At 31.0% G+C, this 288358-nt stretch overlaps 16 protein-coding genes, 1 non-coding gene and 1 pseudogene across 28 annotated transcripts; 7 read left to right on the top strand and 11 right to left on the bottom strand.

The window, feature by feature from the left end:
- Positions 1–4185: 4185 nt before the first annotated feature.
- On the bottom strand, positions 4186–4305 carry LOC112637153. Its single transcript, XR_003122431.1, has one exon. It is a non-coding gene; the product is annotated as a 5S ribosomal RNA (ribosomal RNA).
- Positions 4306–5313: 1008 nt separating this feature from the next.
- LOC105256709 lies at positions 5314–7501 on the top strand. The gene is made up of 2 exons (XM_025406186.1): positions 5314–6946; positions 7320–7501. Exon 1 carries the CDS (start codon positions 5545–5547, stop codon positions 6943–6945), a length of 1401 nt encoding a protein of 466 aa, XP_025261971.1. The 5' UTR covers positions 5314–5544; the 3' UTR covers position 6946; positions 7320–7501.
- Positions 7502–12209: 4708 nt separating this feature from the next.
- Positions 12210–14202, top strand: LOC105256704 (protein OPI10 homolog). Its single transcript, XM_011266861.3, has 3 exons — positions 12210–12263; positions 13156–13285; positions 13412–14202. The coding sequence occupies exons 1-3, from the start codon at positions 12234–12236 to the stop codon at positions 13840–13842; spliced, it is 591 nt and encodes a 196-aa protein (XP_011265163.1). The 5' UTR covers positions 12210–12233; the 3' UTR covers positions 13843–14202.
- A 4401-nt stretch (positions 14203–18603) lies between these two features.
- On the top strand, positions 18604–28555 carry LOC105256703 (myotubularin-related protein 3). 4 transcript variants are annotated; one of them, XM_011266860.3, is made up of 16 exons: positions 18604–19120; positions 21529–21589; positions 21718–22036; positions 22179–22365; positions 22477–22655; positions 22744–22945; positions 24861–25051; positions 25160–25346; positions 25415–25600; positions 25681–25845; positions 25932–26182; positions 26267–26506; positions 26600–26891; positions 27053–27154; positions 27237–27421; positions 27544–28555. In XM_011266860.3, exons 3-16 carry the CDS (start codon positions 21729–21731, stop codon positions 27878–27880), a joined length of 3012 nt encoding a protein of 1003 aa, XP_011265162.1. In that variant the 5' UTR covers positions 18604–19120; positions 21529–21589; positions 21718–21728; the 3' UTR covers positions 27881–28555. The 4 variants fall into 4 exon arrangements, with proteins under 4 accessions (XP_011265162.1, XP_011265161.1, XP_011265160.1 ...); XM_011266859.3 differs by having other exon boundaries at positions 18605–18954; positions 25151–25346; XM_011266858.3 differs by having other exon boundaries at positions 18605–18991; positions 25151–25346.
- Positions 28556–29212: 657 nt separating this feature from the next.
- On the bottom strand, positions 29213–43549 carry LOC105256708 (gustatory receptor for sugar taste 43a). The gene is made up of 9 exons (XM_011266873.3): positions 43484–43549; positions 42766–42903; positions 39962–40160; positions 33389–33605; positions 32985–33318; positions 32800–32910; positions 32344–32618; positions 29628–29786; positions 29213–29557 (listed from the first exon to the last, which is right to left on the bottom strand). Exons 2-9 carry the CDS (start codon positions 42857–42859, stop codon positions 29414–29416), a joined length of 1533 nt encoding a protein of 510 aa, XP_011265175.3. The 5' UTR covers positions 42860–42903; positions 43484–43549; the 3' UTR covers positions 29213–29413.
- Positions 43550–51273: 7724 nt separating this feature from the next.
- LOC105258089 (putative nuclease HARBI1) lies at positions 51274–54133 on the bottom strand. Its single transcript, XM_025406163.1, has 6 exons — positions 53659–54133; positions 52778–53345; positions 52450–52594; positions 51652–52267; positions 51482–51570; positions 51274–51403 (listed from the first exon to the last, which is right to left on the bottom strand). Exons 2-4 carry the CDS (start codon positions 53339–53341, stop codon positions 51834–51836), a joined length of 1143 nt encoding a protein of 380 aa, XP_025261948.1. The 5' UTR covers positions 53342–53345; positions 53659–54133; the 3' UTR covers positions 51274–51403; positions 51482–51570; positions 51652–51833.
- A 5577-nt stretch (positions 54134–59710) lies between these two features.
- On the bottom strand, positions 59711–61417 carry LOC112637135. Its single transcript, XM_025406137.1, has 4 exons — positions 61130–61417; positions 60871–61072; positions 60469–60763; positions 59711–60422 (listed from the first exon to the last, which is right to left on the bottom strand). The coding sequence occupies exons 1-4, from the start codon at positions 61415–61417 to the stop codon at positions 59711–59713; spliced, it is 1497 nt and encodes a 498-aa protein (XP_025261922.1).
- Positions 61418–65721: 4304 nt separating this feature from the next.
- LOC105252282 (gustatory receptor for sugar taste 43a) lies at positions 65722–91362 on the bottom strand. The gene is made up of 9 exons (XM_025406187.1): positions 91188–91362; positions 90845–90982; positions 87594–87792; positions 72057–72273; positions 71653–71986; positions 71468–71578; positions 70398–70672; positions 65987–66145; positions 65722–65917 (listed from the first exon to the last, which is right to left on the bottom strand). The coding sequence occupies exons 2-9, from the start codon at positions 90936–90938 to the stop codon at positions 65759–65761; spliced, it is 1548 nt and encodes a 515-aa protein (XP_025261972.1). The 5' UTR covers positions 90939–90982; positions 91188–91362; the 3' UTR covers positions 65722–65758.
- A 12506-nt stretch (positions 91363–103868) lies between these two features.
- On the top strand, positions 103869–107786 carry LOC112637134 (annotated as a pseudogene).
- Positions 107787–127802: 20016 nt separating this feature from the next.
- LOC105255963 (biogenesis of lysosome-related organelles complex 1 subunit 1) lies at positions 127803–130441 on the top strand. 5 transcript variants are annotated; one of them, XM_025406158.1, is made up of 6 exons: positions 127803–128436; positions 128657–128743; positions 128821–128893; positions 128984–129201; positions 129290–129337; positions 130255–130441. In XM_025406158.1, the coding sequence occupies exons 1-5, from the start codon at positions 128403–128405 to the stop codon at positions 129322–129324; spliced, it is 447 nt and encodes a 148-aa protein (XP_025261943.1). In that variant the 5' UTR covers positions 127803–128402; the 3' UTR covers positions 129325–129337; positions 130255–130441. The 5 variants fall into 5 exon arrangements, with proteins under 5 accessions (XP_025261943.1, XP_025261946.1, XP_025261944.1 ...); XM_025406161.1 differs by having other exon boundaries at positions 127803–128389; positions 128660–128743; positions 130252–130406; XM_025406159.1 differs by having other exon boundaries at positions 127803–128406; positions 130252–130406.
- LOC105255962 (SET and MYND domain-containing protein 4) lies at positions 130060–134820 on the bottom strand. 2 transcript variants are annotated; one of them, XM_025406156.1, is made up of 7 exons: positions 134808–134820; positions 134352–134553; positions 133545–134217; positions 132356–132642; positions 131992–132275; positions 130442–130922; positions 130060–130123 (listed from the first exon to the last, which is right to left on the bottom strand). In XM_025406156.1, exons 2-7 carry the CDS (start codon positions 134536–134538, stop codon positions 130116–130118), a joined length of 1920 nt encoding a protein of 639 aa, XP_025261941.1. In that variant the 5' UTR covers positions 134539–134553; positions 134808–134820; the 3' UTR covers positions 130060–130115. The 2 variants fall into 2 exon arrangements, with proteins under 2 accessions (XP_025261941.1, XP_019884562.1); XM_020029003.2 differs by lacking the exon at positions 130060–130123 and having other exon boundaries at positions 130388–130922.
- A 1513-nt stretch (positions 134821–136333) lies between these two features.
- On the bottom strand, positions 136334–137423 carry LOC112637143 (prefoldin subunit 4). Its single transcript, XM_025406154.1, has 4 exons — positions 137240–137423; positions 137032–137136; positions 136746–136862; positions 136334–136516 (listed from the first exon to the last, which is right to left on the bottom strand). The coding sequence occupies exons 1-4, from the start codon at positions 137279–137281 to the stop codon at positions 136361–136363; spliced, it is 420 nt and encodes a 139-aa protein (XP_025261939.1). The 5' UTR covers positions 137282–137423; the 3' UTR covers positions 136334–136360.
- A 1209-nt stretch (positions 137424–138632) lies between these two features.
- LOC105257690 (mitochondrial ribonuclease P protein 1 homolog) lies at positions 138633–141652 on the bottom strand. The gene is made up of 3 exons (XM_025406177.1): positions 140672–141652; positions 140020–140584; positions 138633–139030 (listed from the first exon to the last, which is right to left on the bottom strand). The coding sequence occupies exons 1-3, from the start codon at positions 141031–141033 to the stop codon at positions 138656–138658; spliced, it is 1302 nt and encodes a 433-aa protein (XP_025261962.1). The 5' UTR covers positions 141034–141652; the 3' UTR covers positions 138633–138655.
- Positions 141653–143802: 2150 nt separating this feature from the next.
- LOC105257689 (zinc finger protein on ecdysone puffs) lies at positions 143803–152250 on the top strand. Its single transcript, XM_011268480.3, has 10 exons — positions 143803–143898; positions 144976–145306; positions 145385–145528; positions 146501–146730; positions 147371–147683; positions 148644–148802; positions 148897–149137; positions 149284–149478; positions 149613–149797; positions 149869–152250. Exons 2-10 carry the CDS (start codon positions 144989–144991, stop codon positions 150355–150357), a joined length of 2274 nt encoding a protein of 757 aa, XP_011266782.2. The 5' UTR covers positions 143803–143898; positions 144976–144988; the 3' UTR covers positions 150358–152250.
- A 1332-nt stretch (positions 152251–153582) lies between these two features.
- Positions 153583–154691, bottom strand: LOC105257688 (selenoprotein F). The gene is made up of 4 exons (XM_011268479.3): positions 154470–154691; positions 154133–154251; positions 153938–154059; positions 153583–153832 (listed from the first exon to the last, which is right to left on the bottom strand). The coding sequence occupies exons 1-4, from the start codon at positions 154512–154514 to the stop codon at positions 153651–153653; spliced, it is 468 nt and encodes a 155-aa protein (XP_011266781.1). The 5' UTR covers positions 154515–154691; the 3' UTR covers positions 153583–153650.
- Positions 154692–170602: 15911 nt separating this feature from the next.
- LOC105249440 (sphingomyelin phosphodiesterase) lies at positions 170603–215218 on the bottom strand. Of its 2 annotated transcripts, XM_025406130.1 has the most exons (12): positions 215132–215215; positions 214917–215048; positions 192453–192562; positions 189402–189610; positions 184181–184477; positions 180824–181216; positions 179520–179692; positions 178665–179027; positions 178378–178570; positions 178054–178238; positions 176202–176387; positions 170603–170899 (listed from the first exon to the last, which is right to left on the bottom strand). In XM_025406130.1, the coding sequence occupies exons 3-12, from the start codon at positions 192532–192534 to the stop codon at positions 170830–170832; spliced, it is 2151 nt and encodes a 716-aa protein (XP_025261915.1). In that variant the 5' UTR covers positions 192535–192562; positions 214917–215048; positions 215132–215215; the 3' UTR covers positions 170603–170829. The 2 variants fall into 2 exon arrangements, with proteins under 2 accessions (XP_025261915.1, XP_025261916.1); XM_025406131.1 differs by lacking the exon at positions 170603–170899 and adding an exon at positions 174359–174598 and having other exon boundaries at positions 214917–215218.
- A 6858-nt stretch (positions 215219–222076) lies between these two features.
- On the bottom strand, positions 222077–249284 carry LOC112637142 (sphingomyelin phosphodiesterase). 3 transcript variants are annotated; one of them, XM_025406151.1, is made up of 9 exons: positions 249148–249284; positions 241703–241905; positions 230808–231104; positions 226515–226907; positions 225456–225628; positions 224596–224958; positions 224309–224501; positions 223979–224163; positions 222077–222270 (listed from the first exon to the last, which is right to left on the bottom strand). In XM_025406151.1, exons 1-9 carry the CDS (start codon positions 249224–249226, stop codon positions 222105–222107), a joined length of 2052 nt encoding a protein of 683 aa, XP_025261936.1. In that variant the 5' UTR covers positions 249227–249284; the 3' UTR covers positions 222077–222104. The 3 variants fall into 3 exon arrangements, with proteins under 3 accessions (XP_025261936.1, XP_025261937.1, XP_025261938.1); XM_025406152.1 differs by lacking the exon at positions 249148–249284 and having other exon boundaries at positions 241723–241932; XM_025406153.1 differs by lacking the exon at positions 249148–249284 and having other exon boundaries at positions 241659–241760.
- Positions 249285–278569: 29285 nt separating this feature from the next.
- Positions 278570–280260, top strand: LOC105257943 (endocuticle structural glycoprotein SgAbd-8). The gene is made up of 2 exons (XM_011268900.3): positions 278570–278691; positions 279762–280260. Exons 1-2 carry the CDS (start codon positions 278680–278682, stop codon positions 280146–280148), a joined length of 399 nt encoding a protein of 132 aa, XP_011267202.1. The 5' UTR covers positions 278570–278679; the 3' UTR covers positions 280149–280260.
- The last annotated feature ends 8098 nt before the right edge of the window (positions 280261–288358 follow it).

Here is a 288358-nt window from a genome sequence, read left to right as displayed (position 1 = left end):
TATAATATATACAAAATATGTATAATTTTTAAAAATATGCATTAATCATTATTTTAATATAATAAAAAATTAAAGTTTTTATATTTTTAATTTATTTTTTTGAAAGTAATTTTAATGGATTAATGAGATTTTTGTGATTTTGCGAAAATATAATAATATTAAACATGATATAATTCAGATAATTTTCAATGCATCCCAGGTAGCAAGCACACGTCATTCTGACATTTCAAATTGGTCATTCACTGACTAATCTTGACGTTACGAATTGACGTTTTTATGACGTAAAAGTGACGGTCTAATGTCTCAGATTGTTGAAGTCATGAAATGTACCGCATTTTGACGTAAAATGTATCATATTTTGACGTCTTTTTCTTAGCATAATAAAGTACTTAATAACGTTGTTGAATAAAACAGATTAACTGATTCGAGAGCATCATTAAACATAATTATAACCATTCCATTTTTCATAAGAATCTTGGATCGATTAAACTGCTTTATTCGAAAACGCAAATATGATAAGAAAATAGGTCAAAAGTTTTATATTTGTTATTATTATTTTATTTAAATGTAAATAAAAACTTACATTTAATATCATATAAAATTTTAACAAATAATGTCTTTCGTTGCCTGCGTTTTATAAAAATATATTTTTCTAATTAACTGTATTATAAAAAAAATATTTTTTGGCACTTTAATTACTTAATTGATATAGCTAATATACTGTGCACTAATGAACACTTGAGTGGTTAAGCAACATGAATCATGTACAGATAAACGCATGCGTCGAGAGAAAAATTGTTAAAGTCTGATCGCGAAAGTCATGTTATATGAAAAATTTTAAAAGATTTTTTTATGGGATCGATGTATTAACTAATGGCATTAATAATAAAATAATCGTCAGTTCATGATTAAAATATGACGTCAAATAATGTTATATCAAGACGTCAATATAAAATCATGTAACAAATCAGTCATTTTGATGACATATGACCAAAAATGACTACTTTGAAACGTCAAAAAAACGTGTATTTTGCCTAGGATAATAAAATGCATTATAAATAATAAATAATAATAATAAATCTCCCTAACAGCACACATATCTAAAAGATATCCAGAGGATAGTCAGACAGGATGTTTTATATTCTCTGGATGTGCTTTGGATGATTTCTGAATGTCTTTTGAACATGTGCAATTAAGGCTAATTAAATAAATTAAAATGTTTATTATATACATATAATACCTAAAATAAAAATCTTGATTATCCATCTATTTAAAAATTGTCCAAATCATGTCATGTTTGATGTAATTTTTTACAAAAATTTTATTAAATCATTAAAATTATTTAAAATAAATTAAAATTAATTTTGAAAGAGTAAATTAAAAATATATAAGAATTTTAGTTTTTTAATTTAATTAACAAAAAATATGAAGAAAAATAATATTATATTAAAAAAAATATATATATATATTTATATATATATATATATATATATATATACACATATATTTTTAATATAATATTATTTTTTTTCATTTTGTTAATTAATATATATATATATATATATATATATATATATATATATGTGTGTGTATATATATATTATATATATACTATATGTATATTTATACTACATATATATACATACATACATATATATATATATATATATAAATATATATATTATATATTACATATATATTTTGTTTGTTTTCTATTAAGAAAATATTTCCTACATCTTTAGTCATAATACATACACGAAATTCTAAATATGACGTTCGATCCGGAAATGTCCAACTTCATACATGCCAACTTATGCTGTTGCGAAATGATACAATCGTCTATATTTACTTTATTTGTCGTTTCTTTCCCTCTCTTTCTTTCCCCTTTTGACTGATCCCTTCTCTCCATAAGAGAATATTATTGAAACGAACGTAATTGATAATGCGGAAATTATTTAAAATGATATAATCGTTATTTTCATTGCGCTTTCCGAATGCGCATTGACGTCGAAAAGTGTACATAGTGCACACTTTTGTTACATATGTATACAGTGCAATTTTCTAATCTGTTACGTGAAATCTGAGAAGCGTTTGTGACTAGATTTATGCGTAAAAGGCTTTAGAGATCAAAGCGAAGAAGGTTTTCGTTTAATTATTTCACACTCCAAAAAGCGAAAATAAGAACGAAAGACGCGAAAAATGGCTGAAATTAATTGGCAAAAATACATTGCCATCAAGGGTTCATGCAAATATATAATTCGAATAAGCCGCTCGTTGGAGCCAAAATGGCGAATGATTGCGGTACTTTGTGTAGTGACTTTAGAGGCTATTCGACAATATTGAACTATATATAAACTGGAATGGGAACGAGACTCTGTCTAATGGGAACTCTGATTAGACACAGTACAATTGAACACAACTGGCTTTGATTGGCTAATCGTGCTTGATCGTGCTGGTTACCCTAGGCATCGGTTGATATGATTGGCTGTGTCTAATCCCCATGGGAACTGCCCATCGACATATACACTGGACTGAGCATCGCGATAGACAGGCGAGCGCTCGCTGTAGAGAGAAAGGTACTACATGGGAGACCTATTCTGTCTCTTTTGCTAGTATCTCATTGGTAATTTTGTTTCCCGCCTCGATGGGCAGGAGCTGCTATTGTAAATACATAAAGGCTATAGCACACGGATATCTATAAAACAGCCATAATACATAACCGAAGCTCAAGAACCAATCAGATAGTCGGTTTAGATTTTATATGCTAAGGAAACAGAAAATTACTAAAAACTTAAGCGTAAGAAAAATTTCAATCGGTTAAAATGCTAGTTACTTCTGCTTACAGCTAACTTTATCATCATTTCTATCGTCTTCTAGAATACATAAAGCTAAAGCAATATTCTGATTGGTTTTTCAGCTTACGTTTACGTTTTACGTTTATGGTTACGGCAATTCATGGGGAGGGTGGGGGGTGAAGCCAGATATTGACAGTTTAAAACAGAGAGGGAACGTTGAATGGCCTCTATGATTTCTCTTTCTATTCTATAGACTGTCAAAAGCAATATGGTGTGATATGACACAAACGCAAACTGGACATGCGAAACAGTATATGAGTAAAAATACACGTAAAAATATATACACATATATAAATTTGTTGAAAAAAATATTAAAAATATTACATTAAAAAAAAAACAAAATGGCTGTTTGCTGTATTTGTGGCATCGATTATGCACCAAAATCAATTGGTGAAATTATTTTCCATAAGAATATAACCTAAATGTGTGAATTTAAGATATAAATTTGCCCGTTAAAATTAGAATATGTGTAATATATTGCAATTATATTATTATATTATTTTAATTTTGATTCTGTTTTTATTTCTGTACCACCTTATATATCTTGACAGCTTTGGGACGGCCATTTGCTTCTTGTATGATAGAAAAGGAAAGCATAGATGCCGTTCAACGTTCTCACTCTGTCTTAAACTGTCAATTTCCGGCTTCACCCCTCTCTGAGAATGTTTGGTCTAGTTATATACGTCATTGCCATAACTCGTTAAAGGAGGATTTACATTACGTCCCAAACCCATTGTATTCAATCGGATGTCATACATTGGACATTGAATCCGCAATGTAAATCCTCCTTTAACGAGTTAAACTTCGGTCAGAATAAGTTGTGAAACTGGGCCTTAAAAATTTAATTTTTTTAGTGTTATAAATATGAACTTTAAAAAATATAAGAATCTTTTTAAAAGATATTTTCTGCTAACATGCACCGAGGAAGAAAGGTCATTTACTTGATTAAATACACTTAATCATATTTATATGCTAATCATTTCTTTAATTATAGTTTGTTTAAATAGTAGGTTATTTAAATATAACGTTATTACTTAAAATATTTAATTATATAAAAATTTAATTAAATATTTTAATTAATGATAACAATTAAATGCATTTAATCAAATTGATTTTTTTCTTGTCATTATGCAAGCATAATTAATATAGTAAATATATTAAATATAATAAAACAAGAAAAGTAAAAATAATAAATAATTGTGATGTGATGTAAGACATATTTTTGAAACATATATAAAAATTATATTTCGAGAGAAATATATATATCACAGGCTAAATAAATAAAAATTATATTAATATTGATAATTTTTAAATTAACAAAAAAAAACGGTGCCAACAGTACATGGTATTCCCAAGCGGTCACCCATCTAAGTACTAACCATGCCCAACGTTGCTTAACTTCAGTGATCGGACGAGAACTGGTGCTTTACAACGTGGTATGACCGTTGACAATATTAAGTCTTTCGGTTACTACTGATATATATAATTACAAATTTTTAGAATATAATTTATAAATTTTCAAATATATTTATTCTCTTTCTTATTAAACTTGTATATAATAATTGAATATCTAAAAGTATTTTTGCATTAGTATTTATTTGAATTATATCTTGAAACAAATGAAACAATTATAAAGAGAATAAATGCGTTTGAAAAGGACCCCGCATAAAACTTATGAAAAAATTGTTTCGCGTGCGCACGCATATATACAGAATGTCTCGTTTTAATTATGCACCCCGATTAACATCGGAGAAAGTAGTTGTATGACAAAATGTTTCAAAAGTTGTAGGATTCGGAAGGAGACATCTAATGGTGACATTGGTCTGACCTTGAGTGAACGTGTAAAGGTCCTATAGAGTTCAACTTTGTTTTTTTAAGGGCGAGGTAAGGTATTAAAATTTTTTTTTTGCATTTTTTTTTAATTTTTTTAACTGAATGCATAATATCTCAAGAATATTGTCAAAATTTCAAGTCGATCGGAGCAAAATTGACGACGTTATGAGTATTTTTATACCTGTCGGATTTTTATACCTGCCCGGCCCGAGCGCGCTATTGTTACCTGGCAGCTGTTTCGCTCTCTATATAATACCTAACCTTACCCCCTACCTTTCTTTATAGAAATTTTAACACAAGTACAAAACGTGCTTATACCTGTACTGTATATTTAGTCAGTGTAGAGTAAATAATTTAATGTAGCAGTAAACATTCTATCGAGCAGACGTACACGCGCACTCCGATTTTCGCATCATTTTAGCTCCGTTTTCGTTCAGTTTTGTGTTAAATTATTGCTAAAATGCCTAAAAAAGTTAAAAGATCTGATAGAAAATCAACTGGTTCGAGATTATATCGACCTAGAAAAATTATACCTCCGCAAAAACGTAAAAGCGAAGACGTATCAACAAGTAGCGCGTCAGCTAAAAAAATAAAAGTGACCGTTGAAGATCAAGTTACAGAGGATCTTGAAAAATACTATAGGATAATAGATTTTTTATTAGTCTTTTCAACAATTGCTACGCTAGTGAAGTGTGTAAAATGTGATGGAAAAGTAAATTTTAATTCGACTAAGAAAGAAGGCCTTGGATTTAACATCAAAGTGTCGTGCGAAAGCTGTAAACAGATTACAAATGTTCCGTCTAGTGTAAGAATAAACTCTGGTATTTACGAAGTTAATTATCGGTTTGTTTTCGTGATGAGGATATTAGGCCTTGGATTAGCTGGCTGTGAAAAGTTTTGCGGCTTGATGGATTTGTCTAGTAGCTTTTTATCAAGACCGACGTACAATGATTACATGAAAAAAATGTGCTCGACTGTAAGAGAAGTAGCGAATCGATTTTTTTTATCTGCTACAAAAGAAGAAAAAGCAGCAACAGCCAAAGAAAAAAAAACTGAAGATGCCGACGAACTCACTGTATCAGGCGACGGTACATGGAAAAAAAGAGGCTTCTCATCTTTATTCGGCGTCACCTCGTTAATCGGTTACTTCACAGGTAAAGTCCTTGACATTTTCGTCAAAAGTTCATACTGCCACGAATGTAAAACTTGGGAAAGTAAATTAGACTCTGCCGAATACGAAGAGTGGCATGAAGCTCATGTAAATGCTGGAAAGTGTCAGGCAAATCATACTGGTGCAGCTGGAAATATGGAGGTCGAAGCGATAAAAACCATGTTTCAACGCTCGGTAAAGAATGGTGTGCGATATCGCAACTATATCGGCGACGGTGACTCTAAAGCTTACTCCGGATTAGTGAATTCTAAACCTTATGGTGACGATTTTTCAATAGTGAAAAAAGAATGTGTAGGACATGTTCAAAAAAGAATGGGCACTCGTCTGCGTGAAATAGTCAAAAAGACCGTTGTAGATACTGAAACTAAGGCTGGAAAGAAGATCAAAAGAAAGAGTCTGTCTGTTAAAGGGAAGCTTACGGCTAAAATGATTGATAAACTGACGGTATACTACGGTTTGGCTATTAGACGTTACTCTGATTCCGTGGAAAATATGAAGAATGCTATCTGGGCAACGTTCTTTCACTACAATTCGACGGACGAGAATCCACAGCATAAAAAATGCCCGAACAGCGCGGACTCCTGGTGCGAATGGCAAAAAGCTGCAGCTGCTAATGCATTGGATTCGTTCAAACACACGTACAGTGCTCTTCCCAAGGATGTTTTGGATGCCATCAAGCCTATCTATGAAGATTTGAGCAAAGATGCCCTCCTGGAGCGATGTGTCGGAGGCTTCACGCAGAACAACAATGAGAGTTTGAACCAATTTATTTGGAAAATCTCACCAAAGCACTTGAGTGGTACCTCTGTCATCGTTGAGATTGCAGCTTATGTGGCAGCCTGTGTCTTCAATGAAGGTTCTTTTGCTTTACTAACCTTCATGCAAGACATGGGAATCAGTAGTGGACCAAGCGCTCATGATTGGGCGCGATCAACTGACTCCATGCGTATAAGCCGAGCAGAGCAGGAAGCTGAAAAACAGACTAAAGAAGGCAGGATTCGTCGTAGACAGGAGCAAAAAGATGCTTTAGACATCATGGATGATAGCAACATCCTTTATGGACCTGGCATCGATGATTCAGTGTGAGGTAAGCCGATAAAACTCGCTTATGAACGTTTTATTCCAAATTTTTTAGTGTTCAAAACTTTAAAGCGTTTTTCTCACAACTCACGTTTTCAAAGTCGGTGCCCCTCATAACTTCAAAACTACTGCACCGATCTTTTTAAAGTTTTAAACACTATTTCTGTACATAATTTACGAGGTAACGCTGGAGATTTTTTTCAAATTTGTTAATATTTTTTATTTTACAATAACAAATTAGCCGATTTTTTTCGCAAAAATCGCGTTTTTCCCTTCAAAGTGTTCCCAAAAAGTGAAAAATTGAAATTTCGAAAAACCCTCCCAGCGTTACCTGGGGAAAGCGATTATCTAACGAAAGAACATTGATTTTTTGATTTCAGATGATCCAGCACCGAGTTATGAGGGGTACCGCAATTCTATTTTTTTCCGAGACGCTTCCGAATAATTGCTGTCATTGCCGTATTTTTTAATATTTCTTCATGAAAATATTACACAATATTCTTCGAATGTTATACTTTAATGTACCATTGGTTTTAATAAATAGATTTTAACTGTGTAGTCAAAAAAAATTCACAAAAATGTGCCTTTTTTTGCACGAATTAACTTTACCCCGCCCTTAAATGAAAAAAAATATATTTACCATCTTTGAAAAAATTTTATACCTTTAAAAAGAACATCTATTAGTGTTTTTTTTATTAAATGTTTCTTATTAAATATTTATCTTAGTAATATACATACAATTATTTTACATACACTCGACACCAGAATATTTTAATACGTGCAATAAATGAATTATTTCCTATTTACTTATTTAATTGAGAAAAATTTGTTTGAGAGAAATATTCTGAATCCCAAAACGAGGGGTCCAGATTATTAAAAAAATTATTTGTTTAATAATCTAGATTCCTTATTAGGATTCAGAATATTAAATAAATCAAGTCAGTTTATCAGAAATTAAACTAACACAAGACAAGAAATATAATTATTATATTAGTCCTTTGTAGACCTTCCCTGATGAAAATTGAACGCTTCTCGAAGTGTCAAAGAAGCGTAAACGAACAGAATAAACGCTTCTTAAAAGCTTTATTGACTTCCCATTAACTCTTCGCGATTTTAAATCTTCATGCATATTTCTTGAACGCTCCATAAAGTGTGTATGAAGCATTCCGTTACGCTTCCCATACACGCTTATGCTTTAATATTTCATGTTTTCCTTTACGTTTCCTAAACGTGAACGTCCATAAAATGTGAACAAAGCGCTCCAATACGTTTTCCGCACACTTCAATGATTGACATTTAGAAACTCTTCATTTACGCTTCCTAAACGCTCCATAAAAATGTGAACGAAGCACTCCAATACGCTTTCTATACACTTCAATGATTGATTGATTTAGAAACTCTTTATCCACATTTCTACAACGCTTAAACACTGCATAAAACATATATGAAATACTTTCCATACTCTTTAACAATTTAAAGAAATAATTTTAAAGATGTCAAAGTTTTGCGCAAGCACACAAGGATCTGTACGTTCGTTTACCGCTATGCGATGCGCTATCTTTCTCGTATTTAAGTTTAGTTATGAAAATTATATAAAGCTTATAAAGAGTAGCAAATAAGATTAAAGATATACTTCAATTTAATTTCTGATCTCGATACACGAGCTTCAGATATTAAATTGATTTTTATAAGTCGGACAAGTAAATGTCTGGCGAATAAACGAAAATTATCCGTTCATTATATCTATTTCAAATGTAAAGTGCAATATTAACGGCATAGTATACGAGGGCAACTTGAAAAGTTTCTTAAGTCGGAAAGAAAACAACATTTTTTCGGAAAAGTTTTATTTTATTTTTCAATATAATCTCCTTTTAAGTCAATACACTTAGTCCAGCGATGCTCCAATTTTTTCAAGCCGTCCAAAAAGTACGTTGGCTGAAACTCTGTAAAATAGGCGTTCGTGGCGGCGATGATTTCCTCATTCGACGCGAATTTTTTTCCTCCGAGCCAAATCTTCAGATTTGGGAACAAAAAGAAGTCGCATGGGGCCAAATCTGGAGAGTACGGTGGATGGGGCAGCAATTCGTATCGTAATTCGATCAATTTTGCGGTGGCAACTGCGGATGAATGGGATGGTGCATTATTGTGGTGGAACAACACTTTTTTTTTGGCCAAATGAGGGCGTTTTCCCTTCAATTCTTTGTTGAAACGATCCAGTAAGTCGGCGTAGTATTTTCCCGTAATCGTTTTTCCCTTTTCTAAGTAGTCGATGTGGATAATGCCTTTAGAATCCCAAAAAATGGTGGTCATGACCTTCCCAGCCGATGGAACTGATTTGGCTTTCTTCGGGACCGGTTCACCAGACAAAGTCCATTGCTTCGACTGTTGTTTTGTTTCGGGTGTGTAGTGATGAATCCATGTTTCGTCCACGGTCACATATCGACGAAAAAATTCTCGTGGATTGCTCTTAAACAGATCCAAACACTGCTTAGAGATGGTCATACGCACGTGTTTATTCTCCACCGTAAGCAAACGCGGCATCCATCGCGACGTCAGCTTTCTCATGCCCAATATTTCATGCAGGATATGAAATACCCGTTCTTCTGAGATGCCTACCATCTCTACTATCTCACGCAACTTCAAACGGTGGTCACTCATAACAATATCGAGCACTTTACTGACCATTTCTTCATTGGTAGCGGTTTTCGGGCGTCCACTGCGTGGTTCATCATCGGTGTTGGTACGACCACGTTTAAATTCGTTTACCCAAAAACTGATGGTTGGTAATGAAGGAGTAGATGTGCCATGAATCTCCTGCAACTCTGCTTGAATCTGCGTAGCTGTTTTCCCTTTCAAAAAAAGTGTTTTATCACTGCACGAAACTCCTTTTTATCCATTGTTGAAAAAATGTTTGACTTGCTTTGTTTAACTGCTCCCAACTAAGTGACGAATTGACGTAATTGTCTGAAAATTTTACAGCAACCATAAAAGATGTCGCACTTTTCGGTCATTGGCCGGTATTCATAGTCCGATCTTATATTTAAGATCGTCTTAAGTCTGGTCCGAGGTTGACTTAAGACCTCATTCAATCAATTAAATAGCTGCGTAGCATTTCAAGCTCGAACTTAAGACGATCTCAAATATAAGATCGGACTATGAATACCGGCCATTGCATCTTTTTTGCGATACGCGCGCTATCTCTGTGTGACTTAAGAAACTTTTCAAGTTACCCTCGTAAATATAGTAGAGTATAAACATTTCATTCGTATTCGCTAATAAATTTGATAACATTTGCGTTCTTTAAAAATTATATTAGATATTTTTAATTCATGTTTGTCATCGAAGAGTTCGATGATGTTTCGTTTGCGTTTCTTAAGAAGTTTGATGATGCTCCGTTTACATTTGAAAGATATTTTGTTCACGCTTGTCGGAGAATTTGATAACGCTTCGTTAACGCTTTTCTAACACTTAATAGCCGCTTTCTTTACATTCCGATGTCTCAATTTACGCCTTTTAGTAATTTCATTTACGCTTCCGTCACTCTTCTGTTACATTAAACTTATTTTTTTTTACTCTCCAATTCCTCCTTTGTTAACGTTCGATTTACATTTTATTTTCGCCAGGGTTAAGCCGGATCTACATTGATCGTATTGTAACATCGCAAGTCGTAAGTTGTAGGCAAATTGACCAATCATGTTTGATTATTTTTGAAATAATCGACTATGATTGGTCAATTTGTCTACGACTTACGATTTGCGACGTTACGTTACGACCAATGTAGATCCGGCTTTATATCCACTTTAGATGAAAATTCGAATTAGTTAAGTTTGGTGTCGCCACGTAGCGGCAAATAAGAAACACATGTTATACACTTTCACTATGTCAAAATGTTGCTGCAACCAGAGAAAAGAATGAGAGGTGTTGCGGCCCACTTTTAGTAGAGCACTAAATATACAGGTATTCTATACTCCGCCATTTTTAATCCATTCCCCCTCCTTGTTTCTCGTGTCACTCGCCTCGTCGCTAAGCTGAGATTATAGTAGATAGGTTAGTGAGATTATGAGTGGGTGGGGGGATGGATTAAAAATGGCGGAGTATAGAATACTCATATATTTAGTGCCTTACTTTTAGATGATCTCTGAAAGCGATACGCCCTCTGTGGACTTTAAAAACGTGCACCTATCCAGACAACACACATGTCCAAAAGACATCTAGGGTACGTTCCAAAACGTACTCTTCGAGGAAAATTTTACTCGGCCGTTCCAAAACTCTTTTAAGCGTTTCCGATTGGTTCGAATCAGTCATCGAATAAAATTTTCCTCGGTTACTTGCGTTTTGGAACGTAACCCTAAAAGACGACTTAAAGACATCTTAAATCCTTTAGATATCTTTAAGACATATTTTGACCTTTTTGTGCTGTCTAGATAAACTACGAAGCCAAGGTGCACGAATGTTCTCAGAGGGTGATATATAAGGTGCACAATTTCTGGTTCTATTCCGTGCTATGTGCACAAAATGTCGGTTGCATCAGTGCTGTACCAAGGTGCTTACGTATGTCAAATAAATTTTAATATAAATGGGAAATGAGGAATTTGCGATCCTCTCTCTTTTTCTCTCTCTCTCTCTCTCTCCAAAATTTTAGCAAAATCGTTATTTTTCACTAAAGTATGCCATAATTTTTACATTATTATACATTTTTCTTATTTTTTTTATCGACGATAGAATTTTATGACAATTAAAAACATTTTTGATTTTTTGTTTTTTTTTTGTTTCAGATAACAATTAGAAGCATTTCTTGACAGTTCACAATTTCGGTCACGAGGCATAACTATAATCATTAAATAACTTAATATCATTATTTTTTAATAAAATAATTTTTTTATATTATTCAGACACATTGTAACAAATTATCCTTAAAGTTTCGGAAAAATCAGTTTTATTTTTAGTTTTTAAAAATACTCTCAAAGAGTTTATTTTCAGTGTTTTAAATCAATCCCTCCTTAATCAATCATTCTTCAATTATTCTTTTTACATTCAGCTATGATTGGTCGATATCTTACATTTTAAGACTTACTACCTATTTTGATGAAATATACATACATTACTGCGCTATTGCGCATGTGCTTGAAAATCCTACGATCATTGGTTTATGACTGTAGCTAGTGGTGGCGCAGGACGACTCAACAGAGTTGGTATAAACATGCGGTGATATGTCTTGTGCCTGTAGTAATTTTCCAGCCTGTTCGGTGAGAGTATAGTAGAACACGATAGAAGAGTCTAGATGCATCGTGAAAATGTTTGGTATAATCGTGGCTGGGCGACTTGTAAGTGTAATTCAGTTAATATATCGTGTTTTACTATTGTATTTTACTATTGTATTTATTAATTGTTAGTATGCGAGAATTATTTCAATTATATGTGACGAGAGAAGAAAAAAGTGTAGTGTCTTTTTAGTCTTCTCAGAATAAAACTCTGCTTTTACTTTATCTGTTATCACATTTTGCATGCATGTCACAATTGCAATTCATTCATTTTTTATTTAATTTTATAACGTTTTATAAATAAATTTTTTGATTATAATATTAAGCAAAAAAAATGATGAGATATATAATTACATACACTTTCCATAGATATAATATATGAATTTTTCTATTGATATAATTTTACAATTAATAAATAAATGAATTAAAATTAACTTTCTAATTGATTCTCTATTAATTGATCTTATGCAAACAGAAACTAATTGCAAATTTGATTATACATATATATATATATATATATATATATATATATATATATATTGTGCGTATTCTAATTGCAAAAATGCTCTGTACATTCATTTTTCTGTATATTTAATATTAATTGTAACTGTATAGAAAACTGTACAAATTAGTGTACATTATTAGTGCACACATAGTATAGTTCACTAAAAAATTTAAATCTTAATTATTTTAAATAACATTTATGTAAGAAAAAATATATAATATTTAATGTTATAAAAGTATAGTACTCTTGTTCTGTTAATCTTTTTATTTTTATTATAATCTATCGTTACATTAAATTCATTATTATATTTATTTTTATTCTATTTTTATAATTTGTTTACTTAGTATATAATATATAAGATAATATATAAGATATAATATATAATATATAAGATATAAGATATATTTTGCTTTATTTAATAATAATAAAAATATGACTTTTGTTTTTCAGGTTCAAACTGATTTCCATCAAATTGGAGAAAATCAATTCTTAATTACTGTGCCTGATGCGGACAATATAAACCATATAGTAGTCTTTCTCACTGGCATTATACCATTTCCAGATGGCATGGGAGGTGCAGGTAAGATAAAAACACTATTTTCTACATAGAAAGATTATAAACATATTAAAATTTTCCATAAATTTGATTAAAAGTTGCAATAGAAATTGATCATTAATACAACAAACTATATAAATATATTTTTAGTGTATTTTAGTTGGCCAGATGCAAATGCACCACCCAATTGGCAATTTCTTGGGTATGTTTCAAATGCTAAACCATCAGCCATCTTCAAAATTTTGAATCTGAAAAAAAATCACGAGTTTGAGAATAGTAATGTGGGAATTTTCGGGATCGGTAAGATTTCGCATGTCGCGCAGATCGGTATATCGATAGAACCTCTGGTCATAATCGAGCAGCAGGCAGCTACAGTTGCTGCCACAACCACTAATACCTTTGTGGACTTCGTGCAGAAAATGCTGACGAGTTTTGTGAATTATGTGACAAGTTTCACAGTGACACAAACGCAAATGACACCAAATCCTACAGAGAACTTCATACCTTTATCCACGTTACAAAGCTGGTATGAGACTTTTGAGAGGCGGTTACAGCAGAATCCAAATTTCTGGAAATCGTGATTATGGAGATTGCATGTAACATGGAGCTCCTTTGCATAGTAAAATATTTATGTGTATACACATATATATGTATATATACACACAAATTTTACAATAATGATCAAGCATGATTCTGGTGTTTGAATATTGTTATAAAAGATACTGAATTATCAGTGTGAATAAAAGTGAATTTGTCGCTCTTAATAATGTCAATAAACTATGATTTTGCATAAGAAGTTAGGTTTGATATTGATATATATATTCAAGCTGTACTTTCAATATATTTCAGAGAAAATATATTAAGATAGCATTATCATATTTATATGTATTCCATTTACTTGGTCTTTGCCACTTTTTCTATCAATATTTAAATTTAATTGTTGATAAACTTTTGTAGGATAATATTGAAATTAAAAATTTTTATTTTAGATATATGATATTATTACATTAAAAATTTTAATGTCATTTTTCAAATTAACAAATTTAAGCTATAAAGTAAGATATATTTATAATTTATTGTTAAGAATAATAAAAAAAATTGAAGTAAGCATGTATAAGTTTTTTTGTATATATGTGTATTATTATAATTTATTTAGCGAAAAATTTTATTTCATATTTTAAATCATGTTGACATTAACTTTTTAAAATTTTATATATATATATATATATATATATAGCAGAGAGAAGACTGAGAGATGTCATGGCCTGCTTTTGGGTGATCTCTCAAAGCGTCCCTCTATGGACATTGAAAACGTGGACATGAACTATAAAGCCAAAGTCCATAAATGTTCTCAGAGGGTAATACATAATGTGCACAATTTCTGGTTTTGTTCCGTGCTATATGCACGAAATGTCGGCATCAGTATGCTGTATAACAAGATATTTTTATGTATGTAACTTTATAATAAATAAATTACTCAATCGCGAAAGATACTGTAATATTCAAAGATGAAATAAATATTTTTCTATATTCATTGTCATATTTATATCTTTTTATTTACATTTTTAATCGTATTTCTATCAATCTTCTTAATTATCAGTAAACTGATCTTTGATATTTATCAATCATTTTTTTAATAATGAAAAAATTTAAAAATCTAATTATTAATATATGTATGGAATTTGTCAAATTAATCATTAATTCTTCTGAAGTTTTCATAATTAAGGCTCGAAAAATATAAATGTCGCAAAATATTTTAAGTCTCTTTCTTTATATAAAATATAAAGAATTCATATGCTAACACTATATATATTTTTATATTTTTATTATTATAATTTTCATACCAGCATAATACTTTTGTGCTTAATAATTTATATAATACAATGTACTAAATTATAAAATTTAATATAATTACAAAATAGGTATTACTATTAATAAATAGGTTGTATGTGTACTGTCTTTTACTTTCTAATCATTTCCAATCACTATGCATTTCTATCCAATATATTCTTTTCTTCGAGTTCTTGGATATTAGGGTTGCACCCGATTGACCACGTCGCCAATTGGCCAATTCAAAATAAGACTCTCTAATTGGTTAATCGTTGCTGGTTACCCTAGGCACAGGTTGATATAATTGGCTGTGGTCAATCGCAACGTGGTCAAATGGGACGCTCCCTTGAATTATTATAGTTTATTGTATTCCTTTGTGTTAATAAATCATAAAAATTATCATCACTTGTCATGCTTATTCCTTCCTATAGAGTCCATCGGAATACTTTCTATGAACATTTGTTCTCAGGTATAGATATTTTATAATATAAAATTTACTAAAAATTTTTACATAGTCCAGACAAGATTAGCGATGATTAATCCCTAAGATTATTGGAATTTTAATATATTTTCTTTAACATTAAAAGAATATTAAAAAAATTTTAATGATCACCTAATAGTCTTAACAATTCTTTTTTTTTACGTGGGGAAAATGCTCCTTATGCACACCGCGGTGGGACTTATTTAGCGGTTAATTAATTATAAATTAATTAATAACATATTTAATAATTTTGGTAAATGTTTACTTTACGTCACACAGCTCGAGAAAAGTTTTTATTTTCACATATGTTGTCGAGGATATATTCTTAAGTAATACACCGTTTAAATTTTGTGGCGCTCTCTTTTCGTTCCTGAGATATGCAATTTTGAAGTTTCATACTTTCATGTCATCTTTTCGTTATATCCTATTTATGTATTCTAATTTTTTGTTTACATTTGCTCAACCACACGGTTTGACATTAAAGTAGTCCGTAACTTTTATTCGACTTTAGTTTAGGTATTTTGAAATTCATAAAATATATCTCATATTTCAATTTTCACAAAAAAATCGAAAGCAAAGCAATTTTAAATTTTTAACATAAAAATGGCGATAACTCGAAAACAATGTATTTTCGGATCTTTGTTTGTATCAACTTTCTTCCTTGTTTTTAGTTCTCTATTCATCTCCCGAACGACTTACTTCGACTTAATGACTCGAAACATCCTATACAGAATGTTCTAAAAGTATCGCACTTTCTCTTAAGGGCAGATTCCTTAGAAGATTTTAAGACGAAAATCTAGAGAACCTCTAGGAGAGAGAATGGACAACTGATCAAGCTTTTTCATGATTGGCTGGCAGAAAATGTATCAATTTTAGCTATTGCGACGCCAATGCAAAATATGATGACACACAAATAGGTTAATATATGTGTGTTATGTGTGTCCTATTTGTGTGTCATCATATTTTGCATTGGCGTCGCAATAGCTAAAATTGATACATTTTCTGCCAGCCAATCATGAAAAAGCTTGATCACATGTCACATGATCAGTTGTCCATTCTCTCTCCTAGAGGTTCTCTACGAAAAGCCTAATAAAAAAAGTCGAGGCTATAATAATTTTAAAACGGGAAGCGATTATATCTGACTAATAACAGAGCTGAGGCTAAAGTTGAAACATGTCGCAAATTTTTTTATTTGAATTATTTTTAAAATGCTCCTATGAATAGAACACCCTTACTATGATATTATTATTATCATGAATTTACAATGACATTGTCTTTATATTGCAAACACATTCCAAAATATTGTAAAAAGTAAAGTAAATACGGGGATTGCCCGATTAGACACAGCCAATCATATCGACTGATGCCTAGGGTAACCAGCACAATCAAGCACGATTAGCCAATCAAAGCCAGTTGTGTCCAATTGTACTGTGTCTAATCGGAGGTGTCTCGTAAATACATATCAAATCTAATTCTATTATAATTTACTCGTCTTGCACAGCGTAGCATAGTAGACACTTTCACGATTCTAATATTGATCGATTACTTTGACAGCTAAAGTTTAAACTTGTCGCAAATTTTTTTATTTGAATCATTTTTAAAATGTTTTTAATTTTTGCGTCCATCATTCATAAAATAATGTAATGCAACGCATAAAGAAGTAGAAAAATTTATGATGACAATGTCATTATAAATTTATATAATAATCATAATATCATAAAAAGGATTCATAGGAGCATTTCTTTCACCTGTCAGTTCGCTGTACTTGAGCACACGTAATCTCAGCCCTGTTATTAGTGAAATATAATCATTTCCCGTTTAAAAAGTGCGATATTTTTAGGCCTACACACACACACACACACACACACACACACACACACATACACACACACACACACACACACACGCACGCACACACACGCACACGCACACGCTCACGCGCGCGCGCGCGCACACACACACACACACAGATTCATAACATATACATGTATCAATTAAATATATTTTATTTTTATATTTAATAATATAGAACAGTATTATTACCTTTTTATATTATATTCCTCCTTTTCTCTTTTTTTCTATATTTCTATCTCTTTTATCTTTTTCTCTGCTTCTTTTATACTTAATTTTATTCTTCTTTAATTTTACTTTTAATTTTAATAAAGCTTTTCTCTCTCTCTCTCTCTCACTCTGTTTTTTCGTGTATTTTCTAATTTTAAATAAAACATTTACATTAATTATATATTATGATTATCAATGATAAAAAATCAAACAAATACTTCAAATAAAAAAATATAAATAATTCAAATAATTACGTGGTCCCTACCACGAGACAAAAGAGAAGGACAGAGATGCCCGGAATCATCTCTCTATCCTTTAGATCTTTTAAGATTGCCTCTTACGATAGGGGCCGGTCTATTCTATATGTCTATGGTACATGCGATACAATACAATCCTAATGATCCTAGTGGGAGAAACATTGAACTATATAACATACTGGAAGCCGCGCTACCATAGAAAGTGGCCGATCCAGCCTGTTAGACAAGGAGGCGCTAAAAGGTGATGCGTTCTTTGTTTCTCTAACGTATTACAGTCGATTCGTCTAAAGTTCTCACACCATAGTAGATGAAACAAAACTGTATGTATGTACTATTTTATCACAATTTTAATTTGAAAAAATGATATTTGAACAAATACGTATTACATTGCACATGCTACATTTCTTTAGACTCATGTTTTCAGCTCAGGTAATATGTAAGACAAGGAAAGCATGACCACTTAGCATCTATCTCTCTCGGCTCGGGAATAATAAACAAAACGTATCTTTGCGCGGCTTCCAGTATGTTATATAGTTCAATGGGGAGAAACGAAACGCAACACTGGGAGTTTTCAATACTGCCAACTTTATCTTTTTTCCCAACACCGACCAAACATATTTTCGAACGCACTACTGATAATTTAACCGAAAAAATTGTACTCAACGTTCGTTATCACGTGACATGCGATATCCCATAGAAAGGCACCTTTAGATCGCGATGTGTGCGTGCCATGTATATCGTACATACATACGTATCTGTCAGTGATCGAGTACGGCAGCTTTCACGTTGATGATACGGGGACTTTCGGGGCTCACAGGGTGATCTCGCACGAAACTTATTATTTATCATCGTTACCGCGGACGTTCCGTCTTGGCCGCGACAAAAATTGACACGCGGGCATGAGGTCCACCTGCAGGAATGACAACTGATGGTTGCCGCCGCCGTCGTCGTCGCCGTCGTCGTCGTCGTCCTATACTCGCTTATCGAATCTGTGTCTTTGACGCTTCGTCGCGGTGGTGTCCGTGAGGACGATGCTCCGCGTCGCGGAGCAACATCGTTAATGCGTAACGTCTCTCCGCATTTTCGGCTTATGGATTCCGCGTGAGAAAATTACACGAGCTAGGATAGAGTGAGAAAGAGAGAGAGAGAGAGAGAGAGAGAGATTTTCACGACATACAGATCGACGTGCGTTGTCGTCCATCGCGTGGAACATCTCTTACCAGTCTCCAAGTGAGTAGGAACCAAAGTCTGATCACTCCGAACTCTTTCTCTCTCTCTCTTTCTCTTTGTCACACAAAGTAAAGAGAGAGAGAGGAAAAAAGGAAGGGAGAGAAAGAGAGAGAGAGACAGAAAGGGAGAGAGAGAGAGAGAGAGAAAAAAGTAATCGCGCGAGTAATTACGTGCCGTATGCGACGCGCGTCTCAAGGTTGACACATGTCGGCTCGATCGCATGACAAGAGGAAAGCTGTTCGCATTTCTCGGAACGAAACGAAATAAAGCGTAACGAAATATACTTGCACGGCTATATACTTGACGATTTCAACCGGGAAGACGCGCAATGATGGACTTACGTGCTCGTCTCGTTCTCTCTCTCTCTCTATCTCCTTCTATCTCTGTCTCTTTCCCTCTCAGCTGCGCTACGCATACACACACACACACATACACATTGCGTATCTTTTCGCAATAAGATGCTGCGTCTTGTTTAAGGAATTGAGAAGAATTATTTGCTAAAGCTCTACGCAAGCGATCGTGAGACAAGTATTATTTCTTCTCTGGTAAAATATCACCTATTTTAAGAGCGCTATAAAACGCTGGATGGAAAAAGAAGAAGCATTCGGCTTTTCGAACGCGTCTCCTTCATTCTCTCCCCCTCCTCCCCACCTCCTATGCCTGGAATTGGACACCGACGCGAATCGGAATTAATTGATCTCTCGGTCGCTGTCCCTGTCTACGCGCACGGTCTCACCTATGTATATACAGGGTGGCCCCGAACGTTCCAGCCAGACTTTGAGATCTTATAGGAAATTTAATTCTGAACAAAAAATTTCCTATAAACATGGGTCGAAAAATGCTTCCTTAAGAAGTTATCGCTCAAAAATCTCCGATGAAGGAAGAGCAAAAGGTGAAAAGAAAATGAAATAAAAAGAAAATGAAACTAAATAAATTTCTTGAAAAACATCTCTATTCATTTTCTACTATTACGTGCTATTACTAAAATATTAGTTAAAAAAAAAAATTATTTTTTTTCATAAAAGAAAAAGATTTTTATTTTTTATTTTTATCGTTTTTTTTCAAGAAATTTATTTAGTTTTATTTTCTTTTTATTTCATTTTTCTTTTTATTTCATTTTCTTTTTATTTCATTTTTCTTTTTATTTCATTTTCTTTTCACCTTTCGCTTTTCTTTCATCAGAGGTTTTTGAGCGATAACTTCTTAAGGAAGCATTTTTTGACGCATGTTTATAGGAAATTTTTTGTTCAGAATTAAATTTCCTATAAGATCTCAAAGTCTGGCTGGAACGTTCAGGGCCACCCTTGTGTACGTGTGTACGTGCAATCTGAACGGGGGAAAGAGAAAAAAAGTCGGTCGGCCGGAATTGGTGATAATCGACGTCGGTGTCCGGAGCGGGATCGTGAGCGCTTTCCCCGCGCTCACGATGACACTGCGATTAAATCGCGATGTACAGGGTGTATCTTAAAAAGCTCCCGCTAAGCAAATAACGTTATTCCTGATTAAAAACCGAGTCGAAAAGTCCTGAACCATTTTTTCCCATAATGCTTAATAAAGTAGTAATTAATGAGTAAAATCGCGCCAATAAAAAGACAAACATCCTCGTTATCAACATAGATTTGGATAAGCAAAAAAATAAACTGTTTTGTGTCTTTTTAATACTTAAATCTGATTAATTATTTAATGAATCTTGGAAAAAAAATGGTTCAGGAATTTCGACTCTGTTTTTAATCAGGAATAACGTTATTTGCTTAGTGGGAGCTTTTTAAAATACACCCTGTATATGCAGGCACGCGTTGCAGCAAAAATGTGAGATGAAAAATAGGCGAAAAAAATGCTTTGAACGAAAAAGATAATTCCCCTCCCCCCCAAGATAATTCAAAATATATAACTCTTGCTTGATTCGCATTTCTGTAGTTCAAATGGGAAATGGATTTAAGGTGACAAATCAAAAGATATCGCGATAGATGCGCATAATTAAAACAAACATGAAAAGAGCTATTGAGAGAAGACAGTCACATTTATAATACTATTAAATTATATCATTAATAATGTCAGTACAATGTAAAATTAATCTATGTATTGCCTGAATGACGGAAAAATGTTGAAACTTGTTTATTTTGAATGTATAGTTGTAATAATATTCACATCATCCCATAGAGGATTATTTAGATTTAAATACAAATACAAAAAATATTTTTATTAAAGAATATCAATAATTTAAACCATATTAATAAATTAATAAATATAATGTTTCTCTTTTATTTTAATTTACATTGCGTTATTATTATTATTTTTAATCTTGCAACATTATGATATGCTGCAAAATATTGACAATGTAAATATTGATGCATTATATATTTGCACAAGTCAAAGCATATACATTTTTACAAATTGATATGTTACAGGAGACAGGAGGATACCTTGTAATTTCGGGATATCAAATACTTGCTGATAAAGTTTCTAAAAGTAAGTTGAATTAAATTATTGATATAAGAAACAATGTAATGATAAAAGATAAGACAATTTTTATGTGTGCATGAGATATATGAAGTGTTTATTATCAAGTGTTTAATACACATAAATCTTTATTGTAGAAAGCATAGAAATGGAAAGTTCAGAGGAACCGACCAGTTTGCAATCCATATGTCATCTACATGCCTCAGAACTGTTCCCCAAGCATACGCATTTTGAGTGCGAGGATGAAACGCTAACAATTCCATTCACGCCATTGAGCGGAGAATCAGTAGTGGCATTGGGACGAACAACTGATGGTGTTTTAGCACTTTCAAATTATAGACTTTATTTGCAATTAAGTCAAACGTGTTACAATATACCTCTAGGTCTCATTGAGCAATTGGAAGTCAAAGAGATTTTCTATCTGCATATTGGATGCAAAGATGCACGTTCTTTAAGGTATCATGATTTCCTTTTATTTTTTCATCTTTTGGAATAGATTTAATATTCTCACCTTTCACGTTAATTATAAATTCATTGAGGATCGTATGTAACATTTCTGTAGCTGTTTTAATTAAGTGACGATTGTGTTATATTTTAGTTGTGCATTTACCACAAATGAACACTGTTTAGAGTGGTTTAAACGATTACATAAAGTGACCTATCCACGAAAAAGTATAGAGGATATATTCGCGTTTGCTTATTATGCATGGTCCATAGAAGAAGGCAAGGATTATCCTAGACTTGGAAAAGATAATAGTTCTTATATTACTACTTTTAATTCAGAGGTATATAAAATTTTATATAAAATTTTTAATCTTTCTTTTTTTTGATTGCGAACGCAGAAAAATTTTTTACCCGATAAAAAAAATGTCTCCATGAAACTTATATTTTCTCAGGTCGAGCGATTGAAGTTCAATTTACATGGCACATGGCGTATAAGTCAAATAAATAAGGATTATCGCATGTGTCCATCCTATCCGCCACAACTATTGGTTCCTGCTTGCATTTCTGACGAAACCCTAGAATTTGTTGCCAAATTTAGAAGTTCCAGACGTATTCCAGCTATTGTGTGGAGGTATATGGTTTCTTCTTTTTTTTTTGTGTAACTTACAAGTCGAGTATCACATTTTTTGTGTTTTATCAAAACGATTGCATATTTTAAGGCATGTGAATAACGGTGCCGTAATAGCTCGCAGCAGCCAACCAGAAGTTGGTTGGCTCGGCTGGAGAAGTTCCGAGGATGAAGACCTTCTGAAGGCTCTTGCAGACGCGTGTAGCTACGATAAGGGCGAATCCACGATGGTAGACTCGCCTATTACGTACTCCGACGTTGGTGATGATACTATAACACCGAGCGCTGCCAAGGTAAGAATTTTAAAGTACAGACCTGTACTTTACGGAATGTATTGCACGCATCGCAAATTTGACCAATCGCGGACATTCTGCTGTTTTCGGCAAAAATTTCGTTTCTATGGAGCGGAATTCGTGTAAGCGGATCAGCAGTTCGCTAATTACAAGACTGTTAGATGAAAGAAATAACGAAAATCGTCATGATTGACTAGCCTGATCCGGCTTACGCGAATTCCGTTCCATGAGACCAGGGACAAAACTTTCGTGTACCGAAAACAGCAGAACGTTCGCGATTGAGTCAAAGGACCACGCACACAAACATTGGAAATCTGGACACCGGTCAAATTTCTCCAAACTTTGGGATTTTTTAGTTTATGACCCCCCCCCGATCAAAAGTCCTTCTGGGCCCGAACCTCCAGGAAGTCATGGAAAAAAATTATGGGGTATGGAAGTCGACAGAATATAAGTAGTCGAGTATACACGTTTTTACGGGTTGAACATCTCTTGGGCCTTAATGATATTCGGTGGGGCCTGGACCCATTTCTTTAACCATACCGGATCGCTTTAATTGGTCGGTTATGAAATGTTAATATCATATCTGAATATATTCCTAGTCACAGAATCTAATTCTGCGATGTTTCCATTATAAAAACCTGGCTCGGCCCTTTCTCGGTCCTATCGGACCCTAGTTAGATTTTATAGCCAAGATTGGGCCAGACTATCAGATAGTCCTCTCCAAGTTCAAGAAGTTTTGTCCGATTAGTTATCATAATAGATCCCCTCGAATTTGAGACATTTCAAGAGTAAAAACGTATATACTCGACTACTTATATATTGCGTCGACTTCCATATCCCATAACTCTTTTCCATGACTTCCTGGAGGTTCGAGCCCATAACGACTTTTGATCGGGGGTCATAAGCTAAAAAATCCCAAAGTTTGGAGAAATTTGGTGGCCAAATTTCCAATGTTTGTGTGCGTGGTTTTTTTCAATATACGCACTGAGAAAAATCATTTGATTGTATCAACAAGACGTATATGATTGAAGGCATTTTAGTTAAATCAAACAAGAATTTCTAGTTATCATGATAAAACTCGATTTTTTATAACTAGAACGTTTAATAGATTTTACTATAAGGATTTGGTTAGTATTTTCTGGTTGGACGTATAAAATTTCTTGTTACATTAATTTCTTTGCTTGCCGCTAGACGAGCCACTCTTAACTTAACTCGTATCCAATATTTGCCATGAAATGTATATAAAGAGTAATATTAACATTAAATCCAAAGTATATTTTTTTTTTCTTACGAGCAGTAGTGCCAGAAAGAGGACGCTAGCTCTCTGATTGTGTGTGTTTGAGCTGCAGTGTTCCTCTTCTTGCATCACTGTTTATCAGTTTAATTTCTAACAAACTGAATTTAAAATAATTTATTCAATAATCTGGATTGAATTTGTCCAACAATCTTGTTGGAATTCAGAATATTAAGTAGACTTTTGAGATTAGATGAAAAAAATTTTAGACGACTTGGTGATGGCAAGTTTAGTATTATTAGCCGGAAAATTTGGTAAATTTAAGAGGAAGAAATTAATCAGATTCATCTGGTGATTCCTAAAAGAATTCTGGTTCGTTCATTTTCCAACAGACATACTGGTCGAATCTACCAGAATTTTAATTAACGCAATCAGATTTTTTTCTCAGTGCGCAATCCGCGATACGCGCAATGCCTTTTATATTTTTAGGATTCCTTGGTTAAATATTTAATCAAATCGACGAACGAAAAATTTAATTTAAACCAAAAAGAAATTCAAAGAAGAAAAATGAGAATCTTGAGTATTAATTACATGTAATTTAATTTAGTATCATTATATTATTTAAGTATAATGTGAAGTTATCTCTTGTAAATATTTTGTAATTTTTCTTCTTATACGTAGAAAGTTTTAATCGTCGATGCAAGATCGTACACAACAGCCGTAGCGAATCGAGCACGTGGTGGCGGCTGCGAGTGTCCGGAATATTATCCGAGTTGCGACATACAATTTATGAATCTGCCGAATATTCATTCGATACGGAAAAGCTTCCACGCCGTACGACAGTTATGCGCGTCAGATGCGGATCAACCAAAGTGAGTTATTCTCTCAGACTGTGCTATGTACATCTCGTCTGTTCTTAATATTCTTATTTAACTATAATTTTTTTTATTGTACCAATCTCTTTCTTACAGTTGGTTAAGTTTGTTGGAAGGTACGCGATGGCTGCAACACATGTCGGGTTTATTGCGAGCGGCCGTCACCGTGGCTTCCGCAATTGAGAGAGATGGTCGACCAGTATTAGTACACTGTAGCGATGGTTGGGATAGGACGCCCCAAATTGTTGCGTTAGCGCAGATACTACTTGATCCATATTATCGGACTATGGAGGTATACAAGAAATTTTTAGAATAATTGCAATCAAATTCGAATTATTCTCACTACTTCTTCTGTTTTAGGGGTTCCAAATTTTGATTGAGAGAGAATGGTTAGACTTTGGACATAAGTTCGCAGATCGATGCGGTCAAACAATCGGTTGCGACGATCCCAATGAGCGTTGTCCGGTATTTCTTCAGTGGCTTGATTGCGTCCATCAGTTAATTCTGCAGTTTCAATGCAGTTTTCAAATGTCGTCGGCATATCTTGTAAATATATAATAAACAGTTCTATTGCGAAACCGAAATATGTATTATCGAGAAAAATTTTTAACAATAACGTGTTTCAGGTGAAATTAGCCCAGCATACATACTCACAATTATTTGGTACATTCCTGTGTAATACCAGGCAGGAGAGGCTGCAATTGAGAATACGTGAACGTACGTTCTCCGTTTGGCGTTTTCTCAACTCTACTGCGTTCGTCAATCATTTATATTCGCCGTTAAAAAATCAAGTATGTCACGTTAATGAAAAATATATCGCCGTGATCAAAACACATTTCTTTAAATGTAAAATAACAATTGATTTTATTAATGCCAGGTATTATGGCCAAGTTGCAATGTGCGTGATCTTGTCCTATGGTCTGAAGTGTATTTAGGTTCTATGGAATCGTCGCTCGGTATGAAAGATGATAAGCAGAGAGTGACGTTGATTGACATCGAGGGCGGTGAGAGCGAAGAACCACAAGGACAGATGACGAAGACGAGATCGTATGGCGATCTCATGCACGCTCCCGATCATGCGGTTTATTTGCACCGAAGACGTAGCGATCCGAGTATTTCTATGGAGAAGTATGTAATCTCGATGATAGTTGAGCCTTTGCGATAAGTGTGTTCTTTTTAAATTTATGCAGAAGCTTTTTTTCTTTGCCGCAGAAAATTCGACACTTTAACGCTTGAGACTGAAACAGATCAAAAGAGCGCGAGAACTACGGACGATAATAAAAATGAAGCTGTGAACGAGAATTCATTAGAGACTGAAACCAAGACGAAACGATGTACTGTGAACCAAACATCCAACGATTCACCCGCCAATCCCTCGGTAGATAGTTCTACCGACACTTTGATACCTAACAATGATTCTGCCGTTGCAGTCATTAACGGAGAAAAGGAAGCGTAAGTATTTGTTGCTTTATATTTTTATGTGTTTGCATATTTTTATACTTTTATGTTAGCGAGAATTTTTATAAATTTTATTCAAATTTTCAGATCACACACGAATTCATCGCGGGATATCGTATCACCGTGGATTGAAACCGGCACCACCACAACTGGACGAATCGTTTGCTCATCGTGTAATCGCAATCACAACGAGGGTAGTGATGTGAGTGATACTAGCGCCCCATTGATATCAAGAACTCCCAGTAGCATATGTCCGGCTTCTCCAACCCATCAGGACGTTATGCTAGATAATCCTGACTGGCTGGATGATGTTGACGGTCTTCCTGTCATATGTTGTGACGTCCAAATGCGAGTACAACAAATTATCGTAGAGCATAAGGTACTTGAAGCAGCAGTTTTTAGTGTTTTATCGCACTCTACATGAAAATTCTCCGAAAATATAGCCGGCGACATAGAACGAAAATGTCCTGCTCTCTGAAGACCTTTAAAAAGCGATGGTCGTGTCATAGTTAATACAATTTTTAATTAATTTTTTTTTAGCTTAAAGAAGAAGCTCTAAGGAAGGAATTACATACAACGAGGCTGGCACTAATCAAACAAGTTTGCAATCACAACGCCGATACTGATCGTATCGACGATATTGTGAGTAGAATTTTTAAATTGCTGGTTCCTGTACGAATATGTAATAGTGTAATGAAAAATGCATGCATCTCTCGATTTGCAGGGTTCATTACCGGATTCTGTGGGTAGTACCGGTGAACATGGGGAGTCATTACCATCAGATATGTCTTGGGAAGCTGTGGAGGAGCTGAGTCCCGCTCCCATTCTCTGGGTGCCCGATCATGCTGTGACCCGATGCATGGGTTGTAACACGGAGTTTTGGCTTGGTAGACGTAAGCATCACTGCAGGTATGCATTTTCCGCGGCAAAACTGCGATAGCCCATTAGACCTATTTTGCTGCTAAAAAATGAGAAGGGACACGCAATGAGAAAACAAATTTTAAGCACAATCTTGTATTACATATGATTAGATGCTGTGGCAAGATTTTCTGCGCCGACTGCTCTGAAAATTCCACCCCTCTGCCCAGTGAACAGCTATACAATCCCGTGAGAGTGTGTAGCGACTGCTATGCACGGCTGCACAATCATCATCATCAGATAAACTCCTGTCCATGCAACGCCCGCCACCAATGTATTAAAATGGAGAACGAGATGGATTCCTCTGAAGTGACTCTTCCGCAACCAGCAACATGTCAGAAGTCGAGAAAGCTGCCGCCCGCTGTAACGAAGGATACTTGCTGCGACAATTTGTTGCAGGCAACGCATCAGAAAACTCAACCATCCGTCGCAGCGGCTACGGCGAATTGAAGAGATAGATCTGAAGAATCGAGCGAGAGAGGGAAAGCCCGAGGAAAGGCAATGCATTGGGGACAACGTGATTTTCTCCTCCATCGATTGCCGATCAACATCATTTCACTCTGCGTGGCGCGCATTGCATCGCCGGATTTATACATAATTTGTATCGGATATATAGCATGCGGACTAACTCATCTAGAGTGTCCTAAGCGATTTAATATATTTATTGCTAGATTAATAATTTGTACGCGAACAAGAGTGTATAGCAGATATGCAGAAAAAAATTGCAGAAAGAGAGAGAGAAAGAGAGAGATAGTATACGAGGTTGTATATACTCTGGGAGTGATCTCGAGCTAAAATTTCTAGCTTCTTCTGAGAGATACTCCTCTGAGAAATTCAGGGAGGTCCTTCAAGTTTATCCGTTTCTCTAAATATCTCCACGCTTAGCACGATGAGAAGTGGTGAGTGGCAAATTTTTGGATAGGCTGTGATCGACGTCTAACTTTGTTAGACGACTATACTACGGAGCGAAGTGCTAATTAATTGTCAATTTGATCACGACGATAGCATTATTTCGTTAATTAGCAATCGAAGTTAGCGATCGAGCGAAACGAACGAGATCGTATTTCTTATATCGCCATCGTATGTACGAGAATTGGGATATTAAATGTCATTACCGCACGCGTCTGATGTCGATCGGATTCACATCCAAGACCCATATTTTATCCTACATCGCGATCTCTCCTTTGTCATTAGACTTATCTTGACGAAAAGATCATTCGCCAGCGTATGAATGAATATTATGTTTAATTGAAGAATTGGTTTTCGTACTAAGTGTGTTATATATTTCGCGTGTGCTATTGATTTCATCATTTTCTCTGACATCCCATTTGAAATCTGCATCTTTGTAAAATCAAACATCCGTTTAGACCGTATTACACTACGGATTACGAACTCGGTTGCAGTTGATATAGTTGAGAGTTATGGATTGACCAATCAGTTAACAAACTTTACTCTGATTGATCAGTCCATAACTATAAATTATAACTACAACCGCAACCAAGTCCACAACGTAATGTAATACGGGCTTTTCAACATAAAGCAGAGAACAGATTTTTGCATAAGCATATAACCATAATCATAAGAAAACTGATTGGTCCACAAGTATATGTATAAGAAAATGAACCAATCAATTTTCTTATGCTTATGGTTATACGCTTATGCAAAAATCTGTGCTTCTCGCTTAATTCTTTCGATCATGGATATTAGATCATGGATTTTAGAAATAAATGCCTGGGCGACATGTATTAAATTTTAAAAAGCTTTATTATTATAGATTCGAGGACATAAAAAACAGGAACGAAGAGATGCATAGTTCGTCTTAATTTATAGGCCCAATCTTCCCTGTGATATTGTGAAGTGTCGCGTTTTTGAGTGAGTCTCAGTTGCGCACAGAATAAATCGGACACAGGACTTTCTCGGACTCTCTATTGGTCAACCGTACTAGGCCTCTAAGCATCGGTCGATATGATTGTTGTGTCCATTTCATTCTGTGCGCAACTGGGAACCTCCCGCGTTTTTCAGCAATTGCGTGGCATTCTTCAATATGTTGTCGTAATTGCCCTTTGTATCGTTTTCTTTTTGGAATTGCATGATTATTACAAGATATGTTGTGACTGCACCAGCAAGCTAGAAATATATTATTTTGTGAGTTTTTTTTCACCAAAATTGGCATACAGGAAAGATAAAAATTATTTACTGAGGTTACAAGAGTACGATCCAAAACGAAGAGTCCGCATGCTGAAAACTCCAAAGGACGATGCAGAAGCTGAAGTGAGAAGATTTCTAATTGTTTTGTACCTTCTTTGTTGTCATTCACGGATAGTAATCGACTTATCAAAACCGCTGTTTTCTTTCCCTGAAGATAATCATACAATTGATGGAATCGAAATATAAAATAATTATTAATCCGCAGATCCACAAAAATGTATTCTAATTATTACTTTCAAGAAATAGGAAACAATTTGAGATTTTAATCTTTCTGAGTTCTTTGTTTTATTTTTATCAATATGTTGATAAAAAAGAACTTAACTCTAGATCTTTATTCTATATATATTAAGATAAAAATTATTGAAGAATTTCCTATTATCAACAATGATCTTTCTACCTTCTCTATAGTAAATTATTGTACATGTATTTTATATATACAAGAGCTGTATGATAAGTACTCGTGTTTAATGACTGATAGCACCACTGACTCAAAATCTGTATACTTTTTAATGTATACTTTCAAAATAAAAAGGTGGCACAGGCAGCGCCATCGTGCCTGTACATTTCTATAGATACGTACACAGTCGATAAAGTAGTACAAAATTGATACTAAAGCCCGGTTGCGTCAACGTTATTTTAACTTTAAGCGAAACTTAAATATATGTCTGTCTTTATTTATTCAGAAAGAAAGATAAAGATAGATATACAGGGTGAGCCATTTTAATTTATCCACCTCAATAACTTTTTTATATTTGAATGTACAACAAAATGTTTCAAATAAAAGTTGCTTGACTTCGAGGGGGACAGAAGATGGGTGGCAAAAATTTGACGTTGGATAGTCATTTGAAAATCGCATAAAGGTTACCTTCAATTTCTTAAATGAAACCTCCTATTTTTCATTGCATATTCTTGTAGCTTATCTCGAGAGCTTTCCAAAACACTATAATTAAGTACCTTTTCATTAAGTACTTTTAGAGTTATAAGGCTTGAAATAATTTCTTAATTTTACATAAACCTTAAAATATCTAGTAAACCATTCATTTTTCGATTATCTTACCTTCATACTTTTATGTACAAAATAATGAGAGGAATCAATTGGTGTAAATAAAACATACAGTTGTTTTTAAGAAAAAATATGGAATTGTTAATTGCAAATTACATATTTTTTCTTAGAAACAACTATGTGTTTTCTTTACACCAATTGATTCATCTCATTATTTTGTACATAAAAGTATCAAGGTAAGATAATCGAAAAATGAATGGTTTACTAGATATTTTAAGGTTTATGTAAAATTAAGAAATTATTTCAAGCCTTATAACTCAAAAATCCTTAATGAAAAGGTACTTAATTATAGTGTTTTGGAAAGCTCTCGAGATAAGCTACAAGAATATGCAATGAAAAATAGGGGGTTCCATTTAAGAAATTGAAGGTAACCTTTATGCGACTTTCAAATGACTATCCAAGGTCAAATTTTTGCCATCCATCTTCTGTTCCCCTCGAAGTCAAGCAACTTTTATTTGAAACATTTTGTTGTACATTCAAATATAAAAAAGTTATTGGGGTGGATAAATTAAAATGGCTCACCCTGTATATTTAAGTTTCGCTTAAAGCTAAAATAACGTTGGTGCAATCGGGCCTAAGTGTAGTTATAAATATCTGAGTCCCAGTTGCACAACTCGAATTAATCCGAGTTTAATACGTTAAACTGGGTCCTAATTGGTCCATTCACTACTTAAACTCGGATTAACTGGATTATGGAACTGGGCCTGAGTAGTATATATAAAAAAAAACAGAACCGCTACACTAGTAGAAATTAAACATCTGTATACTTACTGTATACTTACTGTATACCATCGTTTAATGCCATCTTTCGAACGTTGCCTGTAAAAATTTCAGACAGATTTATGATTTATCGAGTTTTGTTTTGATAGTGTTGAAAGTGGGTAAGTTTGTGTTTGTTTGCAACTATAGAAAAAGAACAATATCGATCAGTGATTCGATTCCTTTTTTCGGATTGGAAGATGTTTGAAGAAATCAAAGTGAAGTTGCATGTCGTTTACAAGGATCATGCACCTTCGATGACTACAATATTGCTCTTTTTCCATAATTGCAAACAAATACAAATTTGCACATTTTCAACAGCTATCAAAACAAAACTATTCGATAAATCTGTCTGAAATTTTGACAGGCGACGTTCGAAAGATGGCGTTAACCCAGATAGCCAAATGCAATGAGGTTGCTGTCATGTTGCCAATAATTATTGAAGCAACTAATTTTAACAAACTAGAGACAAGGTGAGACAGCATTATGTCTGTTACGTGGAACTCACATGAATTTATGTGCTAATAACAACAAATTAATTGCAACGTGTCAACATATTGCTGACATGTTGTAGACAATGTAATATACCAATATTGCAGACCATTTGCTTCGTTAATTATTTGCATATAGAAGCAAACATATAGCATATGCATTCGTAACGTATTTTATCTCGATGTCAACAAGTATACTGCAAATATATAATAATACATGCGATGCATTTGTTTGCTGAATATGTCATATTAAGCTTGGCTATTTGGGAAACGATGGTACACAGATTTTGAGTCAGTGGTGCTATCAATCGTTAAACACGATTCTTATCGTATAGCCCTTGTGTGTGTGTGTGTTAATTAATTAACTATTTAAATTAAATCATTACATATACCTTCATTCTAGTAGTATATGTAGGCTGTACTATCAGGAGTAATCTCCAAATATGGAAGATACACCACAACCCTTCTACTGTAACGAATAGCCATTCACATCTTCCGTCAGCTTCTATTATCAAAACATACGGTGTGATGATCAAATGTATTAGGCAGGTAATTGTAACTACGAGTACAATGATGCCATAAGCAGTATTTATAAGTGATACTGTGTCACACAGTGTCCCGTGTACTGTCACCAGTTGGGATATGCTGTCTATAAAACTTTTGCCATCTAGAAAAAGATTTTACTACAGTTTTAATTATATATATATATATATATATATATATATATATATATATTTGTTATTTTCTAATATATTTAGCATTTATTCTTTCTTGCTATTATTCATATTGTATTGTTTATTACGTGATTAGTGCTTTTATCAGATTTTTCATATGATGAAAAATCGTACCATTTGCAACAATGGAATCCATGATCTTCGATTTACGAAACATTCGAGTATCTCCTACCATTTCTTGCCGGATGTATGTAATGAATTGTCCTTGATCTCGAAAGTCGCCAGCTACGAAATTTGTATGTCAGTTTAAAAGCATTTAAAAAATTTAAAAATAATTAGTGATCATTAGAAGAACATACCTAATCCAAGATCCTTTCTGAATTGATTTGTGATTTTCCTGCTTTTAAGGATATTTTCAAGAGTCTTGTTGATTCTGGAGAACCGTTGACCCACATTGTACACGATGATGGCATATTGAACTTCCATCATAATGATAGTTATATACATAAAGTACAGGGGAAGATAATTAAGCGGCCCTTTGCTGTCTGGTCTCTTATCTAACTTCACCTTGTAATTCCACGAATAAACATCGAGACATGAGAGACTGATGCAATAGGAGAGGCTGCAAAACGTTAAGAGGATGGTGTGCCGTTGCAGCTTCTTCGGCGAGAGGATTCCCAGCTTCTCATCGCACTTGAGGCGAATGAACCGATGAATTCGAATGCAATAATCTCTGCGATAAAGATAATTAAACGAGACTTACATCGATCAATTTATTGATGATAGTTTGCACCTGTTGCCAGTGTAGAATTGAACTGATGATGGAGACAGCTGTAAGACACATCAATCCCGACAGATCACTTGCGGTGAAAATTACCGCGTTCTGCGAATTAAGTCGAGTGCTATTCTCCCATCCATGTCTGAGATCGTGCGAGAAACCCCAAATTTGTGCGCCTATCAGGCACGCCATTACGCATAGACTACGATATAATAATTATATTTTGATGTAGCATATTATACAGATATTACTTATATATTAAAGATAATTTAATAATTTAATAATCTCCAAACTTTCATATATTTTTTTATATTTGGATGAATAAAAAAATAAAGTCCCCTGTTTTTTTATCAATACACACTTTTATTTATGTACAAATTGGTCTTATTGTGTTAAAATAAAAGCTAATAATTACGTTTCAATATATATAGTTTTCAAGAAGATTCATTTGTTTCATCTTGATACGAGTTTGAAGACTTCCTCTTATTAAAAATCTGGCTTTTGATCATTCTTGAACAAAATTTTATACTGCTGTATCATCAAAGAGACTTTTTCAAAGAAAAAGGTGTGAACTTTTTAGAAAAGCCTCTTTCTTGTGAATTTTTTTGACGATAATGTTAGATCTTATTCTGCATCAAATTCTTGCAATTATTTTATTAGAATATTTTACTGCAATATTCTCGTTCAAACCTGAATTTGGTTATTTCTAATTCTTATTTGTTTAGGTATTTAAGAAATATCTTGGAGAAAGATAAAATGCAGTTTTCTCATAAATTATATTCAAAAATGATCATTTTATATTTTATATTTGTAATACAATAAGTTTAATTTGTGCATAAGTAATAAATAATAATCGTAATAAAACAGGAAACCTCTTACTTTTTGATTCATTCTAGTATTTAATAGTCTAGTATAATAGTCACTTCTTCTCTCTTAAACTTTTGAGTAGGAAACTATTTGTTTACTGTCTATTTGTAATACAAAGTACGTCTTCAATGTTCCTTTATAAACATATACATGGTACTTATTTGAAAGTTTCCATTTCATTTATTTTATGATCGATTAAGTAAAAAATGCCAAAAAAGATCGTTTTTGTTTTCAAGGAGGATGTACATATAATAAATTCAACAGGGTGCCACATTATTCCTGTCAGGGGGTTTCTGTAGCTTTATTCTTGTAGCTGTGTGTGTGTTTCTTCAAAAATCTTAAATAGCAATAAAGATCAAATGATATATCATTTTAAAAGTTTTTTCTATATATCAGTTTTTTTATTTGAATGGATATTTTCCAAGAAAGTTTTTCAAAACATTATAATAAATTATTTTTCCCTCCAAGTACTTTTTGAGTTATAAGGCTTGAAATCATTTCTTAATTTTACATAAACCATAAAATATTTTGTAAAATATTTATTTTTCGATTATTGTACCTTAATATTTTTATGTACAAAATAATGAGAGGAATCAATTGATGTAAAAAAGATACATAGTTAAGAAGAAATATTTAATTGTTAATTGCAAATTACAAATTTTTTCTATGAAATAACTATATGTTTTCATTACACCAATTGATTCCTCTCATTATTTTGTACATAAAAGTATTAAGATAAGATAATCGAAAAATGAATATTTTACAAGATATTTTATTGCTTATGTAAAATTGAAAAATGATTTCAAACCTCATAACTCAAAAAGTAGAAAAATAATTTCTTATAGTGTTTTGGAAAGCTCTCGAGGTAAGCTACAAGAGTATGCAATGAAAAATAGGGGGTTTCATTTAAAAAATTCAAATTGGCTTTGCCCTGACCTTGGTGACGCTACTCAATGTCAAATGAATATTACAGTTAAATACATCTTTTTAATCCTTACAACTTTTGTCTAAAGCATTTTGTTCTAAAACGCATTCTATACGAGATATTCGACTGTATCCAGACTTTTGATCCACCCTATATATATATATATATATATATATATATATATATATATATATATTGTATATATATATATATATATATATATATATACCGGGTGTTTCAGACCACCCGTACACCCCATTTTAAAGCAAAGGAAGTGGTTATTTTGAAAAATGTTTCAGACAAAAGTTGTTGAAGATAAAGTAATGCATTACATGGGTAAATTTGATTGACCTTGGGTGGCGTCGTGAAGGTCATGTCAAGGTCGACTTGAATTTTTTAAATGGGAACCCCTATTTTTCATTGCATATTCTTGTAGCTTATCTCGAGAGCTTTCCAAAACACTATAATTAAGTACCTTTTTATTAATTACTTTTTGAGTTATAAGGCTTGAAATAATTTCTTAATTTTACATAAACCATAAAATATCTAGTAAACCATTCATTTTTCGATTATCTTACCTTCATACTTTTATGTACAAAATAATGAGAGGAATCAATTGGTGTAAAGAAAACACATAGTTGTTTCTAAGGAAAAATATGTAATTTGCAATTAACAATTCCATATTTTTTCTTAAAAACAACTGTATGTTTTCTTTACACCAATTGATTCCTCTCATTATTTTGTACATAAAAGTATGAAGGTAAGATAATCGAAAAATGAATGGTTTACTAGATATTTTATGGTTTATGTAAAATTAAGAAATTATTTCAAGCCTTATAACTCAAAAAGTACTTAATAAAAAGGTACTTAATTATAGTGTTTTGGAAAGCTCTCGAGATAAGCTACAAGAATATGCAATGAAAAATAGGGGTTCCCATTTAAAAAATTCAAGTCGACCTTGACATGACCTTCACGACGCCACCCAAGGTCAATCAAATTTACCCATGTAATGCATTACTTTATCTTCAACAACTTTTGTCTGAAACATTTTTCAAAATAACCACTTCCTTTGCTTTAAAATGGGGTGTACGGGTGGTCTGAAACACCCGGTATATATATATACAGGATGTCCCATTTTAAAAGTTCCCCATAACTTTTTTAATTTTGATTGTAGAAAAAAAATGTTTCAGACAAAAGTTATATGGCTTGAAGAGGGACATGAGATGGTGTCATTAGTTTGACATAGAAGAGTCACCTGAAGGTTACGTGAAGGTCCAACTTTTTAAATGGGACACCTTATATGCTTTTACATGTTCTTATAGTTCATCTCGAGAGCTTTCCAAAACACTATAATTAAGTTAGTTTTCATTAAGTATTTTCCGAGTTATGAGGCTTGAATAATCATTTCTTAATTTTACATAAACCGTAATATATCTAGTAAAATATTCATTTTTCGATAATCTTGCCTTCATACTTTTATGTACAAAATAATGAGAGGAATCAATTGATGTAAAAAAAGTACATAGTTGTTTCAAAGAAAAAATATGTAATTGTTAATTGCAAATTACATATTTTTTCTTAAAAATAACTATGTGTTTTCTTTACACCAATTGATTTCTCTCATTATTTTGTACATAAAAGTACATAAAAGTATTAAGGTGAGATAATCGAAAAATAAATATTTTACAAGATATTTTATGATTTATATAAAATTAAGAAATGATTTTAAACCTCTTAACTCGAAAAGTACTTTATGGAAAAATAATTTATTCTAGTGTTTTGGAAAGCTTTCAAGGTAAGCTACAAGAATATGCAGTGAAAAATAGGGGGTCCTATTTAAGAAAATGCACTTCTGGTCTAAATCGCCTATTTCCGGCCGGAACCAGAAGTTGAAAATATCACCATTCGATAGAGCGCACCCGATTTATAATGAAAATGTTTTTACTTTTTTAAAATAACCACTTCTCTAGTTTTTAAATGGGTGATACGGATGGTCTGAATCATCCTATATATATATATATATATATATATATACAGGGTGGGGCATTTATCTTGAGACAAGATAATATCTCGATTGGAGTCGATTATTTTGAAAAAAGTTTTAGACAAAAGTTGTAGGGCATTAAAGAGGCTATCGAAAGGTCCATATTACAACTTCCGGTCTAGACCGGAAGTGGCGTTTTTTGATCAGAATTCGTTTTTTTAAATGGAAACATCCATTTTTTGCCGCGGATTTCGATTGGAAATCGAAAAAAAAATACTTTTTGTTCTTATTATTTTTTCGATTTAACCCATATTTTGGCCATAAAAAACAAAAATACACAAAAATCTTGAGATAACGGAGTACTTTGTTGGGGTTGTGTCCAGGAGGCCAAAACACTTTGGATAGCATATATCACATGTAAAGTACAGACTACTTTTTCATGGGGTGGTGATTTTTAATCTAAACTTAATAAACTAGAAAAAGATTTAACGGATTACTTTGAAAAGGCATAATTGACATTTTTTTGTATTTTCGTTTTCTTTTTTCGTGAGTTTTTAAATTTAATATAGGGGATATTTACCCCATTTCATTTATCCTAATTTTTTTTCTGAAATCAGATTATCTTTTCAAATTTTGTCAGTGCAAAACTTTTTTTAAAATGGAGGCTGTTTCTGTAGAAGAGGAGATAGAAATGATTCTTATTTATGGTGAATGTGGTAGAAATGTTGACGATGCCGTTACACTTTATGCTGAACGTTTTCCGGATAACGTGCGATCTCGAGCATCTTTTTATCGGGTTGTTACACAATTTCTACAAGAGGGAAGTGTGTCTAAGAGAAAAAGAGCCGTCGAAACCTAGTTACTGGAATTGACAATGAAATTGCTGTATTAGCTGCAGTAAATGTTGACCCTCATGTCAGTACTCGACAAATTGCACGCGATTCTGGAATTTCACGACGTAGTGTAGGCAGGATATTAAAACGTTATAAATATCATCCCTATCACATTTCGTTGCACCAAGAACTTCATGATAATGATTTTCAGAACCGAGTTATCTTTTGTCAATGGGCATGTCAACAAATACAACAAGATCCTAATTTCTTTGCTAAAGTCCTATTTTCAGACGAGTCCTCTTTTACGAACCACGGCACGGTTAATAGACATAACATGCACTACTGGAGTATTAAAAATCCACATTGGTTACGTGAAGTTGAGCATCAGCGTTAATGGTCTGTGAACGTTTGGTGTGGAATAGTTGGTGACAAGATAGTAGGTCCATACTTCATTGAAGGCAATTTAAACGGCGAAACATATCGTAATTTTTTACAAAATCAACTTCCGCTTTTACTTGAGGACGTACCCTTAAATGTAAGACAACAAATGTGGTTTCAACACGATGGATGTCCATCGCATTACTCCCGAACTGCTCGTGAAGTTTTGGATCGCGAATTCAATGGACGCTGGATCGGTAGAGGGGGTCCAGTAAATTGGCCAGCAAGATCTCCAGACCTTACGTCTCCAGACTTTTATTTATGGGGTTACATAAAGAGCGAAGTTTACAAAGAAGTGCCAACATCTCGTGAAAATATGATGCAACGAATCCGAAATGCTTGTGCCAAAATATCACCTGATGTACTCCGCAGTTGTGTACGATCTATGGAAGTTCGGATCAATAAGTGCATTGAAGTCGAAGGTCGCCAATTTGAGCACTTATTAAATTAAATTAATTTCAAACAGATAAGACAATCATACCAAATTGTGAGAGGCAAGGGGACTCACCTAAAACAAGCACCCCAAAGGGGATAAAAAACTACTACGTCCACGTCGTTATTCCTGGGTAGTGCTAAAAGTAGTTAATAGTTGTACAGTTTTTCAACCTTAAAGTTAAAAAAGGGATTCCAATAAGGTACTCCGTTATCTCAAGATTTTTGTGTTTTTTTGTTTTTTATGGCCAAAATATGGGTTAAATCGAAAAAATAATAAGAACAAAAAGTATTTTTTTTTCGATTTCCAATCGAAATCCGCGGCAAAAATGGGTGTTTCCATTTAAAAAAACGAATTCTGATCAAAAAACGCCACTTCCGGTCTAGACCGGAAGTTGTAATATGGACCTTTCGATAGCCTCTTTAATGCCCTACAACTTTTGTTTAAAACTTTTTTCAAAATAATCGACTCCAATCGAGATATTATCTTGTCTCAAGATAAATGCCCCACCCTGTATATATATATATATATATATATATATATATATATATAATAATTATATATATATATATATATATATATAATAATTATTATATAAAATGTCATTGAAAAATATGAATGATTTGATAAAGAATTATTCAGAAATATACAGAATTATACAGAAAACTATTTCAGCAGATACTGTCTAAAATATATTCGTTTAGAATTTTTGGAATCATATATCTTTATTATGCCAAATGTGATTTCTCAGAAAATACTCAAATTAAAAAATAAAAAAACGAATATGATTGTAAAGAAAATAAAAAACAATTTTTAAATGGATTTTTGAAGAGCAACTGCCTCGATGAAAGAGAAAAAGCAACATCATTGAATTTATCGCCCTAATATATTCTCCTGGAAAAAATAACTCTTATTTGGTTTTATAAAAATTAGTCAGTTACAAAATAAACAAAGTGACAATTTTTCAAAAGAACATGCAGTATATTAAAAGATGCATATATATTAAAAGATTTTAATTAAATTTGATTTTTATCTATACATCGGGAAGATGTGAATCGACTTGATTGTTCATTGTCACCTGTAAATGCTATCGATGATGCTCAATCGACCTTGATACTTGCCAGACACCTGTCGGACAAATCTCATTGGAAATACACCGGACAGTTTGCTGATATGATAAATCGGAAACACGGCTTGGTATAAATCACTGTTTACCGACTTGTTATTACTCGTCATATCGGGATTTGCCACGTCATCGTTCACATTTGAACGCTTGCCTACATACAATTATTCCAGATTATCGATTTAATTCGTCCACATTCACGATTATACATACATATATATATATATATATATATATATATATATATATATATATATACATATCATATCAAACATATAAAATACCACGAATTTCTTTACGCGACATGATTGGCAAAATTTTGTGTATGTCATGTTTCATAATTCCTACAAACTTTTATAATTGTGCAGCATCAGATTTTTTTAAATATATTTAAATACTGATTTTAAATAGTGATTTTTAAATAGTGATTTTATTTTATTTTTCATAAATATAATTCATTAAATATAACATTTCAAAAATATTTAGATATATTTATTTTACTAAATCGAATATATTTGGCACGATTTTGCCAATTTCAAAAAAAATCGTAATCTTGATAAAATATTTCAAAGTCATCAAAATCGATAAAGTTATTTATTTTTTAAAAATGACTACAACAATTATTTCTATGCCTATTATAAAGCGAACCTGCGTTACATTTTTTCCTGTAAAAGCCATCGAGAATTAAATCGCCACATCTACCTACATAACATAATATAAACATAAGTACGATGTTCATTGATCCACGGTCTTAAGCTATGCATGTGCAGCTATGCAATTTCATATGCGATGGCCCTAACGTATTATCGTATACGTTAGTTACTGTCTTTAATAACAATAACGAATTTATATTATTTTTATCGTTATTTTTCATATTTTGAAAATATTTATGACATCGCCATATATTTTTATATATTTAATCTTCAATTATCATATATACCGATATTCATATAACGAATTCAGATACAAAGAATATTGAAAATGAATATTAAAAAGAATAAGAATAATTTAAAAAAAACCGGTTGTGATTCTCAAAAATGTAAGTAAAAGGAATAGTGTTTTTTGTAATAGGTTTTGAACTTCTGAATACGGAACTATTAAAAAATTCGTAGGGGACTTAGGGAACACTCTGAAAATTAAACAATATCATGATGTATATATAGAAATTTGGACGAGCTATCACAAAACGAATTCGTATTCGTGAGTTGTTAGGAGAGAAGAGGGAGGAAGAAAGTACGTTTTGTGTTTATATATATGAGAAGCAACTGAATGCGGGAAGAGAGTTAGGGGATAAATTAAAATGAAAAGACTACAAAAAGCTAGTGTAAAATAGAAGACGTGTTTGGAACGGGGTGTTAAAGAATGAAATAGAGAAGATTGTTTGTGTATGTTTAATTATCTAAACTATGAATCATTTTACAATGCTTCTATAAATCGATTTAACTGTCCATTATATCTTATTATTATGTCATATAACAAAAAGATTAAGTTGATTTAATTCTCATTAACCTTTGCTTTTTTTAATCTCATTCTTTACCGAGCCCGGAATCATAACGAAAAGGCGACGATATTGATCTCATTTTTTCTTTCTTTTTTTAATTTTTTTATATATTGTTATATTTTATATTTTATTGGATTTTTATTTAATTTACTTTTTACTTATTTTAGTTTTTATTTTATTTATTTTTTATTCGTATTTTATTGGATTTTTATTTTTTGAGTTTTAATTTTTTTTCTATTTGTTTTTACATTCTAATTAATTTAAAAAATTAATTAACTTGTTAGGCTATATTGCTCTAAATCGATTTATTTTTCAATCTGTGTTATAATCAGAAACACACATTTTCCAGAAAAAGGATCAAGACAAAATGGTGAAGCATTTTGTATGCGCTTTTCGACAAGATCCTGAAAATTCTTTTTATTGTTATAAAACATATTTTCTTTCTTGCTTCTTTTTTCAGAAAACTCGCATGGATACATTTTGTAGTAACTTCATACATCGTCCGAATTTCTATAAATACATCATGTGTTTGCTCAATTGTCAAACTGTTCTTTAAGTCCCATTAATTTTTTAACAGTTTTATTATATTCAGGATATCAAAATTTATAAAAAACACTATTCTTCTTATTTACACTTTTAAAAACCAAAATCGGCTTTTTTAACATCCACTTTTAACATACATATTTTGTGATTTAAATACTTCTATGTACTAATCCTAAATTATCCTTGTAGTTTTATACATTTTAGGAACAATTTAATTTTAAGAACAAATAAGTTTAAAATTAATATTAAAATTTTTTAATATAAAATTAAAAATACAAAAGGAATATAAATTTGCGTAACTATATTCATGAATTTAATAATCAAAATTTATTTGCTTTTACATTTTACAATTTTTCTTCTAAATTTTTTATAGTTTTGTAAATTTAGAATACAAAATTTATTGCTTTTATTAATATTTTATAATAATAAGAAATATGACAAATGTAAATTTTTTATTTAAAAAATTTATTACTTTTATCTCGCTTCAGTGTTCAAAAATTAAAAAAAGGAACTAACTCGTTACTTTTCAAATAATGATAACAGTAACTAATTACTTTTAAAAACCAATAACTAATAACGGTAATTATTAATTACTTTAACTTGGTAACAGTTAATTAGTTATTTTTAAAGAGTAACTTTCCATTCTCTGATTTCAAATCAAATAAATTTCGAATTTTATCTAAAAACGATGTAAAATAAAGACATATCATCTTACTGTTTGTCTTATTTGCCGTTTGTCCATTATCCAAATCCTTCCATCGCACATGCATTTTTCTAGACATAAGGGTAGTTTCATTGATGATATTCATAGACGCGCTCGCAAAATAATTCGCAAACTGTATTGAATGGACTCCTATCACATGTAACAATTAACTTTACAACTTGTTAAATCGTTTCTTTAAAATTTTATTATTAGTATTGAAATGAAATGTAAAGTGAGTGTACAAACTGTACGAGGTGTGTTCAAAAAAAAAGGTGACTTTTTATTTTTCTCGAAAAATATTTATTTATTCATCAATATCTATTTTGTCCCCTTCAAAGTAATCCCCCTCAGATATTATACTTGTGCCATCGCTTTTTCCAATCCTCGAAGCACTTTTGATATGCGCTTTTTGATATCGTCTCGAGTTCTTCCAACGATGCGGTCTTTATCTCCTGTATTAAATTTTGTATGAAAAATAAAATTAAGTGCTCTGACGTACTTGAAATGTACACGCTGGCACAAGTGTATAATATCTGAGGGGGATTACTTTGAAGGGGACAAAATAGATATTGATGAATAAATAAATATTTTTCGAGAAAAATAAAAAGTCACCTTTTTTTTTTGAACACATCTCGTATGTATGTAACATTTAAGTAATATGAAATGAAATGTAAAATGTGTGTATAGTGTGTAAAAAAAAAGAAAGAGCTAATATATGTGTAAATTTTACCTTTTCATCACATTCAGCGGAATGAAGAAATAAAGTCACAAGATCTTTTACAAAAATATCGTTCTTTCGCGCAGAATATATTTTATAAGAATCATCGCACTTTTGTCAATTGCATTATCGATTACTGGAAAATCTATCGTTGCAAGATTTATCGAAAATTCACGAGAATTCGAGGCGCAACTTACGGAATGAAATGTGACGCAGCTGAATTCCTTTATGCGCTTTATGTCCCGCTCTTCCCATTCATACTCATCAGATTGCCGACGAATAATTGTTGTTGACGATCGAGCGCTCGCGAGAGATGCATATCCTTTAAAAAATATATACTTATCTATCTATTGTTTACTCGAACACGCGACAAGATTTTCACATGCAAAGATACTAGAATCTATAAAAAAGGTTCTACGATCTCAAATAGATTCGTAATTTCGCTCATATAATGGTTATCTCATTGAAAACAAAGGAAAGAATTCTTTTCAAAACGATAAAATCTCTTGGATGTTTTTCGCGCATAATCAGATTAATGGAATAGAACACGATTCTCTCAGCATATTATCTTCTATCGTGCTACATATTAAGTAAATATTAGCTGAGAATATTAAATGAAAACCGTGACGCATTATTATTGTTGTTGTAACACACGTGCATTTTTTTACACGTGCAACTTTTAACATGCAATATTGCACACAATACTTTTAATACTTCATATGAAGAATATTTACGTCTTTTGTCTAAAATTAAGTAAAAAAAAAGATAATTTTTTATTAATTTTTGCTAATTTTTTTATCTTCTTTCTATTTTTTTGTAACAATTCCTATAAAATATATATAAATATAATTACATCTGTACACACACACGCGCGCGCGCGCGCGCGTATATAACCGTTTTATGTACAAAATAATGAGAGAAATCAATTGGTGTAAAGAAAACACATAGTTATTTTTAAGAAAAAATATGTAATTTGCAATTAACAATTACATATTTTTTCTTCGAAACAACTATATGTTATTTTTACATCAATTGATTCCTCTCATTATTTTGTACATAAAAGTATTAAGGTAAGATAATCGAAAAATGAATATTTTCAAGATATTTTATGTTTTTATGTAAAATTAAGAAATGATTTCAAGCCTCATAACTCGAAAAATACTTCATGGAAAAATAATTTATTATAGTGTTTTGGAAAGTTCTCGAGGTAATACTCGTCAGTATACATGTATGCGCACACTAAGGCATTACACTCCTGTGTTTTTTTTTCTTGTATTGCACGTCATAGATACTCGCTGTCGCGTAGCATCGTAACAATCGTACGCGTAACAAGCCTTGTGAAAACAGCGTTACAACGTGGAAAATATTCTGTGTAAGTTATACATATATACAATATCTATATATGTATATAAGGGTCGGACTCAAATACTTTCCGAGATACAAGCTGAAAAAGGATAAAAATAATTGTTCTGTTTTACATCGATATGTGTACACACATACACACACACATACACACACAGACACACACACACGGGGGTGCAAGGGGGCCTTCAGCCTCCTTCCCGCACTACCCCGCCAGTAGGCAGGGGTAGACCTCGCTTTACAACTTATAGCATGTATCGATTGTGCGGGAGGGGGGCCGAAGGCCACCTTACACCCCCCCGCGTGCGCGCGCGCGCGCGCAGGTATGTGCGTGTACCTTGACAATATATGTCAAGATCAAGACGATTAGACCTTAGTGTCTTTTACCAAACTATGTAAAACAGAACAATTTTTTTATCCTTTTTCAGTTTATATCTCGGAAAGTATTTGAGTCCGACCCTTTTATATATATATATATATATATATATATATATATATATATATATATATATATATATATATGGGGCGTTCCACGCCAAATCGGACACCATTTAGCTTTTGCATCGCCGATTTTGTTGAAAATTTTTTATGTTTTAGTATTGGTTGAAAGAGGCCTCCATGATTTTTTTCAATTTTTTTTGTTGAATAGTTTTCATGATATCGATTTTTCAAAAATTACGTTACTTTTTTTTTAGACGTCCATAAGTGCGAAAAATGGGCCAAATGGGACGTTTTCTTTTTTTGAAATTTTTCTTTTTAAACGCACTTTTGATAAAAAATATCGAAAAAATTTTTCAAACCGTATTTCTATAAGATTTTCAAGTTTTAAATTTAAATTGTTGATTTACAAAAAACACGTACTGATCGATTTTCTTAAAAATTTTTTGTAAAAAACTGTCATTCATTTCACAACTTTTAAGCCTAAGTAGATAATGGGATAACGATGGGATCTATTTTTTTTCGATTTTTCTATTTCCATATTTAAGTTATCCTTATTGAAAAATATCTGAAAAAAAAATACTATACACAGGAGCTACTATTAATAATTATCTGACACATAGTGATTATTAATTAGTTCACAAATTGATTTCAGGAAAAAGATACAGGCAATAAAGTACTTATTATGCTTGATAAAGTTTTTTTTATTCAGTAGCATTTATTTTCTCACACGTTTAAATATTTTATAAATTCGAGATTCAACAGATGATGAAAATTCTTTCAATCTCAAAGTGTCTTCTCCGTCTGGAATTACACAATGATATTTTTGCGTCCCTGTTATTGTCTTTGCTCTCATATATCGTTTCTCTAATGATTCTTTGGCTCGAATGTAATCTTCGTTAGAGAAGAATTGAACATAAATATTTGGCAAAGAATTTGGTTTTATTGCCCAGTCATATAATTGTTGAGGAGTTGAAATTTGTATATATTGTGGTTTATTCAAATAAAAATTATCGGTCATCATTCATTAAATGATTAAGATATATCTATTTTATTTAATAAATAACAATGACCGTTGCCGGTGAGCCTGAAAAAAAGATTAATATTTATTTTCAACACGGATAATTAAAATATGGAAATAAAAAAATCGAAAAAAATAGATCCCATCGTTATCCCATTATCTACTTAGGCTTAAAAGTTGTGGAATGAATGACAGTTTTTTACAAAAAATTTTTAAGAAAATCGATCAGTACGTGTTTTTTGTAAATCAACAATTTATATTTAAAACTTGAAAATCTTATAGAAATACGGTTTGAAAAATTTTTTCGATATTTTTTATCAAAAGTGCGTTTAAAAAGAAAAATTTCAAAAAAAAAAACGTCCCATTTGGCCCATTTTTCGCAAACTTATGGACGTCTAAAAAAAAAGTAACGTAATTTTTGAAAAATCGATATCATGAAAACGATTCGACAAAAAAAATTGAAAAAAATCATGGAGGCCTCTTTCAACCAATACTAAAACATAAAAAATTTTCAAAAAAATCGGCGATGCAAAAGCTAAATGGTGTCCGATTTGGCGTGGAACGCCCCATATATATGTATATATATATATGAAATTACTCGGGAAGACCTGCCCTACAACATATTTAAAAATAAACCAAATCGGAGAGGGCCCCTTTTATGCATAATTACTGTGTTTTCTTTACACTAATTGATTCCTCTCATTATTTTGTACATAAAAGTATTAAAGTAGGATAATCGAAAAATGAATATTTTACTATATATTTTACGGTTTATGTAAAATTAAGAAATGATTTCAAGTCTCATAACTCGGAAAGTACTTAATGAATACTAACTTAATTATAGTGTTTTGGAAAGCTTTTGAGATGAACTATAAGAATATGTAAAAGTATATGGGTGTCCAGTTTAAAAAGTTGGATGTGACCTTCACGTGGCCTTCAGGTCAAACTAATGACACCTCTTCAATGTCAAACTAATGACACTATCTTATGTCCCCCTTCAAGTCATACAACTTTTGTCTGAAACATTTTTTTCTATAATCAAAATTAAAAAAGTTATGAGGGTGGAACTTTTAAAATGGGAACGTATATATATATGTACATATATATATATATATATATATATATATATATGTATGTATATAGAATTGATACATTTATATACAAGATTCTTACATGAAATTTATGTTACAGTGTCTTACGAAATTAAAGATTGCTGCATTGTGTTTTTCTTTTGTTAAGGTATTGTGCACAGGATTCTTTGTGACACAGGATATTAAGATTTGTAGACATCCACAGTCATTACAGTAGTGCAGTGACACTTGTGCAATTCCAGTCATTCATATTCATTCTAATAGTGTGGCCATACTTTTATGTAAGTGTAACAAGTAATCTAATTATTCTTTTCTTTCATACATACATGCATACTTTTCTTTCGTTCTTACATACATATGTATCTACATACATGCATACACACACACACACAAATATATATACATTTATAAATCTGATACATATATATATACAAGACTCTTATATAGAATTTGTTGCAGTGTCTTACGACTTACGAAATTAAAGATTACTGCTGCGGCATTATGTCTTCCCTTTGTTGGGCTCAGGATATTATATGCACTAATACTTGCAATTGTTGCATTAACATTTATCATTTTGACAGTGTGAACATACTTTTATATGTAAGTACAATATAAATAATGAAGTAAATCATTTCTTTTAGATTTATTTATGAATAAATACACACATATACATATATGCATATTTACATATACACACATATAATGTCTGTGTTGATACAAACACCAATATACTGCGTACACAGATGACTATTGAAGGATAATGCCAGACAAGAATTGGCTATTATCCTTGCTATTGTCCCTGCTAGCAATCATAATCATAGTTATAAACCAATAATGATATTTTTTCAATTATATATCAATATAAATATATAAATATATATACTAGTACATAAATCTTAGTAATATAAAATCGTAAATGAATAACATGTAATGCGAGGTATTCAGTCTATCACCCTGTAAACTCAAGTTCGAGTCCGTGCACAGCAGTAAGTTTTAGTAATATATTTTATTTAAAAAATTATTAAAAAAATATGTTTTTTATTATAAATTTAAGAATAATTTTGAAAAACATTGAAAATACTTTTACTTATAATTGCATATATGTATAAGATATAAATAATAATTATATAATTATAAATAACAGTTTAATCAGCATATAATTATTTTTAATATTAATACATTCGAATATATAAGTGTGTAAAAAAATATATAAAATATATTAAAAGATATTCTTTCTGGAAAACCATAAATTTAAAAAGAATATTTAAATTAAAAAATAATATTAATATCTTTAACTAAATAATTAGGCAATATCGAGCCAACGCGGATGTAAGGCGTGAAGTAATAAAAAATCACTTCTATAATCCACACTTTATTGATGATCATACGTTTCGGACTCCTTTCGAGCCTTCTTCAGTGATATACTCAATTCTGATGAGAGCAATACAGACAGTTAATACAGATGATAACACTAAGACAAATAAAATTACATATTTTAATGTACCATACATAAAAGATATCTCAGAAAAGTTCAGTGCGTGCATTAAAGACCTAGATGTATGGATGTCTTACACGGAAATAAATAACTTGCGTACGTTTATAACTGTAGGAAAAGACAAGCTCCAAAAAAATGCGAAAAGCAATATAGTATACAAAATTAATTGTAACAATTGCGATGCTTTCTACGTAGGACAAACGAGTCGTGTGCTAAATACTCGCATCAAAGAACATAAAAAGAATCGCATCTTCGTCTTAGCGAATCATAAATTATCAAATCATGATTTTGATTGAATGTTGAGATCTTGGATTAAGAACCATTTTTGGGGAAAAGATTGATGTCCGAGATGATACACATTAAGCGTCAAAGGAATGCTTTAAATCTTCAGAGCGCTTAAATTGAGTGACTTATCCGATGGTTTTTCAAAAATTTGAGTCATTTATTGTTATTGGGTTCGTATATGTTTTGTCAACAACGTACATGTGTACGTGTGTATTCTTTTGACATTGTCGTTCTGTTGATTGTCGGTTAAATGTCATTGGACATAGCGAGATATTCGTGTCCGTCTCCGTCGCGTTTATTGAGTAAGTATCGCAATTATAACATTTGCATCCGTTGACGTAATAATAAAAATATATTTGATAGTGCATCTTGCGATGGAGATGGTTACGTAATGTCGACCTAGTTGATTAGTATGTATATTAATAGTAACTGCTTAATTTCTTTGGATTATATTATTTTTACATATTATATTTATATTGTTTTAGTCTTTTTTGTACATTTTTAGTATATCGCTGAAGAAGGCTCGAAAGGAGTCCGAAACGTATCAATAAAGTGTGGAATTATAGAAGTGGTTTTTTATTACTTCACGCCTTACATCCGCGTTAGCTCGATATTGCCTAATTATTTAGTTAAATTTATATGTTTTATACTTGAGCCGTAAATTTAGTTAATTTATTTTATTAATATCTTTTTCTTTTTACAGTTGCTATCAATTTATTACCTTAAGAAGATACATTAATCTAATTAAAAAGAAATTTTATTTTTTGAATTACATTAATGTATCTTTAAATTATAGATAATAGGGTGAACAAATATATAATATGTAAGATACAGGTGTCTAGTTGGTAAGATATATTAATGTGATTCAAAAAATAAATATTTTTTTAAGGTAATAAATTGATATGATTATTCCAGAGAGAATACCTTTTAATATATTTTATATTTTTTTTAAATATATTTTATATATTCAAATGTAAAAATATATACTTTCAATGCTTTAAAAATTATTCTTAAATTTACAAAAAAATGTAATATGTTTTAAATGAAATATTATACAAAAAACTACTGAAGTGCATGGACTTGAATTGGGGATTGCCCGATTAAACACAGTACGATTAGACACAGCCAATTATATCGACCGATGCCTAGGGTAACCAGGAGATCTATTCTGTATCTTTTATCGTTATCGTTATATACCGAAAATCATCGCTTGCGCTAACGACATTATAACGATAAGGATATTCTATAAGTCTTTCTAACGACATGGCATCGATACAAAATAGGATAGCGACATCGTTATCAAAACGATAAAACTCGGTTCGAAGTAACTCTAATATTGTTCTATTCAGCCAATCAAAGCTCAGTATTTTTATAGTGAGTTTAGGAACGCACAAGTTTCATTTGTTGACTAAAAGAAAAACGAACTAAACTGTAAGTATAATACATATTTTGATTAAATAAAAATATTATTTACAGAAATATGACAAAAAGACAGGCAAGAGCTACATCTCGACAAATAGAAGCGCTTGTCACGTACTTGGAGCAACATCCACATGTGGCATCAGGAAAATTTTATACATTGGAGGGCAAGAACACCTTACAAGGAAATTTACAGGTACATCTTCCACACGTTTAGGAGTGCAGTTACATGAAGCTCGACAATCATTTGAAAAGATTGCAGATAAACATGCAGAAGCAATGCGAGTTGGTATTCTTATTAATAATTACATGAAACAATTTTTTTAAACAGTTTTTATTTTAATAATATACTTTTTTTATAGATGTTAGCTGAAGCAATGAAACTTCAAGCAGAAGCTCTCGTTCAATTAGGCCAAGTTATTGATAAATTCATAAATAAAGAAACTAGTTGTGACAGAAATATTATTGATAATGAATATTAACAGATTAAGTATTGCATTTAATTAGTATGTAGTATTTCCAGAATCCAAAGATGTCTTTCAAAGAGTTATGTTTGAGAAGAGTTATGTTTGAGTTATGAAAGAGAATGTTTTATGTTTTGTTATTATAAAATGTAAATTATTTTTAATACGTAATATATACATTAAAACTGGAAAATTATAGAAAAGGAGAAACAAAAAATACATATGTTTTGTTGCTTGATATTAGTTTTATAAATTTATTTTTTCCATTATTTTATATTCTACGACTTAAGGCGTAATGTATGTAAATGAAAAGCGTTTGCTCTATAATGTTTGAAGTTTCATTGCTTCAGCTAACATCTATAAAAAAAGTATATTATTAAAATAAAAACTGTTTAAAAAAAAATGTTTCATGTAATTATTAATAAGAATACCAACTCGCATTGCTTCTGCATGTTTATCTGCAATCTTTTTAAATGATTGTCGAGCTTCATGTAACTGCACTTCTAAATGTGTGGAAGATGTACCTGTAAATTTCAAAAATAATAGTATTATATTAAATGCAGATTTTATATATAAGACAGATATTAATTTTGTATTATAATTACGTCTTGTACGGATCGATTGTGTGCTGGAGGATATGTCTTGTCCATTGGATTATGTATTAGAAAGAATGTCTGATTCTAAAATGTTTGTTGATTGCGAAGTAGAAGGTATGTTTCTTAATTGATAAACTAATTTAATTTTTATACAATTATGCGATAATACAAATTAATATTTTCAGTATTTTTCAGTTATTTTCGTTATCCAATGCAGAACGATAATTAGGAAACCACTCTTGTATTATTTGATTCTGTATACGTTGCGCAACAGCTCTGGGTCCTCTGTGATTCATTACTTCTTCTCTTGCTTCTGCATCTTCAACATATACGTTCTCAGCTGCACATAGAATCTCATTATTTTCTTCCATTGGTAGTCGATAATGTTGTCGCATATTATGCAACACTGCGCACGCATTTACAATTTGTCCGGCAATTTCAGGTGCATGCATTAACACACGTTGATATGATAGACATCTCCATGTTCCTTTCAATACTCCAAAAAATCTTTCAACAACATTTCGTGCTTTACACAGTCTTTCGTTGTATTGAAATTGTTGACTCCATGGAGGATAGTGAGGTAATGGTGTCATCAACCAGGGTTCCAAAGGATATCCATCATCTCCTATGTATATAAATTCAAATAATATATCAAATAAGACTAAAAAATAAAAATATATATCTTAAAAATTAGTTTTAAAAGCAATAAAAAATATAATAAAAACACACTAAAAAATAAATTAAAAATAAATATATATATTTTTTTCTTTTTAAAATACCTATTACAAACAAAATTATAAATCATACCAATCACATAAGTTCTTCTTTCACCATTGTTATAAAAATGTTCCATTATATGTCTAATGGGAGAAGCATTCCATATAAATGCATCATGTCGTGCACCCGGATAACGTGCATTAATATTTAATATTTTTAAGTCTGGATCGACTATCTGTAAAAATGTAATTATATACATATATTCTATTATCATATTGTTCTTATTATTAACGATAAAGATTATTATTAACATTGCAACACAGAAATAAAAACTGTTATTTATACGTTTTAAGAATTATTAAGTACATAAATATAATAATGTATAAATTATAATTATGTAGAACAAGATTGTACTTACTGCTTGTACATTTAATGAATGATTTCCATGATGGTTTACATATGCCTCTTCATGTAAACGTGGTGCGAGAAGATTAATATAAGTGCAGTCTATAGCACCAATGGCACCAGGAAATGGTTGACGAGCATTTGCAAATTTGTTTCGTGCAGCAGTTCTCTCTTGTTGTGTCATTGGAAATTTTATCCATTGTCGTAATAAATATCTATTTATTAACCATGTTACTTTTCGTATACAACGACTGGTGGATGGTTGACTTAAAGCAAACTCACATTGATTTCCTGCTGGTCTTTGGTAACTTCCATTAGCGAAGAATTCAACTGCTACTAATACTGCAATTTCTGGAGCTAAACCATTTCTACGTAGTGGTTGTAAATGTGGTCTTAACATATCTGTTAGATCCATAAGTAATTCTTTATTAAGTCTGTAAGCTGCCAAAAATTCTCTATTAGGAAGTTCAAAAGGATTTTGTGCATCACGAAGCAATCTTCTTTCAATCTTTCTTTCCATAATTCTGACTCTTTCTTCCAAAAGAAGTAAATTCCATGCTAAATATCCTTCAGCCATATTCCTAAAATTATAAATGCAATGAAAATAATAAATCTATTTTTATAGATTTGCAATATAAATATAGATAGTAATTGTATAAATAGTAACAAAATAAATATATTTTTAGCATATATTTTTATATATGCTAAAAATATATTTATTTTGTTACTATTTATACAATTACTATCAATGTTTATATTGCATTTCTTGTTAGTATTGATACTTACATATATATAATTTATATAACAAACATTATAAATATTTTTTTTCTTAAAAAAATTTGAGATAATGATATGTATTAAATAATAATAACAGTCATAATTTTTATTTCTTACCTTATATTTTTAATTTTTGTCGCACTTTCTTAGTGAGGTTAAGAACAATATACACATTGACATATACGCGTCAAAGAGAGTCGATAAAGCTAAGGCGTGAGGTCTGAGACTCCTCGATAGCATAACGACAGAATTTGGTTTCTTACCGACAATTTTAACGACATTATCATTTTGATTTGAATTATAGAATACAACTTTCGTTAAAATTGTCGATAAACTCAATTAACGATAACTACAACGTCGTTAAGGAGTTACAGAATAGACCTGCTGCATCGATTCTGTAATCTTTCAGTCGACAACAATTTGTAACAGATTCCCTGACAAGATCTGCTTTAGCAGACTTGGCTATTGGGGAATGTTTCATAAATGTTCATTGGATAACCACTGGATATCTGTAGGATATCTGTCCTTGTGTATTATATTGGATGTCCTTTGGATGTCTGGAGGATATCCTACGTTTGGCGATTAATTGATAAAATAAATATATATATGTAATTAAAAAATTGTACTATATATAATCTTTTTTCTCACAACAGATGAGACTCCGACTCCGAGTCTCATCTGGATATAGTACACTGCGCGTCAATGATTCGCAGGGTCATGCAGTAGTCCTAACTTATCAACCTAATGTATTAATACATAGCCAATAAGTTAGGGCCATTGCACAACCCTGCGAATTGTTGACGCGCAGTGTACATCACTAATGTAGCAGAGCAAAAATAAAAAATCGTGAGAAAAGATTGTGAGCTTGCACATGTGCAATAGCGCAAGCCAGCGCAACAGGCCTCAATAGCGTATCACATGTCTGTTAAGATCGTCACGTGGGGTAGTACCGGTGGAATGTTTCCCGATCTATCCTCCATAAGCGTGCCATAGTGATTACTATGATCAGTATTGCCGGTTATTTCAGGAGCTTGAAATCTTTTTACAATAAGTGGAAGAATATAGGTAAGTGTAATTTCTTTAGCAAATTAATTAATTATTTGTTTTTCAAATTATTCCTTGAGATGAACAATATACAAACATATAATACATGATATTTTTTTACAGAATAATTGTAGAAACATTAGGTTAGATTAGATTATATTCATTGCTTGCTGTTGTTAAAAATCAGCGTTTAGCAATTATTAATGAATAAATTTTAATTAATAAATGTTTTTAGAACTATCCAAACTTCTAATTAAGCAAACACAAAGAATAACATAACATATTCTTATTCAATGTAATTGTTACAAGGCATATTTTACGTTATAGTTTGAATGGAAAATTATAATAAATTATTGTCATATATGTTATCCTTACTTTGTGTTTGTTAAGAAATAATCATAACTACTTAATGCAATTCTTTCTACATTGTTTTAGGTGGATACGTTTAATTAACACCAGTTTTTTATCTTGCGAAACATCAGTTTGAAGGTTTTTGGACATAAGCTGATTTCGATGATACACATAAGTTATATATAAATATATTTTTATGTAAATAATGTAATCTTTATTAGATATATGTAAATATATATATATATTCTTTTGTATTAAGATAAAAAAGGTTAAAAAGTATTTCTCATCGTATGAAGTATTTATTCGATGAGACTTGATACGATAAGAAACAACAGATCATTATATTGCTGAACCAATAAAATCATGGTTGCGACATGCAAACGAACGTCATGTAAAGAAAATCGAGTAAGTTTTAAAATATTTCGAAACGCGAATATATATACATATATATATTCACATATATATTTTATATATACGCATATATATATATATATATATATATATATATATATATGCGTATATATGCTGAACCAATAAAATCATGGTTGCGACATGCAAACGAACGTCATGTAAAGAAAATCGAGTAAGTTTTAAAATATTTCGAAACGCGAATATATATACATATATATATTCACATATATATTTTATATATACGCATATATATATATATATATATATATATATATATGATGTAATAAATTTATTTTTATTTGCAGCAAAGAAACTAGAACTAACCCTGGAGTGGAAAATAAAGAATAAAATTTATTCTTTATACTATAAGAAGTACCTATAACTTCTTAAGCCAGATTTATAATTTTTTTTTAATTATTAATGAATGAAACAACTGTATATACTTTTTTAATTTTTAATTTTTTTAGTTTTTAATTTTTCCAAAGCTTTTATTTAATTGCTACATATATAGAGCTGGAACATGAAATGTATATACTTATTTATAATTATTTTATTTTTAATAGTTTTGTTTTGCGAAAATTAATGAGTGCAATGTTTCACGTACAAACTATAAATTGCAATGTATTTTATGTTATTATTTTGTAGTCTCATTACATTAATAATTTAATGTTATTACTTTCCTTTATTAAGTTTATCTTTCATGTAGCATTTTTTAAAATTATTACTATTTTAGTATTATTTTAGTAATTACTTTGACGTTCTGAATGTTCAAATTAACATATATATCTATATAAATATAATTTTTATTTAAAAGTTTATAACTTTAGTTATAACTTTTGTGATATAATTATAATAAAAATAAAGCTTCTGTGATTTAATATAAATCTAATTATAAATATGAACATAATAAAACATTATTTTTCTGAGAAATTTAAAAACATTATTTTTATGTCCTATAAAAGTCCTTGTAATGTCCTATACAATATCCTTGGGATGTCCTACATAATATCCTTGGGATGATTCAGGGACTAAAAATGAGCGATCATTTGCCCTTCCTCAAGACATCCGGAAGATATCCTGGGATTGAAATAGGATGTCCACAGGATATCCATTTTGTCCATACTGGATGTCCTTTGGATTTCCAGAGGACATCCATGTGCTGTCTGGGAGTGTAATTGTAATATTTAATAACATAAATAACATTATATTTAATAACATAAATAACTTAAATAACATTAATAACATAAAATGACACAATTGAAATATAATAACACAGATAAAATATAATGAATTTAAACAAAAAACTATTTTTTAATGTTCACAATATATGCTCAATGTAACCGCCATTCTCTTCTAAACATAAAGCAATCCTCCGCATAAAATTTTTCCTTACTCTCCGAATTATCAGAGGAGTGATTTCCGCACACGCCTTTCGAATTTTATTTTTAAGATCTTCTTTATACAGGGTGTCCGTCGATTTTCGACCTAAATGAAATAAATAAGTAGATTGGCTCGAATTAAGAAGGAATGACCTGTATTGTTTTGGGATTGTCGCAATAATTAACGAAATATTAAATAAATAAGATCGGCCAATCTGCGTGAGTAAAAGCGCGCGGCGACGAGAGTCGTCCCACCGTAATCCGATACTACGAGCGCGGCGAAGCAGTGGGCGGGTCGCTCTCCGAGACATGATGGTGGTTTGCGATATATCGCAATACCGCGCCGAAAAATGACCCGTCCCCCCTTTTCGTGGCGAGAAAATGATGCGCTATCATTTCCACACCACCTTGCAGTAGATAGCATGGTGCGCTTTTTTTATAGTGGTTTCCCCCATAGGCCTATTCCACTCTCAATTTAAAAATTATTCAAAATGCCATTTACTATACGCTGAATATATCGTAAATGTAAAAAATTAATGGACAGTACCTTTACAAAAATTGATTCGTGGTTGAAAATCCCTCGATAAAATGTATTGCACACGTTGATAATGTGATACGATGATAAAATTCTTCAAGAATCCTTTCTTCATCTCGTACACGAAGACGCACTGCTGGACCGGTTATCCCGATATTATGCACGACGCTCAGTTTCACATAATTATTGCACAACACGTAAAATTGTACGGCCACTTGGTTTTCGTGCACGCCCGAGAAATGATTCCATGTAAATTGCGGCCGCACGATAAGTATTTTCTCCCGCTAGTCCGTATGCCATAATTATATCCGTATATTCCTGCAGAGTACACTTCATTTTCTCTGTTAATTTACTACGCAAACACAAGATTTTTATTAAAACGTCTTAGCTCTCGCACGCTGTTACCAGACTGCGTACGCCAGCAGCACGCAACTACAGCTGACAGCTGAGCGGACTGTGAGTGTAATCATAGTGCGCAGGCGTCGAACTCACACGTACGCTTACACTCACATGTCCGCTCAGCTGTCAGCTGTAGTTGCGTGCTGCTGGCGTACGCAGTCTGGTAACAGCGTGCGAGAGCTAAGACGTTTTAATAAAAATCTTGTGTTTGCGTAGTAAATTAACAGAGAAAATGAAGTGTACTCTGCAGGAATATACGGATATAATTATGGCATACGGACTAGCGGGAGAAAATACTTATCGTGCGGCCGCAATTTACATGGAATCATTTCTCGGGCGTGCACGAAAACCAAGTGGCCGTACAATTTTACGTGTTGTGCAATAATTATGTGAAACTGAGCGTCGTGCATAATATCGGAATAACCGGTCCAGCAGTGCGTCTTCGTGTACGAGATGAAGAAAGGATTCTTGAAGAATTTTATCATCGTATCACATTATCAACGTGTGCAATACATTTTATCGAGGGATTTTCAACCACCAATTAATTTTTGTAAAGGTACTGTCCATTAATTTTTTACATTTATGATATATTTCAGCGTACAGTAAATGGCATTTTGAATAATTTTTCAATTGAGAGTGGAATAGGCCTATGGGGGAAACCACTATAAAAAAAGCGCACCATGCTATCTACCGCAAGGTGGTGTGGAAATGATAGCGCATCATTTTCTCGTCACGAAAAGGGGGGACGGGTCATTTTTCGGCGCAGTATTGCGATATATCGCAAACCACCATCATGTCTCGGAGAGCGACCTGCCCACCGCTTCGCCGCGCTCGTAGTATCGGATTACGGTGGGACGACTCTCGTCGCCGCGCGCTTTTACTCATGCAGATTGGCCGATCTTTTTTATTTAATATTTCGTTAATTATTGCGACAATCCCAAAACAATACAGATCATTCCTTCTTAATTCGAGCCAATCTACTTATTTATTTCATTTAGGTCGAAAATCGACGGACACCCTGTATAATGTTATTTATGTTATTAAATATTACAATTACACTATATGAATGTTAAAAGCTGATTTTACTTTCCTCATTCCCTACGGATTTGCATTCAATGTATTAATCAAGGAATTTTTTCACTTTTCATGAAAAAAAATTACATGATCGATCCTCTGATTTTATTATTTTTCAATTATGCGAGGTCGGTAAAAGAAGACCGATCGTCAGATAGGCAACCCGACTTACCGATCTGTATGTTGCGGAAGCACCCTGTACATTATGTACTGGTACGTCTAGGGAATCAAGGTTAGCAGTCTAGTATACAGGGTGTCCCGAATTTAAATGTCATAACTTCGGGAGCGTGTAGGGAATCGATAAACTAAAAGAAAAAGTGGTATAGAGATATGCTCGTTTTTGCTTCGTTTTGGAGAAAATCGCCAAAAACATAAAACGTAGTTTTTATTTCTGTACTTATTTATTACTTTTTAATTTATAAAAAAAAAAAGAAAATAAAATAAATATGAATTAAAAAGTAATAAATAAATACAGAAATAAAAACTACGTTTTATGTTTTTTGCGATTTTCTCCAAAACGAAGCAAAAACGAACATTTCTCTATACCACTTTTTCTTTTAGTTTATCGATCCCCTACACGCTCCCGAAGTTATGACATTTAAATTCGGGACACCCTGTATATATAAAGTCTGTGGCTAAGCCTAGCGTGGCGCCATGCATAGACTTACTAGAATAGATTGCTCATGAAGGTAGTGGGAGGTAGTATCCGTCATTGAGAAAAGGATAACTGTCGTTATTATGAGTTTCTATCTCTTCCTAATGCAGAGTAGTGGGGAAGCATAACGACCAATAACGGTGTCAGAGCGTGAATGTCATAGTATGCGTATTGTCGATGTGAGCTAAGTCACGCCCACTAGAAAGAGATAGAAACTCATATTAACGACAGTTATCCTTTTCTCAGTGACGGATACCCCCACCACAATAATGAGGCCTCATGAGCAGTTTATTCTAGTAAGTCTATGGCGCCATGTGATGCCTAGTGTGGCGCTATTGTCACATGTCGCGTTGTGATTGGCCGTCCCGTGGTTTGTCCACGAGAAATCTCCAAATCGTCGTTGGAAGGGTGAATGGACGTTACATCACTCCCCCTTGAGTAGACTCTCGGGTAGACTCTCAATTTGGTAGTTTCCGTGGCTTGCATGGATGATGACTCGCCTTCTTCCTCAAATCTTGCTTCCATGAATACCGGTTTAAAGCGATCCACCGAGATGTTAACTGCCTCTCCTTTAATAAGAACTTTAAATACATGATCTGTGATTCTTTCGCTTACCGGGTACGGTCCTTCGTATGGTGGTTCTAGTGGGCCTTTTACTTTGTCCACTCGCACAAAGACGTGGGTACATGTATATAAAGTCTTATGCGTGAATGTCTTCTTTTTACTGTGATGAGCTGTTGGCGTAGACCTGACGACATTCTGCATGTGCTCTCGGAAATGTTGTATAAAAGTCTCTGGTTCTGGTGCAACATCTTCGTTGAAGAAGTATTCGGCTGATAAACGTAGGGTAGTTCCATATACCAATTCTGCTGCTGTGGCCTTTATGTCTTCTTTGATGCTGGTGCGTAACCCTAACAGAACAACTGGTAATGCTTGTAACCAATTTTTAGATTCATGGCAACGGATTGCAGTTTTCAAAGAACGATGCCAACGTTCAATTATCCCATTTGATACTGGATGATACGCTGTAGTCCTTGTACGTTTGCATCCCAGAAGATTAGAAGATCAGAGATCTAAACAGTTGCGATTCGAATTGTGTTCTTTGATCGGTAATGATTGTCGTGGGTGCGCCGAAATGTGCTATCCAGGTATGAAAAAGTGCATCCACAACGATGTCCGCTGAAATATCTTGAACTGGAACTGCTTCAGGCCACCTTGTGAAACGATCGATCATTGTTACGCAGTAACGGTATCCTTTAATGTTGGGTAGCGGTCCAATGATGTCCATGTGCACGTGATCAAATCTTGTATCAGGCACTGTGGGAAGTGCTCTGGTTCGAGTCGCTTGTGTCTGTGGATCTTGTTTTTCTGGCACTGTAAACAAGTTTTTACCCATTCGGTAATGTTCTTATTCATTGCTGGCCATACAAATCGTTGTCCAATAATTTTTCGAGTGACGCGTCCACTGGGGTGTGCTAGACGGTGTGTGACATCGAATACTCTTTTTCGTAAGCTTTTAGGTACATAGGGCCGTATCTCTTCCTTAGAAATGTCGCAATAAACGACGGTATCAGAATTGTCTACACGAATTTTCTTTAGCTGCAGTGATTGAGCTTCATTTTGAAGTAAGTCTTTGAGTTCCTCGTCGGTGTGCCTGCGCAAGTTCTTCGATTGTAACGACGACTGGCATGTCGATTAATTCGACGCGTGACAGTGCATCGGCTAATGTGTTGTTCTCACCTTTGATGTAGATGATTTCGTGCAAAATTGACCGATGAAATCGAGCTGCCTTAACTGTCTTGGCGATGCTTTCGAAGACTCTGTAAGAAAGATTAACGGCTTATGGTCGGTTTTTATTATGAGTTTGCGACCTTCTACTATTGATTTGAAGAATTTGAGACTGCTGTAAATGGCTTGGAGCTCTCGATCATATGTGCTATAATTTCTCTGTGCTGGATTGAATTTCTTTGAAAAGAATCCGAGGAGTTCCCAATTTCCTTGGTTGTATTGTTTCAAAACGGCACCCATTGCTGCATCTGAGGTGTCTGACTTTATTGCCAGGACTGCATGTTTTCTCGGATGTGCTAATAGAGTTGCGTCTATTATTTGCTCTTTGCATTCTTGGAAAGCTTTATCTGCACGTTCATTCCATGCTATAAGGCGTTTATCTTTCTTCTTGGTTCGTCAGATATTCGTGGAGCGGAGACTGCGTGAGTGCAGCGTTAGGAACAAATCTTCTATAAAAGTTTATGATTCCTAAGAAACGTCTGAGTCCGCTGATGTCCGTTGGTTTCTCCATCTTCTTAATCGCTTCCACTCTCTTATCCAGAGGTTTAGTGACTATTGATGGTATAACCTAAGTAATTAACCTCTTCTTTGCCAAAAACACATTTTGCTGCATTGATAACCCGTGTTCTTGTAATCGTTGAAAAATATGAAATATGTGTACGCGGTGTGTTTCCACGTTCGGTGACGCTATTAAAATGTCGTCGATGTAGCAATGACAATAGTCGATGCCACGAAGGACACAATCCATAAGCCTTTGAAATGACTGTGCGGCGTTTCGTAAACCGAAAGACATCCCGTTGTACTCGTAAAGACCAAATGGTGTTATTACTGCCGTTTTTGGACGATCCTCCTTTGTGACAAGTATCTGGTGGTACGCCCTTGCTAGGTCTAGTGTCGAGAAAATGGTACATCCTTCCAGATTGTGTGCGAAATCGTACAAGAGCGGAATTGGGTATCTGTCCGGCACTGTGATATTATTTAATCGCTTGTAGTCGCCGCATATTTTCCAATCGCCATCCTTTTTTGGTACTAAATGCAATGGATTAGCCCAGGACTAGAGCTGGGTCTACAAATGTCCGCGTCCAACATATATTGTATTTGTGCGCGTACTGCTTGTAATCTTTCGCCAGACAGTCTGCGCGCCGGTTCTGCGACCGCTGGACCTGTAGTAATAATGTGATGCGTTACTCCGCATTTTGGTTTCTGGAGGCTTACCGGTTTAGTGATGTCGCTGAATTTCCGCAGGAGATCGGCAAAAGGATCAGCATGGTCAAAGGTGGTAATTCCTCCAATCTCCGAAATTGACAGTTTATCGTTTATCTTGCAACTTGTAGTTCCATCTCACGTAACAGTTTATGTTTTAAGTCGACTAACAATCCAAAATGTCAGGAAGTCCGCTCCAATTATTGCTTGCTTCCGCCACTATGAATCTTAAGTCTACTAGTAATCTTAAGTCTACATTAACTAACTTTGACCCGTAGGTGGTTATCAGAGTATTATTGGCGGCGTATAATTTATATTTGCTCGGCGTATATTTTTCTCTGACTGCATTCTGGTATAACTGACACATCTGCTCCGGTGTCGATGAGGTAGCGAATCCCGTTTTTCCTATCTGCTACGGTTAGACGGAATGTCTTTGCATCGCCCGCCTCCGTCACCTGGCTAGACGACGCGGTTAGTTTTCCGCGATCGCTGTCTTTGCTTCTTTCCATTCACATGGTAATAGGCATTTGAACGCTTTCTGCCCGAACTTGCGGTGATAGTAACATATATTGGATTCATGACGTTCTTGAGATTTTGATCTTGATTTATTCCTGCGCACGTACTTGTCACGTCCTTTACTTTTGGACCTGCCTCGCTGTTGTGCACTGCGTAACTCTTTAAGTTGCTCTGCTATTGCGTCGACCGCAGCCTTGAGTTCGTAAGATGCGGTAGCTTCTCCCGCATGTGGTAATTTTGCAACGGCATTGACTTGTGCTACGCTAGCTCTTGACATATCCGTGATTTTGTCAGCTTGCATTGCTAATTTCGACAAATCTGTAACCTCACTTATGGCTAAGATACTATGTACATTGTCAAGCAGCTGCTCTAAGAATAATGTTCTAAGTACTGCGTTGGTGCATTGACCCCCTGAAAGATTCCGCAGTCTCTGCAAGAAATTTGAGGATCTCTCATCCGCGAGCTCGTTTCCACGTAGCAATCTCTGCAGTTTGGACTCGTTGGTTTCATCAAACGATCCTATTATCCTGCTTAAGAGTTTCGTACTTGTTTGCGATCGGCGGCGTGGCCAGAATATCTGAGACAAAAGGCAGTACTGTTTGATCCAAATGAACTATGACGTACCTGAACTTCATCTCGTCGCTTGTCACTCTGGATATAGCGAATGCTGCTTCGATCTGCGTGAATCATAACACTGGATTTTCTTTCCGAAACGGCGGCAGTTTTACTAGGCGTACTGCGTTTATAGCCTCGGGTTCGCGGTGCTCGCTGGAGAGACAAAACGTCGTTGTCATCGCGTGACACACAGCCGGCGTTTAACTCGCTCGTTGTTCCGCCTCGCGGTGGTGAGTGCGTTGTCGGCATTATAAAATCGGTCTTTCGATTTCGTGCAACCAATATGTCCGCCAAGTATATTAACAAACTTTTTGCGTGCCTCGCACAGCGTTCCTCGTACCTTCGTGATCACGTCGGGGTCACCAAAAATATATATGTAGGGATATGGGTATCCAACACATATATATTTATGTATGCCGTTAATTAATACAAAATCAGCCTTTATTCTTGAGATCACAATTTTACCTTTGGTACAAAAACTAGAGTTTCTTACGTATGTAAATCTTTTTAGGAAGAGAGAAAAGAACCTAGGGAAAATAAAAATATAAGAGGTGCTAAGCCTAGCGTGGCGCCATGTGATGCCTAGTGTGGCGCTATTGTCGCATGTCGGTTGGTCGTCCCGTGGTTTGTCCACGAGAAATATCCAAATCGCCATTGGAAGGGTGAATGGACGTTACACGGGGTTGCCCGTTACTCCAGCCGGCTCTTAAAAAGCGATGGTCGTATCATAGTTAACAATTTTTAAATAACAATTTTTAATTTATTTTTTCAGCTTAAAGAAGAAATTTTAAGGAAGGAATTACATACAACGAGGCTGGTCCTAAACAAATTTGCAATCACAACGCCGATACTGATCGTAACGACGATATTGTGAGTAGAATTCTTCAATTGCTGGTTTCTGTACGAATATGTAATAGTGTAACGAAAAATGCATGCATTTTAGGCCGCCGAACTTGAAAAACATTATTGATGCCTATAAAAGGACTTTTAAGACGAGAAATGAGACAAAATTTTGTATTACAAAAATCTTAATAACTCAAAAACTAATCATTTCGGGACCTATGTTGATTAACTTTTTTTTCTTTTCTAAGCATGAGAAATCCATTCCTGAAATTTTACCCACCACTTATGAAACACCCTTATAACATGCGGACTAACTCATCTGGAGTGTTCTAAGCGATTTAATATATTTGTTGCTAGATTAATAATTTGTACGCGAACAAGAATGTACCTATTGCAGATATGTAGAAAATTGTAGAAAGAGAGGGAGGGAGATAACATACGAAGTTTTATATATTTTGAGAATAATCTCGAGCTAAAATTTTTTCTGAGAGATAGTTCTCTGAGAAATTCAAGGAGATCCTTCAAGTTTATATGATCAATTTTATCTATTTCTTTAAATATCTTCATGCTTAGCACAATGAGAAGTGATGAGTGGCAAATTTTTGGATAGACTGTGACGTCGACGTCTAACTTTGTTAGACGATTATACTACGGAGCTAATTAATTGTCAATTTGATTATGATGATAGCATTATTTCGTTAATTAACAATCGATCAATAAATTAGCGATCTAGCGAAACGAGATCGTATTTCTTATATCGCCACTGTATGTATGAGAATTGGGATATTAAATGTCATTACGCGTCTGTCGATCGAATTCACATTCAAGACCTATATTTCATCTTACATCGCGCGATCTCTCCTTTATCATTAGACTTATCTGTTGACGAAAAAAATTATTCGTCATTGTATTAATGAATATTATGTTTAATTGAGAAATTGATTTACATTAATTGTGTTATATATTTCGTGTGCGCTCTATTGATTTTATCATTTTTAAGTCTCTGATATCGCTTTTGAAATCTGCATCTTTGTGTATTGCAAAATCAATTATCTGTATTACACCGTATTACACCGTACTACGGATCACGAACTCGATTGTAGTTGGGATTCCAGTTAATAGTTGCGGATTGACCGATCAGTCTACAAACTGTTTTACTCTGATTGGTCAATCTATAACTGTAAACAGTGTAAACAATAACTACAACCGCAACCGAGTCTATAACGTAATGTAATACGGGCTTTTAGAAAATGTAAAATTTACATGGTGAAAAACGCTTAGTTCTTTTAATCATGGATATTTTAGAAATAAATGCGTGAGCGACATGTATTAAATTTTAAAAAGCTTTATTTTTATAGATTCGAGAACATAAAAGGAATAAAGAGAAGCATAGTTTGTCTTAATTTATAGACCCAATCTTCCCGCTGTGATATTGTGAAGTATCGTCGCGTTTTTCAGCATTTGTGTGGCGTTCTTCAATATAATATCGAAATTGCCCTTTGTATTGTCCTCTTTTTGGAATTGTATGATTATTACAAGATATGTTGTGACTGCACCAGCAAGCTAGAAATATATTATTTTGTGAGTTTTTTTCACCAAAATTGGCATACAGGAAAGATAAAAGTTATTTACTGAGGTTATAAGAGTACGATCCAAAGTGAAGAGTCCGCACGCTGTAAACTCCAAAGGACGGTGTAGAAGCTGAAGTGAAAAAATTTCTAGTTGTTTTGTACCTTCTCTGTCGTGATCCATGGATAGTAATTGGCTTACCAAAACCGCTGTTTTCTTTCCCTAAAGATAATCGTATAATTGACGGAATCGCAATATAAAATAATTATTAATCCCAGATCCACAAAAGAGCATTCTCATTATTACTTTCAAGAAATAGGAAACGATTTATGATTTTAATCTTTCTGAGTTTTTTGTATTTGTTTTTATTTTTATCAATATTGCTAGTAAAAAGTAAAGGCAACCAATGACCATGGAACCAATGACGTTGAAAGTAATGCGTGGAAGAAATGATCAATTATATTGCATAATAATTGGAGAATGTAAAATTTACATGGTGAAAAACGCAAATTATATGCAAAAGGATCTGTCGACAAACGTTTCAACCTTATTCGAGGTCCTCTTCAATGTCAAACAATCAAACATATGTATTATGTCTAAAATTATTTAAAAATTTAATCAACTAAAAGTCAGAAAGTCCTTGTAATAAACTTTAGACTTGAAAGGAGCTGGAATCTCTTACGGAAAAGATATTCAAATATTGAGTGTAAACACTCAATATCGGAAATATATTCTCCAAATTGGGAGTATACACTCAAATATTGAGTATACACTCAAATATTGAGTGTATACATCGAAGATTGAGTATTCTCAGTAAGCAAAATGTTAGCAAGTTAGCAGCAGATTGGCAGCAAATTTGATTAGAATCCCACACCAGAACCGTAGCCATCTGTTTCTACATTAAACTTTTGTCTGTCAACAAACTGGCGGCAGAAACCGAGCAGAATCTGTACGATGCAAATTAACGGCAGGAACTGAACAAGATTTGCGCTTACTTTTATTAATGTTATATAAATGCAACAAAATTGATTATTACAGGTGTTAAATAAGAATATTCCTAAACAACACCAAGTCGACTGTCAGTCGGCTAATAAGTTGACTTAGGCCCAGTTCCACAATCCAGTTAATCCGAGTTTAAGTAACGAATGGACCAATCAGAATCCAGTTTAACGTATTAAACTCGGATTAACTCGAGTTGTGGAACCGGACCTTAGGCCTAGTTTCACAACTTATTCTAACCGAAGTTTAGCTCGTTAAGGGAGATTTACATTGCGTTCAACCGCAGATGGTTAATTTTTTTTAATTCTATCATATATGTATCTATATACAGAACATTAAATCGATCAAGTTTTTGAAGAATGACATTAAAATAAAAATTTAGTAGTTAATGACATGACTGAAAATTAAATTGACTGAAAATTGACTTAGAATCGCCATAAAGTTGACTTCTAAGGCCCAATTCCACAACTTACTTTAACTGAAGTTTAACTCGTTAAAGGAGGATTTACATTGCGTTCAATGTTCGATGTATGACGTCCGATTGCATACAATGGGTTTGGGACGCAATGTAAATCGTCCTTTAACGAGTTAAACTTTAGTTAAAGTAAGTTCTGGAATTGAGTCTTAGAAGTCAGCTTTATGGCGATTATAAGTCAATTTTCAGTCAATTTAATGTTATGTCATTAACTACTAAATTTTTATTTTAATGTCATTCTTCCAAAAACTTGATCGATTTAATGTTCTGTATATAGATACATATATGATAAAATTAAAAAAAAATTAACCGTCTGCGGTTAATTACATGGAACTTTGAAGCTCCTTGCAAAAGCTAGAGGAGATGCGGCTATAATAGCACTCTTTGATAAGCCGTGATTCGTAGGACCTGTGTCGCGATCTTATATTACTGTTTTAGATGAATTCCACTGTTGGGTTAGGAGTTTTCCTTTTCGCCAGCAGCGAGGCATGAAGCTCGTGGAACTATATGAATATTTCTATTTATCGGTCGAAACGTCTGTCGATAGATCTTTTTGCGAAAATCTTCGCAAAAATATCTATCTTTTGATCATTCTTGAACAAGATTTTGTACTGCTGTATCAACAAAAAGACTTTTCCGAAGAAAGAGGTCTGAACTTCCTTTTAGAAAATCCTCTTTCCCGTGAATTTTTTTAAAAAGATTTTTCGTGAATATAATTTGCATTTTTTACTATGTAAATTTACATTCTCCAATTGTTATGCAATATAATTGATAATTTCTTTCACTCACTACTTTCAGCGTCATTGGTTCTATCGCCTTTACTTTTTATTAACGATTTATAACGTATGAAACTTTCATTACTAGATTATAGTTTTTCATCAATATGTTGATAAAAAAGAACTTAGCTCTTGATCCTGATATATAATAAGATCAAGATTATTGAAGAGTTTCCTATTATCAACAATAATCCTTTTACCTTATAGTAAATTATTGTACATTTATAATATTGTAATTTAAATAGTTTAAGTTAACCCTCCTGCGCAAGAGTTTTCCCTAACTTGAACGTTACCAATATGCACGAGTTTTTTAGAAAGGGTTGCAAAGTAAACGCAATCATTTTCTAAGATTTCTGGGATCGTAGATTACGAATCTGAGGTGAGAAAAGACCATAATTACGGTTTTTTACGATTTTTTCATGTACTTGACCGTCATATTGAATCCGCCATTTTGAATTTTGAGATTCTGACTTCAGATCGTAATCAGCGACTCTAAAAACCTCTAAGCAAACGTATCTAGATTGATTTGAGTACTTTTAGGGCACTTTTGTAAAGATGAAAAATTGAAAAATTATTACATGAATTTTCTCTTTTTTTTTTCAATTTTCAATCCAAATTTTTATAATAATATATGCAAAATTTAATACCGCAACTCAATCCCTCTTAAAATGCTAGTCTCAAGTTTTAATTGGCGAGGTCGTAGGACTCTTTAAGTGATTTCGTTCAGGAATTAGCAAAGAAAATATCTGGATGAATATACTCGTCATCGCGCATACGGGAACAACAGTTTGGACGAATATACTCGGGATAATGCGCATGGGGGTTAATAAAAATTAACATATATACAGGATGTCAGGGAATTTTTGACCTTTACGAAGTAAGGAGGTAGATTGGCTCAAATTAAGAAGGAAGGACTTCTGTTGTTTTGTGATTGTCGCAATAATTAACGAAAAATTAAATAAAAAAGATCAGCCAATGCGCGTGGCTAGAAGCACACGACGGCGAAGGCGGTCTGACTGTAACATAATGGTGGCGCGCGGCAAAGCGATGATTGGGGAGGGGAGGAGCCTGCGCCACGCGCTTACACTCTCATCGCTCCTCCCCTCTCCAATCACCGCTTCGCACGCCGCCATTATGTTACAGACCGCCTTCGCCGTCGTGTGCTTCTAACCACGCGCATTGGCCAATCTTCTTTATTTAATTTTTCGTTAATTATTGCGACAATCACAAAAAAATAGGTCTTTCCTTCTTAATTTGAGCCAATCTGCCTCCTTACTTCGTAAAGGTTAAAAATTCCCTGACATCCTGTATACAGGGTGTCCCATTTTAAAAGTTCCACCCTCATAAATTTTTTAATTTTGATTATAGAAAAAAATGTTTCGGACAAAAGTTGTATGGTTTTAAGGGACACATAAGACTATTGCCATTAGTTTGACCTTGAAGAGTCACCTGAAGGTCACGTCCAACTTTTTAAATGGGACACCCTATATGCTTTTACATATTCTTGTAACTTATCTGGAGAGTTTTCCGAAACACTATAATAAAGTATTTTTCTATTGAGTGCTTTCTGAGTTATGAGGCTTGAAATCATTTTTAAATTTTACATAAACCGTAAAATATCTAGTAAAATATTCATTTTTCGATTATCTTACCTTCATACTTTTATGTACAAAATAATGAGAGAAATCAATTGGTGTAGAAAACACGCAGTTATTTTTAAGGAAAAATATGTAATTGTTAATTGCAAATTACATATTTTTTCTTCGAAACAATTATGTGTTTTCTTTACACCAATTGATTCCTCATTATTTTATACATAAAAGTATTAAGGTAAGATAATTGAAAAATGAATATTTTACAAGATATTTCACGGTTTATGTAAAATTAAGAAATGATTTCAAGCTTCATAACTCGGAAAGCACTCAATAGAAAAATACTTTATTACAGTGTTTTGGAAAGCTCTCTAGATGAGCTACAAGAATATGTAAAAGCACATAAAGTGTCCCATTTAAAAAGTTGGATGTGACCTTCGCGTGACCTTCAGGTGACAGTTCAAGATCAAACTAATGGCACCGGCTTATGTGCCCCTTAAAACCATACACCTTTTGCCTGAAATATTTTTTTCAATCAAAATAAAAAAAGTTGTGAGGGTGGAACTTTTAAATTGGGACACCCTCTATATATATAAATTTATTAATTATTTAAATTAAATCATTACATATACCTGCATTATAGTAGCATATGTGGGCTCTACTATCACGAGTAATCTCCAAATTTGAAAGATACACCACAATCCTTCTACTGTAACGAATAGCGATTCACGTTTTACGTCAGCTTCCATTATCAAAACGTACGGTGTGATGATCAGATGTATTAGACAGGTAATTGTAATTACGAGTACAATAACGCCATAAACAGTATTTATAAGTAATACTGTGTCACACAGTGTCGCGTGTACTGTCACCAGTTGGGATATGCTGTCTGTAAAACTTCTGCCATCTAGAAAAAAATTTTGCTACAGTTTTAATTATATATTAAACAATACGACAAGAAACTAGCGATTACGAGCCACAGCGGATGGTAATGCCTAAAAATTATTTAATTGTACGCGAAAATTTAAACGAGAACGAGGCATATGCCTATATTTTACTTGGTGCATTTACCAAGATATAGATTCTCATTTTTGAGAATTCTATAAACCCTCTTTACCTCACTGAAGAGATGTAGACGAGAAAAATATCGGGGCGAAGTCGCTGAATCGGGAATCGAACCCGAGTCTTTCGCTTGCCGGGCGACTACCACTGAGCTGTTCAGCCCCACACCGCTATCCCTCTCGTCTATTTGTTTATAACTATGGAAAATGAAACGCGATCTTTTCAGCTACGCGTGAATTAAATAAATTGAAAGGAATTAGGCTGTATATGTATTAAACAACACGACAAGAAACTAGCGATTAAGATGTGGAGCTGAATAGTGGTAAGAGCAGTCGCCCGGCAAGCGAAATACTCGGGTTCGATTCCCGATTCAGCATATGCCTCGTTCTCGTTTAAATTTTCGCGTATAATGAAAGAATTTTTAGGCATTACCATCCGCTGTGGCTCTTAATCGCTAGTTTCTTGTGTTGTTTAATACATATAGAGCCTAATTCCTTTCAATTTATTTAATTATATATATATTTGTTATTTTCTAATATATTTAGCATTTATTTTTTCTTGCTATTATTCATATTGTATTGTTTATTACGTGATTAGTGCTTTTATCAGATTTTTCATATGATGAAAGTTAAAATCGTACCATTTGCAACAATGGAATCCATGATCTTTGATTTACGAAACATTCGAGTATTTCCTATCATTTCTTGCCGGATGTATGTAATGTATTGTTCTTGATCTCGAAACTCGCCAGCTATGAAATTTGTATGTTGCGTTAAAAGCATTTTAAAAATTTAAAAATGATTAGTGACGTTTAGAATAACTTACCTAATCCAAGATCCTTTCTGAATTGATTTGTAATTTTGCTGCTTTTAAGGATATTTTCAAGAGTCTTGTTAATTCTAAAGAATCGTTGGCTCACATTGTACACGATGATGGAATATTGAACTTCCATCATAATAATAGTTATGTACATAAAATACAGAGGGAGATAATTGAACGGCCCTGTGTTGTCCAGTTTCTTATTTAGCTGTACCTTGTAATTCCACGAGCGGACATCGAGATATGAGACAATGATGCAATAGGAGAGACTGCAAATCGTTAACAGGATGGTGTACCGTTGCAGCTTCTTCGGCGAGAGGATTCCCAGCTTCTCATCGCACTTAAGGCGAATGAACCGATGAATTCGAATGCGATAATCTCTGTGATTAAAATAATTAAACGAGACTTACATCGATCAATTTATCGATGATAGTTTGCACCTGTTGCCAGTATATAATTGAACTGATGATGGAGACGGCCATGAGACTCATTAATCCCAACACATCGCTTGCGGAGAAAATTATCGCGTTCTGTGATTTAAGTCGAGTGCTATTCTCCCATCCACGTCTGAGATCGCACCAGAAACCCCAAATTTGGACGCTTATCAGGCACGTCATTAAGCATAGACTGCGATATATTATTTTAATTATGTTTTGATGTAGCATATTATACAGATATTACTTATATAAAGTTAATTTAATAATTTAATAACCTCCAAACTTATATATATTTTTTATATTCGGATGAATAAAAAAATAAGGTCCCCTGTTTTTATTATTTATAATACATTTTTATTTATGTACAAATTGGTCTTATTGTGTTAAAATAAAAGTTAATAATTACGTTTCAATATAGTTTCCAAGAAGATGCACTTGTTTGATCTTGACACGAGTTTGAAGATTTTTTTCTTGATAAAAATCTGTTTTTTGATCATTCTTGAACAAAATTTTGTACTGCTGTATCATCAAAGAGACTTTTCCGAAGAAAGAGATCTAAACTTCTTTTTAGAAAAGTCTCTTTCTTGTGAATTTTTCTTACGATAATGTCAGATCATACTCTGCGTCAAATTCTTGTAATCACTTTATTCAAATATTTTACTGAAATATTCTTCCTCAAACTTGAATTTGACTATTTCCAATTTTTATTTGTTTAGATATTTATAGAAACATCTTGAGGAAAGACAATGCAGCAGTATAGAATACCATTCAAGAATATCTTAAACATTAACGCATTTTTACCGAAAGAAATTATTTTGAAAGAAAAATTTCAAATTTGTGCCAATTAAGGTAAAATAAGTTCATCAATTTTCTCAAAAATTATATTAAAAAATGATCATTTTAGATTTTAATACAATAAATTTAATTTGTACATAAGTGATAAATAATAATCATAATAAAACAGGAAACCTTATTTTTTGATTCGCTCAAGTATTTAATAGTCTAGTATAATAGTCTTCTTCTCTCTTAAACTTTTAAGTGGGAAACTATTTGTTTAGTCTATTTGAAGTAGAAAGTACGTCTTCAATGTTCCTCTATAAACATATACATGGTATTTATTTGAAAATTTATTTCCATTTTATTTATTTTGTGATCGATTAAGCAAAAAATGCCAAAAAAGATCGTTTTTGTTTTCAAGGAGAGTAGGATATATAGGCCGGTTCTAACTCAGGTCCTCTTAGGGGGGGTGAGGCGCACGGGGGATTACGGAGGCGCGGAGGAATGACATCACGCGGGACGGAGGGGATTTCGGAGGCGGCGCGTGTTAGATGTTTTATCGCAATGATACACAATATTATATTACATGCCCGGTTGATAAACAATATAAACAAATGGCACCTCTCAGAATCGTCTTCCACGATTTTTTCTCGGAAGAATTGCGACGCATATCAGCGCCGATGTTCGGCTGTTTTGCACCCTTTCTTCCGCCGCTCGTATATAAGAAGGATTGAAGCACATCAAAATCATAAACCGTGATTTGCGCTCATCGACGCATCGGTTGTAAAAAAGTATAGCGGTGTTCCGTTAGAAAGATTTTTGCACGATTTCACGTTCAAGATAGCGAACGGTATTGTTTATCGTGTGCAAAAGTTATCCGTAGAAAATTGTGACGTAGTGCTTTAAAAGTGTGAAAAAGACAGGAAAATGGAAAACATCGAGCAGACCGAACGCGATCTGGTGGAGGGATCTCGCCAAATTGCCATCTTGGGTGAGTATTTCGCGTGGCTGCAGCGTTGCGAGGAATTGATCAAAGAGCTCGAAGAACGCAGTCGTGTCAAGCATCCGCGGCTCTCAATCGGAAGTAGATAATCTCTAGTGGCTAAAATCGCGCGACTAGAAGGTGTAAAGACTCGATTGCAGAGACGGTTTATTTCCAGTGGTGGTGATTACAGCGGTAACAATAACGCGGAAAGACTCGTTTGGCGAGAGATCGATACCGCGTTCGATAGCCGTATTCTGACCGGTGCTGGGATTAACGCAAACTATATCGAACCTCGTCAATTTCTTGAGGATGCCGAAGACATCGTGCTCGAGCAAGTGCAAGACGTTATAAAAAGACACAACAGTGTAAAAGTAAATACTATATTCAACGGTGAATTTGTGTCGGATGATAAGCGTGCAAATAAAAGTATAAATACGAGAAACTGTGAACTCTTTCGCACATCGGATTTACGCGAGTGGTTCAAGCGCCGCGTTATCGAGCCCACTTTAGCATCGTTGGAGGAATTTCAGGAACGCGATAGTGGTTGGGCATTGTCGCGAATACAGAATTTGACTGTGAATATTAATAAATATAATCCAATGCGCGCGGAATGTTATATTAAATTGCCGCGAGAGATTGCTATGAAGAGAACGGTGATTAACATACAGTTTAAAGACAATACGTGTTTCGCGTGGGCAGTGGTCGTCGCTCTATATCCCGCAGAAAGGAACGCGGAACGGGAATCATCGTACCCGCCTTACGCGACAGTGCTGAATCTCCGGGACATTGAGTTTCCAGCGACTGTGAATCAGATTAAAAAATTTGAACTCAAACAATATCTCGATCAACGTGTACGGTATCGAAGACAAGAACAGTATTGTCTCGATACGTATTTCGGAGCAGAAGCGAGATAGGCATGTGAATCTGCTACGTGGAAGACGACAACAGCGTAGGACACTTTGCTTGAATCAAGAATTTATCCCGGCTCGTGAGTTCGCAACTGAGCAAAAAAGATCACAAGAAATATATCTGCGATCGGTATGTATATATATTAATATAAAATAATTATATCAAATAATTTATATAAAAAATCTTATGATAAAATTTTTCTTTTACAGATGTCTGCATTATTTTAATTCAGATGTCAAGTTGCAGTTACATGCTGTCGACTGCGGGGAGATGAACGACTGCGCTATCCGGTTGCCGAGCGATAAGGACAAGTGGCTCGAGTTCAACAATTACAATAGGAAAGAACGGCTTCCATTCGTCGTGTACGCCGACCTGGAATGCGTTCTGGCCAAAACGGAGAAAGAACAACAACAAAAATTGTACCAACATCCTCAAGTATTTAGCATAGCTTACTATATACATTGTTCGTACGACGAATCTTTATCGGCGTATCATTCGCGTCGTAGCGTCGATTGTATAGCATGGTTCGTCGAAGATCTTAAAAATTTAGCAATTCGCATTAAGAATATTTTAACGACCAATGTCCCTATGGTAAATTTAATATCGGAAGAGTGTGAAAAATTTCACAGCGCCACTCAATGTCACATATGCGAAAAACCGTTCGCGGAAGACGATACACGCGTTCGCGATCATTGTCATTTGACCGGGCGGTACAGAGGCGCATTCAAATTATAATTTAAATTACAAAGAATCTTTTTGTATTCCGATTTTCCACAATTTATCCGGTTACGAGTCGCACTTTATTATCGAGGAAATAGCCACAGCATTCGAAGGGAGAGTCGAATTACTTCCAATAACGAAAGAGAAATATATTTCATTTACGAAAAATGTTGACCTTAAGGAAGGTAATTGGAAAAATCATGTAAAATTACACTTCATCGATTCGTACAAATTTCTTACATCGACTCTCGACAAATTGGCATCTTATCTAGACAAAGATAAGCTCAAAATTTTAAAATCGGAATTTCAAAATTTATCCGCGGAAAATTTCAGTTTATTAACACGGAAAGGCGTCTTTCCGTACGAATACGTCGACTCGATAGATAGGTTGCAAGATACACGTTTACCACTGCGCGAATCATTTTACAGTTCCTTGACCGGTGAAACTATATCCGAGAGCAATTACGCGCACGCCGAGAACATCTGGACGCGATTCTCCATTCGAACGCTGGGCGAATATAGCGACATGTATCTCAAAATCGACGTCTTGTTATTAGCCGATATTTTCGAAAACTTTCGCAATAGCTGCATCAAAAGTTACGGACTCGACCCCGCGTATTACTATACTCTCCCCGGATACACGTGGGACGCCATGTTAAAGCATACAAAGATTACGTTCGAGTTGTTTACAGATATCGACATGATAATGTTTATAGAACGCGGTATACGCGGTGATCTGAGCCAATGTTCCAACAGATACGCGCGCGCTAATAACAAGTACATGCGACAATCGTACGATCCATCGAAACCATCGTCGTACTTGATGTATTTTGACGTTAATAACTTATACGGATGGGCAATGTGTCAACCGTTGCCTTACGCTGATTTTCGATGGGTCGACGACGCATCATCTATAGCGCTAGATTTGCCTACGGGGTATATCCTCGAAGTCGATCTCGAGTACCCGCAACATCTTCACGATACGCACACCGACCTACCGTTTTGCCCGACGTGCGACAAGCCGCCCGTAAGCGGGAATTCAAACTGCTTGCAACGTTATACGATAAGAAGCGTTATGTGATACACTACCGTAACCTACAGCAGTGTACGCGTCACGGCCTTCGTGTAACAAAAATACATAGAATTTTACAGTTTTCTCAATCTCCATGGCTTCGAAATTACATAGAATTAAATACACAGTTTAGAACACTCGCGAAAAACGATTTCGAGAAAAATTTATATAAATTAATGAATAATGCTGTGTTTGGCAAAATGATGGAAAATGTGCGGAATCGTGTCAATGTAAAATTATTAACAAAATGGGATGGTCGGTACGGCGCGGAAGCAATGATCGCGAAACCAAATTTCCATAGCAGAAACGTTTTTTCGGAAAATCTGATTGCGGTAGAATTGCGTAAACTCGAGGTGAAATTTTACAAACCGATTTACGTGAGTATGTGCATATTCGACATATTCAAGACGTGTCTGTACGAATTTCATCACGAGTACATATTTCCTCTGTATCGCGACAGATGTAAGATCATGTACACCGACACAGACAGTCTCATCTATCACATTGAGTGTGCGGATGTTTATGTGAACATGAAGCGCGATATCGCCAGATTTGACACGAGCGATTATGCGGTGGACAATGCGTACGATATACCGCTTGTAAATAAAAAAGTGTCGGGTCTGATGAAGGATGAAAATAACAGTGCGATAATAACTGAATTCGTCGGGCTCAGGGCAAAGATGTACGCATTACGAGTGGACGGAAAGAAAGACACGAAGAAAGTTAAAGGCGTCAAAAGTAATGTCGTAGCGCGTAATATAACCTTTGGAGATTACACGCGGTGTTTAAACGAAGAGATCGAAATAACGCGACAGCAGTCGTGTATAAGATCGAAATTGCACAAAGTGTATACCGTCCGCGAGACGAAAATTGCTTTGAGTCCGTACGATGACAAGTGATATATCGTACCTGATTCGACTGACACGTTACCAGGGGGGCATTATAGGATACCTTTGTAAAATACATGTATATATTTCATTTATTATTGTATATATTTTGTATTTCATATAGTTTTATATAATACACATCTTACACATTTATATTTCATATATTTTATGTAACGCATATCTTACATACTTATATTAAGAATATAAATACATATATAGTATTTTATATATTTTTATGTATATTTTCATTTCTTGAAAATGAAAAAATAAACACTGTATAAATTAAATCACATTGTCCTTATGTATCCAAGAGTTGTGCGAATTGTCAAATCCCAGCCATTTCACGTAAATCTCGTCACCCCTCCTGCGCAGTACTTTCTCCATGAGATACACGTCCGGATATTTCGCGCGATGCAACTCGTGCTCGTAGAATGCTCCAGCGATAGGTTTTTTGCGATAATCCTCAAGTAGATAACTTACGGGATTAGTATGCTGCACTTTTACAATTTTAAACACCTGTTCAATTTGGCGTGTAACCCTTCTCGAAAACTGTCTTGTACTTGCTAACGCATACCGAGTCACCTACTTTGAATTTCGTCGGACCCGCGATATTTACACGGTTGTATAGAGTAGCCAAGATTCTTTCGGTGATCGCGGGGGTAACGTCGACGGGTCGCATACCGATCGTTCGATGCTTGCGCGCGTTGTAATCCGATACGAGTCCCGGCAACGCGTTAACCCACTTGTAAGATCCGTTCAGCGTAAACATCTTCCACATGTCGTTTTTCAGTGTGCGATTGAATCGCTCGACGATCGATGCCTTCAATACCGAATATGTAGAATAATGATTGATGTCGTGTTTTCGCATGAGCCGGCGTTATAAAATTCCTTCCCCATGTCGGTTTGTATGTTTTTCGGACACCTCTCGCTATCTCGAATTATCTCGGCGATAGCGTCAGCTGTCTCGCTTCCGCCTTTACTCTTGAGCGGTACGGCCCACGCGTGCTTGCTCAACGCATCGATGACTGTGAGTATGTAGTTGTAACCTCTGTTGAAACGAGAGTACGGACGCATCTCGACGATGTCGGCTTGCCACAAGTCATCGTATCCCCGCACTATAACGTGTCTTCGGGGGAAATTTTTTCTCGCCGGTGCGTACAGTTCTTTCACCAACTGCCGTTTCTCTAAACTATGTTGTTTCTTCACTTCCTCGGTTATTTCGATCGTCGACCCATCGTTGTTTCGATTCGTCGATCGAATGATACGTGTATCACCGTGCGTTTTATTATTCGTCGTCACTCTAGCCGTTCGATTGCCGTTGCTGACCCATTCAATTGCCGTTTATAGCCGTTCGTTAGCCGTTCGTAGCCGTTGCTGACCCATTCGATTGCCGTTTATAGCCGTTCGTAGCCGTTGCTGACCCGTTCGATTGCCTTTTATAGCCGTTCCTTAGCCGTTCACTGCCGTTTTTGAGCCGTTTATTGGCGTGATTGACCCTGTTGATAGTTGTTTTTAAGTAGTCCGTAGTAGTCCTCGTTCACAGTCGTTTCTGATCCGTTCGTAGCCTCGTTGACAATCGTTTTTGACTCATTCGTAGCCGTTCCGGACTTGTATGCCGCCTCGTATGTAGCCGTTCCTGACGTGTTCATAGCCTCGTTCGCAGCTATTCTTGAATTGTTCGTAGTCTCGTTCGAGACCGTTTCCTCTTCGATCACTGCCACTCATTATAGCTCGATAACCGTTGGATAATCGTTCGTAGCCGTTCGGTAAACCTTTCTAGATGTTTAATAATTGTACAATAGCCGCTCCTAAGCCCTTCACTACAGCACATTACAGGTTGATAGTCGTTTCTGAATTAGTATTAATCGTACGACGAAGCTCATTTATCGCAGTTTGCAAAACTCGCACGTCCTTCTCGAACGCAGTCAGCTTCTCGTCTGATTCTTTCCGTTGATTCTTCAACGTTTTAACGCATTCTTCCACGTATAGTTTGTTGACTGCATCGGTATCAGCCTCAGGTTGCGCTACACGGCGAATCTTGCGCGACCTCGCGTCATAGTCCGTAGCGACGCGACACAGAGTGTTTTAACGCAAGTAACTTGTCACCAATTTACCTCAATCGCTCGTGCTGATTTCTTCGTTTCTCCGTTCGAATAATCCAAATTTGTTGATAGGCATTGTTTTTCGATGCAAGTGACGTCGATCGACTGATTAGTTTTGTCGAGATACCGTTTAATTTATAATAAGGCCGGCTTCGCGAAGTTCCTCTATGATCGACAGGATCTCGTTGTCGTGAGCGTTGTGGCCAGCTCGACGCGAAGCATCGAGCAATCGTAGGCGATCCACTAGCTCGTTGGGATCGTCCCAGTACACGTAATCGATCTTATTGTCGATTAGCGTCATCGCGTGAGGCGTGAATACTCCCGTTTCCGTTTTTTTCTTTTTCGATTCGATCGACATCAACGGCGCGATTATTTGTTTATACTTGTATCCCTTGTTGCTCTTTAATTGACCTTGCGCATCATATTGACGTTTATGCGCACTCGTCGCCATCAATATGCTCTTATATTTTTGCACATCGTCCTCAGTATATATGACGTCATCGGGAATTCTCTTGAAGATCAACTCGTATAATCCTGGTGTACCAATGTATCTCACATTGTCTATGATTATAGAGTCATCTTTGTCAATGTCGAATCGTTTGTTACCAAGACGCATTCCATTCTCGTCAAAATAGACGCCGTACACGTGATCGATCGCGTTTTTTCTTTCGTCGCCGCTAAGAAGAGCGCCCATGTATTTTTGCCCCAGTGGTCCCAAGTGCTCGTAACACTTCTTGACCTTCTGACGTTTATAACATGCTTCGACGGATGTTTCGAACGGATTGCCCGTGGTTTCGAAAACATCTTCGATCGCGAGTGATTCAGGTATCGCGGGTTGCGCGATTCTCGATGTCGCGGATGGTGTAGAGGTTATCGGCGGTTCATCCGATAAAGCATCCGATAGATCAAGAGACACGGTAGTGTCTTGTGCTAAGTCCCGCGTAAGCAACAAGACGCGCCGTGTATCTTTACGCGAGTCGGATAGTTGGAGATATTCGAGATTATCATATTGAAATAATCGCTGAACGGATCGAGTTCTTATTAGGCTTAATGGATAGCTTGAGGTTGATTTATATAAGAAAAGTGTCTTTATTTTTGCTCTACGTGCATCGTGAACAGCAATATTATGATCCAAAGTCGAAATGTGAAAAATTTTCATTAAGAAACGTCTCCTTGGTCATCGTCGCTCAAGTCCCCAATGCGCAAGTGTAAAAAGTTGTACGTTTGCCGCATTCGACGTAAGATTGCGCTAGCGGCGCTCCGTGATGTTAAGACTATTATATACAGGGTGTCCCATTTTAATCGATGGATCCAAATTTCTCCTAAACTACGCCAGCTACAAAAAAATGTTTCAGACAAAAGTTGTATGGCTTGAAGGGGAACATAAGGTGGTGTCATTGGTTTGACATTGAAAAGTCACCTGAAGGTTACGTGACGATCACATCCAACTTTTTAAATGGGACATCCTATATGCTTTTGCATATTTTTTTAGTTCATCTCGAGAGCTTTCCGAAATACTATAATTAAGTTAATTTTCATTAAGTAATTTTCGAGTTATGAGACTTGAAATCATTTCTTAATTTTACATAAGTCGTAAAATATCTAGTAAAATATTAATCGTGACTCTTCAATGTCAAATCAATGACATCACCTTATGTCCCCCTTCAAGCCATACAACTTTTGTCTGAAACATTTTTTTGTAGCTGGCGTAATTTAGGAGAAATTTGGATCCATCGATTAAAATGGGACACCTTATATACAGGATGTCCTAGACCACTCGTACACCCCTTTTCTTTCAAAAACTAAGCATTTTAGAGAAAAACGTTTTCGACAAAAATTGTATGGTTTTGAGGGGAACATAAGATGGTGTCATTGGTTTGATCTTGGATGGCATCGTTAAGGTCAGATCAAGGACACCTTTAATTTCTTAAATGGAATCACCTATTTTTTATTGCATATTCTTATAGCTTATGTCGAGAGCTTTCCAAAACACTATAATAAAGTATTTTTTCATTGAATACTTTTCGATTTATAAGGTTTAAAATATCTTAATTTTACATAAACTATAAAATATCTAGTAAAATATTTATTTCTCGATTATCTTACCTTAATACTTTTATGTACAAAATAATAAGAGGAATCAATTGGTCTAAAATAAACACATAATTGTTCCGAAGAAAAAATATGTAATTTGCAATTAACAATTACATATTTTTTCTTAGAAACAATTATGTGTTTTCTTTACACCAATTGATTCCTCTCATTATTTTGTACATAAAAGTATCAAGGTAAGATAACCGAAAAATGAATGGTTTACTAGATATTTTACGGTTTATGTAAAATTAAAAAATTATTTCAAGCCTCATAACTTGGAAAGTACTTAATGAAAACTAACTTAATTATAGTGTTAATTATAGTTTAATTATAGTTTTGGAAAGCTCTTGAGATGAGCTACAAGAATATGCAAAAGCATATAGGGTGTCCCATTTAAAAAGTTGGAGCTGACCTTCGCGTGTCCTTCAGGTGGCTCTTCAAGATCAAACTAATGACACCATCTTATGTCCCCCTTGAAACCATACAACTTTTGTCTAAAACATTTTGTTGTATCTCACCAACATTCCGAGATATTTTCCATTATAGATTAAAATGGTCCACCCTGTATAATATACTACAAAAAATAATTCAAATGTTCGTAATAATACTTCTTTATTTATGTTGGTTATTTTGCCAAGGTACCTCTCCTTCACTACAAAAGTAATCGCAAAATTCATCGCGCATCTGAATGCAGTTTTGCGCACTGGTATTCGAGCCACAATGACCGATATCTCGAAAAGCGCAGCCATCTTCAATGATTCTCCGCCAAGAACTTGGTGTGAAACTATTTGGATCATCGGCATGAATTTCATCCACCATACCCGCAGAAATGTATGCATTTTTGCCAATGTCGTCTTTGCGGATCCAATTATGCAGACAAATCGTTGCCTGCACCATCAATTTAGCATTCTCAGGGAAAGCAATAATTGGTTTGCGATATATTCGCCACTGACTGGCTAAAATACCGAAAGTATTTTTGATAAGCCTTCTCGCACGGTTTAACCGATAGTTGAAAATGTCCTGTTTCGGTGTCAGTCCGTTCTTGCCTGGATAAGGGTGAAGCAAATATGATTTTAAAGGGAACGCTTCGTCTCCCACGAGATAGTATGGCAGAATTCGTCCTCCTGCAACAGCTGATGGCTTCGGTACATTCATGCGGTTTGCATTGAAGTTCTTGCCGATAGCACTGTCGCCGAAAATACCTCCATCGCTTCGTCGTCCGTACGCCCCGATGTCAACGAAATCGTAGTGCTCATACATAGTGTGCATTACAAATGGCCATCAATACTACTACACTATGAGCATGCTTGTAATTGTAGTACGTGGAACCAACATTGTTGAGACACTGGAATAAAATTAGCCATTCATTATTTTGAAGACTGAAAATATAGTTCACCGATAACTGGTACGGTATAGAGTGTCAGGCTATTAATACTACTGAATACATACTTGAATTGTTACATGTTTTCCATCGATGGCACCAATGCAGTGAATGAAATTGGACAATTCTTCAAAGTCATTTGCAATTTCGAGCCAGTCTCTTTCCGACAATGCTGGCGATAAAACCAAAGGACACAAATTGCTCCAAATTGCTTCGCATGTCTCTCGAATAATATTACAAACTGTTGTTACCCCAACTAGATACTGATATGATATTGATGTCATTGAATCGCCAGAAGCAAGATACCTAGAACATTGCAGGGATACGAAGATATACAATATTTAAGCAATACCAAAGCAGTGAACAACAATTTCGTATATAAAATTTGCAGTAATTGAAACGTTTACAAACCTCAATGTTATTACCAAACATTGTTTCGGTTGTATGGGCTATCGAATAACATTTTCTTTTACCAATAGTGGACCAACAATCAACAACAATTCCTCCAATTGTGTTGCGGACATTCGGAAATAATTGTGGAATCGTACTTCATCCTCTAGGTCCTCTGGTCAGTTTAGGAATCGATGCATAGTAAAACTGTGCTCTGGACGATCCTTTAGATACGGTGCCACCCAGTATTGCTTCTTCTCTTCTCATTTTCTTGCAATTTTCGCATAATTGCACACAACACCAGTATTCGTCGTTTCCTAATCTCTTTAGCTATTATTAACGACAATGTATTTCGCAATGTTGCCGACAAAATACTGTTTGGGCAGTTTAAACGCACTTCGACACGCATCCTTAATTGTCAGTTTCATACACGAATTAAATCTATAGAAAAAACGATTTAAAAAATAAGAATACAAATTCACAGCGATTAGCGATTTGTTGCTCCTTGAAAAAGTAGCTTGAGGAAGTTTAGCGGCTGGCGTTTTGTCGACGGCTTTCTTTCTCCTCATTATTTAGGGGAATTGTACCACAGAGTGGGGGTAGCCGCTCAACTGTATCTAGCGCTTTGACGCTACGTGAATTTACACCTTAAGTGTTTGCGACAACATCGACACAAGAGAGAGAAAAAGAGGAGCATGATATAAATCAAAGTCTTGCTAGATGGAGAGAGAGAGAGAGAGAGATGGAGAGAGAGAGAAGAGAGGGGGGAGAGGGGGAGGGGGAGAGGGAGGGAAAGGGGGAGAGGGGAGAGAGAGAGAGAGAGAGAGAGAGAGAGAGAGATCGTCATGTCTGTACCAACGTTTGTAGATCTGCAAGGATTTACCATCGGCAAACTATTCTTCGTGAAGGAAGCGGCAATCTTGAGAAAGGGATATGTTCTATCGCATTACTTTTTCGCAAGTCCCGAAGCGTGCTTACAAAATCTGAGTGATGTCAAGTCTCATAGTTGATTAGAAATCATCACGGATTACAATGGGAAGACGGAAACGTTCCGTATGGTTTGGCTCAGCGTGCGATTACAACAGCTGTCGTTGGTACGATACATGAAGAAGAAGAAGAAGAATCGTTTGTCGTGTACGTTAAAGGATTTGAAAAGCGAAATGGCTGGCCGATATACTAGACGATGCGGGGAACGGCTATATTATTGAAACCTTGGATGCGGATTACGAAGATATCGATGCTTTAAATAAATTAGATGATACGAATAGTATGCGATGTGGAAAACATGTTAAGAATTGCGCATTACAAAATATATTCAAAATATTTAACTGGTGGTCGCGACGCCAAAAAGAATTGCGAGAAAAATAAAATATGTGAACATTAATATGCGTTATCTCTTATTTCCCCACCCTAATCCTTTGCTTGTGTTTTTTCAGAATTCTTTTGTTCGAGCGCCGCCTCCCCCTTCTCCTAAATTCCAATGTGTTAGAAGCATTAATCCCCCACTACTACATTATATTTTTGATAGATGAGCGTCGGGTATAACCGATTAATTCCTGTACCAGTGTCGCGTTAATGCATTCACCGCTCATGCATTCACTTTTCATAACCTCCCAGAGAAATGTACTACGTTGACAGAAGCAGCAGCAGTAGCAGCGGCATCGGAAGACACGTAAATAATTACGTGCCGAGTCATGATAAAACTCCATTTGAGAACAAATAAGTTGAATGAATACGTTTCGTTTAACATTTTTTCTATTTTTCTATTTTTACAAATTGCATTATTAGTATTACTTAATTTTAATTTTTCCTGTAGCATTTCGTCGGAGCGTCGTGCGATTCGTATATTAGGCAGACGATACGCATTGACAATTACGGAATTCAAATTCCTCGAAATTGGTATCAACGTGGGTCCGCCGAGTTACGTGGAGATTGTCATAGGAGATCATCGGAGAAAGGAACTGATATTATCTCTCGAAACGTGGAAGGGACTCTGCGAGCAACGTCGCAATATTCTAAATCTCCTTCGGAACGACTCTCACGACATCTACAATTTTATAAGCGTTGGACCGCTAACAGTGCGAGTTCGTACGATTAACAACGCTAAACTCATAAGTCTCGAATCTTCAAACGTATGCATGATGATGGTCGAATCGACGTTACATCGTATGTTCGATCTAGATGGTTGCATAGATGTAACTTTTGATCGATTGAATAAAGTGACCGAGACAGTCGATGTCAAATTTATGCAATTCTCCAATATCGCGTCCACTGTAACGAATCCTAAGAAGTATCAAATACGCACTAGCGACACCTTCAACAAGCATCAACTCGTCGATTGCGAGCTGGCGGCTTTAGCTTTTAGTCCATATGTATAATATGTAAGACAAAAAATATGTAAAAATATGAATAAGGAATTTTTAAGTTTACTATATCATGGTGTACTTTTTTTGTTGCGTTTGCCCATTCCAGCTTTCATGCATAGCTCCTTGCAAGAGAGTTATTATGAGAGAGCAAACACTAGGAAAAAAAGAGAGAGATATGGATACGTCGAACGGAAAAAAATCTAGAATTACTTATATCGGGGGTGAGGGGTGTATCGCAAAAGTGCAAAGCGGCCGAACATCGGCGCTGATATACGAGCGGCGGAAGCAAGAGTGCAAGGGTGCAAAGCAGCCGAACATCGGCGCTGATATGCGTCGCAATTCTTCCGAGAAAAAATTGTGGAAGACGATTCTGGGAGGTGCCATTTGTTTATATTGTTTATCAACCGGGCATGTAATATAATATTGTGTATCACTGCGATAAAACATCTAACACGCGCCGCCTCCGAAATTCCCTCCGTCCCGGGTAACGTCATTCCCCTGCGCCTCCGTAATCCCCCGCGCGCCTCACCCCCCCTGAGAGGACCTGAGTTAGAACCGGCCTATATATCCTACTAAGGAGGATGTACATATAAAAGTAATAAATTCAACGGGATGCCGCTTTATTCCTGTCAGGGGATCTCTACAGCTTTCTTAAAAAATCTGTGCTCGTGCATTAGAGGTTGACATATGTCATGTTGTCATTTAATCATAATAGTCAGAAGTTGACTATATCAGACTCAGTCAGAAGTTGACTATATTGCAGGGCCGAAAATGAAATGATGGACGGCGCCCGCGATATTTCAAGCCGGAAAATCTCGTATAATATGTAAAATATTTACATTAAATCATACATCGTTATATTCGTTTCAAACAGCGCTACAACTTTTATTATATCAAAATATCTACATTATTATAAAAAAATTATACATATCTCTCTGTTCTTTAATACAGATAAATTTTGTAATCAACCACTATACTCACATTAAAGTTTAGTTAAAGCCATTTAATTTTATATATATTTGTTATGCTCTATGTCTTTTAGTTTAAAAGATAAAAAGGGGTGGCCACTTCTAGGTGGGACACCCTGTATATATACAGGGTGTTTCATTTTAATCGCCCCAGGCAAATATCTCGAAAAATATGGAAATTATGAAAAAATGTTTCGGACAAAAGTTGTATGATTTCGAAGGGGCCATAAAATAGTAGCATTGGTTTGACCTTGAGCAGTCATTTGAAGGTCACATAAAGGTCACCTTAAATTTCTTAAATGGAACATCCTATATATTATTGCATATTTTTGTAGCTTACCTCAAGAGCTTTCCAAAACACTATAATAAATTATTTTTTCATAAAGTACTTTTCGAGTTATAAGGCTTGAAATCATTTCTTAATTTTACATAAACCATAAAATATCTTGTAAAATATTCATGTTTCGATTATTTTACCTTAATACTTTTATGTACAAAATAATGAGAGGAATCAATTTCAACTGAAAGAAATGAGAGGAATCAATTTCAAGTAAAGAAAACACATAGTTGTTTCTAAGAAAAAATATGTAATTTGCAATTAACAATTATATATATATTTTTAAAACAACTATGTGTTTTCTTCACACCAATTGATCAAACCAATGTTACTATCTTATGGCCCCCTCGAAACCATACAACTTTTGTCCGAAACATTTTTTCATAATTTCCATATTTTTCGAGATATTTGCCTGGAGCGATTAAAATGAAACACCCTGTATATATATTAAAACGTTTAATTAAATTTGATTTTTATTTATACATCGGGAAGATATAAATCGATTTGATGGTTCATTGTCACCTGTAAATGCTATCGATGATGCTCAATCGGCCTTGATATCTGCCAGATACCTGTCGGACAAATCTCATTGGAAATACACCGGACAGTTTGCTGATATAATAAATCGGAAACAAGGCTTGGTATAGATCACTATTTGCCGACTTGTTATTACTCGTCACATTGGGATTTGTCATGTCATCGTCCACGTTTGAAGGCTTGTCTGTATACATTTATTCCAGATTATCGATTTAAATCGTCCACATTCACGATTATACATACATATATACATACATACATACATATACATACACACATACATACACATACATACATACATACGCGCGCGCGCGCGCGCGTGTATGTGTGTGTGTGTGTGTATATACATATATATACAGAGTGCCCCAAACCACCCATACACTTCTTTTAAAATGAAAATAAATGACTTTTATCAAAAATCGCGAACAATTTTTAAGTAAATCGGATACGCTCTTTCAAATGGTGATATTCAACTTTTGATTTCGACCGGAAATACTCCATCCGGAAGTTGAATTTTTTTAGGGGAATATGGTACTTTTTATTACAGATTCGAATTGCACATGAAAAAATAAGAACTTTTGTATCAAACGTTTTTTCTAAAAGTGCCTCTGTCAATCTTAACATTTGAAGTTGATTATTTCATCACAATTACTTTCAAGGTCAATTTTAAGATTGATAGAGGCACTTTTAGAAAAAACGTTTTATACAAAAGTTTCTTATTTTTTCACGTATAATTCGAATCTGTAATAAAAAGTAGCATGTTCCCCTAAAAGAATTCAACTTCTGATCCGAATAGCGTATTTCTGGTCTGAATCAAAAGTTAAAAATATCATCATTTGATAGAGCATACCCGATTTACTTAAAAATTGTTCGCGATTTTTGATAAAACAATTTTTTTCATTTTAAAAAGGGTATACGAGTGATCTGGGACCGTTGGATTTCATTTGTTTGATATAATATGTATATATATATATATATATATATATATATATATATATATATATTAAAGTCATCAAATTCGATAAAGCTATTTATTTTTTTAAAATGATTACAACAATCATTTTTGTACCTATTATAAAACGAACCTGTAACGTTATATTTTTTTTGTAACTATAAAGACCATCGCACATGAGCATCGAGAATTAAGTCATCATTTTATATATTGACTTACTTAACATATTATAAGCATAAGTATGATGCTCATTGATCTATACGGTTTTATGTATATGCAGCTATGCAATTTTATGTGCGATAGTCCTAATGGTAACATATTGTCATATACGTTAGTTACTTTTTTTAGTAACAATAACGAATTTATGTTATTTTTATCGTTATTTTTCATATTTTGAAAATATTTATGACATCGACAGATATTTTTATATATTTAATCTTTAGTTATCGTATATACCGATATTTATATAACGAATTCGGATGATACAAAGAATATTGAAAATGAATATTAAAAAGAATAAGAATAATTTAAAAAAAAACCGGTTGTCAAAAACGTAAGCAACGTAAGTATAAACGTAAGTACCGACTCTCAAAAATGTAAGTAAAAAGAATAGTGTTTTTTGTAGATTTTGACCTTCTGAATACGATAAAACTATTAAAAAATTCGTATGGCTTAGGGAACACTCTGAAAATTAAACAAGATCAAGATGTATTTATAGAAATTTGGATGAGCTATCACAAAACGAATTCGTGTTCGTGTTGTTAGGAGAGAAGAGCGAGAAAGAAGGTATGCTTTTTGTTTGTATATAACAGAAGTAACTGAATGCGAGAGGAAGAGTTAGGGATAAATTAAGATGAAATGACTACAAAAAACCAATGTAAAATGGAAGACGTGTTTGAAGTGGGATATTAAAGAGAAATAGAGAAGATTGTTTCTGATATGTTTAATTATCTAAACTATGAATCATTTCACAATGCTTCTATAAATCGATTTAACTGTCCATTATATAATCTTATTATTATGTCATATAACAAAAATTAAGTTGATTTAACTTTCATTAAATCTTTCTTTTAATCTCGTTCTCTACCGAGCCCGGAATCGTAACGAAAAGGCGATGTTATGTTGGTCTCACTTTTTGTTTCTTCTTTTTAATTTTTTTTATATATTGTTATATTTTATATTTTATTGGATTTTTTATTTAATTTACTTTTTACTTATTTTAGTTTTTATTTTATTTATTTTTATTTACATTTTTTGAATTTTAACTTTTTTCTATTTGTTTTTATATTCTGATTAATTAAAAAATCAATTAACTTATTATTAAGCTGTGTTCGAAATCGATTTATTTTTCAGTCTATGTTATAATCAGAAACACCCATGTCCATATTTTCCAGAAAAAAATGAAGAAAGAGTGGTGAAGCACTTTGTATGCTTTTCGACAGGATTCCGAAAAATTTCTTTTTGTTGTAATAAAACATACCTCCTTTCTCGTATTTTCAAAAAACTCACGTATGTTTTGTAATAGTTTCATACATCGCCTGAATTTCTATAAATACACCATGTATTTACTCAATTGTTAAAGTGTTCTTTAAATCCCATGAATTTTTTAATTGTTTTATCATATTCAGGATATCAAAAAATTTACAAAAAAACACTACACTTTTTCTTATTTCATCTTTGAAAAACAAAATCGGCTTCTTCTTAACATCCTCTTTTAACATACATATATTTTGTGATTTAGATAATTCTATATATTAATTTAAATATAATGGTAGTTTCATGCATTTTAAGAACAAATAAATGTAAAATTATCATATTAAAATTTGTAAATATAAAATTGAAAGTACAAAAAGAATATAAAGTGTGTGTGACTGTATTTATAAATTTAATAAAAATCAAAATTTATTTGCTTTTACGTTTTGAAACTATTTTTTCTAAATTTCTTATAATTTTGCAAATTTAAAATTAATTGCTCTTATTAACATTTTAATAAAAAATTACAAAAAGTAAGTTTTTCATTCAAAAAAATTTTTTTACTCTTATCTCGTTTCAACATTAAAAAATGAAAAAAGGAAAAGAGAATCGTTTCTTTAAATAGTGATAACGGTAACTAATTACTTTTAAAAACCAATAACTAATAACAATAACTAGCTACTTTAACTCGATAACGAGTAATTAGTTAACTAGTTATTTTTAAAAAATAACTTTCCATTCTCTGATATCATATCAAATAAATTTCAAATTTTATCTAAAAATGATGTAAAATAAAGATATATCATCTTACTGTTTGTCTTATTCACCATTTGTCCATTATTCAAATCGTTCCATCGCACAAGCATTTTTCTAGATATGAGGATAGTTTCGTTGATGATATTCATAGACACGCTCGCAAAATAATTCGCAAACTGTATTGAATAGATTCCTACAATCACACACATGTAATAATTAAATTTACAACTTGTTAAATCTTTACTTTAAAATTTTATTATTAGTATTAAAATGAAATATAAAGTGAGTGTACAAACTGTATGTATGTAACATTTAATGTTAGTATAAAATAAAATGTAAAATGTATGTATAATGTGCAAAAAAAATAAAAATGTAGCTAATATGTGTGTAAATTTTACCTTTTCATCACATTCAACGGAAGAAATGAAGTCACAAGACCTTTTACAAAAATACCGTTCCTTCGCGCAGAATATACTTTATAAGAAATATCGCACTTTTGTCAATTGCATCATCGATTACTGGAAAATCTATCGTTGTGAGATTTATTGAAAATTCACGAGAATTTGAGGCGCAACCCGCGCAACTCACGGAATGAATTGTGACGCAGCTGAAGTTCTCTCTGCGTTTTATGTCCGCTCTTCCCATTCATACTTGTCAGATTGTCAACGGATAATTGTTGTTGACGATCGAGCGCTCGCGAGAGATGCATATCCTTCGAAAAATATATGCTTATCTATCTCTTACATGTTTATTCAAATACGTGACAAGATTTTCGCGTGCAAATATAACATAATCTATACAAAAGCTACTACGATCTCAAATATATTGATAATTTTGCTCGTATAATGGTTATCTCATTGAAAACAAAGGAAAGAATTCTTTTCAACGATAAAGCGCATGATCGGATCAATGAAATAGAACATAATTCTCGCAGCATATTTTCTTCTACTGTACAACGTATTATTAAGCAAATATTAGCTAAGAATATTAAATAAAAACCGTGGAGTATTATTGTTGTTATAACACACGTGCAATTTTTTAATATGTGCAACTTTTAACATGCAATATTGTACAATACTTTTAATACTTCATACACGAAAAATATTTAGACCTTTTATCTATTGTAAAATTAAGTAAAAAAAAGTAATTTTTGATTAATTTTTGCTAATTTTTGTGTCTTATTTTCTATTTTATTGTTACAATTCCTATAACAATATATAAAAATATAATTACATGTATAAACATAGACACACATGTGTGTATTTATACATATATACACACACACACACACAATATATATATATGTAAATCGGGTAAGCTCTATCAAATGGCGATATTTTCAACTTTTGATTCCGATTGGAAATACGCCATCCAAATCGGAAGTTGAATTTTTTCAGGGGAATATCTGTAAAAGAACCAATTATTACAGATTCGAATTGTACATGAAAAAATAAGAAACTTTTGTATCAAATGTTTTTTCTGAAAATGCCTCTGTCAATCTTAACATTTGAATCAAAAGTTGAAAATATCATTTGATAAGGCGTACCCGACTTAAAAATTGTTCGCGATTTTTGATAAAAGCCATTTATTTTCATTTTAAAAGGCGTACCGGTGGTTTGGGACACCCTGTATATTCGTGAGTTGTTGGTAGTTTATGTGTAGCCGTACATTGTGCGACGTTTAATTTATGGTTAATAATGTTTTTCAATATTTTCTCTATTTTATCCTCTCTCTCTCTCTTTATCTTAATCTTAATGAATTCCAGTATGTTGCCAGAGATCAGAGAATTCAGTAGTTCTGACATCAGATTAATGAGTCGCCCGCTTTTCCTATAATGCACATAATAATAATACAGCAATTAAATAAGAATAGATAATAGCAATATAATAATGAACATTATTCTTGATATGATGAACCGTTTGATTAAACTCAATTTTCTTCATCATGCTCTGCTCAGCATTTCTTTAATTCTCGGTTTATAAATCATGAAATAAATGATATTTGCTTTATCCTAAATATGTTATTAATCGTAAACAAAATAAAATGCGATAAATATTCATTTACTATAATTAATAACTACAGAAAACTATATATAAATCTGATAAACTTATTATTATTATAATTTAAAAATAAATCGCAAATCTTTTCAAACAGTACACAAAATTATGTGCTAATAAAATAAATTCCCCAGATTAACAGTGTTTTAAGATTTATCGATATTTATTTAGTCATTTTTTTAATTCAAAAACATGTTGACAGTCAGAGTGAAGTTTTATATCTTGAGAATCACACAGTTGAATAACGTTATTTTAGTTCAAGTCCAAATAAGATTATGTTTATGTAAGAAAATATAGAACGATTGCGAAACCATGTAAATCAACAAAATTTGAAAATCAAAATTTGAAATTCAAAATATTTAAATAATTAATTTGATACTAAATTTTTGTTAAAATCAATCTTTTTAAAATTGATATTTCAATAATGTCAGTGCAATAAATAAAAAAAAAATTTTATTTTTTTTGTTTAAAGAAAAAAAATTGTTTATTTAAAAAATATACATAGTCCCAGACATTCTCTAACACTGCGCGCGCGCGCGCGCGAGAGAGAGAGAGAGAGAGAGAGATTTAATAGATAAAAGTTTTTTTTAGAGCCGCATATTCCATTGTTTAGACACTTATCATCAAAGCGTGAATTATTTTTAATTACATATTATATAATATTTTTATTTAATATTAAAAGAATCCGCCCATTGTCATGCCTTTCTCATTCTAAGCGCAGCGAACTCAATCATTTAAATAATGATTATAAACAGATTGTAAGAGAACATTTGGCGTTGGATGTCATTATAAATTATGCTTACAATAAAAGAAAAAATAATGTTTACGACATATTATACATATTACTTACCCTATATATATTTTCGATATTTTATATAAAATACTATATTTTATTCTTTTACAAAAAATGAAAAAAGATAGTAATCTTATTTTATTTTAAATTAAACACGAATTATAAAGACAATATTTCGTAAAAAGCTAATAAAAACAGTAATAAACAGTAATAAAAGTATTTAACATTTTATTATCTATTTATTTAATAATGAACAGTATCTAAAAAGATAAACTTTCGTATTAAATTCTTTTATAAACTCTTATATTGTACTCCCGTATTAGTAACTTTAGCAATGCGGTGATTGCTTTTATACTGATACTCATATAACATTGTGTAAAATTATAAATATAATACATCAAAATACGTATACCTCCATATGTCGACTTTTATTACATTGTCAATTATTGTTTCTAATTTTTTCCTCTTAAACAAAGTTCAAACAAATATGAATATGAACATTAATTTCGAAACTTTCATCTGCATCGCTTACAACAAATTTCTAAAATAAAGGTTATGTATATGTATGAGCTATGTATGAACTATATAAACATTACCTACAATCAATACTATCACTATCTCAATAAAAAATGTACAAATTTAACTGTGTCATTAGGTAGGCTAATCTCTCGATTCAAATCGAATTGAATATGTCCAAAAACAATATTCTATTTATCTATTTCTCTTTTTTTCTTAATTTACGATAAAACGTTTACACGACTTTCAATTTTTAAAAGACTAAATATTGATATTTCTGTTTAATTTCATATGTATTTTTATAATATCTTATCTGCTCGCATTTGTGTGTATGCGAATGAAAAATGAAACAATTTCGATATAAACATTTCGAAATTTCGATATAGATGTGACTCATTATATGATATTATTTAAATAAATTATTAATTTCCATTAGATTCACACACTTGTATAAACTCATCCACAGATTTTATGCATATAATTTTTTATGTGTATTTTGAAATTAATTTTTTTTTATAAAAATGTCGGACAACAACATTATATTTACATGCAAATACGCGCGAGAAATTCTCATTATAATATTATACATAATATTATATATGTATAAAAAATTTAATTTAAATTTTAATTAAATAGTCTCATCTAAGAACACACCGCTTTATGGTCTCGCCAAGTTTTTACATGATATTATTTATAAATCTATTCCACGACCAGACAGTCAAATTATTAACAGTCCTCAAGTGGTAGATAGACTAAATGGTAGACGTATTGATGACAACATAAAATTGATCTTGTTAGATGTCATCTCATTATTCACGAATATACCGTTGGACTTGGCTATTGATAGTCTGTTGAATAGATGGGACTATATAGGAAGTAATTGTCAGATACCTTGTGATGAGTTTCTTATGGCAATTCGCCTCGTTTTGAACTCTACATTTTTTATGTTCAACGGCGTTTGCTATCAACAAACATTTGGCACGCCCATGGGCTCTTCTCTTTCGCCGATTATCGCTGAGATCACGCTCCAAGACTTGGAGTCAAGGACCATCGCGACTCTACCTGTGGATCTCCCATTTTATTTTAGATATGTTGACGACGTTGTATTGGCGGCTCCCTCCTCAATGCTTAGTACATTCTGAACACTTTCATCTCGTTCCACACAAGGTTGCAGTTTACTATGGAGGAGGGTGTCGACAATCGTTTGAATTGCCTTGACGTCACTATTATTTTAGAATATGGAATGATTCATTTTAATTGGTTTCATAAATCGACTTTCTCGGGGAGATACCTCCACTTTGAGTCGCGACACCCTCTTTGCCAGAAGAAGGGTACGATAATTAGTCTAACTAATAAAGTTTTCCGGCTTTCTCATTCAAAATTTCATAAAGAGAATTTTGAATTTGTTATCAACATTCTTTTGAATAATGGGTATCCTCTCTCTTTTATTTTCCACACAATTGTTGACCAACTTAATATTTTATTACCTAGATTTAATAATAGACTTGATGATGCTTTGACTGTAGATAGGAATGTGAGTGACGATGTTAATGGGAGAGGGAGGATCTCATATTTTAATGTTCCGTATGTTAGGAACATATCTGAGCGTTTCCGGCATTGCGTCAGAGATCTGGATGTCAAACTTTCCTACACTGGAATAAATAATTTGCGCCAGTTTATTAAAGTCGGCAAAGATAAGTTGGAGAAAGACTCGCGCAGCAATATAGTTTATAAGATTAACTGAATGAATTGCGACGCTTATTACGTAGGACAAACGGGACGCTTGTTAAGGACGAGGATTAAAGAACATAAAAGGAACCTTACGTCCGCGTCATTGCCGAACACAGAGTGCTAGATCATACGTTTGATTTTGACGACATTGAGGTTTTGGATGAGGAAACATTTTTAGGAAAAAGATTAATATCGGAGATGATCTATATTAAGTGTCAAAGAAATGCGTTGAATCTCCATAGTAATACGTTAAAATTGAATACTTCGTGTTTGTCGATAATCGAAAACATATCTAAGATTTAATAGTTTGTTGTTTGTTAGGACTGCTCTTGTCCTTAGTGTATACGGATTGTTTTTGTTGATCACATTTTGACGTCATTTTATCGTTAGCGTTCGAATCTTTTTGCCGGCTATGTGCGTGCTGAGTGTTCGTGTTTGTTTCTGTTTCGTCTTCTCGAGTCCGAGTGAGTTGCCTTTGTCTAATTTTGATTATCTTATTGCAAGGCTTTGTATCTACATCGTGTACATTTATTTTGTTAACGTTTTGTGTACATTTAGTTTGTTGTATCGCTCTTTGCGCCTTGCACCTCTTAAAGGGCTACTTGCATCTGGCTTCCTTCGAGTTGACTTGTCTTGATGAGTTTACGTTGCTCTCTGAGACTATGCACGTATGATGACTATGTTTTTTCCTCTCTTATCTATTAATGATTGCGTTTTTAATGTTATCTCATTTGGTTCTTTTTTGTCTTCAGAATCACTGAAGAAGGCTCGAACTGAGTCCGAAACGTTTGATGTCAATAAAGAAGAAAGATCGTTTGATGTGAGCGTTTTCATGCATAATTTTTTTAAAACACGCCTTACAACTGCGTTGGCTCTTTATAGCCTCTTACTATATTTTATTTACCATAATGTTATTGAATTAATAAACTAAATTTCAATTGCACTGATGTTATTGATTCAACATTATTTTTTCTCACTGTGTGTATATACTGAGTGTATTAGAACGACCGTAACAGCAGTTTTTTGAGGAACCTAAGCATTTTAGAGAAAAATGTTTCATACGAAAGTTATACAAAAGGGCTTAAAATAACCTATTTAATGATCATATCAGTTTGATTTTGAATAGCACCGTCTAGGTCACATAAAAAATACTTTGAATTTATTATAATTAATATAATATAATTACTCCTATAATAATATAATTTATTATCTCGATTCTTTGGAGAACTTGGAGAACTTGGAGAACTTGGTGAACTTGGAGAACTTGGAGAAATTGGTCATTCGGAATATAGTGCAGTCCGAAATGAAGTCTATAATTTTTCTGTTCCATATAGGTTTTCGACTTTTTTACGCGAAGCGAGGTCTACTTCATATCTTTATGCTTGCGGCCCGAAACAAGATCTATAATTGTTTTATTTCACATAGGTTATTGATTTTCACACGAAGCAAAATTCGTTTCTGTTTCAAAATATAGTCCTAAGTCCAAAATATTTTTGAATTCTAATATCTTTCTAAATGGAAATTTTAAATATTATTTATTTAAGAAGAAAATTAAAATTAAAGTATCAAAAATAAACGTTTCTGCACTTTATGTGTGCAATATGCATATGTACAATAATATCACGCGTGCATGTGTACAATAATATAATGTGTGCAATGTGTATGTGCGCAATAATACCATGTGTGCAATCTATATGTGTGCAATAATTTCATGTGTGCAATGAGCATGTGTGTAATAAAGTCGTGTGTGCAAAGTGTTAATATGATTTTCTTATTTTATATGTGCAATAATGTCATGTGTACAATGTGCATGTGAACAATAATGTCATGTGTGCAATGTGTATGTGTGCAATAGTGTCATGTGTGCAATGTGTATGTGTGCAATAATGTCATGTGTGCAATCGTATTTTCGTTTCTTTATTTTTTTCGTGTGTGTAATAATAACATATAGACAATCGGGAATGTAAGCAACTGAAGCCCTCCCTTTTTTGAATAGTATATTTCGAATATTTCGATTATTTTGAATATTGAATTATTTAAATATATTTAAAAAATAAATAAAATTTTATAAGACAATGAGCGAAACATATCTAAATGTTTACTTATCTTTATAGTTTACTTATATGAAAAATTATAATAAAATATCATATTAAATATCATATGTATTATAATTATAAAAAATTATAAATTATAAATTAATATATAAATTATAAATTAAATAAGGCATTATATATTATTATATTAAAGATTTTATAGATCAAATTTATAAATTTTTTTATACATAGTGGAAGCAAATAACATTGTTTCACAATGAATATTCCTGCGCGTAAATATTATAAATGAAACATTAATATGTATTTAATATGTTAATTCATAGAATTATTTAACTATAAACTTACAAACACAGTATTTTTAACATACATAAACATTCTATATGAAACATTTATTTAAATTTTTAGAGCAACAAATATTATTTTCCATCGAAAATTAGATCCCATTGCGAGAAAATTCAAGTAGCCCGCTTCGTAGCCCATAAAATAGTAGAGGAATGTTTTTATTATGAAAATCCGCATTGGTCGTTATCCTTTTGGTTAAACGAGGCTATTGTCACATTTCTTGGATCATATATCATTAATTAAGTTATTATAAGCAGGGCAAAACTTGCTAACTAGCAGAATAACTGGCAATATAATAGTTAAAAATATATATACAATATGATATACATCTTTATACCTATTCTATACATATATACAGTCTGTAAAGTAAGAGCATGTACGGCATAAATGGCAGTTGGCTTCAAATATCGTTCTAGTTTTTTTGTGAGTCGATAGATGGAATCTTTGTCGTGAATGCTTCGTCACAAAAGATTCAGTTGGTGTCGAATTCTTATCTGAGAAACACGTTAACCGCCATGAGTGCCGCATACGCATCGCGCTATGAGGCTGTGTTCCTTTGTTCCCACCCGAAAGGACCAAAAATGTCATATGTAGCGGCTGCTAAATACATGGGAAAGTCAAAATCGTTCGTCGCTAAGTGGGTTCAGCAATATAAGAAGAAGTCAAAAATGTCGATGACTTGCTAGAACGTGGCTCGATAGGCAAAGTGACGCCGAACATGGAAAAAGAAATTGCGAATTTGTTTAAGCGGAACCCGACCTTAACATTGCGACAAAGAGCAGCAAAATTAAAACAGAAGGGTGTAGAAATATAACATACAACTATTCGAACCCATCTCCTTGCGCATAACATCAAATATCGAAGCACAATGAAGAAACTACTGTTAAGCGAAAAACATGTGATGAAAAGATTCGCTTGGGCAAAGGAGAATTTGGACCGAGATTGGAGCAACGTGATCTTTACGGACGAAGCTTCTGTTTGGGAATATATTATCATCCGACGTTCCTGGTCAACCTTGACCAATAGATTAATACAACGGACTGTTAAACACCCTGTAAAAGTTCATCTTTGGGGCTGCTTTTCAAAACAGGATTTTGGAGCATTACATACAATTTAAATGGTCCGAAAATGCTTAAAATTTATGAAAAGTGTTTATTGCCGACTGCTGAACGATGTTTCATAAAAAAAAACGAGGACTGGATCTTACAGGAAGACAACGACCCACACTGGAGCAAGCTTTGCACCGAGTGGAAAGAGCAGTCTACTTATCGTCACACTTGATTGGCCATCGCAATCGCTAGATGCAAATCCCATTGAAAATGTGTGGGCATATCTCAAACACAAGCTTCGAGGAAAAAGAGTATGCACTTTGAAGCAGCTGACACGACAAATTCGTCTCATTTGGAGGTCTTTACCGAACGAATACGCAGTCAACTTAGTGGAAAGGCCTCGGAGATGTCAGGCAATTATCAATGCCGGTGGTGACTGGACTCATTATTAATGGAATAGCATTTTTCTTCTCATGTAGTACAACAAATCCATGTACTTATAAATCATTAAAAATAAATTTTTCTACACATTAACCTGTACACGCTCTTACATTACAGACTGTACAAAAACTCTTTATAATTTTGGTTTTACCAGAATACATAAACTTTTTAATCAGAATATTACAAAGATTCTGTATTTACAAAGAAAACTATAGTTTTTTATTTAAATGTTTAATTAAGTGTTTTTAATTTTTCAAGTAAATCTGCAACATACAAATTACAATTTAAAATACTTTTATATTTTTTCTATTTGTTAAAGTCATTACCCACAGGGTACAATACTACAAGACGACGAAAAGATGTCTTTTCTAAGTCGACTTTTGGACATGACGAAAAAGACGTCTTATAGATGTCTTTTCGTCATGTCGAAAAGACGACTAAAACAAGACGTCCTTTCGTCGACCTTTTAAAGTCTAGAATTTGTATGTCCAAACCCAGACAACACAGGACATTCTATGGACATTCATTTTATATCCAATTTACGTCCGCACGTCCACGGACATAAAATAAACGTTCATCGTACATCCGATTGAAGACATCCGTTAATGGTCAATATTTGGACGTCCACAATTTGGATGTCCGGTCTTGGAGGTCAAAGTTTCTCGCAAGCACGCAAGCATGTATTAATTCGTTGGTTTACCGCTACGCGACGTGCGATGCGCTATCTTTCTCGTATTTAAGTTTCAGTTATGAGAATTATATAAAGTTTGCAAAAGATAACAAATAAGATTAAAAATGTATTTTCAAAATATATTGTCCAATTTAATTTCTGATCTAAAGCACGGGTTTCAGATATTAAATTGATTTATAAGTCGGACAAGTAAATGTCCGGCGAATAAACGAAAATAATTTTTCGTTATCTATTTAAGATGGAAAGTGCAATATGCAAGTATAAATTATAAATAAAATTTTTATACAAAATTTTTATGTAAAATTTTATATGAAATAGATAAACTATATTATTATTTAGGGATTGAAATATATATGTTTCGTTTAAAAATTATGATATGATTTAGTCGTCTTTTAGTCATCTTTTAGTCATTTTTTGGCTTGACAGATTAGTGACTAAATTCGGGTCATGAGCCGACTTTTAGTCGACTTTTCGTCGATTATTGTCTCTAACTAAAAGAGTTTCGTCTTTGACGAAAATATGTCCAGTTTTAGTCGTCTTTTAGACGTCTTTGTACCCTGTGGGATTTTATATAAAACGTAAATAATCGAGAATTATGTTTAAAGAAGGACAAACGTTTCGATCCGATTCTGGATCATTTTTAATGTCTCACAAATTACAAAAAAAGAACGCAAACATAAAGCAAGGTCAAATCAAGAAAGAACAGATGGTCATTTCAATGTATTATAGAAAAAAAAGGGGGAAAAACGCACAATCGCAGAAAAAATGGTGACATTATGAGACGCACGCATAATTATAATTTTGCATATAAAATTCTAATATAAATCTCGCAAAAACGATAAACTATTATCATTGGACGTTGTCTCATTATTTACCAACGTTCCGACAGATTTAGTTATAAGAGGTATTTTGAAACGCTGGCAATTCCTTAACAAAAAAATTAACATTCCTTACAGAGAATTTCTATTCGCGATTAATCTCGTATTAAATTCTATATATTTTAAATTTAATGACATCATTTATAAACAAATTTTCAGTACCCCCATGGTCTCCCCTCTGTCTCCAATATTAGCTGATATTGTAATGCAGGAGAGAAAGCGATCTCCATTCTTGATTTACATTTCCCTTTCTATTTTAGATGGATCTATTATGTGGATGACATAGCTTTAGTAGCTCCTTCCGCTTTTTGTCAAAAAATTCTGCATGTGTTTAATTCATTTCACAAACGATTATAGTTTACTTGAAATTGCGGATGAGAATACTCTTATTTTTTTGGATGTTTCTATCACCATTAACAATAATTTTATCGAATTTGACTGGTACCGTAAACATAAACGTACGTTTTCAGGGAAGTTTCTCAATTTTTCTCCCAACATCTGATCTCACATAAAAGAAGAGTTATCATTGGCTTGACTGACAGAGTGTTTTATCTATCACATCCTCAACACTATGAAAAATATTTTCTGTTAGTTATTAACATTCTTCTGTCCAACGGTTATCCCCTGAATTTTATTTTCAATTCTATCATCCGCAGATTATGAACGCTCATTTCTAAAAATTTTTTTCCTGATAGTTGTCCTCCTAATTCTTCCCTCCCCTCTTCACCCCTTTTCTTCCACGTTTCTTTTTTATCATTCCTTATATATCAGTCATTTCTGATAAATTCCTTTCTGTTATCAATAATTTAAAAAAATCAGCCTTTACTGTGCGTAATAAATTAAATAATTTCACGCCTTTGCTGTGCGTAATAAATTAAATAATTTCATTAAATTACATAAAGATTCTCTACCCAAATTTAGTCATTTGAACATAGCTTACAAAATTAAATGAAATGACTGTTTAGCATCATATGTAAGTCAAACCAGCAGACAATTAATTACGATCAAAGAACACAAGGCCAATATCAATACAGACTCTCAGCTCATACTCATTATCGGTGATTTCTTCACAGACTTTCTGGTCATAAGTTTGATTGGGATAATATCTTGATTTTGGATGAAGAACCTTCCTACAGAAGAAGATTATTTTCTGAAATGATGCATATCAAAACAATGGCATTAATGTTCAGATTGATACAAATCTCTTTGACAAATCCTATTTTCTAATTATCAATAAATTTTCCCAGCCTTAGAGTCCTGTCTCTTTCAAATTTTTTTTCCTGTGTTATCATCTTCCTGTTACTGCCTTGAGTTGCTTCGCTTTCGGTTCTTATATCCTTCCTTATTGTCACGTTAACCTCAGTTGCCACAGATATGTTCTCGAAGTCAGTTCTTTACGAGTCCCTGTATCTTTGCATTCTTTCGACTTTCCTACAGGGTGGGCCATTTTAAGTGATCCACTCAAATATTTCGGAAAATAATGAAAAATCAAAAAAATGTTTCAGATAAAAGTTGTATGGCTTGAAGGGGGCCATCAGATAGTGGCAATGATTTGACCTTGGAGAGTCATTTGAAGATGACGTAAAGATAACCTTCAATGTCTTAAATGGAACTCCCTATTTTTGTATTACATATTCGTGTAGCTTATCTCGAGAGCTTTCCAAAACACTATAATAAAGTATTTCTTCATTGAGTACTTTTCGAGTTATGAGGCTTGAAATCATTTCTTAATTTTGTATAAACCGTAAAATATCTAGTAAAATATTCATTTTTCGATTATCTTGCTTTAATACTTTTATGTACAAAATAATGAGAGGAATCAATTGGTGTAAAGAAAACACATAGTTATTCTTAAGAAAAAATATGTAATTTGCAATTAACAATTACATATTTTTTCTTTGAAACAACTGTATGTTTTCTTTACACCAATTGATTCCTCTCATTATTTTGTACATAAAAGTATGAAGGTAAGATAATCGAAAAATGAATGGTTTACTAGATATTTTACGGTTTATACAAAATTAAGAAATGATTTCAAGCCTCATAACTCGAAAAGTACTCAATGAAGAAATACTTTATTATAGTGTTTTGGAAAGCTCTCGAGATAAGCTACACGAATATGTAATAAAAAATAGGGAGTTCCATTTAAGACATTGAAGGTTACCTTTACGTCATCTTCAAATGACTCCAAGGTCAAATTATTGCCACTATCTGATGGCCCCCTTCAAGCCATACAACTTTTATCTGAAACATTTTTTTGATTTTTCATTATTTTTCGAAATATTTGAGTGGATTACTTAAAATGGCCCACCCTGTATATATCATTTTTTATTTTTAGGTATTTATACTTTATTTTTTAATTTGTGCTAATTTATTCTTCTTTTATTTTATGACTTTTATTAATTTATTTTTTCTCTTACTTGGTATTCTGTGTAATCCCGTTTTTTGCGGTGCGTGTTGCTTTGCCTTTGTTTTTATTTTTATAGAACATTTTTTATTACTTATATTCTTCTGGTCATTTGTTTTTTACCATTTAATATTTGGAGCTACATATCTGGGCCTTTGTTAGGTCTCCTCCATCACGCAAGAGGTTCATCTGTACACGCTTCCTTCACGTGATTGCCTGTTACCAGCCCTTTTTTTGCAACCACGCTCTCTACGCTTCAATATCATAGGTGAGCGATCTTCGTTTCTGTGAGATTTATATTAGAATTTTATTTGGAAAATTATAATTATGCGTACGTCTCATAATGTCACCATTCTTTTTGCGATTGTGCGTTTTTCCCCCCTCTTTTTTCTGTAATATATTTAAATGACCATCTGTTCTTTCTCGATTTGACCTTGCTTTATGTTTACGTTCTTTTTTTGTAATTTGCAAAACATTGAAAATTATTCAGAATCGGATCTAAACGTTTGTCCTTCTTTAAATATTAAATCATCTTCTTAACAAAACATCTTCTTAAATATAATTCTTTATTGTAAAATTTTTTGTTGTCATCAATTTTTTGTGTTTTTGCGTTATTGGCTGTGTTCAGCAGAAAAAGCTGCTTTACAACTGTCGTAAAATTCATGAGCCTGATTGGTGTATGCTCTTAATTTTGGCTGAATCTAAGAGTATATATCAATCAGATTCACGAATTTTACAACAGTTGCAAAGCAGCTTTTCTTGCTGAACGCAGCCATTGTTGTCTTTGTGCTGTGGTTTTCTGCCCATTGATTTTTGAATATTTGATTTGTATCTTTTATTAAGAAAACGGTTAAATCTCTGTACATGTAAAACTTCATGTTTGTGCGCTATCGATTATATAATTTATTTCTTAATGTTAATATGTTTTTTTTATAGATACTGCGTAAAATTTGAAACACCTGTCAAAATGGGAATAACGGATACACAAACCAATTCGGGACACGCACACAATGAGACTCATTCGATCGACACATTCTTCGCTGAAACGGAGATTTTTATAACCGGTGCTACTGGTTTTTTAGGGAAAGCCCTTCTAGAAAAGTTGCTGCGCTCGTGTCATTGTGTGGCCACAATTTTCGTTCTAATTCGTCCAAAAAGAAATCAGTCTATCGAAGAACGCTTCAGGAAATTATTGGAAAATCCTGTTTGTATAAATATATACTTATCACATTGCAAGATTATTCGAGAAGATATATATCTTTTTTAAGCTAAATGAAATGTTTTCTTTTTTTATCGAATCAATGATTTTGCGCTATGTCGCTGATTTGATTTCCATAATTGAATGTAAGAATTGAATAATTGCGTCGAGACTATAATAAATACAGTAATAAAGAATACATTGAAAGTGCAAGTTAATAGAATTAAACTACCATTTAAATGTATGTCATAGAAAAAAACACATATAAAAATTTTAAAATTCTAAAAAAATTAGATCTAGTAGATTTTTTATTGTTGCTTTATATTTATAAGTTAAAAAATGCACATTTTTTTCTAAAATAACGGTTTTTTTTGTTGCAGATTTTCGATACGAACGGAATGTCCTGGCGTCTTAAATAAGATATTTCCTGTGAAGGGCGATTTGGGCATGCCGGAGTTGGGACTTCAGCTTAAAGACAAGGAAATGTTAATACAGCGAGTTAACATTGTTTTTCATATTGCGGCCACCGTACGTTTTAATGAGCCATTGAAAATAGCCGTTAATGTAAACACAAGGGCCACAGATCGTATGCTAGATTTGTGCAGACACATGACGAACCTTATTAGCATTATTTACGTTAGCACGGCTTACAGTAACGCCGATCGACGAGAAATTAAGGAATCGATATATACGTAAGTTTTCAATTATACTAAAATAAGGTACAAACATTTTACAAATAAAAATTTTTTATAAAATATATTTTAATAAAATTATTTACTTCCAAAAAATTATATTATTAGAACACACAATATTTAATGACCTATTTTATATATATATATATATATATATATATATATTTTTTGTATATTTTTATATATATTTTTGTTATTATATTTTGTTTATTTTTTATACACGATATGAATTAGATTCTATAAAATTAAATTCGTTTTTCGACGCGCGATAATAAATATGTATTTAATAAACACATTAGAAAGATATTCTTATAATGATACATATTGTTAATGTTACAGCACAAAGATAAAACCGTACACAGTAATTGATATGTGCGAAAATTTGGATGATGAGACGATGAAAATAATAGAGAAGACACTGATCGGTAATCATCCAAATACTTATACGTTGACCAAAGGTTTGGCAGAGCAGATTGTACTGTCCAAGGGGATCGGCTTACCAATCGCGATCGTACGACCGAGTATAATTTGCGCTGCATATCAAGAACCGTTTCCAGGATGGATAGATAATGTTAACGGTCTTACAGGTATATTCTATATTAAAAATTTGATTGAAAATTGATTGAAATTTTGGTGGCAACACTACTCGAAGAAAGTTTATATACGTATAATCAAATATAAATATACATAAAATATGCATATAAAAAGGAATAATAAGAATAATTGAGAATTATGAAAGAATAATTTTAATATAAATTTATACAAGATTGTAAATATAAAAGCAATTTTTTCCCATTTCTTTAAATAATATGTAGACATATTTTATTATATTTATATTTGATTATGTAATTTTTAGAACCAAATTTCTTTATATAGAAAATTATATAGAGATATAAAAGAGGAAAGAGAAGTACGAAATATATAATTAATCCCTCTTATAACATGTCCGTGACATTAACTCGAAGAATTTTACTAAATATGAGTTTTTATATAATAAAAAATAAAAATATTTAAAGTTTAAAGTATACAAAATAAACCGCATTTACAATGAATTAATTTTTTTCTATATTAATATCAATTCTATATACATGTTATGTTCTGTCATTCTATTTCATAGGTCTAATGACGGAGACAAGTAGAGGTACTGTTAGGAGCCTCATAGGTAATGCAAATTTAGTAGTAGACATTATACCTCTCGACTTTGTTGTCAATACGTTAATATGCGCGTCTTGGCATAACGCTGTGCAACGTTCCGATACCGTAAAGATTTATAATTGCACTAGCAGTTCACTGCATCCGATCACGTAAGTATTTGAGAAACTGGAAGCGATAAGGACATAATGAAGCAATAAGGAAAAATATGATTTTGTGAACATAGTGAGACACTTAAAAAAATATGTGATTTCTTGCAGATCGAGTGAATTCGTATATCTTGCCCACAAGTATGCTATAAAATTCCCATCGAAATACGTGATGTGGTATCCAAACTATACGCTTAGGACAAATAGATTCATTCACACTATCATAGTAGTTATGTTGCACTTCTTACCTGCATTTATCTTAGATCTTATATTAAGGGTCCAAGGTTGCAAACCTATGTAAGTGCTCTTGTTTTAACTATACACGCGAAAATAAATTATATTTATAATAATAAATTTCGAATAAAGGATTTTTTCTTCTTTCATACTTTTTTCAGAATGATGGAAATTGCTAAACGTTTCGACCGCGGTGCTAAAACCACAGAATTCTTCAGGACGAAGGAATGGAAATTCTACGCTGATAACATGATGAAATTAATAAAATGTGTGAGAGCGTCGGGGAATTGTAACGATTTCAGTGTAGATATCAGAAGTTTAGATTGGGATGCGTATTTACATCAATATATGTTAGGAATTAGAAAATATATTTTGCAAGACAATCCAGATACATTAAATAACGCCCGAAAACGTTTATCGAGGTAAGTCTTACAATTTTCAAAATATTCAAAATATTCAAATTTTTCTTAATTACATTTTCACTCTTGCAAGATATACGTTGCGCAGGAAAAATCATCGATTATTAATGTATTACAGATTGTACTGGATAGATAAATTAACCAAAATCGTATTATTAGTAATGATCCTATTTGTCTCTTGGCGTTATATCTAAATTATATGAAAATATTTGAATCACAACTTTAGCAACTGTACAAACATTGTGAAAAAGAATATTTTAGAAAAAGAACATATAACTTCGAAATATTAAATGTCAAGTCACTAATAAAGGTAAAAAAAGGGCACCAAGTTCATGCACTAATTATATCCAACTGTCATATTGTCTACAAAAATAGTGATATAAAAAAATTGCGCCAACTAAGAATAAAAATTTGTACAAGATAAATAGAAGTACAAGGAAGAAAACTTGTACAAGTTAAATAGAAATATTTTATTTGAAAACATTGTTATACAAAATAGTTGCTTTAATTTTCAAAAATAATAATATTAAAAAATTAAAAATTTATTTAAAAATTGGAAACTGAAAATTAATATAAAACAAGAAAGTAAAAAAAATTTTAATTAAATATATAACGTACTTCTTAATACATATTAATATATATCTAACGCGACGCGTTGACGAAGCGCTTGCCATCCGCGGCACGTTGACAGCACCGACGACGCGAAAGGGTACTTAGCTTCCCATTCAGGCACCTTAAGATTTAACATAAATTGTAAAATTTAAAATAAACCTCAAGGCACCATCCAACTACTAAGCCCTCCCATCGCGACAAGGTGTACCCCATGGGAGGGTTATATTATATATAATTTTATATATAATATAATATATCATTAATTTTGTATTATACTATATAAGTTTTATAACTTATAAAAATATTGATTATTTACATCTTATTGATCCATCCATTTTCAAGACCTTCTTTTTTTCTTTTGTTTTACTTTGTCCTCGTGGCACTCCAATTCTGGTTGCAATCATTTGAATTCCACGTTGCACTTACACTCATTTATAAAAAGTTCCTCATTGCACTTGCAATTGTAGTTAGAGAAAGAATTTGATAATATAATGGAACGTCTCACATCACTACCTCACTGCTCGAGAGTCATTGACCGAATGATCGTAAGTCAGAAACATTACAACTCACAATACTGTTTATATCGTCAAAGTTATGTGAAGAAGAAATTTGATAATATGTGAAACATCTCTCTCGTCACTACTCAAGGTTACTGTGCGAATGATAATAAAGTCGTGTCACGTATTAACAATAGCGCGATACTGTTTATCAAGGTCGAACACGGTGTTATTGGTAAGTCTTTCGTTGCTGAAATATTTTCTGTAATATAAAATATTTGTGCGCGGAATATTAAATTATAGAAATATTTTAATTTATTGATTAAGATTAATTGATTATTTATTAAACCATTCATCTTGAAGTCTTTCGTTATGCTAATTATTTGCATATATAATTCGATTGTTTTACTTTGTGTTTTTTCACAATCCCCCCCCCCCTAAATTATATTTAGATTGTCAAGTAGAATAATAAAGTAAGACGGATTGAATATATTTGTGACTCTAGTATTAAAATAATAATTATTGTCCGTAAAGATTGCAAACATCGATGTGATTATTTTATATGTTGGATTCCTCCCATCACATTAAATCGATTCTCGATTAAATTGTATATTGTTTAATTAATCAGGATTGAGAAAATTTAAAGCATTGGTCGAAATATATTTAATTCTAATATTGTTATAGAAATATTATAATAAGCATCGTTGATCAAAAGATCATAATATGTTTAATTCTCTTATCCCCTTTTACATATCCCTGTTTCAATTTTTAATCGCGGTAATGAATGATTACGATTCGATTAAAATTTATCGTTGCGATATAGTTTTATGTCGTTTATCAAAAGTTAATTTTTAATTATTAATATTTATAACAAATTATATTTCGATACTAATCGTAATCGTGTTTAGTAAAATAATTACTACACTCCCCAGCAAAAAAAGCGGTACACTAAAAATTTAGGAAAAATTTACCAAACTTCAAACGCTTGTAAAACAGGAAATATTTATGATACGGGGGTGTTTAAAAAACGAAATTAAAGCTTGAAGCCAGTACTTTGAGAAACTTTTAATGCCGATTAAGTGGCGTGCTTAATTTACTAATGGTCGATGACAGAACGAAAACTTGCAAAATCGATAAGTACAACGTGCAGTTTCTAGAGTTGTGTGGAGTGAAGCAGTTGACGTAACTCAATGAAGTAAAAAGCGTGTGAAAGTTCGAAATTTTCCCTTCAAAATGCGCTTTTGCGGAACTCGATACAATAATTTTTCGCTAAGTTATGCCAATCTGAAGAAAAAGTGTTTTTTACGAGATAATAATGAATTATGAATTGTAATGCCGCCGTTATGAGTGCAAATCATCACAATTCTGTCCAAGCCATGTTGTTAGTCTGAAAACATATCAGTGTGTGTGTGTGTGTGTGCGCGCGTATGTGTGTGTGTGTGTGTATTTGCACACTACAAGGATAAGGACCCCGTGGTTCGTCAACTCTCACAGTATTTAAAGTGTTTCCGAACAATCGCTTGAGACAGTATCTGATCGTATGAATGAAGTAATACGCGCACGAGGAAGTCATACCCATTATTAGTGCACATGTGCGCGCACGTACACACACACCATAAGGAGGGTTTGGAGTCTTTAAATACTGTGGAGTTGACGAATCACGGGGTCCTTATCCTTGTGGTGTGCAAATACACACACACACACACACACACACACACACACACACACACACACACTGATATGTTTTCAGACTAACAACATGGCTTGGACAGAATTGTGGTGATTTGCACTCATAACGGCGGCATTACAATTCATAATTCATTATTATCTCGTAAAAAACACTTTTTCTTCAGATTGGCATAACTTAGCGAAAAATTATTGTATCGAGTTCCGCAAAAGCGCATTTTGAAGGGAAAATTTCGAACTTTCACATGCTTTTTACTTCATTGAGTTACGTCAACTGCTTCACTCCACACAACTCTAGAAACTGCACGTTGTACTTATCGATTTTGCAAGTTTTCGTTCTGTCATCAATCATTAGTAAATTAAGCACGCCACTTAATCGGCATTAAAAGTTTCTCAAAGTACTGGCTTCAAGCTTTAATTTCGTTTTTTAAACACCCCCGTATCATAAATATTTCCTGTTTTACAAGCGTTTGAAGTTTGGTAAATTTTTCCTAAATTTTTAGTGTACCGCTTTTTTTGCTGGGGAGTGTATATACGAAGTGTTTCTCACCACTACTTTATTACTCGAGAGTCACCGTGCGAATGATAACAAAGCCGTAACATAGTACGCTACTATTTATATTTTATATTGCTAAAATCGAACGTCGTGTTATCGAAAATTTGCTGCCAAAATATTTTATATGTTATAAAATATACATTAACGCGAGTATTAAATTATAGAAGTATTTTAATTTATTGATTAAAATTAATTATTTATTAAACAATTTATTACGGAGCCTTTTATGCTAATTATTTGCATATATAATTCGATTGTTTTACTTCGTGTTACTTCGTTTTATTCCGTACGTTACATCTGATGCTTTTCCTCTCTTACGTATCTTTCGTTATTTCCTGACATTCACTCACTCACGAAAATACGATTTAATTATGGTTAATTGAATACGTAGTGCACTTTGCACGAGACTCTCGATCGCAAAATAATCATACGAAACTTATATACTTTATTATATCATAAGAGAGCAACATGACCTTTACACGAGACCAAAATCATTCGCTATAGCAATGCGTATTACTGTATGCTAATAATACGCGTATTATACACTGTATAATATACGAATCATAAGAATCAAAAGATTAAATGAATAAAGTTGTGAGATAACAGTCGTTTCATTAATAATTAATTTATGTTCACATTTTAGAAAAATTTAAAGTTTAAATGTTTAATCGTAAGTATTAAATAAATAATTATTATTCATAAGAATCTATAATCGAAAAACTATAATAAAAGTTGTTTCTATTTTTTTTGTTTTAATCTTTACTTGTAATAATAAATAATTGCTCTTCCATAAAGATTTATCATCGTGATACAATTTCGTGTTGTTTATCAAAAATTAATTAAATATTAATTAATAGTCATAGCTAATTATGTTTAGATATTAGTTGTGATCGCGTTTAGAAAAAGAATTTAACAATTATACGAAATGTTTCGCATTACTATTTCGCTGTTCGAGTGTCGCCGTACGAATGATAACAAACCCACAGGGCACAAAATACTAAAAGACGACGAAAATATGTCTTTTCTAAGTCGACTTTTGGACATGGCGAAAAAGACGTCTTATAGATGTCTTTTCGTCATGTCGAAAAGATGACTAAAACAAGACATCCTTTCGTCGACCTTTTAAAGTCTAGAATTTGTACGTTCAAACCCAGACAACACAGGACATTCTATGGACATTCATTTTATATCCAATTTACGTCCGCACGTCCATGGACATAAAATAAACGTCCATCGTACATCCGATTTAAGACAGCCGTGAACGTCAATATTTGGACGTCCACAATTTGGATGTCCGGTCTTGGAAGTCAAAGTTTCTCGCAAGCACGCAAGCATGTATTAGTTCGTTCGTTTACCGCTACGCGAAGTGCGATGCGCTATTTTTCTCGTATTTAAGTTTCAGTTATGAGAATTATATAAAGTTTGCAAAAGATAACAAATAAGATTAAATATGTATTGTTCAATTTAATTTCTGATCTAAAGCACGGGTTTCAGATATTAAATTGATTTTATAAGTCGGACAAGTAAATGTCCGGCGAATAAACGAAAATAATTTTTCATTATCTATTTAAGATGTAAAGTGCAATATGCAAGTATAAATTATAAATAAAATTTTTATACAAAATTTTTATGTAAAATTTTATATGAAATAGATAAACTATATTATTATTTAGGGATTGAAATATATGTTTCGTTTAAAAATTATGATATGATTTAGTCGTCTTTTAATCATCTTTTAGTCATTTTTTGGCTTGACAGATTAGTGACTAAATTCGAGTCATGAGCCGACTTTTAGTCGACTTTTCGTCGACTATTGTCTCTAACTAAAAGACGTCTTTGACGAAAATATATCCTGTTTTACTCGTCTTTTAGACGTCTTTGTGCCCTGTGGATATGTTACAATTGTTAAATTTTTAAATTATTATAAAATGCGAAATATATTCATAAATTGTGTTCAAATTGCATGTATATTGTATGTGAAATTATCATAAAATTACACATATAAATATGGAAATTGTGTAATAAGATAATTCTGTTATGTAATATATTATAAATAATACTTTATTTAAAAGTAAATATACTTTACTTTTAAAAATTTTTTAACTTAAATGTTGTCATTTATTCATTATATTATTATTCATATTATTTTTTATTTACTTATGTTATATTTTAAGAGAAAGAGAGAGAGAGCGAGATTGATTGCTTGATTAATTTTTATTAGCTTTCTCAGCTATTTGTAGTATACAATTTTAGATTATATTAAATAACATTAAATAAAATATATGTATATTCCTTTTTTTAACATTTGCTTGAACGATTCGATGCTTTTCTAATATTTCTGGTAAAATATTATATAATTTCATTCCTTCATAAAACGTATTCTTTTGCGCACTTCTTGTTCTGCGAAATTGTATTGCAATATCTTCGGCATGTCGCGTTTGTCTTTCACTTACATTTCCTACTATTTCTAGTCTATTTCGTAGCTGGTTTGTTAGCAAATTCTTTACAATCTTAAAAATAAATAAACATACATTATAATATAGCCTCTGTCTTACGGACATGAACTGCAACGCTTACAGCATATATTCCACTTTGGTATACCTATCACATTGTAATAACTCTCATTGCCCGATTTTGTGCTACTTGCAATTTATCCAGTTGTGTTTCTCCCATATCTATTAACAACGTTGCACAATATTCGAAGTGAGGTGCTATGATTGCCTTATATACAATACATATAAATACATCTAGTATGTGTTGATATACAATTTCCTATTCTATTTAAAAAAACTCGTTTTTTCCTATCTTTTTTAACATATAGTTACAATGATATTACATTACCTCTACTCGTTCTATCTCAGTTCCACTTAAGCATTTCAATACAATATTTCCTTTCAGATCCTTTTTTATACTCCTAACTATCATATATTTTGTCTTTCCTACATTCATTTTCAACTTATTTATATTCATCCATTTTTCTACTATATTAAATGCCATTTTTGACTTAACTGCTCACTACTTTCACCAGCTACATATATTAATGTATTATGCGCAAACATTTTTATACTACATCCTTCAGGGCAAGTTTTAATTATATCATTAATATATACAATAAATAACAAGGGTCCCAATACAGATCCTTGCGATACTCCATATTCAGTGGCAATTAATTTAGATCATTTATCGTTAAAACGAACCTGTTGCGTTCTATTATTTAAGTATGATTTTAACCATTCTAAAACCATCCCTTTAATTCCATATTGATATAATTTTTCTATTAATCTTTCTCTATCTATTGTTTCGAAAGCTCGCTTAAGATCCATAAATACTACTCCAACCATTTTTCCTTTGCTAACTATTAATTTCCATTCATCAACAACAGTTTGAATTGCCGTTTCACACGAATACTTTTTTCTAAAACCTGATTGATGTTCTGTTATAATACTATTAGTTTCCAGATACATTTCAATTTGCTTCTTTACCACTAATTCTAACATTTTCTCATATATTGGTAGCATATTAATAGGTCTATATTCACTTGCTTTTTTAGCTTTTTCTATTTTTGGAATCGGTATTATCGGTTGATCTTTTCCAACTCTCTGGACAGCAACCTTCCCTCAAAGAATTATTTATTACTTCAACAAACTCTTCTTTTATTACATTAAACGTTAATTTTAATAAATCGCTAGATATTCCTTCTTCAGTCCCTTTCTTTTTTGGTAGTCTCATAACAATTTCCTCTAAATCCTATACATTAATCATCTCAAAGTTTTCTATAATTCCTGTATTTTCAATAACAAAAATAATTCTTCTACCCGCAGACTTATCAATATTTATAGATTTCACTATGTTAATAATACTTTGTACATAATATATGTTGAATTTATCAGCTATGTTACATCCGTTAATGTCGTCTACTATCTCAAAATCTATATTATCTACGTCTTTTGTACCCCTTGATTCACCTCTAATTAATTCTTTTAAAGTTTTCCACATTTTCGTAGGGTTTTCTTTATTACTATCTATCATATTTTCATAGTATTCCTTCTTCTTTTCCCTGATTAATTTAACTACTGCATTTCTTTCAGTTTTAAATTCTGTTCCATATTGTCGTACACTGCCTTATTATATGCTTCATCCCTTTTATTTGCTGCTTCTCTTATATCATCTGAAAACCATTGTTTCCCTTCCCAAACTTTTGGAATTTTAAAGTTTTTCTTAGGTGCTATAATGTTCAGTGCCTCTACTATGCTATCAACAAATTTTTTCGCTCTCCTATTTACTTCCAAATCTTGACCTTCCCCCATTCTATTTTCCATTAGACTAATAAATTCATCTATACTAAATTTACTATAATCTCTGGCAATAAATTCTCTATACTTACTTTTAATTTGATTTAAATATAAAATGATTTTTAGCCATGCATGATCTGTTATTTTAGGTTCATAAATTACCTGTAATTGCACTTTATTATTAGCAAAAAATAGATCAATAATTGTTTGACTATCCTTTCTAACTCTCGTCGGTTTATTAACATACTGTTTCATACCTAGACTCAACATTAGATTTTGCAATTTCTAGAACGAGTCTATCATTAAGTCTATATTAAAATCTCCTAATACCATACAATCTCTCTTTATTGTTAATATCCTCTAAAAATCTAACAAAATCAGCGTGTGATGCACTCGGTGAATGATACACTACCATTATCGTACCTTTATACATTTTCTCTTTTATTTCTATTGCAACACACCAGCAATTCGAAATTATTTTTTTCGTCAATAATGTTTCATACTTAACGTCGTATTTTACATATAAAATTGCTCCACCTGTATTTCTATTTTCTGCATCGCATCTAATTATACTATAACCTGGAACATTCACTATCTTCAATTTCGGCAGGCAATCTCGTTTCAGATAATGCTACAATTGCAGGATTCAATCTCTTCATAATCTGATTGTATCTCATCTTTATGTGCTAACAGACTTTGCGCATTTGTATATAATATTAATTCTTCTTTCTTCTGTGATTGCTATTTCGTATCCTCCCAGCCGGCTCTCCTTTTCTTTTCCTGTATCGCTCTCCTGAATGGACATTGCGGATCAAGAGCGTCGTGCTCATCACTTATCTCCAAGTCGTATGCTTGAATTTTAAACATACAGTTTACGCATGTCTTTTTAGTTTCCCTGCATTCAAGTGCTTTATGTTTTCCGGCATATTTGTGGCATGTTTTGTGGGATCTCGAGTACAATTTTTCGCAATATGAAAATAACCCCAGCATTTAAAGCATCTTTTAACACTAACATGATTAAACACAGGACATTTATTTCATCCTACACTTAGTTTTCCTTTACTTAATATTAATTCATATGTTTTTTTATCTATTTCTATAATAATAGAACCCTCTTCCTTTCCTCTTTTTCGGGATTTACTATCATCATTTTTCTTCTCTTTAATTATTCTCTTCAGAATTCTCATTTGAATTCCTTCATCTGCCGCCATTTTGTTTTGCTTTTTAATTGTATCTATTAAATTATCATCATTCAATTTTATTTCCTCTTCACTAATATTAACAATCTTTAACTTCGATTTTATTTGCGGTGACTCCGTAACCTTGAAATTCTCACCCAACTTGGCTTGTACCGTAGTCTTTAATTTTTCCATCTCCTCTTCTATCTCACAACCCAGAATAACTATTCCTTTGCTTCCTTTTCTTAGCTTTGTTATTCCTACAGCTATGTTCTTGATATCTACTTTTTCTTTTATCATTTTTTTTTTGTAGCTTCACTTTCCTGTTGCATCTTAGGTTTAATAATTATAATATTTTCATTCTTCTTCTCTTTCACCACTTCACTATAGCTTCTTTGTGCTCTTTCAAGGGGAGCGTTAGATCCCTATCATTTTTCTAAAGTCTTCCATCCACTCTTGTTTAATATTTCCCAATTTTTGTTGTATCACTTCCTTAATCAGCATCTTAACTTCTTTCTTGCATGCTACTTCATCTTTCATTTCTTTCATTGTTCTTACAATCCAATCTATTTTTACTTCAATACTTGAAAATCCATTCATACTTGTTGTTTTGCTTCCGCCTGGTGTTGTACTCCCGCAAATCCTGTTGAACCCAGTCTATCTCTGAAACTTCTCGATTATGATGTTGTCTTTTTCATGTCTCCTTCCTTATCACTTTCAATCATAAATTTTTCAAACGGACCTTGACATGGCACAGATTCATAGTTCTTATTATAAATTTTATGTTTACTTACACATCCCGGATGGTAAAAGAGTTTAACACATTTTTTACACGTCACTACTTAACTTTTTATTGCCTTCTTACATGCCGAGCATCGATATTCAACATATTCATCGTCCATACTGACTAAAATCGCTAATATCAGCGCATTCGATCATTCACCTATGTGTCCACCTTCCACATGTCAGCACAAAAGGACGGGTCATTTTTCGGCGCGGTATTTTGATATATCGCAAACCACCATCATGTCTCGGAAAGCGACCCGCCCACCCGATCGCCGCGCACGTAGTATCGGATTACAGTGGGACGACTCTCGTCGCCGCGCGCTTCTACTCACGCAGATTGGCCGATCTTCTTTATTTAATATTTCGTTAATTATTGCGACAATCCCAAAACAATACAGATCATTCCTTCTTAATTTGAGCCAATCTACTTCTTTATTTCGTTAAGGTCGAAAATTGACGGACACCCTGTATAATAAATTGTTATTATATTTAATATGTTATTTATATATATTATATTAAATATCACTAATATCACTTGTTTGAGATTCGTGATTTTTGTAAACTTTATATAATCATTGATTCATAATAAATACATGGCACAATTTTTTTATACTATCTACATGTATATTTCTGTTATATGTATATACACAGCAAATATTTTGTGTTAAATTTAACATATTTTACATGTCCTAATTTATTCACCCTAATGTTAATTTAACAGAAGGCAAGTATGTAAATAAATAACATAAGTAATATGTTTAAAAATTAACACAAAAGTGTAACACTTAAACGTTATCTGGAAATAAAGTTTATGTTAAATTAACATATTTACAATGTTAAATTTAATTAAAAGAAAACGTTATTCTTACATTTTTATGATAAATAACAGAAGAGATATGTTGATTTGACATAACTGTTATAGAGAGAAAAATAACACAACTTATCTGTTCATTTTAACATACAACATATTTCATCAAAAATTCGTGCATTTACATATTAATTGTGTTGTTTTAACTTAGAAACGGTGAATATTAACTCAACGCAGAAATGTCAAAATAACGCAATGATAATATGTTACATTAACATAACAGTATGTGAAAATTTAACAAAAGTTTTTACAAGAGAAAAAAATTTTAACAGAAATACCAAATGTTTTTTACCGTGTACTTCTTTTTATATTTATATGTATTTAAAATGTAACATATACAGGGTGGACATTTAAATTGATAATGCGAAATATCTCAAAAACGAAGCGTTGAAGAAAGAAATATTTTAAATAAAAATTAATTGATTTTAAGAGGGAAAGTAAATTGCATGACTTATGTTTTATTTGGAGGACGTTTTCAAGATCATTTGAAGATCAATCTAATTTTTTTAAATGAAAGCCTACATTTTTTATTTTGTACTTTTATTCCTCGTAAAAAAATAAACAACTTTTGTAGGAACCATTTTTCAATTTAGCACATATTGTAAGTTTCACAGATATTTGAAAAATGAAAATTACGTACTGCTAGATATGTTTTAAATCACAATTACAATGGTCATTGGATAGAACGCGAAGATCCAGTACTTTGGCTAGCTCGATCTCCTAAACTTACATTCCCAGATTTTTTCTTATGGGGTTATCTCAAAGACAAAGTTTATATCGATGTACCAACGATTCCAGAAAACATGGGGCGCATACAAAATGCTTGTGCAAATATTAAAAGAGACGTACTTTTATGTACACATCAATCTTTTCTACAAAAAATTGGAATGTGCATTGAGGTAGAAGGACATGACTTTGAACATTTATTACATTCTAATTAAATTATGTGAATTGTTTTTTTCTTTTGATAGTTAATACAAATGTACAGTAAATGATTATGAAATAGTACTGTACAGTACGGTATAACTATCTTTTATCAATTTTCACTATTCAAATATCTGTAAAACTTACAGCATGTGGTAAATTGAAAAATGGTTCCTACAAAAGTTATTTTTTTACGAGGAATAAGAGTACAAAATAAAAAATGTAGGTTTTTATTTAAAAAAAATTAGATTGACCTTCAAATGATCTTGAAAACGTCCTCCAAATAAAACATAAGTCATGCAATTTACTTGCCCCCTTAAAGTTAATTAACTTTTATATTTATTTAATAGAAATTATCAAATTTAATTCGTATTATTACGCGCACGCCCGAGTCGTTACGGCCCTGCCGTTGTCCGGATCCCGTCGGCAAGAAGATTGTTTATAAACTACGACTGTCAGCTGAGTTCGGTTCCAGCTGTCTGGCTACGCGGACGCGAATTTGTATCGAGCCGCTAATTTTGTGTATTACCGTTCTGTGTTACCGTTTGTGTTGCCCTGTGTTGTGCATTAAAGTTCCAAGTTTCTTTTAAAAGTGTCTCTTTATTTCGCGCGACTCGCGAGCGGCCGATTTCTTCGTTCGTGACTTCGATATTTATCGAAGTCCTCGCCGCGGGCGTAACATTTTGGGGGCTCGTCCGGGATCGGACGGACGAAACGGATAATTGTGAGAAAGTGATCGACAAACGTGAAAGAGTGATGGCGACAATAGCCGCGAAAAGGAGGAGGAGGGAGCAGTCTGAGCCGCCGTCGGAGGGGCGGACGGCGGAACCGCGGGCGCCGGAGGCAGCGGCGACGGAGGCAGCGGCGACGGAGACAGCGGCGACGGAGACAGCGGCGACGGAATCTTCTGCTCTGCACACCGTCCTGCAGGAGATGAGGCGGATGCGCGAGGAGCAAGCGCGACGCGAGGAAGAGATCGCCGCGATACTGCGCCGTCACGACGAAGAGATCCAGCTTCTACGCGGGAGCCGGCTACAGCCTTCACAGCTAAGTCCTTTCGAGTTTAGATCGGGGTCTCGGGAAAGTCGCGACGCGGAGATACGTAACGAGACCGGATACAAGTTAAAGCCGGATACGTTCGATGGGACAGTTTCGTTGCGGGAATTTTTCTCGCAATTCTCTCTCATAGCGCGCGCGAACCATTGGGACGACACGACGAAGACCGTGGTGTTAGCGTCGTGTTTGAGGGGAAAAGCGCGCTCTGTTTTGGAGTCAATGGAGGATTTAGAGAATTGTTCGTTCGGGGAATTAAAATCCAAGCTTGAATTGCGTTTTGGTGAGGGGCAATTGTCCCAGAATTGCTATACGCAATTCACGAATAGAAAACATTGCTATACGCAATTCACGAATAGAAAACAGAAATTCTGGGAGGATTACGCGACTTTCGGTTCGGAGTTGGAGAGGCTTGCCCGTTTGGCCTACCCCGAATGCTCATACGCGGTGCGAGATAAAATTGCTTGCGCACAATTTGTTTCGTCGCTTCTCGACGGATTCGTGAGGAGGACCCTTCAGCTAGAAGGAATATCTTCCCTGAAACTAGCTGTAGAAAGGGGGAAGGCCGTAAAGATAATCCAGGGAGAAAATTTTGAGAGGAAAAAGGATTACGAAAGGCGATTTGAAAAAGGAAAGGGGGACGCGCTAACTCATGAAAGAAAGAGTAAGGAGAAGGAAAACGGGAAGAAAAAGGGCACGAAAGAGTGTTGGCTTTGCGGGAAAGCTGGACATTACCGTGCAGATTGTCCCGAAAAAGAGGAAAACCCGATAGGAATTAAAATATTGTTTTTAAGTTTGTTGTTAAGTTATTGTTTTTCTCAGTTTCTTGTGTTTTCTTGTTATTTTATGCTACAGGAGAGAGAGTCTTCTGAACGAAAAAGGAACCTGACATGAGTCGTAAGATGGAGATTTTACAACGAAAATTCCCAAGACTGCCTCGTCCACGGTTTTTGAGCCGTGGTTTTCCCATGGGCTGGAGGGCGAATGCCGAGGCAGGGACTTGGGGAGTCCTTTTGGACGACGGGTCCACGGTAGATACCCCCCCTCTTGTCCGAAGAAAGTCACGGGAGGAGAAGGACTGAAAAGGACTCGCGCCGGGAACAGGAAGATGGCTGGAATAGGAGGCTGCCCTGGAGTCGGTTCTTGAGAGCCTGGCCAGCTCTCTGGAAAGAATCGATTGGGAGCGCCTGCCCGGTGGATTGGGGCCTGTTCGGAACGATGCTCGGTAACCGGGAGCAGCAGCTCAAGGAGAGCAGGATATCGTTCGAGATTTCTGGAAGTCCACGATGGTCATCGAGCCCCTTGCTGACTGTCGGACGACAATCTTGAAGAGGAGGGGCAGTGTTACGCGCGCACCCGAGTCGTCACGGCCCTGCCGTTGTCCGGATCCCGTCGGCAAGAAGATTGTTTATAAACTACGACTGTCAGCTGAGTTCGGTTCCAACTGTCTGGCTGCGCGGACGCGAATTTGTATCGAGCCGCTAATTTTGTGTATTACCGTTCTGTGTTACCGTTTGTGTTTCCCTGTGTTATGCATTAAAGTTCCAAGTTTCTTTTAAAAGTGTCTCTTTATTTCGCGCGACTCGCGAGCGACCGATTTCTTCGTGCGCAACTTCGATATTTATCGAAGTCCTCGCCGCGGGCGTAACAGTATAATATCAAATAAAAATCGCAACTTTTTATTAGATTGATATAAATATATACAGGGTGAATCATAATGGTTGTAACAACCTTTTACCATTAGAGATCAATTACCGACTGCAACTGTAATCAATTGAATAATTCATAGATGACAACTGCTTGGATCGACCGTGTCTGCAGTAACGTACAAGCGAGTTAAATACTGTGAATCAAATAATATACATATTCTATGCATACTTTTCTAATATATTTAACTCTTTTATGTACATATTTTTCTTTCTACACGGTTTTTTTCTAATAACGCGATTTCTTATTATTGTGAAACGTATCTGCCGCGTAAAAAGAAATATCTTTTGCATTCGTGTATTTTTTAATACGATTTTTTTAATGGTTTTTTAATGTATAGAATTTGACGGCGATTTTTTTCATTCTTACGCAGAACATTTTAACGGATAAAAAGAGTTGGATTGGTCAAAGATACAAAAGTATTCTTTTTTTATAAAGAAATGCGTAATTCTACTTTCTACAAGAAATATTCTGCTGTAGATATTAAGAATGCAAAAGTTATAACTTAGAAAATTAATAATAATAACAGTGGACTTCCACACCACCTTTGAGGTACCACTAATGGCGCGTTAAGTTTTTTAAAGTGGACTTTCGCCTGGAGCTATATTGTACCACATATATTTTAAGACCTATTTTTTTATGTAGAGCTCAAACAGATATATTAATGTCAAATTGCGTAAAAGCACATGCAGATAAGGACTTACATCAACATATGGCCGTGCATAACATGGCATTAATTTATCATAGTTTTATTTCAGCACATGCTCGAAGTGACCCCCCTCCATCCTCTCACAAAATATTGCCCTTTTCAAGATTGCGTAACGCACCCGGCGCAAGACCTGTGGACTTATTGCACGGCAAGCGCGTATAATTCGATCCTTCAGATTTTGAGCGCTAGCAGATCGCGTTGCGTAAACTTGCTGCTTAAGATGACCTCACAGAAAAAAGTCTAGCGGTGTGAGGTCTGGTGAACGCGGTGACCATTCTTGAAGTCCGATCCAACGTTTACCGAATTTCTCATTTAATAATTTTCTTGTTGCCATGGCAGTATGTGCAGGATGGCCATCCTGCTGAAACCACATGTTGGCACGTAATTCCAGCGGCACATTATCCAACAAGTCAACAAGTTCATTGTTGAGAAATCTTCGGTATTCGTCACCATCGATTTTACCATGAATGAAATGTGGCCCAATGATGCGGTCTCCAAGAATACCCGCCCAAATGTTCACTGACCACCTGACTTGCGTATGCGCTTGCTGCATCCAGTGAGGATTCTCGGTGGCCCAATAATGTGAATTATGGCAGTTGACGTTGCCATTATTATGGAAAATACATTCGTCCGAAAACAGAATGTATTTAGGAAAATAATAATTTTCCTCACTCACATTAAGAAGCCATCGACAATACCTCAATCTGCGAAGTTCATCATTTACTTGCAATTCTTGAGTCAGGGTGATTTTGTAGGGATGAAAGTGAGCCGATTTTAAGGCTCTACATACCGATGTCTGGCTGACTCCTTCATACTGCGCGACGGCTCGTGTACTAATTGTCGGGTCATTAGTAACTATTTCTTGTATCTGTGCGGTATTTATGCGCGGTAGTCGTTCTGTGCGAGATAATGAAAATAATGATAAAAGAACATAATATTTAAATTTGCATTATCAAAACAGCTTATACATGAATATGTACCCGCAGGCTTAATAGGTCTGAATTGTCCATATTTTAATAGTCGCGATTCCAGCCTCATAAAAAAATTGTGATGTGGCTGTCTTCGCTCTGGATATCTACGTGCATAAATTTTTGCAGTTTTCTGTGCTTTTCGACCGCACATGACATATCTTTACATTACAATTTTTTCTGTGCGTTGACTGAAATTTAAGTTTATGTTATGGAGTTAAGGGGTTATGCCTACTTGGGAAAGGGAAAATTACGTGATTTTCAAGAATTTTTTTGCCGTTTTAATAAGTATTTATTAAAATTTATAAAACACTATCAAAAAGTACATATTTTGTGGTACAGTCCAAATTTTTTTATAAAAAAATATTAAAAAATAAAGGAAATATGACTCTTCACTTACAACGTCCGTTTTTTTACATCACTTGCGGTGACCAAGATATCTTCGGAACGGCTTATCTGAAATCAAAATAAGAGAATATTGCATTAGTATATTGCAATACGAAGGGCCTGAACGAAGGGTTTGGTAAAATTTTGATTTTTACAAAAATAACAATTTTACGAAAAAGTCAATTTTTCGAGGTGAATTGATTTTGGTTATTTTGCAATAAAAAAAAATGTTTAATCGAAATAAAAAATCCTTCGTCCAGGCCCTGCCTATTGTAATAAGCACATAAAATTTGAATTCAATTGGTGCAATAGTTTTTAAGAAACTTTGGTCACCGCAACCGTATTTTTAAAAAAACATAGTTTCGAGATAATCGCGTTTAAAGTTTCAAATCTACGTTTTTCATAGTTAAAACTAATTTTTTTTAACTTACATAGAGTCATCTATTCCAGGGCCATAAAGGGTCCCTTCATCTTCAGCCACCTCCAGAACGTCGAGTTGATGTTGTCTTCGAGCCATCCTTTGCTCTCTAGTAGCTGCTTGTGCGCGCTGCTCGGCAATCATAACACGGATCTCATCTTCTTTTGTAACATATTCGTGGGCATTTCGGCCACAGGGCACGCCTAATGTCTCAAAAATCTTCAGAAGGGCTACGTTACCCTCGTTAAAAATACAGGCAGATGTGTATGCTGCAATTTTAACAGGCAGTGCACCGCCTGGAAGACTCTTCGGGCTGATTTTCCAGATGAATTGATTATAACTTTCGTTATTGTTCTGCGTGAATCCGCCAACACATCTATCAAGCAATTCTCTTTTTGAAAAATCCACGTAGATGGGCTTGATAGTTTCCAAAACATCTGGAGGAAGAGGCTCATACGTGTGCTTGAAATCTGCGATCTCGTTCTTTTTATCTTTGGGCAGCGCTGCGTAAGCTCTCTGCCACTCACACCACGAGTCACTTCCGGGCGGGCATTTTTCGTGATGCGAAGCTTCATCGGTAGAGCTGTAATGATTATATGTTGCCCAAATCGCACTTTCCATTGCTTCGGCCGAATCTGCGTGACGACGAATCGCTAAGCCATAATATACTGCCAATTTATTAATCATTTTTCCGGTCAATTTTCCCTTGCCTCCAAGCCCCTTATTTTTCTTTTTACACTCGCACAACCGAGTGCCCATTCGTTTTTGAACGTGTCCTACACATTCTTTTTTTATTACACCGATTTCTCCGTAAGGTGATGCTTTGAGAATTGCACTAAAAGTTTTGGAATCGCCGTCTCCAATATAATTTATGTATTTGACTCCGTGCAAATTTTCGGAACGTTTGAACATTTCTGTAATGCCATCGACTTCCATTTTTCCTGATGAACCAAGGTGATTGGTTGTACATGAAGATTCATGATCTTTCTTCCATTCTTCATACTCAGCTGTATCTAATTTTTTTGATCACAATTCACACATTTTGCAGTATGAACTTTTTACTTCGATATCTAAAATCTTGCCAATATAATATCCAATCAAGGAAGAAACTCCGAACAGTGAAGTAAATCCGCGTTTCTTCCATGTGCCATGACCAGATACTGTTAAATGATTTTTATTTGGTCCATCAGTTTTCTCTATTTCTTGCTTCGCAGCTAATTTTGTGAAAGAGTCGAAAACAGTTTTGACAGTAGTACATATGTGATCCATGATTTTATCATAAGTACTGTGATGTAAAAATAATGGCATATCCATAAGTCTACAAAATTTAGCACAACCCGCTTGTCCTAAGCCGAGCATTCTCATTGTAAAAATAAATCTTCTATTTACTTCGTATGAATGGTTGATATACGTGCACGAAGAAATGTTTCGCTGCTCACACTTATCACACATTACCGCAATTTTGAAGCCTAGTCCTCGTGTATCTGTTGGTGCAAATTTAATATCACCATCACATGTTTTGCACTTTACGAACTGTGAAAGAGCCGAAAATACTTGTACAAAATTCAAAATTCTGTATTCGACCAAATAATCAAGCGGCACGGTCACTTCTTCACCAAGCTTCATTTTCTTTCGAGACGCACTGAAACTATTCTCATCGGTCTCTGCGGTTTTCGAATTAAAAGATTGCTTCCTTTTTTTTGGTCTTGATTTGCGTGATTTTATAGATGTTCTGTCCTCGCGTGTAACTTTGTGATGATCCCCGGCCATAATTACAATAATTAAAAAAGCGGCAACTTCAGTAAATGCAGAGAAAACGAAATGAGAAAACTTAACGAACTTCTGATGTTGACCAGCTTCATCAGAGGCACTTCCACTGCCTGTCTTTTCCTCGATCTTTCCAATGCTTTCGACGACGTCATTCCGTCCATCCTCATCTCAGATCTTATCGACCTTGGCATGCCTCCAGTCTTGTGTCACTTCATTTATTCCCTTACTCATTCTCGAAATCTCCAATTCGTTTACAACGGAGAAGTATCTGATACTCGTTACACCTACAAAGGTGTCCCCCAAGGCTCAATTCTTAGCCCTATCCTTTTTAACATCTATGTTTCAAAACTCCATAAACATATAGGTAAAGAATGCGAACTGATTCAATTTGCAGACGACATCGTTATCTTTGTCAGCTCTCGTCACATCGACAAGGCCCTGGTGGCGTTGGAAAGCTCGGCGAATCAAGCCTCTAAATACCTCTCCTCCAGAGGTCTTAATGTCTCTCCCGCAAAGACTTCCCTCATAGTTTTTTACCAAGAAACGATCAATCCTTGCAGTTTCTCCATTAACCTTTGCAACACCGTTATTCAATCATCAGACACTCACAAATTCCTTGGAGTTATCCTGGATTACCGCCTCCTTGGTAACCAGCACATACAGATGCTTACTACTCGCTGCTCGAAACTCCTAAACATCATCAACATGTTGAGAGGTACATGGTGGGGAGGGTCTCCCCTCTCCCTCCTACTCATATATAAATCCTTGATCAGAGGATCCATGGAATACGCCTGCCTCTCCTTTCCATATAACAGCTTTTCCTCCTTGCGTCACCTCGAAAGCATACAACTCCGTTCGCTTAGAGCATGCCTAGGCTTGCGCAAAACTACGCCAACTAATGTGGTCCTCGCGGAAGGCGGGGAAGGTCCTTTAAGATTTAGATTTGAATACTTAACCTCCAGATACATTCTCAAAATCTTTGCCCTGGATTCTCATCCCCTTATTGATAAACTTTTTGGACTCCTTTGGTATTCACGTAAAACCCGCAAAACCAACCCCTCGGAAAAATTTTTACTCTTCAAAACATTCAATAAATTTCTCCCCATGAAAACTCATATCAAAAAATTCGACTTCCCGGCACTCTATTCTACAAATTACGACGCACTGACATTCTTTCCTCCTGTCATCATCACTTCTCCAATAGAATCAGAAAACATTAAAAACGCCTCTGTACCGCAACTCATCTTTATGGACATCTATAACGCTTTTATCCATTTTCACACCTGTTTTTACACAGACGCTTCCAAAAATAACCCCGAGGATTACGTAGGATTTGCCATCTACTCTCCGTCACCTCATCTCCAACTAATGTACAGAGTGCAGCCCTACTCCTCCATCTTCTCTGCTGAAGCCCTTGCCATTCTTCACACACTTGAACACATTCATTCAAATTCAATTTCTAAATCAGTCATCTTTACGGACTCCAAAAGCGTCTCAGACGCCCTTCTCTCCATTAACATGGCTCATTCCTATAACTATATCATTTTTTCCATAAAGCAAAAGCTCTACGAAATAAAACTTAACGGTTTAGAAGCCATTATCATATGGATCCCGGCTCACTCAGGCATTCTTGGGAACGAAACTGCAGATTTTTTAGCGAAAAAGGCCGTCTCAGCAGGAAAGCTAACGGACAAGAAACTCCCACATTCAGACTTCTTCTCTATTCCACGAAGAAGATACATCGAATCCTCTTCCAGACTTCTTAAAATCCAGGGGAAAAACAAAGGAGTGTCTTTCTTTGCAACCTTCAATGAAATCACACTGAAACCTTGGTTCCACAAACTCAAACTCGACAGAGAGAGCATTGTTACCTGCTGCAGGTTAAGAAGTGGCCACTACGCACTCAACTACAGCTTACACCGCTGTAATCTGGTTGCAGATCCATCTTGCCAGTGTGGATTCCGGTATCAAGACGCAGACCACATTTTTTGGAGCTGTCCTCTATTCAGCACACAAAGGACTCTCCTCCTCAATCAATTTAGAAGATTCAAGAGCTTGACACAACCTTACAAAATTCGAGAACTACTGGCGGAACCTTCCCCTGGACTTATATGTGCTCTCCTTTCCTTCCTAAAATCCTGTAAATTGCAGATTTAATACCATTATACTTTAATATTACCACCTTCAGTTTATCATAACTACACCTGTTGTTGGCCTGAATCTCACGATCATTTTTCGGAGGTGGCCATTTAAACTTAAAGAAGAAGAAGAAGAAGCTAACTGGCAATTATTGGAACGCGCCTTAAGGATAAAATTATCTATTGTAGACCCGGCCTAAATGTGTTTGAAGTATAGAGGAGGATACGCAAATTTGTTTTAACATATAGTATGAACATTACATGAGTATAATAAATATATTAATTTATTTAATATGTAATTTAATTAAATATTTTAATTCGATATTTATGTAACTCTAATTTTTGTTGAATTTTATGTGTAAATCTTAGATGTTAAAAATTAATTCACATAACTTGATATAAATAAAAGTACATTGTTAAACTAAATGAATAATTACTATAGTTAAAAAATATTAAATTATTATAATAAAAAAAACAATATATAATAAAATGTTTAATGTATATTTAATTTTCAGTAGCAAGAAATATTAAAGTAGCAAAAATGTTATCGACAATTGTGAAAGAACATCAAAACAAGCAAGTAGCGAGAAAAGAAAGACAAGGTAAAACAAAGATAATTTTATGATAAAAACAATTATTATTATTATATCTATATTAAAATGTATCAACAATTCAATAGAACAAAAACGAAAAGAAGCTGTTCAGGCTGCAAGCAATTTGACACAAGCTCTTGTTGATCATTTGAATGTTGGGTAAACAAACTTTTGTTTAGAATTTAATCTATGCAATAATAAGTATAAATATATATATATATAAGAAGAAAATATTTTTTATTGTTACAGAGTGGCTCAAGCATATTTAAATCAAAAGAAATTAGATGCAGAAGCAAAGCAATTGCAACACAGCGCAACCAATTTTGCTAAACAAACACAATTGTGGTTGAACTTAGTAGAGTCTTTTTCGAGCTCTTTAAAGGAGATTGGAGATGCAGAAAATTGGGCACGTAGTATAGAAGGTGATATGAGAACAATAGCCACTGCATTAGAATATTCATATAAAGGTATTAAGTTTAATAACATTTTATGGAACTTCATGTGCTTAATTAATAAGTAAAACATACACGAATAAAATTATTTTGTTATTTTTAGCCACACAAGAGAATCAAAGTGTTGGTAATGTTTGAACACTAAGATGAGGTTTATCATATAATTTTTCAATAATTTCATATATGAAAAAATTAAATTATTCAAGTTCTTGTAATTTAAGATATTAAAGAAACAATATTGTACGTAGCCATTAGACATAACTGTTTAAGTGTTTGAGTTAAAAAAAAAGATTTATTGAATTATTAATAAATAATTTAGAATACGTTATTCATTTTCTTAAAAACTTATATATATTCTTATATATAAGTCAATAAAAAAATATAGATATAAATTTTTTTAAATTTAATATTTACTCAGCATATACTTACATAAGATGTAACAATTTTGAGAAATCTTATATAAAATCAGTTTAAAAATTTTTACATAAATTATTGTAAATCTGGATTTATCAATTAAAGATTGATTGTATTTAAAGTTTAACAATATTAATTATATTATTAGAGTTATTGGTCACCATGTACATCTGATATAGTATCTTCATTCCATGATGAAAACATGTTTATTAATCTGTGATCTAATTTTGAATAATGACTCTTAATTATATATTGCATAAATAAAAACAAACATATAATCTTACTAATCCTAAGTCATATAAAGAGGGAGTTATTATTGTATATATTTAATTTTGTAACTATACATACATTAATTTTGTAACTATAAACTATACATTAATTTTGTAATTATACATATATGTATATTATACTATATAGTGTATCTTGTTTACATAATATTCTAAAAGAAAATTGCTTCTTTTTAAATAAATTGTAGTAGCTTTTATTAGCTATTACATGTCATATTTTTTGACATTTCATGGATCTGAAATATAGAAAAAATTTTTTTTTCTTACATATAGATTTACTTATAATTTATAATAGCATTTCATATAGCAATAAGCTGCAAATTAAAGCAGAAATTAAATAACCACTTCTAAAAAATTATTTCAGTAGAGCTGTTAAGAATTTTATTGCTGCAATAAGGCTACAATAAAAGGAAACAAAGCAATAGGATACATTATGCCAGAAATATTAATTAAGGAAAGCAAACAATGTTAAAGCAGTAAGCAGAGCTATATGTGTGATGACTGCGTTTAAGCATAAAGCACTATACAATTGCAAAATGTTTATTTAAATTTACCCAAATAATAGCTTTTTAAATATTGCTCTGCATGGAGTATCTCCTCACATGGATGTGTATTAACTTCCTTATATAATATATCTAAAACTGCTTTTACCGCCTCGATATCGTACATATTCGCGAGCAATCTTTCTTTGAAAGGCTTCAACTTTTCCACAAGTTGCTTATTTTTGGAAATAGATCCAATATGATTATGTAAAACCTCATTATACATTGGCCAATCGTTTTCACATGCTGGACAATCACAATCGAGGAAATAATCCTGTAATATTTTCTGCTTTCTCTCGAATCGAGGCATGTGTGCGTACACACCACCATAACTCGTGAATATCTGATCTCCGACACGTATTGGTGTCAAAGCACGCGTAATCATTGTAAGTCCTTCGAAATGTCGAAATGTATTTGGTGCACAAGAGTGATTGTATAAACTGTGAGCTATATACAAACCTGAACCTGATACAATTCCTGGTTCTTGTTGTATCTACAAAAAAAATAATACATTACCAAGTAATATAGATATATTCTGACATAAAGATAGGATATACAGGGTGGCCCCGAACGTTTCAGCCAGACTTTGAGATCTTATAGATCAAAAACCTCTGATGAAGGAAGAGCAAAAGCTGAAAAGAAAATGAAGCTAAATAAATTTCTTGAAAAAAACGTTAAAAATAAAAATCTTTTTCTTTTATGAAAATAAATTTTTTTTTAACTAACTTTTATTTTATTTTCATAAAAGAAAAAGATTTTTATTTTTTATTTTTTATCGTTTTTTTCAAGAAATTTATTTAGTTTCATTTTCTTTTCATCTTTTGTTCTTCCTTCATCAGAGGTTTTGAGCGATAACTTCTTAAGGAAGCATTTTTCAATCCATGTTTATAGAAAATTTTTTGTTCAGAATTAAATTCTATAAGATCTCAAAGTGTGGCTGAAACGTTCGGGGCCACCCTGTATAAAAAAACATATGTGGCTTTGACAACTTAATATTGAGGTGATAACATGAGGTATAAATGGGTGTTTTCCAGCTAATATGTATTAAATTACACTGTATAAAATTTTTGTTGGAATGATTGAATTAATTTCTGAAAATATTATCAGAATGCATTATATTCTTTATGTTCACTGTTGTTAATAATCAATATTACAAGTATTGCTGTATTGTTGTCCCGAATACTTATACATATTTTTTTTCAATAAAACAAAGAAAGCATTTAAAAAGAATATATATAAAATATATCGTCATTACAATAATAAAAAATAAAGAGGAATTCTAATAATCTATACTTATAAAATTAAATTCTAATAATTTACACTAATAAAATTAAGTTTATTTCAAATATATTTTTGTAAATATTATTGTAATATTTGATAGTAGAAGATTAACACATTTGTATTTAGTTTTTATGTCAAGCAGTATGACACTGTATCATAATTAAAACAAATTAAAACTTTGTATAAAATACAGTGTTACACTGTGTCTTCTACTTCTATGTCTCTTGGGAAACTTCCAATATGTGTATGTTAGAATATAATTATTAAAATATATCACTTACTGAAAAGCAATTAGAAGACATTATTACACAGGCACGAAACATTATACTGGCACAGAATTTAAGTTCGGAAAACTCGCTGATATCCTTCAAGTCATCGATCTCGTATTTCTTAGAGAAAAATTTCGTCTGCGTAGCTAAAAGAATTACCGCGAGAGCTGAAATACAAGCAAATGCGCTAATTCCGATTAACGGTCTTGTAGTCATATTAGTTGCCAGGCTCAATGCAGATCGTGCGCTAAAACTGTCTAATATTGCAGTATCTGTAAATCCTGCTGTTCTATTATCTAAAATAAAAAAAATAAAAAATCCATTATAACGATTAAATTACACATATACTAATAATTTTTATATTACAGACATGTACCTGGATTAGATTCCGCGATTTTCATATCCTGCTCCAATTCTTTAATTTTAATTCCATTTTCCGTTACTACAATTAACAATCGTATAATCTTCGAAATCATTCTTATTTTATCTTTATCAACATTAAGCAAATTGGTTAATAATTTTAAAATTGGACATTCTGTTTTATGGCACGCCTCCCATCCCAGTTTCCTACATTTTTCAGAACAATATTGAGCTATTGGACATTTTGCACATGGTATTAAATTGTAGCTTTTCGATAGACAATAGTGGCAATGCGTATAATATCTATAACAAGTAATGAAGATACGAAAATACATGTATATTTATATGTATTAATATATGTATGTATATACAGGGTGTATAAAAAGTACCGGGACAGTGAAATATCTCGAAAACTAAGCATTTCAGAAAAAAATGTTTCAGATAAAAGTTGTAGGATTTCAAAAGATCTATTTACTGGCGCTATGAGTTTAACCTTGGGCGGCGTTGCCAAGATCAGCAAGGTCACCTAGAATTTTTTGAATGAGACCCCCTATTTTTTATTGCATATTCTTGTAGCCCTTCTTCAGACCTTTTCAAAACACTATAATTAAGTTAGTTTTCATTAAGTACTTTCCGAGTTATGAGGCTTGAAATCATTTCTTAATTTTACATAATTTTATAAAAAATATATAATTACATATTTTTTTCTTTGAAACAACTATGTGTTTTCTTTACACCAATTGATTCCTCTCATTATTTTGTACATAAAAGTATTAAAGTAAAGTAATCGAAAAATGAATATTTTACAAGATATTTTACAGTTTATGTAAATAATAATAATATCTTGTAAAATTAAGAAATAATTTCAAGCCTCATAACTCAGAAAGTACTTAATGAAAACTAACTTAATTATAGTGTTTTGGAAAGTTCTCGAGATAAGCTACAAGAATATGCAATAAAAAATAGGGAATCCCATTTAAAAAATTCTAGGTGACCTTGCTCTGACCTTGGCGACGCCACCCAAAGTTAAACTCATAGCGTCAGTAAATAGATTTTTTGAAATCCTACAACCTTTATCTGAAACATTTTTTTCTGAAATGCTTAGTTTTCGAGATATTTCACCGTTCCGGTACTTTTTATACACCCTGTATAATATTCTTACAATAAGTAAAAAAATAAGTATGCCGCTCAAGTTTATTTCTCACCGTTCTTCATAGATTACATGTGCATAAGGATCCTCGATGCTGATTATATCACCAGGTTGAAATTCCCGTGTTGCTATGTAATGTCTACCATATCTTTCAGAGAAAGATATTGTCACACCATCACTAATGGCAGGGACTTCCTGACTTGGACCATACGTTAACTTGGAAAAATCATCGTTCTGTAAATATCTCGGTTTCTGTGGTAAGATTTTTGTTGTATAATAGAGGTAATTTTCCTCAACCATCGCATTTTGTTTTTTGGAAACATCAATCCACTGATCTTTCTTTATTGTTGTTTTATTCTCAATATATTCAACGTTTTCTTTTGGTTTCATATCAGACTTTTTGACACTTTCACCATGTAGATAGGTTTTATCCATATCATTTTGATCTATATTGATACCCTCTGAATCTATTTGCAACAACTTTTTTATTTCAATTATTGCTTTATCTCCTCTTTCCTTCAAGTTCTTCTGCTTCTCTTTTGGATATCCATGATGTAAAGCTGCATCAATATCTATTAGACATTCTTTATACAATTTTTTCCTGTATAAAGCAGCAGATCGATTTGCATGCGCATAAGCCATAAGTTCATTATTGTTAGCATATGCTAAACTTAGAGTATAACATTCTATAGCTTCCAAATCATCGCCCATTACAAAATGTTGATTACCTGATGTGTTTTGGAGTTAAAAAACAGTAATTATACATACACATTATTATACATTATATATATCTAGAAAAAACAGTAATTATATTATACATACACATTATTATACATTATATATCTAGAAAAAATATAAGTACCTTGTTCCCTATATCTAATAGAATCCTCTTCATTTTTCATTACAGCATGCAAAGAAGGCATTTGTGATCTGATCATATTTTGAAGGATGTGTCCTACAAGAGCTTCACATTCTTTTTGTAATCCATATCCAACATGAGATTTATTATTTTGCTGGAGGATTAATACAAGTTCCTTTGCTATCTCCATTATCTATATGTAATCCTTAAAAGATATCATTATACTTGAAAAATATTACAGAAATATACATAATACTAAAAATCAATTAGACATACTCTCTTTTCATATTTTCTCCTTTTTTTGTGTTTTAGATTTACAATTTACATACATTTTAATAAATATGTGTATATATTTAATAAAAAATCTCTTCAGTATATTTTATAAAAACTTATTTAGATTTTTACTTATAATGCCTCAGACTTTGTGTGTTGTTTATATGCGTATATATATATACTTACCACTGAAATTTTTAATTTCTTTTATATTTATAATATGTTAAAATTATTATATATATAAATATTAATCTTTTATATGTACATATACATACAAAAAATTTAATATATATAAATATATATATATGAATATTATAATTATTATTTTATATAAACCACAACACGTTTAGAACTATCCTTAAACAACAACCAAATGACAACCATTAGATAGAATGTACCGAGAGCATTGAAGCTGGTAGGTGAAACTAAATTTACCTCAAGCCAGACGACAAAAAAAGACTATGCTGTGCAGGAATAATTCGAGTATTCATTGTACATTCATGAACTGACTAAAAAGATACTAATAGATAATTAAAAAGTTTTTATATAATATAAAATGCACTACGGCCATATATTATTATCTGTGATTATTATTCTACTTTCTTCCTTATATGCATTTGATTTAATTTAAATAGAGTTTAATAGAAAAAATGTATAAATATAGATTACTGGATAATTAAATTATAATTTGTCGGCGCTCTTCAAATTTTTAAAGGCCGCGTTTTTTTTCTAAATTTACATAACATAACGTCTTGATGCAGTTATTAATACATGTAAGAAAATAATATTAATAAGGAAACACAAAGTAGTAAAACGAGTATTAAAAAAAAATATTTTTTTACTTATTTTCTTATTAAATATATAATAAAATATTTATAATATCATGTGATTCTATATAATCAGCATAACATTATCATACAATTAAACTTGTTATTATTGCAATATTGTATATGGTTAACAATCTTTCAGATAATGCATAATACTTAATTTATTATAAAAAAAACTTCTAAACAATTTATTTGTCAAATATAAAATAAAGTAAAAAATTTCATCCAATACATTTTCGATCAAGTTTGTACTGCTAATAAGAGCAATTTGGCAAATATCCAAACTTTAGTTCCATCCTATGCAATATTTAGCTTACGTTACTTAATCTTCAGCCTCACTGGCAATTTCAGTTAATCAACTTTAATTATGCTGATTAGTCTTATTACTAACCAGATTTGGAATCCTGTAAAATCTATTATTGTGAAATAATGCAAAAGTATTATAGTGTTAAAATATATCAACTAAAAAAGAATCTTAGACGCTAAATTAAAAAGCTCTATCATATTGCATTATATTTGCACTTATAGATATGTTGATGTAAAATTTTTCTCTAAGCTATTCTTCATCATAGTAATAATAACAGTATATATTTTATAAATTGTATGTATATCAATTGCAATATGTGTGCATATATGCATGCACAAATATTTATATATAACATTTGTATATTTGCTGTATATTTCAAAAATATTTATTTAGGAGATATTCACTAATAAATTTTATTCAGAAATAGGATATTTCTTAGGAGAAATTGCATCATATTTAGATAATGTAACAACAATGTAACTTAAACTTTATTTATTTATCAATAATTTTAATAGAAATTGCAATGGCAAATGATAATAATACAATGTAGATAATTTCTTTAATATTATATTAAATATATAATAATAAATTCATTACTGAAAAGATTAATCGGATTCTTCTGATTCCAAATTTATACGGCTACCAAACTTTGCATATAATTGTGTTTTTAATTCGCTCATGATAGTCTTCAACTCTGTACATTTGCTTTCCAAATTTGCAATTTCTGATTTTTTCTTATTCTTAGCATCTTCCAAACAATTCTAAGAATAGAAAAATTACTATTAATATTAATATTGATATTGAATAATATTGATTATTGATAATAATTCTAACATAACGATAAGAAAGAAAGATAACAATACATCAAACCAAAAAAGTGTTATAAAAAGTTGTATAGTTTTTAAGAAATTTAAGTAAAATATTTAACATTTTTCTTATCACAGATATATAGAATTATAATTGGTACTTTTATATAACATATATAATTACCTGTGTCTTTTCGAGACATTGATAAACAAATACTTCTCCAATATAATATGGTATTTTTACATCATCATCCATAAGAGTCAATTCGTCAGAAGCATCTTCCAAATTTTTCAATTCATTCTAAAAATTTTAAATAATTAATTATTGTTATATATATAAATATAATATATATATATATATATATATATATTAGAATTTAATCTAAAATCTTGTATGACCAAATAAGGCATGATTAACAGTGTAATCAAAGAATTTAATTTGAGTTTTTTAATTCTTTCAATCAAATTACCTGCTTAATTTTAAGCTCTTCTTTATAGTCCTCCAACTTTGCATTTTGTCTTGCAAATTTATTAATTTTTTGTTGCTCTTCGTAAGTAATATGAACATCAGAATCCTACAACACCACACAAAATAAATTAGATCATAAATATATGAAAAATTTGATACCAATTTTATATATTTGATTTTTTTCCTTTTAATATTTCATATTAGTTTACCGGCTGAAATCCACCTTGATTGCTTTTTCCTCCCTTCGCCATATTTTAATATTTTTCTACGATTTGTATAATTTTTGCATCAAAATAACTGTTGAAATAAGTGGCGAGGTTGAGTTCGAAAACCCCGTAAGTGTAATTTCACGAACGTTGATAACGCCATCTGAAATTTTCTGTCAAACAATGGAAATCAAATGGCATCCTTTTACATGATATCTGATGGTATGAAAGAGTAGTATCCATATTATAGACGCAGAAAATTTTTATTTATATTTCCTATTATTATTTTCTACGTGATTTTATAATTCTTTATTTTTTAATTCTTATTTCTTAATTTTTTTTAAATTTTTATTTCTTCCTAATTTTTTATTTTTATTTTCTATATATGATCCAGATCACAGCAAACACAGAATATTGCAGCAATATTGCGGCAATATTACAACATTGCAACAATGTTGCCGCAATGTAGCTGCAATATTTTGGTTTGCTGGGGATGAATTTGCATACTCTTGTATATTGTATTATATAAGAAAATAAATTATATATCAAATACAAAAAAATGACATTATTGTATCTTTTACACATACGCATGATTAATTTTTCTGTGCAAATTTGTCTTAATTTAAAACTTTTACTTTTTCATTAACAAAGTTAAGTGTTTAATAGGATAGGTAAATAGAATATATCACCATTTATTTCTTGTCAAGTATATAAAGAATATCTCATCATTATTTATTTCCTATCAAGTATATAAAGATATTAAAATTTAAAAGATTTAATGTCTATATTTAAGGATAAGCTAAAGACAGAAAAAAAGAGATATTTTATATGAATCATTCGTGAGTTTATACATTTGAAAATTTAAATTAAAAAAAAAATTATACATATACATATATACATATACATATATATATATATATATATATGTATACAAAAAAATGACATTATTGTATCTTACATCGTACCTAAGGTCCGAATATAATGTGTATAATTAAAGCAAATTAATAGCTGAAATTATGTAGTATGGATTTATCATTATTATTATTAAAGCTACATATTTTTTATTATTATTATTATTATTATTATTATTATTATTATTATAATACATATTATATTCGATACGATCGATTCAAATAATTGACATTTATGTACCAATCAATTTATTATACAGTCGATAATCTCTCGCATGATAAAAAGATTGACACAAGCATTAAAATTCACTCTGTATATATACAGTAACAGTTTCTTTTTATCCATTTGTTTAGATATATACACAAACTCAAAAAATTTACATCAAATATTGTAATATACTGCAGTTCTAAACTTAATGTCAATTTTGGTAAAGGAACAATATAATGAAAATAATTAAGAAATAATTATTTATTTATTATTAATTTACTAATTTTTATTTATTATGTATCAGTTATGTTTATTGGCCTTTCTACTGGCAAATGTAAAATCTGTTTGCCTCTCAGAGAGAGAATCTGAATTCAAAATATTTCTTTCAGCTCTTCCAGATCTGTCAGTTTTTGCTTCTTTCTTGTGTAAAACTCTCTCCAATTTTAATCGTAACATATGTTCTCTGGCAGATTTCAATTTCCTAGTTGGTACATACTGTAATGCTTCCTTCCAATCTTTTGTATGTCTTAACTGTAATAATATATCCATCATTTGATTGATCGTTAAACTCTTTCCTGAACTAGTACCCCAAGGAAGATAATTTTCCAAAGGCAACTTGGCCATCTGTATACCTTCTTTCTTAGCTTTTGCCAAAGATAAAGGTTGTTGATTTTGCTAAATAAATAAAAAATTAATTTAATATATATAAACATAATATATAAGAATATACAGGGTGTGCCAAAAGTCTGGATACACCTAAATATCTCACAAACGCTGCATTTTAGAAAAAAATGTTTCAGGCAAAAGTTGTTTGGTTTCGAGGGGACCATAAGATGATACCATTGGTTTGATCTTGAAGAGTCATTTGAAGGTCACGCAAAGGTCACTTCAATTTTTTAAAATGGAACATCCTATATATTTTTATATATTCTTGTAGCTCAACTCGAGATCTTTCCAAAACACTATAATAAAGTATTTCTTCACCGAATACTTTTCGAGTTATGAGGCTTGAAATAATTTCTTAATTTTACATAAACCATAAAATATCTAGTAAAATATTCATTTTTCAATTGTCTTACCTTAATACTTTCATGTACAAAATAATAAGAGGAATCAATTGATGTAAAGAAAACATACAGTTGTTTTTAAGAAAAAATATGGAATTTGCAATCAACAATTCCATTTTTCTTAAAAACAACTGTATGTTTTCTTTACACCAATTAATTTCTCTCATTATTTTGTACATAAAAGTATTAAGGTAAGATAATCGAAAAACGAATATTTTACTAGATATTTTATCGTTTATGTAAAATTAAGAAATTATTTCAAGCCTCATAACTCGAAAAGTATTCAATGAAGAAATACTTTATTATAGTGTTTTGGAAAGATCTCGAGATGTGCTACAAGAATATATAAAAATATATAGGGTATTCCATTTTAAATAATTGAAATGATCTTCGCGTGACCTTCAAATGACTCTTCACGGTTAAACCAATGATACCATCTTATGGCCCCCTCGAAACCAAATAACTTTTGCCTGGAACATTTTTTTCTAAAATGCACCGTTTGTGAGATATTTAGGTGTATCCAGACCTTTGGCGCACCCTGTATATGATGTGTATACACAAGTATGTGTGTGTATAAATAACATTTTATCAATTTACCTTGTCTACTATTGCTCCAAGGATATATACCATTTCCGGATTGTATTCAGTCATATTTACTTTACAATGTGGAGTAAGATATATTAATTGATTTTTCGGAAATAAATCTAAATAAGATTGAGATGTTACAGTTAATGGACAATCATCATCCAGTAAATTAGGCATAAAGCTATTGCACTGCTGCAAAAGTGATCCTGCTTCATTCATATTACAAAAATAGAGAGACATAGGATTTATATGAACACGATTGGCGGCAAATGATAGAGTCAGCTGTTTAGCGCAAGCATGTATCTCACGCGGACTCATATATTCCTCATAGCCGCAATCAAATACAATTTTTGGTTCAAACATCATAGCCCGAAATACTCTGCTATTATAATAGCGATTCATGGTTGATTCGTATATACGTAGAAATAATGTATTATATGAAAGTCCATATTTCATTTCACCAGTATCTTCAATTTGTTCTGCTTTCTTAGCAAGCGCTTCAGTTTTCTTCAATTCTTTTTTCGCCTTTTGACTTAACGCAGTCATTTCATTCAACCACAAAAACTTGAGATACCTTCTATACAATATTGAAAAAAGAAATATTATTAATTACAAGACATTCATATTTAATGTTATAAAGATATCTTCGGAAAAAAATGCTTACTTTCTTTGTGTCTTGGTCGTTGTTTTTAGTAACGTCAACCAGTCTCTTGGCTCAATTTTCTCAGGTACCTTTTCAGCATTGTGTCGCAGAACGTCAATCTCCAATTTTAATATTTCAAAAACTTTCTTGTTTTCAGGATTGGATAAAAATTCGTCAAATTCCTGTTGTATTTTTTCTTTTATATTAATATTTGTTCGATCTATCTGTTGGATCGTAGCTTGACAATAGGATCGTTTACTCCAATGAATATTTACACGACTATCTATCATACGTGATAAAATATTTTCGTGAACCGATTGTGTTAAAAATGTTCTATGAAATTTTACTGAGACAATTAGACATCTTCTCATATAACTATACATTTTAGAAATGTAATATTTCGTAGCATGAGAAAATGTTACTGTTGTCACCAACGAGATATTGGGTGCTTTCCAGCTATGGTAACACAGTGATACACTGTGTGACACAGTGTTACACAGGGCCTGTTCTTTTTAGCTGCACTATTGCACTAGTGCAATTAGTTAGAGTGAAAGAAAGTATGTTTGTCTCTTTCCAACTTACTGCACTAGTGCAGCAGTGCAACTAAAAAGAACAAACCCACAGTGTCGACTTGTAGCTGGAACGCTTTTTAGCTATTTTATTTTGCCACTAGAGTGCAGGGCAGTCACTTTTAATAGTTGTCACTAGGTCTAAATTTTCAGAACGTTCCCACACAACATTATGTCGTCTTAAAGACGTCTAGATGTCTTTAAGTCGTCTTTTAGATGTCTTTTGGACGCAATATCACGCAATACCATTCTTAAAAAAATTAATGATACCAAATATGAAATGTTATGTTGGCACTCACTGGGGTGCTACAAAACGACGACACAGGCGAACACAGCATTTTTGCTGTGTACGATTGTGTCGACTTGTGTCGTAGTTGGAAAGCACCTGTGTCGACACTGTAGCGACACGGTGTCGCCTGTGTTGCTTGCTGGAAAGCACCCATTATTAAAGACTGATATAGTGTGTTCGAAAATATGTTTGGTTGGTGTTGGGAAAAAAGATAAAGTTGGCAGTATTGAAAACTCCCAGTGCTGCGTTTCGTTTCTCCCACTGGGATCATTAAGATTGTATTGTATCGTATGTACAATATATAAAAGTGTTGCAATTATATTAATTATTATTATAGAACAATATATTTTACTCGAAAACATCATTTTTGAATCTTCGAGTAGTTCTTCTTCAGATGATGATAATAATGAAGAATTACAAAATATTTGATTTGAAAATAGAGGTAATAACAATAGAGATGAAAGGAAAATAGTATCAAAAATAACAGATTATTTGGAAAATGTTGTTACCAGATATACAAATATTAAATTTAAATCACATTTTAGGTAAATTATGTCACTTTATTATAATTATAGCATTATTAATATAAAACACATGTTTGTATTAATAATAATATATGTGATGTTATTAAACATATTATTATAAAATATATTTAACTACTTATTTACCTCTTTTAATATCTCAAGTAGCAAATTTTTTTAATCCTAGTGATCCAGTGGGAGAAACAAAACGCAGCACTGGGAGTTTTCAATACTGCCAACTTTATTCCCAACACCAACCAAACATATTTTCGAACGCACTAATAATCTTGTGGAATTTAGCGTGATCAGAAAAAAAAACGTGCAAAATGCTGCTGTAGGTAACAAAATCCTTATATTGTCGATAATAAAATAATGATTTGATACATAATTTGTCATTTTTGAGACAGGTACATAAAAAATTTATATATGTTCGATAATAAAACAATAGTTGAATGACTAAAATACACTTATGATTTAAATAACTCTTGTAATTGTTTTCAATATAATCAAAACGGCCGGTAATATCATCAATCTTCTATTATCTCCGGACTCACCGGGCCTACTTACCCCTAGTTCCACAATCTAGTTAATTCGAGTTTGGGTGTGTTCCAAAATTCACTTCCAGCGCTGAAAATCTATAGTTCATGTTACGTATATTATATATTTTCAGCGCTGGCAGTAAATTTTGGAACATAGGCTAAGTAGTGAATGGACCAATCAGGACCCAGTTTGACGTATTAAACTCGGATTAAGGCCCAGTTCCACAATCCAGTTAATCCGAGTTTAAGTAGCGAATGGACCAATCAGAATCCAGTTTAACGTATTAAACTCGGATTAACTCGAGTTGTGGAACCGGGCCTTAGGGCCGCTTCGACCAAACTCCAATTAAAGGCTGATTTATAGAGACCGTAACTGTAAAGGTGCTGTCACATGACAGTCGGAATTTCGGAAAACGGAATCTCGGAAAAGTACTAGAATAGTCAACCAATCAGAATTTTTTTCCAATCCAATTTTTCGATAGCCTCGCTCCCCATGGAATGATTTTTTACGGAAAACAGACTGTTATTCTAACCTCAAATTGTTTTTCAATTTAGAAAATTTTTTTATTATTTTCTGTTATAATAAACAATACAAATGTCACTTTTTTATATATTTTTCTATTGTATTATTTTTTTGTCGGAAAACTATCAAAATACATTTTTATATTTTTACTAATTTCCGAAATGCTCCGAAATATTAGTTTATGGGGAGCCCAGCCACAAAAAAACCGGACCGACAAACACGCAACTTTTATTCTTAACAATATGATAACGATTTTATGTGATAAAATATTTTGATTAAATATTTTATCACATAAAATAGTTAATAGAAAAATATATAAAAAAGTGACATTTGTATGTATTGTTTATTATAACAGAAAATATAAAGAAATTTTTTAAATTGAAAACCAATTTGAGATTAGAATAACATTCCATTTTCCGTAAAAATCATTTCATGGGGAGCGAGGCTATCGAAAAATTGGATTGGAAAAAATTCTGATTGGTTGATCACCATCTAGTACTTTTCCGAGATTCCGTTTCCCGAAATTCCGACTGTCATGTGACAGCACCCTTATGATGAATTCGCATTCGAGTATGATATTCCGAGATCCAATAGGAATATGCGCTTTCTAGGGACCAGTGATATTTTTATTCATGGAAAAGAGAAATTTTTTCACATGGTACATACATTCATATTTATCTTCTTTATTTCATTGTTCATGGTAATCAACGAAATACGAGGTTCTCCATCGGCCACCATTTGCAATCGTTCATTTGCATTCGTTGTTATTCTCGTCGGGTTTTCATTATATTCAGTGTCATCGCCTTGGTAAGAAAACTCGAAATTTTTTCTGTAATATTTAACAATATTATTTCAATAAATCGGACCTTTCGTTCATTATTTTATGAGACTAAAAATATGATTTGGCGTCGCGGATTTTGGAGACGCTCCAGACAAGCGTTATCCGCCACGTTGCCTTTATATTGAGTATTTAGCAAAATAAAATAAGTGTAATTCTATTATATGTTGCGTGCGTGTGCGAGTTATAATATATACTTGCAATATTTTTCTATTAATGCATAATTATTAGCTTTTAAGATTAAACTCTTGTTTATAATTTTTCATGGATGTGTACGTAATACCCGGCATATATATCGTTCCTGTTACCTTCACATGAATTTTATTTTATATTTGTGTAAGAGTTTTATTAATATAATTGTTTTATTAATATTAATCATTGTTATATAGATGTGGTTGTACATACTTATTTATAATTTTAGATATTTTGAGTTTTGGTCTTGTGCATTTTTTGTGCACAAGATAATTAAAAAAAAAGAAAATAATTTGAAAAAAAGCTCAAAACTTTTAAAAAGAAATATACACACAGATTATTGAATAAGTTTAACATTTTTAGTTTATTTTTAGTTTCATACATTAGAGGGACATATAAATATTATTTTAGAGCACTTTTTAATAAAGGATAATTCTCAATAGATAACGATTGGTTTATTTAAGTGAAGAAATGTGTATTGGTTGTTGTGGAATTATTTTCAGATCAAGGTTGTAAATAAGTAAAACTTGTTTAATGACCTATATATACAGGGTGGTCCCGAACATTCCAGCCAGACTTTGAGATCTTATAGGAAATTTAATTGTGAACAAAAAATTTCCTAAACATGGGTCGAAAAATGCTTCCTTAAGAAGTTATCGCTCAAAAACCTCTGATGAAGGAAGAGCAAAAGGTGAAAATAAAATGAAATAAAAAGAAAATGAAACTAAGTTCAGAATTAATTTCTTATAAGATCTCAAAGTCTGGCGGGAACGTTCGGGGCCACCCTGTATATATAACTCTATATAGATAATTTTTAAAAAATGTGACTATTCATCTTAAAATATTTACTGCAGCATAAGCAGCACGATGTCGTTTAATCGAGGAGTGAAAAGAGATTCCTTTGGAAATCGGGGGAATTTCAATCGGGGCGGTAGCGGAGGCAGTGGTAACAGAATCGGCAATAACATGGGTAACAGCAACATGGGAAATAATATGGGTGGAGGAATGAGTGGTAGCGGCGGTATGGGAGGAATGAATCCTTGGGAAGGTGGTATGATGCCTGGCAGAGGCATCTTACCTACACCCAATAATAATCTCTCTCTGGCATCGCCACAGGCACAACTGGCTATTGCTAGTAATCTTCTTACAAATCTTCTTCGCAGTCAGCAAGAAGTGCAACCACAGGTATTGAGAATATTTCCATTTTGAAATTTTACTTTATTTTATGATTGTTTTAATTGAAATCGGTATATATTAATGCAGGTACCATCCCTCATGAGCCTTGGAAATAATTATTCTGGACCAGGACCAAATTATCCCAATCAACAGAACTTTTCCTCAGGACGGTTTAGCGATCGACCAGCACGGCATCCTATAAAGAATCAACGTCCTCAGCCTTACAACAAAGTAAGCGATTTCATGCAATACGCAAGACTTTTATAAGGAAACATAATCTTACGACACTTCTTTTAACACTTGCTTACGATCTTCTTCTGTATCGTAAACAGGAGTTGTAAATTGACAATGTTGAGTTCACCCGCTTCCTTGCGTGGACACAAATTGTCTTAATTATTCTGCACATACAATTTATTACAAATTCTTCTTCTTGTATCAATCGATTAAATAGGATATATCGCTCACTCGATTAGACGTGGCCGACGAAATCACTAAGATATAACTAATTCTTGTTGATGGATCAGCCTTGTCTGAACGATTCCTACATATCGCTCACAAAAATATTTCATTAAAAGAGCACTGTTGAAAGACGTGTGTTGATTTTTCAGAATATAATTCTCAATTTATTATATCATGGTAGTTCATTGGGGAGATTTTTGCAGGACCAAATTTGAAACTGACTGTTGCCTCGTTTTATAATCTATATAAACAAAGTCTTCTGTCCACTAATATGATATTAAAATCAATGTGGTTGCACTTTATTCAAAACTACTACTGCTTATATACACAAGTTGCATATTTCACTGATTTTTATTTAACTTCGTCTTCACGTTTATTAGTATTCATCGAGATTTTGCTCAAGTATTTTTAGTGGGAAAAATTATATCTACTTTTATAATTATGATCGTTGCGATCGTGCCTTATATACACGATGTGAATGACATCCTCGATTCGAAATCGGGATGCACTCAACACAGATTTCCCCCCCTTTTTGCTTTCATACTCGGTATATGAAATGGAAGAAAGAGTTTCGGTATTTTACCGACTCCGTTCTGCTTCCATTTATCGACCATAGAACTGTTTTCTCCCTCAAATTCTCAAGGGTGGTTTCTAGAACCAGTGTCTCGATTTGAGAAGAATCACAGTTACATCAGATACTTCTCATGATACTTTTTGGTCGGTTGACCTCTACTACTTGAATAGATGGGCAATCGAGCCCGAGATGGCCCTGCTGGGCGGCGTGGCCCATCCGCACAACAATCTCGTGCACCCCAGTCTGGCAGTCAACGTATGAACGGAAACCAAATCCAACATCGCAACGATAAATCTTCTAAACCAATTCCTGCCTCTAAACAAAATCAGACTGCCAAAAAGGAACAGCAGGATGTTAAGACTTCTGATAGCGAAAAAGCAGAACCGCCTGTTCCGAAAAGGTAAGCTCCTGATTACCTGTGATTGGTATAGTTTCTTCAAATTTCAGTAAGTCTCAGTCTCTCTCCAAACTATTTGCCTATATATATATATATGTGTGTACATATATACATATACATACGATTTATATATGTTTCTTGATATAGCTATATATTATATATATAGTACTAATTTTAGAAATTTCTCTCTTTTCTAAATTTTCCTTTTTATATACATTTATCTTATGTCATTGACGCGATTCACCTTACATCCAAAAATAAATAGATATTCACCAAAATGCTAACAAATTTTGCAGTGTTCTATCATTTTTTTCTATAAATTCATCAAAGCGAATTTTAACAGATATTATTCTATTTGACAAAATATATCATCTACATTTAAAGTATATTAACGAAATGTATGAATTATACATTTATTGACATATTTTGATGTAATCAGTATTTTTTTACTTTCATTAGCAAAATTTCGTACACATGAATGTTATAAATTAATCAATTATATTATAATTTCAAATCAAAATAAAAAAATTTTATAACGGATTTAACATAAAATGATCGACTAGAGCAATTGCAAAATTCCTTCAGGATAAGAAGCTTTATTCTAAAGTATATTATTAATGTATATTATTTAAATGATAAATAGTGACGATGTGGACGAATCCGAGGGCAAAAAGCGCGATTGGAAGGATGAGAAAGGAGAAGTATCTGTAAAAATAAAATCTGAAAAAACAGAAGATGAAAAAGCAGAAGATACCGAGAAAAAGGTGGAAAACCCTGTCATTGTGGAAGACTTCACAACAAAAGAGGTGAAAGACGCAGTTGAAAAACCCGAGAAAGAAAACATGAAAACGACTGGTAAAAAATCAGAGGCTAGACACGCTGAGAGTCGTTACGCCGAAGTTCCGATGAGCCACATGTTTTGTCACATTTGCAACAAGCATATGTGGGATGGATTTGTACGTATGTTATTATGAACAAAGGTAACAAATCTATACAGGGTGAGCCATTTTAAGTTATTCACCTCAATAACTTTTTTTATTTTTGAATGTACAACAAAATGTTTCAAATAAAAGTTGCTTGACTTCGAGGGGGACAAAAGATGGTGGCAAAAATTCGACCTTGGATAGTCATTTGAAGGTCACATAAAGGTCACTTTCAATTTCTTAAATGGAACCTACTATTTTCATTGCATATTCTTGTAGCTTATCTCGAGAGCTTTCTAAAACACTATAATAAAATATTTCTTCATTGAGCACTTTTCGATTTATGAAGGTTGAATTCATTTCTTAATTTTACATAAACCATAGAATATCTAGTAAAATATTCATTTTTCGATTATCTTATCTTAATGCTTTTATATACAAAATAATGAGAGGAATCAATTGGTGTAAAGAAAACACAGTTGTTTTTAAGAAAAAATATGAAATTGTTAATTACAAATTATATATTTTTTTTAAAGACAACTGTATGTTTTCTTTACACTAATTGATTCCTCTCATTATTTTGTACATAAAAGCATTAAGATAAGATAATCGGAAAAATGAATATTTTACTAAATATTTTATGATTTATATAAAATTAAGAAATGATTTCCTCATAACTCAGAAAGTACTTAACGAAAAGGTACTTAATTATAGTGTTTTGGAAAGCTCTCGAGATAAGCTACAAGAATATGTAATAAAAAATAGAGGTTCCATTTAAGAAATTGAAGGTGACCTTTATGTGACCTTCAAATAACTGTTCAAGGTCAAACCAATGTTACTATCTTCTGTCCCCCTCGAAGTCAAGCAACTTTTATTTGAAACATTTTGTTGTACATTCAAAAATAAAAAAGTTATTGCCTTGGGTAACTTAAAATGGCTCACTCTGTATAATCATTTACTTTCTTCCTATAATTATTTTACTTCTTCATGCAGTCTTTTGAAAATCATCTACGTGGACGTGCGCATCAATTGATGATGGAAAAATTGGACGAATCATATAAATTAAAGGTCGATCTGATGAGACACGAGTTGCGAGTCGCCGAGGAGCAGCGCGAACTTAGCTTAAACAACTCGAAACGACGTGGCAAGAAAGTATGAAAATCATATCTTCTAAGAAAGTTGAACATAAATTTTGGATAGTAAACAATATTTTTTAATATATGTATACATAATGTTTTAATTACAGGTCTCTGTGGATTTCAATGTGAGAGAATATTGTACAATGTGCGATTTGAACTTTTATGGAACTTTATCTACACATAGAAAAAGTGAGAAGCATCAGCAACTGAAAACATTCTTGCATCCTCGATGCTTTCCTTGTCTAAAGGAATTCCCATCTCGTATAGAATATGACGAACATTGTTTAACACCTGCTCATATGAAAAATGCCGTTCAATGTGAGGAACAACGAAAAAATAAGAAAAAAGGTAATGAAGAAAAGGAAAAGTTAACTTTAGTTAATTTTAAAAAAATATAAATTAAAATTTAACTTTAGTTAATTTTAAAAAAATATAAATTAAAATTTAACTTTAGTTAATTTTAAAAAAATATAAATTAAAATTTTTTTTTACAGAAAAACTAGCAAAAGGAGAAGCTGAAGTTCGCACTGCAGAAGATGAAGAGAAAGATGTTTGCCATGACACAAAGAATGAAAAAGAAGAGGATTCAGGAGAACAAGAATATATTACAGATATTATTGAAAATATAAATGAAAAGAAATTTAAAGTGCCGTCGTATAAATATTGTCGTCAGAATCAGATCTTTATTGGTACGGATTATAAAAAATTGTAATATTAATATATAAATATATAATATAATACAAATTAATATAAATTAAATAATATAATATATAAATTAATTTCGTGCGTTCTTTGTATTATATTTATAAAAAATTATATTCAGGTAAATCTATGGTCAAGGAGGTTCAAGGATTTTATTGCGAGCGTTGTCGAAGATTTATGCTCCTGCCAGAAGATATGAATGCTCATCTACGCAGCATCACTCACTATCGAAACTTTTTAGCAGAGGTAAAATTGTTAACATCGAATACAACAGCTACAGAGTCAAAAGAAACTGAACAAACTGAGGTAAGCAACTTATGATAAGAATTGCTGCGTGAAAGAAGCTTATTTTGAACATTGTCATATTGTGTTTGTAGAGTGAGAAAAATGCCATTGAAGATAAGGAGGAATGCGACGGAAATCGAAAACGTCGCAAGCTCAGTCATGATGAAAATGAAGATAACGATAAATCGCTAGAATTGCAGGAAAATAATGCAGATAATGCAAATGCGGCACCAAAGAGATCAGATGGAGAGGAGAAGTATGATCCTTTAGAAGCCGATGCCGCCGAATCGGAAGAGGAAGAAAATCGCGAAGCGGAAGAAAGCATGAAAGAGATTAACGCGGAAAATCCTGCTAACGTACAGGAAAAAAAGACACCAGTTGATGAAATGTGGGCGGACATAGACAATGACAACGATGTGGAAATGGGTAATTTAGTCGATGATGTGGACGAAAAAGGACACGTAGATCACGAAAAATCTATTCAGAAGATAGATCGAAATCACAGTCCTCAAATAAAACCTAGAGGTCGTGGATTTGTACGTGGACGTGCTGGTCCGCGCGCTAGAAGATCTCGACGATAAAATAATAATGAGGTTAAACGTGCGAAAAAAATGTATTGAAGAGAGAATTTCAATTATATGTTTTGTGTGTTAAGATAAGTTTTAACAATACAAAAATATAAAACACGTTTTCTATTGAAGCGTATCTGGTGTAATATTACATATACTGTTATATTTACAAGCGTAAATATATAAATATATATATATAATAGTATAAGATTTTAATCCATAAAGTGATTATCAGAAAAGAAAAGGTACGCGCGAGAGATGTCAGAATTTTTGTACATGTATGAATTTTTAGCCACGTACAGTGTTATGAAAGCCGTTTTTTCGCACATGCATAGTAAGGTCTAGCAGCTCTGTGTCAAGGAGAAATATATAGCATTGATCCGTATATAATGTTGCAAAATATAATATACAGGTGTTTCTAAAACTATGTCGGAGATTTTAAGGGCGTATTCTAGAGTTTAAAATAAGAAAAAAATCTTATATAAACATGAGTCCAAAAATGCTTTTCCTCCGAGTTATAGCCCCCCAAAGTTGAGGGAAAAAATCGAAAGATGTATTGTAATTCTCGGAGACTTTTTCATAGAACGTTAAAGTTTTGCACAGCGTAATAATTAATAATGAGCTTCATTTTTATGTGGTTTTAACAATTTTTGCCCTCAACTTTAGAGGGCTATAACTCGGAGGAAAAGCATTTTTGGACCCATGTTTATATGAACTTTTTCCTATTTTAATCCCTAAAATACACCCTTAAAATCTCCGACATAGTTTTAGAAACACCCTGTATAGTTTTAGAAACACTGTACAGTAAAAGTAGCAAAATACATATATACTATACAGGGTGTCTCTAAAGTAAAGCGATTCAGTTTCGGAAACAGTTTTAGATATATGGAAAAATGTTTCAGGTTAAAGTTATAAGATATTGAGGAGAATAGATGATATGAAAATATGGATTTGACTTTGAGTGATCTTTTCAAGGTGAATGGGATCTATGTTTTCTCAAATAGAACTTTCCTTTTTTTATTACATATTCTTATAACTTTGTTGAGACGTTCTTACAACATTATAATAAAGTAGAAAAGGTCATTCAAGGTCAAATCCATTTTCATTTGTTTCCCTTATTAAAACTTTTGTCAAGAACATTTGTTCATATTTAAAACCGTTTTTCTGAAGCTGAGACTTTAGAGACGTACTGTATATAGTACATATTTTTCCTTAAATTACAAAAACTTTTGCAAAATTATGTATATGAATGATAATCTTATAATAATCTTTTTATACATATAAACATATATGTGTATGTATACACACACACACACACACTTGTATCTAATCTCTGTTGAGTCTTTAAAAATTTTCACACTTACAGCACTTAATACTTAACTCCTGTTTATGCAAATTATACATCATTACTAATCGTTATGGCCACGCATGTGCGAAAAAACGCAGCTCATCTCATATCACTGGCTGTGTGCATTATTACCTGTCTCCCAGATCTTGAACTCATCACTCGGATATGGCACTATTATGTATCAACGAAGAGAATTATTGGATATTGCATGCGATTAAAATTATATTTAGAGAAAACTGTATTTGTGTATATGATATCAAGAAATAGAATCTTGTATTAATATAAATGAGAGAGAATTACTATCAAAATTCCAATGTACGTTTAATACAATGATATACATAATCATAAAAGTACACATAATATTTAAATTTAGATTTTATATTGTCACAAGAGTATTTCTACAATTCCTATATCATTTTTTCATATAACAGAGAATTATAAGAATTTCCAAACTCTCCTTATGCTCGTGTATATAGATAAATAAGTTGTTCCTTTATTTCTTAGAAATTCAAGCTTTTTTAAAGCTGCATGCCGATATATATTGTATAATTTAAAATTTTATGAATTTATTAATAATTTCACTAGATCAGAAAAATTATGGAAATATTATTGAAAAGAATTATTGAATTGTATACTATTCTTTCACAATTTAACATATATTCAAAAATATGCTAAATAATTGAAAATTGTACTAAAAATTATAATTACATATATAAGAAAAATAACAATTTTCTAAAGGTTCAGAGAAAAATGCGTGTAGAAAATCCAAAATTTTAGTATAAGCTAATATGTGTCAATAGTCAGTATATTTCCTCTCCTAATTTTTCTTATAGCTCTTAATTTTTTAGGATAGAATTTTAATAAATTCTAAAACAAATTAGTATCAAATTTCATATTAATACTTTTTTATTTAAAACATAGGACATTTTCGGTCGGTTTTAAAGGACGCAATCGAGGCTCTGAAGAAAGGAATATGCTTTAAGAAGAGGATAGTAATAGATTTTCCAAGTAATTTTGTTTGCACATCTCCAAGAAGTATAAACGATATAGAATTCGATAGTTTTGTTTCAGAATGTTAAAATTCTATTTCAAAATATTAAAGGCTAGAGAAAGGCATACGTAAACAATAAAGATAATATGTAAACTAGATTAAATAGTTTTTTGACTTATATGCATTATTTTTCTCTGAACCTCTAGCACATAGTTATTTTTTAACTTGCACATTTTCCACTTTATAATTTTTCTTTCATATTATCGTATTATTTTTTTTTAATAATATAAAAATGTCTTTTCAGATAAGAAAAAGTGATCAATTGATCTGCATTTCTTATCATATAAGAATAAGATATATATAATACATACTACATTCACAAAAAATATTTTTTTTGCATCTATGTAGCACAAATTGTATTACAAATAAATCTTTAAACTATTTTAAACAGAGTTGAAATATTATTTATTATATTTAATATATATTAAAAATATGTACGATAATGCAAAAAGTAAGGTATCAATTGACAATAGTATAGAATGTGAAATTATGATATAAATGAATAATTATATATATATATATATATATATATATATATATATAATTAATAATTTTATATATATATATATATATGTGTGTGTGTGTGTGTGTGTGTAATTATTCATTTATATCATAATTTTACATTCTATACTATTATGTCAATTGATATCTTATTTTTTGCATTATTGTATATATTTTTAATATATATTAAATATAATAAATATTTTAACTCTATTTAAAATATTTTAAATATTTTAAATATATATATATATATATATATATATATATATATATATATATAATATATTATATGTGTGTATGTATTTATGTATATGTAATAAAATAAATTAAACAAATATTAAATGGATAATATATTAAGAATGTAGTAGAGATAATATGTATTACAACATTAATTTCCTAATTGTATTAATCTTTAGAAAGATGAGTAGATAGAAATTCATCTACAGAATCTGTGTCCCATTTATGTATATCCAATATATCTTCAATTCTATTTTCCTCATCATATAGCTTAATGATTGGATCTAAGCCTCTTACATATTTTATGCTAAGATTCTTGTATTTCTTTGGTCGATCACTTTTAATGAAAGCTGAAAAGAAATGTACAAGTTAATACAATTTATATTAAATTTTATACATGATCATTAGATTAAATGATTTTTGTCATCAAAAATAATTGGAGGTAGTATAGATACCCTGTATTTGTGGATATTGTCCAAATTTGCATGTGCAGACTTCAAGAACAGCCTTAGGATAACGCTTTGATCCCGATAAATCATTGTCATTGTCTTTTAGACAACATTCTTTACAGGTAGTGCTAATAAAATGAAAGATATGATTTATTTTAAATAATTTTGATAAAAAAATTAATAAGAAATTATCAAACATACAGAATTTTTGCTAATTCGGGATCGCTGAAGCGTTTGCAAGTCGAGCAAAGAACATTAGCTTTATTAAATCCTAATAATTTGCAATCATCTGCTGTAAATTCTGCGATAATAATGTCCATCTGTAAAAAGATATTCTTATTAGTTATTCTTATTAGTTATTTTTATTAGATATATATTAATGTCTGTATAAATGTTGTAAAAATTAATTCTTTGACCTTATATTATAATAAGTAACTGCTTTACATAAAAAGAAATATGAATTATTTTAAAAGAAAAGTTCAGATACACATAATTGTGGAAATTGCTCCATGTACAAAAATTGTTTCCTGTTACTTACCACAAAGATGAACAAGAATAAAACTGTGTATAATGAATAATTCATTTGCTTCTTCTTGTGTTATACAGTAGTTGTACAAGCTGTAGTTATACAAGCAAACTAAAAAGTAGAAATACACGTAGCACGCACTATATGATAAAAAGATTAGGTGAATATTTTGTTTTGTTTGCATATAAGGATGTTGCATAGGATGCGTTTCGAATTACGCATGAAAGAAAGCATCTCTTTTGACAACATCTCGATTGATCACAGCCAATTATATCGACCTGTGCCTAGGATAACCAGCAGCGATTAACCAATCAGAGAATCCTATTTTGAATTGGCCAATTGGCGACATGGGGTGCTTTCCATTTAGCGACACAAGTCGACACAAGCGTCATTCTATCTTTTTTCAATAAATAACAATAAACGAAGATAGAATGACACTTGTGTCGATTTGTGTCGCTAAATGGAAAGCACCATGGTCAATCGAATTCCATCTCGCATGAAAGTGCTGTCACCAGAGAGAAGTTAGCAGTGCGTTCAAAGATATGTTTGATCGGTGTTGGGAAAAAAGATAAAGTTGGCAGTATTGAAAACTCCCAGTGCTGCGTTTCGTTTTTCCCACTGCGATCATTAGGATTGTATTGTACCTAGAGAACCTCTAGGAGAGAGAATGGACAACTGATCATGTGACATGTGATCAAGTTTTTTCATGATTGGCTGGCAGAAAATGTATCAATTTTAGCTATTGCGACGCCAATGCAAAATATGATGACACACAAATAGGTTAATATATGTGTGTCATGTGTGTCCTATTTGTGTGTCATCATATTTTGCATTGGCGTCGCAATAGCTAAAATTGATACATTTTCTGCCAGCCAATCATGAAAAAGCTTGATCAGTTGTCCATTCTCTCTCCTAGAGGTTCTCTAATTGTACCGTATGTATGTACATACAATATATAAAAGTGTTGCAATTACATTAATTATTATTATGGAACAATATATTTTACTCGAAAACATCATTTTTGAATATATATATATATATATATATATATATTAGAGAGAGAGAGAGAGAGAGAGAGAGAGAGAGAGAGAGAGAGAGAAGGAGCGTCCCGTTTGACCACGTTGCGATTGACCACAGCCAATTATATCGACCTGTGCGTAGGGTAACCAGCAACGATTAACCAATCAGAGAGTCCTATTTTGAATTGGCCAATTGGTGACGTGGTCAATCGGGTGCCACTCGAGAGAGAGAGAGGGGAGAGGGAGGGGGGAGAGAGAGAGAGATAATAAAATTTATTTATCATAGAAATATATTTAATACACATAAACACCTTACAGAATTTGTATTACGGATATTTCGTGCACATAGCACGGAATATATATATATATATATATATATATATATATATATATACAGGGTGAATCATAATGGTTGTAACAACCTTTTACCATTAGAGATCAATTACCGACTGCAACTGTAATCAATTAAATGATTCATAGATGACTGCTGCTTGGATCAACCGTGTCTGCAGTATCGTACAAGCGAGTTAAATACTGTGGTATTCATAGTCCGATCTTATATTTGAGATCGTCTTAAGTTCGAGTTTGGAATGCTACGCAACTATTTGATTGGTTGAATGAGGTCTTAAGTCAACCTCGGACCAGACTTAAGACAATCTTAAATATAAGACTGGACTATGAATACCGGCCTGTGAATCAAATAATATACATATTCTATGCATACTTTTCTAATATGTTTAACTCTTTTATGTACATATTTTTCTTTCTATACGGTTTTTTCTAATAACGCGATTTCTTATTATTGTGAAACGTATCTGCATATAAAAATATCTTTTGTATTCGTGTATTTTTTAATACGATTTTTTTTAAATAATGGTTTTTTAATACATAGAATTTGACGGCGATTTTTTGCATTCTTACACAAATCATTTCAACACGTAAAAAGAGTTGGATTGGTAAAGATACAAAAGTATTCTTTTTTTATAAAAAATGCGTAATTCTGCTTTCTACAAGAATTATTCTGCTTATTATTAATTTTCTAAGTTATAACTTTTACATTCTTAATATCTACAGCAGAATATTTCTTGTATATATATATATATATATATATATATATATATATATATATAAAATAAAACAAATGCGACATTATTATATAATAGTGATTTGTTCACAATTTTTAATATTTAGCGCGCAGACTTCTTATTATTGTCAGATTCATTTATTATATATAATTACAATTCGTTCTATTGAAAACAAAAGATACAAAAATCAGAATAACAAACTCATGCACATCACTCATCACATTCGACTTATTATATTGATGGTTCTTAGGCAACCACAACTTAGTGACTCAAGCATTTTATTAATAATTTAGTCGACCACTCTTGCAAAAACTATATGATTTCAGCTATTCGAAATTTCAATTTTATAAAAAGCAATATTACTTTTGCAACATTCCAAAGAGAAAACAAGAAATAAAAAAGCTGGTATAATGTCCGCGGAATTTGATCTTTCGTCTTTGCGACTTATATTTAAAAAAAAGCATACTCATCGATAGAGAAGGTCTTATTCCTGGAAAATTCTTGTTTTGATTATCTCCGTAAACGTATACGTTTGCACATTTTCACTTGTGAACTTTTTTTATTATACACAGCCACGGTTTAATATATGATAATAACCGAGAAATGACACAGAAATTGCGACAAGAAAGTGGAAGATTACGATCAAACATGTGATTGCGTCAGATATATATATATAACTTGCGCAGTGAGAGGGCATGACAAGAGTCAATTATGTGGCTGCTATGTCAAGTATTTTTCTTTGCGTACATAGAAAAATAAATGTTAAATGTTAAATATATAAATTTAACTAAATAAATTAAGCAATATCGAGCTAACGTAGATGTAAGGCGTGAAGCAATAAAAAACTACTTCCATAATCCACATTTTATTGATGTCCAAGGACAATTAATGAAACGAGAATGAATTTCTCGTTCCGCTAATTGTCGGTTAAGTGTCGTTGGACATAGCGAGATGTTCGTGTCCTTCTCTGACGCGTTTTTTTGTGTCCGATGCAACTTTCCTTGCATCTTGTACCGTTAGGAGATTCATAGATCGGACGGTTAAGATGGTCGCGTAATGTCGAACTATTTTACTGTATTTCACTGAAGAAGGCTCGAAAAGAGTCCGAAACGTATGACTGATCATCAATAAAGTGTGGATTATGGAAGTAGTTTTTTTATTACTTCACGCCTTACATCTGCGTTGGCTCGATATTGCCTAATTATTTAGTTAAATTTATATATTTTATACTTGAGCCGTCAAGTTAGTTAATTTATTTTAAATGTTAAATGTTAAATGCATAAACGGTAGAGTTTGTTCAAGTAGATTACTACTTATATTGCATAGTATTTTTCTTTTGATAGTTGGAGTGTTCTTGTCATGCATATGTATTCCATTTATTTGGTTTTTTTCTATTCATCAGGACAAAAGTTCATGCATTTAGAATGCTATCTCTGTTTTTTCATAGATTTCTCCTGCCTTTTAAGGGGTAACACCACTGTAGCGGCCGAAAAAAAGGCCTAACTTTGACAATTTTTTTGGGGAATATAATAAAAGGAATGGGAATTTTTTTTTAGAGGGTTTATTCAGCATATATTTAAGTATAGAAAAAAATTTTTTTATTATTATTTTTTGTTAGAGTTAAGGATCGTCACGACTCAGGGGGTCAATTAAATAGCATCGATTTATAAGTAACTGTGTATTGCACTTGGGAGAAATACAGACGAAGTAAAGAAAACTCTGAGAGGATCACGCACGGCCCGGGAAAAAAACGAACAACAAGAAGATGATAGAAAAATGCCGCAGATGGCGACACTACGCAATCGTGGCGAGCCACCTATCTCTAACATTTTTGTACAAAATGGCAACGAGAGAGCTAATCTTCGAAATGATCTTTTTAAAAAACGCTTCCAATAGCGAACCAATTTCTCGTGAAATATAAGACCTAGAACAAAAAACCAAAAAAATTTTAAATTTATATACTATTGGCTATAGAAGTACGTAGGGATTTTTTATTTAATCAAATTTTGTAGAAACGGTGCACTTTTGAAAAAAAAATTCGATTTTTTGCCAAAAAATAAGCAGTAAATTGTTTATAAAATAAAAAGTTTACATCGAATCGAAAAACCCCTACGTACTTCTATAAAGGATGTAATTGTGAAGCTACTGTCAAAATTTCAAACTGATCCATGCAACCGTGTTGAAGTAATGTGTTCGCTAAGATTGAAAAAAGCGGTTTCGAGAAAAACACGTTAAAGTTTTACGAGCACTTAAAATGCTTGAAATTTATGTTTACCTTTAATCGGCGATGCCTGCACCATACATTTGGCCATCCAGATTGATGCTCGCCTCTTCTTCTTCCTTCCTAGATGATTTTAATTGCAATCGGGCCTCTTTTGCAGCATCAGTCAGCGATCGCTCCGAATACTTGATGCGGCGCTCGTCCGTTTCGACGCAGAAATTATAACAGTTTGTCCCAGTTTCATGCCTAAATTTTGCATGAGCCTCATGACACTTGATAGGCCATTATTATATATGCCTACAGCAATATATATGGCAATATCAAGCACATACTTGCCACTGGAGGTCGATTTCGGAGCCATTGACCAAACTGTCAAATTGAAACTCTCGTTGCTATTTTGAGTATAGCCGCCAATGCAACGAGTAAGCAGATCGTCGCTGCTTAATTCTTCATAAATTGGTAAAATTGCTTCAAAAACTGAAGTCAAGAGAGCTGGTTTATGCTTGTAATCGACATTACCAATGGCCTGTGCCTTTTGCCACGAGCACCACGAATTTTCTCCGGATGGGCATTTTTCGTGCTGCGGTTTCTCGTCGGTTGATAATTTATGGAATAGCGTCGCATAGATTTCATTCCGCATTTTTTCTACGGAATCATGATTGCGGCGTATAGCTAATCCATAATAAATTGACAATTCGTCGATCAATTTACCTGTCAACTTGCCTTTTCCTCCGAGCCCTTTTGTGTTTTTTTTTAAATTGCGAAGGCGAGTACCCATTCGTACCCTGTTGATCTTTTGAGTAACCCTAAGCATCTTCTGTACTATAAATAACAGGGCCACTTATTATCCTGAAAGGTAAAACAGGACAAAAGCGATGAATCCGAACGCGACGCGTTAATGCTCAAAGGACGCTCCGAGGCGCTGCGGAAAAATCGTTGGTAGAGCCTTTTAAAAAATTTTTTTACTATAAAACCAAATGCATATTGTTTTTATGATGTTAAAGCATTGTTTAAAGCAAAAAAAAATCGATTTTTCAAAATCCTACAGTGGTGTTACCCCTTAAGAAAAACCGGTTACTTACTTAAAACCGGTTTACTAACTATGTTATTAAAGCTAGCTGGTCTTTCTAGTATCATGTTGATAGGATAAATAAAAAACATATCGATGGTTGTGGAAAGATATAAGTTATAATTTATTTATGTGTCAATGCTATATGTCAATTATGTAAAAATATCATATACGATAACAAATTATTTGAAGATTAAATGTCCTAAAATATAAATTTAAGACCTCTAAACAAGTATCGGTATTGTAATATCATTTCTAACTTTTCTGTAACTTTAGATGTCAAATGACATATATTGTTAAATAAAAAAGAAGTACACGAGAAAGATTTTTCGCGATTCAAAAATTAAGATACTTTTTAAGCATTTTTTATTTTATCTGAAAGGAACTTATTTACAAAATTTGACTCAAATCGGAACATGATTTCGGAAGAACAGCCAATAAATGATTGCTACACAAAAAGCATAATACATATCATTTGACATCTAAAAGAAAGATAGGAATGATATTACAATTCCGATACTTATTTAGAGGTCCTAAATTCATATTTTAAGTTAGGACAGATTTTAAATTAGAAATTTAATCTTGAAATAATTTGTTATTATATGATATTTTTACATAATTGCATTGACATATAGCATTGACACATATAAATAAATTATAAAATGTACTTTTCTACAAATATTAATATTTTTTTATTTATGTTATCCACAAGATATTATAAAAACTAGCTAGCTTTATTATTAGCATATATAACATATATAATAAATCGATCTCTATTCTAAGAGACAGGGGAAATCTATGAAAAACAGAAATAGCTGAATGCATAAACCTTTCTCTTTATTAATAGTAGAAAACTAAATATTTCTTAAACAAAATATTTATAAGCACATTTTTAGAGGAATTTTTTTTTCATGCGGTCCTAAAATTATATTTTAAATTAGGACATTTAACACCTGGAGGAACCATTAGGACTTTAACACCATTTAACATCCTGAAATATCCTGCATATAAAAATATCATATACGGTAATAAATTATTTCAAGATTAAATTTCTAATTTAAAATATGTCCTAACTTAAAATATGAATTTAGGACCTCTAAATAAGTATCGGAATTGTAATATCATTCCTATCTTTTTTTAAATGTCAAATGATATGTATTATGTATTTATGTATATGTATTTTTGTGTAGCAATCATTTATCGGCTGTTCTTCCGAAATCATGTTGCGATTTGGGTCAAATTTTGCATATATAAATATACATATACACACATTTAATCTTTATATATATATATATATATATATATATAACATACATATCTTTATATATATATATATATATATATATATATATAAACATACATATATGTACATATCTAATCTTCATGTATGTGTATTGTATACAGGGTGTTCGGGCAGATCGGGGCCAAATTTTAAAGAGTGATTCTTCATGATAAAATAAGATAAAAATCAAGAGTAAAAACATTTCGACGGAGGCTTCCTTTTTTAATTATAAACGTTTAAAGATTTACATAAAAGGCACGGCAATCCGCCTGAGGCACGGCAATCCGCCGATCTCGGACGTGCGTAGGTTACATCGCTAAAATCGTTACCAAAATATACCGTGACACATAAGTACAGAAGCTTACCTCGTAGCAGCTGATGTAAAATCTGCGATATTCGACACGGCAATATTTTACTCCATATAAATCTGCTCACATAAATAATTAATAATATTTCATAGGGTATTGTTCTTCAACGGTAGGGCAATTGTTCTTCCGCGCGAATGTCCACACAAAAACTCACAAACACGAATGTTCACCAAAAATATTCATTGCACTTTTGTTGTCTGTATAATAACGTAGAAGAACATTATAATAAATGTTCAAAATGCCCCCCATTCTTCTACAGAAGAATCGAACTCTACGTACAACAGAATGGTGGGCATTTTGAATATTTATTATAATGTTCTTTTACGTTATTATGCAGACAAAAAAGTGCAATGAGTGTTTTCACTGAATATTTGTGTTTGTGAATTTTTGTGTGAACATTCGCGCAGAAGAACAATTGCACCCTATAAAACATTATTAATTATTTATGTGAACAGATTTGTGTGGAGTAAAATATTGCCGTGTCGAATATCGCAGATTTTACATCAACTGCTAGAGGTAAGCTTCTGTACTTATGTATCACGGTATATTTTGATAACGATTTTAGCGACGTAACCTACGCACGTCCGAGATGGGCGGATTGCCGTGCTTCAGGCGGATTGCCGTGTCTTTTATGTAAATCTTTAAACGTTTATAATTAAAAAAGGAAGCCTCCGTCGAAATGTTTTTACTCTTGATTTTTATCTTATTTTATCATGAAGAATCACTCTTTAAAATTTGGCCCCGATCTGCTCGAACACCCTGTATATGTAAACATACATATATACAATACACATCTACAATGTTTATATAATATAATCCTAGAACAAGAGAGAGAGAGAGAGAGAGAGAGAACCAAAAGTAATATTTATGTTGATATTTATGTTAATATTTTCATTCATATTTATCTTTTTTTAAAATGACTTGAATTTTATTGAAAGATTTGATTTTCTTTCTTCAAAGATAAAATAGATAAAATCTAACATTAAGTTAAAAGAATTTTAAAAAATAGCAGAGTGAAAATTATCATTTAAAATATAACATAAAATATAAAATTATTATTGTATAGAATCTTATAAAAAAAATTGCATTTTAAATCAAAACTTATCTAATTTGTTTTAACTGAAAAATTCTTGAAATCTTTTATGTGTGAGACTTGCTATTTCAATAAACTAATACGTTTACTTTCTAATCTGAAGGACGCATTATGTAAATTGTGTTTTTTTGAATTTATTATAGTACGATTGGGTGGGGAAGACATAATAAAAGCAACCGTAACAGAATGTAACAGTAGAACAGAAGGTAACATTAATATATAATCATATTACCATTTTACTGTTATCATTTTTTAATAATGTCATTTGTAATTGTTGTGTTAATTTCACTGGCAAGTATAAATTATTTCATCTTAACTATCTACTGTCATCGATGATGACAGTAATTTAAGATGAAATAACTTATACTTGCCAGTAAAATTAATACAACAATTACAAATGACATTATTAAAAAATGATAACAGTAAAATGGTAATATGATTATATATTAATGTTACGTAATGTTCTACTGTTTCTACTTCTATTAAAATGGAAAACATTCTGCCTGGTCCAGAAGCATTTCCTTTTATTGGAAGTGCTTATTATTTTCTTCGGCGGAGTTTCTGATGGTAATAATAAAAAGATAAAAATATTTATCCGAAAATTAATTATAGTTAATATTAATTATAATAAAATATTCATAAATTACTTTATATGAAAACCATAAAATAAACCATAAAATTTATTTAAAAAAATTTTTAAATGTTATAAAAAAATTTATAAATAATTATCCATCCCCATTTAAAATATTAATAGGGAAAAAATTATTTATTGTAATACATGAGGCAAAGCAAATTCAGGTAAAAAAATAGTGTCATATATTTCAAGAATAATGCAAATTTATTTAGAAAATATGTGTGTATATATATATTTTTTTGTTGCGTTTTCGCTTCACACTCTTAAGAACAGAAATAACTTTATGCACAACACAATTATTAAATACAAGAATATACAATTTCTATTTACACATATCCGTGACGTGTGAGTGCCGTATCAGTGTCGTGTCAGTAACATCCGTAATGTATCAGTGATGATTATTCACATATATCCGTATAGTTTGATGAGTTTGAACTCAGTGATTTTCAAGATGACTCAATTTTTTATATTTAGAATGCGATAAATCGTATAGCACGGGATATTGACGCACTAATTCAATAAGTTGTTCATTATTCATTTTTACAAGCCTAAAAATGTCTATATAAATATAGGTATAAGCTTATAAAGATTTTTCCACATCAAGCAAATTACTTTTTTTAAGTCAAGATATGGATTTGAATGCAAATAAAATATTATAAGAGGCTAAAAAAATATTATAAAAAAAATACGTAATTCTACTTTCTACAAGAAATATTCTGCTGTAGATATTAAGAATGTAAAAGTTATAACTTAGAAAATTAATAATAAGCAGAATAATTCTTGTAGAAAGCAGAATTACGCATTTTTTTAATAAAAAAAGAATACTTTTGTATCTTTAGCAATCCAACTCTTTTTACGCGTTAAAATGATTTGTGTAAGAATGAAAAAAATCGCCGTCAAATTCTATGTATTAAAAAACCATTATTTAAAAAAAATCGTATTAAAAAATACACGAATGCAAAAGATATTTTTATGTGGCAGATACGTTTCACAATAATAAGAAATCGCGTTTTTAGAAAAAAACCGTGTAGAAAGAAAAATATGTACATAAAAGAGTTAAATATATTAGAAAAGTATGCATAGAATATGTATATTATTTGATTCACAGTATTTAAATCGCTTGTACGTTACTGCAGACACGGTCCGATAAAATATAATGAATTTAAACAAAAAACTATTTTTTAATGTTCACAATATATGCTCAATGTAACTGCCATTCTCTTCTAAACATAAAGCAATCCTCCGCATAAAATTTTTCCTTACTCTCCGAATTATCGGAGGAGTGATTTCCGCACACGCGTTTCGAATTTTATTTTTAAGATCTTTTTTATATAATGTTATTTATGTTATTAAATATTATAATTACACTATATCAATGTTAGAAGCTGATTTCACTTTCCTCATTCCCTACGGATTTACATTCAAGATATCAATCAAGGAATTTTTTCACTTTTCACGAAAAAGAATTACATGATCGATCCTCTGATTTTATTATTTTTCAATTATGCGAGGTCGGTAAAAGAAGACCGATCGTCAGATAAGCAACCCGACTTACCGATCTGTATGTTGCGGAAGCACCCTGCATATATTTGAATTCCTTTATATTATTTAAAAGTAGTATATTCTTTTACCAAAAATTTGATAATTTTTATAATTTACAATATATATTCAAATAAAATTTTATTTACTATATTATTACGAGTTTGTATCAGTAAATTGTCTTTAAGCAGGTTAATGAAAAACGTAACTTATTAACATTAGAGTATAATATTACAGTATCGTATATAAGAGAATATAATAAATAACTATTTTTTAGATTTTTGTTCACTCTTTCAAATTTATATGGTGGATATATGAATAAAACAACGAAAAATCTTTCAAATCGATCAAATCAATAATCGTGTTTTTCTCATAACGAAGCAGATGTTTAAATTAAAATTAAAGTTTTCTTATAATGTGGAATAAAAATGTTATAGAGATAGCGTTTTCCAAGAATTATGCCATATCATTTATTATTAAATTAAAAATATTAATAGTACATTAATAAAACACATTCGTAAAGAATATTTTTTATAGGATTTAAAATATTAATAACATATATAATATGTTATTACATATAACATATAAACATTAATATAACGCACTAATTTGTTAATATTTATATACAAATATATTTAAATATTATTTATATGTACAGTATTTTATAAATACAGTATTTATTAATTACACATACAATATTTTATTATATACAAAACATTCGTAATTATTATACATTATATTAAAATTATAATCTATACTGTAATATTATCCACTATTAAATCATATATATATTACACATTAATATACTATACATATATTAATTTATGTGTATTAGCAAGTAATAATTAATGCAGTACTAATATACATAAATTGATATACATTATTAACATTAGAATTTTTTGTTGGTATAATTTTATTAATAATTTTAATAAATATTTATATTTACTTCCATACTACTGATTTTGATCAACATTATGTCCCTGAGTAATATACAAAATAAAATGCGTTTTAATTTCTTAGGATTTTAATTATACTGGATAGGACTTTAGTTATCCTGCAATGATACCCGATACGTTTGTATTATAAGAATATTTTACGCATGATTACAGATTTTCTTATCGTTCTGCAAATCTGAGATATTTAAATTATACTATTAATTATGCAAATGAGAGAAAGTTATTTTTTAATACGTAGATTAATATATTTTGTTAATTTTACAAAAATAAGCTGAATTCTGAATTATTAATATAGTAACACAATAACTATATAATTACAATTTTATAGTTATTGTGTTACTATATTAATAATTCAGAATTCAGCTTATTTTTGTAAAATTAACAAAATATATTAATCTATGTATTAAAAAATAACTTTCTCTCATTTGCATAATTAATAGTACAATTTAAATATCTCAGATTTGCAGAACGATAAGAAAATCTGTAATCATGCGTAAAGTATTCTTATAATACAAACGCATCGGATATCATTGCAGGATAATTAAAGTCCTATCCAGTATAATTAAAATCCTAAGAAATTAAAACGCATTTTATTTTGTATATTAGGGACATAATGTTGATCAAAATCAGTAGTATGGAAGTAAATATGAATATTTATTAAAATTATTAATAAAATTATACCAGCAAAAAATTCTAATTAGAAACAATAAATATCATCAACTCCAAGTAAATTTAAATGTTAAACGGAAATGTTACATACTTTTTCAGCACGATTGTAACCGTGATGAAATAAGGCTTCCATCTATTATATTATCTCCGGAACGAACTTGACTTAGTTAAGAAATATGTAACATTATTTGTGTTGAATGCAGGTAACTCTTATGACAGCTTATGTCCGCTGCGTAGGTGGACTTCGATAAAGGAGGAAGTGAAATGATGCAAATGTATTCGAAGTTATAGGTGTCAGATCATGGGACAAAGACTGGATCAAGTTTAGTGAAACATGGATAGGGTAATACTGGACTTTCATGTTTTCGCAGCTTATAGATCGCACATACATTTGCGCGAGCAAACATGCGACGCGTTTATGCTTAGAAGATACCGCTCTTTATACGAAGAAAGCTTTTTGGCTGATTCATATATATAAAATATCAAAAATATTTTAAGCACAATTGCTCCTGCTTAAATAATGACACTTATTATATCTAATTACACTTCTAATATGCTCCGCATTTGTGCTGTTGACTCCAATATTCGAACAGAGATAATTCGAAAGCAGGAAGAAATTACTGTAATATTTAATTTTGGTTAGAAAATATCTTTCATTCATCAATATAAGATCTCTTGGAAGGAATTAAATCTGTTTTATATGCGATCATCAAATTTTTCAGAGCTTATTTCTCGAATTTAATAATATAGAGAGTGTTCTTATAAAAGACTGCTTTCCTCTGTTCTCTATTTTTACATATTTTACGCGCGTTTAGAGCATCTTTATTCTATCGTTATCTTTAGCGGACGGATAAATTATTTTTCCTTTCGTAAAAGGAGGAAATTGAGATTTACAAATATCATAGCAAAGCAGAAAAAGATATGTATTAATTACGCCATTAATTATTCAAGTACGTAACATTCTACATTCTCCTAATTGATCTCTGTCGTACGGACAATCTTTTTTTTCATTGACATTTATTAGGTGTCGCTGATATCGCGGAGATAAGGGTCGGAAATAATTTCTCCTCCATAATTTTTTTATATTTGTAAAGTTAAATGGCGCACGCGTAGCGCGCGCAATGTTATGTTCTAGTTACATAAAAAATTAAAAAAAATTTTTTTATGGAAACGATGTACTAACTAATCATATTAATAATAAAATAATCGTCAGTTCATGTTATGACTGAAGTATAACGTCAAAATAATGTTATATCAAAACGTTAATATAAAGTCATGTAATAAATCAGTTATTTTGATGACATATGAAAAATGACCAGTTTAGAACATCAAAGTGACGTGTGCTTGCTACCTGGGATATATATGTATATATATTTGCAATTAACAATTACATATTTTTTCTTGAAAATAACTATGTTTTTTCTTTACACCAATTGATTAACATTATTTTGTGCGTAAAAGTGTTAAGATAAGATAATAAAAAAATGAATATTTTATTAGATATTTTATGGTTTATGTAAAATTAAAAAGCTATATTATTTCAAACCTCATAACTCAAAAAGAACTCAATAAAAAAACACTTTATTATAGTAAAGTCAATGAAAAAATATTTTATTATAGTGTTTTTGAATGTTCTCGAGATAAGTTATAAGAATAAGAATAAGCAATAAAAAATAGGGGGTTCCGTTTAAAAAATTAAAAGACCTTCATGTGACCTTGAAATAATTGTCCAACATCAAATAATTGCCATTATCTCATGTACCCCTTGAAACCATAAAACTTTTGTCTAAAACATTTTTTTGAAAAATTCCTTTTCGAGATATTCCCATGGATTGATTAAAATGGTCCACCCTGTATACATGTGTGTGTGTGTGTATAACACAACAAAAAAACTTAAATCTATTGAGGGAGAAAAGAATAGGAATAAGGTTGCAGATATACTAAAACATGTTTAATATAAAATAACAATCTCAGCGAAAACACTTGTGAATAAATAGAAATTTTTCTCTATATACAATAATTTCGCTCATACGTGATTTTCATTTGCTTAATTTAATATGTCATTACTTATATACATACATATATATATATATATATATATATATATATCACTTTTTAAAATATATAATATTAGAGGTACATTATTCTCTTTTATTAAAATATTTTTTCACACGTTCTTGTTAATATTATCACTAATATTTGTAATTGTGTTGATTTTTAAGAATGACAATTTTTTTGTTAGTTTATTTCAATAACAAGAGAACTGCAAGATATATATCTATCATATGCTATGTGAGTAAAATAGTCAACGATAATCAACACGCATCTTGGACTAGGTTGTAAAATAATCGAAATATTAGGAACACTGAGAACATTCGCGGCTTTCGATCTATAAATTCACATTGTAATATGTTATTTTTAAATATTTCATTGCAGAGGTGACTGGGAAGGAAACGGTAATTATTCTCTACATCCAGCGTTAAAAATCAGGTTTATTTAATCCATAAATTTATTTGCCTCATCCAAAGATCGCGCACATATATACGACGAATCAGTTTGAATACAACTTAGAAATGTAAATTAAGAAGAATAAAGTTTTTTTCATGCAGTATGATTTTTTTATAAAAAAAAAACCAACAAACCTCGTTTTTTCAAACTTTTGTGTTTCTTTCCAAATATTTAATATCTTTATGTTTTAATCATTGCAAGTAAATTTTTCATTATTTTTGATTATTTTTGATGAGATTTAGATTTGAATATCACTATTTGAATATCTACTATTTTAAATGTATATCAGATTCCAATTATAATTATATAACTACTATTCTCAATTCAGTAAATTTTCCAAAATTAAATCAAAATTGAATTGTAATAAATCATCTTTATTATAGATAAACACAGTTTATAATTTTTAAAAATACATTTCAGTCATTGTTTTAATATAAAAACGAAAATTTAAAATGTTTATATTTTTAAATTATTTTTTGCGAAAGTGATTTTAATGAATTAATATGATTTTTGCGATTAGGATGATATCAAACACAATATAATTCGAATATAATTCGAATTTTCAATTAGATAAAAATATATAATAAATATATATAATAAAAATTTTGTCATGTTTGATATGATTGATTGTAAGTCTTATTAATTTATTAAAATTATTTTCGAAGAAAGATAAACTAAAAATATAAGAATTTTAAAATTTTAATAAAAAAATATGAAAAGAAATAATATTATATTAAAAAATATTAAAAAATTAATTTGTTAACATTTGCAACATTTGTTTTCTATAAGAAAAACAATGTTTTTTTTACAAAAAACAATTTTTTCTCTAAATATAACTGAAAATATTTCAATAAACATATGAGATTTAATTAATTAATGACCGTTTATAAATGGAATTATTTTATATAGAAATATTATCACGTGCCGTTGATGGATTCATGAATCGTTCATTTAATTAATAACTAATGAAAAAGAAGATATCAACCTGCGCGACTGTAACATTTGCATATATTTACACATTATATACATAACGTCCATTATTCTCTTTGAGAGACTTTCAAAGGAGGTATTAAAAAACTTACTATTAATTTCACTGAACTTAAGTTTGTCAACTATAGAGCCATGCGATATTAAAATACTTAATCAATCAAAATAGATTAAGTGCGACATAAGATCTTTTATCGCGTATACATATATTTCACATCGGAAACTGAACTGAAACTCATTGAAATACTATTATTTCAATCTCTTTCTTTGATTCAAAGCACATGATTTCACGATCATTTTCCAAGTGAGAAGATCACATTTATCTTCTGCGAATAGGTCCGTTATAATGTTATGTTTAATGTATTATGTAATTGTGTAATATATAATTTTTGTCTGCCATTTATTTTTGGATCTTTTTAACTCATCTGTATTATTGAAAAAACAGTCATTATGCATATGTGTACGTATGAGATCCTAAGGAAGAAAATAAATGAATTAGAAAGAATTTATTTTACAAAGTTATATAAATTCTTTGTTTTCAAATTAGAGTCTGATTTTTTGTGTACCAAAATTTTTTGAAATCAATATACAATTCTAAAAATTAAGAAAACTTATTTTTATTTTATTTTGCACAGCAAATTAATCTTTCGTTTCACTAATTCTGTTCTTTTAGAAAAGATAAATTTTTAAAGATAAGATAATTTCTTAATCTATTTTAATTTGTTCATTTTTATAAAGTCTCCTTCGATTTTGAAACATTAGCATGTTAGATTCTGTGAGAGTAATTACAAATCAAAATACGGTATTCAATTTCGACGAATAATAATCGTCGGTCGTCAACGGCATCGAAATTCACATCTTAAATGCCACATCAAGAATATTTTAATAATTTAACATCACAAATTGAGTCACATATCTGCATTTAGCATCAATTTTCTTGTTCTAACCCAGTCCTAAAACGTACTTTGGTAGATTGTACGCAAACCTGGGGATGGCCATCACTACGGACATTCTGCAATTCCAAAAAATTTTGATTATGATATTTTATACGTATTGTTATCTTAATTCTCAAGTTTGATAAAGAATATTATTATATTATTATAATATGATATGATGAATAATACTATTTCTCATATAAATAAAATAATTCTCATGTAAATAAAAATAAATGAATCAATAATCAATGAAATCAATAATCAATAATCAATAATCAATAATCAATGAAAACTTATTTTCGAGTAAAAACAAATTTTATCGCAAGAGAAACAAAGAGATACAATAACAGATTCTTATTAAATTCTTTCCAAAGATGCAAAAGTGTAAATTAAATTTCTAGAATTTTAAATATGATATTGCACATAATTATAATGATACAGATAGAAAATAGATGCAGCTTATAAATATTGTGTGAAGCAATCATTCTAAATAGGCTGAAATATTTATAATTGCACTTGACAACTAAGAAGGCATTAAAATAAAGTAAAAAACCAGCCACATAAAAAATAGCATTTATTTTATTAACATTGCGATTTAATTTTGCCAATATTTTAATTATATATGTGTTTGCTATTTATAATTGACTTATATATACATATACATATATACAGGGTGTCCCAAAAGTCCCGGACCAGTCGAATATTTCATAAATTATGCACTTTAGAAAGAAATGTTTCAGACAAAAGTTGTATGGCTTGAAGGAGGCCATCAGATAGTAGCAATGATTTAACATGGGAGAGTCATTTGAAAGTCACGTGAAGATCACCAGAGAGAGAAGACAAGAAAAAAATATGTAATTTGCAATTAACAATTACATATTTTTTTTTAAAAACAACTATGTGTTTTCTCACCAATTGATTCTCTCATTATTTTGTATATAAAAGTATTAAGGTAAGATAATCGAAAAATGAATATTTTACTAGATATTTTATGGTTTATATAAAATTAAGAAATGATTTCAAGCTTTATAACTCGAAAAGTACTCAATGAAGAAATACTTTATTATAGTGTTTTGGAAAGCTCTCGAGATAAGCTACACGAATATGTAATAAAAAATAGGGGATTCCATTTAAGAAATTGACGGTGATCTTCACGTAACTTTCAAATGACTCTCCCATGTTAAATCATTGCCACTATCTGATGGCCCCCTTCAAGCCATACAACTTTTGTCTGAAACATTTCTTTCTAAAGTGCATAATTTATGAAATATTCGACCGGTCCGGGATTTTTGGGACACTATATATACAGGGTGTTTCATAAGTGGTGAGCAAAATTTCAGGAATGGATTCCTCATGCTTAGAGAAGAAAAAGAAGTTAATCGACATAGGTCCGGAAATGATAAGTTTTTGAGTTATTAAGATTTTTGTAATACAAAATTTTGTCTCATTTCTCATCTTAGAAGTCCTTTTACCAGCATCAACAATGTTTTTCAGGCCGTTGAACTTATCTGGCGTACAGCAAATTGTCTCGCAGCCTGCAGTGATACGATCATGAAGATCGTGAACGCACTGGTGGCATTTTTGAACGTGTCTGTGAATCAATGCGTCGACGTGTCACTGCTTGTATTCAGGAAAATGGTGAACATTTTCAACATTTATTGTAACATACTCAAAGTCACATTAAAGCCAAATGTAAATAAGCCTAATTAAATGATTGTCGTCTACAATAATTAATCCTAAATTTTTCCTTGTGTAAGTAATATAGCTAACAGTATTTTCAACATAACTCCTGAAAGCATTTCCGCGCCTATGTCCATATAACATTTTTTCATCTTTCAGGTGTGAGGAATATCTCCTTAAATTTTTGACATACCTTTTTAGAACACCCTGTATGTGTGTGTGTGTATACGCGCGCGCGTATACACACACGCGCACACAGTGTTTCATTTAAGACTTCAAATAACTCCATTATTTTTACATGTACAAAAAAGTAAAGAAGTGTTGTATGAATGAAAGGGGGACATAAGATGGTGACAATTATTTTTTTACACGAATTGATTTCTTACATTATTTTGTACATAAAAGTATCAAGATAAGATAATCGAAAAATGAATATTTTACTAGATATTTTACGGTTTATATAAAATTAAGAAATTATTTCAAGCCTCATAACTTGAAAATTACTCAACGAAAAAAATACTTTATTATAGTGTTTTGGAAAGCTCTCGTATTGAGCTACAAGAATATGCAGTGAAAAATGATTTCCATTTAAGAATTTGAAGGTGATTGTCATGTGACCTTCAAAAGACTATCCAAAATCAAATAATTGTCACCATCTTATGTTCCTCTTTCATTCATACAACTTCTTTCTTCACCATTTTTTTGTATATGTAAACATAACGGAGTTATTTAAGGTGTAAGAGTTAAATGAAATGCCCTGTATATATATACAAGGGATAGACAAAATAATGTGAACACCTGAAAAATACACTATATTTGTTTATTAATAAAGTGTTGGGCCATCACTTGCCTTTAATAACAGCTTCAATTATTCTTGGAATAGAATCATACAATTTTTGAATAGTTTCCAGTGGAATATTGCCTCATTCTTTTATCAAAATATGCCACTTTCTTTAAAGATGTTGGAGGAGGAAATCTGCTTTTTTTTCAAAACTGTCACACTGTGGTTTAATAATATTTAAATCAGATATTTGTGATGTGTGGTCAGAGAATAAGACGTTAAAGTTTATTTTGATGCTGTTCAAATCAAGGTTTAAACTTTTCTAGTTGTGAGTATAGGTGCGTTACCATCTTGAAAAATGGCATTATTTAATAGAAGAATGGAACTATATATTCTATTCAAGATTATTCAAAAATCAATTCTATTCCAAGGAGAATTTAAACTATATTAAAGCCCAATATTTCATTAATAAACAAATATAATATTTATTTTTCAGGTATTCACATTACATTTTCTATTCTCTTGTGCTTGCGTGCGTGTGTGTGTAAGTACGTGCATGCGTGCGTGCGTGCATGTGTGTGTATGTGTGCGTGTATTAACTAATTAAATTATATTAAAAATTATTAATAATTATTAATAATAGTAAACTTTACTTTTACACGCGCACATGGAAGAATAATTTGTCAAATGTTTCTTTTAACATGTTCAAAAATTATGTAGCTAGTTCATTTGGATATATGTTTATTTGCAACTTTTATATCTTCATGCTACTTACTATAATGCGCGGAGAGAAACATCAATCATTGGCTGTTACATTCCACCACCATAAACAAGATTATCGATTCTACTTCGAGATATGTACAAGTTACTTAGTATTTTCGATGAATTAAAGCCAGAGCAAGTATGTTGCGATGCGCTTGGCAGATTAAGTGTACCTAGGAAAGCTTATATATTTTTGCGCATTCGTTAGAATGCGCTTTTGTGTGGTGCTGAAATTAATTCAAATAGTTAAAAGGTATCTACATTATTTACAGTAAGTTGATCAATTGATGTGATCCCAACACCGCGTGTTTCACGTTATTTATTTTATTAGAAAAATTTTTATATTAAGGAAGAACATATTTAAAGAGCGTATTTTTTGACAAGGCACGTGGTTAAGATTACGTAGTATAATATCTTATTCGTCTATAGGGCACATATTCCTGTTCTTTTCATTTTTTTTTGTTGTAATGCAGACAACACTCGAAGGAGCTTGCAAAAAAAAAAAAATACAATTGCCTTTAATTACGATGCAATATGTTTCGCAAAGAATCCTCTGAAACACACGCGAAAAATCAAATATGTTTTTTTATTACTGCTTCTTTTCATCATTGAAAATATTAATGGTTTCAACCTTTCATGCAAGTGTTACGAAATTATATTTATTTATTTGATTATAAAAAGCTCATTCGAATGTGGTGCATACATATACATACATGCATTCTAAACGAGCAATATTAATAGATATATATTTCAGTGCCATTGAAAACAATCGATGGTTTTTTCTGTCCTAAAATGCTGTTCAATAAAAAAATTTACAACTTGCTAAATATATTGTATATTAGTAATATATTATATATTATTATATATTAATTTTATGTTTTTCCATCTTTACATAAAAAATTCTCTAAAAAGTTCTATAATTTATCTATAAATTCTTATATACTAATTAACGAAAAAGAAAATAAGAGACATTGCGTGAAATAATATATTTTCTGCAACATTTTTTGTCCTTCTGATAATTTAATAAAATACAAGCAAATGAAACAATATAATCAATTAATTCCTATAACATAATCATTTTTGATGTTTGAAATTTTGATTGAAATCAACTTTTAAGAATTAGAAGAGATATTTGTAAAATACAAACAATATTTTATCTTTATATATATGTAATATAAATTATTGCATCCTATAATACGGTATAATTAATGTCAATATTATATTGTATGTTTCTTTTAATCAAATAATAGAAAAAAATGATGAATTTCTTCTTTTACAATCTTAGTTGCATATTTTTTGCTTCTTGCAGTTATTTTTATTATTACAAAGTATAATTACGATATTATGAAAAAGCTGAATAATTATAGACAGAAATTTAATACAGCTATGCATATAAAAAGTAATTAACTATATCTAAATCACATAGTTGTATCTCTAAATTTATAAGACATCAAGTTAATTACCAGTTGATGTATTGTTATACACTTACTTAATATGTAAATTAATATTATTATTGATTATTATTAATATATTTAAATCGATATGTTTTAATTGAGCAGTTTATACATATTTCCTCTCTTTCCTCAATCAGACTTTAGTTATTAATCTCTACATATTCTTTCTGTGTGATTCACACACATTTTAACATATTGTCTCATAATTAAGCTGGGTTATTAGTGCTACTATTAAAATTCGATTAATATATATATGTATATATATATATATATATATATATATATATATATTACACATAAGCGATTATTATTAAATCAATCGCAACTTTTGTTAGAGTATGCGTTATCATGAGCCATCGTTGTTTCCTCAATTTATCAATATCGTTTTAAATTTGTTCACTTAAAATTAGAATTACAATAAAAAATAATCAATGCATACAACATAAAAAAGTTGTAATTATAGGCTTATAAAACTACGCATTCAAGACAAGTTCTTTCTAGATAACGAAAAAAAAGAGAAAGATTTGATCTGAAATTAATTGAAGTGAAATGTTAAGTTAAAAAATAAACTAAAGATTTTATAGTTTTTGTTATATCAAAATTTTTGAAATAATAATCGCGATATATTTTTATGTGGATTAATTAACTTCATTAGTCTCAATATTGACGTTATAGAGTTGAATCCACAAGTCTTTTACATACGATAATGCGAGTCCTTTATAGATCCACGCCCGCCAGCCTGTTCTAGTTTCGACGTCGATCCGCGCTTCCAGACTCTGACATAACGCTTTCCGATCGTGACTTCTTCCGCTGCGCAAATCGCAGAGCAATCTCTTGCGACATTCGTCATTGCACGCCGGTCGCACTGGAGAATTTTTATAGTAATGTCTGTAAAAATCGAAAGCAAATACGTCGCATTATTTTCGGAGTAATATCGAATTTCTTATTTTTCTTTGTTAATTTGCCATTAATATTTTCGCTTATTACAATCGATCGATTTAAAAATAAAAGAATATATATCTTTGTATAATAATAAATTTTATTAATATATTATGTATAATATTGTTATGTTCCTGATCGTCAAGTCGGTATTGCAAAAGATGAACATCTGGTTGTTAAGGGTTGTTAAAAAGAGAAGAACAATTGAGTCGGAAGATAGCTGTCCGAACGCGTTTTCATATACGAGCCATTATTGTGTTATTAATCCGTTGTATTATTAATCTATTGTTCGTGTGTTTCGCATTAAAGTTTTTCATTATCCTTAAAAGTGTTTATTTATTTAACACGATCTGCGACAGCCGTTCTCTTTAGTGCGTGTCTTCGATACACAAGGTAGGGCAAAAGTTCCGGAACGGCTAAATATCTTAAAAAATATTAATTTTTTTGTAAAAATAGTTAAGATAGAAAAAATAGCTTAAAAAGATCAATTAGCTGATGGTATTTATTTGATCTTGGAATGAACTTGAAGAGCGCGATCAAGGTCATCATAAAAATCTTAAACGGCAACCCCTATTTTTTATTACATATTCTTGTAGCTTGCCTCGAGAGCTTTCCAAAACACTATAATTAAACATTTTTTCATTAAATACTTTTCGAGTTATGAGATTTAAAATAATTTCTTAATTTTACATGAACCATAAAATCCTAACAGCACACATGTCCGAAAGATATCCAAAGGATATCCATAGAATATCTATAGGAGATCGGGATATTCTATGGATGTCCTTTGGACATGTGTGCTGTTAGGGAATATTTAATAAAATATTCATTTTTCGATTATCTTACCTTAATACTTTTACGTACAAAATAATGAGAGGTATCAATTGATGTAAAGAAAACATATAGTTATTTTTAAGAAAAAATATGTAATTGTTAATTGTAAATTACATATTTTTTCTTCGAAACAATTATGTATTTTCTTTATACCAATTGATTCCTCTCATTATTTTGTACGTAAAAGTAATTAAGATAAGATAATCGAAAAATGAATACCATTTAAGATTTTTATGATGACCTTGACTGCGCTTTTGAAGGTCATTCCAAAGTCAAATAAATATCATCAACTAATAGATCTTTTAAGCCATTTTTTTCTATCGAAACTATTTTTACAAAAAAATTAATATTTTCTGAGATATTTAGCCGTTCCGGAATTTTTATCCTACCTTGTATATCGAAGTCTTCGCCCCCGGCGTAACAATAATATATTATGTAATAATATATTAATATATTATGATATATAACTCTTTCCAATTTTTTAATTAAAAAAATTTGTTTTTTTTGCATAAAACTTATAAACTACATTATCTTACAGTATCAGTCAAAAGTATTGCATTATTAAAAAACAGAGAGATCGTTACTCTTCAATGAACAAAATAATTATAAATATTACCAAATTATATTTTATTACTGTTATTTTATGTTTTATTAGTTTTGTGAACTTGAGAGAAACAGCTAGAAGATAAAAAATAAACTTTATCATTTATTTGCGTTTTCTGTATTTTTTGGGAATGATGCAATACTTTTGATTAGTATTGTATTAGGAGGATATCATTACTTGTAATAGAGATCAAAGAGGGCTGGTTCGTTGGTCATTTTGTCAATTAGGGAGTCCCAGTCCTTTGGTAAGAGCGATGCCATTTGGTAGGCTTGTCGTGCGCTATACAACTTATGCCAGATCGGATAATCGTAAAGATTTGCTTCCTTGAGATTCATGACCCAGCTCTCGTGATCGATGACCATCTAGAATGTGCGCGTTAATTTGAAAATAATAAATAATCCCTTTATATATGAAAAAGGAATGTCACAGACTGTTCGGCTAAAGTCTATCAGAGTATTTATTAATCATACTAATGAGAAAAGAAAATATCATTTTATTTACTCTTGTAGTCTTTGGATGATCTCCATCGATATAATATATTCTGTAGCCGGGATTCAAATCATAATATGGCGAAACTGAAGGACCGACGTAGGCGATGCTGAGCGCTCTGCCGAGGTCTGATGTATCATAGAATATCTGGAACTCGTCATAATGCGTATGCCCGAAGAACTGGGCCGTGATTGTTGACTCATAGCTAAGTAAATAGAGGAAGGACATTTGTTACACAATGCATTTAAATGTTGCTCGGTGGCAATTTACAATAGCGATTTAAACAATCAAGTACCAACCGGTTGATGATGTGATAGTAATTCCTCGACCACACCTTAAGGCAATCCGAATGTCCAGGTGGAATATGACCGATTATATGCACTTTCTCACCATTGATTTCGGCACCTTGCAGCTCATACACGAGCCATTGTAGCTCGCTGACCGGGTCAGTGCTATTGATCAACAACCACCAGTTCTTGTTGTTGCAATAATTCATATTCACAGAGAGAATTCTGAAGCCTGGTCGAACTAGAACGGAGTAGAAGGCACCGCGACGGACAGTATGTGATACACCGGCTGGCAGCCAGCGTCGCCATTGTTTGTCAAGCTCATCATACAGCCATGAGATACTATTTTCTTCAGGCACAAAGGGTGGTGGGAAACTAAAATAAAGGAATGTTTTAACTGTTATTGTTCATTTTAGAAAGAATTTGGTTCCAGAAATATATTAAAAATATTTTTTATAGTGAAATTAATTTGTCTCTAAAGAGTTTTTGATATGTAAGCAATAATGGAATGTAATAGAAATCTTTACAGTTGTATTATTGTTGCTGATTGTTTCTAAAATAATTTTTCTAAGGTTATTAATTTAATTAATCAGATAAAAAAATTTGATAATGGCTTAATCAGTCATTTCTCTCTTCTTCTTTCTCTCGCTATTGCTCTTTTATTGTATTAATTTTGTTTAAATCTTGAAATGTTTGTATTATGTAAAAAAGAATAAATTTTTGTAAAGGAAAAAATAATTTTCTCTAAATTTTTGTACAAGACGAATAATTTGTATCTGAAAGAATATTTTCTAGAAAAGTGAAAGTGATAAAATGTGAGTTCCAAGATGAGATAGAGGTGAGTTTAAGTGGATAGCTGATATATACCTGTTGACCGGCGCGCTTTCGTGATTTCCCAAGGCAGGAAAAATTGGTATGCCGGGAAACATCTCTACCATTTGTGCGACCGTATTACGCAATACTTTAAGGTTTTCTTCTCGCGTTTGATTCCACACATCGTGAGGTGGCAAATCACCCGTCCACAAAATGTAATCAATATCCTGAAAATTTTTTCAATCATAAAGAAAAATTATTTCCCTTCCAACTTATATGAACGACGATTAATTTTTTGTTTGTAAAAAATCACACATATTTATTATACAGAGTGTCCCAGAAGTCCTGGATCGGTCGAATATTTCATAAACTATGCACTTTAGAAAGAAATGAATTTCAGACAAAAGTTGTATGGCTTAAAGGGGGCCATAGTGAAGATAGTGGCAATGATTTGACATAGGAGAGTCATTTGAAAGAAACGTGAAGATCACCGTCAATTTCTTAAATGGAACCCCCTATTTTTTATAACATATTCGTGTAGCTTATTTCGAGAGCTTTCCAAAACACTATAATAAAGTATTTGTTCATTGAGTACTTTTCGAGTTATGAGGCTTGAAATCATTTCTTAATTTTACATAAACCGTAAAATATCATGTGAAATATTCGTTTTTCGATTATCTTACCTTAATACTTTTATGTACAAAATAATAACAGGAATCAATTGGTGTAAAGAAAACATACAGTTGTTTTTAAGAAAAAATATGGAATTTGCAATCAACAATTCCATATTTTTTCTTAAAAACAACTGCATGTTTTCTTTACACCAATTGATTTCTCTCATTATTTTGTACATAAAATTATTAAGGTAAGATAATCGAAAAATGAATATTTCACAAGATATTTTACGGTTTATGTAAAATTAAGAAATGATTTCAAATCTCATAACTCAAAAAGTACTCAATGACGAAATACTTTATTATAGTGTTTTGGAAAGCTCTCGAGATAAGCTACACGAATATGTAATAAAAAAATAGGGGGTTCCATTTAAGAAATTGACGGTGATCTTCACGTGACTTTCAAATGACTCTCCCATGTCAAATCATTGCCACTATCTGATGGCCCCTTCAAGCCATACAACTTTTGTCTGAAATATTTCTTTCTAAAGTGCATAGTTTATGAAATATTCGACCGGTCCGAGACTTTTGGGATACCCTGTATACTTAATATAAATAAATTTTTTTCCATCAGTGAAACACATTTGTTAATATTTGTACGGCAATTAAGAGCAAATGTCTCGTCATTTCTTTGTAAGTTTTATATGGTGACGGCTTAATTAATTGCTTGGACGTGTTACTCACTGAATGCGTGTCAGCGATATGCTTCAGCATATGATCGATCGTTCTTTTGGGTGTATCGCATTTTCTGTAATCGCCCCACCGTCCAGCGGCGGCTGAGGTCGTTAAAGGAGCGCCGTTTGTCAGTCGACAGCAGAGCGGTTCATTGCATTCGGCATTCGCGCCCTCCTGATAATAGGGATCATAATGTGTATCGGAGATATGCAACACCTTGAAGGTCGGCGCGCCTTCCTGCGGAGGTATTGGCGGTTTGATTGGCGGTTTCTTGACCGGTGGAAAAGCCACCTCCCATTCGTGTAGTGGATTAAACGCGTCATCGCATGCATCGCCGATCACGAAGCTGCAGATTTGTGCTGGACCCATAGTCACTTGTTTCAGAACGTAGATCACTTCCCCCTATGCAGATTTATTTTAATTTCAATGTTTGTTCATTTTATACAGGGTAAAAGAAACAGTGTATACGTCCCGGCAGGAAAAATGCCTCATTTATTTGCTCCTATCAAATATAATGAGCTTATTAATAAATGAATATTATTGGGGATTGATATATGGCAGTACATACAATCAATCGGAAAATCACAGAACTTTTGAAATGCGAAACTACTGAATTTTGTATGCGACATTTTAAAAAATTGTAATATTTTATATTTAAAAAAGTATAAAATCACAATAATTTTCAAAAATTTGTAAAATTTGTTGGTAAATATTTTTCTCATTATCTTTTAGTCTATAAAAGTAATTATCATATGTGTATATATATATGTATATTCTCATTGTATTTATGAAGATAGAATTCGATGACAGAGAGTCGTTGCAAATGCTTCTTTTATTCGATATATGAGAATGTGCTTTTCTTTAAAATGTAAAAATGTTCCACATTTTTAAGTAAGATGTCTTAGTTTCATTATATTTTTTTTTGCAGACTTGGGCAAGATGTATAAAAGAAAAATTAAAAGGAAGAAGAACCATTGCTAAAATTAGTAAAATAAAAATAGCTAACTTAAGCATTAAAAATTAGCAAAGATCAAGGCATAAATGGATATCAATGTTTTTTTTTAGAAGAAATCGAGAAAGATGCAATGCTTGTAAATATTCAATCAATATTTTTATTGAATTAAAATATGAATTTTTATTTTTTTTCATCGAATTTTATAATTAAAACAAAATATTTTTGTTAATTATAGTTATTTGAAATGTTTTTCGCCGAAATCTGAAGGAAAACGTCCTTTTCAATATTTTCAAAAATATTTTCAAAAATATTTTTAATATTTTTAATATTTTCAAAATTGATTTTATAATCAGGATACTTCAATTAATTCAAAATTAGTACAATTATTAATTGTAATATTAATAATAATATAGAATATTTTACAATTTTAATTACTGAAATTTATTAAAATTTCTTTATTATGATTGCATTTTATATTGATTTAACCGTTTGAGTGCCATGGACTTTTGTAGAAACTTGATTGAAAAATGCCAAGCGGCGTGATAGCGCTTGTCTAATTCCGAGTGGAAAAGAGCCAAGCGGCGCGGATAACGCTTGTTCGGTTCCATTTCGGAAAGTGCCAAGCGCGATTGCATGTTTTCTACTTATAAGCAATAATTGTTATCCAGGATTTATACTACCGGAAAAAACTGGAAAACCTGGAATTCTCAGGGATTTTTATTTTAACCTGGAAAATCAGAGAATTCTCATGGAATTTTATTAAGACCCAGAATTTTTTAAAAACTACTTTTCTGATCATTTTTTTATATTCTAAGTGTAAACATTCGCTCTGTGTAGAATATCTTGAGCGATATCGAGCGTCTATTGTAGAGCAAGAAGCTTAAAAAAAGAAAAAAACATTTTAGAGATGAAAAAATTAGGTAAAAGAAGCGTATATAAGAATTTTAGAGAATGTTCAAAAACAGGCGAATGCTCTTGAAGAACAGATTCGAGCATTAAAAAATATATATATATATTTTTTTACATAATAAAATACATAATATTTTATATACATAATAAAATTTTTGTGTTGTCCAAATTTTATTAAAATCTTTTAAAATGTTTTTTTTTTTCAATTTATGTTAAAAGTTTACGTACGATAAATTATTTTAATTTTACCTGGAGTTTTAAACAAAAATACTTGGAAAATCATGGAATTCTCAGGGAACTTATTTTCAAGATTTGAGTGTGCACCCTATTATTTTTACAAATTTAGTGTTACTCTGACATTCCTTTGAACATAACTAGTAAAAGTACTGTTTAAGTCACACAATTCGAAAAAAAGCGAGCGTGCACTTACTGTGAATTTACAGACATTGATGCGCTGACACTTTTGAGTAGTATTTTGGACGGGGGGAGCGCGGTTGCGTCGCTTGGTACTCAAACGGTTAAGCAAATGTGGGACATATTATATACATCATTTTATCTTTTAATTTTATATACAGAGTGTTTCAAAAGTCTCGGACCGGTCGAATATTTCATAAACTATGCACTTTAAAAATAAATGTTTCAGATAAAAGTTGTATGGCTTAAAGGGGGCCATCAGATAGTGGCAATGATTTGACCTTGGAGAGTCATTTGAAGGACACATGACGGTCACCGTCAATTTTTTAAATAGAACTATTTATTTTTTATTACATATTCGTGTAGCTTATCTCGAGAGCTTTCCAAAACACTATAATAAAGTATTTCTTCATTGAGTATTTTTCGAGTTATGAGGCTTGAAATCATTTCTTAATTTTGCATAAACCATAAAATATCTAGTAAAATATTCATTTTTCGATTATCTTACTTTAATATTTTTATGTATTAATACAAAATAATGAGAAGAATCAATTGGTGTAAAGAAAACACATAGTTGTTTTAAAAAAAAATATGTAATTGTTAATTGCAAATTACATATTTTTTTCTTAAAAACAATTATATTTTTTCTTTACACCAATTGATTCCTCTCATTATTTTGTATATAAAAGCATTAAGATAAGATAATCGAAAAATGAATATTTTACTAGATATTTTATGGTTTATGCAAAATTAAGAAATGATTTCAAGCCTCATAACTCGAAAAATACTCAATGAAGAAATACTTTATTATAGTGTTTTGGAAAGCTCTCGAGATAAGCTACACGAATATGTAATAAAAAATAGGGAGTTTCATTTGAGAAATTGATGGTGATCTTCACGTAACTTTCAAATGACTCTCCCATGTCAAATCATTGCCACTATCTGATGGCCCCCTTCAAGCCATACAACTTTTGTCTGAAACATTTCTTTCTAAAGTGCATAGTTTATGAAATATTCGACCGATCCGGAACTTTTGGGACACTCTGTATAATACATATAATACATATACATATAAATCTAAACTTTACCCCAAAAAGCAGAGTGACTCCGTGGCAGACTCGAGCGCTCTGTATGTTAAGCGACACGCAGAATTGATAAATGCTGGCCATGATTTCTTCATCGCTCTTGCCGACTTTTATGTAATGTTGTAGCAGGCCGGCTCCTACTTTGCATGCAGTACAAGATACTTTGGACATTACGGAGGTTTCAACCTCCATCATGACTTGCCTCAGATCTAGAAGTTTAAGAGCTTTATCAACAAATCCGGACAGATGTCCACTTGGTTGGACAGTTTCCATATCCCATAGCATCCGCGAGTAATTTAACTGTAATTAGATATACATAAACATGATAAATTTATATGATGTAATATCTCAAGTAAAGTGATTGATAAAATAATGAAATTAATATAGTTGTCATTCTCTAATGTGCAATAATACTGTTATTAAAATATTTATTGCATTGCATGTTTTTGATTATTTTGCTTGGTTTTGTATTTAAGTTTTCTGTATTACTTAATCTTTTCGATTATTCCATCCGATTATTATGTAGAAAATATTTATAAATCTTCTCTCTTTTGTTCATAATATACATTAAAAGATATACACATATACATTCGGAAATGTAATTTATTCTTCATTGTAATATGTAAATTGGACAAATAAAGAAAAGAAAAAAATATATGCGGTTGAGAATAGGTAATTTTGTGATTTTTAATATTATTCTCAGTTATGATAAAAATCAAATTTGACTTAAATTAGAATAATAATGCGTCCCACAGTTTAAGATCCAATAATTATATCAAGAAAGGCTCGAAAAGGAGCAGAAAGCTAATCGATATATGTATACTTCTCGTCTATCACAATATATCACGAGACAGCTCGAATTAAGTGAAACGATTTCTTCGCGTCGCTTTCTGCGTGCCTTTGATCTTGCAACTTTCCTTCTTGGATCGCGATCCCGAGATAATCGAGCGTGCACCTTTTCCGAGATCGAAGGGAACACCGCGATATGTCTACCGGTGATTTCTTTTACGCAAGCGATGACGAGTGATATCGATGATCTTGGGCGACTTTCGCGGACGAAAGTCATTGACACCATATTATACATGATGTGTATGCGTATAAGCACACGCGAATAGGAAGGATAGAAGGTACATACTTGCATTCACCACGGTCTGTCGATGATCGCGTTGGTGAAAGTATTTTGACACTGAAAGTGAGAGCCGCAATGGCGACATTGGCGTTCGTCCCGAATAAGATAAAGAGAGGAAAAAAAAAGAAGAAAAAGGCGAAGTCGCGAAAAAATAATAATTAGAAAATTTTTATACATATATATATGCTTCTAGCAGAGTATTTCGATAAAGGCTTTCTCATGGGTATATAAAGTAGATAAAAAACTACTTACTTATACAATTTTTTTTCTACGCATTTCGATTGAAATATTTGTTTTTAAGTTAAAATTTGAGAAGTATTTTCAATAACTTTTATATTATTTTATTATATTTTATTATATTTTATTATATTATTTTATATAGATTTTAAATGTTCAATATATCATAATTCATTATATCTTTATATTAAGTAAAAATCTTTTAATTAAAGATCTAAAATAACGTGATTTCTTGATATCACATAGGAGAATTAGAAGCGGATCATTTATCACTTTATAATTTTCTTACAAAATTTTGAAATCGGTTTCATTACATATATATTTTTAAAATTTTTTCTTCATATCTTTTACTAAAAAAAAGGTTTACTTCTATTTTAATTCGTCAAAAACTAACTCCTTTATTTAACGGTTTATTTTTCGAAATATCAAATTGTTTTCGTATTTAAAATTTCTGCTTGTGTATTAACGCTCTGTATTATATTATATATATATATATATATATATATATATATATATATATATATATATACACACACACAGGGTGTCCCAAAAGTCCCGGACCGGTCGAATATTTCACTTCTATGCACTTTAGAAAGAAATGTTTCAGGCAAAAGTTGTATGGCTCGAAAGGGGCCATCAGATAGTGGCAATGATTTGACATGGGAGAGTCATTTGAAAATCACGTGAAGATCACCGTCAATTTCTTAAATGGAACTCCCTATTTTTTATTACATATTCGTGTAGCTTATCTCGAGAGCTTTCCAAACACTATAATAAAGTATTTCTTCATTGAGTACTTTACGAGTTATGAGGCTTGAAATAATTTCATAATTTTACATAAACCGTAAAATATCTTGTGAAATATTCATTTTTCGATTATCTTACTTAATAATTTTATGTACAAAATAATGAGAGGAATAAATTGGTATAAAGGAAACACATAGTTGTTTTTAAAAAAAAAATATGCAATTTACAATTTTTTTTAAACTATGTGTTTTCTTTACACCAATTGATTCCTCTCATTATTTTGTACATAAAAGTATTAAGGTAAGATAATCGAAAAATGAATATTTTACTAGATACTTTATGGTTTATGCAAAATTAAGAAATGATTTCAAGTCTCATAACTCGAAAAATACTCAATGAAGAAATACTTTATTATAGTGTTTTGGAAAGCTCTCGAGAGGAGCTATACGAATATGTAATAAAAAATAGGGAGTTCCATTTAAGAAATTGAAGGTGACCTTTACGTCACTTTCAAATGACTCTCAAAGGTAAAATCATTGCTACTATCTGATGGCCCCCTTTAAGCCATACAACTTTTGTCTGAAACATTTCTTTCTAAAGTGCATAGTTTATGAAATATTCGACCGGTCCAAGACTTTTGGGACACTGTGTATATATCTATCATATCTTCTATATCATTCTTCAAACGATCTTCGACAATACATCTATTCAGTTAGTTTTTCTATCTGTTGACATCACGTCGTTCACACATATATACACACATTTATATTTGTATTCACACGCTTATATTAAACAGTGTTTCCTTTAAAAATTTGTACTGCGATTTTTATAATCTTTATTCTCGTTGTCTATCGAAGTCAATAGTAGCTCAAAATTTGATCTAAATAAAGCTTGACAAACACATCTTGTATTTGCCCTCTAATCATCTCATTCATTCGAGTCTCGATAATTTCGATGTTATCAGTCTAGACTTACAGTCTATCGCGCATTTTTAAAGCTACCTCATTAAATAATAAACGTCATCTTTTATCGAATTCTATATTTTAAAAAGTCTTTGGCCAATCGAATAAAGTTTCATCTGTATCGATTTAACAATTTCTTGATGTAGTAATTCTTGGCGCATATTAATTATATGATACACATCCGTTAATGCGATATCAATATTACGGTTGATTAATGCTTTTCTAAACTAATTTCGCATCAAGAAGAAATATATCGATTAATATGTGGACGCAGGAGTGAAAATGCATCGATTAGATCAATTTCTCGTTTCTTATCATAAAGCAAAGCGAACGAATGTAGAAAGTTTTTCATGATCTTTTCTCATTTCACGATCATCGATTTTATCAGTTTATTTGTGCAATAATAATTCCATAGCATAATACGTTTCTATTTATACGGAAGAAGGTTGAGTCGATAAATGCTACTTTTCTTATTAATCGAGTGTATCGAATGCGTTTTCAACGGTCTAATTGCGTCCGACATGTAACTACTATCACGCAAAAGTAGAAACAGATCGAACAATGTCAATCGTATTGATACCAATCGGTGAACTTACGCAATATGCGCGGTAAAGATGTACAAAGTGTTTAGCAGATATATCGTAATCTTTATTATTCTAGAATTTTTCAAAAATATATTTTCGAAATTATATAATTTTATAAATAAAATATATATCATTTTATATATCATTTTAATATGTAATATTTATATTACATATAATTTTATAATATAGAATAATAAAGAAACGGAAAATATTATGTATACTTGTATTTTGAAGTCAAAATTTTTTTAAAAATCAACGTAAATTAGTAAAATTAAAATAGTAAATTTAAAATTTTCAAATATAAAATAAGCTTTAAAATTATTCCAACAATCCAATTATAGTGTATCATCATGTTTGCTAAAGATTAGATAAAATATCTGCAAGATGCAATTTATGGCATATTTTTCGTACAAGTACTTACGTCAGTTTACACATTAAAAACGATTCAATCTTTCATATATTTATATATCAGAGGAAATTTCGAATTGATGATGAATGAAGTATCTTACACAACTTTAACAACGATAGTGCAAACTTTTAACTAATAATAAATTATATCGTTTGTTCACGTATTGAGGATGTACGTACTGATGCGAACAAAATCTATTCCTCCTTACCCATTTGTTATATTTATATTACATATAATTTTATAATATAGAATAATAAAAAAATGGAAAATATTATGTATACTTGTCAGTATTTTGAAGTCAAAATTTTTTTAAAAATCAACGTAAATTAGTAAAATTAAAATAGTAAATTTAAAATTTTCAAATATAAAATAAGCTTTAAAATTATTCCAACAATCCAATTATAGTGTATCATCATGTTTTCTAAAGATTTGATAAAATATCTGCAAGATGCAATTTATGGCATATTTTTCGTACAAGTTCTTACGTCAGTTTACACATTAAAAACGATTCCATCTTTCATATATTTATATATAAGAGGAAATTTCGAATTGATGATGAATGAAGTATCTTACACAACTTTAACAACGATAGTGCAAACTTTTAACTAATAATAAATTATATCGTTTTGTTCACGTACCGAGGATGTACGTACTGATGCGAACAAAATCTATTCCTCCTTACCCATTTGTTATATTTATATTACATATAATTTTATAATATAGAATAATAAAAAAATGGAAAATATTATGTATACTTGTCAGTATTTTGAAGTCAAAATTTTTTTAAAAATCAACGTAAATTAGTAAAATTAAAATAGTAAATTTAAAATTTTCAAATATAAAATAAGCTTTAAAATTATTCCAACAATCCAATTATAGTGTATCATCATGTTTTCTAAAGATTTGATAAAATATCTGCAAGATGCAATTTATGGCATATTTTTCGTACAAGTTCTTACGTCAGTTTACACATTAAAAACGATTCAATCTTTCATATATTTATATATCAGAGGAAATTACGAATTGATGATGAATGAAGTATCTTACACAACTTTAACAACGATAGTGCAAACTTTTAACTAATAATAAATTATATCGTTTTGTTCACGTACCGAGGATGTACGTACTGATGCGAACAAAATCTATTCCTCCTTACCCGTGCCATTTGTTCAGGGTTCGTGCCGTTAACAACAAAAGTCTCCACCGTGGGTGGTAATTCCCGAAATCTTTCGTTGAACGGCAGCAGAGCGACATCCATCTTTTCGGCAGCTCTGGCCTTCGCCGAAATCCATTCGTCGGCCAGAGCGGTCCAGTTGGTGGACGCTATCTCGGCTTCTCGTCTTGTCCTGTCCCGAATGGGATTTCCTGCGTAAAACCAGAAAAGAGAGAGAGCAGTTCATTTATTATAATTCAATCGCGACCGATCGAATAGTCGTCCGCTGGCGCGTCCGGAAGATACGACAATTCTCTTGTTTTTGTTGAATTGAATCTACAAATTGCGCAACTCAATTCTCGCGAATTTTGCAATTTGCATTGTGAAACATCAATTACACATAAACGTTTCTCGTTTGGCAAGAAGTGCAGGGATTTGCGTCGAAACGAGCTTTACAATACGAATAATTATAAATTCATTTGAATGTGTGTCGCGTGAGATTAATATCTTCTCTATTAGATAACTTGCGATTAATGTACCACCATTTGTGTGTATATGGCACGTATTATACAATATATTACTTTATTAATACATATATATATATATATATATATATATATATATATATATATATTATTCTTAAGTAATATTTATAATATATTTATAATATTATATTTATATATTATAATTATATTGTTATAATATTTATAATATTTATAACAATATTTATAATATTTATAATATCTTTATATATTATAATTATATTATTGTATATTATAAATATATTACACTCGTTAACAAAATTATCGCATAGATAATTTCATGTCAAATTTTCTCTAACTTCTGTGTTTTTTTAAATGTGAACATTTCTACATTCCCGTCCTCCAACACACACACATACACACGATGCGTCAAATTCAACCAGCAACCTCCTCGTAGTGCGCATCGGGTAATGCTAATGCTGGCGGTAAATAAACCAAAATGTATAGGTAACTTTGATATGTCGTAACTCCGCGAAAAAAAACTTCATTTTTTTTAATTCACACATAAAAATCCAAATTTTACAATGATTATCATGAAATTTGCGACACAAATTTATTCCACCCCGTGGAATGCGTCAAATTATGCAATTTTTGAAGATGTAACACGTGCTTACTTAAGGAGATGACGAGAGGGGGGAGGGTAAATTCTAAATCTGACAAATGATTTTTAAAATAGAGGCTTTAAGCTTGGGAATGAAAAAAACGTTTTCAAATACGATCATTTTTATTAATGGAGTTATACTTATTTGAAGTTATGGGAAAATTTGACATGAAATTACCTATATGATAATTTTGACGAGTGTATTTTTAAGTTAAAATTTATTTTAAGTTAAATAGTTAAAATTTTTATATATTTAAATTATTTCTTTGCTTATAAATCTGAAATTAAAATGTAAAATATAATGTGAAAAAATCTTTTGAAAAAACATCAATGCAATGAATTTTTCCATGAGAAAGATAATATTTTTGCATATTAAACTCGTTACAAATTGAGATAAAATTGATATTTGACAATAAAAGACAAAGGTCTTTTCTCTGGACGATCATATTAGAAACTTTTTAACGAGTGAAATAAAAATAAATGAACGATCGCGTATGGATCATTTCATGCGGAAGGAAAAATTCATTTTTCACACTGCAATTAATCGTAAGCGATTAGTTACAATCGTGGAAGCTTGCTTCGATAAAGTATGTCGATTTTTCCCATGAAGCACGTAAGTATTATATTGCACAGCGTGTTTTACCTTGAAAATGTGCAATTTTTCTGTTACGCTCGGAATAGTCGATGATTCGCTGTTCAAAGGAAATCACATAATTTCCCATGAATATAATCGATCGAATCGCATGCAAATCTTAAGTTCTCGGCAAAAAGAGGTTACGAGATTACATAGCTAGTTGCGTTCTATTTTTCAACTTGAATCGTCAAAGTCGTAAAATTTATGAACTCTAATATACACATTTCCTAGTAATATTATTCATCCTTGTTACGCAATTTATTTACATTCCTTGTCCCTTGTTATTCGGATTATGCATACAAATAAGTTTCATTGATGTTTTTACCTAATAAAAACGTTTAAAATGATTCAAAACTAATTAAAATTAATATATTTCCTAATAAAATTATATATATATATATATATATATATATATATATATATATATATATACAGGGTGTCCCGGACCGGTCGAATATTTCATAAACTATGCACTTTAGAAAGAAATGTTTCAGACAAAAGTTGTATGACTTGAAGGGGGCCATAAGACGGTGTCATTGGTTTGACATTGCACAGGCGTTTAAGCTCACGTGAAGGTCGCCTTCAATTTTTTAAATGGAACCACCTATTTTTTATTCAATCTTCTGGTAGCTCACGTCGAGAGCTTTCCAAAACACTAATAAAGTATTTCTTCATTAAGTACTTCCCGAGTTATGAGGCTTGAAGTTATTTCTTAAATTTACATAAACAGTAAAATATCTTGTAAAATATTCATTTCTCGATTATCTTACCTTAATACTTTTGTGTACAAAATAATGAGAGGAATCAATTGGTGTAAAGAAAACGCATAGTTGTTTAAAAAAAAATGTAATTGTTAATTGCAAATTACATATTTTTTTTTTTTAAAACAACTGTATGTTTTCTTCACATCAATTAATTGCTCTCATTATTTTGTACATAAAAGTATTAAGGTAAGATAATAAAAAGATAAGGTAAGAAATACTTTATTATAGTGTCTTGGAAAGCTCTCGAGATAAGTTACACGAATATGTAATAAAAAATAAATAGTTCTATTTAAAAAATTGACGGTGACCGTCATGTGTCCTTCAAATGACTCTCCAAGGTCAAATCATTGCCACCCTCTGATGACCCCCTTCAAGCCATACAACTTTTGTCTGAAACATTTCTTTCTAAAGTGCATAGTTTATGAAATATTCGACCGGTCCGGGACTTTTGGGACACCCTGTATATATATATATATATATATATATATAAAATATATATTTAAATATACATACCGATAACAGTCCATATTGAATTAGAGAGAAAAACGCATAATAGGAAGATGAAACTTGATGATATTCTGCTTTGACTTTGCATACTATTTTGCACTCTTTGGTATCGTTACCTGTAATTAGAAAAAATAACAAATGTATATAAATGTTACTTATACATATATATTATGTTTTAATATAAATTATAAATAAATAAATATATATATATATATATATATATATATTGTTTTAATTATTTAAGAAAATTAGTTATATAAGAAAAAATGTACAAATACGAAAAATGCATTAATAGATATAAAATAAGGAAGTATAACAGGTATCGATTTTATTTTTTATATACATTTTACATTTTTGAGCAATATATGGAATCGATCGATCAAGCAAAGAAAGAAAAAACAAACAACGAAATTGAGTCCAATCATAAATCTTCGAGTAATTTTATAGCAAAAGCAAGTTCGCGTTACAAGAGTCTTTCGCGGCTGAAAACTGGGATTAATCGTCCGATGGACATATCCGTGAAAGGTGTACGCAATTACTAGAGAAAGAATTTGCATTCGACGGAACATAACTTGCACTTTCCTTGACGGTAAACGAGGCGTCAAAAATCGCGTGTAGCGACGCAGAGCGCGGAAGTTTGTGGAAATTCACGCTTCTAAAGTCGCGAATGTGCTTTATTTATTTTTTTTACAATCAATTTTTTTTCAATTGAGAGCAAGAGAAAGATGCGAGAGATGAATAAACGATGATTAATTATTTTCCTCCGACAACATGTGTCCGATCGGTGTCACTGTTACGACACATGAAATTTTTGGACATACCGTCCCGCCCGTTACTGTTACTCTTAAGTGGGTTAGCAATGAAGACACTGTTCGACGCCTTTTGAATGTATAAGAAATAACGACGATCGTCGCTTGAAATGCGCTCAAAAAATGATCTTGCAACTATAGCAAAAATTTTTTGAGAAAAATTAATTAAGACAGATAAATAATTAGCAAATATTATGATATCGTGTATGTTTTGCATTTAATCAATCTAAATGACAGAGATAGAATTTATATGAACTGTTGGTAAAATTTAGGAAGAAAGTCTCTCTGTAATGTCTATATTAAGATTAATATTTGATAAAATTTGGCTGATACACAGAATAATCGTTTTTCACAAAGATTCTTTCAGCTGCAGTATCAAAACTCTTACTTATCCAATGTAGTGATTGATATCTGGCAGTTTGACCTAAATTTTCCAGAAGATATTACTACAGATTTGTTTATATAAATTCTATATGTTTACAAACAATATTGTAGTACATAAAAAATAGCGATAAATTTTTGTCGTAGAAACCTATTTACATTAGCAAAATATTTTTTTTAAGTTTATAGCATCACATCTATGTTAACGGAACTCGTTCAATTCTCCGAGCAAGGATTCGTTTACAGTGTTAGCGGATTCTATACCGGTAACGGAAGTTTTTTCTCTCGAAATGATTGAGATACTTTTATCAGTAAAAATCTAAAACAAATCATTCGCATTATCAAGCTTTTTAATTTTGTTTTTAATTGAACATGTAGATATATAAATACATATATTATACATTATATTACTAAAAAGATGATAGACACTGTCATTTACATCATTTAATTAAATCATTATTTAATTATATTTGTTTTCCATTTATTTCTTTTATATTTTTATTATTTATTATTATGCAATTAAGTAGCGAAAGAAGAATACAGAAAAAATAATGATTTAATGAATTGATTTAAACTTTTCCCATGAAGTGTCGATTGGTAAATAGCGCTGAACAATTTGATAAATGATACATAATTTTCACTAAGGGGTTTATCAAGCAATTGATCATAAATAGTTCACGTGATTTTATGAATCATTGAGATTTTATTATTCACAATTATGTAGAATCGTATTTGAAGCAGCTGAAACGGAAATGAATTGCGGCCGACTAATACCTTTAGAATAAATTACGCAATATAAGTTATACAGGGTGACCCATTTTAACTTAGCCAAATAACTCGAAAAATAAGCACACTACGAAAAAATGGTTAGAATCAAAATTTCGTCATTTCGAGGGGGACGTACAATGACGTTAAAATCAGCCCCCCCATCCCTCCCCCTGGGCGGTGAGGGGGGCAAGTTTGAAATCTTAAATGGGAACCCCTATTTTTTATTGCACATTCCTGTAGCTTATCTCGAGAGCTTTCCAAAACACTATAATTAAGTACCTTTTTATTAAGTACTTTTTGAGTTATAAGGCTTGAAATAATTTCTTAATTTTACATAAACATAAAATATCTAGTAAACCATTCATTTTTCGATTATCTTACCTTCATACTTTTATGTACAAAATAATGAGAGGAATCAATTGGTGTAAAGAAAACATACAGTTGTTTTTAAGAAAAAATATGGAATTGTTAATTGCAAATTACATATTTTTTCTTAGAAACAACTATGTGTTTTCTTTACACCAATTGATTCCTCTCATTATTTTGTACATAAAAGTATGAAGGTAAGATAATCGAAAAATGAATGGTTTACTAGATATTTTATGGTTTATGTAAAATTAAGAAATTATTTCAAGCCTTATAACTCAAAAAGTACTTAATAAAAAGGTACTTAATTATAGTGTTTTGGAAAGCTCTCGAGATAAGCTACAGGAATATGCAATAAAAAATAGGGGTTCCCATTTAAGATTTCAAACTTGCCTCCCCTCACCGCCCAGGGGGAGGGGTGGGGGGGCTGATTTTAACGTCATTGTACGTCCCCCTCGAAATGACGAAATTTTGATTCGAACCATTTTTTCGTAGTGTGCTTATTTTTCGAGTTATTTGGCTGCCTAAGTTAAAATGGGTCACCCTGTATACAAACGATGCACGTGCGTGTCAAGGCTACACGTGTCATGAGATGTATCTTATCTGATGCTCACATTTGCACTTCCCTCTATAATTTGTAATTTTTGTTCTCTCTCTTACAGAATTATATCTTATAAAAGGCTCTATATAAAATATACCATTAATTTAATTTAATAAGACAAAAAGTCGTAGTTAAAAAAACTTTAAATGTCTTATAGAAAAATAATAAATATATACTATTTATATTTATACAATAATTACATTATGTCATTATCTATATATTAATATATCATTATTAATTTTATAGTAATTTTATAGTAATCAGATAGTAATTAAATATCTATGTAATAACACAAAAATAAATAACAAGGTAGATATAATTTACGATTGTATTATTTCCACGATAAGGAAACCAGAAATATAGATCAACGTTTGTCCTACTACTTTATAATTTCAATCTTACTCTATGGTTTGCTATATTTTGTAACTTCAATTAAATTTCGCGGAGTGTAGTAATTTTTTACTCTAATCTATTAAATTAACGGTTGCGTTGGTTTAATGGAATCAGTTTTGGCGAAAGTTATATACATATATGCATCCAATGCAATGAAGAACGCTTCTGGATATCTCTGTTTTTTATTTTATATGTTTTTCGATTTTATATCTTTCCCGTGTAATAGTCGATTATCGAAGTAAAAATAAAAAGATTCTTGATTTTAACAGTCGCTTAATATTTATACATGATTAAATATGATAAAACATTTTAGAATAAATGAATCTTTATTTCCAAAATTCATAAAGCAGATATTATGAGATGAGATTTATAATATATTGCCAATTTATCTTTTTTTAAAGTAACGTGCTTGTTACACTAATTTTAAAATTTTTATGCTAATGCATTGCGATAGTGAAATATGTCCGATTTTTGTGTCCGTGAAGCTGGCACGACAATCTAGAATTTAAAAAAAACACTAAGAGTTCTGATAGCACTTTTCAGTTAGTTCTATAGTTCCTGATGAAAATTAAAAAGAGTTCCGCATTTCTTATATTAAAAAATCGAAATTGAAAAAATGTCGTGCTAACTTCGTGAATCTAGCATACTCTTCCCTCTAAAGTATCAAAACGCGTAGAATATTATTATTTTTAGCAAGAGTTCCCGATAGTTCTGTTCAAATTCAGCCTATATACGCAATTTTAGATCGATATTTCAATAATTAATAATTTTTAAACAATTTTTAAGATTCTCGCCCGACATTTTTAAGATTCTCGGCACGACATTCTCCCTCTAAAGTACTAAACCGCATTCAAAATTATTATTTCTGACAACAGTTCTTGACAGTTCTGTTCAAGTTCAGCCTATATATGCAAATTCAGACCGATATTTCAATAATTAATAATTTTTATAAGTTTTTAATGTCCTTGATTAGCACGACACTTATATACTTATAAATAATTTTTTACAATTATATTATTAATTGTTAGAATAGTGATCTAAAATTGGATATATAGGCTGAACTATAGTAGAACTATCGGGAACTCTTGCTAAAAAAAATAATATTCAACGCGTGTTAGTACTTTAGAGGGAAAGTGTCGTGCTGAGTTATTGTAAAAAATTATTTAAAAAATAGTAATCGGTCGGAACTCTACGTAAAAATGTCTCTAAAAAATAGAACTTATATAGAACTGTTCAGAACTGTCGTTAAAAATATGGAAAATCATCAGCACGACACATTTTCACTAAATTGTCGTGCTGGTCAAGAACATTAAAAATTCATAAAAATTATTAATTTTTGGAATATCGGTCTGAATTTGCATATATAGGCTGAATTATAGCAGAAATATCGAGAACTGTTATTAGAAATAATAATTTTGAACGCGGTTTAGTACTTTAGAGGGAGAATGTCGTGCTGGGCAAGAATCTTAAAAATTGTTTAAAAATTATTAATTATTGAAATATCGATCTGAAATTGCATATATAAACTGAACTTGAACAGAACTATCGGGAACTCTTGCTAAAAATAATAATATTCAACGCGTTTTGATACTTTAGAGGGAAGAGTATGCTAGATTCGCGAAGTTAGCACAACATTTTTTCGATTTCGATTTTTTAATATAAGGAATGCGGAACTTTTTTTAATTTTCATCAAGACCTATAGAACTATGAAAAGTGCTATCAGAACTCTTAGTATTTTTTTTAAATTCGTAGAGATATGTATAGATTGTCGTGCCAGCTTCGCAGACACCCGATTTTTATTTATTATTTCTCTGATTGATAAATCCAATTAAAAGAAGATCATATATGTTAAGTTTCTTTCTTCAAATCATTCTCTCTTTAAATTGAAAATTTCCGCCAAGACGATTTTCAAAATTCTATTAGTAATAAAATCATGAGTTGGCGCAAGTAAATCGAGGTGCGAACTGGCCGGCCAAGTAGAATACGCGGTTGACCGTTATCTGACCCACCATGGGGTTTAACGAAAGAAGACTCATTTAAGTTCGTCGTGCACAAACCTACGTAAATGCATTAGTATAAGTGTTTATAATGAAAAAAGTATCTTGCAAAAATTTTATAGAGTAATATAATTACTTATAATATATATGTCTTATTTATTTGCAGGTTTATATTCTATATATATATATATATATATATATATATATATATATATATTCTATATTTATATTCTATGTTACATGTAAGCAATTTGTATATGTATGTGTATATGTATGCAACGATTGTCACTGCTTCGATGTTCTTGCATTATTGAGGCGCATCAATCTGAGGATTATATCCAAAATACCAAGTATTGAAAAAATATATAATTGTCTCGAGATTCGAGATAATATCAAGACAAAATGTTTAATTTAAATGTTTAAACAAAAGATTAAAATTAAATTATATAATATGTATATTAAAATATGTATATTAATAAAATATGTATATTTGTAAATTAATAATTTAAAAAAAATCATTGTATTATACAGGATATTCTAAAAAGGTATGTCAAAAATTTAAGGAAATATTCTTCACACCTGAAGGATGAAAAAATGTTATATAGACATAGATGCGGAAATGCTTATTTCAGGAGTTATGTTAAAAATACTGTTAGCTATATTATTTACACAAGGAAAAATTTAGGATTAACTATTGTAGATGACAATCGTTTAATTAAGCTTATTTACATTTGGTTTTAATGTGACCTTGAGTATGTTATAATAAATGTTGAAAATGTTCACCATTTTCCTGAATACAAACAGTGATACGTTGACGCATTAGATTAGGGTTTTGATTAAAGTTTGCGATTTAACACTATTTAAGCATTGAGATCATTTTAGGTTTAAAAGCTTAGAGTTCAGCTTAAGGGCTTCGGATTTAAAGATTCCAGTAGAGAAGTCCAGATTTTAATTCAATGACTCAAAAAATCCTGTATACACGCGCACCCCCCCCCCCAAACACACACACACACTGATTGTTACAGTCATCACGTATAGCAGATGATCAGATGATGGCGAGCGTCCCATGTAATCGCCTATATCGCGCCGTCCCTGCCTACCTCTTGTACTCGTTTCGTAAGTAATTAACTATTTTCCTTTATAGTTTAAAAACTAAGCTCCGGACAAAATTTTGCAAGAGGAAAAATCGTTTTAGAATTCATTCAAGAATTTGATATTTTAAAGACAAACGTTTGTTCAGAATCACCCTGTATATATATATATATACAGGGTGACCCATTTTAACTTAGGCAGCCAAATAACTCGAAAAATAAGCACACTACGAAAAAATGGTTAGAATCAAAATTTCGTCATTTCGAGGGGGACGTTCAATGACGTTAAAATCAGCCCCCCCATCCCTCCCCCTGGGCGGTGAGGGGGGGCAAGTTTGAAATCTTAAATGGAACCCCCTATTTTTCATTGCATATTCTTGTAGCTTATCTCGAGAGCTTTCCAAAACACTATAATTAAGTACCTTTTTATTAAGTACTTTTTGAGTTATAAGGCTTAAAATAATTTCTTAATTTTACATAAACCATAAAATATCTAGTAAACCATTCATTTTTCGATTATCTTACCTTCATACTTTTATGTACAAAATAATGAGAAGAATCAATTGGTGTAAAGAAAACATACAGTTGTTTTTAAGAAAAAATATGGAATTGTTAATCGCAAATTACATATTTTTTCTTAGAAACAACTATGTGTTTTCTTTACACCAATTGATTCTTCTCATTATTTTGCACATAAAAGTATGAAGGTAAGATAATCGAAAAATGAATGGTTTACTAGATATTTTATGGTTTATGTAAAATTAAGAAATTATTTCAAGCCTTATAACTCAAAAAGTACTTAATAAAAAGGTACTTAATTATAGTGTTTTGGAAAGCTCTCGAGATAAGCTACAAGAATATGCAATGAAAAATAGGGGGTTCCATTTAAGATTTCAAACTTGCCCCCCCTCACCGCCCAGGGGGAGGGGTGGGGGGCTGATTTTAACGTCATTGTACGTCCCCCTCGAAATGACGAAATTTTGATTCTAACCATTTTTTCGTAGTGTGCTTATTTTTCGAGTTATTTGGCTGCCTAAGTTAAAATGGGTCACCCTGTATATATATATATATATATATATATATATATATATATATATATATATATAGGAAAGTGTAATATAATAAATGACATAATAAATAATAATAATTATCTTAAATTAAGATAATTTTAGATATATTTTAAATATAAAATTTAAAATATAATTTATAAATTATCTTAATTAAAAGATAAATTATAAATTATAAAAATTATGTTAAAAATATAGAGATTTTTGCTACAAAGATTCACTCTAGACCAAGACAAAATTTATTATTCGAAAATCAATATCAGTATTATATTTTCAGTACTAATATTATATTTTTACAAATATTATTTCTTGTTATAACTCTCATGTAGTTTTACTCTAAGATATTTTTGAATTCGACGCTGACCTTTTATCTTCGAGCATTCGAGTATCTTTTAGCATTCGAGTTTCGTAAATCATGCGACAGCGAAATGGTCGCGTCATAATACGTCATTTTTAAACCCCTGAAATCTCGGAGTTAAGCGAAATTCTTCCATGCTAATTGCGTGGATGGCAAAACCGGTCCGTCGAGTAGTTGCGATGATTGTCGCATGATTCGTTACAATGAACAAGCTACTCTCCCAAGGAGTAACTTCATTGCATCGTTTGTAGTATAACAGTACAGTAAAAATAGTATCTGAAAACGAATAGACAAGCCAATGTTTTGAGGATGAGTAGAAGGTCATAAGAGACTCGAATTCACAAAGTTCCAACAAAATTTCCCTGCGTCGGCGGCTACCTTTAAAATAGGGGTAAGTTTGGATATCTCGGCTTCTATTGGTCAAATTTTTTTTTCTAGTTTTGTAGGAAAAAATATTTGTTACAAAAAATTTGTTTGAAAAAATTTTTAATAGCTGTCAAAAAAAAAGTTACACTCAAAAAAGTGCTGTCAATAAGGGGGGAATTGAACATTTTTATTAACAATTATATTGCCTCCTGTTGATTTTATCAAAAAAGTATTGAAAAAACTTATAGAGGACTCAATTCTCTATAATTTTTGTATATCCACTTTTGGGATGATTCAAAAAATACCAGAGATAGAGGGCACCAAAGTTGACTTCCCCGGTTGAATTCAACGAAGGTACTACCAACGATTCCGAAAGTGAGAAAGTCGTCGACCGAAGAGAGTCGAGATATCAATGATGATGACATCGATGAAACAAATATGCCTGGCTCATGGACAAAAAAGCAAAGATTTGCATAAATTGTTATCACAATGTCATAGAACGAAAGGCACTTTCTCGGGCTCGTTAATTATACCTACTGGAAATACCATGTAAAAAAAATGCGCCTGAAACTCTACTTCAATGGTGATGTGAAAAAGAGTTTTAATGTACCACAATTCACAATAAAATCGCGAATTTTCCATACGAAAAATAACATTTACTAGACACAGTCAACTTTGCCGCCTTCTATCTCTGGTATTTTTTGAGTCACCGCAAAAGCAGATATACGAAAATTGTAGAGAATTAAGTCCTCTATAAGTTTTATTTGAATATTTTTTTGATAAAATCACAGGGGGCAATATAATTGTCAATAAAAATGTTCAACTCCCCTCCCCCTCCCTAATTGACGGCACTTTTTTAGTTGTAACTTTTTTTCTTGACAGCTATTAAAAAATTTTTCGAACAAAAGTTGTAGCCGAGGGGTTGATCATTAAGGTAATTTTTGTACAAGGGCTAGGTAATTCAGCGCCAAAGGAAATTTTGGGTAATCTAAGATAATTTTTGATAATTCTAAATAATCTTTAGCATTCTCAGGTAATCTTGGGTAATCTAATAGGAAATCTAAATAATCTAAGGGTAATATCAAATAATCTGTAGGTAATTCTAGGTATTCTTAAGGTAGTCTCAAATAATCTAAGGTAATCTAAGGTAATCTTTTTGAAGTTAGTGAACGTCATTGACGAACTTGTATCTTTTTACAATAATATAATTTGCAGTCGTTTTTTGGAATCGATGCTTCGTGAAAAAACATGCTTTTTTGCAGTCTACAAATTGTCGTGGTAGGATTTCGCGATATCATGTCTTGTAATGCTTTATCTCTCAGGCCACGAGGCGTTTAAAAATTCCGAAATGCATTTGTTTAAAAATTGCGAAATGCATTCTTATCTACAACTTTTGATAAGCCATCATCATTTAACAGTAAAACAAAGCCTATATTACAATTTTCATGTATTGAATATTCTACTGGTAATTCCAGTCGTATTTTCATTAAGCTAAACTACTTAAGGCAAATTTCTTTGCGTTAAGAAGTCGCTTAGTTCCTTAAAATGAAATTCAGCTTTTCGAAGTAAACAATAGTTTGAATTTATTACTCTGCTGATAGTGGATACAGATGGAATAATGCCATTCAAATTGGCACGTAAAGTTTCGTAAGTCAGGCGTCTACTTATTAGTCAAAACAAAATTCAAAAAAGCTAAAAATAACTAAAAATACAAATATATAAAAATTGCGAAATGCATCCTTACTTAATGAAAAGATATGTGCAAAATCTCTTGAAATCTCTTCTTCATTTAAGGTAATCTTAAGTAATCTGAGGTAATCCGAGGTAATTTAAAGGTAATCCGTATCAAGGGTAATTTTTGTACACTATAACCACTAATGACCAATCTCTCGATTGTAGCAAATATTTTTCCAAATTTAAAGTGATCAATTAGGCGTAGAGAGCTAAAGACCAAAATCAATAATGTAGATTAGTTTATCAAAATATATATTAATAATTCATAATACAAGCTCAAAACAAAACCGATATAATATATATATAGAAATTAAAGATGTGTGCGGACGTTTCCACTTACTTTTAAGTCATCTTCAGCGCAAATTTTGTAACATAGATAGAGCATTAAAAAAAAAAAAAAAAAAAAAAAATCGCGAACTTTTGGAAAAAAAAGAATTACGCATTACCATCTGCGTTTTTAGACTCTTATCGCTCGTTTCATAATTATCATGTTGTTAAATACATAGAGCCGTATTCTTTATAAATTTATATAGATAGAGCATTTTATAAAAAAGTTCGCAGAGAAAGAAAGCAGTAAAATTAAACGCAGAAAGAATATAAACTAGTACTAATCTTAAAGGAAATATTTTTCCCTACAAAACTAAAAAAAAAAGAAAAAAAATTCGACTAATAGGAGTCGAGATATTCAAACTTACCCCTATTTTAAAGATGGCCGCCGACACACAGGGAAATTTTGTTGGAACTTTGTGAATTCATCTCCTATGACCTTCTACTCACTCTCAAAAAATTGGCTTGTCTATCCGTTTTGTAGATATTCGATGTTTTTGATACTAATTTACTGTACTATAAGATATATATAAATGTAAGATATCTAATTCCCAAATATAATTTATAGAAAGTTATAGGAAAAATTTTGACTGCCTTTCTCTGAATATATTCAAAGTATCATTTATAACGGATATTTATAGTAGCCAAATAAAGAAAAGAAATCTGATAACCGATCAATCGAATTTTTAGCATTTTTAAAATTAGCCTTATGATTAGGTAGCGAGTGAAACTTATTAAGAACGGGCTTTATTCGGGCCAAGCAATTTACATATATATGTAGAACTTTCTTACATTCGTACAAAATAATAGTGTATGTATATATATATGTCATAAAAATATATATTGAAAATTACATTAACATCGAAATAAAAAAATGTTGTTTAAATTATGGATACAATATATTAATATTAATAAAATAATATTAATGATAAAATTAATATTAGTGACTTAGTGAAATAATCAATATTAATGATAAAAATTGTGATAATGAAGAGGCTCTACATTTTTAATTAATTTTGTCCATCTAAATAAATACTCGTATATTTTTAATCATCATATTTTTAATCCTCTCTTTAGTCTCATCTACTTCCGGTAATATGCGTTATTTCCTGAAAGTACATACTTGTGACAGAAGCCGGCAGAGAGTATTGTTGATATGCATACACTTCCTGCATCTTTTCTCTGCAATGCTAATGATCGCCGATAGAGCGACCTTCCTCGTAGCTCAATGTTAACGCCGAATGAAAGTCACTATCGCCAACTAACACATACGCATGAATGCGCACAGCACTGGATACACACAGCAAGTGTAATAGCCTCGTAATTTTCTCTCACGAGAGGCATAAATGGTATATTCGATCAAACGATTGGAGTTTAGAGTAGGAAGGCGCATTGCCAATGGCATGAATGGCCGCGTACGGATAATTTACAACGCGTGAAACCACGTCGCTGTGTGCCACATATGTATGCCGGCGCCGGTTCTCTTTCTCGATCAGAGGATGAAAGTTGGTGAAGAATATCGAAAGAATTCGAAGTACCGTCGAAGTAACGTGTATCCAGAGCTGACAGCTGTCACGTATGGAGATATGGTCAAGTAAAAGCCTCATCAATTTAAAAAATTGATATGAGAGTTATAAAATAACTTGGATCGGATTAAATTTAAATCTTATAATTATTAGAAGCGATTCAACGTGATAAAAATAAATTTTCCTTAGAGTTTCACAAAACTGATTCGTAAATATAAGACAATATTTATAAATATATGTATAAGAATCTTCGAAAACTTATAAATCCTGTTTTGGTTTTTTGAGTGAAATTTTATAGCAAAAATATTGGCTCGATTTTATCACAGCAATTTTTATCTAAGAAACATTGAACAATTATTTAAAATAATGTATAAAATAATTTTATAAAATAATATTTAATATAATCTTTATTTAATTATATAATATAATAATTTTATTATTTATAGCATTCATTTACTTTCTAAAACACAATATATATATATATATATATATATATATATATATATATATATATATATACAGGATTTCATAAATGGTGGATAAAATTTCAGGAATGGATTCCTCATGCTTAGAGAAGAAAAAAAAGTTAATCAACATAGGTCCGGAAGTGATTAGTTTTTGAGTTATTAAGATTTTGGATAGATAATACTAAATTTGAAAAATGTTTCAGCGCTTTTGACACACGTACGGCAGAGTGTTATTATAAGAATATGCAATAAAGTGAGGGTTTCATTTCAAAAATTTAAGGTAGGTTAGATTAGGTTAGGTTTAGCCTTGTTGTGACTTTGGCGACGCCATCCAAGGTCAAATACATATCGCCAGTAAATAGACCTTCTTACACCCTACGACTTTTGTTTAAAACAATTTTTTGTAAAACTTTTATTTTTTGTGATATTTCGAAGTCCCGACTCTTTCGAACACTCTGTATACCGTAGCGATGTAATGACACGTTTCCGACTCCAGGTTCATTTGCAAAAAATGATTCTTATGGCCTCCGACGATCTCTGAAAATTTGGCGGTTGAATTCCGAACACCCTGTATGTGTAAAGTTGATTTTTCAGAGAAAAACATTTGTCGAAATCACAATATCTTAATATATGAGTGAATCTTTCTTGTTTTCTCTTTCCTTTCAGATGATCGTTCGTTTCTTCACTTTCTGAATCATTGTACAGCGACAACGTGATTAGGTATAGTTAAGGTTATTACTGGTGTAATTTTTTTATAGATTACAATCTTCCGAGGAGGAAATTCAGGAAGCGTTGCGACCGGTTTTCATTATTATTATAATTGCTTTTTTAGTTTTGTTTAGTTTTAAAATCCAAACATATTGGTTAATAATATATTAGTATATATGACATAATGGTCATTAGTATATATGACATTGGTCGATGATTAATCCATTTTTATTATTAATAATAACAATAATAGATTTTTTGATACTGAAAACGAATCTAGCTGCAGAATTCCTTCAGCACGTCAGATTTTTCAGTAATTTGTGATTAAATGATCCAAAAATGGTTATTTCGGCAAATTTCATGAATGTATTATGAGAGAACCTAATTTTTTGAATTATTTCTGCTAGGGGCATTGTATAGTACGAGTCTTCACTTTTCAAATTCATTTTCGATTGCCGCCGCACAATTTTTTTTCGTTGAAATATACAAGTTATAGGACTGGTTATGTATCGTGGTCGAATAAGCCATTCCAAGTCAACCGTTACCTCTCTGTCATATCACGAATCAAAATTTTGGCAAAAACATAAATTTTTGAACACCGCCTGTCATTTTTTGAAATTAAAAATAGCGTATCCAATATGGTGAACAGAAACACAAAAAGGTATAAAATTTAAAAAATTTATCAAAATGTGTAACAACTGTATTAGATATATTTTCACAGGACTTTTTAGACAATCGAATCTGACATATGTAAGCCTTTTCAAATGTCAAGATGATAGATCTGGCCATATATTGATATCTATGTATATTTTTTTAACGTAAATTTTCTTACAATTTCATACTTTTATATCTCAGCGAAAAAAAAATCGTGCAACGACAATCGGTAATGGATTTGAAAGGTGAAGATTATACGATGTCATTGAAAAAAATATTTTTAAAAAATTAGATTTTTCCATAATAAATTCATGAAATTTGCCGAATTGGCTATTTTTGGACTTTTTATTTTTTTTTTTTAATATTTTCTCCATTCTTTGATAATTTGTGAAAATAACGTAGAAAATTTATACTTAAGGAGCTTTTTGTAATCAGTTCTTTGTAATCTGAAAAAGTAACATTGTGTTCTGGCTTCTATATCAATTATTTGTTTTTTTATTTTTACATTTACGATATATTGTGTATAAGTTCATTACTTTACATTACAATGATATTTTGTTATGATCATACTTTGAAAAAACACATTATTATTAAATATTAAAATACTCATAACTATTAATTAACCTTGAATGATTAGGAATAACGATAATTATCAAGAATATAATATTCATTCAAGTCGTTATACATATAACATGGAAAATTTCTATTAACGAGAAAATATAGATATAATGTGAAAGAGACCTCAATTATGCAAATTCAAAGTTGAGACTGCAATTGAGAGCAATAATTTCAAAATCAGGTCAGCTTTAATTATTCTTTTTTAATTATTACTTCTCTCGCGAAATATATGCATAATTTATATATATTTTATCCAGAAATAATGTCTCCTTTTAAAGGCTCTTTTTAAAGGCAAAAGATTCGGTTATTTTCGAAAACGATAAAATTAATAAATAATATAATAATTACACTGCATGAAGAAATAACTTTAGCAATGTTTCAATCTCCTCGCATGCAATATAGAAATGTATCTTTTCTGGAAAAATGTACACAATTCAATGAGATGTATCACGCGATGGAGCGAATGCAAACGGATATATCTGGATTTCACTGAATTATTTAAGAAAGCGGTCTACATTTTACAGAATCAATCGAATGTACATATGTGAGAGTTCAAACTCGGCTGATGTTTCCAATCAAACGAGAGAGATCATTCTCCAATTTAAAACTATCGCGAATTGGTCATTAAAATTTTTTTTTCGTGTGAAATTTTTTCGGCTAAATTTACAGGAGAATCATGGAAAACCAATTAACCCATTCAGATGTCCCTATGTACACAATTATGCACAAAACTTTAAAATCATGTGAGATAGTTATTTTTTAGAATTACTTTCCCTGCGATCTCTCGGTGGACTTGGAAATTCCTAACATAAATTCCTTATAAATCATAAAAAAAAGAAACCTTTAACATCAATAAAAATTAATTCAATAATTTTTTACATTACCTAACCAGAAAAAATTCAGGTCTGAATGGGTTAAAAAGCATTTCAATGTTGAAAGAATTATAGATATGGGAAATATGGAATAGAGATATTGAGAGTCTGTCAGTGTGCGCGAGAAATTATGCTCCCGGCTAGAAAACGCGTATGTAGAGATGTTTAATAATATATTGCGTACGCATCGCGTGCAGATTGATTATCGCTGTCAGCTAGTGTCACGGTAATTTGTGTACACTTGCTGAATTTTAATTGAAGACAGATAATGTCGAGTTTCTTGAACGAACTTCACTGTAACGAATGATCGTTCAGTATTTTCTTTAATGTACAATTAATTACGATGTTCGTGATAGGGATGATATATATAATAAAATGTTATAAATTTTATAAATGTAAATTTTATAAATGTTATAAATGTAAATTTTATAAATGTTATAAATGTGAATTTTATAAATGTAAATTTTATAAATATCATATCAGAAAGATAATTTTTATATTGCTTTGGTAGAGTTATATAATATTAATTTTTAATTTTTAATTTAAATTTTTTTCATAGAAAAATTAGAAATATTGAATATTTTATCTTTTAATAAATTAAAATTTTATGATCTGATTATATTGCACACTCAAAAATATGATCTTGCGATAATTTTTTAAGCGCGAAAAATTAAATGAGGTAGATAAATGATTAGTAAATATTGTGATATTGCATGTTTTGTACTTAATCAATTTAAATGACAAAGATAGAATTTATATCCGAACTGTTAGTGAAACTTAGAAAGAAAATCTTTCTATAGCGCTTATCTATTATATATTAAAGTTAATTATATATTATTATAAAATTTAAGTGTGGTTCACACGCATGAATGATCTTTGTGAAAAGAGACTTTTCACAAAGATCATTCTAGCTGCAGGAAACTTATGTTTAGATTAGTCCAGATAAAGTGCAATAGATTCAATGCAATGATTAATATTTAGCAATAGAATCTAAATTCATTGAAAGGGTAATTTGCTGCTATTATAAGTTCTAAATGTTATAAATAACGCTTTGGTAGATATGAAAAATAGCGGTTTTTATTGAGACACTTAGAAATGTACATCAGCAAAATATTTTTTTGATTGACAGGGGAGAACGTGTAGTTATGCAATATATTCATTCCTGCAATATTAATCGTTGCAACTCATGCGATTCCAACAGAACCCGAAATTCTCGTTTAACAAGGCCGCAATTCGACATCGTAATGTCGAACAGTGGTAAACAAAGTTAGGCCTTTTGAGAAATTTGCACCGAGAAGTGGATGCAGAGCGTACTCGTCGGGCAAATAAAGATGCGCGCTGACACATTATACATTTCTCGTTCTCTCTGTCGTCGAACTTTCCCTTAATTTGAAAACATCTTTATAATGTTATTCATGATGTTTGAATAGGTAATTGTTGAATCATCGTGAACCTATGATTTCTTTCATGATGAAAAATTATGTTCCTACAGATTAACTAAAGAAAGATTTTAATTTCTTAATACAAACAAAATATTCATTTAATTTTCCGATATATTTATAATTTACGTGAGTATTTATCAAAATCCGTAGAAATACATAAGTACTTGTTAAAATATTTCACATAATTAATTTCAATTAATTACAAAGTTTATTGAAGAATTAGAAATTAAAAATTCACTGGCTATTTAAAAATACAAAACAAATAAAAAAGATTCATAAATAATATTATTTAATTATGCTAAAAAAACATCAAAATTATATTATTGCTTTTCAGCAATATTTTAAAATGTTTCAAAATATATTTAATTACATAGCGTGAAAGCATATCATATATTTTAATTTCTTAGATATTTTTCGAGAATTTTATATTCTTAATTAGCATATATTATATTTATTGTAAGCTTAATTAGCATATATTATATTTATTGTAATTTATTGTAATATTACAATATTATATAAAATTGTAACGAGCGCAATAAAATCTATAAATTTATTAATTTAATTGTTATATACATTTATTATTTATAAATTTAATTTATATACAATAATTGCCATAAATATATTTTATCTATAAATTTATTTATTTAATCACAGAGAGAGTATCGTATATTACAGAACATGTAAATAATTCACGAAAAATTTTTTACTTTCGCGTGAAATCCTTTGTCAATTTATTTATCAAACGTCATCGGTTAGATTTGCATTCGATTTCTTATTAAAGATATTAAATTTGAATATTGTGATATTTAGTGATATGAGATATTTCCTCGATGAATACAAAAAGATACAGCTGTTGCAAGCAAACAGTACAATACCCGTGGTCATTAACTTCGATCATTCCACTAGTTTTTTAATAAATCTTTTGCTCATTTAAACACATTATTGTATCTATTATGACATGATTTGCTTCGCTTTATAATGTCTGAGTATATTTAGATTATAGAATTATTATAAATAAATTAGATTATTTTTATCGAATTAATAAATGGATAAAGATTATTTAAAGATTATTTTTATCTTTCCCGCAGAGAAATATATTGAAACAAAACCTTTAACGATTATTTGCTTCACACTAGTGATAAACATTTTTATAATCCGTGTTTTTTATCTAAACAACGTGATTACATTCATATTTTTTTTTTGCTTGGCTTGATCTAGCTTGCGAAATTCAAGTAGTTTATCTTACAATTTTGTAACACGATGCGATCGTTTAAATAACGTGACTTTCCGGTCTCTTATTACATAAGCATTTTATTCATCTACCCTATTATTGATTTTAAAGTAAAAATAAAATTGTATGTTGTCTTAAATTATAATAGAGATCTTTTTACTGGAAAGGCGAAAATATAAAAAGTGTTTGATAAAATACAAAAATTGTAATGTAATCTCTAATGTTTTTTAATGTAATTTAATTTTCCTTGACTGTCACAAGCAACGAAGAGCTTGAAGTAATGAAGGTTCTTCTTATCCTTTATACGTTTTGTATCTTAACGTGCACGCGAAGAGGGCAGGTGACCTAAAATTTGACGTAAAGTATGACGTGGAATGCAAGTGCCCATAGGCCTAGTGCCAAAATTTTCTCAACTCAAGATTGGACTTTATTTTTAGCTTACAATAAAGTTCATGATACGTAGATTACTAGATAGATACGTAGAATTTCTAGATAAAAATTGCAAATTTCCAGATAAAGTTTAATGTATATTTTCATTCTTATAAAAAAATTTCAATTTTTATAAAAAATATTTATTTAACTGGTCGTTTTCTCTGAAATGACTCGGTTCATCTGGAAACTTGGATATTTGTAATATACTATGTATCATAAACTTTATTTTAAGCAAAAAATGAAGTTCAATCTTGAATTGGGAAAATTTTGAGCAACAATTGTCGGCATTCTTTTGAGACCTCTTTTTTCACAATATCGAGTAAATTTGATTCATCGATGGTTCATTTATGATTACTATACGTTTTGCGACCAATAGCCAATCGTTTCTCAGTACAGCGTCTTCTATAACCTACTTAAACACCTCGCTCTCTCTTAACGTGACGTCACTGAGTACCATCGCCATCGGTAACTTAAATAAGACCCTCAGAATCGTTTTTTTTAAATATGTATCTGAAATATACTTTAACACATATAGGTATTTTATATATTAAATTTAAATCAACTATTCAAATCTAGATACACAACATATAAATTTATTGACGAATATATATATTTATTAATTAAATTATTTTAATTAACTTAATTTTTGTTAAATTATTTAATATTTTGCATATGCAATTTTATGACATATGAAGCATATAAAGTTTCTGAAATTTCAAAAAAGTTGATTTTCTAATGCATAGAATTTATTTTGTTTGCATCTAATGTATTAATTTTACTTACTGCGTATTTTATTTACTCCAGCTAGTATATTTCAGTATTTTATCGTGTTAATATTTTAATATAAATATATTCATAATGAATGTGCAATTTGTTGTAGATAATGCTTGCTAATAGCGTCAAAGTAGTACATTTTATCAGTCATTACATAGACATTCGTTATCAAAAAATTTTTTGCAGTAATGTTACAGTGTTTTTTAAATCATTGTAAAAAAAATTATTTCACAATATAACACAAATATGTAATCGCTCTTGCATCATTATTCTAATCATACATTCGTAATAAACAGCCAAATTATTTGATGTCGCATTTGAATACGTATGTACATAGAACGCTACACACTGTTCATTCTGATGAAAAACAATCGGAAAAAGATTCATGGACGCTGCATTTAATTTTTATTGTGCAATTAAAAGATCTAGATAATAATAAAGCAACGCATGCATATGTGATGAGACTGTGTGATATCACTGCAGGTGTACATTGCTGGATGTTCCGTTATCAAAGTGAAATTACCATCTGCTTGCTATTTAAACGTGCTCAAACGAATGTCCAAGCTTGTGTCCAGTTAGTTTATACCGCAACTCGAGAACTATATCTAAATCATCGCTACTTGACTATTAATCAACATTTCTAAAGTCATCTTGAGATTTCAAACGTAATTTTCCTTCATAATTTTTTCATGAAAATGAAGTATGTTCATCTTTTACATTAATTATAAATCAGAGCGAGATTGTAAAATTAGATTTCAACATTATAGAGAAAAATTAATAATATTAAATACTTAGAGATGTTAATGATTCTGCATATATATTATTTAATTTATTATCAAATAATAGAATAATACAAAATATTCCATAAAAATTATAAATATTGAAAATTGATTTTTCGGAAATATTGCAAAAATAAAAATTGGTTTTTCGGAAATATTGCAAAAATTTAAATATAAAAAAATTTACAGATATTCAGTGTGATATATCATACTATTTAGTGTGATATATCATAATATCATGATTATAATATTACATACAAAAACGCGTTTCTCTCTCTCTCTCTCTCTTTCTTTCTCTCTTTCTTTCTATCATAAAAAAGAAACTAAAAAAGTATTTATTCTATGGGTTCGTGTACGTGATCTCATGATTAGATAGAAGAGCTTCCCGATTCAAGAATTTCTCTTTACTTTGAATTCCAGACCACGTAGCACATACGCGCGATTTATTATATATAAATATTTAGATTATATATTGTATCACACATATTTTTCAAGGCTTGCTCTAGTATAATATTATATTTTGTAATTTGAAATAAATACGAAATGATTCTTAAATCCTTAATGATTTAATCATGTATAATGCTTTAATCATATATACATATGTTAAAATTTTAAAATTCAAATACAAAATGAACTATTTATCGTGTGCACCCCAGAAATACAAGATTTGCGTTCATATTTCTGCGAATTAAAAATTATTGATTTGGTTTTTATGTATTATTACAAAATCGACAAAATTTATGCAATAAGATTATTTGCGAAGACAAATTATTATTTTTTTTTAGAATGACGCGAAAGATGGTTCGAGATTACATTTTCTATTATAAATGTGTTTTTCTTTTCCTTTGCACGTGCTTTTTCAAATAGGAAGAAGTTGTTCATGAGCGTATATGAAAGAAATGATTCACACGTGCATAACACATTCTATCCATATTCACACGCGTTCTCACCGAACAAAGCCACTTACAAAGCGAATTACAGATATTCAATGCTACTGTGCGGTATAGTATGCGCAAACATGATAGTTATTGTTTGCTATTATGTAGTATTATATAAAACGTATATAAATATACATCATTCACATTATTTGTGAAATCTTTATTTATTTATTTATTTTTTCATCCGCGGAGAAAATATTTTATAATGTAAATTATATGAAAAATATATTATAGTATAAATTATATAAAAATTATATAAATTATATGAAAAATATATTCTCTTTTACATTTATAAAGCTGGAACAACATTAAGATATATTATTTTAGAAATTGTAAATTATACAATTATATTTTATTGTTTGCTAATGATTATGCATTTGTTTACGTATCAAAATATTTGAATAATTACAGAACTGCTTTGTAAAATACAATACATATATAATATTAAAAATATCGTGATTTATTTTATATATTATTATGTAGTATGATTATATTGTAATTTTTATGAATGTGATATATGTGATATTATCGTGATGGATGATAAATGTGATATATGTAATATGTAAGATATAATTCTGAAGAAAAAATCTAGTTCAGAATCAATATATTTCATCACAAATCTTATTAGTGAATTCTTTGTTATAATTTAATAGCTTTGCACAAGAGATGATGAATAAAAATTCATTATTATTTTTATTACACACACATACACACACATACATTATTAGAAATATTGATAATCCCTATTGAAAAATATCGCTAAAAAATAGTCTTTGTGTTTAAAGTGACATCAAAGTTTTAATCGAAAGTTTTATTTATATTAAAAATTATTTCTTTTTAAAGCCTTTATTATTTACAATTTATCAGTGTCTCTATTACTTATAATTTATCAGTGTTTAATAAACATAAAATAAAGTTAAATCATAGTGAATATTGCACAAATATACTGCTTATTAAAGTGGTTCGTCCGATGTAAATTGCGAATACAATTGGATGGATCCGACATTATTCTTTCGCTAATTAATCCTATAAAGAGCACTCAAAGAGCAATAAAAACAGAAAGAAAAGATAAAGTATAAAATATTTATTTTGTTTATTTTTGCTCTAAACCTCTATTTTTTCCTTCTAAATTATTACATTTTATTCTTATTATAATTGTTTATTATTATTGTTTAATGAACGAATGTTGTTACATTGTATATTTTTATTATAGTTTGTCTAGAATTAAATATTTTTATTGTACTTTTAAACATGTGAAACAGGCAGTTTTTAAACATCGACAAAATATCCGCCTTTTATTTATTTATGAGATAATTTACGAGACATAAATAACTCTAACTTTGTATTGATATGACTTCAGATTTGGATCCAGCGGATCAAATTACATTAAAAATGAATTTTGTACTTCATCTGTAAGAAAATAATAAAGATTTGAACACGAAAATAGGTACCCTTTTTTATTTAACTGACAAAACCAAGGTCATTATTTGACATTTTTCAAAATCGCCAGACGGCATAAAAAACTAGATATTTCAAGCTAAATTTTGGTATCTCAGAAGTTAAATTTACTTCAATACAATTTTCGGGGGTGGCTGATTTGACGTGGAATGATCCATATATATAAAATGCAAATAATAAAAAGAGAGTAATTCTTAAGCAATAAAATAGATATATTATTTTTCGAGATAAAACTGTACATCAACATGATATCAAAACAATGTAAGGTTAAGTTGCATGTGATTCTTTTATATCAATAAGATAAGATACTTACGAATTTTTTGAAATGTGGCGAATGCACGCTGGTACATGAATAGCAAATGACAAAACCACGAGAATAAGACGCATCCACCAAGACGCGTACCGGCTGACTGTTCATCCGTCAATCCCGCGACATCCGCGGAGTCTGGAATATTCGTGTTGTCGTTACGTGTTCTGGATCATAGATGCGAGACGAAAGTCATGCACGCGTAAGTGATACACACGCACAAGAGTTCAGGCTTTTGTCGTATACTCCGCGTCACACACAACAATCATACCTCCTAAGCCGAACGTACGGCGTAAACTGAAAAATTGCGAGCGTTAGTTTGTCTACTCCCCGACGGGAGTCTCCCGTCCTACCGTCACCTACGCGCGCATGCTCAGTAATTTATCGTGTATGCCGACTAGCCAATTGGCGAATTGCGCGGTATAATTTTAAAAAGCCTACGTGCACTTCCTTAAAAGATAAACTCATGGCAATCAATAATCGAGAAAATAAGCGTTACAAATCGATATGGTTTCTTTTCTAAGAATATTTAATTATCCCGGAAGCGTAGTAATTCTCTGATCATTTATTATTACTAGACTATTTTTGCATAATATTTTTGAATATACTTGTTTATTTTAAAGAGCAATAGTTTCGTAGTAAGAAAAAGTTAAATAATTTAAAAGGATCTATTACGAAGATCATATTATAAAAGTTGTTGATAAAAATCATATTATAAAAGTTGTTGATAAAGATAATAAATAAAAAAAATTTCAAAGAAAATGGCATAAGAACTAACGCGCGGTAGTTGGAGCACAGAGAAGCAACAACACTTCTTTCTTTTTTCAATATTAGTTTATTACAAAATGCATATTACAATAACAAAAAGCGAACGGATCATCTTTTGATTCTTCCTCAGCGCGATGTTAATAATATATATTACAGATTATGACCCATTATACGAATTTGTTTCTCGACGCATAGTTAACGCTAAATTGCATCCCGCGGAGGTATAGTAAGCGCCCTGCTTCCAACAGACAATTAAATATATTATAATTATCAGGGATATGCAAAATGGGTGTCCAAACCTATTTGAAATAGAAAATGCAAAATAGTAACCTTTCCATTTAAAAATGCAAAATGCAAAATGCTTTTTAGACACTCATTTAAAATAGAAAATGGAAAATAGGCATTTCTAAAATGGTTTTTAAAATGGTTTTTAAAATGAAAATGGTTTTTATAAATATTTACATTTTTATATTTATTTATATTAAATTCTTATTTTTATTATTTATATTTCTTATACTTATTTTTATATCTTTTAATATAAATTTAAATTACAAAAATTGAACATAAACATTTACATATGAAATTACAAAAAATGTTTACTGACGTTGTATATTCAGTTTATATTCTTTTAAAACAACATATTGGTTGCAATAGAAGTGGAACGTGCTTTCAGAAGAACAAGTTTTTCAAAGAGGGAATCTCCCATTTTCCTTCTGCAACGTCTCATAATTAATCCGTCATACGAGAAAAGACGTTCTACTGGGGCTGAACTCGGAAGGCACGTATTATATTTAAGAAATATTTTTTTAGCGGTTGGATAGGATTTTAACATTGAAAATAATGTGTCTTGTAAGTATTGAAGAGTCTCCAAATCTCCTGTTGTCTCGCTTATAGATGATGAATCTGAGTCATCTTGGAATATAAAATATGATTCATCCCTTTTCTTTTTTCCATACTACTTTTCTTTTGATCATTTTCTTTCTGTTTCAATTTTCTTGTTTCCATTAAAAATAATAGTTTTACATGTCCTTTTCTTTCTTTTGGTATCCATTTCATTTTAAAAAAAGGATGACTTACTAATACCATGGCATTTATTGTTGATTCGAAAAGCAAAAATTGTTTGAACCGCAGTTTTAAGTTTCTCTCTATTACTTCAATTAAATGACCATAATATTTAAAATTTTCAATTTTCAGAGACGAAAGAATTATGGTAATCCTTATCAATTCAAGCAATAGCATTCCATAGTATTTTTTTCTCCCTGTAAACTTTGTATGGCTTCGGCTATCGGCTTTAAACGGCTTGATGTATTCGCTCAAAAATTGCAAATCTGTTTCTTTAAAGAGCGGAATTTTTAAAATTTTCAGTGCTTCGTTGAAATGTTCCTTCACAATTAGGATATCGTATTTACTGAGTCGTAATAAGAATTCCACTTTGTCGGACATGGAGAAGTAGAAGATTTTCCTGTTGTATCCAAATAAGTTTCACAAGCTTTCAGTAATTTCGCGCATAAATTCCAAAGTGATTGACTTCCCTAAAGCAAAATAATGGACTTTTTTAGAAGCATTCCTTTCTACCATTGCTTATTTAGTGTCTACCACTGTAATTAAATGTAAAGTGGACGTGGCACATCTTTCGTAACTAGACAGTTTATAATCACTTACGTAGTCTTTGACAGGTTCAGAAAATGTTTGTGGCAGCAAATCATTGTCCTCAACAATTTCATCATCTTCGTTATCTTCATTATAACTGGCTGTATTGTAGTAATTGCTTTGTTGATAATTTAATTACGGCGTATTACACAACAACTAAACAACGCGTACTTAGGCTGTGTTCCGAAATTCATTGGCAGTATGTCATTATTGGCAGTATATCATTATTTCTGCCAGCATATCATTATTTTTGTTTAACATTTGATGAACAACAAAGATGATGATATGCTGGCAATACTATCAATAAATTCCAGAACATAGCCATATATGCACGCTTAGAACCAGTGATGCCAGAATGAAGAAGTGGTACCAGTGGCATCATTAGGTAGTACATACATATTATTGATATATCGATTAATTTTTAATTTACAAGAAAAATACATTTGAAATAGAAAATAGATAATAAAAACCATTTAAATGAAAATGAAAATAGTTTTTGAAAAAATGTATTTCAAGTGTAAAATACAAAACAGGCACTTTACATTTTGTATTTCCATTTTAAATGCATCTATTTCAAATAATCTCTAATAACATATCTCTGATAATTATATGCTATGCAATGTCACAGCAGTCAAACAAATCGAGTAAAAATAATAAAATAAATACCAAAATCAAGAGACACAGTAGTGTCTTGTGCTAAGTCCCGTGTAAGCAACAAGACGCTCCGTGTATCTTTACGCGAGTCGGATAGTTTGAGATATTCGAGATTATCATATTCAAATAATCGCTGAACGGATCGAGTTCTTACTAGGCTTAATTGATAGCTTGAGTTTGATTTATATAGGAAAAGTGTCTTTATTTTTGCTCTACGTGCATCGTGAACAGCAATATTATGATCCAAAGTCGAAATATGAAAAATTTTCATTAAGAAACGTCTCCTTGGTCAACGCTCAAGTCCCCAATGCGCAAGCGTACAAAGTTGTACGGTTGACGCATTCGACATAAGATTGCGCTAGCGGCGCTCCGTGATGTTAAAACTACTATGTATATAGGCCGGTATTCATAGTCCGATCTTATATTTGAGATCGTCTTAAGTTCTTGAAGAGCTTGAAATGCTACGCAGCTATTTGATTGGTTGAATGAGGTCTTAAGTCAACCTCCAAGCAGACTTAAGACGATCTTAAATATAAGATCGGACTATGAATACCGGCCATAGAGTGCCCTAGACCACCCGTACACCCCTTTTCATTCAAAAACTAAGCATTTTAGAGAAAAACGTTTTGGACAAAAATTATATGGTAAAATTGTATGGTTTTGAGGGGAACATAAGATGGTGTCATTGGTTTGACCTTGGATGGCATCGTTAGGGTCAGATCAAAGACACCTTTAATTTCCCTAACAGCACACATGTCCAAAAGATGTCCAAAGGACATCCATAGAATATCCCGATCTCCTATGGATATCCTATGGATATCCTTTGGATATCTTTCGGACATGTGTGCTGTTAGGGTTCTTAAACCACTTCTTCTGGAACCACCTATTTTTTATTGCATATTCTTATAGCTTATGTCGAGAGCTTTCCAAAACATTATAATAAAGTATTTTTTCATTGAGTACTTTCGAGTGCGGCTTGAAATAATTTTTCAATTTTACATAAATCATAAAATATCTAGTAAAATATTCATTTTTTTATTATCATACCTTAATACTTTTATGTACAAAATAATGAGAGGAATCAATTGGTGTAAAGAAAACACAGTTGTTTTTAAGAAAAAATATGTTAATATAATTGTTAATTGCAAATTACATATTTTTTCTTCGGAACAATTATGTGTTTTTTTTTTACAGCAAATAATTCCTCTCATTATTTTGTACATAAAAGTATTAAGGTAAGATAAACGAAAAATAAATATTTTACTAGATATTTTATAGTTTATGTAAAATTAAGATATTATTTTAAGCCTCATAACTCGAAAAGTACTCAATGAAAAAATACTTTATTATAGTGTTTTGGAAAACTCTCGACATAAGCTATAAGAATATGCAATAAAAAATAGATGGTTCCATTTAAGAAATTAAAAATTTATATAAAAATTAAAAATTGATACATATAAAAAAATTTTTAGTTAAAAAATTTAGCACTGCTACGCTGAACATTGTGCTAATGAAATTCATGCGTAGCTGAAAAAGATCGCGTTTCATTTTCCATAGTTATAAACAAGACGAGAGTGATGTCGGTGTGGGGCTGAATAGCTCAGTGGTAAGAGCAGTCGCCCGGCAAGCGAAAGACTCGGGTTCGATTCCCGATTCAGCGACTTCGTCCCGATTCTCGTCTACGTCTCCTCAGGGTTTTATAGAATTCTCAAAAATGAGAATCTATATCTTGGTAAATGCACCAAGTAAAATATATGCATAAGCCTTGTTATATTGACAAGAATTTCTTCACCTATTATAAAATAACGTTATATGGACACATGTTCAAACATTGATACATTGTGATTCACGTTATTGTATAATAATCCCATATCCAAAGTCTACCTGCTCTTTCTTCTCCTGTTCATATGATATGATTGTATACATACAAATGTTGCTAGACTATCTAAATCTGCCTAGCATGCCTGGTTTGTGTGTATTGGTTTAATATGGTATTGGTTTAATAATGTTATTTTATAATAGGTGAAGACATTCTTGTCAAATACATTAATATTTTTATTTATACCGTGGATAATTAAAGCCGTTAAAAATTAAAATTATAATATAAACGCCCTTAAAATCGATAATGTAATATTTTTAAAATTTGCTCTTAAATTTATATATCTGTTATTGAATTTTTGAAGCTGTTATTAAATTTTTAGCTTGAATTTTTCGATAACCTGCCTTTCAAGTATATTTAATAAAGATTAAAACAAAGAAATACAATAATTAATATTAAATTTGTGATTCAATATTCTTAATTTAATAATAAATTCTCAACTTAACATTTTTTTCTATAATCATTTCTGTATCATTAATAAATATCAATAAATAAATATTATTATTTTGCTAGAATTTTTAATTAAAATATTTGTAACAATTCAAGCCTTTAATTATTATTCGGATTAAAAAATTTTTACTCGATTTCTTATATGTACATTTCTATATTTTTTCAATTTTAGAAATTATTGAGAGGGGGCAGTTACATTGGAATTATAATTAAATGACATTTTTGAATCGTATCTAGATAAAGCATTAGCTAAACGAACTTGGTTCCAATATTTACAACATTTGTGCTAAACGCGACATGTCTGTCTTTTGAATAATATTTGTGAGGCAAATAACGGTTAAATTTTATATGGATAAGATTTTCTATAATCTTCATTATAAGTTTTCATATTTATAGAGCACTTTATTCCCTTGAAAAGAAATACACATTTAAAAAATATATAAAAGCTCATCATATGTTATATTCATGATAGTAATATCTCACAATAAAAAATTAGATATAACAATATGAGATAAAATTAAACAATAATAGTAAAATAATGTATAATGCAATTTTGATGATAAAACATTTACATTGACAATATTTAATATATTTTATAGATATTTATATTTTATATTTCAAAGAGGGAGAGGTGACAAGAGGGAAAGGGAGGGAGAGAGAGAGAATGAGTGAGAGGGAGAGAGTGAGAGGAAGAGAGAGAGAGAGAGAGAGAGAGACATTTAAGAATAAACTTTTATACATGAATGAATGAACTGTTTTATGGAACCATAATTAAACTTGCTAATATTTTTCATTTAACCAATAAATACGAACATGATAGAGATATTGCAACAAATTTTTGATATGGGTAAATTGATATTATAAAAAGTAAATATACACAATAATATACAATGTAAAATTTACGTTAAAACATCCTCCGAGGAAATAATTCTTTCAACATAATAAAGCATTTGATTGATGTACTTTTGTTGATGCACTTTTTAATTCAAATCAAATCAACAGCGATAAAATATAATAATAGGAAAGGCAATAGTAAATTTTATAAAAATATTAGTAATTTATTTCTTTGAATTGCTCTTTGATATATATATTTCTCTCATGTACATATGTATATAAAAATTCGCTCCGTAGATAAAAATGAACACTTAACACATAAATTAAGATAAAAATGAACACTTAACACATAAATTAAGATATCAATATGTATAGGGAAAGCAACATATTACAATACATGCATAAATTAATGAGTTAAGGCTTTTCCATCTTCTTGTGGATATAAACTCTTTTTAAAAAAAAGTAAAAAAAGGTGCTAAGTCGCGTAAAAAACAGTATATGTATTTGCAAAATAGTGTATTATTAACTGTAAAAAAACTACTGTATTGTATATCCTACAAAAATAATGATATCAAAAAAATTGCGCTAAGTGAAGATAAAAACTTATAAAAATACTTTAACCAAAAAAAGTTATACAAAATAGTTGTTTTAATTTTCTACATTATATCCTAGAAAAATAATGATATCCAAAAATTACGCTAATTGAAAATAAAAACTTAAAATATTTTAACTAAAAAAAATTGTACAAAATAATTGTTTTAATTTCTTACAAATAATATTAAAAAGTTGCGCCAACTGAATAAAAATGTTTACTATAAAATAGACATATTTCTTTTTTATTTTCAATATTAAAAGAAAAATGATATTAAATGAATTGTAATATATCTATTATAAAAAATCGTTGAAAATATGAACAATCATATACACTGCAATAATCATATGCATATATCTTGAAAAGTTTAATTAAAAAAAAAAAGAAAATGATAATACAAAACACAAAACAAAATTAAACTCTGACATAACGCTTTCCGATCGTGACTTCTTCCGCTGCGCAAATCGCAGAGCAATCTCTTGCGACATTCGTCATTGCACGCCGGTCGCACTGGAGAATTTTTATAGTAATGCCTGTAAAAATCGAAAGCAAATACGTCGCATTATTTTCGGAGTAATATCGAATTTCTTATTTTTCTTTGTTAATTTGCCAATAATATTTTCGCTTATTACAATCGATCGATTTAAAAATAAAAGAATATATATCTTCGTATAATAATAAATTTTATTAATATATTATGTATAATATTGTTACGTCCCTGATCGTCGAGTCGGTATTGCAAAAGATGAACATCTGGTTGTCAACGGTTGTTAAAAAGAGAAGAACAATTGAGTCGGAAGATAGCTGTCCGAATGCATTTTCATATACGAGCCATTATTGTGTTATTAATCTGTTGTTCGTGTGTTTCGCATTAAAGTTTTTCATTATCCTTAAAAGTGTTTATTTATTTAACACGATCTGCGACAGTCGTTCTCTTTAGTGCGTGTCTTCGATACACAAGGTAGGGCAAAAGTTCCGGAACGGCTAAATATCTTAAAAAATATTAATTTTTTTGTAAAAATAGTTAAGATAGAAAAAATGGCTTAAAAGATCTATTAGCTGATGGTATTTATTTGACCTTGGAATGACCTTGAAGAGCGCGATCAAGGTCATCATAAAAATCTTAAACGACAACTCTTATTTTTTATTACATATTATTCTTGTAGCTTGCCTCGAGAGCTTTCTAAAACACTATAATTAAGTTAGTTTTCATTAAGTACTTTCCGAATTATGAGGTTTGAAGTCATTTCTTAATTTTACATATACTATAAAATATCTTGTAAAATATTCATTTTTCGATTATCTTACCTTAATACTTTTACGTACAAAATAATGAGAGGAATCAATTGGTATAAAGAAAACACATAATTGTTTCGAAGAAAAAATATGTAATTTACAATTAACAATTACATATTTTTTCTTAAAAATAACTATATGTTTTCTTTACATCAATTGATACCTCTTATTATTTTGTACTTAAAGTATTAAGGTAAGATAATCGAAAAATGAATATTTTACTAGATATTTTATGGTTTATGTGAAATTAAGAAATTATTTCAAGCCTCATAACTCGAAAAGTATTTAATGAAAAAATGTTTAATTATAGTGTTTTGGAAAGCTCTCAAGATAAGCTACAAGAATATGTAATAAAAAATAGGGGTTGCCATTTAAGATTTTTATAATGACCTTGACCGCGCTTTTGAAGGTCATTCCAAAATCAAATAAATATCATCAGCTAATAGATCTTTTAAGCCATTTTTTTCTATCGAAACTATTTTTACAAAAAAATTAATATTTTCTGATATATTTTCTGAGATATTTAGCCGTTCCGGAATTTTTGCCCTACCTTGTATATCGAAGTCTTCGCCCCCGGCGTAACAATAATATATTATGTAATAATATATTAATATATTATGATATATAACTCTTTCCAATTTTTTAATTAAAAAAATATTTGTTTTTTTTTTGTATAAAACTTATAAACTACATTGTCTTATAGTATCAGTCAAAAGTATTGCATTATTAAAAAACAGAGAGATCGTTACTCTTCAATGAACAAAATAATATAAATATTACCAAATTATATTTTATTACTGTTATTTTATGTTTTATTAGTTTTGTGAACTTGAGAGAAACGGCTAGAAGATAAAAAATAAACTTTATCATTTATTTGCGTTTTCTGTATTTTTTGGGGATGATGCTATACTTTTGATTAGTATTGTATTAGGGGGATATCATTACTTGTAATAGAGATCAAAGAGGGCTGGTTCGTTGGTCATTTTGTCAATTAGGGAGTCCCAGTCCTTTGGTAAGAGCGATGCCATTTGGTAGGCTTGTCGCGCGCTATACAACTTATGCCAGATCGGATAATCGTAAAGATTTGCTTCCTTGAGATTCATGACCCAGCTCTCGTGATCGATGACCATCTAGAATGTGCGCGTTAATTTGAAAATAATAAATAATCCCTTTATATACATATATGAAAAAAGAATTTCACAGACTGTTCGACTAAAGTCTATCAGCGTATTTATTAATCATACTAATGAGAAAAGAAAATATCATTTTATTTACTCTTGTAGTCTTTGAATGATCTCCATCGATATAATATATTCTGTAGCCGGGATTCAAATCATAATATGGCGAAACTGAAGGACCGACGTAGGCGATGCTGAGCGCTCTGCCGAGGTCTGATGTATCATAGAATATCTGGAACTCGTCATAATGCGTATGCCCGAAGAACTGGGCCGTGATTGTTGACTCATAGCTAAGTAAATAGAGGAAGGACATTTGTTACACAATGCATTTAAGTGTTGCTCGGTGGCAATTTACAATAGCGATTTAAACAATCAAGTACCAACCGGTTGATGATGTGATAGTAATTCCTCGACCACACCTTAAGGCAATCCGAATGTCCAGGTGGAATATGACCGATTATATGCACTTTCTCATCATTGATTTCGGCACCTTGCAGTTCATACACGAGCCATTGTAGCTCACTGACCGGGTCAGTGCTATTGATCAACAACCACCAGTTCTTGTTGTTGCAATAATTCATATTCACAGAGAGAATTCTGAAGCCTGGTCGAACTAGAACGGAGTAGAAGGCACCGCGACGGACAGTATGTGATACACCGTCGGGCAGCCAGCGTCGCCATTGTTTGTCAAGCTCATCATACAGCCATGAGATACTATTTTCTTCAGGCACAAAGGGTGGTGGGAAACTAAAATAAAGGAATGTTTTAACTGTTATTGTTCATTTTAGAAAGAATTTGATTCCAAAAATATATTAAAAATATTTTTTATAGTGAAATTAATTTGTCTCTAAAGAGTTTTTATTTTGATATGTAAGCAATAATGGAATGTAATAGAAATCTTCACAGTTGTATTATTGTTGCTGAATGTTTCTAAAATAATTTTTCTAAAGTTATTAATTTAATTAATCGGATAAGAAAATTTTATAATGGCTTAATCAGTCATTTCTCTCTTCTTCTTTCTTGCGCTATTGCCCTTTTATTGTATTAATTTTGTTTAAATCTTGAAATGTTTGTATTATGTAAAAGAGAATAAATTTTTGTAAAGGAAAAAATAATTTTCTCTAAATTTTTGTACAAGACGAATAATTTGTATCTGAAAGAATATTTTCTAGAAAAGGGAAAGTGATAAGATGTGAGTTCCAAGATGAGATAGAGGTGAGTTTAAGTGGATAGCTGATATATACCTGTTGACCGGCGCGCTTTCGTGATTTCCCAACGCAGGAAAAATTGGTATGCCGGGAAACATCTCGACCATTTGTGCGACCGTATTACGCAATACTTTAAGGTTTTCTTCTCGCGTTTGATTCCACACATCGTGAGGTGGCAAATCACCCGTCCACAAAATGTAATCAATATCCTGAAAATTTTTTCAATCATAAAGAAAAATTATTTCCCTTCCAACTTATATCAATGACGATTAATTTTTTGTTTGTAAAAAATCACACATCATATTTATTATACAGAGTGTCCCAAAAGTCCCGGACCGGTCGAATATTTCATAAACTATGCACTTTAGAAAGCAATGTTTCAGACAAAAGTTGGCTTGAAGGGGGCTATAGTGAAGATAGTGGCAATGATTTGACATGGGAGAGTCATTTGAAAGTCACATGAAGATCATCGTCAATTTCTTAAATGGAACCCCCTATTTTTTATAACATATTCGTGTAGCTTATCTCGAGAGCTTTTCAAAACACTATAATAAAGTATTTCTTCATTGAGTATTTTTCGAGTTATGAAGCTTGAAATCATTTCTTAATTTTACATAAACCATAAAATATCTTGTGAAATATTCGTTTTTCGATTATCTTACCTTAATAATTTTATGTACAAAATAATGAGAGGAATCAATTGGTGTAAAAAAATCACATTTATGCAAAATTAAAAAATGATAAGCTACACGAATATGTAATAAAAAATAGGGAGTTCCATTTAAGAAATTGACGGTGATTTTCACGTGACTTTCAAATAACTCTCCCATGTCAAATCATTGCCACTATCTGATGGCCCCCTTCAAGCCATACAACTTTTGTCTGAAACATTTCTTCCTAAAGTGCATAGTTTATGAAATATTCGACCGGTCCAAGACTTTTGGGACACCCTGTATACTTAATATAAATAAATTTTTTCCCATCAGTGAAACACATTATTAATATTTGTACGGCAATTAAGAGCAAATGTCTCGTCATTTCTTTGCAAGTTTTATATGGTGACGGCTTAATTAATTGCTTGGACGTGTTACTCACTGAATGCGTGTCGGCGATATGCTTGAGCATATGATCGATCGTTCTTTTGGGTGTATCGCATTTTCTGTAATCGCCCCACCGTCCAGCGGCGGCTGAGGCCGTTAAAGGAGCGCCGTTTGTCAGCCGACAGCAGAGCGGTTCATTGCATTCGGCATTCGCGCCCTCCTGATAATAGGGATCATAATGTGTATCGGAGATATGCAACACCTTGAAGGTCGGCGCGCCTTCCTGCGGAGGTATTGGCGGTTTGATTGGCGGTTTCTTGACTGGTGGAAAAGCCACCTCCCATTCGTGTAGTGGATTAAACGCGTCGTCGCATGCATCGCCGATCATGAGGCTGCAGATTTGTGCTGGACCCATATTCACTTGTTTCAGAACGTAGATCACTTCCCCCTATGCAGATTTATTTTAATTTCAATTTTTGTTCATTTTATACAGGGTAAAAGAAACGGTGTCTACGTCCCGGCAGGAAAAATGCCTCATTTATTTGCTCCTATCAAATATAATGAGCTTATTAATAAATGAATATTATTGGGGATTGATATATGGCAGTACACATACAATCAATCGGAAAATCACAGAACTTTTGAAATGCGAAACTACTGAATTTTGTATGCGACATTTTAAAAAAGTGTAATATTTTATATTTAAAAAAGTATAAAATCACAATAATTTTCAAAAATTTGTAAAATTTGTTGGTAAATATTTTTCTCATCTCCTTTTAGTCTATAAAAGTAATTATCATTATGTGTATATATATATATATATATATATATATATATATATATGTATATTTTCATTGTATTTATGAAGATAGAATTCGATGACAGAGAGTCGTTGCAACATGCTTCTTTTATTCGATATATTAGAATGTGCTTTTCTTTAAAATGTAAAAATGTTCCACATTTTAAGTAAGATGTCTTAGTTTCATTATATTTTTTTAGCAGACTTGGGCAAGATGTATAAAAGAAAAATTAAAAGGAAGAAGAACCATTGCTAAAATTAATAAAATAAAAATAGCTAACTTAAGCATTAAAAATGAGCAAAGATCAAGGCATAAATGGATATCAATGTTTTTTTTTAAGAAGAAATCGAGAAAGATGCAATGCTTGTAAACATTCAATCAATATTTTTATTGAATTAAAATATGAATTAAATATGAATTTTTATTTTTTTTCATCGAATTTTATAATTAAAACAAAATATTTTTGTTAATCATAGTTATTTGAAATGTTATTCGCCGAAATCTGAAGGAAAACGTCCTTTTCAATATTTTCAAAAATATTTTCAAAAATATTTTTAATATTTTCAAAATTGATTTCATAATCAGGATACTTCAATTAATTCAAAATTGGTACAATTATTAATTCTAATATTAATGAATTTTTTACAATTTTAATTACTGAAATTTATTAAAATTTCTTTATTATGATTGCATTTTATATTGATTTAACCGTTTGAGTGCCACGGACTTTTGTAGAAACTCGATCGAAAAATGCCAAACGGCGTGATAGCGCTTGTCTAATTCCGAGTGGAAAAGAGCCAAGCGGCGCGATAACGCTTGTTCGGTTCCATTTCGGAAAATGCCAAGCGCGATTGCATGTTTTCTACTTATAAGCAATAATTGTTATTCAGGATTTATACTACCGGAAAAAAACTGGAAACCCTGGAATTCTCAGGGATTTTTATTTTAACCTGGAAAATCAGAGAATTCTCATGGAATTTTATTAAGACTCAGAATTTTTTAAAAACTACTTCTCTGATCATTTTTTTATATTCTAAGTGTAAACATTCGCTCTGTGTAGAATATCTTGAGCGATATCGAGCGTCTATTGTAGAGCAAGAAGCTTAAAAAAAGAAAAAACATTTTAGAGATGAAAAAATTAGGTAAAAGAAGCGTATATAAGAATTTTAGAGAATGTTCAAAAACAGGCGAATGCTCTTGAAGAATAGATTCGAGCATTAAAAAAATATATATATATTTTTTTACATAATAAAATACATAATATTTTATATACATAATAAAATTTTTGTGTCGTCCAAATTTTATTAAAATCTATTAAAATGTTTTTTTTTTCAATTTATGTTAAAAGTTTACGTACGATAAATTATTTTAATTTTACTTGGAGTTTTAAACAAAAATACTTGGAAAATCATGGAATTCTCAGGAAACTTATTTTCAAGATTTGAGTGTGCACCCTGTTATTTTTCCAAATTTAGTGTTACTCTGACATTCCTTTGAACATAACTAGTAAAAGTACTGTTTAAGTCACACAATTCGAAAAAAAGCGAGCGTGCACTTACTGTGAATTTACAGACATTGATGCGCTGGTACTTTTGAGTATTTTGGACGGGGGGAGCGCGGTCGCGTCGCTTGGTCCTCAAACGGTTAAGCAAATGTGGGACATATTATATACATCATTTTATCTTTTAATTTTATATACAGAGTGTTCCAAAAGTCCCGAACCGGTCGAATATTTCATAAACTATGCACTTTAGAAAGAAATGTTGTATGGCTTAAAGGAGGTCATTAGATAGTGGCAATGATTTGACCATTTGAAAATTAATACTATTTATAATTTAGTTGACCATGCCATTTTACTATCTGATGACTGCTTTAAACAAGAGAATATTAAGTTAATATATATGATACGTTAATTAATAATTGTTTTCCTGAACACATTATTCATAGACACATTCGAAAAAGAATCAATTTTTTAAACAACCTCGACCGCAATAATACTGATGACGCCAAGTCTACTCATCCAGATAAAACTCATTTTATCACTATACCATACGTAGAGAATACGAATCAAGATCTCTACCGTCTTCTACGAAACAGTGGTTTCAACGTTGTCTACAAAGTAACAAAAAAACTAAATAACTTAATTAGATGTGGTAAAGACAGCTTACACAACAATGACAAGACAAGTGTTGTATACAAATTAAATTGTAATGATTGCAATCTGTCATACATTGGGCAAAAAGACATTTGCGGACCCGAGTGAAAGAACATTGTAACAATATAAAGTTACATGAGTCTAATCACTCCGTTATTAGCAAACACAGATTGGAATCCGGACACGATTTCGATTGGTCGAAACCTAATATCTTGCACAATGAAAAGTACGTTCGTAAAAGAGAGATAGCTGAGATGTTCTTTATCAAGAGATTTAATAATCTAATCAACCTACAGAAAGACACAGATAGTTTAAATAATATTTACGACAAAATGATAAAGGTCACTTAGTATCGTTGTTCCTCTGGTTATGTTTAGTTTCTTGACGAAGTCTCACACGGACGCATCAGCTTCTCTCAAATTTGAATCTAGTTAAATAACGTTTTTTGTATTACGTGATTGCGTTGTTTCACATATTTACCATTAATGCTTGCCTTCTGATTATTATTACATCGGTAAAAATCTTTTCACACTTTAATTCTTCGTGCGTTGCTATGTATTCAAACTGTTAATTTATTTATTTATAAATCTTTTTTAGTGTATACTTGATAAGGACCACAACCATATGGTCGAAACGTCGTATTAATAAACTCAATTTTTTGGCTAGTTTGGTCGACTACAATTTTTCAATTATCCTTCTATAATAAATTATTTCTTCATTAAGTATTTTTCGAGTTATGAGGCTTGAAATCATTTCTTAATTTTGCATAAACCATAAAATATCTAGTAAAATATTCATTTTTCGATTATCTTACTTTTATCTTACTTATGTATTAATACAAAATAATGAGAGGAATTAATTGGTGTAAAGAAAACACATAGTTGTTTTAAAAAAATATGTAATTGTTAATTGCAAATCACATATTTTTCTCTTAAAAACAACTATGTTTTTTCTTTACACCAATTGATTCCTCTCATTTTTTTGTACATAAAAGTATTAAGGTAAGATAATTGAAAAATGAATATTTTACTAGATATTTTATGGTTTATGCAAAATTAAGAAATGATTTTAAGCCTCATAACTCGAAAAGTACTCAATGAAGAAATACTTTATTATAATGTTTTGGAAAGCTCTCGAGATAAGTTACACGAATATGTAATAAAAAATAGGGAGTTTCATTTAAGAAATTGACGGTGATCTTCACGTAACTTTCAAATGACTCTCCCATGTCAAATCATTGCCACTATCTGATGGCCCCCTTCAAGCCATATAACTTTTGTCTGAAACATTTCTTTCTAAAGTACATAGTTTATGAAATATTCGACCGATCCGGGACTTTTGGGACACTCTGTATAATACATATAATACATATACATATAAATCTAAACTTTACCCCAAAAAGCAGAGTGAGTCCGTGGCAGACTCGAGCGCTCTGTATGTTAAGCGACACGCAGAATTGATTAATGCTGGCCATGATTTCTTCATCGCTCTTGCCGACTTTTATGTAATGTTGTAACAGGCCGGCTCCTACTTTGCATGCAGTACAAGATATTATGGACATTACGGAGGTTTCAACCTCCATCATGACTTGCCTCAGATCTAGAAGTTTAAGAGCTTTATCAACAAATCCGGACAGATGTCCACTTGGTTGGACAGTTTCCATATCCCATAGCATCCGCGAGTAATTCAACTGTAATTAGATATACATAAACATGATAAATTTATATGATATAATATCTCAAGTAAAGTGATTGATAAAATAATCAAATTAATATAGTTGTCATTCTCTAATGTGCAATAATACTGTTATATATTAAAATATTTATTGCATTGCATGTTTTTGATTATTTTGCTTGGTTTTGTATTTAAGTTTTCTGTATTACTTAATCTTTTCGATTATTCCATCCGATTATTATGTAGAAAATATTTATAAATCTTCTCTCTTTTGTTCATAATATACATTAAAAGATATACACATACAGGGTGATTCATTTTAATCGCCCCAGGCGGATATTTCAAATGCTGTTGAGTTTAGAGAAAAATGTTTCAGACAAAAGTTGTATGGTTTCAAGGGGGACATAAGATGGTACCATTGGCTTGACCTTGAAGAGTTATTTGAAGGTCACCTTCAATTTCTTAAATGGAACCTACATTTTCTCTTTACATATTCTTGTAGCTTATCTCGAGAGCTTTCCAAAACACTATAATTAAGTACCTTTTCGTTAAGTACTTTTTGAGTTATAAGGCTTGAAATCATTTCTTAATTTTACATAAATCATAAAATATTTAGTAAAATATTCATTTTTCGATTATCTTACCTTAATACTTTTATGTACAAAATAATGAGAGGAATCAATTGGTGTAAAGAAAACATACAGTTGTTTTTAAGAAAAAATATGTAATTGTTAATTGCAAATTACATATTTTTTCTTAGAAACAACTATGTGTTTTCTTTAGACCAATTGATTCCTCTCATTATTTTGTACATAAAAGTAGTAATATAAGATAATCGAAAAATGAATATTTTACAAGATATTTTATGATTTATGTAAAATTAAGAAATGATTTCAAGCCTTATAACTCAAAAAGTACTTAACGAAAAGGTACTTAATTATAGTGTTTTGGAAAGCTCTCGAGATAAGCTACAAGAATATGTAAAGAGAAAATGTAGGTTCCATTTAAGAAATTGAAGGTGACCTTCATGTGACCTTCAAATAACTCTTCAAGGTCAAGCCAATGGTACCATCTTATGTCCCCCTTGAAACCATACAACTTTTGTCTGAAACATTTTTCTCTAAACTCAACAGCATTTGAAATATCCGCCTGGGGCGATTAAAATGAATCACCCTGTATACATTCTGAAATGTAATTTATTCTTCATTGTAATATGTAAATTGGACAAATAAAGAAAAGAAAAAAAATATATGTTGTTGAGAATAGGTAATTTTGCGATTTTTAATATTATTCTCAGTTATGATTGTAACACACGGTTTTTCCCATACCGCGAATTTCTGATTGCGGATAGCCGTTGGTTCCAGGTATAGAGAATAAGATGCACGTGTGTTTAAATGATGCGTTTATTTGTATATGTATACTGTACAAGTGTGTGTGTGGATGGTAATATGTATGTGTATATGTTTATAAGTGTGTAATGATCTGAGCGTGTGTGTGTGTTGATTCGGTCGCCGCGAGTGTGTTAAAGCGCGATAGTTCGATATTCGCGCGTGAGTCGATAAATCGCTTGTCCGTTTTAGAACGGGCGGCGATGAGGCGCGATTTAAGTATAAATTATATAATAACGGTAACAATAATAACGGTAGTGCCTCGGGTCTCGAATAACAGGCGAGGATGCAGCCGCAATAATTGAGTACGCAAATGTTAATTATAATTTCGGGCTGGATGCGATCGTGCGGTTCCCGCTCTCTTAAAGTCAATCAGTGAAAATAACGCTGATTGAATCAGTAAAACAGTATGTCACCGACAATCAGTGAGTATTTACTGACATTTAGTAAACATATTCCCACCTTAGTTCTCAGACTTACAATTTACTGATTTTAGGCAGTGGAAGTAAGATTTCACTGCAAATCAGTAAACCGCGAGCCAATAAAAGCTCAGTTTGTTGTTGCGCGATATTTTCTCAGTTCTTTTGTTTACGGCGTTCGTAGTAACGTGTGTCGTGCCGGGTGCCAATCGTGCATCGTTCGTCGTAACTAATACAAGTTACAACACGTTAGCTACTATCCGTCCGCAATGATTGACGGTAAGTTCAACGCTTTTATGTGGCATTTTATTCTATTATTATAATTATTAAATTTTTTTATATTAATTATATGTATTTCGTTATCATAACCATTCTTGTAGTGTTTTATGTAATACGTAGTTGCTGACACGTGAACTTTTTTTCTTTCTATCTTTAATATTTATTTCTCAATTGTAGACTGAAATGGAAAAAATAACAAATTTATCCATTGAAGATTTAGGAATAAAAATCGAGGAAATAACAGATGAGGAGACACGAAAAAAGTTTGAAGGTTAGTATATTTGTATTTTTTTTTACGTTTTTTTAACAAACATATTTAAAAATATAAAGCATCAAATAGCAAAATTGTACATTTTATTATATATTTATTGTTACATCTCGGAATGCCATCTCAGACTTTATTCCTTTTGCAAATTATCTATACGACTGTCACATTCCAAAAATATATATTTATATTTAAAAATTGATTAAATGTCATCTCTCTTTTTTTATATATTTATCATTTCTATTTTGCAAAGTACATTTCTTGATAATAATTATAAAATAATCATTTTTAAATAATGTTTATTAATATTACAGATGCGTAAAAATTTCATTAAAATATATCAGCAATGGAGCCTTTGAAATGTTTTATGTGTCGTAATACTGTAAAAGGAGGGTTAAATGGTTTGGCAAGACATTTTACAATAGTACATGGTTTGACACTTAAACGCGGAATAGACAAAATTGGGTTTCAATGTGGTCAAAAAGATTGTTATCGAAAATTTCTTCATTTTTACTCTTTAAGAGGTCATATAAGAAAAATTCATTTTTCTCGAAAAGAAAATTATGACTTTTCTGTAGAAAATACAGAATCCACTTCTTCGTATAATAATATAATTATTAATGAAAATGATGCAAACAAAATATCTGAAAATTCAAATAATGTAGAGGTTTTAAAAATTTGTGACAATTTTAATTTAAGAGATTCTTTAATAAGTCTAATAATTAGATTACAATCAAAAGTATCAATGACCGGAAGCATTATAACTGATATTCTTGATGAATATGAACAAATAACAAATAATTTATGTGTATCATTAAAAACTAAAATTAAACAATTTTTACAATAAAATATATGCCTATATTATATATTTATGTATGTGTATAAATTATTATATATACATATATAATGTAAAATTAAGTAATGTACATTAAATTTATATTATATATTTTTATTTATATTTATATTATATATTTTATATTATATATAGCAAATTAAAATAAATGCATTATATCAGCAACTGAAACTACCTGTTCATATTCACTGTTGTAGTAGTTAAGATTTACTGATTAAAGCAGTACATATCACTAATTGTACTGTGTATAGCAACTATTTTCTGCAGTCAAATATCACTGCTCGAAACAGTTACTGCAGTCAACTGATTTCATCAGCAGTATTTTACTGGTTTGCAGTGCTATACTTATAACTATGGTCATCAGTGACAATTCACTGTTGTACAGTCAAAATACACTGATTGACTTTAAGAGAGTTATAACTCAAAAAGTACTTAATGAAAAAACATTTGTCTGCAGTGTTTTGGAAAGCTCTCGAGATAAGCTACAAGAATATGCATTGAAAAATGGGGGTTTCCATTTAAGAAATTAAAGGTGACCTTCACGTGATCTTCAAACGACTATCCAAGGTCAAACCAATGACACCATCTTATGTCCCCCTTCACACCCTACAATTTTTGTTTGAAACATTTCTTTCTGAAGAGTGCTGTTTTCGAGATATTCGAGTGCATCGATTAAAATGGCCCACCATGTATATAAAAATTTTCTAATTATTATTTTTTCGCGACTTCGTCTTTTTCTTCTTTTTTTCCTCTCTTTATCTTATTCGGGACGAACGCCAATGTCGCCATTGCGGCTCTCACTTTCAGTGTCAAAATACTTTCACCAACGCGATCATCGACAGACCGTGGTGAATGCAAGTATGTACCTTCTATCCTTCCTATTCGCATGTGCTTATACGCATACACATCGTGTATAATATGGTGTCAATGACTTTCGTTCGCGAAAGTCGTCCAAGATCATCGATATCGATCGTCATCGCTTGCGTAAAAGAAATCACCGGTAGACATATCGCGGTACTCCCTTCGATCTCGGAAAAGGTGCACGCTCGATTATCTCGGGATCGCGATCCAAGAAGGAAAGTTGCAAGATCGAAGGCACGCAGAAAGCGACGCAAAGAAATCGTTTCACTTAATTCGAGCTGTCTCGTGATATATTGTGATAGACGAAGTATACATATATCGATTAATTTTCTGCTCCTTTTCGAGCCTTTCTTGATATAATTATTGGATCTTAAACTGTGGGATGCATTATTATTCTAATTTAAGTCAAATTTGATTTTTATCATGTAACGATGCACCCCGGAATGCATCAGCCGGAAGCTGCCGCCCGACGACCACCGGTCGGGCAAGGGCAGAGGGCTGTGTGCCCACTTTTTAAAACTTAGAAAAAGCCGGGTAGGAAGTCCGACAAAACATCGTCGGCCGGGAGCCGCCGATTGAGAACCGCACGCGGCATCCCGAGCACCGTCGCCGAAAGCCGCCGAATAAGAATCCCCGCGCGAATATACCGTTATTTTTTCCGCCGCCCGGTGGGAGTTAATAACAAATACGCCGGCGCGTGCCGTAATTAGCGGTATAAAACGGGCTCCCGGTGACACTTCAGATCAGATCCTTCCGATCCTCCTTGCCGAGTCTGAAGGCAAGCTACGAGATTAAGAGGAAATCCTGCGAAATTAGAAAGGCCAGAAGGTAGTGCGAACGCTGCCTCCGCCGATTGATATCGGTGCCTTCGAAATCGCTCCGAATATACTCTCAGGTATCGCACTTATCCCGAGGTGGAACACGAGCCGCCTCCGACGCTTGCTAGCTTCGCGACGCCGTCCTACTCCTAATATCCTTCGGGGAAAAATTAATACTTTAAAGAGCCATCCTACCGGGTTTTAAATGTATCATTCAAGCGGCCGTAAGTAAGCGCAACAAAAACGCGCGCGATAAGCAAGCTGAGAACGCATCGAATACCGCTCTCTTAAAGTCAATCAGTGTATTTTGACTGTACAACAGTGAATTGTCACTGATGACCATAATTATAAGTATAGCACTGCAAACCAGTAAAATACTGCTGATGAAATCAGTTGACTGCAGTAACTGTTTCGAGCAGTGATATTTGACTGCAGAAAATAGTTGCTATACACAGTACAATTAGTGATATGTACTGCTTTAATCAGTAAATCTTAACTACTACAACAGTGAATATGAACAGGTAGTTTCAGTTGCTGATATAATGCATTTATTTTAATTTGCTATATATAATATAAAATATATAATATAAATATAAATAAAAATATATAATATAAATTTAATGTACATTACTTAATTTTACATTATATATGTATATATAATAATTTATACACATACATAAATATATAATATAGGCATATATTTTATTGTAAAAATTGTTTAATTTTAGTTTTTAATGATACACATAAATTATTTGTTATTTGTTCATATTCATCAAGAATATCAGTTATAATGCTTCCGGTCATTGATACTTTTGATTGTAATCTAATTATTAGACTTATTAAAGAATCTCTTAAATTAAAATTGTCACAAATTTTTAAAACCTCTACATTATTTGAATTTTCAGATATTTTGTTTGCATCATTTTCATTAATAATTATATTATTATACGAAGAAGTGGATTCTGTATTTTCTACAGAAAAATCATAATTTTCTTTTCGAGAAAAATGAATTTTTCTTATATGACCTCTTAAAGAGTAAAAATGAAGAAATTTTCGATAACAATCTTTTTGACCACATTGAAACCCAATTTTGTCTATTCCGCGTTTAAGTGTCAAACCATGTACTATTGTAAAATGTCTTGCCAAACCATTTAACCCTCCTTTTACAGTATTACGACACATAAAACATTTCAAAGGCTCCATTGCTGATATATTTTAATGAAATTTTTACGCATCTGTAATATTAATAAACATTATTTAAAAATGATTATTTTATAATTATTATCAAGAAATGTACTTTGCAAAATAGAAATGATAAATATATAAAAAAAGAGAGATGACATTTAATCAATTTTTAAATATAAATATATATTTTTGGAATGTGACAGTCGTATAGATAATTTGCAAAAGGAATAAAGTCTGAGATGGCATTCCGAGATGTAACAATAAATATATAATAAAATGTACAATTTTGCTATTTGATGCTTTATATTTTTAAATATGTTTGTTAAAAAAACGTAAAAAAAAATACAAATATACTAACCTTCAAACTTTTTTCGTGTCTCCTCATCTGTTATTTCCTCGATTTTTATTCCTAAATCTTCAATGGATAAATTTGTTATTTTTTCCATTTCAGTCTACAATTGAGAAATAAATATTAAAGATAGAAAGAAAAAAAGTTCACGTGTCAGCAACTACGTATTACATAAAACACTACAAGAATGGTTATGATAACGAAATACATATAATTAATATAAAAAAATTTAATAATTATAATAATAGAATAAAATGCCACATAAAAGCGTTGAACTTACCGTCAATCATTGCGGACGGATAGCAGCTAACGTGTTGTAACTTGTGTTAGTTACGACGAACGATGCACGATTGGCACCCGGCACGACACACGTTACTACGAACGCCGTAAACAAAAGAACTGAGAAAATATCGCGCAACAACAAACTGAGCTTTTATTGGCTCGCGGTTTACTGATTTGCAGTGAAATCTTACTTCCACTGCCTAAAATCAGTAAATTGTAAGTCTGAGAACTAAGGTGGGAATATGTTTACTAAATGTCAGTAAATACTCACTGATTGTCGGTGACATACTGTTTTACTGATTCAATCAGCGTTATTTTCACTGATTGACTTTAAGAGAGAAGGCTTCAAAGTTTGCAGTACTTCGATATAAAATGCAAAATATCTCGTAAAATATTTAGTTTTCGGTACTCTTACCCTAATACTTTTATGCACAGGATAATGAGACAAAACTATTGGTACAAAGAAAACGCATGATTGTTTATAACAAAAAGTGCATTGCAAATTACACATTTTTTATCATAAACAATCATACGTTTTCTTTGCACCAATAGTTTTGTCTCATTATCCTGTGCATAAAAGTATTAGGGTAAGACTACCGAAAACTAAATATTTTATGAGATATTTTGCATTTTATATCGAAGTACTGCAAACTTTGAAGCCTTATAACTCAAAAAGTACTTAATGAAAAAACATTTGTCTGTAGTGTTTTGGAAAGCTCTCGAGATAAGCTACAAGAATATGTAATGAAAAATAGTGGGTTCAATTTAAGAAATTGAAGGTGACTTTTATGTGACCTTCAAATGACTTTCCAAGGTCAAACCAATGCTACCATCTTATGTCCCCCTTCACACCCTACAATTTTTGTTTGAAACATTTCTTTCTGAAGAGTGCTGTTTTCGAGATATTCGAGTGCATCGATTAAAATGGCCCACCGTGTATATGCTTCTAGCGGAGTATTTCGATAAAGATGGGCTTTCTCATGGGTATATAAAGTAGATAAAAAACTACTTATTTATACAATTTTTTTTCTACGCATTTCGATCGAAATATTTGTTTTTAAATTAAAATTTGAGAAGTATTTTCAATAACTTTTATATTATTTTATTATATTTTATTATATTATAATATTTTATATAGATTTTAATGTTCAATATATCATAATTCATTATATCTTTATATTAAGTAAAAATCTTTTAATTAAAGATCTAAAATAAAGTGATTTCTTGATATCACATAGGAGAATGAGAAGCGGACCATTTATCACCTTATAATTTTCTTACAAAATTTTGAAATCGATTTCGTTACATATATATTTTTAAAATTTTTTCTTCATATCTTTTACTAAAAAAAAGGTTTACTTCTATTTTAATTCGTCAAAAACTAACTCCTTTATTTAACGGTTTATTTTTCGAAATATCAAATTGTTTTCGTATTTAAAATTTCTGTTTGTATATTAACGCTCTATATTATATATATATATATATATATATATATATATATATATATATATACAGGGTGTCCCAAAAGTCACGGACCGGTCGAATATTTCATAAACTATGCACTTTAGAAAGAAATGTTTCAGGCAAAAGTTGTATGGCTCGAAAGGGGCCATCAGACAGTGACAATGATTTGACATGGGAGAGTCATTTGAAAGTCACGTGAAGATCACCGTCAATTTCTTAAATGGAACTTCCTATTTTTTATTACATATTCGTATAGCTTATTTCGAGAGCTTTCCAAAACACTATAATAAAGTATTTCTTCATTGAGTACTTTTCGAGTTATGAAGCTCATTTCTTAATTTTACATAAATCCTAAAATATCTTGTGAAATATTCATTTTTCGATTATCTTACCTTAATAATTTTATTATGTACAAAATAATGAGAGGAATAAATTGGTGTAAAAGAAACACATAGTTGTTTTTAAAAAAAATATGTAATTTGCAATTAACAATTACATATTTTTTTTTAAACTATGTGTTTTCTTTACACCAATTGATTCCTCTCATTATTTTGTACATAAAAGTATTAAGGTAAGATAATCGAAAAATGAATATTTTACTAGATATTTTATGGTTTATGCAAAATTAAGAAATGATTTCAAGCCTCATAACTCGAAAAATACTCAATGAAGAAATACTTTATTATAGTATTTTGGAAAGCTGTCGAGAGGAGCTATACGAATATGTAATAAAAAATAGGGAGTTCCATTTAAGAAATTGAAGGTGACCTTTACGTCACCTTTAAATGACTGTCCAAGGTCAAATCATTGCCACTATCTCATGGCCCCCTTTAAGCCATACAACTTTTATCTGAAACATTTCTTTCTAAAGTGCATAGTTTAATATTCGACCGGTCCGGGACTTTTGGGACACTCTGTATATATCTATCATATCTTCTATATCATTCTTCAAACGGTCTTCGACAATACATCTATTCAGTTAGTTTTTCTATCTGTTGACATCACGTCGTTCACACATATATACATATATTTATATTTGTACTCACACACTTATATTAAATAGTGTTTCCTTTCAAAATTTGTACCGCGATTTTTAGAATCTTTATTCTCGTTGTCTGTCGAAGTCAATAGTAGCTCAAAATTTGATCTAAATAAAGCTTGACAAACACATTTTGTATTTGCCCTCTAATCATCTCATTCATTCGAATCTCGACAATTTCTATGTTATCAGTCTAGAGACTTGCAGTCTCTCGCGCATTTTTAAAGCTACCTCATTAAACAATAAACATCATCTTTTATCGAATTCTATATGTTAAAAAGTCTCTGGCCAATCGAATAAAGTTTCATCTGTACCGATTTAACAATTTCTTGATGTAGTAATTCTTGGCGCATATTAATTATATGATACACATCCGTTAATGCGATATCAATATTACGGTTGATTAATGCTTTTCTAAATTAATTTCGTGCATCAAGGAGAAATATACCGATTAATATGTGGACGCAGGAGTGAAAATGCATCGATTAGATCAATTTCTCGTTTCTTATCACAAAACAAAGCGAACGAATGTAGAAAGTTTTTCATAATCTTTTCTCATTTCACGATTATCGATTTTATCAGTTTATTTGTGCAATAATAATTCCATAGCATAATACGTTTCTATTTATACGGAAAAAGGTTGAGTCGATAAATGCTACTTTTCTTATTAATCGAGTGTATCGAATGCGTTTTCAGCGGTCTAATTGCGTCCGACATGTAACTACTATCACGCAAAGTAGAAACAGATCGAACAATGTCAATCGTATTGATATCAATCGTTGAACTTACGCAATATGCGCGGTAAAGATGTACAAAGTGTTTAGCAGATATCGTAATTTTTATCATCCTAGAATTTTTCAAAAATATATTTTCGAAATTATATAATTTTATAAATAAATTATATATCATTTTATATATCATTTTAATATGTAATATTTAATATGTAATATGTAATATTACATATAATTTTATAATATAGAATAATAAAGAAACGGAAAATATTATGTATACTTGTCAGTATTTTGAAGTCAAAATTTTTTAAAAAATCAACGTAAATTAGTAAAATTAAAATAGTAAATTTAAAATTTTCAAATATAAAATAAGCTTTAAAATTATTCCAACAATCCAATTATTGTGTATCATCATGTTTGCTAAAGATTTGATAAAATATCTGCAAGATGCAATTTATGACATATTTTTCGTACAAGTTCTTACGTCAGTTTACACATTAAAAACGATTCAATCTTTCATAGATTTATATATCAGAGGAAATTTCGAATTCATGATGAATGAAGTATCTTACACAATATTAACAACGATAGTGCAAACTTTTAACTAATAATAAATTATATCGTTTTGTTCACGTACCGAGGATGTACGTACTGATGCGAACAAAATCTATTCCTCCTTACCCGTGCCATTTCTTTCGTACCGTTAACAACAAAAGTCTCCACCGTGGGTGGTAATTCCCGAAATCTTTCGTTGAACGGCAGCAGAGCGACATCCATCTTTTCGGCGGCTCTGGCCTTCGCCGCAATCCATTCGTCGGCCAGAGCGGTCCAGTTGGTGGACGCTATCTCGGCTTCTCGTCTTGTCCTGTCCTGAATGGGATTTCCTGCATAAAACCGGAAAAGCAGTTCAGTTATGATAATTCAATCGTGACCGATCTTGTGACCGAATACTCGTCACTTCCGCTGGCGCGTCCGGAAGATACGACAATTCTCTGTTTTTGTTGAATTGAATCTACAAATTGCGCAACTCAATTCTCGCGAATTTTGCAATTTGCATTGTGAAACATCAATTACACATAAATGTTTCTCGTTTGGCAAGAAGTGCAGGGATTTGCGTCCAAACGAGCTTTACAACACGAATAATTATAAATTCATTTGAATGTGTGTCGCGTGAGATTAATATCTTCTCTATTAAATAACTTGCGATTAATGTACCACCATTTGTGTGTATATGGCACGTATTATGTATTACTTTATTAATATATATATATATATATATATATATATATATATATATACAGGGTGAGTCATTTTAATCAATACACTCGAATATCTCGAAAACAGCACTCTTCAGAAAGAAATGTTTCAAACAAAAATTGTAGGGTGTGAAGGGGGACATAAGATGGTAGCATTGGTTTGACCTTGGAAAGTCATTTGAAGGTCACATAAAAGTCATCTTCAATTTCTTAAATTGAACCCACTATTTTTCATTACATATTCTTGTAGCTTATCTCGAGAGCTTTCCAAAACACTACAGACAAATGTTTTTTCATTAAGTACTTTTTGAGTTATAAGGCTTCAAAGTTTGCAGTACTTCGATATAAAATGCAAAATATCTCGTAAAATATTTAGTTTTCGGTAGTCTTACCCTAATACTTTTATGCACAGGATAATGAGACAAAACTATTGGTGCAAAGAAAACGTATGATTGTTTATAATAAAAAATGTGTAATTTGCAATGCACTTTTTGTTATAAACAATCATACGTTTTCTTTGCACCAATAGTTTTGTCTCATTATCCTGTGCATAAAAGTATTAGGGTAAGACTACCGAAAACTAAATATTTTACGAGATATTTTGCATTTTATATCGAAGTACTGCAAACTTTGAAGCCTTATAACTCAAAAAGTATTTAATGAAAAAACATTTGTCTGTAGTGTTTTGGAAAGCTCTCGAGATAAGCTACAAGAATATGTAATGAAAAATAGTGGGTTCAATTTAAGAAATTGAAGGTGACTTTTATGTGACCTTCAAATGACTTTCCAAGGTCAAACCAATGCTACCATCTTATGTCCCCCTTCACACCCTACAATTTTTGTTTAAAACATTTCTTTCTGAAGAGTGCTGTTTTCGAGATATTCGAGTGTATTGATTAAAATGACTCACCCTGTATATACAGGGTGAGGCATCTAAAACAGGCCACCTGAATAACTCCGTTGGTAAGCCGAATACAAAAAAATTGTTCAGACAAAAGTTGTATGGTTTCAAGGGGGACATATGATGGTGTCATTAGTTTAATCTTGAAGAGCCACCCGAAGGTCACGTGAAGATCAGCTCCAACTTTTTAAATGGGACACCTTATATGCTTTTGCATATTCTTATAGCTCATCTCAAGAGCTTTCCAAAACACTACAATTATGTTAGTTTTCATTAAATACTTTCCAAGTTATGAGGCTTGAAATCATTTTTTAATTTTACATAAACCGTAAAATATCTTGTAAAATATTCATTTTTCGATTATTTTACCTTAATACTTTTATGTACAAAATAATGAGAAGAATCAATTGGTATAAAGAAAACACATAATTGCTTCGAACAAAAAAATGTAATTTGCAATTAACAATTACATTTTTTTGTTCGAAGCAATTATGTGTTTTCTTTATACCAATTGATTCTTCTCATTATTTTGTACATAAAAGTATTAAGGTAAAATAATCGAAAAATGAATATTTTACAAGATATTTTACGGTTTATGTAAAATTAAAAAATGATTTCAAGCCTCATAACTTGGAAAGTATTTAATGAAAACTAACATAATTGTAGTGTTTTGGAAAACTCTTGAGATGAGCTACAAGAATATGCAAAAGCATATAAGGTGTCCCATTTAAAAAGTTGAAGCTGACTTTCACGTGACCTTCGGGTGGCTCTTCAAGATTAAACTAATGACACCATTATATGTCCCCCTTGAAACCATACAACTTTTGTCTGAACAATTTTTTTATATTCGGCTTACCAACGGAGTTATTCAGGTGGCCTGTTTTAGATGCCTCACCCTGTATATACAGGGTGTATCAGAGCGACCGTATCAGGCTGGTATTTCGAAAAATACGCATTTACTTGAAAAATGTTCCGAACAAAAGTTGTAGGACTTTAAGGGGCGCATTACATAGCATAGTTAGACCTTGGATAGTGTTGTTAAGGACACGGAAAAATCAATTAAAAGTTTTTAAATGAAAACCCCTATTTTTGATTGTATATTCTTATAGCTGACCTCGAGAGCTTTCCAAAACACTATAATAAAGTATTTTTTCATTGAGTACTTTTCGAGTTATGAGGTTTGAAATAATTTTTCAATTTTACATAAACCATAAAATATCTAGTAAAATATTAATTTTTTTATTATCTTACCTTAATACTTTTATGTACAAAATAATGAGAGGAATCAATTGGTGTAAAGAAAATACACAGTTGTTTTTAAGAAAAAATATGTAATTGTTAATTGCAAATTACATATTTTTTCTTCGGAACAATTATGTGTTTTTTTTATACCAATTGATTCTTCTCATTATTTTGTACATAAAAATATTAAGGTAAGATAATCGAAAAATAAATATTTTCTTTCAAGTAAATGCGTATTTTTCGAAATACTAACCTGATACGGTCGCTCTGATACACCCTGTATATATATATATATATATATATATACACGGTGGGCCATTTTAATCGATGCACTCGAATATCTCGAAAACAGCACTCTTCAGAAAGAAATGTTTCAAACAAAAATTGTAGGGTGTGAAGGGGGACATAAGATGGTAGCATTGGTTTGACCTTGGAAAGTCATTTGAAGATCACGTGAAGGTCACCTTTAATTTCTTAAATGGAAACCCCCATTTTTCAATGCATATTCTTGTAGCTTATCTCGAGAGCTTTCCAAAACACTGCAGACAAATGTTTTTTCATTAAGTACTTTTTGAGTTATAAGGCTTCAAAGTTTGCAGTACTTCGATATAAAATGCAAAATATCTCGTAAAATATTTAGTTTTCGGTACTCTTACCCTAATACTTTTATGCACAGGATAATGAGACAAAACTATTGGTGCAAAGAAAACGTATGATTGTTTATGATAAAAAATGTGTAATTTGCAATGCACTTTTTGTTATAAACAATCATGCGTTTTCTTTGCACCAATAGTTTTGTCTCATTATCCTGTGCATAAAAGTATTAGGGTAAGACTACCAAAAACTAAATATTTTACGAAATATTTTGCATTTTATATCGAAGTATTGCAAACTTTGAAGCCTTATAACTCAAAAAGTATTTAATAAAAAAACATTTGTCTGTAGTGTTTTGGAAAGCTCTCGAGATAAGCTACAAGAATATGTAATGAAAAATAATGGGTTCAATTTAAGAAATTGAAGGTGACTTTTATGTGACCTTCAAATGACTTTCCAAGGTCAAACCAATGCTACCATCTTATGTCCCCCTTCACACCCTACAATTTTTGTTTGAAACATTTCATTCTGAAGAGTGCTGTTTTCGAGATATTCGAGTGCATCGATTAAAATGGCCCACCGTGTATATACAGGGTGAGGCATCTAAAATAGGCCACCTGAATAACTCCGTTGGTAAGCCGAATATAAAAAAATTGTTCAGACAAAAGTTGTATGGTTTCAAGGGGGACATATGATGGTGTCATTAGTTTAATCTTGAAGAGCCACCCGAAGGTCACGTGAAGGTCAGCTTCAACTTTTTAAATGGGACACCTTATATGCTTTTGCATATTCTTGTAGCTCATCTCAAGAGCTTTCCAAAACACTACAATTATGTTAGTTTTCATTAAATACTTTCCAAGTTATGAGGCTTGAAATCATTTTTTATTTTTACATAAACCGTAAAATATCTTGTAAAATATTCATTTTTCGATTATTTTACCTTAATACTTTTATGTACAAAATAATGAGAAGAATCAATTGGTGTAAAGAAAACACATAATTGCTTCGAACAAAAAAATGTAATTTGCAATTAACAATTACATTTTTTTGTTCGAAGCAATTATGTGTTTTCTTTACACCAATTGATTCTTCTCATTATTTTGTACATAAAAGTATTCAGGTAAAATAATCGAAAAATGAATATTTTACAAGATATTTTACGGTTTATGTAAAATTAAAAAATGATTTCAAGCCTCATAACTTGGAAAGTATTTAATGAAAACTAACATAATTGTAGTGTTTTGGAAAGCTCTTGAGATGAGCTACAAGAATATGCAAAAGCATATAAGGTGTCCCATTTAAAAAGTTGAAGCTGATCTTCACGTGACCTTCGGGTGGCTCTTCAAGATTAAACTAATGACACCATCATATGTCCCCCTTGAAACCATACAACTTTTGTCTGAACAATTTTTTTGTATTCGGCTTACCAACGGAGTTATTCAGGTGGCCTGTTTTAGATGCCTCACCCTGTATATATATATATATATATATATATATATATATATATATATAATTATAATATAATTATAATATATAAATATATTATAAATATTATAAATATTGTTATAAATATTATCAATATTATTATAACAATATAATTATAATACATAAATATATTATAAATATATTATAAATATTACTTAAGAATAATTTATATATATATATATATATATATATATATATATATAAATTATTCTTAAGTAATATTTATAATATATTTATAATATATTTATGTATTATAATTATATTGTTATAATAATATTGATAATATTTATAACAATATTTATAATATTTATAATATATTTATATATTATAATTATATTATTGTATATTATAAATATATTACAATCGTCAACAAAATTATCGCATAGGTAATTTCATGTCAAATTTTCTCATAACTTCTGTGTTTTTTTAAATGTGAACATTTCCACATTTCTGTCCTCCAACACACACACACATACACACAATACGTCAAATTTCGTAGTGCGCATCGGGTAATGCTAATCCCTAAAAATTACGCTTTTAAAAAAAAGGTAAAAAAAGGTGCTAAGTCCGCGTAAAAAACAGAATATGTATTTGCAAAATAGTGTATTATTAACTGTAAAAAACTACTGTATTGTATATCCTACAAAAATAATGATATCAAAAAAATTGCGCTAAGTGAAAAAAAATTTATAAAAATACTTTAACCCAAAAAAATTATACAAAATAGTTCTTTTAATTTTCTACATTATATCCTAGAAAAATAATGATATCCAAAAATTACGCTAATTAAAAATAAAAACTTAAATATTTTAACTAAAAAAAATTGTACAAAATAATTGTTTTAATTTCCTACAAATAATATTAAAAATTAATACATATAAAAAAATTTTAGTTAAAAAACTTAGCGCTGCTTATTTCATTAGCACATTGTTCAGCGTAGCAGCGCTAAGTTTTTCAACTAAAATTTTTTTATATGTATTAATTTTTAATTTTTATATAAATTTTTATTTTTTATTTATTAATTTCTAATTTTTAATTTTGTATTATCATTTTCTTTTTTTTTTTTAATTAAACTTTTCAAGATATATGCATATGATTATTGCAATGTATATGATTGTTCATATTTTCAACGATTTTTTATGATAGATATATTACAATTCATTTAATATCATTTTTCTTTTAATATTAAAAATAAAAAAGAAATATGTCTATTTTATAGTAGACATTTTTATTCAGTTGGCGCAACTTTTTAATATTATTTGTAGGAAATTAAAACAATTATTTTGTACAATTTTTTTTAGTTAAAATATTTTAAGTTTTTATTTTCAATTAGCGTAATTTTTGGATATCATTATTTTTCTAGAATATAATGTAGAAAATTAAAACAACTATTTTGTATAACTTTTTTTGGTTAAAGTATTTTTATAAGTTTTTTTTTCACTTAGCGCAATTTTTTTGATATCATTATTTTTGTAGGATATACAATACAGTAGTTTTTTTACAGTTAATAATACACTATTTAGCAAATACATATACTGTTTTTTACGCGGACTTAACACCTTTTTTTACCTTTTTTCATATTTCGACTTTGGATCATAATATTGCTGTTCACGATGCACGTAGAGCAAAAATAAAGACACTTTTCTTATATAAATCAAACTCAAGCTATCAATTAAGCCTAGTAAGAACTCGATCCGTTCAGCGATTATATTTCAATATGATAAACTCGAACATCTCAAACTATCCGACTCGCGTAATAATACACGGAGTGTCTTGTTGCTTACGCGGGACTTAGCACAAGACACTACCGTGTCTCTTGATGCTGGCGGTAAATGAATCAAAATGTATAGGTAACTTTGATATGTCGTAACTCCGCGAAAAAAAACTTCATTTTTTTAAATTCACACATAAAGTCCAAATTTTACGATGATTATCATGAAATTTGCGACACAAATTTATATTCCACCCCGTGGAATGCGTCAAATTATGCAATTTTTGAAGATGTAACACGTGCTTACTTTTAAGGAGATGACGAGAGGGGGGAGGGTAAATTCTAAATCTGACAAATGATTTTTAAAATAGAGGCTTTAAGCTTGGGAATGAAAAAAAAAGTTTTCAAATACGATCATTTTTATTAATGGAGTTATACTTATTTGAAGTTATGGGAAAATTTGACATGAAATTACTTATATGATAATTTTGTTGCCGAGTGTATTTTTAAGTTAAAATTTATTTTAAGTTAAATAGTTAAAATTTTTATATATTTAAATTATTTCTTTGCTTATAATTCTGACATTAAAATGTAAAATATAATGTAAAAAAATCTTTTGAAAAAACATCAATGCAGTGAATTTTTCCATGAGAAAAATAATATTTTTGCATATTAAACTTGTTACAAATTGAGATAAAATTGATATTTGACAATAAAAAGACAAAGGTCTTTTCTCTGGACGATCATATTAGAAACTTTTTAACGAGTGAAATAAAAATAAATGAACGATGGATCATTTCATGCAGAAGGAAAAATCCATTTTTCATACTGCAATTAATCGTAAGCGATTAGTTACAATCGTGGAAGCTTGCTTCGATAAAGTATGTCGATTTTTTCCATGAAGCACGTAAGTATTATATTGCACAGCGTGTTTTACCTTGAAAATGTGCAATTTTTCTGTTACGCTCGGAATAGTCGATGATTCGCTGTTCAAAGGAAATCACATAATTTCCCATGAATATAATCGATCGAATCGCATGCAAATCTTAAGTACTTTCTCGGCAAAAAGAGTTTACGAGATTGCATAGCTAGTTGCGTTCTATTTTTCAACTTGAATCGTCAAAGTCGTAAAATTTATGAACTCTAATATACACATTTCCTAGTAATATTATTCATCCTTGTACGCAATTTATTTACATCCTTGTCCATTGTTATTCGGATTATGCATACAAATAAGTTTCATTGATGTTTTTACCTAATAAAAACATTTAAAATGATTCAAAACTAATTAGAATTAATATATTTCCTAATAAAATTATATATATAAATATATATATATATATATATATATATATATATATATATATACAGGGTGTCCCAAAAGTCCCGGACCGGTCGAATGTTTCATAAACTATGCACTTTAGAAAGAAATGTTTCAGACAAAAGTTGTATGGCTTGAAGAGGGCCATAAGACGGTGTCATTGGTTTGACCTTGCACAGTCGTTTGAAGTTCACGTGAAGGTCGCCTTCAATTTTTTAAATGGGACCACTTATTTTTTATTGAATGTTCTGGTAGCTCACGTCGAGAGCTTTCCAAAACACTATAATAAAGTATTTCTTCATTAAGTACTTTCCGAGTTATGAGGCTTGAAGTTATTTCTTAATTTTACATAAACAGTAAAATATCTTGTAAANGTATAACCTTCTTTAGAGGAGTTTTCATGCGCAAGTAATTTAACCGATAAGCGGTGGTACGACGAAACGAGAGCGGTATCGTCAATTTGGATGACGTTGATGGTCCCGGTATTCATTGGGTAGCGTACGCAAAGAGAGACGATCGTGTCGTATATTTCGACAGTTTTGGAAATCTTCGACCACCCGAGGAACTTGTGCGATATTTCGGACGAGTGAAGATTGAATACAATTATACATCTTATCAAAGTTATAATCAGAGTATCTGTGGACAGTTGTGTTTAAAATTTCTTCAAACGATCAATTTAAAGTCTGACAATCCATCGTCATGACTCAGTATTCGTTCGACATGTCACTGACACTTACGTTGACTGGCAGAAGCAGCGTTCTCGCTGTAAGCTATTTCCCCGCTATAGATTTGACTGATGCCGATTACGAGCTCGGATTAACGGATTTTGAAACTTATCACACGATTCCGAACGTAAATTTTTCGAATAATAAATTTTATTTTGGCAACGACGACAAGGAAATTACGATTCCCGAAGGATCGTACGAATTGCACGCCATAAATGACTATCTCAAACGTGTAATTTTGCGAGATGAACACCTTTCCAGAGATGTTAAAAACGATTATGATGAGGAATATCCAATAATGCTCCGCGCCAATCACAGTACGCTAAAGAGTGAAATCAAATGCGCCTACAGAATAAACTTTATCAAACCCGAATGTAGGATCCTTGCTTGGATTCTCGTCGAATCGTATATTGCAACCTCGCAAGTGGTATGAATCGGACGAACCTGTTAATATTATATGTTAATATTAATATGTTAATATTATAAACGTAAATATTATTCGTATAGAATGCAACGTGACTACTGGTGCGTACAGCAACGGCATGCGCGTACACACGATACATGAATTTTCGCCGAGCGTACCGCCAGGATATAAGATATCGGAAACGCCGGCACAGATCATTTATCTGCCGATCGTTGTACGGAGCATTACGGATTTAACGATACGTATTGTGGATCAAAGAGGTCGATTGCTCGATTTTCGAGGAGAGGAAATTACCGTAAGATTGCATATACGGCGGCAGTACAAATATAGTATGCTTGTACTGAACGAAACGGAGCACGCGAGAGACAATACTTTTACGCGGGACAATACTATTGCAGTAAGGCGAGCAGTATCGGGTGACAATAATAAGATTGCCGTTAAAAAGAAGCTGAGTGCGTTGAATCGTGAATTTTTGAAATCATTGGGATTCATCGTACGAAAAAAATGATTGATGTTTTGAATATCGAAGGTGAGCCAGTCTTTGACGATCGCATCGTCAAGATTGAGACTCATACGTACAATCCGTACGCCAATACGACGCTTGGATACAGCGACGAGATACGAATACCTATACAACATCAGGATTTATACACGTTACCATGCGAAAGCTTTCTTTACATCGAGGGAAGATTTAATGTGCGTAAAGCGAATGATGAAATGAAGGTTGTATTGGGAAACAATTGCATCGCATTCATGTTTGATGAGCTTCGATACGAACTCGACGGAGAGATTGATCGCAACAGAAATGTTGGAATAACATCGAAGCTCAAAGATTATGTCTCTCTAACGCACCAGAAAAGTATAAACTTGAAGAACGCTGCGTGGGATTTGACGTACAACGGTGACAAAAATTATTTCAACTTTTGCGTGCCGCTCAACATGTTGCTAGGATTTTGCGAAGATTATAAACGCGTTGTGATTAACGCTCGTCACGAATTGATTTTGATACGTTCGCGCAACGATAATAATTGTCTATTCGGACATCCGTCGTCGGAAGCTGAGATTGAATTACTCAAGATACAGTGGCGTATGCCTCATGTAATATTGAACGAGATTAATAAATTATCAATGTTGCGAATGTTGGAAAGCGGATGATATTTGAACATGAGTTTCCGATCTTGGGATCTATACGAATTTCCTCTGTTACATAGCACGACCAAACATTCGTGGACCGTGAAAGCTGCCTCCCAGCTAGAGAAACCGCGATACGTGATCTTTGGACTGCAAACTGGTAAAAAGAATTCGGTGTCACAAGATGTTACATTGTTCGATAACTGCAAATTGACCAACGTTAAACTCTATTTAAACTCGGAATTTTATCCCTACGATGATTTAAATTTAGATTTTGAAAAAAATAGATTCCTATTCGACATGTACTCTCGTTTTCGCAAATCGTATTACGGATGCGATAGCACCGCGCTATTAACCATTCCAAAATTTCTACATTGCGGTCCTCTAGCGGTCATTGATTGCTCGCGACAAAACGAGTCTGTCAAAACTGCTACCGTGGATGTGAGAATAGAGTTTGAGTGCAGGGAAAATATACCTGCGAATACTACCGCCTATTGTCTCATCTTGCACGATCGGGTTGTCGAATATAATCCATTGACTAATGTAGTCCGCAAAATTACATAGCAAATATCCCCTCCATTGCATATGAAGAAAAATATAAAAGATTGAGATGTTTGACGATTGACATCAGTCTGCGATCGGATCTTATCATCATGGCTGCGCCAACATTTGTGGATCTGCAAGGATTTATCGTTGGGAAAAATTTTGTCGTGAAGGAAGCTGCGGTTTTGAGAAAAGGATCCGTACTTTCTCATTACATTTTTACATGCCCGGTACCATGGTACATGCTCACAAAATCTGAGAGATGTCAGGTTTTATGGCTGATTAAAAACCATCATGGATTATCGTGGAATGATGGACACGTTTCATATTGGAATTCGAAACGTTTAATCACGCGGTGATGGGTGCAACGGAGGAGGATGATGCATCACCTCTCGTGTACGTTAAAGGCCACGAAAAGCGACAATGGTTGGCCAATATACTGGACGATGATGCGAGAAACGATGTCATTATCGAAACTTTGGATGCAGACTGTGAGGATGTAGCTTCTTTAAATAAGTTAGATGTTAAGAATACTATGCGTTGTGAAAATCATTTAAAAAATTGCGCTCTACAAAATGTATTTAAAATTTATAATTGGTGGTTGAAACATCATGATGATGATTCTTCGAATCCATATTTATAATAAATTGATGATGCGATATATTTTTATCGTCTTTCTTATTCTCTCCTTTTTTTTCCTCATCTCTATCTATGCATGTGCGCAGTATCGTGTTTCCATACGTGACACAGCTGCCACATATATTGTATTTCGATACTACATTGTAATACATTGAAATATTTGTTTGATAAATGAATATAATTTTAAGTTTGATTTCCGTTCAACGGGTGTTCGTTTCCGTTTGATGGCTGTTCAATTACCGTTCATTTCCGTTCGACGGCGTTTGACAACCGTTCGTTTCCGTTCGATGACCGTTCAATTACCGTTCATTTCCGTTCGATGACCGTTCAATTACCGTTCGACGAGCGTTCGAAGAGCGTTCAATTACCGTTCGACGGTCGTTCATTTCCGTTCGATGATCGTTCGAAAAGCGTTCGAAGAGCGTTCAATTACCGTTCATTTCCGTTTGCTGACCGTTCAATTACCATTCATTTCCGTTTGATCAGTTGACGCATTACATTATATCGTGCTAATTTGCATGGGAAAGATGCATACTTTTGTCTTACGATGCGTTTTTGGTAAAGCGATGATGATACGTCTCTATTCTAAAGTTTCGTACCGAGAAGTTTGTCTTCTCACAAAGTCATGATATGATATTGATATTATATTATACCGCGCTGAGTTGCATGGGACCGGATGTACTTTTGTCTTACGACGCGTTTTTGGCATGGTGATAATGCGACATCTTTACTATAAAACCTCGTGCCGGGACCTCATTGCCGCTTCATAAAGTTCTAACTGGCGCGAGTAAAGTGTGAAGTGTCAAAAATGGATCATATTGTATTTTATATTCAAGAATGGAAGACGAAATTCTTGGATATCTTAAATAATGTTGCATTAAACATAATTTTTCGATGGAATGTAAGTATCATTTTCATGATAAATTGTTAAAAAATTGTGAAAAAAAGAATGTGTAATAATAAATATTTTTATATAGTCCCAGGATGAAATTGAAATCCAGGGATTTGTAAATATAAGCCACCGCCAGTGGGTGCGGACGATACGCCGGGCAAGGAGGAGCCACTTCTCATACATGTGGGGCGACACCCCGGAGAGTCGCCAGGACGAAGATATTTTTGACCTGCGGTAGCTCTTCGGGGAGGAAGAGAAAGAGGAGCTGGAGGAACGTGAAAGAAAAGAGGAAGAGCAGGAGGAAGAAGAAATTTGGGATTGGGAGGGAGAAGAGGTATGATAGGATGCCTTATCTCGAGGATTTTAAGGTATGTATCCCTGTTTTACAATTTTTTATATTAAATAAATTATTAAAAATTAATGAAATGTGTATCTTTTCTGTTACAGAAGCGGTCCCCCCTTAGCCCGACGCATCGTCCCCCATTTAATTTTTATATTTTTATATTTTAATGATTTTTAATTTTTAATTTTATATTTTATTTTTATATTTTATATTTTATTTTATTATTATATTTTATTATAATCTTAATTTTAAGTACACACACACACACACACACACACACACACACACACACACAATTGTAAATACACACATACACATTTTTAATAAATTTTATATCCGTAAAAAAAAAATCTAATTATTTACACGCCTCTCCATGCGTTCCCATCCCTATGTCTCTCTTGCGCTAGTTTTAAGTATTGTTATCTCTCATGCGTTAATCTCAACATTATCGTTCTCTCTTGCATGCGTCGTCTTCGCGCTATCGTTCTCTCTCGCACGCGCTAGTTGTAAGTCTTCGCGCTATCGTTCTCTCTTTCGCGCACGCTAATTGTAAGTCTCGCAGTATTATCGTTCTCTCTCGCACGCGTTGTTATTCTCGATATTATCGTTCTCTCTCTTTCGCTTAGAATATACTCGTTGTTCACTTACCTTTGCGTCGTCCTTCTCCCACCTATACGTCGTCCTTGTCCCACGTTAACGCCATCCTTGTCGCACTTGTAGTACTGTCCTCTTTACACTTTGCACTGTCCTTTTCCCACACGACAGCGCTGAACAATATCATTATTGTAACAATGATATAAAAATTATTTTTTGCACCACGCACAACGTATAAAAACCATTTTACCACAAATGCTGCATTTTGGTATATTCTTTTCTTCTTTAAAATAACAATAATTGATTGGATTCTCAAACTTTTCCGGCCTTGTTGATAAATAACCACTTTTGTACCAACTATATTTAAATAAATTTTTAAATCTTGGAGAAGAAAGTTGATTATGTGTCAAAGACTGTAATTTTATGATGTTATTGCGTAAATTTACATCGTAATTATGTAAAACAACATTATCAGAAAAGCTTCGAATAAAATTTTTCCAGATTCTGAAGCCAAAAACATCTAAAGGTTGTACAAAAGCAGTTGTTTTCTTTGGTATTGTTAAAATAGTTACTTGTTTGTCTTTTGGTATATGTTCTATTAATTGTTCTGGACAATGGCCTGTTTTGACCATTTCTTTGAACAATATCATTATTGTAACAATTATATAAAATAAATATCTTATTTCTGTTAAAATAAAACCGAAAAGAAACTGTTCATAAAAATACCGGAGAGTTTTATATACAAATAATAATACTAACAATAATGTAAGTCATATTTTTGTATTGCTTCTTACAAGATGTTTCATTTTAATAGAAACAGAATATCTTAAAAACGAAACAACTGACAAAAATGGTCAGATGAAAATTAATTAATTAATTATAACTTCTTATATAATACGTGTTTTTTTTATATGTATACATATACACATATGTGCGTTTGCTGTATTTCTGGATCTATTTACGCATGAAATAAATAGATTTGACTATATTTAGGTGTATTCATTTTCATTCGTGTTTCACTCATAAATATAATGATGTTTATATAAACAGAAAATATTACATATACGTTATAGTACACCCGTTTATTTCGTTGCGTTGTATCATTCTAGACGATAATCTTTAATGTTTCTTTACCAAAGATTTAAATAAGTAATTATTTTCTTGACGAATTTAATTTTCCTCTCGCGATATACATATATATCATATGTATTATGATATATACATATATTATGATAACTATATTATATATAACATGTGTAATATACAAAAATCACTAACGTGATTAGGTTTATTATAAACATCCGTTTTATCATATTTTTGTATTGCGGAAAGTTATAGGAGAAAGAGAAGCTCTGTCGTAGCCAAGTAGCGAGTCGATAAAATTGAGAGTATGCCTATAAGGGCGTCGTTTTTAGCTTATTTCTAAAAGACGCATTCACGGAACATAACTTTATTATATATAGTTGAATTTGGCGTAAAATGAACTTTAATTTAGTTGCAAGAAAAATTTAAAATTTAAATAAAAAAAATAAGTGGTGGGGATATTTCGAAAAAATTAACATTTTTTAAAAATCTAATTACACCGTTGTAAAGTGCTCTTGAAACCATAAAACTTTTATTTAAAACATTTTTCGATATTTCTTATTGTTTCGGAGATATTCACTCAGAAACGTAAACACAGATTTTTTTCAAGAGGGTGTTTCCACCCTTAAAACCGAATATCAGCCGCTAAAAAAAATTGCTTCGTGATTAGGTCCATCTAGTCTAAACTTATGCAAAGTTACAGATTTTTTTGAATTTTACACTTGCCGAACTTCCCTTGTGAGTCGTAATAAGAATTCCACTTTGTCGGACATGGAGAAGTAGAAGATTTTCCTGTTGTATCCAAATAAGTTTCACAAGCTTTCGGTAATTTCGCGCATAAATTCCAAAGTGCTTGATTCCAAAGTGACTTTCCAAAAGCAAAATAATGGACTTTTTTAGAAGCATTCCTTTCTACCATTGCTTATTTAGTGTCTACCACTGTAATTAAATGTAAAGTGGACGTGACACATCTTTCGTGACTAGACAGTTAATCACTTACATAGTCTTTGACAGGTTCAGAAAATGTTTGTGGCAGCAAATCATTGTCCTCAACAATTTCATCATCTTCGTTATCTTCATTATAACTGGCTGTATTGTAGTCATTGCTTTGTTGATAATTTAATTACGGCGTATTACACAACAACTAAGCAACGCGTACTTAGGCTGTGTTCCGAAATTCATTGGCAGTACTGCCAGCATATCATTATTTTTGTTTAACTTTGATGAACAACAAAGATGATGATATGCTGGCAATACTATCAACAAATTCCAGAACATAGCCATATATGCGCGCTTAGAACCAGTGATGCCAGAATGAAGAAGTGGTACCAGTGGGATCATTAGGTAGTACATATATATTATTGATATCTCGATTAATTTTTAATTTACAAGAAAAATACATTTGAAATAGAAAATAGATAATAAAAACCATTTAAATGAAAATGTAAAATAGTTTTTGAACAATGTATTTCAAGTGCAAAATACAAAACAGACATTTTACATTTTGTATTTCCATTTTAAATGCATCTATTTCAAATAATGCACATCTCTGATAATTATGCTGTGCAATGTCACAGCAGTCTAATAAATCGAGTAAAAATAATAAAATAAATACCAAAATCAAGAGACACAGTAGTGTCTTGTGCTAAGTCCCGTGTAAGCAACAAGACGCTCCGTGTATCTTTACGCGAGTCGGATAGTTTGAGATATTCGAGATTATCATATTCAAATAATCGCTGAACGGATCGAGTTCTTACTAGACTTAATTGATAGCTTGAGTTTGATTTATATCAGAAAAGTGTCTTTTTGCTCTACATGCATCGTGAACAGCAATATTATGATCCAAAGTCGAAATATGAAAAATTTTCATTAAGAAACGTCTCCTTGATCAACACTCAAGTCCCCAATGCGTAAGCGTACAAAGTTGTACGGTTGACGCATTCGACCTAAGATTGCGCCAGCGGCGCTCCGTGATGTTAAGACTGATGTTAAGTACTACTATGTATATAGGGTGTCCTAGACCACCCGTACACCCCTTTTCATTAAAAAATTAAGCATTTTAGAGAAAAATGTTTTGGACAAAAATTGTATGGTTTTGAGGGGAACATAAAATGGTGTCATTGGTTTGACCTTGGATGGCATCGTTAAGGTCAGATCAAGGACATCTTTAATTTCTTAAATGGAACCACCTATTTTTTATTGCATATTCTTATAGCTTATGTCGAGAGCTTTCCAAAACATTATAATAAAGTATTTTTTCATTGAGTACTTTTCGAGTTATGAGGCTTGAAATAATTTTTCAATTTTACATAAATCATAAAATATCTAGTAAAATATTCATTTTTTTATTATCATACCTTAATACTTTTTATTATCATACCTTAATACTTTTATGTAATAATGAGAGGAATCAATTGGTGTAAAGAAAACATACAGTTGTTTTTAAGAAAAAATATGTAATTGTTAATTGCAAATTACATATTTTTTCTTCGGAACAATAATGTGTTTTTTTTACACCAAATGATCTTTCTCATTATTTTGTACATAAAAGTATTAAAATAAGATAATCGAAAAATAAATATATTACTAGATATTTTATAGTTTATGTAAAATTAAGATATTATTTTAAGTCTCATTACTCGAAAAGTACTCAATGAAAAAATACTTTATTATAGTGTTTTGGAAAGCTCTCGACATAAGCTATAAGAATATGTAATAAAAAATAGGTGGTTTCATTTAAGAAATTAAAAATTTATATAAAAATTAAAAATTGATAGATATAAAAAAATTTAGTTAAAAACTTAGCGCTGCTACGCTGAACATTGTGCTAATGAAATTCACGCGTAGCTGAAAAAGATCACGTTTCATTTTCCATAGTTATAAACAAGACGAGAGTGTTGTCGGTGTGGGGCTGAATAGCTCAGTGGTAAGAGCAGTCGTCCGGCAAGCGAAAGACTTGAGTTCGATTCCCGATTCAGCGACTTCGCCCCGATTCTCGTCTATGTCTCTTCAGGATTTTATAGAATTCTCAAAAATGAGAATCTATATCTTGGTAAATGCATCAAGTAAAATGTATGCATATGCCTTGTTATATTGACAAGAATTTCTTCACCTATTATAAAATAACGTTATATGGACGGTTATAATCCCATATCCAATTTGTACTTGCTCTTTCTTGTCCTGTTCATATGATATGATTGTATATATACAAATGTTGCTAGACTATCTAAATCTGCCTAGCATGCCTGGTTTGTGTGTATTGATTTAATATAGTATTGGTTTAATAATGCTATTTTATAATAGGTGAAGACATTCTTGTCAAATACATTAATATTTTTATTTATACCGTGGATAATTAAAGCCGTTAAAAATTAAAATTATAATATAAACGCCCTTAAAATCGATAATATAATATTTTTAAAATTTGCTCTTAAATTTATATATCTGTTATTGAATTTTTGAACCTGTTATTAAATTTTTAGCTTGAATTTTTCGATAACCTGCCTTTCAAGTATAAAGATTAAAACAAAGAAATACAATAGTTAATATTAAATTTGTGATTCAATACTCTTAATTTAATAATAAATTCTCAATTTAACATTTTTTTCTATAATCATTTCTGTATCATTAATAAATATCAATAAATAAATATTATTATTTTGCTAGAATTTTTAATTAAAATATTTGTAACAATTCAAGCCTTTAATTATTATTCGGATTAAAAAATTTTTATTGGATTTCTTATATGTACATTTCTATATTTTTTCAATTTTAGAAATTATTGAGAGGGGGCAGTTACATTCGAATTATAATTAAATGACATTTTTGAATCGTATCTAGATAAAGCATTAGCTAAACGAACTTGGTTCCAATATTTACAACATTTGTGCTATACGCGACATGTCTGTCTTTTGAATAATATTTGTGAGGCAAATAACGGTTAAATTTTATATGGATTTATATACACAAGAAGATGGAAAAGCCTTAACCCATTAATTTATGCATGTATTGTAATATGTTGCTTTCCCTATACATATTGATATCTTAATTTATGTGTTAAGTCATTTTTATCTACGGGGTGCATTTTTATATACGTATGTACATGAGAGAAATATATATATCAAAGAGCAATTCAAAGAAATAAATTACTAATATTTTTATAAAATTTATTATTGCCTTTCCTATTATTTTATCGCTGTTGATTTGATTTGAATTAAAAAGTGCATCGACAAGAGCACATCAATCAAATGCTTTATTATGTTGAAAGAATTATTTCTTTGGAGGATGTTTTAACGTAAATTTTACATTGTATTATTGTGTATATTTACTTTTTATAATATCAATTTACCCATATCAAAAATTTGTTGCAATATCTCTATCATGTTCGTATTTATTGGTTAAATGAAAAATATTAGCAAGTTTAATATGGTTCCTTAAAACAGTTCATTCATTCACGTATAAAAGTTTATTCTTAAATGTCTTTCTCTCTCTCTCTTCCTCTCACTCTCTCCCTCTCACTCATCCTCTCTCTCTCTCCCTCCCTTTCCCTCTTGTCACCTCTCCCTTTCTGAAATATAAAATATATTAAATATTGTCAATGTAAATCTGTAATGCTAATTTCATTAGCACATTATTCAGCATATCAGCGCTAAGTTTTTTAACTAAAATTTTTTTATATATATTAATTTTTAATTTTTATATAAATTTTTATTTTTTATTTATTAATTTCTAATTTTTAATTTTTTTAATAATTTTTAATTTTGTATTTTGTATTATCATTTTCTTTTTTTGTTTTTAATTAAACTTTTCAAGATATATGCATATGATTATTGCAATGTATATAATTGCAATGTATATGATTGTTCATTTTCAACGATTTTTTATAATAGATATATTACAATTCATTTAATATCATTTTTCTTTTAATATTGAAAATAAAAAAGAAGTATGTCTATTTTATAGTAAAAATTTTTATTCAGTTGGCGCAACTTTTTAATATTATTTGTAGGAAATTAAAACAATTATTTTGTACAATTTTTTTTAGTTAAAATATTTTAAGTTTTTATTTTCAATTAGCGTAATTTTTGGATATCATTATTTTTCTAGGATATAATGTAGAAAATTAAAACAACTATTTTGTATAACTTTTTTTGGTTAAAGTATTTTTATAAGTTTTTATTTTCACTTAGCGCAATTTTTTTGATATCATTATTTTTGTAGGATATACAATACAGTAATTTTTTACAGTTAATAATACACTATTTTACAAATACATATACTGTTTTTTACGCGGACTTAACACCTTTTTTTATCTTTTTTTTAAAAGGATAATTTTTTAGGGATATATTACACGTGAATGAGCTTTTTTTGCTTAAATTAATAATTAGAAGCATGGCTTACCAGATTCCGCGCTTTTTTCAATTAATAATATAATATGCCATTACGTTTTATGTCGATTCGAGATTCGATGACGAACTGTATGAATAAATATGTCTTCGATTGTCAAGACGTAAACATGGGCTCAATCAAGACACATGCAATTGACTCCAGGATAACAAACATACAAACGCATGAACGAACGCTTCATATTTTCGATAAATTATTGATTATCGCAAATGTATGATGCAAGTCTTCTGTATCACTCTGCAAGTTCAAGCTATTTTTTTAGCTTGATAAACAGCATTTCAGAGACAAGTCTTTGGCGACAACGAGGACTTCTTGTCCAAAATCTCAGATTCTTCCCAATTAAAATCATGATTGAATTCCAGTTGTTACGTTCAGGCCCGGAGAAAGATGGGTCGAAGGAAGGGCGTAACAGATACGCAACTTAGCCATTCGCGTAAAGATACATGGTGTGTCTTGCGCCTGAGTGATGATGACTCGACTTCAAGACACTACCATTTCTCTTGATATTTTCCCAAAGTCACAATAGAAGATAAGCAACTTAAGTCGAATGAACTTTAAGATAAACGATTCTCTTTGAGTCGCTATTACTCTTTCGAACGTTCGCTCGATGGTTCCCTTTTCGGTAAGAGAATTTAGTCCCTCTTACTCGAGGCGGAACCAAGTGCGATTCTTAGCAACTAGGAAAGAGAGCGGGGTAATTAATTAATAGAGAAATTTAATTACAAATTTTTACATTTATTTGTATAAAAATAATTGAGTAAATTTAGACATAAGAGAAAAGAATGATATAATTAAAAAATTTTATAATCAATAGCGCATTATCTGGTGTGATAAGAGTGTGTGAGTGTATATATATATATGTATATACCTATGTGTGCTTATTCGCCAGTGTTATATAAATGCGAAAGTTATTAGTCGAACAGAATATGGAGTGACTCTATTTTTATTTTTATGCTCCACTGGAGGTTACAATAATTTTTGTTCACTTGAACAAATTGTGATTAATTGTGGATGTGTGTAAAAGATGAAGGGGAAGAAGGAGGATTTTATTAAGAGTGTTAACATCAGATTTTTGAAATATAAAAATTATAAGTAAAGAGAGCGAAAAGAAATAATTTAAAGATCGGATTGACTTACGATTTTGCAATAAAAGACTTTAGTGGTGATTGAGTTGCGATTCTTAATGGACTCCTGGTTTTTAGTATCGAGGGTGACGGGATGCTTGTAGTGTTTGTTCGATGACCGAAAGTGTGTGTCCACATCGCGCAAACTGAGGATGGACTGTCGAAAACCGATTGAACTGGCCGATAATGCCAACTGACTGATGACTGATCTCTCTGATCACTGATGACTGATCTCGGATTACTAAACTCGGATTACTGATCCCGGATTACTGATCATTCTTGCTGTGAGCTTCTCCTTTTTATATCTGATTCAGACAATTGTCGTCACGTACGAATTTTTCAGGTGATGCAATTATTTCTTCATATTTCTTAATTTTCTCGATTCCAGATTATTGACTCTAGATTATTGAATCAATTTCTTAATATTGATTAGACTCAATTCGTTAGCAATTTCTTAAGATTTACTCTTTTCAAGTGTTTACTGGTTGATTAATAGTTTCCTAATTTATAATCTATAAGATTTATTTCTTAATATCATTCATATTTTAGGAAAGTGATTTATTATTCTTGATAAATTTCGAATAAATATAGATAAATATAGATACTTGATAAATTTCGAAATCATACTCTCTAAAAGTGAATTAGTGTATTATCACTGTAATCAGTGCTGTACTTATAACTGCTTGTAATCAGTGAGTATGTACTGTTTTTCAGTGATAATACTGATTCACTCTAGTAAAAGTAGTATATATACTACTAGTATACTAATATATATACACTAGAGTGAATCAGTGTATTATCACTGAAAAACAATAAATACTCAATGATTACAAGCAGTTATAAGTACAGCACTGATTACAGTGACAATACTGATTCACTTTTAGAGAGTAAGTACGTGATGAGAATTATTTGTTGAGATGATCAGTACTATTTCCTAAGTGTTTTTATTCATAAATATCTGACGGTCAATGTTTACTGATTAATTGCATGAGCCTAACCGCCTAATCTTTCTTATCGCGCACGCTGTTACAATTTTTTGAAAGAAAAATTTTCAGTATCCCGTCAGTCCTGATAGTGTGTACTAGGGAGCGACCGAGTTACGCGTTTAACATTCTTTTACACTACACCATGGCGAATTAAACAGTCATCGTGAAAGGAAGGATTCGTGAAATCGGTAAAACGTAACATCCTCAGTCTTAGACAAATGTTGGGGACACAAGATAAAGGATCTGACATTTGCAAAGAGAAATGAGTTCCTCCTTTTTGCAATTCTGCGTTAGAATTGTAAGTACTTATGTGTGATTATTTATTAAGAAGGAGGAAAGAGAAGGCGATTATCAAATCTTTTTCCTTCATTCTTTCGTCCGTTTTTTTACATTTTTTTGTGTAAAAAAAATTATTTTTTTTAAATAATATTATACCTTTAAAAATCATATTATTATTTAATATAAAACTATAATATTTTAATATTACTGTTATAATACTTTAATATTACTGTTATTTAATATAAAACTATTTCTCATTCTTTTTCCCTTTTTTTATCATTATTATCATTATTATTAATTACTTTTTTTTAAATATATATATTTTTATGTTTATACTATTACATTTATCTTACTTATTTTGTTAATGATATTATTTAATAGTATGTTGCCTGATTTTATGTTGCTTATTATTCTAACTTTTCTGGTAATACAAGAACCCTTCTTACAATAAAGATAACTCTATTAAAGATAACACCAATTGATTCTTCTCATTATTTTGTACATAAAAGTATTAAGGTAAGATAATCGAAAAATGAATATTTTACAAGATATTTTACAGTTTATGTAAAATTAAGAAATGATTTCAAGCCTTATAACTCGGAAAGTACGTAATAAAAACTTAATTATAGTATTTTGGAAAGTTCTCGAGATGAGCTACAAGAATATATAATGAGAAAGAGTAAGTTCCATTTAAGAAATTGAAGGTGACCTTCATGTGACCTTCAAATAACTCTTCAAGGTCAAACCAATGGTACCATGTTATGTTCCCCTTGAAGCCATACAACTTTTATCTGAAACATTTTTTAGTAAAACTTTTCCTTATCGAGATATTTGACCGTGTCCAGACGTTTTTAACACCCAGTATAAGCGAAAGGCAGATAGATCGACGAAGAGATGGCTGGACGACATATACCGTAAAACGGGCAGAGGCTGGCATCAACTAGCCCTAGACCGAGATAAATGGAAAATAGAAGACAAGGCCTATGTCCAGGAGTAGATAAAAAGGCGCTGCTAAGGAAGAAAGGAAGGATTATTCATTTTATCTTTATACATAAATTCTTCATTCATTTTATCTTTATAAATCTTTATTATTTGTTTTTTATATAATATTTCGAAATTATAGTTATCTTTTTATATGATTAAATCAAATTCTACTATTTTCTATAATTCTTCATTATTGTATAATGACAATAATAATAATACATAATATCACGCATTTATATAAATTTATAAATAATTATTATATTAATCTTTTATTTTTAAGAAACATTAAAAAAAATATTAATTTTATTTTTTGCTTTAATTAAAAATTTTTTAAACCCTAATTGTGTACATATAATAATAAATGCAATAATGTCTCCTGTGTTTATGCAACCCAATTCTATTTCGTGTATAAGTGAATTATTTGGCAGATATAATCATACAAAAAATTCATTATTTTGTTACATCTAGACCCTTTAATGGATGGCCATCTGGAAGAATATAACCTATTATTTCATGACACACTTATTAGGATGTGTGTATCAATCGATCAAAATAGTTCCTTTAATTTTATGAAGTCCTAGGCCTATTCGCTTGGCGGTCTCTTTTTGATAAGGAAACTTAATCCTTTTTACTCGGGACAGGACCTTGGGCAATCTTGGAATTCAGGGAAGAGAGCGGATTAGAAAAAGTAATAATTTAATTATAAAATTTTATTCATAGTTTACTTAAAAACATATATTTTAAAAACAATACGATGGCAAAAATTTATTAAGATTTGTGATATCACATATAATATCCTTAAAGTGTGTATGTGATTGAGTATGTGTATATGGGTATATGTGTGTCATATTTCCGCGGGTGTTACATTGGTTGAAAAGTCATCAGTTAGAATATACAGGGAGGAATTTACATTAAAATTTAAGTTCTGACTGATTATTACAATATATATAATAAATAAAATAAAAATCAAATATACAAGTGTAATAAAAGTACGAGTAAAGCTTACTCACTAAAGGAAGAATAAAAATTCGTCGGTTGCGTATATGTGTTATAATTAGAATTAAAATTTTCTAAATTCACTGAACATAGGTCTAAGTTAAAATACAATAATAAACTAAAGTAAATGGTTTGCCAAGTCTGAGCTCAAAAATTGTTCATCTACTTCAACGGTTTCTTCAAAAAGTAATGGTAATATAAAGAAAAATAATATAAAGAAAAAAAGAAAAAAATAATAATAATAATATAAAGGAGATGGAAAATTAAAGAAAAGTGAAAGGAGAAAATAGAAACGAAGAATTATATATATATATATATATATATATATATATATATATATATATAAGGAAAGGTCAAAACAAGATATAAAGATGGAAAATTATACAAATTCTCACTAAATAAATCAGAAAGAGCAATTAGAGGGAAATAAGAATCAAGGAGTTAATCGAGAACTATCTTTCGGAGATTACGATGGCAGTTAAGAAAAAAACAAAAAGTTAATAAATAAAAGGATGAAATGTTCAATTTCAATGGCGAGATAATAAGATAAGTGAAAGGGAGAAAATAAAAATTACTCAATTTTATTCATTATTCGTCGGCATCACAAGAATGAGTGCGTTGATTGCAATGGCTAAGGTCTAAGCTTCGCCATTATAGCATGAAAAATTGGTTAATGGAAATATTCACTAGAAGATTTTTAATAAATATCCACTTACATACAATGCACAATTAAATTTTAATAAGACATTTTCGCTAAGACATAAAGAGGATTAATAAATAAATTGCGTGACACAAGAAAGGATTCCTGAGACTATATAATTTGAATTAGATTAAGAATGAAAATCTCAAAATTCTATATTTAACTGAATCTCAATTGCGACTAAGAAAAAGAGTTAATAAATGAAATGAATGCATGCTCGTCGCAACTTGTGCTCGCATTTTAAAATCATTGCTCTTTCTACTGGATAGTAGGGCTCTTTTTGAACGAACGAGATAATTTTAATTACTCCCTTCTTAGGCATAAAGAGATTGACTTTTGGAAGGCGAAGAGTTTTTAAGATTTTTAATTGGTTGAGCCTTTTGGCTCGAAACTTGGCTCTATCCAGTAGATAGAAATGGGCATTATTTGAAATAGAAATATTTAAAATGGAAATGCAAAATGCAAAATGCCTATTTTGTATTTTGTATTTAAAATATATTTTCCAAAAATTATTTTACATTTCCATTTAAATAGTTTTCATTATTCATTTTCTATTTTTAAAAAAATAGAAAATAGGTAATAAAAACTTTTTCTTATAAACTAAAAAATTAAACGAGATATTCTTTGATTTTATAATCGATATAATCAAAGAAGACGTTCATAATGAATGCGTTTAGAAATCAGAAGTTCTTAAAAGTTCTCGAAAAAACAGCACATTAATTGGCTACCGCATAAACTTCCGCCGCGCTGCAAGCTCTGCGCCACTGTAGCACACAGCATAGACCAGAGTCTACAGTTGACAGTTGCATTGTGACGACCTAAACGTATATGAACGTGTTCGGACGTGTCCTGACACTGACGTTACTTGCTCTAAAGCAATTCATATTTTATAATTTAGCGTGAGATTGTGTTATGATTTGTGATATTTTTTACTTCGCTTTTTTATGAGTGCCAAAAAATGTAAGTATATATTATTATCTTTGATATTCTAATGTAGCATGAAAATTGAGGTTATTAGCATTTTCGATAGACAGGAGTTTGGATCAAATTTTTGCGGAAGAAATACGAAAGAATACGGAAGAATAATCATTGATATACCATTGAAAAATTGAAGTTCTTCAATAGTATATTAATAATTATTCCACATTCTTTCTTGAAAAATTGAAGTTCTTCGACATCTTATGTCAATAATACATCGATAATTTTTTCGTATTTCTGTAGTGTTTTTTCTGCAAAGAAATATCATTTATAATGACATTAAACCTCAACTAGCTAATTATTCTGTTTGGCTTGTATAAATTTATTTAATTATATTTATAAAAATTTTACTTATAATGTATTTTCTTAGGGATGAAAATTTGCCATTGATTATAAAACATTTTTTCAAAGATATGAAAAAGCAAGATCGAGAAAATATATCTGCTGTTTGCATAAAATGTGGAAAAACATTAAAAGGAAGCCTTATCGCTACTACAAATTTCCTAAGTCATTTAAAGATAAGAAAAAATTTATTTATTTAAAAAAAATCAAAATAAATTTCTTTTAAAAAAATTGTTGTGTTTTTATATTCTTAAATATAAATATTTTCAGACGAAAGGACATGCAGATGTGTTAAAAGAATATGAACAATTAAAAACATCCCGTATTGTTACGAAAAGAAATTCTGAAGAAAGAGTCAGTGCTATATGCCAGAAAAAAATGAAGCAAACAACCTTAAGTGAAAGAACATTAAATTTTGACAACTTAATTATGGATTTTGTACTAGAAACTATGACACCCGTGTCTATTGTAGAATCCAAATCTTTTGAAAAATTAATAGAAAGCGCAAGCAAACTTACAAAAACACCCAAAATTATAGGTAGGGGTTCATTTGTAGAATTGAAAATGAATATCAACAAGCTACGACGAAACTAAAACAATCTTTACAAAAAGTAGATTTCGTATGCATCACTGCAGACGTTTGATCATCATCAAAACGTAGTTATTTAGGCATGACGATTCACTGGATCGATAGTGATACATTGAAAAGAAAAGGAGCTGCTATCGCTTGGAGAAGATTTAAGGGGTGATATACTTATGATAAAGTAGCTGAGATAATAAGTGAGATACATTCGGAATTTGATTTAAAATTATACAAAATTGTGAAAACAATAACTGATAATGGTTCGAATATGATAAAAGCCTTTAAAATGTTTGGAAAATCTGAATCTATTGTCCTATTATCAGAACAAAGTCAACGAAGTGATAATAACAATACAACCAATTATGATAATGACGATAACAAAGAAAATGAAATTGATGAAGAAAACGATTTGCTTCCACAAACATTTCCAGAATCGGTTGAAAAAAATATAGGTGATTATGAACTACCTAATCATGAAAGATGTGCCACACACACTTTACATTTAATTGCAGCAGTAGATATTAAACAGGAAATGGCAGAAAACAATGCTTATAAGAAAGTTCACAATTCAGCTTTTGGAAAGTGTCAAGCACTCTGGAATTTATGTTCGAGATCTCCGAAAACTTATTTAGATATAATAGGAAAATCACCTACTTTTCCATGCCCGACAAGATGGAATTCTTATTATAATTCAGTAAACAATCTCTTAATTGTAAAGGAATGTTTGAACGAAACATTAAAAAGTTTAAAACTTCCGCTTTTTAAGGAAACAGATTTACAATTTTTAAGCGAATATGTTAAGTGTTTAAAACCGATAGCTGAAGCCATACAAAGTTTACAAGATGAAAATAATATCCATTATGGGATACTTTTGCTCGAATTAATGAAAATTGCTAAAGTTCTGTCGTTTCTGCAAATAAAGAATCTTAAATATTGTACTCATTTGATTGAAGTAATTGATAGAAACTTAAAATTAAGATTCAAATAATGTTACCTTCTCGAATCAATAGCAAATGATGCCATCAATGGCTCATTGCATCCTTTTTTTAAAATGAAGTGGGTACCGAAAGAAAAAAAAGAACATGTGAGAGCATTATTCTTGATGGAAACAAGAAATATGAAGCAGATTGAAAAAGATAAAAAAGAAGGTAATATGGAGAAAAAGAAACGGGACGAATCATATTTTATGTTTCAAAATGACTCATCTGATTCATCATCTACAAGCGATACGACAGGAGATTTAGAGCCCCTTCAATACTTACAAGATAAAGATACATCATTTTCAATGTTAAATTCCTAACATCCAACAATCAGAAAAATTTTTCTGAAGTATAATATATGCTTCCTAAGCTCTGCACCAGTAGAACACCTTTTCTCGTATAGCGGAATAATTATGAGACCTCACAGACGAAAAATGGGGGATTCTCTCTTTGAAAAACTTATTATTTTGAAAACACTGCGTTCAGAAGCCTCTAAAGAGCATTATAATCAAAATTTAAATAAAAAAGAATATAATGTAAAAAAGAAGATTATATGTAATAAGTAGTAATAACTAAACTATGAAAATATTCTATAATATTTACAAAGTCTGATAATGTATTTTTTATAACTCTAAGTTCACTTAAGAAATATGTAATAAATATAAGAATATATGTATTGAAAAAAGCATTTTTATTTTGAAAACTATTTTCAAAATACCTATTTTCTATTTCTTATTTTAAATGGGTTTTTGGAAACTATTTTATATTTTATATTTTCAAATAGGATGATTTCAACTATTTTGCATTTTTCATTTCAAATAGGTTTAGACACCCATTTTGCACATCTCTGCCAGTAGAGTGGGAGTAGGATAACTAATTTACTGTTCATGAGAATTTGCTTATGAGTCAAGTGATCTGTCAAACGTATGTGTCATTTCAAAGATTGTTTAATTTTCTTTTTGATATAATTTTTCCGAGATGCAGTATGCTTTTGTTTGAATTGTCAAGTAGAAGGATTTCATATGGAGCATTATAAACATGCGAAGCACTTGGATTTATACGTAACAGCTGTAATTACAAATTTTGTTTTAGAAATCTTAAATTATAATGACTGGTCACTCTTAATATTACTTTTATTTATTGTTTCTTACTTCAAGAGACAGAGTTATATATGCCTGTTGACGTGTTATCTGATAAGGATCGTTTGAGCGTGTAGGTGATCTCGAGATAAAAGAAATTAACTACTCAATTAATTCACATCAATTAATCACATTTACTCTCGTAAATACGATTAATTACAATTGATGATATACACAACGATCGTGAGACATTCCCGATCATGAAATAATCATGAGACGCATTTATTATACTTTATTATATTATAAGAGATAGAGAACACACAAGAAAAGAAAAAACAATTCGCTCGATGTTTATATAGGGCCAAAATCATGTATGTACTACTTACTACAAACGTTATCTTCTGTTGATATATGTATAATATATTATGTATATTAATACGAATGATAAGAGCGAAAGATTAATGTAATTTTTTTCTCATATAATTTACTTTTGTTACTCTGTCTTACATTTTTGTTACCTTGTCAACTATGCTTATTACTTCTTACATTGACCGTTATATTTCTTGACAGAGCGTTAGTGTACAGTGAATTTTTCAAACTAGGTACCTGTAAGGCTAGCTACCTTTAACAAGTCGGTGATGCTAGTCGGTGATACTCAAAATAATACTGTTCATAGATAATTTAGATATCTATTTTACCATTAAATTAAGGAACGATTATATAATTCTTTGATCATCATGTAAAGGCTGCAGAATGTGATCTATAAAGATAATTCATTGAAATTTTACAAATTTAAATTATAAATTTATATAATTACTGTATAATGTATTGTAATACAATATATTTATAAATACAATATATCGAAAGCTTCATTACAGAGGGGTATAAGCCCAAAATTGTAACTTTATACAGACGAAAAAAAATTTTTTTAAATTTAAATTCTATAGTAAAATTCTCATATATTTTGGATAAGAAAGCATTAAGAACAGGCATAAAGAATACAGGCATAGTTCTAGATTTACAAAATATTAATTTTTAATTTTAATTGAATTGTAATTTGCTTGAAATTGAGGCCTTTTTGATAGATCTCTTGATATGTATAATATATGTACAACATATTATTGTACAACAATTTATGTACAACATGTCATAATATATTTAAAAATATACATATATTTAAAAATATGATACGTAATAGTTATAAATGTCAAAAAAATGAAAATATATATTTGACAAATTTATTTTTGACATTTATAACTATTACATATCACATTTAAAAATATGATATGTAATAGTTATAAATGTCAAAAAATTAAATAATTATTATAATTTAAATAATTATTAAAGTAAATAATTATAATTTAAATAATTATTATAATAATACAATATATATGATAATAAAAATTAATACAAAAATATAGAATAATACTAAATATATAATAAAAAGAGACATTAAAAATATATGTGTGTATGTTTGTTTTAAATTATATAAAATAAGATTTTATTAAAAAATAATATACATCTTAATGAAAAAATACTAATTATATCAAAATTTAATTTAATTTCCATTTTTACTTATATTAGTTGTTACGAGAAAACAAAATCTTCTTAAAACTTTACAGACAAGTTTAAAATTCCATAATGACATTTGAATGAACGTGATTAAAATGATACTTAAATGTTAATATCATCACCTGGTCAGCAATCAAGAATGGCATTTTATCATTTACGATAATGCCTATGTTATTTTCCAAGACTAATTAAAAAAATATTTTTTCGGAATAAAAAAAAATTATTACTAACTTCTTCTATATATATATAATGCTAATGATATATATATATATACATATATATATATATATATATATATATAATGTAATATAATGTAATATAATATAATATAAGAGAAAGAGAGAAATATTTTGACATATATAAGCAAAAAGATATTTAATACTTAATATATATTAATAATATTGGTATTTAATATTTAATATTTAAAAATATAGCTTATATAATTGTTTTATATGCTTAATAATATGATAAATAATGCAAACATAAATTATAAACATTGTAATGATATAAAGAATTAATATTTTAAAGTAACAGCATGTTATGATTAAATATATATAGGATAACATGTAATAATTTAATAAGTTGTACATTGAATAATCATGTTATCTAATAATGTCGTTTTAAGTCAGATGGTAGAAATTTATAAACAAGGATAATACATTCAAGAAATCAATTAAGTATAGCTTAAATATTAAATATATAGCTATTAGGAAATTCTGTATATATTGAATTAAATATTTATATTTCAATAAATCGTAAATTCAACAGAGAATTAGATGAAAATCTTGAAAGTACGAAGCAAAAATGATTGTGACTAGTTGGTTTTACTAGTTACTTTTATATTACTTTTTCAATTTTTACTACTTTATTTCCTACTTTAATTGTTTGTTTAGCGCAAAAGCCTGTTATTTTTTACGACAAGTAATAAATAATTACGACAAGTGGAAACAAAAGAGAATAGCTATAAACTATGCACCTTTGTTAATCACGTCAGAAGGTAAGAAATTATGGGTTTTGCGTTTAATAAATGCACGGCTTGATCGTTTAACAGCTGTCACGTCTCGTGCATAGAGTCGTGAGGTCTGTGGATTTTATGTCTTATATAATTGCTGGTTCAAATGCCTTATGCCATATCACGCGATCTTATGCTAAAATGTTTGTTGACGTTTGATGATGCTCCGAAGTTTAACTCAGTGATTATTTTAACGAATTCCTTCCCGCCTAGGATAATTATTTTGCCGTTTTTATTTAGGGCTGATTATATTATATAAATAATAACGAAATTATCTCTTTGCACTTGCTGCTTATCCAATGTATTTATCCAAGTGAAATGTCTTAATAATGCGTAATGAAATGTTTATTTTTGATATTCTTATGAAATAACTAGATGTATTAAAAGTCTATTTTCTCTTATATAAAACCTTATTTTAAAATAGGAGAAAGGGTAACTCCGGACTTAAATAAAACGCATAAAATAATATATAATCAACAGACTTTAATTAAATTACTCTTTTGCAAAATAAACTTTGAACTTTTTTGATTTCTTATTAACAAAGAATAGAACATTTTTCTTAAACTATCTTAGAAAAAAAATCAATAACTTATTACTGGTATTTTCGAGCAGTCAAAAAAATGACGAGTAGGCCCGGACATATATTTCAGCAATTATCTGTTCGTTCTTTGTTCTTACAAACGTCAATAAAAATATATATTTGAAGGATCAATGTCTACGGATTCTTCGTGTGTTCTTTGCATTTACATTGGATTCAATCTTCTTCGAAGGGTTCTCCGCAAGCAATGCATTGAGTGTCTTGATGTTTGTCTTGATGAAAAATCTTGATTGTTTTGTTTTGTAGTGTAGTAATACCTTTAGCATTTATTACCTTTAGCACCTTTAGTACCTTTAGTATCTTTACTTTTTGCAACAAGTTCATAAAAAAAGACCCGTTATATTAATGTCTGGTGATATCCCGATTGACTTGATCTAATATAATTTATTTATTAATTAATTTGTGTAATGTAAAAAGAATTAATTAAATGTATAAAAATCTTAAATTATATTTAATTGTTAGTATTAAAATCAATCAGACATGTAACAGTACTTACTTTTAATGAACAATAATCATCAACAAAATTTGATGGGCGTCGTAATATTACTCTTAATGGGAATAAAACTTATTATAACATCTGATCCGCTTGGCGTACATATTATTATTGATTTGCAATTGTTCATGTACTGAGACAGACATGTTTTAACGTGTCATTTGTTTTTTTAAGCAGTTTAATTTATTAGAGATATTAAAATGTCCGGAGTTACCCGTTGTCCGGGACCCGTCTTTCCTCTACATTAAACTTTAACAAATATTAATTTAACTTTTTAATTTAAAATATCAATGAATTATTTTCTTGTGTAACAAAAGCATATAAAATTGTTATTGAATGTATGTAATGAGAAATTTATTATTATTAAAAATGATTTGATTTCTACAATGTATGAATGCTTACTTGATGATCTATCATTAAAATTACTCCTCACTACTTTATATAATTCAAAATTTCTTGACATAGTTACACGCGATGATGTATGCATAGTGTTATTAGGATATTGCACAGCATAAATTATAAAGGGCGAATAAATTATGTGCTAATTATGACGCGATCACAATCGTTATTATTTTATAAAATGTTTTATGATGAGAAGATGACACACCTTAAAAATTTATTATTGTATAGTCTGATTGAAAGACAATTGCTATGAAGACCATACTCTGGATAAAATATTCTTTTACAACTAAAAAAAAATTTGTTATGATAATATGTTACAAGTATATGTTACAAGTATAATAATAATCATTAAAGGTATTAAAATCTAACTATAAAATTTGTGAAGGTAGCAATTATAAAAGAGTAATTGTAAAAAATATAATAATTAAATATGACAATTTAAATATGACAATTTATTTAAATTCTTTAATTTTATTTATTTAAAATCTAACTATAAAATTTGTGAAGGTAGCAATTATAAAAGAGTAATTGTAAAAAATATAATAATTAAATATGATAATTTAAATATGACAATTTATTTAAATTCTTGAAAACTGTGTACAAATCAAATATAGAATTAAATTAGTATTAATAATTATATTTAAAAAAATATATAGAATTAAGAATATTATTTGAATAAGTCATAAAATATTTTTACTTTTATTTAGATTGTCATTATATATAATTATTAAAAATATTATAAAAAATATTACTTAAAAATGTTATATAATATAATAATTGAACTAATACGCTTAGAATTTATGTCATAGTTTAGAATCATAATTAATTAACACATTAATAGTCTACACATCTACATAATAATATCGTAGTTTCGAGTTTATGTACTCACTAAACATTTTGCATGATGACGTTTGCGAATTCCGTTTTATTACGGCCTCGAAGAAACTAGTCACAAGGATAGCAAGATTGATAAGATTAGCATGTGTTAATAATAAATGTCGGAAGATTTGTAGGCTAACTGGCCGATAATTTTTTGATAAAGTCTCCGCTCGAAATGATATATAGAATGAAATATCTGCTACGTTATAAAGACTATAGAATTATTTATAAATCTTTGTGTGACGATAAGTAGCTGATTATTTCATTTTTTTATAGATGCTTAAAATCACCTCACTTATTTGCGAATAATTTAATTTTTTTAAGTCACAAGTACGCTAATTGCTGATTTTATTTTGTCTTAAAGTTTCCATTCATTCCATAATTATTGCCTATGCTACATTTTCGTAATATAGAAAAAAATAACATTTATTTCTGTATGAATAATTTTTTGTATGATTAAGTTCGACATTGAGAATCACATGAAGATAGCCACATTTTGTCTTTTATAGATATTTAACATGATTTCGCAATTATGCCAATGATAGTATTTAATACTCAACATTCTTATAAAAAGTAAATCGAGAAATGTTAATCAATTCATAAAAATAAATTTAATAAATTTGTAGCTAAAATTAATTTAATATAAATTAAATAAATTTTATAAATTTGTAGCTAAAATTAATTTAATATAAATTGTAAAGCGCCACAATTAACATAATAGAAATATTACATAATTAAATTATATATTTTAACTAGAGAGAAATGAAAGAGAGAAAAATATATACAGAAAAATAATACTCTGCGAATACATATAGCGCTATTTAAAATATATAAATAGAATAATTTTTAATATCCATTGCTAATGTTTTGGAATAATTCACTGTCGATATACTCTCAATATATTAATTGGCACTGTTTTATGTTATCGAAAGCTGTGAGCATATCATAGGCTAGTTTACAAAATAGAGATTAATTCAAGGAATTCTGACGTTATAACAATTTATTATCACACATAATTAAGCTGTCATAAAGGCATTTATGATATATTCACATCACGTTGTTCTAATTAAAAAAAAATTGATTATACATATTTTTTTACAGTGTCGGATATTTTGATATAATTATGATTATCTAAACGAAATATTCAACTTAAAGCAACTTAAGGTAATATTAATTTATTATTAAAATATAATGAATGATGTAGTAAATAATACAAAATAAATAATCCTGAAAAATTGAATTATATTGATCCATAATATCGATAATGATGACAATGATTGATATAATAAATAGATAATAAATTAAACTGCACTTATCTACGAAGATCGGAATTGGATTTAGCTTTCATTCAGAAAATTCTGACGTAAGAATAGCCGAGCTAGGTTTCATTCAGAAGTAATTTGCTTGAGTAATGACCACTGATAAAGACGTAACGGGCGCGTAATATTACCGAAGAAAGAACAAAGACTTCAACTGTGTTTTATCTTCGTTTTTGCTTCGGCATTCTGTGGTTCGTTCCTCTGGAGCTCGTTCGCGGACAAGCCGTTGCAATCGCTTTGATTGTTCCTGACTGTGCTGTGAGAAATTCGTCTCCTCTTTTCGTGTTAGAAAAAGAAAGACGGCTGGCCTTCTATGTTTAGACATAAGGCATTTATTCTTAGGCAAGGTCGATGTTGCAATGCCGGCATCTTCGATCTTTCTCTTTTCGTATGAATTATCAGCTAGTGAGGGATTTCCAAATAAACGAAATTCTGTTTCTAAAATAAAAAAATTTTTTTAAATTTCTGTATAAATATATATTTATTGTTCAGAAATCATTTCAAATAAAGTGTAGGAACAAAAATAAAAAATTATATTTTACCCAATAATTAAAATTTTTAAATAATTTCTCTTTACGTGTTGATTTTTTATGCTTGTGATTTAATATGTTGTTTTCGTCATAGTCATTGATACAATCTTGTCCTTAGGATCAAAAACATGTAAAAAACGGAAGAAGTTCCGATTATATGCCAAATAAAGAAAGAAATAGAGAGTAAATGAGAATGTACGATCAAATGTTAAAGTTTCTTAACTTCTGTTAATGTCTCTTTCTCCAATTAATCATTCTTTAATTGTCATTTTATAGGCAACTTCATTAATTTTACTGTCTTGATGCTTTTGCAATTTGTCACTACATATGTTACAACATGCAAGAACATAATTTTCATATTATCTCTCCATATTTCATTTTTAAGTTCTTCGACGAATTTTGAATTGATCCTCTTTTTCTAATTTGTTTTGAAAAAATTATAATATAAATTTTTCATGTTAATTTATATTAAATTTATATGATTACCAAATTATCTAGCTAAACGATTCAAATGTTATTTGACAAATATAATTTATTTTATTAATCAAATCTATTATTATTTATTAAAACAAATTTATTATTTATTTATAACTTTAAGTAAAGAAAGTTTGTGAAGCATGAAACATACATAAACTTAATGCTCGAGTAATCGATTTGCAAACAACTTGTAAATCGTGGAGTACCAGAGAAAGGTGCATTTTCTTCTTATTGTCTAAAATGATATAATGTTTTCGAGTATTTTTTTCAAAATAAAAACGAAGGTGTATACATAATCATGCGTTTGTTTCACAATTTTTTTTGAGGAATAAACTTTATAGCTATTTTAAGTATTTTCGATAAAGATTTACATAATTCTCTTTAAAAAATTCTACGAAAGTTTATTTTTAACAGAGATAATTTGCAATTTAAACAAATTATCCGATTGTATCATTCGCGAATTTTAGTGAATTCTAATAAAATGAATTGCTTGTTATATTAGAAGTGATTTAAAAATTCATTAAGAGAAATATGGATTTCAAAACAAAAAAATTATTATTGATAAAACTTCCTAAATAATGCTTGCTCCAGGACATTATCATTAGAATCTATTATTAGAATCTATTATTAGAATCTATTATTATTAGAATTATTATTAGAATCTATTTGAATTTTGCACGTATTATGCACTATATCGTATAAATTATGAATTCTTGAGGACATCGCGCGAACAAGTAATATCAACGAATTTCTGGGCTATTATGCAATCGATCGATTTAGGCATCGCATTGAAAGGTCAAGTCGACAGATAAGTTTTGGCAGAAGATTTTGTTTGGAGTAGGGCAACTCTATTTCTCTCGCCCCCTCTCCTTTTTTCCACTTGTCCTTCCTCTTGGCGTGGCTAAATGAAATTCACGCTTCTACTCGTTTTTGGGTACCATTACGATCAGGGAAAGTGGGGTCTACAGTTTCGTATAAAAACGCATTCAGGTCTCACGGCAATCACACTCGAAATCTCATCACGCAGGATCAGTAGATTCGGGACATTCGACAAAATGAAATTTCTCGTGAGTTCTTCATATTTTATTTAATTTTTTTCAGTTTCGTTATTTTCAAATAAATAAATCACAATAAAGCTAACAATTAGTTTAATATATAATGTTAAAAATAATATAATTAAAGTTTAATTGATTCTGTATCTTTCCAAAAAAAATTTACATAGTTGAAGTGTTTATAAGAAATTTTTATATATAACAAACTCAATTTTAATTAATATTTTATATATATTTTAATTAATATGACTTATACATAATATGACTTATAACTTATAGATGTTCAATGTTTAATTAAGAAATTTGATTAAGAAAAAAGAATCTTTTAGAATTATCAATATTAATTTTTTATTCAGAGTGTAATATTTTCTCGGTTTTTCCCATTTAAGCTTCAATTCCTCGGCTGTTGCAAATAACAACTCGTTTTAAATCCGTTATAATCTAATTGCTTAGCTAATCAATTGAGGAAAGAATAGATAATTAACACAATAACAGATTAAATGCAACTAATCAACAGTGAGACTCGTGTTAGGAAACGGTAGATCCTTAATTATAGATGAACTATTAACTCACTTATCTCAAGATTATTTAACACTTTATCTGATCTTTTTCACGGATTCGCTACTAAACCTATAATCTTTTGCAGTGTACAACATTGCGCGCAAAATAACGCTTTTTGCCTTCTGTACTTTCCGGCCAATTATATTGAATTTATATAATCGACATACAATTCATAAATAACATAAATATATCATTTACTTTATAGATTCTTCGTGCTTTCTTTAATTAATTAATAGTATAACTTGATCATAATAATAGTTCGAATATAATCTTCAGAAACCATATTTTGTCTCTAATTATTATCACAATTATTCTTTTACTATTTTATAATTGTTGCTGCATTCAGCCGCAATAAGATTCTAAATTATCGATAAAAGTTTTGCATTACATGATCAATAATACTTGATATATGTGCAAACGTAAACAAGATATTTCTACATAATTTTTAAATGTATGATTGTATTAAACATTGTATTTACTTCTTTCACTGTTTGTGTTTCATTATACATATTTTTCTGCTTCAGATTGTATCTCTCGCTCTAGTTACCGTTGCTGTGGCTCAACGGCACCCGGAGTACCAACCGGTGGCTATTCTAAAGCAAGCACAGGACATCTCGCCCGAGGGAAGCTACAATTATGCCTATGAGACAGAGAACGGGATCTCCGCTTCTGAGCAGGGCTCGCCGCAACCTGTCGGACCCAAGGGAGAACCTGCGGTCGTCGCCCAGGGTCAATATCAGTACACCGCTCCCGATGGCACCCCGATCGCCGTCTCATACTCCGCCGACGAAAACGGATTCCATCCGCAGGGTGCCCATTTGCCGGTTGCCCCACCTGTACCTGAGCAGATCCAGAGAGCCGTCAACTACGTTTTGGCTCACCCACAACCGGAGCATGCTGACCATCAATAAATAATCTGTGGTTTTTAGCATTTTTATTTTCGGACAAGGCGCACACCTCTCGAGCCATAAACTACAAATGTATAGGTCTTCCTTTATATATATAAAATATTTCTCATGTGTCATAAATAAAATATTTATGTAAGAAAAAAGTTGTTAACGTATCTATTTGATGACCTGACGAATCTAATATCTTGTCAAGAATGACAAATTTTACAAAGATGCAAATCAGAAAAATTATTAAATATAATTGAAAGATAAAATATGCATAATTCTTATAGACATGCGTCATAAAAAATTGATTTAAACATGGAGAGATATTTATCTAAATCATTTATCTTTATATATTTAAATATGTATCATATTATGTATAATTAGATGTATAATATTCTTCGAAAAACACACAAAGAGAAACTGAAACTATTTATTTGATTTTAGTTTATTTTCACACATTATTTGATATTGTAAGCAGACTATTTTTAACTCATGAAATTTTAATGTTTTAGATCGAATGTAGCACGATAGATTTTATGGATTCAGGAGGACTTAGAGATAGAGGATATTTTGTTATGTTTTTGTAAACACGCGCGCTAGATATTTCCGGGTCGAACGACCCTGACATTTATTCTTACGCAAGAATTATAACTATGTTACACAGTCATGCCAGTTTAGTAATTTTGCCGAAACGTATACGATCAGATTTCTATTTATTAGTAGTAGTATACGATCAGATTTTTATTTATTAGTAGTAGTTGCAAATGCTGAGAGTCCACTGAAAGATATAATCTTCCATGCTATTTATTTAAAAAAAAGATGTTTTAGTGATTCTTCCAAAGTGAGCATTTTCCAGAAAATTATTGCTACATTTTACATATGGTGACACGATTTCCTTGAAATCGAGAATGTCAAAGATCTTTGAAATGAAGGAAAAAATGTAGGAGTAAGTAATAAATATTAATATTATCCAAAGAATGAGACAATGCAAGGATTCATTATTGGCCGAAATTAGTATGAATAAGATTAGAGTACCGCTCTGTGCAGTACGATTTATTATACGTATCCATTATTATGCATAATTAAATGTGATGATTAAAAATTAAAAAATTATATTCTGTAATATAGAAAATAAGTTGTATGTATTAAAAATATATTCGAGGGAGAGATCGAATTAAAACTTAATATGACAAATGTATAACAAAACGTACATGTATAACGTAAATGTATAACACATTATTAATTAAATATCAAATTTTGATCTTAATTATAATTTTTGATCAAATAACATTTTTTTTTAGATTTTTTATCGAATAATATTTATTTTCATAAAAATTTTAGTAACAATATTCATTAAAATTTCAAATGTTTTTTCTCGTAATAGAGAATGTTCTCTAAAGTGAACATAATAGCACTATAGTATAATTAATTGAATAATATAATATATACAGTCACACATACCGTTTATTATTTTTGCGTGAGAAGCACAATTAACGATTAAGATGTAATTTTCAAGAGCGCGATGTAATAACATTCTCAGTAGATCCTCGATCGCGGCATAATTTCAATCCATCAATGTAGAGGATATTTCCTAGGAAATCTTTCAGCTAAATTTATTATGATATGCACTGTTCGCTAATAAAGTAGTAACGATTTTTCGCGCCTACCGATGTGTATCGGTGTAACATTGCGTAGGTAGGAAAACAGTAAGATGGCGAGGATTGATAATCCTCTGTTTCCCGTGTGACGTCTTACGATAAACACGCAAAGGTGGGAAATCATCCATTGAGATTCTTATCCTGCTAGCTATCTTGATCTATTATTACCGGTAACATGCACGAATGCAAATTACAATCAATATTCAATAGAGCCAATAAATTAAAACAATGAAACAATTTTGCAATTAAAGTTCGCCGATAAAAATCTAATTATTTTTAGTAACAATTAAAAATATATTATATATTTAAGGATTTTTGTTTACTCTTAATATGTAATCTTTATTTTTAGTAATTATTAATTTGTTAATTGTTAGTAATAATAATTAATTTATATCGTATTTATTAATTATTAATAATTTATAATTTAAAATATTTATAATTATTAATTTATATCGTTTTCATTATTGTCATATTTCATTCATTATATTTCTTGATTTTATATACTCAAAAGCTTATGGAGGTATGCAATTTCTATAAAGATTAATTAATACACTTCAAAACCGATCATTTTGAAAAGATCGCATTATCACAATTGATGAATGCTTTCTTAGTACGACGTATTAATTAATAAATGCCAAATGATTCTTTTTCCGGGAATGAACAATCAAATCAATCAGTTTCTAAGATTACTGGTGGAAACAAAAGTAATTGATAATAATTTGCAGTTGCTCTGGTAGAAATAATTTTATATTTTATATACACATATTTCTACGAAAAATTAAAATTTTCAATAATAAATCATAATTTTGTGAAAATTGCAGAAGTTCACAGTAAATTGTTATAAGTTATAGTGAGTTAAAATAAATTTACAAATTTTTTTACAAGTTTCTACAATTTTTGTGAGCATTTTTATGCGATGCAATGAATTGTTAAAGATGTAGATTTTTATAGTATCGTAAAAATGGCTCAAATCGCATAATTTGATGTACATAGATGAATTACATAGATATAATCTGAAAACTTATAGTTATATCATAAAAAAATTTTTTTTTTTTGAGAGAGAGAGAGAGAGAGAGAGAGACGAATTTGCTGGTCGTTTTTACGGGCGCGGACATCGAGACGAAAGTGCGCGTCTCTAATCAATGGATTTTCAGTGGGCGGTTTTGATAGATACTGCAAGAAGGTAAAAACATACATGTCGATGGGCGGCTAATGTGCATCACGATGCATTGCATCGTGCAATGCAGAGAAAGAGGAAATTTACAATGGCCGATGCAGCTGAAGAAGAGCAACAAGTGATTATGCTGAGTGAGCTGAATCTGTTGAATAAGCCTCCTCCTCCCTATGTATAATCGGGAAAGAGGCAGGACGGTTGTTTCATCTGCGGAGACTTATAGCTCCTACCAAGATCGACAAACGTGAATCTTCGCATCACATTCCTATTAATACTCGATTCTATCGGCTATAATGGCGTCGCATTAATTCTTAATATTGCGAATGCATTTAAACTGATATTAATGCAAGCGAAAAATAGCATGTTTGTCATATTTATGATGTAAATAATTATACCCTTAAATAAATCTGTAAAAATCCGTTTTATTATTATTATTTGTTGCATAATATTATTTTTCTTCATATTTGTTATTAATATAAATAAAAATCTCTTTATAGTATTCTTATATTTTTATTTTATCTTGTTTTGAAAGTAATTTTAATGAATTAATTACTTTTATTATTATTTTTTTATTATGATTATTTTATTAATTATATTTACAACAAATCACATCAAACATTGGTATTTGAATAATTTTTAGTTAGAGGGATAACAACATTTTTTATTACATATTTAATAAAAAATTATATCTGAACTATGTTGTTTTTATTTTAATTGTAAAAATCTTATTAAACTATTAAAATTACTTTCCAAAGAAAAAATTTAAAATGTAAGAATTTCAGATATTTTTTATTATATTAAAATAGTGACTAAACATATACCTTTTTAAAATTTATAAACTTTTATATATTTTTGCATCTATAATGAAAGGGCAAAATTTATTCGAATTCTAATAATTGATTAATAGAGAAAATTTCTAATCACAATTAATTACATAACTATATAGCTAATTAGAATGCGATTCAACTTTTAAAGGAGTGATTACTTCATATTTATCATCTAAAAAATAATGAATCATCAAAAATATAATAAAAAGTTAACTTGCAATAATCAAAATATGAATGTCAAATATTTATAAAAAATAATATAAAATTTTGAAAAAAATGAAACTTTTTCACAAAGAATCGTATTTTATGAAAAAAAGGATAGTTTACTTTTTTACATTTACATCTTTATTTATCAATAATGATACTTTCTTGTGAGATCTTTATGAAAACATATATAATAATTTGATACAATTAATCAGTTCAATAAAATAATTTTTAAATTAATTTTCGCATAATTTACAATTATATACTTTAATTTGACGTTATGTCTAAAAATATAATATAAAATATTATATTTTAATCTAAAAAGTTTGTTGCTTTTAAAACAGTTTATATATAAAATAAATAAATAGTTCTCTTAAATGAATTAGTCTGTATTGCATTGCAAAATTACAAAGCGTATTTACATAAGCGCTATCGAGTATAATAACCGTGCTTTCTGTAAAAAAAATCAGGAAGATTTATTTCATTAATATACTCGTTTCATAATGGCGAGATGGATAAAGTCGAAGTATTCTCGAAGGAAGATCCCGAGAAATCTAGGCGAAACCCCTCAGACGGAAAGGAGAAGGGTTACGATCTCTATAGCGGTAATTGGAGATCGTATCGAGGGCGGATTATATAGATGTGCCTTTCTTTAGCGGTAGCGTGAATTTACGCCATTACCAAATCGTAGGCCATTACGTAATTATACGTAATTTATTATATATAGAAAAAAATTAGAGAGAAATTGAGTAATAATATATTGAAGGAATGTTTTAGGGAAATAAAAAAAAAATAGGAAGATTAAAAACAGATAAGAGGCAGGTCAAAACATGTATTGTAAAAATGGAATGTTTGAGGTAGAGATTAAAAGATTAAGAAAAGAAAGAAAAAAAGGTTTGAGATAATTTACAAATTATTCGAAAGAGATGTAGATATTTAAAAAAGAGAGACAATAAAATAAAATTCAGAATTTTAAATATGATACAGGATATAAAGATGAGAAATAGAAAAAATTCTTAAAGAGATAAAATAAAAATCTTAAAAATTTTGTACAATTATATATTACAGAAATATAAGTATCAAATCAAATTATTATGTAGAGATTAATTAGGCTGAAATGCATTGATATGTAAAACTTATATTTACTTAAAACTTATATTTTTATTTACACGACGTTATATTATATGCATTATATTTCTTTCATATTTCTTTTAAAGGCGAAAGGCAAGAAATAAATAAATATTTATCAACTGTCTATTTATTTTATTATGTATAATGCATTATGTTGTAAATACTGAACGTCACGATAGCGATACATGCTGATGGCTTCATCTGACAATGAGTAGGAAAAAAGATTGATTTTGTGTAACATATCGATTTTATATAAATATCATTAGCTATCATGCAATTTTAAATTTCACATAATTATTTTGTGAAGAAGAAATTTATTTAAAATAAATTTAAAATGAACCTTTTTCCTTATAATTAATTTATGGTTTAAGAAATTATTAATCAATTGTTTAACGTATGTAAAATAGATTGATGTATTTTGTGATAATTAATTTGTTTTAGGTTTCTGTGACATTTATAATTTCAAAAATAAATTGAAATATTTTTGTTGCGAAAAATTTAAGTAAGTTTCTTATAACTTTTCATCTTGTAATATTGTTAAAATTGAAAGATGCGGTTCATAGACCCCGTTTTGATTATCCTGAATACGCTTCAGATGATGATTGAAACAGTAAATACGATGATTAGAATTATCGCGGTACACAAACATAAGTTTTTGCAATTGTCTAGGGAAAAATGGCTCATAGTAGTATTTTCAAATGAATACGTCGAATGAACGAATGCAAGATAATCCGAGGGATTACCACTTCTTCTTGAGTGTTATGCCACATGGCATAACAACTAGCAGATTGTCTTACTCTCCTTCAGTCCCGCCCGATTACGTGTTCGTATGTACATTCGTATGACTTATCATCAAATTCCATTGCATAATCCGTTGTAAAATTGTACGTGAGATTAGGCAAAGATTGATTGTTTATTTGCTAAAATTATCTTAAATTAAGATCGGGATTAGAAATATAAAAAGATCTTCTTTATTATATAACATTTAATGTAATTCTTAATATAATTTTTCTTCATATTTTTTGTTAATACAGTAAAAAAAATATCTCTAAAGTTCTTATATTTTTAATTTATATTTTTATACTTTTTTCGAAAGTAATTTTATTAAATTAATAAAACGAAAGTAATTTTATTAAATTAATAAAACTTCTATGACAAATCACATCAAACATGACATGATTCTAATAATTTTCAGTTGGAGATGCATAACAAATATTTTTATTATTCATATAATTAAAAATTATCCGAATTATATTGTATTCGATATCATTTTAATTGCAAGAATCTCTTAATCTATTAAAATTATTTAAAAAAATAAATTAATTAATTAAAAAATTTACATTTTTATTATATTGAAATACTAATATAAAGTAAATTTTTGAAACTTATAAACTGTATTTTTGTATCTATAATAAGGATAGTTCATTTAAATTCAATTTTGATTTAACTTTGTAAGATTTATATAATTAAAAATAATAATGCAACATAATATTATAATAAAATATTATAATTAAACATAACTATAACCCTATCTACATTTAATATGATGATTCATTCAAATTTATTATCTAATCAAAAATAATGATGAAAAATAATAAAAAAATCAACTTGCAATAATTAAATCATAAAGATGTTTGATATCTGAAAAGAACAAAATTTTGAAAAAAAAAAAAGATAAAAAAGACATGTGTTTTTTTAACAAAAAATTATATTTTATAAAGAAAACATTTTGCATTTTTTTTATTTATATCTTTACATTTCTATTGTAAATCATTCTGTATTTTAAGAGATTTATATAATATTTGGAATATTTAAACTTAAGTGAAATTTACGTAGACAAAGGAAGGATTATGCATATCTAGGTTAAAGATTAAGTGAAATGCTTAATAAAGAAGAGAATCGATAATGGTATAACACGAATTTAAGATCTTCGATGAAATACTGGCCTCAAGCAGATCTTCCCTGCAAGGAAATGTAGATTCGAGGACGGATTGCTTCTTCATGAATAACTCCGAAATAATATAACCAACAGGTTATGTTTCTTCAGCGTTTTACTGACCTCATTCGTGCTCCGTTCTCGATTTCTGATTTATTTAAAAGATCATTATTATATGAGATTCTCATGGAAATAATAGATCAAATTAGATAAATTAGAAACCTATAAAATACTTTTTTTGCAATTTTTCCTTTTTTATAATGTGTAGTTTTTTTATGAATAAAAATTTAAAGTTAATATTTCTTCAGATTTGATTAAGTAATTTCTGCATATTTATGTTAAATTCATTGGAAGTTAAATAAGGAAACAATTTTTGTGCTTTAATTTTTTTCTGAATTCTTGAAATTCAATTTCTAGTATCTTAATCATTTTATGTCTATAAATATAAAGTATATTTTTAAATAAAATTCTATCGTGATTTTATTCAAATTTGTTTTTACATAAAGTTGCAAAATATAAAGATTTTATTTATTTATCACGAATAAAATATATATATATATATATATATATATATATTTATAATAAATAAATAAAATCTTTATATTTTGCAACTTTATGTAAAAACAAATTTGAATATATATATATATATATATATATATATATATATATATATATTCGATTTTAGGAGGAAAAGCGGAGATTAATGATAACAATTGCTTTTTTTCTTCATTCAGCGGCATTGTCGCTCGTTCATTTGCGACTGTACGATAAAGGCAGCGTTTCTCGCGGGAAGAACAGATTTTAATGTCAAGGCGCCGCCTTTTGTTGAGGCTCTCTCTTTCTTTGGTAACACCTTTCTGCACTCTTAGGCTTAGAGTTAAATGAGAAAGAGGTGCGAATAGTCAACGTGTCTCGAAATGTCCCGATTAGACCCCGCCCGGTGTTCTATTCAATAAATCAAATGTCAGACGCGTAGTTAGATTTTGCGAAAATTCAATAAGCGAAGTGACATTAAGTATCTCATTTCGATAAAGATCAAGAGTGCTAAGCAATTTAAGTGAAAATTAAACTGCGAAACTGGTTTAATAATAATTATCAATGGCTTAATAATGATTCCTATATCTTCAGAATTGTGAAAATATACAAATTTTTCAACATAATAATCCCATTGTTTAAAACAAACTGCAAATTTTAATCAAAAAAGAGAAAACAATAATTTTACCAGCTATACTTTGATTGAAATTGATGATGCATACTTCATTCCATAAAGATACAAATTGTTTTATGGATGGGAGGTC

The sequence above is a fragment of the Camponotus floridanus genome, unplaced genomic scaffold (assembly GCF_003227725.1).
Source record: "Camponotus floridanus strain SB8 unplaced genomic scaffold, Cflo_v7.5 scaffold134, whole genome shotgun sequence".
Lineage (NCBI taxonomy): Eukaryota > Metazoa > Arthropoda > Insecta > Hymenoptera > Formicidae > Camponotus > Camponotus floridanus.
Note: the sequence above shows the minus strand (reverse complement) of the source record. Positions and strands in the feature narration are given on the sequence as shown.

What these genes read in the sequence shown, in the direction of transcription:
- LOC105256709 (XM_025406186.1), top strand. Translation starts at nt 5,545, where the DNA reads ATGAGGATATTAGGCCTTGGATTAGCTGGCTGTGAAAAGTTTTGCGGC.
- LOC105256704 (XM_011266861.3), top strand. Translation starts at nt 12,234, where the DNA reads ATGTTTGGTATAATCGTGGCTGGGCGACTT. An exon ending in TAATCGTGGCTGGGCGACTT is followed by an intron (nt 12,264 to 13,155) that starts GTAAGTGTAATT and finishes TTTGTTTTTCAG; the next exon opens with GTTCAAACTGATTTCCATCA. An exon ending in AGATGGCATGGGAGGTGCAG is followed by an intron (nt 13,286 to 13,411) that starts GTAAGATAAAAA and finishes ATATATTTTTAG; the next exon opens with TGTATTTTAGTTGGCCAGAT.
- LOC105256703 (XM_011266859.3), top strand. Translation starts at nt 21,729, where the DNA reads ATGGAAAGTTCAGAGGAACCGACCAGTTTGCAATCCATATGTCATCTA. An exon ending in CATATTATCGGACTATGGAG is followed by an intron (nt 25,347 to 25,414) that starts GTATACAAGAAA and finishes CTTCTGTTTTAG; the next exon opens with GGGTTCCAAATTTTGATTGA. An exon ending in ATTAACGGAGAAAAGGAAGC is followed by an intron (nt 26,507 to 26,599) that starts GTAAGTATTTGT and finishes TCAAATTTTCAG; the next exon opens with ATCACACACGAATTCATCGC.
- LOC105256708 (XM_011266873.3), bottom strand. Translation starts at nt 42,859, where the DNA reads ATGAATATCATCAATGAAACTACCCTTATGTCTAGAAAAATGCATGTG. An exon ending in AACGGCAAATAAGACAAACA is followed by an intron (nt 40,161 to 42,765) that starts GTAAGATGATAT and finishes AATTGTATGTAG; the next exon opens with GCAAGCGTTCAAATGTGAAC. An exon ending in ATCATCGATAGCATTTACAG is followed by an intron (nt 33,606 to 39,961) that starts GTGACAATGAAC and finishes ATTATATCGTAG; the next exon opens with TCTATGCGTAATGGCGTGCC.
- LOC105258089 (XM_025406163.1), bottom strand. Translation starts at nt 53,341, where the DNA reads ATGGCTGAAGGATATTTAGCATGGAATTTACTTCTTTTGGAAGAAAGA. An exon ending in ATTCATTAAATGTACAAGCA is followed by an intron (nt 52,595 to 52,777) that starts GTAAGTACAATC and finishes ACATTTTTACAG; the next exon opens with ATAGTCGATCCAGACTTAAA. An exon ending in AAGAAGAACTTATGTGATTG is followed by an intron (nt 52,268 to 52,449) that starts GTATGATTTATA and finishes TTATATACATAG; the next exon opens with GAGATGATGGATATCCTTTG.
- LOC112637135 (XM_025406137.1), bottom strand. Translation starts at nt 61,417, where the DNA reads ATGGGTGCCGTTTTGAAACAATACAACCAAGGAAATTGGGAACTCCTC. An exon ending in AGTATTCGATGTCACACACC is followed by an intron (nt 60,764 to 60,870) that starts GTCTAGCACACC and finishes ACTTGTTTACAG; the next exon opens with TGCCAGAAAAACAAGATCCA. An exon ending in ACACAATTCGAATCGCAACT is followed by an intron (nt 60,423 to 60,468) that starts GTTTAGATCTCT and finishes CAAACGTACAAG; the next exon opens with GACTACAGCGTATCATCCAG.
- LOC105252282 (XM_025406187.1), bottom strand. Translation starts at nt 90,938, where the DNA reads ATGAATATCATCAACGAAACTATCCTCATATCTAGAAAAATGCTTGTG. An exon ending in AATGGTGAATAAGACAAACA is followed by an intron (nt 87,793 to 90,844) that starts GTAAGATGATAT and finishes AAATGTATACAG; the next exon opens with ACAAGCCTTCAAACGTGGAC. An exon ending in TCATCGATAAATTGATCGAT is followed by an intron (nt 71,987 to 72,056) that starts GTAAGTCTCGTT and finishes ATTCGCCTTAAG; the next exon opens with TGCGATGAGAAGCTGGGAAT.
- LOC105255963 (XM_025406158.1), top strand. Translation starts at nt 128,403, where the DNA reads ATGAGTATAATAAATATATTAATTTATTTAATAT. An exon ending in AGCGAGAAAAGAAAGACAAG is followed by an intron (nt 128,744 to 128,820) that starts GTAAAACAAAGA and finishes ACAATTCAATAG; the next exon opens with AACAAAAACGAAAAGAAGCT. An exon ending in ATTAGAATATTCATATAAAG is followed by an intron (nt 129,202 to 129,289) that starts GTATTAAGTTTA and finishes TGTTATTTTTAG; the next exon opens with CCACACAAGAGAATCAAAGT.
- LOC105255962 (XM_020029003.2), bottom strand. Translation starts at nt 134,538, where the DNA reads ATGGAGATAGCAAAGGAACTTGTATTAATCCTCCAGCAAAATAATAAA. An exon ending in CATGTAATCTATGAAGAACG is followed by an intron (nt 132,643 to 133,544) that starts GTGAGAAATAAA and finishes TACTTGTTATAG; the next exon opens with ATATTATACGCATTGCCACT. An exon ending in TGTCTTCTAATTGCTTTTCA is followed by an intron (nt 130,923 to 131,991) that starts GTAAGTGATATA and finishes TTTTTTTTGTAG; the next exon opens with ATACAACAAGAACCAGGAAT.
- LOC112637143 (XM_025406154.1), bottom strand. Translation starts at nt 137,281, where the DNA reads ATGGCGAAGGGAGGAAAAAGCAATCAAGGTGGATTTCAGCCG. An exon ending in ATCAAGGTGGATTTCAGCCG is followed by an intron (nt 137,137 to 137,239) that starts GTAAACTAATAT and finishes GTGGTGTTGTAG; the next exon opens with GATTCTGATGTTCATATTAC. An exon ending in AAGAGCTTAAAATTAAGCAG is followed by an intron (nt 136,863 to 137,031) that starts GTAATTTGATTG and finishes TAAAATTTTTAG; the next exon opens with AATGAATTGAAAAATTTGGA.
- LOC105257690 (XM_025406177.1), bottom strand. Translation starts at nt 141,033, where the DNA reads ATGTATAGTTATATGAGAAGATGTCTAATTGTCTCAGTAAAATTTCAT. An exon ending in ACGACCAAGACACAAAGAAA is followed by an intron (nt 140,585 to 140,671) that starts GTAAGCATTTTT and finishes AATATTGTATAG; the next exon opens with AAGGTATCTCAAGTTTTTGT. An exon ending in TTGGAGCAATAGTAGACAAG is followed by an intron (nt 139,031 to 140,019) that starts GTAAATTGATAA and finishes TTATTTATTTAG; the next exon opens with CAAAATCAACAACCTTTATC.
- LOC105257689 (XM_011268480.3), top strand. Translation starts at nt 144,989, where the DNA reads ATGTCGTTTAATCGAGGAGTGAAAAGAGATTCCTTTGGAAATCGGGGG. An exon ending in GTCCTCAGCCTTACAACAAA is followed by an intron (nt 145,529 to 146,500) that starts GTAAGCGATTTC and finishes CTACTTGAATAG; the next exon opens with ATGGGCAATCGAGCCCGAGA. An exon ending in GAACCGCCTGTTCCGAAAAG is followed by an intron (nt 146,731 to 147,370) that starts GTAAGCTCCTGA and finishes AATGATAAATAG; the next exon opens with TGACGATGTGGACGAATCCG.
- LOC105257688 (XM_011268479.3), bottom strand. Translation starts at nt 154,514, where the DNA reads ATGAATTATTCATTATACACAGTTTTATTCTTGTTCATCTTTGTG. An exon ending in TATTCTTGTTCATCTTTGTG is followed by an intron (nt 154,252 to 154,469) that starts GTAAGTAACAGG and finishes ATCTTTTTACAG; the next exon opens with ATGGACATTATTATCGCAGA. An exon ending in ACAATATCCACAAATACAGG is followed by an intron (nt 153,833 to 153,937) that starts GTATCTATACTA and finishes ATTTCTTTTCAG; the next exon opens with CTTTCATTAAAAGTGATCGA.
- LOC105249440 (XM_025406130.1), bottom strand. Translation starts at nt 192,534, where the DNA reads ATGCAAAGTCAAAGCAGAATATCATCAAGTTTCATCTTCCTATTATGC. An exon ending in ACCCTGAACAAATGGCACGG is followed by an intron (nt 184,478 to 189,401) that starts GTAAGGAGGAAT and finishes ATCTAATTACAG; the next exon opens with TTAAATTACTCGCGGATGCT. An exon ending in GAGTCACTCTGCTTTTTGGG is followed by an intron (nt 181,217 to 184,180) that starts GTAAAGTTTAGA and finishes AAATCTGCATAG; the next exon opens with GGGGAAGTGATCTACGTTCT.
- LOC112637142 (XM_025406151.1), bottom strand. Translation starts at nt 249,226, where the DNA reads ATGGGAAATTATGTGATTTCCTTTGAACAGCGAATCATCGACTATTCC. An exon ending in AAAAATTGCACATTTTCAAG is followed by an intron (nt 241,906 to 249,147) that starts GTAAAACACGCT and finishes GGTTTTATGCAG; the next exon opens with GAAATCCCATTCAGGACAGG. An exon ending in ATATCGCCGACACGCATTCA is followed by an intron (nt 225,629 to 226,514) that starts GTGAGTAACACG and finishes AAAAATTTTCAG; the next exon opens with GATATTGATTACATTTTGTG.